Source organism: Crotalus tigris, unplaced genomic scaffold (assembly GCF_016545835.1).
Source record: "Crotalus tigris isolate CLP2741 ecotype Arizona unplaced genomic scaffold, ASM1654583v1 scf7180000017733.2605024, whole genome shotgun sequence".
Lineage (NCBI taxonomy): Eukaryota > Metazoa > Chordata > Lepidosauria > Squamata > Viperidae > Crotalus > Crotalus tigris.
The window spans coordinates 1840809-2072639 of NW_024096600.1; the positions used below are offsets into that span (position 1 = coordinate 1840809).

The window sequence follows — 231831 nt, forward strand, 5'->3', positions numbered from 1 at the left end:
CCTCTTACTATTACATTGTATTACAAAAACATTTACAAAATAAAATAATTTTTAAATGCTATTATGCCACACATCGATGTCTAGCCATAAAATGTATTAAAAACATATAGTACTCTATATCTATTCATTTGCCCCCATAAAGTCACTATTTAGAAAAATAAATGCCTCAAAAATACTGTAGATTTTGGCCACTAGATTCATGCTATTAAATTCCTAAAATATAAGATCTATTTCTTAGTTCAATTATCTCAAGTATTTGTAATCTAATTTTTATTTTCCTTACCAAATCCATTTCTGAACCTTTATTTCTAAAAGTGGCTTTGTGTCCAGCAGCTGAGCCCAAAACAAAATTTTGAATGACATAAAAAAAACTTCTCTTCCCCCCCCCCCATCCAGCTACATTGCAGGCATGAATAAATCCCGTTCCATATATTTCACACTGCTGCAAAGCTGTTTTGCTAAATCTTCTAGTTGAAGCCAGTTGCTTATTTCCTCTGAGACAGAATGGAGAAGGAAAAGCAATCCCTCTAGAAAAACAACCCAGCAGACTTCCTGTAATTCAGAGAACAGGACTCATCTGTGTTTGTCAGACAGTTGTATTTTATGAAAGAGTTGCCATGTTTATTCTATTAAGAAACGTGCCTGTCACATTTCTCTTTATTTTGGCTCTGGATTCCAGCTGCAGAGCTGATGGTGGAGGTTTTCATTAGAAGAGAAATTATTATAATACTGTTTAAGATGCCATGAGAAGAAGCTCTTTCACACCTTCCTGACTTTGTTAATATCCAAAGAAGAACCAGTGACACAACCTGGAGTCCCACTTTTAAGTTCCCTCTAGCCAGAGACCCCGGTGACTTCCAAGACAGGAGTGGGGCTCAAAGAGACCAAAAATAGGTTGATTGTCTCCTCCTCTGGGCCACCTAGAGCCCAGCCTTGCTGGTGCTGATCACCTCATTCAGTAGCCCTTTGTCTAATTTAATTTATTTTTCCTTCTGTCTGTTTCTCGGGGACTGTTTGGACAAGTTCCTGCAATTTTCTTGGCAAGGTTTTCAGAAGTGGTTTGCCATTGCCTCCTTCTTAGGGGTGAGAGAAAGTGACTGGCCCAAGGTCACCCAGCAGGTTTTATGCTCAAAGTGGGACTAGAACTCACAGACTCCTGGTTTCTAGCTTAATGTCTTAACCATTACACCAAGCTGGGTCTGATTTTAGTTTAATAATTTAATTTAGTTAATTTAATTTAAGGGAACAACCAACTAAATATATACATGATTCCCAATGCTTACAGATTTTTGGTTTTAAAGCAGATTGTTCTTTTCTAGAACAAAAGGGTACATATTTCCAAATGTGTTTAGCACAGAGGCTTTCTTTTGTTTCTGCAGCTGTGATTTAAATGAGTTTAAAATGAAAAAAAAAACATAACCCTAACTATTACCTTATTTTTTAAAAAAATGTTATGATTTGGAACTGGTTAAGAGACCAGTTTGAAGTGGTTTTTGTTGTTGTTATGTATCAGGAGCATAGCTGCAATTTAAACATGGGATGGCAGTGTGGTGCAACTAATGTAAGTTGTATCCATTCCAGGTATCTGATTAAAGGGAGCACCCATTCACTCCATGGCATAAAATCACCCAGCCTGCACGACGGACATGAACCAGGCAAGAACCCCACAAATATTTGTTCTCATAATAGCTATAGAGCAAATAATAGCTATGGAGTATAAACCATACTGCTTCACCAGCCTCTCCTGCTATTCAATTCAATATAAAGACCATCTAAGTTTTTGTCTGTGTGTGTGCCTTTGAATCAGTGTTGACACCTGGTAACTGCCTGGACATGTTTATGCAGTTTTAGTGGCAATATTTTTTTGCAAATAGTTTGCCATTGCTGCCTTCTTCCTAGGGCTGAGAGAGAAGGACTGGTCCAAATTCACCCAGCTGGCTTTGTGCCCAAGGCAGGAGCAGAATTCATGGTCTTCTTTCTAGTCCAGTGACTTCAACCTTTACACGAAACTATTTCTCATAAAGACACTACTCAAGCTAAATTTCTACCTGTTATGTACCCCCTTTGAGATATGAGATGATAACCCTATTGAGCTCAGAGATAAGCCTCCCATCTTAGTAGATTGGAGACAGATCATTAAATACAATGTAAAGTTGGTATGCCTTTGGACAAAATTGTACCCCAAATCTGGTTCCTCGTCCATCTTGTAAAGAGAGGAATTTCTGCAGCATCTTCCTCACTGTGATGAGCAGTCCCCAACTCCCAGCAGCAGAATTTTGAAAGTGCAAAAAAGACCCTTTGAGGACCAAGATGGAAAGTAAGACAGGGCTTTCTCTACTGTTACACATCTAAAGGCCAATTGGAAGGGGGCAGGTGAATCCTACTTTAATGTTCCTGATAGGGCACTTGAGGGCTAGGAGGGGCAGTCCCACTGTTCAAGTCTTGCTTCCCTCCCTGCCTTCCAACATCTGCCCTCAACAGCATCTGCTTCATGGCACTGTGGCTACAGCAGTGGAAAACCTCCTGTCTTCTTCACAGAAAGCGCCATTGTCTACCTCTGCCCTTGCTGGTGAATGGACAACTGGAGTAAGCATGCAAGATTAACAATAGCACTATAGCAATAGCACTTAAGTTATACACTGCCCCACAGTGCTTCCCTGAGCAATTTACAATGTCAGCATAGTGGCCCCAATAATCTGGGTCCTCATTTTACTCAGAAGGATGGAAGGCTGAGTCCATCTTAAGCCGGTCAGGATTGAACTCTAAGCTGTGGGCAGTTTGCCTGCAATACTGCATTCTAACCACTGTGCGACCACAACTCCTAGTTGCACCAAGAGTTGGCCCTCCGAGGCCATCGTGTGTGGCAAACTGCAGAATCTGTCTCCTTGCAAGATGAGGAAGCCAAGGGATTTTAGCTCTTACCCGTGCTTCTCTGTCCTTCTCCAGACAGAGCGTGGTTTCTCCTTCCTGCTTACTTCAGGGGACCTGGCAGCAGGTTAATTATGTTGTCAAGTAAGGATCTTTTCTTCTTTTAGCAGACTAGCTCTGTCTTTACTTCAAGGTTGTGCTTTGTCTCCATATTGCCTTTTTAAATCACCCTTGGGGAGATCAAGGGGAGGAAATCTAATACATGAGCTTGCTTTAGTGGAGTTGTCACGGCAAAAGAATGAGATCACTGGCTTAACTTCAGTTCTCCATCCTCATTCAGTTGGATGGCAGTCCAGTTGTAACAATCATGCCAGCACTGTAACTCCTTTCTGGAGTCAGAGGATCTTCCCTCGCACATCCTTCCTTTGATACCTGGTACCTGATCTGATACCAACTTCAGATCTGCCACTAAGTAAATATTTGGTAGAAAACTGGTAGCCATTGGAACTTTCTTATTAATATTCCTTTATGATGTTGTTGCAGTCATGCATTGCATTTTAAATGTACATTAAAATGTAATATTAAATGTGCAATGTATTGAAAGTAAAGGAAAGAAAATGATACATAAGAAATTGTACTAAAAAGATTCTGTCTTGGGGGGCGGTGACAAAAAGTACCTTTTTAAATAAGAGCAATTATATCTATACTTGTTTTTATAATCTCTGTTGTGGGTCTTGAAGTTGCCTTAATTTTTTAAAATAAAAATCAGGGGGAAAAAATGTAACTTAATGTTTAGTTTGGCCACCAGTGGTTGGGATTTCTCCACGTTTTGAGAGGAAATATTTTATAGATGTTGCCATTCTCAGCTGGAGTTAACTGCATTTTAGTTTTAATTTTCTGAGTTTAGGGGGCTCATGCCTCTTTAAAATTTAAAGAGCTGCATTTAACTTTTACCATGCCTAGCCATGCAGTCCTTTAAAAGTTCTGAAGGACTTTTGGAGAAAGTGTGAGACAGGGAGGGAGGGAAGGAGAGAGCATGCTATTAATCAAAACTTAATCTGCTTTCCATGTGCAGCTAATGTGGCTGGGACTTAAATTATTCTCAAGAAATACCATGTTGCTTAGTAAAATAAATTGTCCAGTATTTACTCTTGAATTACATTGTCATTCCTGGTGCAAAGAGAAAATGCCACCAAAATCGTAGGGCTTAACTGTAATAGAAATGTATTATACAATTATTTCTCCCCAATTTAACTGTTACGGTTTCTCCAAAAGACATTTTAATTGAGGTTGGTTGAACAATCCCTTTAAAAATTCTTTGCTAACGTCAAAAAAAACCAACAACACTCCAGTTCTCATAGTTCTCAGAGAAAAAGAAATATATTTTTTTACGAATCAGGTTTATGATTTTATGATTAGTCAAGTCCCACAGCTACAAGCAGAAAGGGTTGGGCCAGCAAAAAAGCCACAAATGTCATGGAAAGTTAGCATGATTATTATCACAATGATATATTTTAAATTTGAGATAATCATCTTAAATTTAAACAATTAAGTGGAACATAGTTTAAATACTTGTTTTCATTCTCCCCAGAATGGCATAGACCAGGGGTAGGCAACCGTGGCTCTTTTATGACTCGTGGACTTCAACTCCCAGAATTCCTGAACCAGCACAGCTGGCTCAGGAATTCTGGGAGTTGAAGTCCACGAGTCATACAAGAGCCAAGGTTGCTTACCCCTGGCATAGACCCATAGAACTACAGCACAAGCATAATATGGGCTTGACTTTCTCACAGTGCAGCATTAATTACCACAAAGCAGAATTTGCAATAAAGGGCAAAGCCCAATACTTAAAGGCGAACAACAGTTGAAATCTTATAAGTTACATTCAGGTCTGTAAACATTCATAAACGAGCTTGATTTCACTTGTATACCAACAGGGTCATCTTGTTCTGAACCCGGGAGGCTCCCCTTGCCAAATAGCCTGCTATTTATTCATTTTAATATTTTGAAAGTGTGGCTATGTTGTGCTGCATTTTCCATTCAAAACTACTTGAGGGCCGGCCAGTCTGAATCCTGGCTGCAGCGTGATTCCATCCATCAACGTGCTAGATAGTAGAAGAAAAAGAAGAAAAATTCCTAGCTGTTATCAGTGGGATTTTAAAATATTATTTAAAATAATATATTTTTATTATTTTATTTTATTATTCCTCACTGCCAAATGAAAGAAGCTTCTGGGTGCCTCCTCCCTGCTCTGCAGTATTGTATAAGAAAAAAAAAATGGTTTGAAGTTGCATGTTCATTCCCCTAATCCAGGGCAGTCCGGATGCTTCATAGCGAAACCGCACCCATCCCATTGCCAGCAATGGAAAAAAAGTCACGATACATCGTGACACGTCATGTGTCATTGCGAGTTTGACACCCCTGCCCTAAGCCATCATGTTTTTACAGTTTGTTTGCCATGTTTGATTTAACTACCATCAGTTAATTAAACTATGGCTAAGTACTCCATGAGGTAGCACATCTAGAAACTCATCAACACTGGTCTATACTTTGGGCAGTGATCTGTCTGTTTGCCTTTTCCTATTTGTGTCATCTTACAACCAATATATCTAGAATGGTTCAGAGTTTTTACTACTCTTTTATGGCTTTCTTAAATTAGGCTGATATTTCCTCTTTCTGTCCAGATAAGTATGAGTTACACTCCCATAGGTACAACAGAATATCAGAGATACAAAAAGAGATGGGAGAACATATTAAGATTTATGTGCTTGAGTACTGCAAGAAAACCATCTAGCAGGAGTGTTCATGCTGTTGGACGAGGCTGTTCTTCTAACTCAAGAACAAGCCTTGTCCTCTTACACACCCATCAGCTAATAAACTCTTTTAAAATAAAGTTCTTTTTCTTACTAAGTTCACCCTCCCCTCTCTTTGGGTAGTTCAGGAAATACTCTGATGCGCTGATGTGCTAATATAGAATTTTAAACCAGGGTTGTTCAATAAGAGCCCCCCCCCCCAAAGTTAACAAAGAACAAAGTTAACAAAGTGACATATGGTTCCCATCTGGATAAAGATTCAGTAATTCTCCTTGTACGCGTATTCCCAAATGGGAAAAGAAACATCTCTATCATTCAGCACGCTTTTACCCACCTACACATATGTGCATCGCAAATTGAATGCTACCATTTCTGCAATAACTTTTAAAGTGTATTCAGCTAGATTATATTAAACTTTATCTTTTAAAAAAAAATATCTCCAGTTTGATGAGAAACGGGGAGGGGCACGGAGAAATAGCTTTTTGTGAGTAACCTTTGGACCAGGGAGAGCTAGTCTCAGGCACAGATATTGGAGGAAATGGCTTCCACATGTGTGCACATTCATTGTTCAGGTTTTGTGAAGTATGTAAAGAAAGCACCAAATTCAGTATGGCCAAACTAAAGTTAAAAACAAATTGAATCACACCTTCTAACTGTTGTATCTCCATCGAATAATGCAAAGAAATGAAAGTCAGACTCTGAACACAACAAGCCTAAAGCTCCCTGTTATGTCCCGAGCCTTTGCAAACGGCTCGGGCGTTTGCAGGCAGTCCCGGGCAGGTGCAAAGCTGCCCGGGACCAGACAGGCTGTCGCCAGCGCCGTGCGCATGCGCGGGTGCTGGCGCGGGAAAAGTAACCCATTTACCCGGGAGTTGCCTATATAAGAGGCTGCGAGGCGTTTGGGCGAGGCTGAAGCCATCTTCCTGTAAGCTGAACGCTGAATAAAAGAAACTGAGAACTCCAGCTGCTTCTCGTGTCTGTTTTCCCGCCACGGACTCAACACTGGCGACGAAGGTGGGATGCCTTGCACTACCTGGAAAGGAAGAAGTGTAAGCTTACCCAAGGAGTCCTGAGCGGCGGAAGAGGAACGGCGTCGACTCGGCAGCTGCCCGCCAATCCGGTGCGCATTCGGGGGTAGGCTGGCTGATAGACCCGTCTCCTGAAGATCCGAAGATGGCGAAAATCGGAAGGCTTTCGGAATTCGACGTCTCACATCCAGAGCGGTGGGAGTCCTACGTATCCAGAATGGAGAACTACTTCAAGGCAAACCAAGTGAGGGAAGATAGCTTGAAGGCCGCCACCCTGCTTTGCGTTTGCGGCCAAGACGCCTTCGAAATCGCAGAAAATCTTGTAGCACCTGTTCCAGTAGAGTCTGTAAGCTACGCAGACCTGAAGAAGCTGCTGAAAGAGCACTTCCACCCCAAGGTGTCCGTTATCTCATGGCGCCACACCTTCGAGCAGAGGGATCAACGGTCCGGTGAAACAGCCAAGGAATACATCGCCGCGCTACGGAAGGCCGCCAAGCCCTGCGAGTTCAAGGACCTCGAGGAACGACTGAGGGACCGATTCGTGTGCGGGCTAAGGCATCGAGAGCTACAACAGAGACTTTTTGCCAAGGAAGAATTATCCTTCCAAGACGCCTTAAGGGAAGTCACCGCAGAAGAAGCAGCAGGCAGCGCCATCAAAAACATGCGGCCGATCAGAAACAGTGCAGAGGGTGCGTCCGTGCACCAGGAAGACGTCCGACGAAACTCCGAGGAGGATCCGGACGAGGAAGTCGACCGTCTACACCCCGCGAAGGAAGAGAACCAGAAGGGAAGCTCTTCGGCTCCGCTCAAGTGCATCGGCTGTGGAGGTCGCCACAGGAGAACCGACTGCAAGTTCCGCTCCGCTACCTGCCGGGCATGCGGCAAACAAGGGCATATTGCAGCTGTGTGTCTGAGCCGACGAAAGGCACAACCCCAAGAAGAACGCCTGAAAGGTACCAGATTCCCCAGCCAGAATAGGGTAGGGTTTTGCGCTTCGCGAAGAAGCATCTGTAGAACAGGCACACACAAGCCCATGAAGAAAAAGCTGTCACTCAACGTGAAGCTACAAGGGGTTCCATTATCTATGGAACTAGACACAGGGTCTGCCCTGTCCATCATTTCATTGCATACATTTAGGAAGATTTGTTCCAGTAGTGGGTCTAAGGCCAAGTTAAGGCCTTCTGATATTGTATTAACAGATTTTCAGAACTCAAGAGTGTGTGTTAAGGGGGAGGCCACCCTTAACGTGCAATACAAGAGTTTTGAAGGTCCACTAGACTTATTAGTAGTAGGGGGTGAACGAACGAGTCTCATAGGACTCGATTGGTTTGAGGCCCTGGGGATACACGTCACAGGACTCAACAGCTTACAAACACTCGACCTACAGGAAGTCTGCAAAGAATTTGCAGATGTTTTCAGCCCCCAGCTGGGCACATTCAAAGGACCACCTGTGTCCTTAAAGCTAGACCCCACTGTCACTCCCATTAGGATTAAAGCAAGAAGGGTCCCTTTTGCTTTAAAAAGTAAGATTGACACTGAACTAGACAAACTAATCCAACAGGGAATCCTAGAACCTGTTGATTCCAGCCCGTGGGAGACCCCCATTGTCACGCCTCTAAAGGCAAATGGGGACATTCGCATTTGTGCTGATTACAAATGCACACTCAATAAGGCATTGCAGCAACATGCCTATCCTGTTCCTGTGGTCAGTCACATCCTGGCCTCTCTCAAGGGGGGGCGTGTTTTTGCAAAGCTTGACCTAGCTCAAGCATATCAACAGCTGCCTGTTGATGATGATGCTGCTATAGCTCAGACCATTGTGACCCACAGGGGAGCCTTTAAGGTAAAAAGGCTACAGTTTGGAGTGAATGTCGCTCCTGGGATTTTCCAAAGCGTAATGGAAAACACACTACGAGGTATACCAGGGGTCTGCCCCTACTTTGACGATGTCTTGATTGCAGGAGACTCCACACACATTCTAGCTGAAAGACTTAGGGCTGTCCTGTTAAGATTCAGGGAATCAGGCCTCAAGCTCAGAAAAGACAAATGCAAGATCGGGGTGCCTTCTACTGAATTTCTGGGATTCAAAATTGATGCTGCTGGGATTCATCCTGCTGAATCCAAACTAACTGCTATTTTACAAGCACCCAGGCCAAAGTCTAAGGCCGAACTTCAGGCCTTCCTAGGCCTCCTGAATTTCTACAATTCTTTTCTTCCACATAAAGCTAGTGTAGCTGAGCCTCTTCACAGGCTACTAGACAAACAAGCTGTGTGGCTGTGGTCACAAGCACATGAGGCTTGCTTTAAAGAAGTCAAGGCCTTGCTCACTTCTAACAGTGTTCTTGCACATTTCAACGAGTCTCTTCCTGTGTGCATCGCTTGTGATGCATCCCCCTACGGGGTTGGAGCTGTCCTGAGTCACCTCAGGTCTGATGGAACTCAGGTTCCTATTGCATACTACTCCAGAACACTGTCTTCTGCCGAGCGCAACTACGCTCAGATAGACAGGGAGGCTCTGGCTGTTGTTGCTGGAATTAAAAAATTCCACGATTTTCTATATGGCAGGCATTTCACGGTCTTCACTGACCATAAGCCTCTGCTGGGACTGTTTACCACACGTAAGCAGACTCCCCACATCATTTCCCCTAGAATGCTTAGGTGGTCTATTTTCTTGTCTGCATATGATTTTTCATTACTCCACAAGCCTGGGAAAGAAATGGGCCATGCTGATGGCCTCAGTAGGTTGCCTCTGCCAGTAGTAGAAGCTGACCCCGCGCCAGCTGTCAACATTCTATCAATCCAAGCCTTGCCCGAGCTCCCTCTTAGTGCCAGGGATGTTACCGCTGAAACGGGTACAGATCACACACTTTCACGTGTCCGCTCCTGGGTCCTGTCCGGGTGGCCTGAGCACTGCCCTAGTCCTGAGTTTCAGAGTTTCTGGTCCAAAAGAACGAACTGTCCCTTTCTCAGGGTTGTCTGCTTTGGGGAAACAGAGTTGTCATTCCCACCTCAATGAGGACTAGGGTCTTAGAATCCCTCCACGAGGGTCATCCTGGCATTGTCCGTATGAAGGCTCTTGCACGAAGCCACTTGTGGTGGCCTGGTTTAGATAAAGATATTGAGGCTAAGGTGCACGCATGCCACCTGTGCCAACGATCTCGCCCAGAGATGCCCCAAGCTCCTGTGCATAGATGGGAGGAAACACAGTCCCCATGGTCTAGGGTGCACATTGACTACGCTGGGCCCTTTCAGGGCCAGTTCTTCTTGGTCCTTGTTGACAGCCATTCAAAATGGCTTGAGGTTGTGCCTGTCTCATCCACCACCACTGCAAAGACTATTCAGGTACTGAGGGGGATTTTTGCTGCACACGGGCTGCCAGATGTCATTGTGTCCGACAACGGCCCTCAATTCACCTCCTCTGAATTCCAAGCTTTCTTACAGGCAAACCTGATTCGTCATGCCACGTCTGCGCCTTTTCACCCGTCCACCAACGGTATGGCGGAACGCATGGTGCGCATCGCAAAGGACGCCTTGAAGAGACTCACCTACGGGGACTGGCATCACAGGTTGGCTGACTTTCTCCTTTCTTATCGCACCACACCGTCCACTTCTACAGGGAGAAGTCCAGCTGAACTTCGTTGGGGGCGCCAACTTACTACTAGACTTGACCGGTTGCATCCGGACAGACTGCCTTCATCTACCTCACATCCTAGGGCACCTAGACGACTACTTGTGGGTGCCCCGGTTTGGGCTCGCAATTACGGGCCTGGTCATACATGGGTCCCCGCTTCTGTGTCCAGGATCACAGGTCCTCTCTCCTACGAGGTTGCCCTGGACAACGGTCGTGTCCTGCGTCGGCACATCGACCAACTTCGCTCTAGGCGAGACTTTTCTGCTGAGACTCCTGGGTCTTTTCCAGGGGGGGAGGGGGACCCTTTGGAGCAAAGGGAAGGGCACGAGCTGCTGCCCATCTCCACTGAGGGAGCCACAAACGGCCCATCCCAGGGTTCCGCGAGAGCTCCGAACAAGAATTCCATGAGCTTACCTAACTACCAGGCATCCACGCCTACTCCAGCCAGGGAGTCACCCCGGGGGCATACTCACGTTCCACACACGTCACACAGCACTCCAGTCACGGAGGATACCCGGGGGCATCCCAACAAATCATTCCCCGCAAGAGAGCTGGCACACAATCCCCAAAGTTGGCCTGACCTTACCCCAAATCCTACAGGGGGTCAAACATACACAGAGCTAGTCGAGGAACCAAGTCCCGACTACAACAACCCTAGCACAAATCAGGGAACACCTGAGTTTTGGGAAAGTACAGAAACCCACACGAGCCCGAGCACAGAATGGGGTTCAGGGAATGGACAGCCTCCTGACAGGTCTTGGACTGACCTAGGAGGTTCTACAGAGACGCCCAGCAGTGGCTATCACTTCAAGGGGCCTGAGGGTCTACAGCTAGGTAGGACAACCAGGTCACAAAGCAACAGAAGCCCTGGCCTGACGAGCCCGGTGGGCAAGCAAGCAGGCCAGGCATCGGGGCACAGTCCTTGGAAGACACCAGGGCACAATAGAGAGAACAGGCTCACGCCTCCCTCCAGTCAGGGGACTTATGCCAGTAACCCACAGCTAAGAAGGTCACAGAGAGCAAAGAAATCTCCTAAGTACCTAGAAGACTACATAACATTGCTGGCAAGGCAAAGGCCAGTAAACAGTGGGAGCACTGGGGAGCAAAATGTCATATAAAATAAATGTTGTATGTTGGTAGTAGTTTTAGCCCGGGGGAAAGGGGTGTTATGTCCCGAGCCTTTGCAAACGGCTCGGGCGTTTGCAGGCAGTCCCGGGCAGGTGCAAAGCTGCCCGGGACCAGACAGGCTGTCGCCAGCGCCGTGCGCATGCGCGGGTGCTGGCGCGGGAAAAAGTAACCCATTTACCCGGGAGTTGCCTATATAAGAGGCTGCGAGGCGTTTGGGCGAGGCTGAAGCCATCTTCCTGTAAGCTGAACGCTGAATAAAAGAAACTGAGAACTCCAGCTGCTTCTCGTGTCTGTTTTCCCGCCAAGGACGCAACACTCCCCATTTCATCTTCTCTTCTTCCCGCCTCCATTTCATCTCATCTCATTCAGGAGTGTCTACAAGGTGTAGTCAAAAAGTCAAAATGGTGGCCATGACAGTGAGACCAAGCCTCTATTTGTTTCTTTACATGCTTTGGTTATACGGTTAGGTCCACTATTTTGACTTTTTTCTACACACCCTGAAGATACCCTCAATCTCACTTTAAACCAGTATGGCAGAAAATGCCACACCAGCCTGACAGTGTGGAGTTCATCTCTGAAATCATCTTAGTTTTATTGATATAAATATAAAATATAATTGATAGCTCCTGAAAGAAAGCAAGAGGCACAGAGCTACTAGGTGAGCTTGGAAATGATGCAGATTCATCTGTGAAACTTCTGATTGCCAGGTGCAGGTAGGCAATATGGCAGTGGGACAATGATTTTTCCACCAGCTTGTGTTAAAGTTTTGTATGGATGTTGCTTTTGCTATGTAGAAACAAAAATGATCAACATTTGTATGCGATATTAAATAAGTGGAACTTCTACTTTCTTACCTTGTAACTAAGCAAAACAGATGAAACCACAAGTAGCACACACAACCTGGTAGCCCAGTGGGATTGCCAGTGGAAGGATGGAGAGATGCAATTTGGGAATGTGCAGGTACTTTTCCAGCTGCATCTGGCTGCTTTTCTCATCATGGAAGAGCTGAGCCAGTTTAGTTCCAGCTCAGTCGTGGTTCAGGAAAAAAGGCATTTTCATTTTAAAATCATTTTGATGCTCAGTTTGGCTCCCCCCCCCATTTCCTCACTAGCAGAAACTCCAAGGTCTTCCTGTCTTCCAAATTTTTTCTCTCCTTTCCCTGCAACTGAGGCATCCTCCTTATATGTGGCTTTCTATAGAAATGGAGAAGATCAACCCTTACTTCTTGCAATGATTTTCTTCTAGTGAAAACAAACATAACAAAATATTGGTTTATCAAGAATTCCTGCAAGTTGTAGTGAAGGTTTTAGGGTCCTCATGAAACTGATCTGCTGCAGCTAGGCACAGGGGTGGGGAGCCTTGGCTCTTTTATGACTTATGGACTTCAACTTCAGCCAGCATGGCTGGTTCAGGAATTCTGGGAGTTGGAAGTCCACAAGTCATAAAAGAGCCAAGGTTCCCAACCCCTGAGCTAGGGCAATCTCTTCTGTCAATAGGCTACTGCTTAAAAATAGTTCTGTCATTTAAATCTAGCATGCAATATATCTCCCTTCTGATTACTGCGGTTCTCATGTTCTGGAATACCACAAACCCTAAAAGAATAAATGAATTAGTGTAATCCTTCCACAAGAATAAAACGAATGCTTTTATTGGAGAAGAAAATAGGAGCAAGAAGCCGAAAACACCAGCCTGAAGATGACGAATGGGACTTCGTCAAAACGTCGCCAAGACACTTCCAATTTGACGCGGGAGAAAACCCGAATAACCAAAGACCTACATACAAACACCCACGAAAACCTCAGAACATATATATATATGTAGGTCTTTGGTTGTTCGGGTTTTCTCCTGCGTAAAATTGGAAGTGTCTTGGCGACGTTTCTACGAAGTCCCATTCGTCATCTTCAGGCTGGTGTTTTCAGCTTCGTGCTTTGAGCAGCAATGTGTGGTCTTAGCTGTTTCTTCCTTTTAACTGCCAGTGGGGGTATGAACTGATTGGGTGGGAGCTTGGCTGTGTTCTGATTGGGTGGAGGTGTGTTCTGAATGGTTAGGGGCTTGGCTGTGCTCTGATTGGCTGGGGGAGTGTTCTGTTTGGTTGTGCTCAGGTTAGTCTGAGTTGCAGAGGGGTTTGCGATTTTGGGCTGCCTTGTTATTTTTTGGCTTCGCGTTCGTGGTCGTGCTTCCTCTTCATGGAGGGTGTCAGTTTGCTTCATGTATGGATTGGAGGGGTTTAAAGTGGCTAATGATGCAGCTGTGGTCTGGCTTCTGGTTTGTGGTCGTGCCTCGTCATCGGTGTGGCTTTGGGTTTGTTTTTTGCGTGGATGTGTGGTGGTGACATCCTGTGTGGTTTTTGTGAGTGTGGGTCTGGTATCATTTTTTGTGTTAGGGAGTCGTTTGTCAATAAGGGCGGGTTTCCAAATGGCTGGTAGGCGGGTAGGCAGCTAAGACCACACATTGCTGCTCAAAGCAGGAAGCTGAAAACACCAGCCTGAAGATGACGAATGGGACTTCGTCGAAACGTCGCCAAGACACTTCCAATTTTACGCGGGAGAAAACCCGAACAACCAAAGACCTACATATATATATATATATATATATATATATATATATATATATATATATATATATATATATATATATATATACCAGTCATTAACACATCCAATAAAACAACAACGTAAGAAACTTACAGCTTGATAAACAAAAACCATTTCAGTGTAGACGAAAAAAGAAATCCAATTTAAATTTAATTAAAAGTTTAATGGGAAGAAGGAAAGATGAACTAGCTTGTTTTTGCGCAATTCCTGAAATCTGTGTGTCCTTTTCATTTCATAGTTATTTTTTAGCAATATTTGCTCTTTGTAGCAGCAACTGCAAGAGAGAGAGAGAGAGAGAGAAAGAGAGAGAGAGAGAGAGAGAGAGAGAGAGAGAATGATTTGCACAAATAGGATGCTGCAGACTTTATCAGTACTAACAGTAGATTTGTCATCTTCAGCTTTTCACTTGGCACCTAACAAAAAACACGCATGATGTCAATTTTGGATCAGTGCAGCCCTTGCACAGGGAAGAACCTTATGTTAGGTTCAAGAGTAAGCTGGTGTAGTCCCTCATTTTGATTTGCAAACCAATGAAATGCAAGATTTCCAGTTTTGCAGCTTGAACCTGGTCAACAAGAAATTGTGTGTATTGAAAAAAGGATAGCTAGTTGGTGTCCATAAGTTTTTATTTTTCCTCCAGATCCCAGGTGTGTTCAGGAAAAAAGTTACCATACAGTACAGGCAAACTGTCAGACAATCACAGTATATCTCTTATTATTGCCATCCCCTGCTTTGTAGAGAAATGCAGTCCTGGCTAAATCTGTTCTCCCTGTGCATAGTTTAAGCACTTGTGTATTTTTCCACTCTATCATTGCTCTCAGCAAGTTGTGTGTGTGTAGATTTGGGTTGGAATGAAAAGTAATGTATAAACATCTGAAATATCTCATTCCTTCCTTTACCCGGGGTGCCTTTTAAAAATGGACACAATTAGGTTTGGGGTTTTTATCTTTTGAAGTCAGCTTTTTGACTCCTGGACCAACTGCTTGGACTAATTCCTGCAATTTTCTTGGTAAGGTTTTTCTGAATTGGTCTGCCCTTGTTCCCTTCCTAGGGCCAAGAGAGAGAGAGAGAAAGAGTGACTAGCTCAGGGACGCCAGACTGGCTTCTTGCCTAAGGTGGGACTAGAACTCATGGACTCCAGCTTTCTATCCTGAGGTCTTCATCACTACACCAGACTGGCTCTTATATTTATTTATTTATTTATGAGACTTATATACCGCTTTAAGTGCAAGCACTCTCTAAGCGGTGTACACCAGTAAGCAATGTATGTATATATTTACATTGCCCCCAACAATCTGGGTCCTCAGTTTACCTACCTCGGAAGGATGGAAGGCTGAGTCAACCTTGAGCCGGTGAGATTTGAACCGCTGACCTGTTGAACACAGTCAGCTAAAGTGGCCTGCAGTACTGCACTCTAACTGCTGCGCCACCTCGGCTCATCTATGAACATAGATGAACATATGAACATAATACAATGTAGAAACTCCAGGTTCAGTTTGTATGGCTGCCTTTATGCATTTCCTCACAAACACTGTGGGGTTTTTTTCCTAATGAATACAGCACAATGTTTTCCATCTCATTTTGAATATAGTGTCGCTGCTTTGCATTCATCTGTAGGGATCTTATGTGAAGCAAGGGAGTCCAGTTGCTCCAGTTGCTACTGACAACAAACAGAAAAGATTATTTGTGAGTGTGCGTGCACGCACACGCGCGTGCGTGTGTGTGTGTGTGTGTGTGTGTGAGCATTTATGAAAAGTGAACGCTGGCCTAATTAATATCTATATATAATTTCAGAATTTGGGATTACATTCTGTTTCAGTTGATGCAAAAGAAGCAAGGTGAAATGCCCAAATTCTCAATAAACATTTTGAGCTGTAAAATTTCACAGCCATAATGTGTGCCAATTACAACAAGTAGTTACCGTTAAGAAGGAGTGTGAGGTGATGAGATGGGGCAGGGACAGGTAGACTCTGAAAGCATTCTATCCTGTTCTGATTTTGTTGACTAGTTGATCAGTTCCCATTAAAGTATTAGCTGTTACATGTAGCTTTCCACTAAAAAAATGGAATTAGAATGAGTAAAGTTTTATTTGTTGCACAACTGTTCACTATTCTGCTGAAAATAACCCTAGCTTTAAAGTTAGGAAACACCTTTTATAACTTTTCAATTTTTTTTCTTTTAGAAACAAAAGAAATGATGTTTTGGGAAGGGAATTGAGCTGCCAGTGTTACTAATGATTTAGTTTGTATATTTAAATTCCACAAGCTAATGTTTTAAGAAAAAGCATTTTTAAAAATGGAATGATGTGTTATGCTAAGCACATTGCCACCAAAGTCACCAGGCAGACCCGGGATCTGATGTGGTGGAACCATGTGTGTAAAAAACCTCCTTTTTCTGCATCAAAATGCCTTAAAAATAACTAACCTGTGTGAAAAAAGTGTGGCTTCCCAAAAAGGAAATTAAAGAAACATTTGGAATTTTGACTATGAGGATTTCATAAGAAATAGAACAAGTGTACACTCTATACTAGTGATGGCGAACCTTTTAGAGACTGAGTGCCCAAGATGCAACCTAAAACCCACTTATGTATCATTGGGTGCTGGATGGGCATGGCCCATCGGGTGGGTGTGGCCCATCGGGTGGGCGTGGCCCATTGGGTGAGCGTGGCTGCGGTGGTAACGGTGGAACTAAAAAGTTCAATCAATCAATTCCAACTTTGCGAGATCTTTTTTTTTTCCTGCGAGAAGTTGAAATTGATGATTGAACCTTTTTTTTTTTGCACACGGCGGTGGAGGCCTAAAGCAAAAAGATTTTATAAAACCCAGCTGAAGGCCTAGGACTGGGCGACGGCACGCGTGCCCACAGAGAGGGCTCTGAGTGCCGCCTCTGGCACCTGTGCCATAGGTTCGCCACCACGGCTCTATACTGTATGTATCTATAGGGCTACACGCTATACTGAACCCCCAAATCCCACTCGGAAATCATCTGGAAATTCAATGTAGCCTCTATGAGTTGTATTATTGTAGTACATCCAACCTCAATATGTCCTCCAGAGGCACAGACTTCACCTCCTAGAATTTTACCAGTAGACATGATATGTGTGTATGTTTGTGTGTGTGTGAGCGAGGGTGGGGTTGTGGGGTGTTGGGGTGGGGTAGAGTAAAGCTGATAAATATTTGTCTATGACATCATAGTACTGTAATGAAGAGACAAAATCTAACTTCCAGATATTTAAGATGCTTTAAATTTGGCTAGTGGATGGAAAACAAGGCAAGGATGGACAGCTAATTTTGGCAACAGTAGAGAGACTACAGGCTCAGGGACTATTTTATAGTTGTTGGGATTTTTTTGTAGCCTGCTTTATTATTATTATTAAATAAATAACTCAAGGTAGTGAACAGAGAGAAAGAGGGAGAGAGAGACTGGTTCAAAGTCACCCAGCTTTCATGCCTAGAGGAGGACAAGAACTCATAGTCTCTGGGTTTCTAACCTGGTGCCTTACTCATATGCCTGAGATTATAATTCTTGGATATCTGGTGCCTTAGGAATCTGTGGGGCAGTTCCTTGGGCACTGCATATGCAGAATATACCCCTCTTTAGTGGTTAAGATGCTGAGCTTTTCAACTGGAACAAGACCCAAGGACAACGTGATGGGGTGAGTGGCCATCCTTGCTCCAGCCTACCTAGCAATTTGAAAGCATGCAAATGCAAGTAGATAAATAGGTACTGCTTCGGAGGGAAGGTAAAATCATTCCATGCACCTCAGCATATAGTTATGCTGGCCACATGACCACAGAAGCATCTTTGAACAACGCAGGCTCCTTTGGCCAAGAAACAGAGATGAGCCCCGTCCCCTAGAATCAGATACAACTGGACAGGAGAAAGCTTCACTTTTTTATTTAACCAGCTACTTTGCATTATTTTCATCATTCCTAGTTGTTTTCCATTGTTACAGATCAGGGGTGTCAAACTCAATTTCATTGAGGGCCGCATCAGCATTGCGGTTGCCCTCAGGGGGCCGGGTGGGTGTGGCCAGGGTGGGTGCAGCCTACTGGGTGGGTATGGCCAGCTCTACATTGTTCGCGTCAAGGGTGCCTGGGCAGGAGTGGGATAGATCTGAGGGTCTCTGGCAGAAGGGGGTGGGACCCGGGCAAGTGCCAAGGCATGGTCCACTGGAGGAGCCTCAATGTTCCTCTCAGGCCATGCGAGGGGGGGTTGTGGTGCGGGCTGCCCGGAGCCCTGGGCAGCAGAGGTCAAATGCCCAGCCTGGCCCTTGAGCACCCGCAGCACCAAGCCCAGCCCCACTTCCTCAAGGCTGCTGCTCAAGGTTCTCCTGGTTCCTCACTGTTTCCAGGCAGCCTTGTGGAGCTAAGACTGAATACTTTTCAGCATAGATAGCCACCAGAAAATTGTACACTGGCTCCCGGCCGGCTTGGGCCAGGGCCAAGGCAGCGGGGGCCGTTCCCTCACTATTTCCAGGATGGCTTCACGGGCCACATGAAACCACTTCGCGGGCCGCATCTGGTTCCTGGGCCTTGTGTTTGACATGTCTGTTGTAGATGATACTAATTAGGAGAGCATTTCATCCACTTAGGGATCTGCTATATTATTGTCACTGCAAAATGGGTATTTTGGAGACTCTTCTTGAGTTTAGGGATTTCAGTTCTGTTTGGCAAGCTAATTAAACCTTTGCCTGATTCATCAATGGTATGTCTATATACTTTTCATTGCATCAGCTCTTTCCTGCTGAATTGGTGAGGTTTTGTGCAAACTGTAGGGACCTCAGTTCACTTCCCGCATGGATCTTAAGCTGTAGCTGTTCATGCCCGAGGCAGTGTATTCTTTTTCTGTCCTTCTGTTTTCCTGCCTATGGTTTTCAAATGAAAGTAAATGATAGCATGTATTGTCTTTAAGAGGCAGAAGGACCGGCACACTAATCAATAGTATCATTGCCATTCATAACTGAACTTCTTAATTACAGTTACGGTAGAGGTGGGGAGTAAAATGAGCTTATTAATATGGTGAAGAGAAAATGTGACCTCTGCTGTAAAAAAAAAAAAGCATTAAAATGCAAAGCCTTGAGCACCATGTTTTTAAATTAAACAATTCTGCTTCATAAGCCACATGTTTATTTTGTTTATTTAGTATTGTAATATTTATGCATTTATAATAAAAGCTATATCCTTTGTCTTAGGAATAAATTCTCCTGAATTCAATGGGGCTTATTCCTAGGTCAATGGAAGAGAAATGGTGTTGCTTTTTTTTTTTTTTACATTTAATTTGAGTTTACTAAATTCACTTGACACAAAATACCCACATGTCCCTATCAAGATTTTTGAAAATTTCCCTAGCTACAGTGTTATAAACTAAATAATAGAGAAGAAAAGGGTGAAAAAAATAAAAGAGAACATAGAGCAAATATGGCTGCAAAAAACTTTCTCAGAAGACCTATTAGGAAAAAGTTGGTTGTAAAATAGAGAAGATAGAGATATACCCTAGTAGTCTTCAAATGTCTGAAGACCCAGCTCATGGAACATGGAGAAGACTTGCTCTTTCTAGCATTAGAAGACAGAATCAGTAGATAGGTACTGTATCTCAGAGGCATATTTATCATTAAAAATATTTCTAGAAAGTAAATGCTCAGATGATAGTGGAAGAAATTAGATCGGGAGATGGTCAGAAATTTGTTTAAGCAGACCTAGAAGAATCATAACTGAATTGACACAGTACTCTCTCTGGTCGTTGTGCACCACCATTTAAGGCAATTATTGCCAGGCTCAATCACCATCTTGGCCCCCTATTGTCTAATCAGAGGGACTCCATTCTCCATCCCTTCGTTCTGTACCATGCATGCCACACTGGAAGGGGCCAGAGTGGTGTCTTCCTCACTCTTACCCCCATCTCCTGGGCATCGTGAATGCTGACACCTCTGATGGTCCATTTGGTGCACTAAAGCCTTTGATTATTTTGAACCATGCAATCATGCTGTCCACTGGTCAATCTTTCTCTCTACTGCCCTCCAATGGAGAGTTTAGTCACCCTATATTGCTTCTGGGGCTTCCTCAAAAGATCAACAACTCATTATGACAAATCTGGGAGATAGCATTTGGCAGGGCTGTTCTTTGGGAGGGTGTGTTCTCTTTGGCACTTTTTTTTCCTTGCTTATTGTTTGGGTTGATTAAAATCAATCACCAAAGATGTCAGATATCAGGTATCAGTTATCAGATATTACCAAAGAAAAGTGCATTCTACTGTCTTCCTAAAGTAGCAGGCTGAGTAATTTTGCAAATACCGGTATGTATTAACCATCTGAGTTTAAGCTGCACAAATAGAACTTCAACTTCAGTTTTGTAATAGATTCACGTCAACGCACTTAAACAGAATTTGCTTACAGGTTTAACTGGATGGTACAAGTGTTAGGGCAGCATATTAAGATCTAACATTGAACAGGCACATTAGAAATAACAGTAAGATGGGAAGAGAATCTTAGCTTGTACTATAGCTATGGGTAGCTGGTCAAAGGTTTTGCAACCTTTGCAGACTTGGGCCAATGACGGTGTCTTCTTGCGCAAATTCTATGAAACCTTGCAAAATGTTAACTCTCGTGTTATTTGAGGAATCCTATTCCAGGATCTCACACAGAATGCCAAACTTATCTATGGTTAGCGCCTGAGCTACACCCGTAGTCAAGGAATCTGCACGTTCCTAGAAGAGTTCTGTAATACAAAGTATCAAGCTGAAAAAAAATCTGCATGTTTGTTTTTTAAAACCCAATTACAACAGAAAAGTTTTTAGAAAAGGGCCGAAGGCATTGAACTAGTGTCTAAAGACAAGGTTTGAAATTTCAGTGGGAACTTTTTAAACTACCCAAATGGCAATTATGACAAGATTAATCTATGCAGCAGGAGACCAAGAATTATAACTGCCCTAACCCTTGCTGAAAACCCATCCAGATTAAAGGGATATCTTGTACTCCATTGGGAAAGCCATCTTTCATTGAAGAGCACATGTTCAACAGCCTACCTTGATTGACTGCCCACATTTTTTTTTAAATTTTCATATTCTCCTAAAAGTGATTTGCTTTTATTCATCAAGCTGTAAATGCGAACATTTCTAGCAGGATGAACTTTCTCAATCTGGTTATGAGCTGGAACCTTTCAACTGCAGAGAATGAGTTGAACTCTAAGGGACGTGGCACATATGCTCTAAAGAACTGTAACTAATAAAAAGAGTTTGTTTGTTTGTTTGTTTTTTATAAATACCAGTAACTCCTTGTGACATTTACAGTTGTGTCAGATTCTTTTCCACAGTCCATGGTTGAGAAATCTTTAACAAATTAGCAAAGAGACACCATACGGCATTAAGGAATATTGCAAAGGTTTAGGATATTTACCTTAGAAGCAGTAGATCATCAAAGCATAAACAGAAAACAGAAATTCGAGTCAAAAACTGAATGGGTGACTGGACCATGATGGCTTGAAGAAAAATAGGCATGTTACTGTTTTCTTTAAATGCAGTCTATGTCCAGTCAAGAAAACATTTGCTAGTTTGGAGAATGGTTTGCCCAACATATGCACTGAGGCATTTCCAGTTGCTAAGAAAAGTAACAGAAAGACCAGGAAAAGATATCCTTATTTATTAAGTGGGAAGGCTGATAAACTTGAACAGAAGGTATATAAAACCTGTCTCTGATCTGATTAAAATAAGCTGCACATTTTACAACCTCTGCAGAAAGCTAGGATTTATCTCACAAAAGGAGAAAAGAAGGCTAGAGAAGAAATAGAGGGAGGGATGAATTAAGTTAAGACAAGATCATCTGGGTCCGTTGTGAACAAATAAAATCTTCTCCTCCACCTGTCCCAATACTTCTTGGAGATATTGCTGCATAATCTAAAAAAAATGGGTTATAAAGATTTAAACAAAAATGCTCTTAGAGGCTTCCAGTGGGGTCAGGCTGTTTTTATGGTACTCTAGACCGGCTACCATTTGCCTCAGGTGAAAGCATCCCTGCCTCCTCCCATATATGCTTCACAAGGGTGTCATAACTAGGCTGGTGAGTAGCAGATAAGAACGGAGATGATCAACAATATCCACGCAAGGAATCCCAGTGTTCAGCATTTGTGGAGTCATGAAAAGCTGAAGCTGTGCAACAGAGGCCAGCCGGAGGTGACCCTGAAAGTCTGTTCCAATGCCATGATTAATTGCCCCAACATTCCTGACCCCCATATCATGCTGTCAAGATCACATAACCCCCATTGCTTTTGTGGTGTAAATCAGGTCAGGAACTGACCCTTGGTCTTGTGAGCCACCCTGAATTAAATAGAAAAAGAAACAAAGCACAGAGTCAACATGTTCATGCTGAGGTCACTAACCAAGCCACATCTGAAAGATGGAGCTCTTTAGTATCTGTAGTAACCAAAAAGTCCATACTCACAAATACAAGTTAATGTCAATTAATTACAAATTTGCAGTTAGTTTGCTATAACCTTGTCATTCCTTTAGTGGATATTTTGCTACTAGGTTCATTTGCTGTTTTGCAAGAGCAGTGAGTGAATAAATAAAAGGAAGCCAAGCATCTTTCTTCTCAATTTGATTACATTTCTATAACAATCAGCCATACTCACTTTATACTAGAAAAACTAGTTTCTTTATAACTACCCGTTTCTCCTAATGTTGACAGGCACAACATCAAGTGACCACATAATGTAAATTCAGTGACCACCAAAGCACAGACCTGTGGCCACCAAAATGTGTTTCACTGGCAAAGAGTGGTGGAGCCGTACACAGATAAATGTTCATGTTACGATTGCTATTTTTTTGCGGATATCGATCATTAGGTTTGCAGATATATTTTTTTTATTTTACACCTTGTTTTTGGTTGCTATTTATTTATATCCCCCCATTTTTTTTTTTTTTTTACAGATAACTCCAGGTGGCGAACATATCCCACACATCTTCCTCCTCCCAACAACTCTGCAGAGGGAGAGTGGGCTGAGGGAGAGGGACTGGCCTAAGGTCATCCAGAACTCCCAGTTTCTCCCTTTCCAGCCTAATGTGCCTTAAACACTACAAACTGGCTCTCAGTTAAACTGGCTATGATAATTGTAAACTGTCTAAAGCCAACTTATAAATCCTGAAAAACCAACAAATAAAAAAATCTTATATTGCACAACATCCCCCTTCCTCCATCAGTGTTCTCTTTCCAAGACAACCAAACTCTGGATAAATGTTGGCATAAGTCCTGCTGCCCTCCAGGTTCGCAGACATACTCCTAGCTGTGTATGCTCCCTTGCCAAGGCTCTTTCTCCCCTTTTACACACTCTGTCCTTTCACTATAGCTTCATCCTTACTAAGAAACAGCACTGACTTCCTCTCTTCCTACCCTCCCTTCCTAGCCAGTGTAATTTCAGGTTATTGAACTAGGACTGAGGAGACCAGGGGCCAATTCAATTCAATTAATTGATGACTTTGGGGCGGTCAGTTTCTCTCAACACCTCACATGATTACTACTGTGGTGAGGAATCAGAGGAAGGAGTTTTAAAAATCCCTGGAGTTGTAGAACAAAATACAGGATAATAGATTTCTTTTCCCCTCAGAGACCCTCTGTGGAAGGGCGGGGGGGGGGGAAACAGGATATGAACTCTCATGATTTCAAGAAATGAATGGTTTCAAATTTGTTTGCCCCCTCCCTCCCTAAGCTCCAGAAACCAAACTGATTCATCATGCTTTAGACTTAACAGCATGATTCCATAGAGTCGGGCCCTGTTCAGATATTGAAGCATACAAAAAGGCAAAGTTTCATTTTTTTTCTTTCTCCGTAACATAAACTCTGAACGATCAAGGTAGGTATTCTAATTCCCAATGAATATACTTACTGATATATTTGCAAGAGCTGAGCTAGCTCTGGAGGATAGCAATAAAAAAATCTCCCAGCAGTAGCTGAAGACCCCTTGAAACCAATGAAAGAAGCTTGTCATATCATATTATAAGAGTTGGAAGTAACTAGAACAGAGTTTCAACTTTGCAACCCATTTAAACTGGCGATTTACTTTCAACGTGTTTCTTGGATTTAATACGAAAGTCTGTGCTCACCAAAGTCAATTGTAACCCTGAACATAGATAAAAATTGTTCATTAATAACATTTGGGAGGCAGATTCTACATGGAGTGTAGATTATTTTAAAGTGACCCTGGATTTAAGATTTATAGGCTTTATATCTTAAATTACATATAGAACCAAATTGGTAGTGAATAGGGCCATCACAATTAGAGGTATAAGATGGTTATATCGGCTCTCACTTATTAAGCAGACAGGCAGTTGCCATTCTGAGTTATCTTTAGGGCATTGGTGGGATTCAGCCAGTTTGTCACCAGTTCAGCAGAACCAGTAGCTAATTTTTTGTTGCCCGGGCCCAGAATGGACGTCTGGAAGTGGCATCCACATAGAGAATCGGTTGTTCACATATTTGAATCCCACCACTGCTTTAGGGGCAGCCTAAAATCAAACCATGCAATAGTCTAACCCTGAGGTATTGAGGGTATTGAGATATCCCTTTCCAAGACTGGCTACAACCAATGCACCAGTGGGAGAGGGCCAAAATTTCTCCTGAGCATGATTTCCACCTACTCCACTGCATCATGTCCACAGGATGAGGAGATAATGCAGTGAATTTATAGAATTAATGTGCTAACAGATTCCCATTCGTCATATGGTTTCTATGGAAACTCAGAATGCGGTAGGATTCCTTGCAGAGAGCAGTCACCTCTCAGACATATATATTGCTTCAGCAATAGACTTGGAGTGGGGAAGAGTTATCTCTACCCATATCTGAGTATGTTAGCATCTCTTCGCACAAACACATACAAACACAGAAAGAGAGAGAGAGAGGGAGGGAGGGAGAGAGGGAGAAGAGAGAGAGAGAGAGATTGCAATGTTCCTCGTGAATTTTCTACAAAGCTTTAATCATATAATTCTCCAAATCACAAATTGTTGCAATGTCACACAATATGCAATGGCAAAATTAACTTGCTTGTTTAGAGAAAGATCAACTACTTTATTTATTTATTTACTCATTTATTCATTCAATTTGCATGCATGCCCATCTTAAACAAGTTATTCTGGGTAGTGTTTAGTTCAGTTCACATTTATTTGTGATTAGAAACCCCTTTTGGAGTTTTTGCTGAAAAAAAACAAGAAAAAAATGAACTGGTAATTTATCAATGATGATTATAAATGGTAGAATATGGAAAGAAGGAAAATTTGATGTAACCTCAGAGATAGAAGGTAAAATATAAGTGTACTTAAAACTGCTATTAAGAAGATCGGAAGTTGTTTTATAGATGGCACCTTGATCCACAAAAGATGTCTCGTATGTATCCAAATGTGCAGCCCAAATGTTGGAGATGTGGCTGTTTGGATGCAACGTATTATCATATTTGGTGGTCATGTAGAAATATAAAGGCCTTTTGGATCAAGATTTGGTGGAACATTCAGAAGATTTTTAATAGAAGGATAAAATTTACACCACAATTGTTTTTGTTAGGTATTATTGATGACTGTGATGGTAAAGAGATTATTTTAATGCTGAATTTAATTATAGCAGCAAGGTTGCTGATTGGGCACTACTGGAAGAAGGATTTTTTGCCTACTTTAGAAGAATGGCTTCTTAAAGTTTCTTATTTATCTGAAATGGCAAAAATTTCGGCTTATCTGAAAGACCAGTCACAAGAGAGATATATTTTGGTGTGAAAAAGATGGGTGAATTTTATACAGAATAAATATGATATTAGAAAGTATTATTTAGCTTTTGAATGATGTATATTTAAGGGTAAGCTTTTGAACAACTTATGTTTAAGGATGGTAATTTCTGTTTTTATGTACTGGAGTTAAAGTGTTTAAAATTTTGTTTTGGATGTATGTATAATTGTTTGATGTTCATTTAAATTCTATGTTTTTCGTTGTTTTTAACACTGTATTTAGCTCTGGGAAGTAGGGGGGAGGGGTTGGGGGTTGGGAGGGGGGAGTATTTTATTGTAAATTTTATAAACTTTCAATAAAAAAAGATCGGAAGTCATCTATTATTTTATTATTTGTTCCTTCTTTTCTATTTCTTTTTTAAAATTTCTTTTCCACTTTTCTTTAATTTTCTTCTCTTTAATTTAAAAAGTGTGTTTTTACTTTCTTGAAAAACTTCAATAAAAATTACATTAAAAATATCACACTTTAAGAATTAGAGGCCTGGGAGAGTCTTTGCAAGGAGATCTGAAGGAGATGGTTGCAAAGGACTTTGCATTGATTTTGAATAAAGAAAAAGAGGGAATACTTAGTGAAATTGAAAAATTATTTAGGGTTAACTCTGTGGTGGCAGCACAGAAGAATCTGCCAAGAGATGTGGTAATTTACTTTGGTAAAAGATCTTTACGCAATGAAATTGTGCAAGCCTATTATAAGAAGAGATTTCAAATTGCTTCACAAGATGTTATAATTTTTAAGGAGATCCCATCTAAAATTTTAAGAAGAAGAAAGGAGTTTGCTTTTCTAGCAAATGAACTTAAAAAGAGAAAAATTTTATTCAGATGGGATGTTCCGACTGGAATGGTGGTGAATTATCTGGGGACATGTTATAGACTTAATACTGTTTCTCAAGCAAAAGACTTTTATACTTCGGTCCTGGGGGTATGTGCATCGCCATCTACTAAGTTTAAAGCTTTGGAAGAAAAGAATGTAGAATCACAGTTTGAAGAGCCTATATTTATGAAAACTGGAGAATCTTTGTGTGAGAGGCCTCAACAAGTCCAGGTTGAGGAGCAGAAGACAACTTGTGCAGTATACAATTCCAAAGAAAAGCAGCAACAGAAGAAGGTTAAGGAAGTTTCATATCAGTGGTTTCTGAATCTCTGGGAGATGTTAGACCTACAAAGTCTTTGGAGCAATCTTTAAGGGTGGAATTGCTGCCTGAAATGGAAATTGGGAAATCTCAGTTTGAGGGGCATCAACAAGAGAGGAACGGGCAGAGGATAACTTGTACAACTTACAATTGTAAAGACCAATACAAGGAGGAATTCAAGGAACCCTTATTGGCTTCGGAGTCGATGGGAGATTCAGGAATTTTGGAGCAGTCTCCTAAGGCAGAACTTGCAGCATTTCTTACGAGTTTGATACAAGAATGGAGAAGGGAAATGGAAGAATGGAAGAATGGAGAATGGAAAAAACTGGAATGTGAATAATTAATAATACTAATATAATTGAGACTGATAAGGATGCAGTTTCTTACGGATGGAATTTGTTATTGGTGAAGATTGAAATGTTTAATGTGTTTATTAATTTTGTTGTTTTAAGTTTTGAACCTTTAATGATAATATTGTTTAAATTTGTGTTTTGAAGGGATTATAATTTGCTTATTTTAGTGAGGGGATTCTAATGTTTTAAATTTTAAGTAATGTTTAAATTTGTGTTTTGAAGGGAGTATAACTTGTTCAAGTTTTAAGTATGCTTAAATTTGGTTTTTAAATATTATTAATATTTTTAAGAGAAAATAATTTGTTTAATTAAATGTTTAGATTTGTTTAGGAAAGAAAGTAATGTTTAAATTTGTGGTTTTGGAGGGAGTTTATATAGAATGATGATTGTATTTAGATTTGTTTAGGATTTAAAAGTGTTTCTAGTTTTTAAATATTATTATTAATATTTTTAAGAGAAAATAATTTGTTTAATTAAATGTGCTTAGATTTGTTTAGGACTTATAGGTTTTTTAAGTTTTTTTCTTTTTGGATAGGAGAGAAGATTATGAAGATTGAAGGAAATATGTATTTACTTTAAGTTTTTTAAGAGTATTTAGCTTTAATGGTATAACAAAGATTTGTATGTTTATTTTTTCGTTTTAGGATAAAGAAAGAGGGAGAAATTAGATTTTATACTATAGATATAGATATTCAAAGAAAGTAATGTTTAAATTTGTGTTTTTGGAGGGAGTTTATATAGAATGATGATTGTATTTAAATTTGTTTAGGTTTTAAAAGTGTTTTAAGTTTTTTTTTTAATTAAGCCTGTACTCAGCTCTGGGAAGTCCAGGGGAGGGTTTGGGAGGTTGGGAAGAGGGGGGGTGAGGTAGGGGGGGGGTATGGGAAGGGGATTTGTTTTTGTAAAAATATCACACAACATACATCATTTGGCTACTGAATTAACCCACATTGTGGCTTTACACAATAACCTGAACCAACAGCTAAGAAAATGGGCTTGGTTCAGATATCTAGTTCATAAAACTAACCAAGGTTAACACCCCACTTAATACATTGTATGAATGCAGCTGCTAAATTTGTCCATGGTTGAGTTTCTTTGAATGCTGATCTTTTTGATGTTCTTATAACATGTTTTCTGAATAAATGTAATTTTTAAAACAAATATTGGCACCATAAGTTTCTGTTTAGGCCAAGGGAAAATATTTGATTAAATTATTACAGTTACGGGTTAAGGATTGGTTTAAAACCATGGCATCTGCAGGGGAGGTTGATGTCAAAATGGCACATGTGACTATGCAATTGAAATCCCAACCCCCCCCCCTTTTTTTTTTACATGTGAGCGATGTGTGCCATGCATTAAAAAGGGCAAGGCTTTGATTACCTGTTCATGTCTGCCATTTTGATATTGCTGATCCTCTCTGCAGATGCTCCTGCTTATAACATGCTGTTTTACATCAGTCGAAGTCTTTAATTTGCTGGTTTTCATGGTTTTAATTGCTAAATTGATTTTTCTTTAAATATTTGTAGTTTGGCTTAAAGCATCCTGGATTTGAAATAATCTGAATTGGTTATATTATTCTTGTTTTTGTTATTTTAATGTCCTGTTTACATTTCTCAATTATGCTTAAATACAGAAAAAAGACCCTACCCAGATCTTGATCCAAGTATTGAATGTACTATTCATTCAAGGATAGTAGAATACAATGGGGCATTAAAGATGAAGCAAAAATCTTTGGTGGCATGAAACCAGGTAATACACATTTTATTTTTATTTATTTATATCCTGCCTTTATTACTTTTACAAATAATTCGTTGGTGGTGAACATATCCAACATACCTTCCTCCTCCTATTTCCTCCGCAACAACAACCCTGTGAGGTGGGTTGAGAGAGAGTGACTGCCCAAACTCACTCAACTGGCTTTCATGGCTAAGGCAAGGCTTGAATTTTCAGTCTCCTGCTTTCTAGTCTGGTGCCTGAACCACTACTAGTAAGGTGACCAACTTTTTTACAACAAAAAGGAGGACACGAATAAATTGAAGAAAAAAATATCGTAAATAAAAGAAACATTGTATTTATTGCAACAATAATACAGAATACACTATAATATGATCAATGCATAATAAAAAACATTTGTAACAATAACATTTTATATTGTAATTATGCTTACATGCCTATTAATTATTTAAATGAGTACTTTTCCATTGAATGAATATTTTTTGTCAATGTATCATCTTCTAACAATATATTGGAAATATCTGAACAAGAAATATCCTTCATATTGAATTTTACGGCAAGTGCTGCAGCTAGAGTATCAACATTCAATCTCGATTTCTCACTTGTCCAAAAATCTACACGGCTGGACTGCGCGGGGGTGGGCGGCGGAGGCAGGTGTTGTGAGCCAGGCGCTCCAGGATGGCCACGTAGATGCGCAGGGTGAGGTGGTGGCAGCGCAGGTCAGCACTGCGTAGACCACCAGCTGGCGCAGCCCATGGAAGGTCAACTGCCCGCCGCGCCCCCGCCCACAGCTGCCCCACCAGCACCGCTGCCCTGCCGTGGAGAGCCAGCCCCGCAGCTCGCAAAGCACCAGCCGAGCCAGCTCCGGCCCTGAGCCGCCCCCCAGCACCACCGCCACTCTGCGCATCCCTGTAGAGCCGGCCCCACGGCTCACAAAGGCAAAGCACCAGCCGAGCCAGCTCCGGCCCTGAGCCGCCCCCCAGCACCACCGCCACTCTGCGCATCCCTGTAGAGCCAGCCCCACAGCTCGCAAAGGCAAAGCACCAGCCGCGCCAGCTCCGGCCCTGCAGCCGCCCCCCCAGCTGCCCCCCAGCACACCGCCCACCCTGTGCATCCCCGTAGAGCAGGCCCCACGGCTCGCAAAGGCAAAGCACCAGCTGTTCCGGCTCCGGCCCTGCAGCTGTCCCCCCAGCCGTCCCCCAGCACCACTGCCCACCCTGCGCATCCCCGTAGAGCTGGCCCCAAGGCTCACAAAGCACCAGCCGCGCTGGCTCTGGCCCTGCAGCCACCCCCCAGGAACCACAGCGTACCCTGTGCATCCCCGTGTAGAACCGAACAGGGAAGATCAAGAGAAACTTACCGCTCCAATCTCCTCCAGCTATCTGTGGAACTAAGTAAGAGATGGTGTAGTTGGGTAGCAGTGAGGGGTGCAAAGTTCCTGCAACTTGCACGTGCAAAGTTTCCCGCCTGGGTGTTTTGGCGTGCTCAGCAGCAATTCCTATTGGCTTTCGAAAGCCAATAGGGGGAGTAGCACAGTTCAGGCAAAAGTTGAAAAAAACCATCAAAAAAAGGTCCCGGAACGCCTTCTGGGCATTCTATGAGGAAAAAAAAGCCCTCAGATAAGTCTTTAAATATAGAAAAAGAGGACATTTAGGAGGACATTTTCGAGGGAGGACAGAACTCCCAAAAGGAGGACTGTCCTCCCAAAAGGAGGACGGTTGGTCACCTTACTACTAGACCAAGTCGGGTTTCATTTATAAATCCTTTCTATATTTTTTATACAATCCATCTATTGTGTAACATGTGGAAGAGAGCTAGTTTGGGATAGTGATTAAGACATTTGTCCAGAAACAGGGAGACTGTGAGTTCTAGTCTTACCTTAGACCAGTGGTTCTCAACCTGTGGGTCGGGACCCCATTTGGGGTCGAACGACCATTTCATGGGGGTCACCAAACAAGGCTGTCCACCATTTTTTCCCCCTTTTCTTTGGCCACGCCCCTGGCACCCGGTGATGTATAAGTGGTTGGGGGTCACCACAACATGGGGAACTGTATGATGGGGTCACAGCATTAGAAAGGTTGAGAACCACTGCCTTAGACACTAAGCCAGATGGGTTGAACTTGGGCCAGCCATTCTCTCTCGGTTCCAGGAAGCAGGCAAGGCCAGCCACTTTCAAAAAAGCTTGCCAAGAAAACTGCAGGGATTAGTCCAGACATTGCCAGGAGTCAAAATTGACTCGAAGGTATACACACACACACACACACACACACACACACACATTTTGTAACATACAGTCCTGGTCAAGACATGCCATGAATGAGAGGTCTTTGGAAATGCTCTCTCTTACTATAAGTGCCTTGCTACTCCATGTGGTGAGAAGGAAGTTTAACTTCTGCCCATCTCTATGCTACTTCAGTGATACCAAATATGATGCCTAGGAAATGTCAGATCAAAAGACAGTGGTATTCTTTTACTTAGTAAAGATAGAAGGAAAAACTGAGGATGGCACCTCTTGTTTGATCGTTTTACAGTGATGTTTGAATCAAATTCCAAATGTCCCTCTCCTACAGCAAAGAGGTGATGCTGTGCATGTGCATGAGTCTTCTGACCTCTGCTTTACTATTCATATAACTTCTCTGCTGTCAGCAAGGGATACTTGGAATCAGGTGACTTTTCAAATATTTTCTTTTAGAAGTTTTCCAAGCCATAACATGACCGATCCATCACCATAGCCCTCTTAGGATTTGCAGTTCCTGCTTCGTCTGACCTGAAAGAAAACTGGGTTATGTGCTATCCCAACTTGGATTGATGGAGGATAGAGTGATGGAGGCAGGCTTAAAGAGGGACAGGAATACATTTAAGAGAGGGGGAAGGAATGAAAAAGCAAACAGTACTCAAGCCATCCCTGCTGTGTATTCAGCATGTGGTTCTGAGCCATTGGCTTGTTGGTTTTCCTTCTATACAATGGATGACATAAGCAAATAGAGGGTTGAAGGAATGCTTTGATGTTCAAGATCCATAGATCCCTTGTTGTGTAGTATTCAGTTCTGACTTTTGAGTAAACCGCTTATGATTTCACATCTGCTTTTGGAAATAGATGCCATCAAGGAGTTTAGGAGAGATGTGAAGGTAATAAAATACTATTAGTTTGTCTTCCTCATCCAGTATTCAGAAGTACAGTATGCTGTTTTCACATTTAGATATCAAGAATCATACCTAGCTATAGAACATTCCCCATTCATCTTTTAATCCATACATGTCAAGAGAACGAGAGGAAGAAAGAAAGATTTACCTGCAATTTTCAGTCTAAGATTCTTCCAAATTTATGATGAGAATGAGAATCAAAATTACACTTTTCTCCCAACAACTGGCAGCTTTAAATATTGAAAATACAACTGCCAAAGTATCAGGCAATTGAAAGTTATTACCGGTATATAAGTTGTGTCCATGACTTGGGAATTTTATTGCATGTATTCAGCAGAAAAATAGAAGTAAAAATGTGGTGATAAAGCTGAAATTCAGGAAACCAAGAAAAGCATATATACAGAAAATGTTAAGAGATATATACTGTACATATATACATACATAATACATGCATATAAAATCATCTTAAAGCAATAATGTATGGATGAAATCCATACTCTGCCTCAGTTCAACTGGTTTACAATATATACAATGAAGTATAATAATGCAATAATATACATTTATGAAAATAAAATTTATCAATTTTCATATCTATCCTCCAAAACTCATTGGCATTTTAACCATCTATTTATGTCAATATTAATTTTATTACCATCTACGAATGTTCTGTAGCAATTTTAGGTTATTCAGTTAATTGGAGTTACTCTCATATACTTCCCATAGAGAATACTGTTAATATACCTAAGAAAATTAATTTAAAAATGGTATTTCATTTGCTGTTTGGATTATTTTAATTATCCAAGAAAAATGCATGTTTGATTTAAATATTTAAACTATTATCTCAGGACACCCCTAGACATGGCTACTAAAAGTAAACCCAATTAAGGAATGGGATTTACTTCCAGCCCAGTGTGTATATCAAGGTTAGGAACCTAGGACCTTTCTCATTAGCTTAATTATCTATTGTATTTGGATCTAATAGAAATTGAACTCCAATAACATTTGGTGGATACTAGATTACCATTTCTGGACTAGGATTGCACTCTGTGAAGTTTCTATATACACACCATGTGCCCTTTGAATAGGTGAACGTAAGATTGCAATATAAGTTTACACCATCTGTGTTTGCAATTGTGTTATATGCTACTCTTTAATCTATTTCTAACAATGCAGCATCCCCCAGAGAGGGCAAAGGTGGTTCAGAATGATGAAAGCAGCATCACAGTATTGCCCTGCAAGTCCTGACCCTTTTGTATTTATGTTGTGCCATCAAATGTGATACCCCTAGGGGTGGAGCTTGCTGTATAGGGGCATGACACCTTTGCAGATGCTGCAGAATCAGTATCAAGGTGAAGTTGAGCAACAATAGAGGTTAGAGGAATAAAGTGTTTCTTTCTGCAGTTTTAACATGCAATGCAGTTCAGAAGGGATGATGGAGACACAAAGTCTGAAAATATCCTTTTCTCAGCAGTTTCCTTTTAAGGCCTTCAATACTTTGGCTCCTTGCATTAAAAACTTGGATGAGGGCATTAGATACCAATAGATAATACTGGCCACGGAATTATTAAAGAGGATCTTAAAATGGAAATGTCCAGAACCAATGACCATCCTAGCAAAATCAGCCATGGCTAACATAAGATATCTTTATTGTGCATTAGATTGCTTTGAGAAATTTCAACATTTGAACCCCCGCAAATATGCCCAGGATTTTTTTTAAATGCCCACCAACTTTTACAGAAAGCACTCAGTGAATACTAAGCATCGCTCTTCTATCTCCTTGTATCATTGCCCACAGGTTGCACTCTGTCCCCTATAATGTGGAATGACTTTTAAAAACTTTCAATAAAGGTCACTGTGTTTACATTGAACAATATACAATTCTCCTGTAAATTTTAAACATGCTTTACTTCCTATTCCTCTCTTCTGTATAAAGTTAGATTCCACGAGACGTTTCCTGAAATTGTGCAAACATTTAATATAGGATGGATTCAAATGATGTTGGCACCAATTAAATACTCTATATCAGTGATGGCAAACCTTTTAGAGACCAAGTGCCCAAAAACTGGCCCCACCCCCACTACACTCCCCCCTGCCCTGCCCCCACTCTGCCCCATCCTCCGCCCTGCCTGCCCACAGGACCACTCACCGCCTCCAGGGCCCGCCACAGATCGCCCAGGCAGCCCAGCAGCGCTATGGCAGTCACGCCCTCTGCCCGCGCCCTGCAGCATCAACTGTGCACGATGGGGTGTGAGGGCAGAGTCTTGTCTGGCTGTTATGTCCTTGGCTGCACTGCTCCGCGTAGGCCACGCTCAAGGACGACTCTCCTTCAGGGGGGCTGCTGGAGAGGAGGCGGTCACGGGGGGAGGTGAGGCTGAGGCAACGGCATGTGTGCCCACAGAGAGGGTTCCGAGTGCTGCCTCTGGCACCTGTGCCATAGGTTCTCCACCACTACTATTTAAGATTACAGGTATGATTGGCTTCCAACATATAATGATCTCACAATGACTTACTCCATGTTACCTAAGTCTCATCATTACTGGACTGAGGTTATCCTACAAATACAGCTTGTAGGTTACAGAGTGGTTGAGGGATGTTATAAACATACACTCAACCGTGATGTGTTTTCACTTAGTTTGCCTTTATCAGTCCAGTGTGCCACTCAAACATCATATACATGCTAGTTTGCTCAAAGGTTACTGGAGTATCATTCAAAAGATAAAGAGATCAATAAGTTAGAGGTAACCAGTTTACTGTGCCATTTGAGCCACATTCACTGTTAAGAGCTTTTACTACAGATACTGTATACTAAGACATGTTTAGCATGTTGTATGATCAGGGTGATTTCCAAGCTGTTGTACAATGGTAATAATGTTCAGCTTCATCTTGAATTTGACTGATTAAAGAAAAATACAAAATCCACAGTACTAATAATTTTTATTTAGTCTGGCAAAATGGTGCATAGTTTTTTGAGTTGTTTAGAACTTTTCATCTGGGAAAGGAAGGAAAAGGAGAGATTTTTACTGACATTATAGCGTTGGACTTTAATCATACCTGTAATCTTAAAAGATAGAAGACACAGGCTAAACCCTATGAGAAATTATGTAGGCTTGACATGGTCTCTAGGGCTATGGTAAACTTCATAACTGGAATAAGTAGTAAATATTTCTATCTCTTAAAGAAAGGAAGAGCAACTAACTACTAGTACATTGCCTTCAAATGAGCCCTGCTAGCCTATCTGATATATCTAGCAGCAAATATGGTGTCAGTAAATTTGGAAGGAAAATTATTTGTAAATAAATGCAGTTACTTAGTACTTCCTGCATCAGTTTTTATTTGCCCTGCACACATGATCAGCTTTCATTGAACATTACAGAGAGCATTGTGGAAAAATATATGTTCCATGTTTGTATTGGTAAACTTTAAATGTTACTTTTTAAAAAAAAAACTTTTTATTGCTTTAAACTAGGACTTGAATGCCCACTTATTCAAAGCTCCCATTACCATGAAAGCATTAATATACATACATTAAAGATTAAAATGTTCAAAAGCTTGACATCATTCAAAGATAATTTTCTGCCCTTACTAAATTTAGCAGTTGACTTACGTTGAGTTTCAACTTCCAAAGAATACTTATTTGAAAGGTATTTTTGTTATTTTCAAAAGGCTGCTTATAAGCCTGGCTTATATGAAATATTGTAATCAACTAACTTCTGGGAAAATATAGCATATAAGTCGTCCTCCACCCCTCATAATACAATCATTCTATAGTGCTGCTTATTAATTGGACAGCACAACACTCCAAATTTATAAAGCAGTTCTTTTGTTAAATGTATTATACATTTGATGAGGAAGCTCTTTTAATAAAAATAAGTTTTGAAAGGGTGGGAAAGGCTGCCCTATAATTCCAAGTGAATTCAAATTCCTGTGAAACTTTTACAACACAACGCTACTACATCATCACTTTTCACTGATCTTTTGACTTGGGCCATTTTGAATATATATGCTATGGCAGTTACTTATTCCACCCAATCACTTCATACATCAGTGCTCTCAGCTGCCTGGCTTCATAGGTAACTGTGTTCTTCCCACTGTGCATCTTCTCTTCCTCAAGTGGTTGTTCTATTACTGCAGGGATATTTCGGCCATAAACTTCACAGTGCTCAAGAAACTGGATGCATTCTTGGATGACACTGTCACGCACCATGATCACATGCTTACACATATTTTCTAGCAATGACAAGAAACATCTTTTGGCATAATACCAAGTATCTGTGCCCAGCTTTTTGTTATATGGTTCTAAGCTCTTAATTACTCTAGAAATGCCAAAGTCAAAATTTCCTTTGGCACAGTACAGAGTCCCAATAACTAGATTGACAATACAGAGATGGTAAATCTTTTTTTCAGGTTCATGGTAAGAAAGCTGTTCCTCTTCTTTTTCGATCTTTCTCATCAGCTCCTCTGCTTCTTCATTTTGACTAGTCATAATATAAGAAACACATAGGTTAGCCAAGACAATGGCACTAACTTGAAGGATGTTGTCATAGTGTTTTTTTACAATGGGCTCATAAAAACCAATTGCCTCTTTGTATTTGTTCTCTTGCATGAATAGTACATGAGCCACATTAAGTTTCCACACTTCATGATCCTTACAGAAGTCTACTGACTTATGGAACATTTTTTCCAGCATGGAATAGTTCTCCATGTCCCAATAAATTTTGGCCTGGGCCATAAAAACAGGAACATATTTCTCCAGCGTTTCATCGTAATCATTCACAGCTTTCCTTAGAGCCTCATCATCTCGATTTTTCCTAGACTCCTGCACCTCCTTTGTCAGTTTTCTGAGCTGCTCTGTTAGGGCCCCTGCCAGTTCATCAAGCTTATGAAATGCCTCATCAGGGGCTGTTTGGCAGGTGATCATAGCATCCAAGTAGTTGTACAAGTAAGGAGTGAGAAGTTTGTAGGTCAAGTGAGCATTCTCAGCCAGCACATCTGCAGCCAAGTCATAGTATTGATACTTGCAGTACAGAAGCAGCAAATTCCCAAATGTCTCTGGTGGGCAAGGGTTCTGCTGCAGAAGGAACTGAAGTTTCTCAAAGCCTTCTGTGGCTCTCCTGTCCATGTTCATGAGAGCCTGGTTGTGCAAAGTGACCGGGTCCAGCTCCTCCTCAGACCGAGGGGGCATATCTGTAAGGGCCTCCTGAGCTGCCTGAAGGTTGCACAGCTGGTATTCAATGGCAGCTTTGAGATTGAAAGCCTCCACCAGGGCTGTCCGATGCAAGAGCAACGTATTGCCCACACTGCGGACATCGAGGCCTTCCGTATTGGTCCCCACACTCAGCTCCGGGTGCTGCTGCATGCCACGCTCAATGATGTCTGCAATATGCTTCAGAGCAGGAGCGTACTGCTTAGCAGCATAGCAGCACAGGGCCATGTTGTAGGACAGCTCTGGGCAGTAGCCCAGCACTTGCATGGCAGAGGCGAACTTGCTGCAGGCTTCCTCGTGCTGCCCTTCGCGGTACAGGAGGCAGCCCATGTTCACCTCCGCGTCAGGCAGCTCGGAGGGGTCCTCGGAGGGGGCGCCGGGGCTGCTTTCGGCGGCGGCCGCCAGCTGCAGCTCCACCCGGGCCTTGGCGCTGGAGAGGTCGCCCTGGGCGTAGTGGGCCGCCGCCTGCAGGCGAAGCGCTCGGCTCTGGAAGGCCGCGACGTCGAGCAGCGGGGCGGTGGCGCGCAGGGCCTCGCCGTAGAGCCCGGCCTTGTAGAGCGCCTGCGCGTGGTACAGCCGGTACTCGTGGAGCTCGGGGTGCAGGAGCCCCAGCTGCTCGTAGCACTCAGCCGCCGCCGCGAAATCCTGCAGCTGGTAGTAGCAGTAGCCGAGGAGCGAGAGGCCGGCCCGCGAGCGGCAGCTCTTTTGCAACTCGCTACTCAAGATACCCACTGCCTCTGCAAAACGGCCGGCCCGGATCAGCCCGTAAATAGCCGCCGTGAACTCCCCGTCGGCGATAGAGGCCATGTCGGTGGCCATTTCGAATAAGCCTCCGGCTGCCTACAAACAACGTTGCCTAGGCAACAACATGCCGCCACCGGAAGCGGAAGGCAACCGAGAGCCCGCCCCCCGCAACTGGCGGTTGTGAGCGCCCTGGGGAAATGACCCGTTCCGTATTTGGTTTCTCATTGGGTCGCTACGACCCTGGAAAGAGAGAGAGAGAGAGATGGCTACCCCAAAGGCCTGACCATGCGGACCACATAGCCCGCGGGCCGCGCGGCTCTCTTTTCTCTCTTGGCGCCAAGCGTTGTGGGGAATGTAGTTCTCTGGAAGTGGCTCGGGAGGCCGGCTGTTGCCACGCGTTCTACGTGAGGGGCGTGGCCGGGTGCCTAGAATAGCTAAGGCGGAGTGTTCGCCAGCTTAGCTGGGTTGAATTATTTCTTTACTTCTCCGGAGGCTGAAGCTAAATTCGCCATTTCCCGAAGGGGGACGGACTGCAAAGAGAGTCAAGCGCCTGTACTTTTAATTGCTGAGTGGAGGAAAAGATTTTGGCGCTAGCGAAGCTGATGCCGCAGTTTCTTTGTCCATCGGATGCCGTTTCTATACCGCTCAGTGACCGTCCGTCTCCTGTCCATTCTCTTCACCTCCCGCTAAAACAAAGACGCTCTTTTTTCCCTTTTAAAGCGAATAGGAACGGTTCATCTTTAAGGTTATCTGTAAGAACACTTCTCTTTCCTCTAAAGAATATGCAGTGGCATATCCAAATGTATAATTATTATTTTTTTTTCATATAACTCAGCTCCCTCTTTATTATAATTGACACGTTTTTTTATCTGATTTAAATTAAAAATATGCTAATTCGGTTTTCAGGTTAGGTAGGATATGGAAAGAGAACCCAATCTGCTATTCATTTATACCATTTCTTTTGTTGTATTTGCACAGACTAGTGTTAGGATAAATTATTAGACTACGGATGCTTTCTTTAAAATTTGAACCAGAAAACTCAATGAATGGTCTTGAATCAAATACTACCTCTGCTGTTTTGCAGAATTTTTGAAAAAGATAAATATATGATAGCTTTAATATATTCTGCCTTTATGAAAAATGGACAGGGTACAAATTGATTGATTAAAATAATGATGAATTGTTAAAGAAATCTTACAAGTTTCCACGGAAATTATTATATACAGATATTTTGAAGGTTTTTCATTTTTACACTGTACAAATCATTAAAACATCTAGTTATGTTGACTTTAAAATACCAGGTACATTTATTTTTTTATCAGACACTTGTTGGATAATTTTTTAGTTGAATCATAATCAAGGGTGTATTGCAACCTATCAGAATGTTCAGTGTACTCTATTTCTCATTTTCTTTTTCAGGTAATAGTGTATTGCTTCCAAGAATGAATGCTCAGTAGGTTTCGCTGGCAATTTCCTTTTTATGGGCAAATACGTATTTATGGGCTGCACTGGGGTAGTGTCAGAATATATGTCAAGAGTTGTTCAGACTTTTTCCTACAGGATTTTTTGACTAAAATTTCAAAAATTGTTTTAAATGTTAAGTTTTATCCATCTGTCTATTTAGAAGTCATTATGATACATCGTCAAAATAAAAGTTTTTTAAACATTAGTGCCCATGTCTAATGTAAAACACAGTACAATTCAACCTTCTCCATTTGGGGTTTTCCAGATGTGGCCTAGAATTCCCAGAGTCTTCATAGTAAAAATGCACGTGCATCCTTTTATGGCAACAATTTATGGATTCATTTGGAAAAAAACTCTTCAGTGTAAGTTGGGGTTCAGATTTCCAGAATGGTTTTAATTTTCTCATGCAATTGTTCTGCCTCCCACAGCAGTTTTACAGGGATCCAAAGAAAGGCCATTTCCATTAAAAAGCCTCCCTTTCATTAGAAAGGGAAGAAAATGCAAAATATTACAGAATGTCTTGAGGTAGGTAATGCTAAGAGCTATCTATCTGGAAGTATTCCCCAGAATTGAACTTAAGGAATAGGAGATTCTTTACTTCTATGAAATGAAAAGGCGCTTTGAGCTTTTAAAAGTAGATTCTGCAAGGACCACTGGACAATTTACCATTACTTCCATATCCATGAAGACCATATCATGGTATAGTTTAAATTTTTGAACAGAAGGAGATGCTTCTCTATGCCTAAACGCGTTAATGATCAGGAGAGATTGTGTTGGAATTGGGGAAAGGGAATGGAGATGCTGGGGAGCACTGGAACCACAATAGTCGTCAGCAGGTTTTTGAATTTTGACCCACAATAGAAAAGATAGCAGGAGACATGGGAAATAGATGGAGGCAATTATAAATAAGTCTGTGATGGATGGTTGACATTGTTAGGGCCTCAAGTGTATGTCAGCTTGCAATGGTTTTGCATTCCCCTCACTGCCACTGCTGTTGCTATGGGCAACGATGTGTTGAAGCCAATAAAAAGCAGAGGAAACAAGGGAACGCTCAACCTTGGAGGAAGCTGGAGGTTGCGTGCTATAAATTATGTCACACTTCACAGTGCATCGTATCAAAATTCAGGAAAGCTTTATGGAGCTGCCAGCAACCCCCAGTCAATCATGGTATCTGTCTTTTGCCATAAAGCACATATTACATAAATAAGTCTCAGACGAATTCCAAGTATGCCATCCCACCTTTTTATTTATTACTGGGGAAAAAGTGGTGGAGGAATAACAGAAACAAGTTAGAAGACTACAAGTATTTGTTTAGACAATAACATAGATCTTCCATTTCCTTATGTGTCCTATTCCCTCTGGAAAAAGAATTAAGAAGTTCCACCATCTTGTATTTTGTTCAAGTAACATTTTAATTTAAAATATTGAGAGTGGGGTAACATTTGCATTATAATTGACTGAAAATGTCACAGAGCGGAGAAACTTTCAACTTCTCCAGAAGACTTCACCAAAGTGAATAGTACTAAAACCAGGGTTGGGAGAAAGCATCAAAGGATGTCATAAATATGATAAAGTATAGTAGAGATCAGATTATAAAGATTCAGATGGTTTGTCATATGTTCCTAGAAGTACAAAATGCTACTACAATTTCAAAATGGGGTGATATAATAGACAATCTGTTTTTTTTAATCTTGTGCTTAGATATTTATGTAGAAGATGGCAGATATCTACAGTACCTGCTAAGAGAATCAGAATTCAATTCCCTATAAAGGAAAAAGTATAAAGTTTTCCCATTACAATTATATCCTATTTGCAGTGTTTTTCAAGACAATCTTGCATTTATTTGAGTCAGGTATTCTATGACTGAGAAATTCTAAATTTAATAAATATGTATAATATAGCTCAGCATGCATTTGCGGCAAAGTGCCAAGATTACTGACATTCCTAGTCTGAAAGAAGCCACTTTTTCATGATTATACCAGCTTTGCTTAACTGAAAAGTTAACAAATTTATATTAGATGTATAACATATTTTAGAGGCAAATAATTCCATCTGCTCTGTTTAGGCCAAAGGAAATTCCCTCAATTGTGTATATAGTTCAGTCCACATCTGGGCGAGGCCGGTATCACAAACATTTCTTAGAATGCTCCTTTAATTTAATGCATTGTTTTACAGTTTCTTTTAAAAAAATAGAATCCATATTTCGTTATGCAGTTTCATATATATGTATATATGTGTGTATAGAGTTTCCTGATAGGGTTTGGGAAAGGCATACATTTTCCCCAAAAAATTTTTGTATGCATCTTTGGAACCAAGAAATATTTGAAAAGATTTCTTCACACTAGAAGTCCTTTTACATTGTGACAGATTCTATTTTGGTGAATGCTTCCATTTTACTTAAAGTAATGACATGTTTCACCCTCTTAACATCCTTAGTGTTTTACCTATACATTATCATTCAATAGATCTGCACTGTAATTTATATGCGGTGAGGAAAATATTTCCCTTAGTCACTGTCTTGAGATATAACTCCTGTAGAGCAGCCATTGGATCTCTTCCTTGTACTTTTCCTTAGCAAATTAGTGATTTATTCACAGCATTCAAATGGTTTTCTGCCTAAATCTTGATGGGTGTAATTGCAAAAATTCCACTACAGCAATATATTTATCTTTAGGTTAAAAGACTTCATTTGTATTCACTTGGAGGGTCTCAATAAAGTTTGTCAATAATAAGAAAAAAATTGTTTTAAAGTTCCCTCAGCAGCTTGACAAGGATTTAATGAACTTCCAATAGCTATAAAATGAGATGTGAATAGAAAGAGAACATTGTGTAATTAAGCCATTAGTAGATTAGATTTGGTTTGAATTAAAAGGCATCGACAGATAGAGATTACGCTACCCTATCTATATTATAGGTTTCCTGATGGAGGAAATGAAAAAGAATCTTTCCAGAACCATTTCCTTCCTGTCTGTCTATGAAGTGTTCAAGGTTGGAAGTCCTAAACCAGTGATGGCAAACCTTTTAGAGACCGAGTGCCCAAACTGCAACCGAAAACCACTTATGTATCATCGGGTGCCGGCTGGGCATGGCCCATTGGGTGGGTGTGGACCACATGGTGGGCATGGCTGCAGTGGTAACAGCAGACTGGGTGGGACTAAAAAGTTCAATCAATTCTAACTTTGTGAGATCTTTTTTTTCTCGCCAGAAGTTAAAATTGATTGATTGAACCTTTTTATTTTTTTTGCACACGGTGGTAGAGGCCTAAAGCGAAAAGGTTTTTTAAAACCCAGCTGAAGGCCTAGGATGGGATGACAGCGCGCACAGAGAGGGCTCTGCGTGCCACCTGTGGCACGCATGCCATAGGTTCACTACCACAGTCCTAAACCATAGTAAAAGAGTATCAAGTTATTTTTTTTTTCCATCCAGCTCTTGGAAACATCTGCTTCTTTTTAATACCCTTGAGAAATGTGAAGTCACATTTAACATACTAAGCAATTTGGCATCCTTTAGGTATTTGGACCACAACTCAATCAGCAAGATCATGGTGGTTGTATCTTACAATTTGTGGAAGGGTGTTGGGTTTCTCACCTTGTAGCAGGGCTTTGCGGAGCCAGAGGTTTTGCTACAGTAACAGAAGTAGGTCATTTCTACTTTCATATTTCATATGAGCCGAGGTGGCGCAGCAGTTAGAGTGCAGTACTGCAGGCCACTTTAGCTGACTGTGTTCAGCAGGTCAGCGGTTCAAATCTCACCGGCTCAAGGTTGACTCAGCCTTCCATCCTTCCGGGGTAGGTAAAATGAGGACCCAGATTGTTGGGGGCAATGTAAATATATATATACATCGCTTACTGGTGTACACCGCTTAGAGCAGTGGTTCTCAACCTTTCTAATGCCGCAACCCCATAATACAGTTCCCCATGTTGTGGTTACCCCCAACCACTTATACATCACTGGGTGCCAGGGGCGTGGCCAAAGAAAAGGGGGAAAAATGGCGGACAGCCTTGTTTGGCGACCCCCGTGAAATGATTGTTCGACCCCAAATGGGGTCCCGACCCACAGGTTGAGAACCACTGGCTTAGAGAGTGCTTGCACTTAAAGTGGTATATAAGTCTCATAAATAAATAAATAAATTTCTATTGCTGAAATTGGGTAAATGATCACACCTGTAATGTGCTTGAACATGTCCCCTAAAATAATTGTTATGTTGGACTACTCATTTCTGTTAAATAATAAAATGCTATTGTTGCAGTTGAGGTAAACCCTCCGCTCCCTTTCACACTCGACGCAGAACCTCTTAGATGCCAAATAACATTCAGAATCTGCTGGATATTGAATGGGAAGCATTTCAGATAAAAGGAAATGATAAAAGGATCCCTCAGAGCAGCCCAGCTTTCACCATCAAGCTCCTACCAACCTCAAACCAAGTATTTCAGATGTACAGCAAATGCAGAGCTGGGAGTTGCGAGTTTTCTGACCTAAAAATTATTCCTGTTAAGTTTAGGAGAGTACTTTTTCATTCCAACTATTTTTTTTTTTTGCTGTTAAAGGACTAGATAAAATTCTGATTCTCTATTATGCTTTTATTCATTATTGTTTCAACTGCTCTCATAAATTGACTTTGCCTGATTTCTGATAGCATTAGATCTTTTTTCACTTTTTCCCTCTACTCCAGCCTTTTCTGCTACCTAAATTCTGTTAAGTTCTGAAAGGGGAGGGGCTCAGTAGTGTTTTCAATTTACAAGCATCTTCTTCTGTAAGAATTCCGAGTATCTAGAGATCATTTTACTTCTAAATGATCTTTGGTAGGGGTTTAAAAGGGTAGCAGAAATTATAGCCAACCATCTTCCTCAGACCCTTTGTTCCCGCACTTTGGGAAGTGCCGGTAACCCAGAGTGATCCTAACTACATGCCAATCCATATGACAGGTTGTCGTGTTAGGCACCCAAATTGTTTGGACTCAGGTGTTCTCAGCTCACAAAACTTTTCAGTAAGTGTTGACTGGGTTGTGGTTGGACATGTGTACAACATCCTTCCTGGAGCAAGCATAATTTATCCATAGACCACGCAATGAGAATGGAACATAGATGTAATTCCACACCTCATTAGGGAATAGAAATCTAGTAACTTGCCATGGCAGTGCTGAAATAAATTTGATGTTTCATTAACAGAAGTGAGTTCACTTCAACTGCAGACATCTCTGGATATTTTATAAGTCAAGGATTGCCAACATGCAAAAAAATAATTACCAGAGCACATGCAATGGTGACTTAGTTTCTGTTAGCTAAGACAGATTAACATGTGTAAGAAAATAGCTAGAAAAAGCAGAGGTAGTCATTGCTCTTTTCATATTATCATCTAATGTCATATCAGACTTAAAAATAATAATTTTCTGAAAATGTACCAGAAAGCTACATTCATATCCTATAGTGCAAGTTCTCTACCCAAGGCAAGGTTTTGTTTTTGTTATGCAGTTTTCTGGATATACCACTGATTCTCTTCTTAAGATGTGCAAAGCAGCTGTAAAAATGAAATTACAGAATTCTAAAAGTATCATGCAGAATTTTACCTTTATATAAGCTTCTGCCTGCAGAGCAATTCAAATTGGGTTGCTAATATGAAATCAAGGAAGTCCAAGCAGGTTCGTCTTTTTAACTGTAATAAAGTTCATTTTCCCTCCCTCAAATACAGCGAAGAGGGACAATTCTAAAAGCCTTGTTTAATCCTATGAGGCTTGTTGTAAAAAACATATTTCTTCAGAATATAAAGCAGGCTTCTCTGAATAAACCAAATAGAACAGAAAAGGGGTAAAAAGACAGATTTCACAAGCGCAGAAATAACCATTCATACTAATAAAAGCTGGAAAGGTGCAATCTCAAAATATTTTTACAAAAATTATCCCTTTTTTCAGAGTCTCTTGAAGAAGCTTCAGCATTTTTTAAAAATCAGTCACAGCTTCCTTTTATTAATTTTCATGAACTATGAGTTCCACTTATATGAATCCTTTGTGACCATATTTGCCAATTTTCTTAAGACTTGCTGAAAGAAGCTGACAGGATCCAGACTCAGTGAAGCTTTCCAGATTACAGCAGGAACCCAATTGTCTCCCTGTAGATTCTCCCCTCAGACCATGTGTTGGCCTGTAAGAAACGCTAAGACTTGGCCTTAGTGTTTTCACTGAGATTGCATACGTTCTTGCCTGCCTTATATATTATTAATTAAATACTATGAGACAAAACTTTCTTTTGATTCTCTTATCCTAGGAACAGGAAACAGACGTAGACTTATTTTATGCTCTCTGGAGACATGGCTAAGTTGGATGTTGTCTGAGAAAGCAAACTTTTCTGATGCAATTCCTCCCATTTTTTTCTGTTGGCCACCACAGAGTCCAGCATAGGCTTCAGTTTTCCATTCACTTTCACTAAGGCCTGAGAGAAAGCACAAAAGAAGCAATTGTGAATTATTAGTTAAGATGTCGGTTCCAGTACAGATAAAATGGAATATTTGCTCACAGACTTCATGGGAGAGACTTTCTTCTAGAGCTTTTAATGAAGAGTATTGTTTCACAACATAGTCTAAAACATTAAAAGAAATTCTGAAGGAGACGGGGAGATAGCTAATGTGTCCTGGTGGAAAATGAGATAAATCAACCATTAAAAATGTCTTATCTAAACAAGCAGTTAGTCTCTTATCAAATCTTGACACTGAGGCTCTCAATAGAATAGTTTTTCCACTTTATTCTAATAAAAAAATGATAAGTTTTATGTGAGCAATTGGCCAAAGATGGTCCAACTCTTAAGCCAATTAGATATTTGTCCAGGGACTCCCCGGCCTTAGTCTTATTCTAATCATTGTAATGGATGAGGATGGGCAATATGTTCTGTATTTGGCCTGGGGTAACTCTTTAGCTAGCTACTAGCTACAGAAGCCTAGTAACTTTAAGAGGCAGGGCTGAAGTATGTTTAGCAATTTGGGTGCTTTGTAAGGATGAGTTTGGGAGTGTGTAAACCTGACACCTGGCCTATATACTGATGTCCATCCTTAGGATGTTTTTTAAATTCAACAACTGCATTGCCAACGTTTAAGCAATTTCCTGTCAAATTTCAGCAGCCCAATCTCAGAGTCATATGGGGCTGCAAAGAACTTGGATCAACAGGCTGCCCTATTGTTACATGATGTGATACATGTAGGTCTAATTGCCTCAGCATGTTTTTTTTTTTCAAAGACTTTCCCCACTTGGTCTCTAATTATGTGTAACACATAACATTCAAAGTATGTGAATATGCATGCAGAGATTAAGAAGGGAAATTTTGTGAACTAGGTGGGCCAAGTCTTCTGGACACCTTTGAGGTTTTAGGGACTTTTGAAACTGCCTCTTTGAAATATTTTACATAGCCCTATGAAATTAAGAGGCGCTGGTGGATTTTGCTTCTTCTGAACAATTTCCCAAGTGCAGTTATTTTTACCTTTACATTCAAAAGGGCCTAGGTGTATCTACAATGCTGGAAGGCTTGTATTAGCAGCTAAGCATGTAACTCCTATCAAGTAAATGAGGATTAGGAAACAGTTTAAGACAGTGGTTCTCAACTTTTCTAATGCCGCGACCCCATAATACAGTTCCCCATGTTGTGGTGACCCCCAACCACTTATACATCACCGGGTACCAGGGGCGTGGCCAAAGAAAAGGGGGAAAAAATGGCGGACAGCCTTGCTTGGCGACCCCCGTGAAATGGTCATTCGACCCCAAATGGGGTCCCGACCCACAGGTTGAGAACCACTGGTTTAAGAAGTTAGAAAATTAGTTGGAAAATTCTGGGAGTTGAAACCCAACAATCTTAAAGTTGGTGAGTTTGAGAAACAGTGGATGATACCCTACTGATGAAATAGCTTTCTGCACACCAATAAAACCTGCTATGAGGTGCTGAAATATTCTGGAACAAATTGTGAGCAAGATTACAATTTAAAGAGGAAGCCAGTGGGAAATCCATATTGTTTATGAAAAACTATGATTGTACTATATGAACTTGGCTTTTATCTAGTGTGATATTCATTCTAAATATAACATACTAAACTACTAAAGTAACTAGTTACTTTAGTATAAGTTACTAAAGTTCTTTATGTAAATGGTGATTTAATGGTACTTCATATGCTTTTATATGATTAATTAGCATATTAGTCTATTTCTAGTGAAGTATATTTGTATATCAATTATAATTGTAAGAGATAATGGTCAGTTAACCGAACATCATTATTACGCTTGGCTATTAAAAGTGAATTCAAAAAAATGAAGGAGATAGTTGATTTTCAGTTATAAGTACACTACAATAAATTAATTGTATAGAACAGTGGAAAGATAATGATGTAACATTATTAAAATACCATTTGATATACAGTTGAATCAGGTGGCATTTGAGTTAGAAATACCTCAAAAGGGTAGATTTTATGTGCAAGGCATAAAATGTCCTTATTCAGAAGCTCTTTTGATATTTAAACTCTATTTGTGTATTTTAATTAAGTATTCTACTATACATCTTGTAGAAATTAGCCTTTAAAAATAAATTGGCTACTAAAGTATTAATCTCAGGGTTTTCTAGATACAAAATACATAATTTGGACTTTATAACAGCCTGAGATATAATTTTAAAAATCTTTTGATTACTATATATTTTTGGGTTTTTTTTATTTACTAAATCACTGCAATCAACTCCCTTTTATGAAGCTTCTGGGAAATTATCTCAAAAGCACATTTCTCTCCTCCCTGCAGATTGACATTTACTAATTTACTCCTTTAGCACCTTTTCACGTTTAAATCAATTTACCAGTTTATTTATTGGACCACTTAAATATTTTGACTTTGGTACAGCTGTGACCCTGTACCTTTTAACACTTCATCCCACACATATCATGCCCTGTTCTGCCAGTTACAGAGAAATCCTTTGCTCAGACTTCTTCTATCCTATTTATTCCTTTTAAACAGTTATTTAATAAAACCATACAAAGTTTTGGTCTGGCTTAGTCTCCAAAATCTAGTATGTAATGGACGTTACTTATAATGTCACAGCAATGGTTTTTAAAGCATAGAATATGCTATTGTAATTTTTCAAATTTATCACTGCTGGCTATCACTTGGAAAGCATAGAGGAAATTATTATTAACAAGGCATTATTTCTAGCATGCTTACACATATTAAGTGCTGCTTTGACTCTTGGACTTTCTCTGCAACATTTGTACACTGTTTAGTTGTATATATAAGTTTGTACGCAAAGTGTTTTATACACCTTTAACGTTTTTATTAATTTTTCCTGTACTATATAATAATCTACATCATGGGTGTCAAACTCGATCGGGTCATGCGACGTATTGTGACATATCTCGATGTTTTTGCCTGTGCGGAGACGGGGTGCCCATGACGCATCCAACCCATGGGCCGCCAGTTTGACACCCCTGATCTACATACAAGAACGTGGACAGCAAGAGCCTACAGAGATCAATCCTGCAGAGAAAAGCATCCAATTGTTCCCCATTTTCAGGAATTTAAGGGGCAATGCTCAGAAGCATTGTTTCATTGTGGTGAGATCAACCCTTTACAAGGGCCTCCCAACTGTTAGATTAGTTAGGTTAGCTGGAGTTTGAAAGCCTCCCCAAATTTTCTCTACTGGGCAACCATATTCAATAGATCTGCCTATATCATAACCACTTTCTGGAAGATGTTGAAGACTGAGCTCTTGCCAAAGACAAGAGTTGGTTGTGGCACTTAACAGAATAATGAAGTTGGAAGGGACCTTGCAGGTCTTCTAGTTCAACCCCCTGCTCAAGCAGGAGACTCTATACCAGGGGTGTCAAACTGCCAGCCCGCGGGCCAGATGCGTCATGCTGAAACTGTGCCCACCCCAGTTCCAGCAATGGGAAAAAAGTTGCGATATGTTGCGACACATCATGTGATGTGGTGAGTTTCACACTCCTGATCTATACCATTTCAGACAAATGACTGTCCAATCTCTTTTTAAAAGCCTCCAGTGGTGGAATACCCATAACCTCTGAAGGCAAGCCTTTCCACTGGGTAACCACTTCTTGGTTTTGTTATTCTAGGTTTTATTTTATGTTTTATAGAGAAATATATTGTATATTAAGTGACTATCCATATTATTATAATGGGTAATAGATGTACTCTATGAATTTTGCTTATTTTTTTAAAAAAAACAACCATTTAATTTACTGCTGTTCAACAATATCATCAAAAAGGAACTTGGTAACAAGAAAAATTTTAAAGGGGCAAAAGGTATTAGCATGTGAAAGTTCCATAGAAATCAAAAGGGTAATAATAGTATTGTAGTTTGTGTTTGTTGATTAAACCATTTCTTTGAAAGCAAGTAAAATAAAGAAGCTGAACTTTTCAGGACAACACACAGAAGATATTGTGCTATCTTGAATTCCATTCTTTAACACCCAATGTCCTGATAACATCCGATATTCCCAGTTTGTTCTTTACATCACTGGATCTACTTCATTAGGATTTCACATTGTAAAGAGCTGGCTATGTGTTTGTAACGATCCTTAGGATTAGCACTTGGAAAATGGAGAGAATCGAGAATGGGGCTGAGGCTGTGATCCCTATCCTCAATTAGCATTCACGATTTCACATATTCCAAATTGCTTAGGAAGTGTAGGAGAAGGAGTGGCAGAACCTGGGATGGAGTCAAAAGAGGACTCAGCCTAGAGTCTCCATATAGCCACAAGCAGACTAAGTCCAACCTCTCTTGAATTCCATTCACCCTTATCTAGCACCAAGATAGTGCTACTGTTAGTTGAGTAGATTCCTGTGCATGAGCATGATTACTAAACATCACTTTAATTAGAAATTCATGTATGGAACTGATCTTTCACACATGACAGGAGGGCTTAACTGAAGTATTTCCAAAACTTTATTTGAAGGTCACTAAGAGTGCTTGAAGAGAAAACTCTGGTGGGAGAAGGGAACCATGGAATATGCAAATTATTTATTTACTCATTAAATATACATCTTGCTTTTCCACTACAACCCGTGCTTGAAGAAACTAACAACCAGCACAAAATAATTATTTAAAGGCAAATGTTGAAAGATACATAATTAAAATAAAAAAAAAATAAGCAGCCCTCATTTCTTGAAACCTATTTCAATATACTGAAAAAACCCTCAAGTAATGAAAACCTATTTCAGTGATGGCGAACCTTTTAGAGACTGAGTGCCCAAACTGCAACCCAAAACCCACTTATGCATCATCGAGTACCGGGTGGATGTGGTCCATTGGCTGGGTATGGCTGCAGTGGTAATGGCAGACTGGGTGGGACTAAAAAGTTCAATCAATTCCAACTTTGCAAGATCTTTTTTTCCCCCCGAGAGAAGTTGAAATTGACTGGTTGAACCTTTTTTTTTTTTTTTTTGCACACGGCAGCAGAGGCCTAAAGCAAAAAGATTTTATAAAACCCAGCTGAAGGCCTAGGACTGGGGTGATGGCGCACGTGCCCACAGAGAGGGCTCTGAGTGCCGCCTGTGGCACCCATGCCATAGGTTCGCCATCACTAGCCTATTTAAATAGGCTTTTCAAAAAGAGATCAAAGAAAGACAGAACTTGACCTACTCTAACAAAGAGTTCTGTATCATCAAATGTTTTTTTACTGATGGTGGGCAGGAAAGAACTCTCAAGGATCTTGAAATTCTAGGCAGACTAATAGAGAAGAATATGCTGTTGACCGATTCCCAAATCATGCAGCACTTTGCAAATCACAGCTAGTATTTTGTATGGTGCCCAGAAATATATACATTTCCCAAACAGCTGTTATAATGGGGAATTTACATTCTCCAATAATCATTTCAGTCGGCAATGTGCTGCAGCATTCTGGATATATTTAAAGTTTTACATTTATGTAAATGTACATCAAAAGAACATAATATTTCTTAGATGCATATTTACATAAATTTAACCCTTTTCCCACTAACATAGTTAGGCAGCCGCATTCCTGGCCAGGCACCTTTTTCTAATGGTTTTTGTGAGTCACTCTTTTGTGTAAAAAAATAGGGCAAAATGATTTAAATATAATTCATAAATAATCTTGTATACAGAAATCTACAATTATTTTAATATGGTTTGCATTTTTGTGTTTACCACAGAATAATCTTAGCAGAAATAGTTTAAGCAAGTCACGGCTGCAGGATTTCAATTTTCATCTCCTCTGCAGGTTTCCCTGATTATCATAGTCAAGAGTTGAACAGCCTCTGATATGACTCCACCCATTTACTTATGACATTTGTTCCACAATCAATACTTATGCCTGGCTCTTAAATAGATCTTTAGAAATCTCTTCAGTCCATATCAGTCTCTTATCCTGAGTTCTTTAGATTTATCCTCAGCTGGGAATTTGCTAGCCAGACGCAAGGTGATTCTGGCTTGCTCAACACTTACAGGGAGATGCTATCCATCATCATTTCTAGCCCTTTTCTGATGCAATGCTCTTTGCTCTTTGTCTTTCTTGAAATCCGAGTGGCCGTTAAATTATCCATTAATCTTCTCTTTCAGATTTGCAGTGAATTTTTCCCTTCTTTGTTTTACCTACAGGTTTTATAGCCATTTTTCCAAACACATTTTCCAGATTTTCAGTTCATTTCCTTAAATTCTACTTTGACTCTCTCTTTTTACCTTTCAGCCTCTCTGAGATTGCACTATATACAACCAATTCTGTTTTGAAAGGACATCACTGATCCAGGAGCTTCCAGTTATTCCTTTAAATCTGTGAAAAACCACCCCCTTTTCTCACCCCGTTCATTTCTTTTCTGAAATGTTATGCACGTTCTCAACTCCTGTGTGATAATTTCTTCATCATTTATCAATTTGAAGGCTGAATCAAATTTTATCAGGAAAGAAATCTGTGATGAGATTGAAGGGTTTGGGGATAGGAGCTTGTTTTTTTTTTTTTTTTTTGCTTCCTTCTCCCCATTCCTTAAATACGTATTTAATTCACTGCAGGCTGCTCAAATCTGCAAATGGAAAAAATTGCCTTCTGCTGCTAACTTCTTCCTGTGTTGTACGCAGTGCCATTTAACATAGCAGCAGAAAATGGAGAGTCCATTTTAGAATATTTCTCTCTCTCGTATCACTGAATTCCAGCTAGAATTGTGTTAAGGAATTTTCCCTATCTTCAGCACTGGGACAATAAGAAAGTGTTCATAGATTCCATACATGGTCAGCTCTTTGTTTTTTTTTTACCTTGCCATGCTTTACTGCCTGAAGAGGAACCCTAAAAGATAAGGAAGTATTTCAAATATTTCAACCATCTTCATAGATACGGTCTGAAGAACAGAAAGGAGGAAGGGACATGATTTTATATCTGGTAGGCCTAACTAGTGTGCTTGATTACCCCTAGTAAGACAGTAAGGGGAACTTGGGGCAGTGTAATAGTTAAAATTTTGGAGTAGGAGCAGAGGGACTACCCTCAACCATGGAAGCTCAGTGGGGGACTTTGGGCCAGTTGCTCTCTTTCAGGCCAACCTATGTCAAAGAGTTGCTGTTATGGGGAGAAACAGGAACTGTTACCTAAGCAAAAGGGGCTGAAACATTTTTTAAGTCCAGAAAAAAAAGATAATACATATTATATACATCTCTGATTCACTGGAGTATAAGGAGGAGGAAGAGGTAAGCACAATCAGACTTGCAAAGTTCTATTATAGCTAATCTCAATAAAATTTAGTTTCAGGCTTCCTGTGGAGGTGATTTGCTGGTCTGGTTTACCTGATGGAAATGATGCTGGATTAAAACAAACCATCTGAATCAGATTCACTATATAAGTGAACTCTCTTCATTTGATCTATTGAAGCCCCTTCTTTCTCCAAAGGGCTATCACATAACGGGTCCATTAGACAACTACCATTTCAAAGTTTTTTGCCCTGAGGCTGATTCTCTTCCCCTTCCTTTCCTACTGGAATGTATCAGACAAGCAAAGCTGACTACAGTGGTTCTCAACCTGTGGGTCGACCCATTTGGGGTCGAACAACCATTTCACAGGGGTCCCCAAACAACACAGTCCACCATTTCCCCCCCTTTTTCTTAGCTGTGCTACTCCCTTTTATTCTATTGGCTTTTGAAAGCCAATAGAATACACTCTCTTGAATAGAGTCTAATTCTATTGGCTTTCAAAAGCGAATAGGAATTGTCCAGACTGTCTCTGCCCTGCTGAGCCCGCCAAAAGTCCCATTCTGCAAACGGTGCTGCACCAGTTGAGTAGTCCTCGACTTATGACTGGTTGAGTAGTCCTCGACTTACGATCGGTTGGGGGTCACGGCATTAAAATGGTTGAGAACCACTGACATAGGGAATACCTCAATGAATCTGGAATGCAAATAAACCAATAGAAATCCTTATCTTTGCACAGAACAATAGAATTGTTGAGTCTACAAAAATAATCCCAGATATAAAAAAATATGATTGCATCCCATTCTAGGATAAATAACTCTCCAAATTGTATAATTACCAGTTGTCACTGGTAATGATACTACTTATAACTTTTATTGTGTACATACACTCTGCAAAATAACAGGTGTGTGATTGTCATATCTATTTGCATATTTAAAATATCTGAGGAATAAGCACAGGTGCTATAGAATTGACTTATCTACCAACACTAAAGAGATTGGTTGAGTCATGGTACCTAATCGTAATTTGTGTAGGAGGGATGGGCACTAACTGGATCCCTCAAATATCACACTGAGTGTTTCTGACACGAGAGTACAATAGTGCAGTCAAAATTCACACCTGTATGTGGCTTTTTCAATGCCGAATCAACATCACCTTAGTGCAGTACATTCCAAGCTCTCCAGAAATAGCAGAGGTGGAGTTGGAGGCAGCTAGTAGGATGGACAGCTGGGAGTCCAGAACACAATATAGTCCATGGGACAAATCAATCCATCCTTTGCCTACTGAGATGAAATCAGGTCTACTGCAATCGGGAGACTGGATGGTAAAGGGTCATTTCTTCCAGCCAATCTCGTAATCTCCTGGAAATATCCCCTTTTTACTCATGTATACATACAATCTCTAAGTGAGGGTCAAGTAATATTTTTTTTTCTAAATGTGAGATGTATTTTTTAAAAAAAGATCATGAAAGGCCAGAGAAGACATAGAGGAGAAACTATGATATCAAGATATTTCAGTGCAGAATTTTTGAGCCAGTTTTTAATATTTGGGAGTGAGCTGGGAAGGGTTTAATGTATCTGTTTTTCTTCTTGTTTCACAAAACAAAAAGTGGAAACTAGGATGTTTATGTATTTGGGTGTGAGCCAGTGGTGGGATTCAGCCAGTGTGCACCACTTCGGCAGAATTGGTAGCTAATTTTTTATTGCCCAGGGCCAGAATGGACTGCCGGAAGCGGCATCCACACAGAGAACCGGTTGTTCATATATCTGAATTCCACCACTGGTGTGAGCCCTTTGCAGATTAAAATTACATACAGGTAATCCTCATTTAGTATCAGTGACCATCTGCAGTTACAACAGTGATGAAAAAATAATTTAGTAACCAATGTGCATATTTACTACCTTTCTCAGTCATCTATTTGTCATCACGGTCAGCTAGTATGGTATCACATTGTTCTGTACCTCACCCCATTTCCCCCCCCCCTCACTTTGTAGAGCAGAGAGATTGCTTAAACAAGCTACTCTTCCCCAGCTGCTTTTCTCTGCAGTGCAGTGCTTCTCTAAAAATTGCAAACCGTAAGTTACAAGCTCAGATCTGTGACCTTAATTAGTTGATTAGAACCCTCCAATCCCCTGGCACTGTTGCTTGACCCCGACAAGACCCTAAACAGTTTCACACTAAAGTCCTTCCTTTCCCTCCTCAGCAGTTTGTGGCTTGCAGCCATCAGTGTCTTAAGGAAAAGAGCTGGTGTCAGTGCATTCCTTTTCCTCCATATTCCCCATTATGTGCTGTTTACACTCTTGTAATGGTTTCCTCTCAAATGAATGTAAATACAAATATTTATTTCCTTCTTGTTAATAATCCCAGCACCGGGATGAACATTCCAAAAGGCAGAAGAGTGGATAAAAGGGGCTATAAGATCTGCCCTTTTACCTTGCTTGTGAGCCAAGCTTCAGAAACACCTTTCTTGCCATTTGGACTCACCTGGCTGTTTTGGACTGTATCCTTCTGACACTGTAAAGGAAAGGAAAGCTGAAGCTAGTGACCAAGTTGCCAGAACTAATTGCAGTCACTAAACGAGAACTACCCATACAACCAAGGATACGTGCATGCAGGTCTCAGGTTCTAGTCTGTGATGAGCAAAACAAAATTCATTTTTGGAATAGCATCTTTTTTTTCCCCTGAAGAGCACAGCCTGCATGGAAAGTAAGAGAAAATGGGCATATTTTTGCACATTCTTTTGCTTATATCGTTGAGCGAGAACATTTCCATTTCTTCAATTTTTTAATTTGCATAGTAAGAAAATCAGCATCATCAGATCACCCTGTTATTTGATCACCCTCATTTATCCAGATAGAAATACTATACATTTCGTTTCTATTTTGTTTCTGTTGTGTTACTAATTATGGCTGGGATTTTTTTTAAAAAAAATATCCTTTAGAAATAATTTCACGTCAGCTCTATAGTATCTTTCAGTGGGAGAAAATGGAGTGTTTTCTTATACTCTTTTGGTATTCTTAATGGGATAATAGAAAGCATTTTTCATGTTCTGCCTATGGTGACCTTTGTCGATCCACCCATGGTGATCCCTTGACTCCCTCTATTGTGACCTTGGCTGTTTCCCACCAGCAGGAGACACCACTAATATCACCACTTCCTGCAGGACATCTGTTTCAAAAGGCAGCTGATATATTGCAACTTAGGATCTGGCAACACAAGGGCCCATAGACACTCTACCCATTACATTTATTAAAAAAAAAACAACCAAAATGTTATATACCTTGAGAAAACGTGTGATCTCACATGTCACTTACTCCTTTTAAAAAAGATGTTCTTGCAATGTCACTCAAAATTGCATTAAGGGAGTAACTGCTTCTCCCTCCTATCTTACTTTCCAGAACTTCTTGGCTCACAACTGTATACAGTAGTTCCCTTCCCAAACCTTTGCTTTTCACAAAGAATAGCTGGAGCAAGTTAGATAACTTATTTAACCAATGGGGGTCATACATGATCTGTTATTTGGTGTTGGATGACATCAAAAGGTGCTAACTAGTGGCCAAGAAAATGAACTATAGTGATCAATGCTGTTTGATGACGTCAATTACTGGGAACCTTTATTTAAGAGCTGCATGAGACAATTTTAAAATGAGACAAGACATCCTGTTCCTGGGTGATTAGGAAGAAAGTGAGCCAGTTTCTTTAATCTTTGTAATCAGCATTCACAGAAATTTCAGAATGTCTTTTGAGGTGTTGTGAAAGGAGCAGCCCACCTGGGATTCCAAAAATGTGCCCCACTTTCAGGATCAAACTACTGGAGACTTGTCCACCAAGGCAAAAAACCGATTCCTTAAATTTCAAGCTGCTGCTGTCAGCTGTCACTGGCCCAACCGCTTATCTTCTCACCCAGACAGGAGCACAATGCTTGGCCTCTGACCTGGGTATTCTTCCCTGTCAGGAGATTGCTACCAGCATGTAACAATGCAGAGAGAAAAAGATGAGATTTTTTTTTCATACTTTCTTTTCTTTAAACGAAACCCTTCGGTTTCTACCTCAGTGTTTCAATTCTTACCTTCAATTCTGTTGTGGACTTAGATGAAAATAAATAAATAGAAAAGTGACAAATGGGTCTTGGATTAGATTAGACAATTTACAAATCAACTCAAACCACATTGGCCTGTGTTCTTTCAGATGAACTGGCAGAAAGTGGTGGCAGTGACTGGCAGGTTTTATTTAACTTCCTTTCTCAATCCCATCCATACTCATTAGATTTCCCACCCTTGCAAAGCCCTCCCCAGTTTCTGCTGTATCCTGCTCTTTAGCACATTTATCCCATCTGTGGGGTTATGTGGTTAAGGAGGAAGTACAACAATTCCAATCCCTAAAAAACGGGTTTGTAAATTGTGGCCAAAATGGGCTACTTTGTACTTGTTTCACAAGGATCCACATTCTCAAATTTGGGTTTATACACATTAAAAGATGCATAAATTCAAACGTGTGTGCGAATTTGAAGGCCTGGCAATTGTAATTCATACTGTGTATCTTTCTAAAAGCCAGAAAACAGCAGAATTTAATGACACAAGGCTGGACATTTTTTATAATTTGGTGGGGGTGGGTTGGTTGGTTAGGAATGGAGATGGCACCAGTTCTGATTACTTCCCTTCTTTTGTAAAATATAATAAAATGAAACAAAAGAGCCCTGACAAAACTTTTCTAATTTAAACTGATAAATGTATAAAAATATTATCTGTCCCATCTACCCTGGGAAATAGGATCAAATATCTCTGGCAACTTGAAGACAGATATATCCAGAGCTGCTGGTTTTGCTGCCATCCTGTATTAATAGCTTACAAGGTGGTCCAGCCTAACAGTGTAGGTGACTGCTAACAGATAAACATTCTAGCCCATAAAAAAGGAAAAAAGTGGCAGGAAGCAGAGCATCACAGGGAAGGGCAATATGTCCGAGCTAAATGATCTCTAATAGTCATATCTGTTTTATGTAGCTCCTTTTTTGCAACTGCATGGAAAGGGGGAGAGGAAAAAAGAAAGAAAAAAAAGCTGAATTCTGCATAAGCACTAAATGCCCTGCTGCTATTATCATTAATGTTCTATGTTGTGTGTTCTAGACCATTTATTACCACGGAAAAATAAATTGGTATGGAGAGAGAAAGAGACCCAGAGCCTGAGGTATCTGTGGAGCATGAAGCTTCAACTTGGGTTTCTTAACCATGTGTAAATGGGATTTACAGTGTCTCCATGCATCATTGGTACAGTGGCTGTACTGGAAATTAAAACTCAGTTTTATATTCTAGGGAGCATCTCTCCCAGTATGTGACTATGACATCAAGTTTTCTGTTTACCCCTTAGGGTAGTGTGGCATTAGACGATGCCGTAATAATAAAAAGGGGAGTAATAGCTATACAGCATGAACAGAGGGGGAAAAGACATTTAGATGCATCTCTGTTTGCTAGTAAAATTCTGCTTGTATAAAGTTGAAGCCTTAACTATTATGTCCAATCTTCTCATCCAGAAAGAATGTGTTGAACATTCTTTATCTCCATGGATAATTCTATTCTCTCTCCAGAGGTAAAAACGCTACTTCAAGTAGCATAAAACTTGTGGCTGAAGAAGCATTCTTTGTCTTATTTCATCACATTCTAACTTCTTCCCCCACTTAACTTCTTTTTAACGTATCAGCACTGTAATACTTATATAAAATAATTACAAATGTTTATTATGAGACATTTAGTAGATTGCAATTACTTGACTTGAAACAATACATTGTAAAATTTGCTATACGGTTACTATAGGGCTAAGGGATAAAATCAGCCCCTCAATCTGCTGAAAATCAAAATATTATAAATAATTATTATCTTATGTCCTCACAATTCTTTTCCAACATCAAATATCTGAGATGAAATAGATGGCTCCTGAATGGGCCAGAGTTTAGTAACGTCCTCACTTATAAAACCTTCCCTGCACAAGATTAATTTGGCATCCATCTTGATCCTGTCAATAGAACTTTATCAGAAACATCAAAATGATTTTTAATTATTTTTCCATACTTTTTGTCTTTAATACGTTTTGTTTTGTCTTAGGTTTTGATTATCCTCTATAAATACCTTATATGACCTAGGACAGGGGTAGGCAACCTTGGCTCTTTTACGACTCGTGGACTTCAACTCCCATAATTCCTGAGCCAGCCATGCTGGCTCAGGAATTATGGGAGTTGAAATCCACTAGTCGTACAAGAGCCAAGGTTGCCTACCCCTGATCCTAGGATCTAATTATCTGGGGGATCATCTGATCTCATGGTGTCTGTCCCTCCTGAACAATCAGATAGAATCTTCTTGCTTTAAGTCCCATCAACTAAACAATGCAATCTAGCAAGAACCAAGAAGCAGACCTTCTCTGTTATAGCTATTGCTTTCTGAAACAGCATCTTCCCCAGAAACTTGCTACCTGTCTTCAAAGAGCTGTAAAAACACAACTTTTCTGTCAAGCCTTTGGTTAGGACGATTGGTGAGTATGGTAGATGATTTTCTTCATTATTCCTTTTTATATCATGTTTTTAATTTTGTGAACCTGATCAGAGTCGTATTTGGAGTTGGGTAAGCTTAGAAATGGGGATGGACGAATAAACATGCAAATAAATCAATCCAACTTCTTTCCTCTAATTTTGAGTAATATGAGGTCTATTTGGCATTATTCTAAGTGCAGCTGTAGAAGTATATTAACCCTGAATTCCATTAAAACGTATTGTAACATTCTTTTGAAAAAAAATCAGTACCAATGAAATAAAAATGTATAAACTCAATTTTAAAACAATTTTAAAAATTACTAGCATCCATATTAACCTGCATTGGTATGTTTTAATAAAATGTACAATTAAAATGCAAGTCAGTTCAAAACCTGTCTTAAAAAGCACAACAGGAAAGACTGCTGCATAAAGGACTTGCGCAGAGGAATATGAAATAAGAACTAAGAAAGAAGTCAAAATCATAATCTTGGCCAAAAATATGGAAGTGTCTCCTGAAGGTCAATAGTTTTCTGTAGTGTCCTAAGTGCTTCTTATCTGACTAGCACATGCTCACCAAATTTTAGGAGTACTGGCCTTACGCCATTAACATACTGTCGAGTTTTGTCAATATGAACAAACTTGACCAAACAAGAAGGTTGAGAAAAGTTGGTTCGCTTTCCATGTGCAACGCATGTATGTAGTTCACTGGAACCCCAACCTCCCTCTCTTGCCCTCCTCCTGCCATGATAGTAGTGTTCCAATATCTCAGGGGCTGCCACAAAGAAGAGGGAGTCAAGCTATTTTCCAAGGTGCCTGAAGGCAGGACAAGAAGCAATGGACGGAAAGGAGAGAAGCAGCCTAGAACTAAGGAGAAACTTCCTGCCAGTTAGAATACTTAATCAGTGGAACAACCTGCCTCCAGAAGCAGTGAATGCTGCAACACTGGAAGTTTTCAAGAAGAGACTGGACAGCCATTTGTCTGAAATGGTATAGGATTTCCTGCCTAAGCAGGGGGTTGGACTAGATGACCTCCAAGATCCCTTCCAACTTTACTACTACTACTACTACTATTATTATTCAAAGCCCACTGGACTGCTTCTTCGGGAAAGTGGAGAAATGTGCCATTTCTACTCCTGAGGATGAGCCTATGCCATCATTGCCAGGTTTTACCTTGATACTGCCACCCATGTAAGGCAAGAACCGCACTGCACATGTTTTTTTTTTTTTATATTTGTTGGACTTGCAAACCAAACAGACTTAGGAAGAGCCTCTCAGAATGTAACTCATCTGTAAGCAGAACTGTCTGTAACTCTGAAATGGAGCACTTGCTTAAAAATGAAAATACTTTGCATTGTTTGTGTTGTAGTAGAAGTTTTATCTTTTAGAAAATTAAAAAAAAATTAATATTAACGATAACAACAACGACAACAATTATTTTCATAACAAATAAACAAGAGATGAAAATACAAAATGCTGCGATGGTTCTTGCAACTTATGAACCGAAACCAACAGATTAAGAGCATGAAAGTACAGACAAAGGAAGGTCAGTGAAGAGTAGAGGAAGACAATTATTTCATATCTGATTTGTTTTCTTTATTGACAGACTGCGCTGATTTTGCCCTGGTATATATTTACTCATTTCATTGCATAGATTCCTCCATTACAAGTACCTTTGCTGCTTTATCAAGTGTAGTTTATGCCTCCAGAGAGGAAAATGAAACGCATAGGGTCTGTGAGATGGAAAAAGCTGCAAAAATTGTTACATCATCTCCCTCTCCTCCTTCCTCCATTTGCTGAGAAGCAAACCCCCCAGGGCCTTCTTTTAACTCTGCACCAGCAATATGCACAATTACCTGATAGAGAGGCACGCAGATACTATCAATCCATTCCAGCTGGAATCGAGGCAGTTCATCTTTCCTGTTCCGATCAAATATCGCCTGAGCAGAGAAGAGGAATGTGTCATGCTTTATTACTCTAGAGTATTTTACAGAAGCTGCTTCATCCAATACTTTGGATCTAGGATCAAACTGTTATAAACGGGACACTTTGAAAACCATAATCAATCTTTACACACATTTTCCTGTCTTTGGTCTAGAATGAAAAATAAACTATTTATTATTCTCTGGCCCTGTTTAGGGAATATAGAAGTTTCATTTATTTGACTGCTTTACGATGTAATTCCTTAGTATCAAACAAATACGATCCATTGTCGGCATTTACATTGCATAAGAAAATAGGAAAAAATAAATATATAAAACACTGTTTTTACTATTCATTTTGGAGAAGTGCAGTGCAATTCTTCCTGCTTCCAGTTTAAAGTAATTTCCATTGTGTTCGGTTTCACACACTTCTGAGAAGTATGGTTATCAGATCTGAGCTGCAAAAATTCATAGGGCCATCAGATGGCAGCAGAACAATACAAAGAACAGTAAATTATTGCTGCAATCTAGTGATTGTCTAGAGTTTTGCAACCCAGATCCTATCTAGCATGATTCAAAGTATCTTTCGGGAATGGAATCCAAAGCTTTGCACAGCTCAATTATCATGCAGAGTGATAGTGAGAAAGAATACAGTTAGAATATCAATTATATCACATCATCATATCATACGACACTACTTTATAGTACATTACACTATGTTTGCTTACTCTATAGCAAGGGTGTGAAACTGGTGGCCTGCAGGCCGGATGCGTCACGCACAGGCCATGCTCACCCTGGCTCCGCAAAGGCAAAAAGTCACGATATGTCACGTGACATGATTGAGTTTGACACCCATGCTCTACAGCAAGTGATAATTACAAATGTGGTTAACTTACAGAAGGTGTGAGTTTCAACTCAGATCTCTCCCTGTCCCCTTGTTCAAAGAACTCACTTGTTACCAGTTCAGCTACCTAAAATGCATACAAAAAGATCAAATTATGGTTTATATTGTTAAATGCATTCCAGACTGAAACCTTTATTAAGATTAAATACAAATATGTATTTGACTATCAGGTGAATATTTAGGCATAATATATTTCTGTCATGCTATTTTTTGCAATGTTATGCAAAGAGCAGAAAAGGAATAATAAATAATAAACCAAGGAAATTAAAACATAAGCTAGGACAAAAGACAACATAGCTTAATTTACTATCCAGTAATACCTTCACTATATCTCTCCATACTTTTTTAACCCTTGCAAACCCTCCATGCTTCAAACATGTTTACACACTGCTTCATATACTCTTTTCTCTTGTTTAAACTTGAACTGTCTTTTTTTTTTTGATGTTGTCATCAGGGCCATCCAACCATGACTTCTTTGATACATTGATACATACCTTTCTCTTGATACATTCACTCATCCTTGTACTTGTTTTCTAATTTGATCTTCATTCACTCTCTCAATATGTCCAAATCACTTCAATATATTCATTTCATACATGCCATTCACTTTTATAGATGCATAAAATTTCAAATCCACGTTCCTTGTTGTGTCATACAACTATATAACATTCGCTGCAAATCATTTGGATTCTCAGTCAACACTGCAAAAACACATTCAGATTTCCAACCAACACATCTCACACATCAGCACAAGCATTCGTAACATATTTATCCACAACTGCACAAATAACCAAGGATTGGTCAGACAGCCTTTCTTCCTCCTCATGTAATGTTGAGTAATTTATTAAGCATCCATTTATTCTCTTGCATGTTTTATTTCCATTGTTTTACTGTCATTCAGCAACTTCAACTCTGTATTTGCATAAAACATTCTGTAATTCCTATCTATTCAATTTAGAGTATAATTTCACTAAATAAACAAATGTATAGTCCTGTTCTCACATTGGGATGGGGGGGGGCAGGGGGAGCTGCAATATTGCTGATGAAGGTCATAAGAGCAGGCGGTTTGCCAAGCACTCAAATTTTGTTCATGTGACTGCTGGGGCATTGCAATGGCTGTCTCTTTGAAATTAGGTTCTAAGTAGTTTTTCAGGGATCTGTTGTAACTTTGACAGATCACTAGGCACTAGTCATAAGTCAAGGACTATCTGTAGCATACAAATAAATGAAATCTTTTTATATTATTCCCTGTGGAGGAGAAAATGCTATTGCCAGTTTTATTAAGCTTATACTGGCCATGCTAGGAATTCTGGATGAATGCATCAAGTTGGGCAAAAATAACCTAAGCAATCCCTCAAATAATTTTAAGTAAAGTTTTGAACTAAAAAAAAAAAGATTTTTCATAAAGATTTATGATAAGTCTTTGCCTTCAATATTTTATGCCAGGATGGACATTAAAGCACTGTCAATTAGGTATGCCAAATTTCTTTTTAATTCACATTTTTAATACAATGGAAATGTTCACCATAATTGATTATGTGATTATGGAAGTAAAGTCTCTTGAAATACTCTTAATACTATTCAATGTTATCAATTAAGCAAGAAAAAGAAAAAGACTGGGCAATAAACTACACGTAGCAGAAGATCTGTGATATTTTTAATGCAGATTTGGCCCTTTCCGTGTCAGGTTCCTGGGAAAATTGTTGGGATAGAACCTCCTCTTTCTTGTGCTGCTATTAATCATGACTTGCCTGTCTTGAAATCTCCCATGGTTTTGTTGCAGCGCCAAGGTCACAGGCTGTCATTAGCATTGATCTGAAAAACAGAAATGAACAATAAAAATGGAACAAAGCTTTGTTGGTTTTCTAAACAAATTCATCCTGAATACATGAGGCATTTTTTAAGAGTCAGACTTTACACCTCCTTCGCCAATTTAATGCATGGCACAGTTTGGAATTTGAATAGTCACTGTTTTTATGTCATTAGATAGATGAAAACTAATGCATTATAGATATAATCAGATAATGACTTTTCAATGCTAACTATTGAGTGTTACAAAAGATACATGTTTCACTGCAAACCAACCTACTTATTTTGCTGTTGTAGTTTGATGAATAAATATACAGTAGGGCACTAGTTAGTTGGAATGCCATGATGTGATAAAAGGAAATTATGTAATAAATACAGTTTGGGATAGTCTTTGCCTGGATATAACTGGCTACTGTACTGAGAAAATGATTGTGAGAGGCATTCCAGACACTATTTGAACAGTTTCTATCGTTCGTCCAAAATAAATATTCAAGATTATTGTAAGGATTACTCCATCTCAATGTAGTTTAATACCTGGCTACAATATGTTTTATAAGTGTTGGGAGATAGCAATTACTCAAATGGAGAAAGCATTTATGTACAATGCACAATGCAAATTAAACTATAAGGAAGTCCAGAAGAACAGCAAGAAAACTGGGGATTTTTATAAAAGTAAATGTATTATCCATATTCTAAAATCAGGAATGGATGAAATATGGAAGAATAGAAAATTATCTACACCTCATCTAAAAACACAAAGACTTAAAGAATAGCTCCTTTCATGAGTATGTTTCATCCCACACAGATGAAAATACTTAGATACTGATGTTTATACTGCATATTCCCAGTCTGAACACATTCACTGAGCTTCTTATGGTGTAAAGAAGATTGCCAGAGTTACAACGGACCATCTAAGTTAGCCTTCTCAAACTTTGTGCCATGAGGTTGTGTCAAAATATACTATAGGTACTCCTCAACGTACGACCACAATTAAGCCCATAATTTCTGTTGTTAAGTGAGACATTTTGTTAAGTGAGTTTCCCATTTTACAACCTCTCTTGCCTCAGTTGTTAAGTGAATCACTGCAGCTGATAAATCAGCAACGCGGTTGTTAAGTGAATCTGACTTCCCCATTGACTTTGCTTCTCAGGTCACAAAAGGGGATCACATGACCTTGGGACACAGTAACGGTCATAAATATGAACCAGTTGCCAAGCATCTGAATTCTGATCACGTGAACATGGGGATGCTGCAAAGGTCATAACTGTGAAAAACAGTGCCACTATATTCAGTGCCACTATAACTTTGAACGGTCACTAGATGAACTGTTGTAAGTTGAGGCCTACATGTACACATCATTTGCAGCCTGCATAGCTTTATGCATTTTTTTTTTCTTCCTAGTGTTTTCCCACAAGTTCAGGGTCTGCTATTTCTTCTGGATCAACCAAGTATTAATCCCACTGTTTGCCACAGGAATTGACCAACCCACTTATTGCCCAGGCCTGACATCATAGCCTGAGAGAGAGAGAGAGAGCGACTGGCCCAAAGTTATCCAGCTGTCTTTTATGCCAAAGGCAGGACTTTATGTTTTATAGGAGTTAAAATCCAGCTGTCTCTGGAGGTCATCACATAAAGGAACATTGATTTAGAGGAGCCCTTATGACCCATGTAACATATCAAGAAAGCAGCTTTTTCTTCCCAAAGGGACAATTTAAGAAGGGACAATTTTCTGCAACGGGTACCTTCTCTATACCTGCGCATGGAAGACAGAATCAGAGGCATTTGGAAGGAGTAGTAAAAAAAAGTTAAAATAATGGTTACAACTACACGATCAAGGCTGTCATCTTCACTTTTTTAAGAATTAATTTAAAAAGACAATATAAATAAATGGGAAAAATGACAGTAAATGCTTAATTGTCATCTTCACCTTTTTTTTGACCCACTCCACAGATACTCCCGGATGTAACTAAAATGCAGATTTGGAGACAATGAGCAAAAGTAACTCTACATGCACATGGGAAATAGACAGAAGGCGAACTGACAATTAAAATAATCTGTGGAAACCTAGATGCCTTAATTGAGAATGTGATCTAAATCAGCTAATGGATTTGCTTTTTTTGTAGGGGTTGCTATGCAGTTTTTTTTCATATATCCCGTAATATTACACTTGTAATACATTAAAATATTCAACCAGCCCTTAAATATTTAGTGATTTCTCCTTCCAAATGAAAACAAACCTGGGAGAATAGGTGTTGTGACTGTTTAAGGAAAGGGCAGCATGATGGAAATATGCAATATAAATTTAACAAATAAATATAAGATTGTTTCATTTTTTTTCCCTCTTACCAAACTGTTTTTTTTAAAAAGGGTGCCAAACTTCTAACAATAGTTATAGCTTGTAGAAGCCACCTGGAGCCTCCTTCACACTACTAATTGCTTTAGGCCAGTGGTTCTCAACCTTTTTAATGCCGCGACCCGCAACCGGTCGTAAGTCGAGGACTACTCAACCGGTCGTAAGTCGAGGACTACTCAACTGGTGCAGCACCGTTTGCAGAATGGGACTTTTGGCGGGCTCAGCAGGGCAGAGACAGCCTGGACAATTCCTATTGGCTTTTGAAAGCCAATAGAATTAGACTCTATTCAAGAGAGTCTATTCTATTGGCTTTCAAAAGCCAATAGAATAAAAGGGAGTAGCACAGCTAAGGAAAAGAGGAAAAAAAATGGCGGACTGCGTTGTTTGGCGACCCCCGTGAAATGGTCGTTTGACCCCAAATGGGGTCCCGACCCACAGGTTGAGAACCACTGCTTTAGGCTTTCCTATACAAGTTTGTTGTGGCTTTATTTTTTGATATCTGATATACTGTTGATTTTTTTTAAAAAATAATCTTGGACTATAAATAAATACAATCACACATTACTGATCTCAGGAATTATGGCAAATATTCAGAGGATTTCCACGCTTTGCTAAAATCAGGACATTTGGAAACCCCAGAATGTAAGACCTGATCATAATCTTTACTGGAAATACTTAAACGTGTTTTTAATGAAAGCACTTAAGCTTAGGGAGGGGTTTTTTGGTGTCAAGTGTGGATAGACTCAAGAAGCAGTGCTCTTTGACATTCATAATAAAGATATACCAGAGGTGTCCAAAACATTTAGAGTTTGAAGCAGTTTCCATTTCCAAATGGATTGTTCTGACCTTTTTGGAAATGTTTTGAGCTCCAAAGAATTCCAGAATGTTAAAACAACCTATTTTGAATTCAGAATAATCACTTTTGGACTCAGGATAAGATGTTTTTGAATATGAAATATTTCAAATTCAAAATGTTTTGCATGACTATGATGCCTGCAAATTAACTCTGCACTTCTAAAACCACTGGGAGAAATTTGGCCACCTGTCCCTACAAAATGCCTCAGTTTCTATGCCAGGGGAACTTTACCCAAGAGAAAGATCTCACCGGAATACCTCTCGCTGATATTTAACATTCCAGTTGTAATCTCCTTTGTTGACAAGTTCAAAAAATTCAGTCCTCTTCCTGTAACCAAATATTACAACATTACAAACCAAACAGAGAACGACATAGCTGCCCATCTTAGGCAGCAATATCCTGGGTATTCAAAAGCAGTAATTAAAAAGTAAGAACAAAACAAAAAATTTCCCAGGGCCTGTAACACAACACATCAGCACATATCCAGATTGAACTTTAAAATTTTATTAGGCTCCGGCCTCCATACTACCACATGGCTTATGGGAAAAGTCAGATCAGGACTAGGTGTATGAAAATTCATTCCCATAAATTTATTTAAAATATGCGGAAATTAGCAAGAAAAATGTGCTAAATAATCCTTTTTTGTAACAAGTAAAACTTAGCACATCCTAGAGCAGGGGGTCTTCAAACTTGGCCCTTTTATGACTTGTGGACTTCAACTCCCAGAATTCCTCAGCCAACGTGCCTGGCTGAGGAATTCTGGGACTTGAAGTCCACAAAATCATAAAAGGCCAAGTTTGAAGACCCCTGACCTAGAGTATATAGTTTAGATTGTTCCAGGCAGCTAAGGTATAATGGGAGGAGATGTCTCATAACAGCCCATTCACCATATACTGCCAGTTACAGATTTGTAATAATTAAGGGCAGAAGGGATGGCAATTTATTATTTAATTTTTACTGTTCTCCCCCAAATTAGAAATGCACAATGTCTGAAATTAACTCTCCAAACTTATGCATCTTCCATGGCCCTTGATCATATTTTATTCAACCTCATGCCTTCCAGATGAGTTAGATTTCATTCACAGAATTCCCCCTCAATTAGGTTTGTTAGGAATTCTTGGAGTAGAAATCCAGCATATATAATCAGGGAAAACACTGCAGATTGATGATAAAAAATAACTTTCAATGTGTTAATTCTTAATTTTCCCATTATTATACAATAAAATAAAGGTTCTAAAGAGCTACTTAATACTTCTTTAGTCAAGTATGCACATACAAAAGACCTTGAAGGGCCTTGAAATAGCTGCACTGAGATTTCAAGAGGGAAGCACTTCACTCATCAAATGATTTGCACAGGCTAATGTGCCTTACTTGACAATTCCACATAGGGAGGAATGAATCGGCAGTGATTTCTAGAAGAGCTGCATTGTTTTTCAAGCACAACTTTATTCTGCAGTGCCAGAAAGCAGTTCTTGAAGACTTTGGTATGCAAACTGCTTCTACTGAATATTGTTCATTAAATTTATTTATATAGCTGCCCATCTTAGTGAAGACAACTCTGGGTGGCAAACAACAGTCAGGATAAAAACAATAAATAAAAACAAGCACGTGCAATATTTTTTTAAAAAAACTTAGTAATAAATATTGTAAAAGCAAATGATACAAACCACAGGGCAGGGAGGATAAAAATGGTCACCTCAACAATGGAGCTATCTGCACAATTCTCTGGTTCCTTGGGAGCCACAGGCCTGACAATATAGCCAAAACTTGAGGTCTTTAAAGAATATCAAAAAGGAATGGAGCTAACCTAATTTCAGGGGGAAGAATATTTCATAAGACGGGTGCCATGGCAGAGAAGGCATATCTCCTGGAGCTCACAAAATGAAGGACCCTACCATTGGTATTCACAACATGCCTACTCTACCAGATCTAGCGGGAGAGAGTGATGTAACCAGGGAGAGGTGGGCTCTCAGATAACTCATCCTATGCTATGATGGTGTTTAAAGGTTAAAACCAGCACCCTGAATTAAACTCAGAAGCAAATGCAGCTTGTATAACATTTGCTGCTCTAGGAATGCACGTAAACATCCGTTCCACTGCATTCTGTACCAGCTGAATTTTTTTTTGAGGGCAGCTCCATGACAGTGCATTGCAATTGACCAGGACATGAGTGACTCTAATTCCTGATTCAGGGATGGGTGCAACAGGTGGAACAGATGAAATTGTGCAAGCTAGCTAGCCTAGCTACCATCTATTTCTTGAGCAGAAGTTGTGAGTCTAGGAGGACCCCCCCCCATAGATCTTAAAAAGGAGAGGAGAAAGCATCAAACCCTGTGCACCCCACATAGTAGAGCAAGAGTGGGACTTCTCATCCCTGATCAACACTAACTGAAATTGGCTCTGAATGAAGGTGGCAAATCAGCATAACATTGTAATGCCCATCCCCAATTCTCTGGGCTGATCTAGAAAGACAACATGGTTGATGGTACTGAAAACCCCCGAGAGGTCTAATAGGGCAAGGATGGTTGCACTACAAACATCCCACCCATGCCACAGGCCATCCAAAAACATAACCAATGCTGCTTCCATTCCATACCTAGGTTTAATTCCTTACTGAAAGGGATCCAGATAATCCTCTTTCTCTAAAGCCTCTGAAACTGTTGCACAACCACTTCTACCACCTTCCTCCCCCCCAAAGGAAGGTGCGATATTGGATGAAAATTGTCCATATTGTGGGGTCCTGCAATGGCCTCTTGAGAAGAGAGTGAACCACATATTCTTTAAGAAGTAAAGGAACCCCCTCATTCAAAGAATTCACTAACACCAGAACCCATTCACAAGACACCTCCCAGTCCACTTTGACAAACCAGGAAGGGCATGGAGTTAAAGACCAGATAGCTGAGCTCACAGTCCTGAGGAACTTCCCATTTCCTCAGGTCCAACAGGTTCTAATTGTTCCCAGACAACTGGGCAAGACTCTTCTCTTGGCATTTTTTCTGGACCTGCAGGAAGGCCAACATCTAACTGGGAACAAATCCAAGTGACTTTATCTTGCCAGAGTTGTTAAGTGAAGCACTGAAGTTGTTAAATTAGTAACACCGTTGTTAAATGAATCTGGCTTCCCTTTTGACTTTGCTTGTCAGAAGGTTACAAACGGTGATCACAGAACCCCAGGACATTGCAACCGTCATAAGCACATGCCAGTTGCCAAGTGTCCAAATCCTGATCACATGATGATGGGGATGCTGCAATGGCCGTAAGTATGAAAAATGGTCATGTCACCTTTTTCAGTGCCGTTGACACTTTGACTGGTCACTAAACAAATGGTTGTAAGTCAAGGACTATCTGTACTTACATCTTGCTTGTAAATAATTGTAACGGTATTACTAATATCTTACAAAATCAGATTAGAAGATAAAGCAACTTCATTATTTAACTACCTGTTTTAATATAAAAGGTTACCCTGTGAGGTGGAGTTGGGCTGAGGGAGAGAATGACTGTTTTTCTCAGGCAATTCCTGTAGCTGAAGGTGAACCAAAACCTGGGTCTATCTAGTCTTAGTCCAACACCTTAATCACTAAGCTACCCTGGCTTTCATATGTAGAATATGACTGGCATGGCTGGCTCCAGGAATTCTGGGAGTTTGAAGTCCACAAGTCATAAAAGGGCCATTGTTCCCCACCCCTGCTGTAAATAATTAAAATGATGAGTAAATACTAACTTATAGTATTCTCTACCCAGTGCTCTAGCTGATATTTAAACACTGTTGTTGGGGATTGCAGCTCTTTCAGAATTTCATTTATCAAAATTAGAAAATGCCAATACTTACTCAAAATAGAGAGTGAGGTCTGTTGCCAGTATTGACTTCTTCAGAAGCTGCATAAGATCACTGTAATCCTTGGAGGACAAATTAGCAAAGATGTTGTGACCCTATAATGAAAGAGAGAGCAAAGCTAAATAGCTCAGAATCAATAGAAGAATTTTTCCAATAAGTCACTATTGCAAGAAATCTTTTTTTTTAAATAAATTGTAATGAAATCATAGTAAACATATTTCATTCAGCTGCTATACTTAAGATGTAATGCTAGATATTTCTGCTGGACTAAAAGTATGGCCTGGTAAATAAAAATATTGTCCATATACTTTTGTTTTGTTTGCACATAAACTGATGAACAACCTATGGAAATTTCAACCTAAAGAACTTAGCTTTTTCTTTAAAACTGAAGTTTTATGTTAGTTGTTTTCGGTTTTTATTTGTAAAGTGTTTTTAATCTGTTGTTATCTGCCCAGAATAGCTATGGTAGCAGGTGGGTGATTACATAAATGTAAACAAACAATTCATGTATCTTACAGGGAGATAAAATACTGATTACTATTAGGCTATCCAACCAATCCTAAATCTATATCTATGCTCATAAATCTCAATTTCAGTAAAGGTTGTTTTGATGTAAATATGCAAAAGATGCTATAAACTCTTTAAAGCTGAGTCCACTTTAGATGTTCTCTTGAAATGTTCTTTTTTTTTTTTTTTGACCCATATACAATATAATTCTTTATTGGCCAAGTGTGACTGGACACACAAGGAATTTGTCTTCAATGCATAAGCTATCAGTGTACACACAAGCAACAAGTGATAAATCATGATCATAATCATAAAATACAATCATCATAAATCCTAAGATACAACACTCAATGATAGTCACAGGATACTAAATAATCAACATAAATCATAATAGAGTGTTTCTTTCTAAGTTCTAAGATAAATTGTAGACAATAGCAAATTATCTACGCTCCATCCAATAATATGCTAATAGAGTCCTACTACTACTACTACTACTACTACTACTACTACTACTACTAATAATAATAATAATAATAATAATAATAATAATAAAATTGGAAGGGACATTGGAGGTCATCTAGTCCAACTCTCTGCTCAGGCAGGAAACCCTATACTATTTCAGACAAATGGCTGTCCAGTCTCTTCTTAAAAACTTCCAGTTTGGAGCATTCATAGCTTCTGGAGGCAGGTTGTTCCACTGATTAATTGTTCTAACTGTCAGAACATTTCTCCTTAGTTCTAGGTTGCTTCTCTCTTTGGTTAGCTTCCATCCGTTGCTTCTTGTCCTGCCTTCAGGCGCTTTGGAGAACAGCTTGATTCCCTCTTCTTTGTGGCATTGTGAAATATTGGAACACTGCTATCATGTCACCCCTCATCCTTCTCTTCATTAAACTAGACATACCCAATTCCAGCAATCGTTCCTTATATGTTTTAGCCTCCAGTCCCCTAATCATTTTTGTTGCTCTTCTCTGTACTCTTTCTAGAGCAGTGGTTCTCAACCTTTCTAATGCCGCGACCCCATAATACAGTTCCCCATGTTGTGGTGACCCCCAATCACTTATACATCACCGGTTGCCAGGGCCGTGTCCAAAGAAAAGGGGGAAAAATGGTGGACAGCCTTGTTTGGCGACCCCCGTGAAATGGTCGTTCGACCCCAAATGGGGTCCCGATCCACAGGTTGAGAACCACTGTTCTAGAGTCTCAACATCTTTTTTACATTGTGGTGACCAAAACTGGATGCAGTGTGGCCTTACCAAGGCATTGTAAAATAGTATTAACACTTCATGTGATCTTGATGCTATCCCTCTGTTAATGCAGCCTAGCACTGTGTTGGCTTTTTTGGCAGCTGCAGCACACTGCTGGCTCATATTTAAATGATTGTCCACTAGGACTCCAAGATCCCTCTCACAGTTACTATTATTGAGCAAGGTACCACAAATACTATACCTGTGTATTTGGTTTTTCTTGCCTAAATGTAGAACTTTACTTTTTTCACCATTGAATTTCATTTTGTTAGATAGCGCCCAATGTTTAAGTCTGTCAAGATCCTTCTGTATCTTCAGCCTATCTTCTGGAGTGTTGGCTATTCCTACCAGCTTAGTGTCATCTGCAAATTTGATGAGTTCCCCATCTATCTTCTCATCCAAATAATTGATGAAGATGTTGAAGAGCACTGGGCCCAGAACAGAGTCCTGGGGCACCCCACTACACACTTCCCTCCATGTAGATGCAGTTCCACTGAGGACCACACAGAGTACAGCTGGTCAGCCAGCTAATCCATCTGGTGGTGATGCTGTTTAATCCACATTTTTCTATCTTATCAAATAGTAGGTTGTGATCTACTTTATCAAATGCCTACTGAAGTCCAAGTAAATTATGTCCACAGCATTTCTCTGATCCACTAATTTTGTCACTTGGTCAAAGAATACAATAAGATTTGTTTGGCATGATCTGTTTTTGACAAACCCATGTTGGTTTTTGGTAATGACTTTGTTTGCCTCTAGGTGTTTGCTGATTCATTGTTTGATTATTTTTTCCAAGATCTTCCCAGGTATTGAGGTCAGGTTCATAGGCCTGTAGTTTCCTGGATCCATTTTTTTTCCTTTTTTGAAGATGGGAACTACATCAGTTCTTTTCTAGTCCTCTAGTAATTCCCCAGTGCTCCAGCATCTTTGAAAGATATAGTTCAATGGTTCTGAGCTCACATCTGCCAGTTCCTTCAGAACCTTGGGGTGTAATCCATCTGGTCCTGGTGATTTGAACTCATCTAGGGTGGACAGGTGCTCACTTACCATTTTCTTGCCTGGTCCTGCTCTGATTTCTCTGGAACTTTCACTACTATAATAAATTTTTTCTCTGTCATCTCTGTTTACAAAAACAAATCCAACTCATTCTGGAAAAGGAATCTATATTAATGTAAATATTTTTATAGTAGTTATGTAAGTGTGAATTACATCAAAATCTGAATTCAAGAAACAGAAATTATTCATCTAGAATTCATTAAACATACTAATATAAAATTCTATGTACACATTCAAATAACAGAGCAGGTTCATTGGAGAAAAACTTTCAACCTCATAAATGCAAAACTTTAAACAATGTTTTTTTTCCCTCCCAACTCCAGCAACTCAACCCATAAACTTCTGTTCAATCGAAAAGCTGTTGAATAATTTAATACCAGAATTAATAGTTACTCTAATTAGGAAGAGGTAATGCCGGTCTATATTTAGGAAAAAAAATATTTACTTATATCTTCCTATAAGAGAAAATATATTACTAAGAACATTACAGCTCTAATAGTAAAGAAAAAATCAAAACCTTTTTAAGCATATTTATTTATTAAATTTATATGCCACTCTTCTGATTCTGCAAAGCGACTCTGGGCAGCTTACAATTAAAATAATCAAAACTGTTTTTGCTTTTTGGAAATATTTTGCTTTGGGAGTAAATATTACATAAGTCATATCATAAAACTCAGTGCCATATATGGAATTCAGAATCTGTTTTCTATGTGCTGGCAGACAAAATAACTTTTTAGATATGCTATAATAAAGCAGCTATTGACAGTTATTTTTAGAAAAGAAGAAGAGATGGGATAATCCATGGTTTTTGTACCTCACTCTGAAGAATCATTACAGCATGGTTGAAATGGTGATGCTCCAGAGTGGCAGATGTCCCATAGAGCTGAGCTAAAGCAGACCCAATCCTGAAAAAAATGCAACATATGACATTCTTTCAGCACATGCTTCTGAGATTATCAAATGATGAGAGAAATGCTATCCCAATCTTTCTGTTTTGTAGCACAGACCATTAACCTTTCCAAACTCGCTGTTTTCCATCTATGCCACCATTCCAGAATGAGAAAGGGAGGGCTAAAGGAAGGGTTATAACAGGGATATGTATTCAGATCATAGATCTATTCAGCATATAAACACAATATGAGCGGTGATGCTGATTTATCTTATCTACACAATCTGATCTTTTTCAGTCACTGGGACAATGGTTTCTTCATTGGTAATGTTTTTTTTCTGAGCTGGGCTCTGAAATGAACTGGTGAAGTGCTATATTTCTTTTATCTCTTTAAAATTGTTTAAATTCTGCTTGGAGAAGAAAGGCTCCAAAATAGAGCTGTCAAAGGTTTCTGCCACAGTTTAAATTTAGATATGTATAATTCATGATCGGAATCTGCACATTCACCAGATGAGGGAAGAAAAACAGAAAGATCTCTTTTGATATATTTTGGTAGAGTAGACTAACAGACTTGGAAGGGACCTTGTAGGTCATCTAGTCCAACCCCCAAGCAAGAGTCCCTACACCATTTCTGACAGATGCCAGTCCAGTCTCTTCTTGAAAGCTTCCAGTAATGAAGGACCAACAACATCTGAAGACAGTCTGTTCCATTGGTTGATTGTTCTCACCCATCCATCCATCCATCCACCCACCCACCTACCTACCTACTTGCCTACCTACCTACCTACCTAAAAATGGGATATAACCCTGACTAAATACGCATACAGGTGCTGTTAATGTTTCAGTTTAAGTTTTATATGTTTAATATCTGCATAGCTATGTAACTAACCATGTCTACACAAACATAGATTGTAGTACATTTAAAATGCTAAATTTAATTCTTCAAAGAAAGTATGAATTATAATGACAAAACTGGTAATTGTTAAAAGATGGAACACACAAGGATTACAAGAGATTATATCACAAGAGATGAACACATATCACTATTTCCCTACCAGAAAGCACTCTAAAGTGACAGATGAGGCTTGGTGTTATTGGTGTGTGTATGCTTATGTATATATGCATAGTTGAAGAAATTATTTTGATTTTTGTTTGGAATGAATATAGGAGATTATATTGCAAAGTTATACTACCCAGATATTTAATCATCACGGGGCAGCTGCAATGAGAGAAAGAGGAGAAAATTACTAAGAACATTGTCCCCCAGAGGAAACAGCAGTGAAATGGATTAACAGGCTGTGATACTGTTTTCAATCACACTCCTCTCAATCTTTCATTGTACTGAACCCTCCCCACCCAAGTTAGGAAAGAAATGGGAAAGGTGAGGCTTAAATTTACAGTCTTTCCAACCACAAATCACAACATGTCAGGATAATAACAACTGTTATCATTATACTTAATACACTATGTCACCATGTGCTATAACCTTTCAGTTATTTCTTTAACATTACAAAAAGACCGTGTTCTCCCTGCATAAGCTCACGGAACTCAATACAAGTGGCAGGTATAGACTGATGGTTTACCAGTAAATTATGCTCTTTATAAAAAAATAATAATTAGACAAGTTAAAAAATAATCTTTAGATTAAATGGTTTGTAATTTGATTAATATCCATTTCATAAAATAATGCAGTTTTAACAATGTTTGAATCTTGCAAAGTCTCAAATCTCATATAATTTTGGTGTGCACCTGGTTTCAGATTTGAACTTAAAATCTTGTTGTACATGGACATTTTTTAGTTTCTTGTCAATGTTTCATGTGCCAGATTTTGCTATTCCTGCAAGAATTCATCCATTTTTTAAATTTGATTTATCTGGCACAAGCACTGTTGTTCAAGATTGTACAAGAGCATCCACTGCCAGAAAAATCTCAAATGGTACGAATTCAGACAGGAACAAAGAGCCTTCTCAGTAGACATCCACTGTTAAGCCTCATAAAAACTTGCATTTTACTACTGAGTTAATGCAGCAGCCTGCCAGGGTGGACTCAGCTGTAGTTTTTCCATCTTCTACTCACTGCCAGAACTGATCTTAAGTTAACCTAGCCCACCTCATACTTTTGGCATTATAGAGAAGTATTCAAACGAAATATTAATCTTTCAAAACAGGGATGGAACAGGAAATCTGTTTGAATGTAATCTGCTTTACATTCAACAGTCAAAAGCTTATTTCTTCTAATTTCCTTAAAATCTTCATTTTGTATTATCATTCTTGTGTCTATGGAGATTCTCAGTCATCCAGAACATGGTTGTCCCAGAGGTGCTTTTTCAAAAGGCAACTGGATTTTATTTTTCTTGTTAGTATACAGCGATAAACCTTTTTTTTTATAATACATTCATTTTGCATGCTATTTTTAGCCTAGAACTTACTTGATAATTTCAGAGCTCCATGCAACTAAAATGATGATTGTTTGATCTAGTAGTTATGCCAGTTCAGTTTTAACTGCAGGCCAAACACACATTCTTTAAAACAAGTTTGCATACTAGCATTATACTTCCTCTCTGTTTAATTAGCCACTGAAACCATTAGCAGTCTTCCAAAGCCCTAGGCTTTATACTGCCTTGGTAACTGTTTCACCATTTAATCAGATTTAGTTTCTGTACAAAAACACAGTACTGTAACAGTCCCACTGAAAAGAAGCGGATAAAAAGAAGTTTTAGGCTTCGGAGTTATCTATCTTTTCTGTTTCCTCTTGCATCGGGAGTATTTTTTTTATATCAGTGGCTCTTCAAATTCTTTACTATGATAGATGATTTCTTTCAAAAGGGGTTACAAAGAATTCTTCACTGGCTTCTCCCATATACAGCTCCAGTAAATTGTGCAGGAAAAAAAAATCCTCTAACATTAAGCACCCACCCAACACAAAATGGCATGTCCTTGCAGAATTTTTAAAAATTAGCATAAACTCACTTGTTCTAGCACCCAAGTCAATTCATTACCTGATGCTTAGTTTATCCAATGGAAGGCAATCCTTGTTGCTATTCCAGCATCACAGACAGCAATCACCTTTGCTCTACTAAAGCTGATATACAGAACTGTGAAACATGAATATAATTCCTCATGTGCACCAAAGGTTTCTGAATCAAGCCGCACTACAACACATACCATCATGCTATATTGGATATTAAAATGCTTCCCAAAATGAAGATATAGTCAGGTTCCCCATTTCATACCAGGTCCTGAATAGTAGGGATTTTTTAATATGTATATTTATTTTGCATTCAGTGTTGGTGGTGCAATTATAATACAGAATTCTATTAAAGATTCATATTTACTTAATGCCTTGTACTGCGCTAAGCGTGCAGACCTAATTAGTTTTTCTGAAATCTATTGCCTAGCAACTAGGTGGGCCAAGGAAGTGTGCGTGTGTTTATCAGTGTTCTGTATCAAATATATATGCCATAATACAACTCCTGATACTGAGTTCTTAATATAGATAATTATATTTGCAGAAATACTCCCTAATTGTAAACAGAATTTCTCGTTTGGGGTACTGCACAGGTAGTCCTCGACTTACAACAATTCACTTAGTGGCTGTTGGCTGCAAAATTATAGAGAAAATAAATCTAGATAAGGTACGTCTCCAATTTTGTCTTTCTGATATCTTAATTGCCTGAATGAGATCAGTTACCATGCAATGAATATGTGCTCCAGTTTGACCCAAAACAATAAACAGTATCTATATCAGGAAATCTAACACATTGTGTTGGCCCAACACTACGCTAGGAATAAAATAAGTTAAGCATCAACAGAATACTTGTTTATAACAGATGTGTAAACAAAAGAGATAAAATTAGAATGTCCTGTGAAGGAAAGTCTGCCTCCCAGAAGCAATGCATATGTCTTGCTGTAAAGTTCATTTTACAATGTACATTCATCTATTGATGTGTTTTATGTTTATACTACATCAAACTACTTCATTTTTTTCCCCAACTGGCAAAGAATGTTATTGCCTGTCCGAAGCTTTATCCCAGAAGCAGAAGTATCCTTTATCTCAGATGAGGTCTCTGAAAATCGTAAAATTGAAATATAATCTGAAACTGCTAAAGATGATGATGATGACACTACGGAATGTGACCTCAAAAATCTATCCTGCACTCTCTCTGTAAAGACTTTGGTCCTTTGGCACAAAATCCCATACCATTAAGTTCGTCAATTAAGGTGATATGCTAATCCAGAAGAGTGGAGAATAAATGGTCATTTGACAGAGACTATTGTGAAGGAACTGTTCTGCGTAGAATCTGAGTAGAATCAAGGTACAAAATTACTTTATGTATAAGCTCTTTCATTTGTGCAATAACAAATTAGGCAGAACTTTGCATAGCCCCTTACAAAGTCCATCTTGTTGTAATACAAGACAATTGTCCTATAAGAAGTTCTCCTATAAAGTAAACCATGACCACTAGACACTAAGGATCAAGTGGGTAGTTGGGAGAGATTGTCTATTATGAAGCTGAGCAGTGTATGAGTAATTATAATCCAACTCATCAACCAGTTAGAGCAGAGGTCTGCAACCTTGACAACTTTAAGACTTCTGGACGTCAGCTCCCAGAATTCCTCAGACAGCTATGCTATGCTGGCTGAGGAATTCTGGGAGCTGAAGTCCACAAGTCTTGAAGTTGTCAAGGTTGCAGACCCGAGTTACAGTTTATAATGTTATAAAAACCCAGGAACTTGCAAAAAATTGTCAGTATCATGCAAAAACATGAAATAGCCTGCATTCTGTGGGACTCTGCCTGTCTTAATAAAACAAGACACTGTTTATGTAAAGAATTTGTTCTGTTTTGAATGCAAATGCTGGCTATTTCCTTAATATTTGCTAAAATGTTATAGAATAACATTTTTTGTGCTTTCTGTTTTGCCATAAGCAGTTATGTCAATAAAGATGCAACTTCAACAAAAGTTCTGCCTAATTTAATGTTTTGTTAGATGGCTATTCATGTGTAGCAGCTTAGTGTCAACGCTGCTAATATTGTATATTCTTGCTTTAACAAAATATGCAGAACTGTCTGGTATTTTTAGAATTAATGCAGAGAAGAAGGAGGGAGGAGGAAAAAGCCTGCAAAAGTGAAAAGAAGGGAACCTTTGCCCTTCACACTAATTGGAGAATGTAAATCATGACAGCAAAATAGGGAGTGGAAATACTAGCAAAAATAACTGCTTGGTGGGTGGGGATCTCAGATCTTAGCATTGCCTTTCTTCATGCCTGTGCCGACATTTTGTCACATAAATAAAGAGACTTTTTAGGATAAAATGCCTGGAAGTTCTTTGAGGTGTTTCATTAGTCGGAACCATGACAACATGCTAAGATCTGAGATGTGGAAAACTATGTAAAAAGTTGTACTGTATGTGCCACAATGAAAAGAATCCCAGGGAAAACCCCTGGGTTACTGCAACCTGTGGCAGACCCTTCTCAACCATGGGAAGTAATAGCTATGGACTTTATAGTAGACCTACCTGAAAGTAGTGGAAATACTGTCATCTGGAATGTAATAGACCTGTTCTCGAAGCAGGCTTATTTCATCGCCTGCAAAGGACTCCCATCTGCCCAATGACTGACCAAATTGTTCCTGAAACATAACTACCGGCTGCATAGCGCCCCTAAGTGAATAATTTCAGACAGGGGGGTGCAGTTCACAGCGAAGTTTTGGAGAAGTTTCCTTACATTAATTGAATCATCTCAAGGTTTATCATCTGCTTTTCATCCGGCCACCAATGGGGCCGCAGAAGCCGCTAACAAAATGGTGGAGCAATATCTTAGGTGCTACGTTTCTTACCAACAGACAAACTGGACTGATCTCCTCCTTTTTGTGGAGTTGGCATACAATAATTCTGTGCACAGCAGCACCAGCTACATGCCTTTCAGAGTGGCCACAGGAAAAAGAGTTCAGCCCAATACCTGAATATCCTCAGGTGCCCTCCGCTTCCCAGACACTTGACCAGTGGGTGAGGGGGTGGGATGAAGTTTGGAGAAACACAAAAACTGCTTTAAAAAAGACTTTTGAAACCTATAAAAAGCAGGCTGATAAAAAGAGGGCTCCCCAAAGAACATTCTAAGTTGGGGAAAAGGTTTATTTGTCAACTAAATATCTACGCCTCAAATTGCCCAGCAAGAAATTGGGACCAAAATTCTTGGGGCCTTTCCCCATAGTAAGGATCATCAATCCGGTCACCGTAGAACTAAAACTCCCTAGACGTTTAGGGAGAATTCACCCAGTCTTCCATTGCAGCTAGTTGAAACCTTATCGGGGCTCCATTTTAAGACCTCTTCCGAAGAAGGCACCTGGGCCCCTCGTAGTTGTGGGACAGACCCACTATGAAGTGAAACGTATTCTTGACTCTAGAATCTTTAAAGGGAAATTGCAGTACCTAGTACAATGGAAGGGATACCCGTTGTCTGAAGCCACCTGGGTGAAATCCAGTGAAGTGAAAGCTGACAGATTGGTCAAAAGGTTTCATGTGAAACACACCAACAAACTGAAAACTAGTCATTAACATATGCTTTTGTTTACATTACAGGATCTGTCCTTCCTGTAAGGGGGACCAGATGTCAACGCTGCTAATATTGTATATTCTTGCTCTGACAAAATATACAGAACTGTCTGGTATTTTTAGAGTTAATGCAGAGAAGAAGGAGGGAGGAGGGAAAAGCCCGCGAAAGGGAAAGGAAGGGAACCTTTACCCTTCACACTAATTGGAGAACGTAAATCATGACAGCAAAATTTATTTATTTATTTATTTATGAGACTTATATACCGCTTTAAGTGCAAGCACTCTCTAAGCGGTGTACACCAGTAAGCAATGTATATATATTTTACATTGCCCCCAACAATCTGGGTCCTCATTTTACCTATCTCGGAAGGATGGAAGGCTGAGTCAACCTTGAGCCGGTGAGATTTGAACCGCTGACCTGCTGAACACAGTCAGCTAAAGTGGCCTGCAGTACTGCACTCTAACTGCTGCACCACCTCGGCTCTTATAGAATCTACGTTTCTTACGTAGGCCCCCAAAATAAGGAGTGGAAATGCTAGCAAAAATAACTGCTTGGTGGGTGGAGATCTCCGATCTTAGCATTGCCGTTCTTCATGCCTGTGCCGACATTTTGTCACATAAATGTCACATAAAGTAGAAGTGTTTCATTAGTCGGAACCATGATCATAATAAAGAAAATAATTTAGAAGGTATTAAGTGCTCTTTTAAAGAAATATAGAGAAAGAAATTCAATTTGATTACACATATTTTGAAACCAACATTTATTTCTAACTTCTAAAATATTCATTTTTTAAAACAAGACAAATAAATAATAGTGGAAACATACTTAGCTTGAAAGGCATTGTTTGTTCCTCTGTGATCAAGGTCATGGCATAAACATCCAACTATCAAAGCTAAAATTTCTATTTCTGTCAGAATCTCCTGAAATCCTGCTGTCTGAAAATAGAAAAAAAAATCTATTGGTAACGTCAACAAATGCAGTCATTTTAAAGCTTTCATTAGAAATCAGATAAATGAATGTTGGAGGAAGGATCAAGATGTACCAGCAGTTACATTTGATAAGTAGAAGTCAAGATGAGCTAGTGGTTAAACTGAGATCACCTTAAACCCTGGGATGATTTGGGTCATTCTCTCTCAATCAACCTACCTCACAGAGTTGCTGCCGAAAGGAAAATGGGTGGTGGGAATGCTGGTTACATCCTTTAAGCTCCTGAAGGAAAAGCAGTATATATTGGTAGTCCTTGAGTTACAACCAGTGGTGGGATTCAGTCAGTTTGCACCGGTTTGCACCAGTTCAGCAGGACGGGTAGCTAAATCTGGAAGTCTGTCCTAGGCCTCAGAGGCCCAGGCCTGCATCCAATAAGAGAACCAGTTGTTCAGGTATTTCAATCCCACCACTGGTTACAACCATTCATTTAGTGACTGTTCGAAATTTACAGCGGCACTGAAAAAAGTGACTTGTGACCATTTTTCACACTTTACAACTGTTGCAGCAATCCCATGGTCACATGATGAAAATTTGGGCACTTGGCAACCAGCATTTATTTAAGACAGTTGCAATGTTCTGGGGTCATGAGATCACCATTTGTAACCTTCCCAGCTGGTTTCCAATAAGCAAAGTCAATGGGGGGGGAGCTAAATTTGCATAATAAATGCACGATTCACTTAGCACCTGCAATGATTCACTTAACAACTGTGGCAAAAAAGCTCATAAAATGGGGCAAAATTCACTTAGTTGCTTGACTTGCTTAACAATGGAAATTTGGGGGTCAACTGGGGTGGTAAGCCAAGGACTATCTGTACATTTAACAAACAGCTAAAGAGTTGTTCATAATTCTAATGCCCTCCATATGGAGTAAAGGAATAACCTCTAGCTTTCAGCTATATCAGCTAGAATTAGTTCATATGTGCAAAAAGTTCAGAAGTGCGCTATTGCAGTATTGCTAAATAGTAATGTTATAAATTTCTTTGTTCTACTGATATCCTGCTATTTTGATGATTTAACAAGGAAGCTTATTGTCCAAGCTGGACTATAACTACTTGGTTTCACATCAGTGAATCATTGAACAGGATGCTTTTCAGCTGGTAAGATGTCCAATAAGAACAACGACAAAAGGGAATCTTATCATAGAGGATCATCTAAATTATTTTCCTCTGCACAGGTGCACTTCAGGTACGTATGAACAAATCTCATCCCTAGCTGGAGTTCAGCGGGGATGTGAACATGACTAGATATGAGCTTTTTTATGTACAATAGAAGCCTTAGTTTGCCTTGTAAGATAATTGTTCTCAGTTTTTCATACTTTTTTTTCGTTTAACATATTACAGGTAATCCTCAACTTACAACCATTTATTTAATGACTGATCGAAATTACAACTATGATCTTTTTCACACTTACGACTGTTGCAGATGCCCCCTGATCATGTGATCAAAATTTATATATTTGGCAACTCATTCATGCTTATGACGGCTGCACTGTCCCAGGCTCACATGATCATCTTTTGCGACTTTCTGACAAGCAAAGTCAACGGGGATGCCTGATTCACTTAAGAACTGTGTTGCTAACTCAAAATCTGCAGTGATTCACTTAACAAATGTGGCAAGAAAGGTCGTAAAATGGAGCAAAACTCACTTAACTGTCTCAGCAACAGAAATGCTGATCGTAAGTCAAGGGCTACCTGTACTTCTTTTCAATAGTACTGAATAATTGCCTATATCACATACTAATGTCACATACTAATATTATGCCATTTTGGGGTCTGGGGTTCCAGAAAAATACAGAGTAGAATATTAGAGGCTTGGGTATTGGAGGTGAAAAGGAGATACGTTCCACTTCAAAGGCCCCTCAACAGGAAATATATTGTATTACTGAACCTATCAAACAGAGTTAGTTTAAAGCTAACAAAAGGAACATATCTGCCATCCTTTTCTCTTTGATGAAAAATGTGTCTAAAATGTAATAAGAACATCAAAAGAGCCGTGCTTGATCAGATCAAAAATCTATGCAGCCTGTTCTGTTCCCACATTGGCCCATCTGGAGTTGGCAAGCAGGATATGAGCAAAATACCTTTTTTTTTTTTTTTGCCACTCATGTTCCCCATAGAGCAATTTGTGAAACATGAATATGGAGAGGCACAGACTGGGTTCACATTTTGTATTATTCTATCTGCTTGTATTTGGCTTAAAGCAGTGCATGAATTCAATTACTATGGCTCTTAAATCATAGTTTAAACCATAGCTTATTGAGCAAACAAGCCATTTTGCTTCAGATACAGGAAGTAAAATCTAGCTATCGAGGCTAGTAATCCCTGATAGTTGCTTTCTATGAATCAATCTAATCTTCTTTTTGAGAGACCCAAATTAATGGGTATCATTCCATTTTTATGACAGTGAATTCCTCAGGTTAGTTAAATCCAGTGTAAAATACTTTATCTTATGTATCCTGGTTTTCCCTTCATTTAATTCCACTGAGTGCTGGGTTTTAGGATTATAAGAGGGACAAAAACTCTAGTATCTGTTTTCTTCATATCGTTCATATATATAGTGATCATCACACACAAAAAACCCTGAAATAAATTTCTTGTAAGAAAATTCCTGCAGGCCTGCAGAGTAAATGATTTAAAAAAATCACACCAACATGATCCATGTTTTTCCCTTTTTCTACTTATGTTGTGCCATCCTATACATGTGCAAACAGAGAGTATGCATTGTAATGAAGCAATCAATAATTCTATCTGATGGAAACAGCTGATCCTGTAAATGCCTCTGCTCCAGGTATTTGAACATCTAGTGTCCTTTTCTGCATCTTTTCAACTTATCTTGATGACCACAATTATGCGCGCTGTTTTAAAGGAACTGCTTCTCAGCACTGTACAAAGGCATTATGCTATTGACAATCCGATTCCTCTCCTAGTGATTCACCAAAATATGGATTTTTTTTCTTCTTTTCATTGTAGCTATACGCTGGGTCAATGTTAAATGAATAAGTGTTGTCGACTTATCTTGCTGAGGTGGCAGGAAAGATTGCCACGCCAGCATAATGCACAACATCATTACTATATAAAGAAACATGTTCAAATCTGATACCATCCTTCTCCTCACTGTCATATGATTTGTGTGCAATAAATCTTGTAATGAAGTAAGCCAGTGTTTCCCAAACTTGACAATTTTAAGGCATGTGGACTTCAACTCCCAGAATTCCACAGCCAGCATTGCTGGCTGTGGAATTCTGGGAGTTGAAGTCCACATGCCTTAAAATTGTCAAGTTTGGGAAACACTGAAGTAAGCTAATATCGGTTATGAGTGATAATTCCAAAGGCATCATTTCCAATGCAAATGCAATATGAGCACAGAAAGTTTTGCTTCCTATGTCTAGCTTAATAAAGAGGACTAGGGGGTCATATGACTGCAGTCTTCCAATAACTAAGGGGTTGCCACAAAGAAGAGGGAGTCAAGCTATTCTCCAAAGCATCTGAAGGCAAGACCTGAAGCAACAGATGGAAACTTATCCAAGAGAGAAGCAACCTAGAACTAAGGAGAAATTTCCTGACAGTGAAAACAATTAGTCAGTGGAACAACTTGCCTCCAGAAGTTGAGGGTGCTCCATCACTGGAGGTTTTTGAGAAGAGACTGGACAAGCATTTGTCAGAAATGATATAGGGATTGCTGCTTAAGCAGGGGACTAGAAGACCTCCAAGGTCCCTTCCAATTCTGTTATGTTCCCCTTACTTTCAAAATCTAAGCCTTGAAAGGATTATGCATAGCAATATGTACCGTGATAGTGGAAGAGAACTTCTTTTTGCTGGAGAATAAATTATCTCAACTCAACTAGAGCCAGAGTCTAAATATAATTATAAAGGTCATTCTTTATGCAAGGAAATGAATTACATTTTAACTGTTCTAGTTTTATGCGTTTTGTTGTTAGAGTTATACATTTAATTATTTCCTCTCTCTATATATATATCAGTTGTGAAAATGAAGAAAAAAAGTTGAAAAGATTATCTGAAGAAACAGGGTTGATAAAAAGAATGGATCTTGAGGTCGAACCTACAATCAAATTCCGTACTCACTATAGTCTCATTATAATCAATGAAAGCAGTCATGTGAGTTAAAATGATGGATGTGTAAGTTGCACTACTAGGTCTATAGCTCTCCAAGGCCAAGCCATACAGGGTAACAGTATAAATCATTAAACATATAAAAAACTGTAATGCCAGGGAGTTAGTTTAAAATTTTAAAGCTTCCAAGCACAATCTACAGATAGAGTTAAAATATTAAAAAGAGAAATAAAGCTTAGTTAAGTATGCTTTTGAAAATCACGTGCCATTCTTCTCAGATTACAAAATAACATCATGGTCTTTTCTAAGTGCCAGAAAAGTGTGATTAGTGATAATAATTCCACTGAAAATAGGTCATAAAGATATTCTAGACTGGACCTGCAGATCTATTTAACTCCGACTGATATAAGCCACCACAGCAGTATATTACTGTCAGAACCAAAATTAATATGCCCAGGCATACCCCTTTCCCCATTATAATATGATGTGGTTACATAAACATAAACAGTTATTGATGAAAGATATATATAGTAGCCTCAAAAACACGACCATAATCAAGAGGAGGCCATTTAATTGCAAACAATTAGAACTTTATTTAACAATAACCTTATTCCCAGTAGATGGTATGGAATGTAAGTTTTTATTCTTTAAGAGATACATCAACAAAGTTCTCTATGTTTTTACAAAATGATGGTCTCTGGGCTACCAGCCTGTCTTTTTTCTTATGTTTTATAACTGATTATATCTTTTAGTTTATTTGCCCACCTTTAATTCCATTCAATTACATTGCCTCCGTCCCCTCTTACTCCTTTTTCTCTTAAATTATTTTGTCTCTTTTTTCCTCAAGAAAGGATTGTGAATTGAAAAAGTCTGAAAACTCTTGCTTTAGGAAAGTGGCCAGGTAACCTGTCACCTCCTTTAGTAGATCGTGAGTAATCAACCTTTTCATCACTATGCCCACAAGGCTGTCTGTCTCCTTTACATTACAATTTTAATGAAAAAGAACATAGGTAACTAACATACTACAAATCCAAATGCATTACATCCCTAACCTCCTCAATTACAAGAATGTTTATGGGGCCTGAATCACCATACAAAAAAATTAAAATGAGATGGAGATATATATGCAACTACTGGAAGGAAAAAAATACCGTAAATGCCGGCGTATAAGACGACTTCCGCGAGTGCTGAAATCGGCGCCAAAGACGGGGGTCGTCTTATACGCTGAATCGTCTTATACGCCGGAAATACTGGTAGTTTCCGGCGTATAAGACGACGTTCTAGGAATGCGGCCCGGCTATAAAGATGGGGGTCGTCTTATACGCCGGGTCGCCTTCTCCGCCGGCATTTACGGTAGATAAAATTGTTGGGAGATGATAGAGTAGATGTGAGCATATTCCTACAGGACCATATTTATGAAAGGCTTCTTCCTGATTTATTTGCCAGCTCACAAGATGGGAGGGATATGAATGCAAAATCCTCACCATATTCTAGTTCATGGTCACCAGTCCTCGCATTTACTACCATTGCAGCATCTCTAAACATCTTGTGTAATCACAATTTGGGTGCTTAGCTGCCTTGTGCTGGGATCACACAATTGCCATTTGCAACCTTCCCAGACGACTTCCAACAAGCAGAATCAATGGGGAAGCCGGGTTGATGTTACGACTGTGGCAAAAAGTGTAGAAAAATTGGGCATGACTCCCTTAATGACCTCATCACTTAGCAATAGAAGTTCTGGTTATAGTTGCACTCCCTGCAATTATTTTTTCTAAACAAATCAGAAAGGAGGTGAGAATACATAATGGGCTAGAAATAATAAAAAAAAGTGAATCAGCCACTGGCCAGGTTAATCATTCTTCCTTTTTTAAAAAAAATCTGGATCTGCCTTAGAGATATTTGCCTTAGTTGGTTACTGACTGCTTAGCTTTTTGGGCTTTGGTTTTCAGTCAATTATCTTCATGCTGCTCGAAGCACAAAGCTGAAAACACCAGCCTGAAGATGACGAATGGGACTTCGTCGAAACGTCGCCAAAACACTTCCAATTTTATGCGGGAGAAAACCCGAACAACCAAAGACCGACCGACCTACCTACCTACCTACCTACCTACCTACATATATACATACATACATACATACATATATATACATACATACATACATACATATATACACACACACACATATATATATATATGTAGGTCTTTGGTTGTTCGGGTTTTCTCCCATGTAATACCCGCGAAAACCTATATATATATATATATATATATATATATATATATATATATATATATATATATATATTAATTTTTATCCGTGAGCTGCCCAGAGTTACTAGGGGCTGCCTCAAAACTGAAATAATCAATCTATCAATCAGTGCTGACAGGTGATGACATATGTCACATTGGATGTCATATGAGGTAATGTATTTGTATTACTATGAGTGAAGTTATCTATACAGTTCCTGAGTAAATATAGCTACTGAATGCATCAATGCTTGAGTTGTAGATATTTCTTTGCTACCATCTAGCGGTCCTCTGCATTTTTATAGCCCACATTCGTAACCAAGGTTTAGTTCCTGAGTCCATATACTTGGTTTATTGTTGATTGAGTCACTGTTGATAGTAAGCTAGGAGTTGCTTAGCTCGGAAGACCTACATAACTTCAAGATAAATGTTCCTGCATAATTCACAACTTTAGCTAGGAAGATAACAATAGATCAACCTTTTTTCAATAAGACTTGCCTTTCTGCTGAGCAAGGTTCAAATGACTAGTTATTGTACTTATCCTTTTTCTTTAAAAAATAAGACTAAGGTCAATTATTTTTGAAAGAAGAATCATCTGACAAACTCATAGTAGCTGATTCTTTCATTTGAAGTTTCTGTTCATTGCATATGTGACTTTTGTGGCCAAATGACAGCATGCAGAGGATACTTTGAAGTAGACGAATAAAGAATAATGATCTGGATTGTAAAGAAGTTCAGATCAAGTTCCATATAACTATTTTAGTTTAACCCAGCGACATTAAACACAAGGATTTAAATGACTCTAAATTAAGGAAGGCATGATTTAGTCCTGATAGGGCAGTGGTGGCGAACCTATGGCACGTGTGCCAGAGGCGGCACTCGGAGCCTTCTCTGTGAGCATACGTGCTGTTGCCCCTGCCTCACCTCCCTGCACAACCCCTTCCTCACCAGCTGCCCCCCTGGAGGAAAGTCGCCCCCAAGCATGGCCCACATGGAGCAGCGCAGCCAAGGACATGGCAGCCAGGCAGCATAGACAAGACTCTGCCCTCATGCCCCATCCCGCACAGTTCATGCTGCGGTGCGCGGGCAGACGGCGTGGCTGCCATGGTGCTGCTAGGCTACCTGGGCGATCTGTGGAGGGCCCTGGAGGTGATGAGTGGCCCTGCGGACAGGCGGGGTGGGGGACAGGTGGGGGTGGGGCAGGGGGTGGAGCGGGAGCAGGGCCAGTTTTTGGGCACTCAGTCTCTAAAAGGTTCGCCATCACTGTGATAGGGAATCTTGAACAAATGAAATTATATGTGATTTATTTGCAGCAGAAGAATATATGCAATTAGTTTGTAAATTGCCATTATAAACTGAATTTTGAATTGATGCAGAACATTTTTACCTAGTCACCATGTTCGGTTCCTAAAACCCCAGAAATACTTTCGAGTGACCCTGGGAGCATTCTTGTTTATCATATTCATTCTGGAGTCGATCAGTAGTTCTTTCAGCTCACCAACAGGGGGACACAGAAATCAGTATCCAGTTGATGTAGCCCATCTCATTCTCATCCTTAGTTCCTGTCTCATTGCTTTTCTTGGCACTTAAGAGTCAACAGTGGCTGATTGGTATGAGCAGAGCCTAAAATACTGAGGTATCTGAACCTCACCATGGAGGAAGAAGCAGACTGGAGTGGGGAAGCTGCCTACCCTTAAGCCTCAGGACTGTCAATTTTAAAATGCCTTTTTTTTTTGCCATTACTGTATACTTGATCCAAGTCTAGCAAGATTTAACAACTGAGCTGTTCAAAAAGTAGCATGAAAAGATGGGCATGGTATTGATCAGGGAATAAAGCCAAAGCCCCCTCTGTAAATGCTTCTAGTCATCCCAGAAGTGCATGGTATTGTTTGCTCTTTAATTAAGGATCAAGTTAATGCAGAGATTGACATTTTTGATCTTTTCATGGAACTGCTCTCCTTTCTATCCGAATGACAACAATATCATAGATACAGTACATCTGGAGAAGAAGCGTGTGTAAAGAAGACAAGAGGGATAGGAGCGAGTGAAAGTTTCCAAATCAATCACAAATATACTATGTTGTTGATTGCAGATGTAAAATTGTTTTGAAATCTGACACAATTAAGCATAAGGACATTACAGTGAAGCTTAAAGCAAGATGGAAAACCAGAAAAAAGGTGCATTCCTGTATATATCAATGAAAGGGTTTTTTTTCTCCCAATCAGGGCGTGCAATTCTTTCTTGTATGTATCAGTGGGGACCAGAGGATAGCAGTTGCACTATACATAATATAATCTTGAAAAGGAGTTTTTTAGTTACTTGGTCCAATTATTATGACACAACTGTTGCTTGGTTATATTATGGTATAACTGCTGCAACCATATGTCAAAGGATGCTGACAGCACTATATGTCCCAGTTGAAATTCTGAGCAAATAAAAGAGCGAATAAAAGAAAAAAGAAATAAAAGAAAATGTGAGTTCTCTAAAGGACTATATTCTTACTGCAATATTGTAACATGTGAAATGTTCTGCTATCAAGTGGACCCCTATATTACACTTTATGGCTTGATGTTTTATCCAATTAAATTAAAAACACCAAAGCATCTAGAGGCTGCTTTCAGTAACAAGCAGAAGGCAAAAATCTATAAACTGATTACCGGGACAGAGGTCATGAGGAAACAGAGTTGTGCGAAGACATTCTCAATAATGGAATAGGCAACATTTTTGCCCCTAACTCAACTATTGTAAAGAAGGCCTGAGCTGACACAGTTGTTCTGCAGAATAAGACATGGGAAAATTAGTGTGGGAAGGGATCAATTTCTATATTATTTGAAAGGCTCTTACACAAACATCCTCAGATCCACTACCAAAAGATCAAAGCTCAACTCTACTAAAACAAACAACAAAAGACTTATCTGATCCTGCTACTGATAGTTATGTTATCCAATTTAAAGAAGGCTATTTCTCTGAAAACAAAATGCATTTCCATTCCTTACAACCAGAAAGCAGCCTGAAGCAAATCTGGCCTTTGAGCTCCATCTAGAGGAAGATGTAAATTAAAATTTATATTGGCATGACACCTTTTTCAAAGTGATACTTAAAAGTTCTATAAAACATCGCGCAACGTTACGTGATGTTGCGAGTTTGACACATCTGATATAGATGATGTATAGCAATACGTGAACCTATTTTTTTTAAGTTAATTCATACAAAAATATTGTCCTTCCTTCCTTTCCTATGTAAACTAAGTTCTTATGTACTCTAACTCAGTGGTTCTCAACCTGTGGGTCGGGATCCCATTTGGGGTAGAACGACCATTTCACGGGGGTCGCCAAACAACGCAGTCCGTCATTTTCCCCCCCTTTTCCTTAGCCGTGCTACTCCCTTTTATTCTATTGGCTTTTGAAAGCCAATAGAATAGACTCTCTTGAATAGAGTCTAATTCTATTGGCTTTCAAAAGCCAATAGGAATTGTCCAGGCTGTCTCTGCCCTGCTGAGCCTGTCAAAAGTCCCATTCTGCAAACGGTGCTGCACCAGTTCAGTAGTCCTCAACTTATGACTGGTTGAGTAGTCCTCGACTTACGACCAGTTGGGGGGGGTCGCAGCATTAAAAAAATTGAGAACCACTGCTCTAACTGGTCCTGCATTCCACTTGGTTATGTTACCTTACAGATTTCTAAACCCTGAAGAGGATTTAGTGGTGGCAGAAGAATAAAACGTTATTAAAAACATTCCACCCCAAGAAGGAGGACATGCAATATGCTCTAGCCAGGAGTCCCCAGCCCCCAGGTCGTGGACTAGCACCAGTCTGCGGTGCACCAGAAACCAGGCCACGCAAACAAATGAAGCCCCATCTGCGCACGAGTGAGATGCAGGCAGCAAGTGATACTACACACCCTCCAGTCCGCTGATAAACTTCTTTCCACAGAACTGGTCCCTGGAGCCCAAAATGTTGGGGGCCACTGCTGCAGCCAAAACACATTATTTACTTCAGCACATGTCCACACACAATAATTAAATAAATTTTAATTAAATAAATTTTAATTATTAGCCATTAATATTGATTAATGTTTAGATCCTAAGCAAGAGGGATGGGAACATGATCTCTTTGGCCACTCACATACTTACAGTTAACATGGCAAACATGAGCTGGCACACATTGAAAGCATGCCGCCAGTTGTGATACAGAACCATTCGGTAATTTTTCCTCACTGTCAAAAGCCACCTACACAGTGTCTGAAATGGGAAAGAAAAATAGCATCAGGAACAAGAACAAATAGGTTCTCCTTTGCCAACACAAAAGCAGCTGATTATCTCGTCAGAGCAGATGGTTACCTCATAGTCAATTCTAAATTTCTGAACTATTCCAAGCTCCATGAACATCCGGAGGGCTGCTGTTATCATGGTATCCATATCAAGGGAAAAATCATCAAAGTGGACGTTATCTATACCAAGTTCTGACACCAGAGGGATGTTTGCTGTCTAAAATCACACAGAGAGAAAGAAAAACTTGTCAGGCACAATTCAGCAATTTTTCTACTCTCTTTTATGTACTGAAACATTCTCTAGATCATTTAGAGGATACATATAACTGGTATAGCAGCTATAACTATCTGATGCAAATCTGAAAAAAAAAATAAAATAGATTTTCTGTTTATGCTGAACTGAAGCCTCAGCCAACAAGTATTTCAACTGCATCAAGTTGCATTCATTTAAATTGCTTAATAACTTTTTGTTGTTCTTGCAATACTATTTCAGTGTTAATACAAATCCTACGGGAGGAGAAATGCAAATTCATGGCCTGGGAAAGAAAACTGGTGTGTGTGATGCAAATAAACTCATTAAATAAAAACTCGTGTGACATTCCTGATTTTGCTGGTTTCAGATCACTGCCCATACATCAAGGAAAGAAGATGCTTTTGATTGGCAGTGGGAGGGGGAGGAGGCTTACACAAACCTTGGCATGGGAAACAGCTTTATATTTATCAATAAATGCACTTGTGTGAGCAGAGGTACAATGGAAGCACAGGAAGCAGACATCATAGAAATACCATCACACAATTGGGCTGCCTTAATAGCAGCTTTGGGGAATAGGGATTGAATAATAGATTTCTTGTTTTATATTATATATATTTGTTCTTGGCAAATACTCCCTCTTTAGAATTTACTTGAGCTATAGTAAATAGAGATATCCAGAAATGAATGTAAGTTTCAAAGACCCATATAGGATACCCGTTGCACACCAAAACAACTAGACAAGGACAGTTTTCCCCCCATGCCAACACTCTGCTAAACAACTAATTCCCACAACAGTGTCTTATGACCTGGGATGTTAAACCATGCGGTAGGGCTGTATTACTATTATTCTTCTCATTTTTCTATTACTTATTCCTTCAGCATCTTATCACTATAACTTTGTTGTATCTTATGATTTATGTTGATGCTTTTATATAGTATCCTATGATACTACTATCACTAAGCATTGTATTTTATGTTTTATTATGATTGTATTTTATTATCATGATCATGATTTATCATTTATTACTTGTATGTACACTGAGAGTTTATGCACAGGAAACAAATTCCTTGTGTGTCCAATCATACTTGGCCAATAAAGAATTCTATTCTATTCTGTTCTATTTTATTCTGTTCTGTTCTACTCTACTCTCTATTTTATTCCCATTTCTATTATCTACTAAAAGCATAGCTTTAACTTAATAATAATAATAATAATAAAGTTGGACTAGAAGTCATCTAGTCCAACCCCCTGTTCAGGCAGGAAACCCTATACCATTTCTGACAAATGGCTGTCCAGTCTCTGCTTAAAAACTTCCAGTGTTGGCGCATTCACCGCTTCTGGAGGCAGGTTGTTCCACTGGTTAATTGTTCTAACTGTCAGGAAGTTTCTCCTTAGTTCTAGGTTGCTTCTCTCCTTGATTAGTTTCCACCCGTTGCTTCTTGTCCTGCTTTCAGGCGCTTTGGAAAATATTTTGACTCCCTCTTCTTTGTGGCAGCCCCTGAGATATTGGAACACTACTATCATGTCTCCCCTCATCCTTCTCTTCGTTAAACTAGACATACCCAATTCCAGCAACTGTTCCTTATATGTTTTAGCCTCCACTCTCTTAATCATCTTTGTTGCTCTTCTCTGTACTCTTTCTAGAGTCTCAACATCTTTTTTACATCGTGGTGACCAAAACTGGACGCAGTATTCCAAGTGTGGCCTTACCAAGGCATTGTAAAGTGGTATTAATACTTCACATTATCTTGATTCTATCCCTCTGTTAATGCAGCCTAGCACTGAGTTGGCTTTTTTGGCAGCTGCAGCACACTGCTGGCTCATATTTAATTGATTGTCCACTAGGACTCTGAGATCCCTCTCACAGTTACTATTATTGAGCAAGGTACCACAAATACTATACCTGTACATTTGCTTTTTCTTGCCTAAATGTAGAACCTTACTTTTTTCACCATTGAATTTCATTTTGTTAGATAGCGCCCAGTGTTCAAGTCTGTCCAGATCCTCCTGTATCCTAAGCCTGTCTTTTGGAGTGTTGGCTATTCCTGCCAGCTTGGTGTCGTCTGCAAATTTGATGAGTTCTCCATCTAACCCTTCATCCAAATAATTGATGAAGATGTTGAAGAGTACTGGGCCCAGAACAGAGCCCTGGGGCACCCCACTACACACTTCCCTCCATGTAGATGCAGTTCCACTGAGGACCACATGCTGAGTACGGCCGGTCAGCCAGCTACAGATCCATCTGGTGGTGATGCTGTCTAACCCGCATTTTTCTATCTTATCAAGTAGTAGGTTGTGGTCTACTTTGTCAAATGCCTTATTGAAATCCAAGTAAATTATATCCACAGCATTCCTCTGGTCCACTAATTTTGCCACTTGGTCAAAGAATGCAATAAGATTTGTCTGGAATGATCTGTTTTTGACAAACCCGTGTTGGCTTTTAGTAATGATTTTGTTTGCCTGTAGGTTTTCGCTGATTCGTTGTTTGATAATCTTTTCCAGAATTTTCCAAGGTATTGAGGTCAGGTTGATAGGTCTGTAATTTCCTGGGTCCTTTCTTTCCCCCTTTTTTGAAGATGGGAACTACATCAGCTCTTTTCCAGTCCTCTGGTAGTTCCCCATTACTCCAGGATCTTTGAAAAATATAGTTCAGTGGTTCTGAAATCACATCTGCCAGTTCCTTAAGAACCTTGGGGTGTAATCCATCTGGTCCTGGTGATTTGAACTCATCTAGGCTGGACAGGTGTTCGCTTACCATTTTCTTAAATCATAGTTAAGAATACATTGAATTGGGTACATTGCACAAGGTTGGGCTTTTTGTATTCTATAATCAAAATTCCCTGTAGTGATGTTCATTAAAACCACTTGCTAAGAAAATGAGAGGTGTCTCCTAAATGCAAATATTTGTACAATAATTACTGTAAACATTTCCATTTTTGAGTAAGATAGGAATGAACATTATAGAAGTATATTGCAAGCTAATATTTTATTTTGCTTATCATACTTCATCTATCATATTTAAACACACCCACACCCACAAATCATGGATTAAAGCTGGAAGCAGCAGTATAGCAGATAGATAGATAGATAGATAGATAGATAGATAGATAGATAGATAGATAGATAGACAGACAGACAGACAGACAATAGGTTCTTCACAAAATTCATCCTATGGAAAAGGATTTGCAGAGGAATAGCAGAGAGACTACTTCTTTTTAGTTTGGGGAGTGGGGAGCTGCAACATTGTACAGTAATAAACCTTGCGATCAAATCAGAAAAGGAGGGGATTTTTATATAATCTTTGTTTGGAACTCTTGGAAAATTGACTTAGAAATTAACATTCAGAAATAGGCAAATTTATTTGTTAGCGTGTCACAGGTTATCCCCTTGGAAATCTGGTCACTTGTACACAGTGGTGGGATTCAAATATGTGAACAACCGCTTCTCTGTGTGGATGCCGCTTCTGGAAGTCCATTCTGGGCCTGGAGAACAAAAAATTAGCTACCGGTTCTGCTGAAGTGGTGCGAACTGGCTGAATGCTTGTACACTTCAGAACTGCAGTTTATGCATCTCAGTTTTCTTACAATGTTTTAAAAAAAGCCAACTGTAAACCTGCCCTTCAATTTCTTTCTTTTCTTTGGTTTTTACATTACTAGACAAATCAGTGATTTCAAGCTTCAGGAGAAAATGTCAGGGTAAGTATCCAGGCCTTTACAATGTCCACATTTGCTTCTTTGACGGATCATCCATCAACCTATTTGGATATTTCCCTGTATAAAATTGCATGAAATTGTCTGCATGGTAAATCCAGAAATTATAATCCAAGCACTACTAGCTATCTTTGGCAATGACTAGTGATGCTTGTTGAACATTTCTGAGGTGGAAAAAAAAAACTGTGAATATAAGTAAATCAGACAATTTCCTGTATATGCATATGACCCTTCTACTATTCATACAGTATAGTAAAGAGTTTTCCCAGTCCCTTGTTTTATGCAAGCTGCTAAACAGTGAAAAGATAATAATAAACTAAAATCAGAAGCATGAATTTTCCTGACGCTGCAGATGAGAAAAGCTATAAGGCTATCTCAGCTGGAAAAATAATAATATATAGCAAATTGATCATAAAGATCAATGAGCAACACAAGTCAAAATTGGTATTTATGTTTTTTTCACTCTATATTTAAACAGAAGTCCAGTAATAATAAAAAAAGAAAGCACTAAATTAAAAGCCTAGAGATAACATTTTTATAAAGTAACTATTTGCTTATGACAGTAAGTCATAAAAATGCCAGAATTATGTAGGGCAATTGAAAGTTATTTGAATAATAGAGAAATATTATCTGTGTGCCTCAGCTGTTGTCATTCTCCCAGCTTTGAGCAGCAGAATAAGATGAAAACCACAGCTTTTTAATAATACAATTATAATATATATTCTATAATATTATAATAACTGAGTTATCATAAAAGATAGCTGAATATATTATTAAAATGCTTGCTTATAGCCACTGCTAATCTGAAATTCCAGCTCTTAAATATTATAGATTAGCAAAATGATTGCTGGGAGAACAAGGCAGGCACTGTATATCCTAAAGGTCCCTGAGTGAGCCATAGAATTTCTTCCTCTTCAGAGAACTTCCTGTTCAGAGATACCATCCAATAATAATAATTCACAGCCTAGGCCAGGGGTAGGCAACCTTGGCTCTTTTATGACTCATGGACTTCAATTCCCAGCTATGCTGGCTCAGGAATTCTGGAAGTTGAAGTCCATGAGTCATAAAAGAGCCAAGGTTGCCTACCCCTGGTGTAGACCTAAGGAACCAAGTTTAAAGCCCTTAACAGCATATGATTCACTCAACAACTACAGCAATTCATTTAACAACTATGGCAAAAACAGTCATAAAATCAGTTAATTGCCTTGCTTACCAACAGAATAGAAATTCTGGTGTGAGTTATGGTTGAAAGTTGAGGATTATCTGTACAAAGTTCTATTTGTGTTTTGTTTTCACTTTTCGGTGTATAATCTTATTTTTATATTAAAAACATTTATATAAAGATCCCATTGTTTTCACATTAGAATATTGTGTTGGTAATGCTAGATTTTAGATATATTTTGAATCTAGTAGGTTTTGCTCTTATTAATAAAACGGTCTTAAAAAGTCTTGTTGGTGTATAATGGTTTATAACCAAAATGAAGATTTGAGTACTGAAATACCATTCCCCATTAATCTTTCAGCTATTAATAAACAAAAAACTTAAAAAGTGGGAGCCTTCCAGAGAAACCTCTTCCCCAGAGAAGGCATTCCAAGCACATTAGCATAAGCAAAGCTGACTGCAAATGTGGCTTTGTATGTATACATTTATGGCTGTTGTATGTCCAGGCCATGGTTTCCCCAGTTGCAATGTATGGCTGTGAAAGCTGGACCAAAAGAAAGGCTGAGTGCCAAAGAATTGAGGCCTTTGAACTATGGTGCTGGAGAAGACTCCTGCGAGTCCCTTGGACTGCAAGGCGTTCAAACCGGTCAGTCCTAGAAGAGATCAACCCTGACTGCTCTTTAGAAGGCCAGATCCTGAAGTTGAAACTCAAATACTTTGGCCACCTAATGAGAAGGAAGGACTCACTGGAGAAGGGCCTAATGCTGGGAAAGATTGAGGGCAATAGAAGAAGGGGACGACAGAGAATGAGATGGCTGGATGGAGTCACTGAAGCAGTAGGCGTGAGCTTAAATGGACTCCAGAAGATGGCAGAGGACGGGAAGACCTGGAGGAACGTTGTCCACGGGGTCGCGATGGGTCGGACACGACTTCGCAATTAACAACAACAACAAATGTGTATTATTTACGCTGAATATCAAGATGCAAAACACAACTGTGTTCACTACATCAGTTTTGTAATGCTGACATGGGTAGAATAAGGAAATAACCTGGAGGGCAGATCTGATTCAAACATACTAATCTGGCTTAATATTGTCTGTGAACTTGCCTCAGTAACTTCTGCAACTGCCTGCTTTTTTTCTTTTAAATCATACATGAAATGGATTCTTCCCCACACCACAGAACTATTTCCATTAGTGGCAACCCTTCAATTATTTATGCTGCTTTTTAGTTGCTCAGGTAATGTTATGATTCTGAAAGGAGAAATACAATTTTGAATAAATAAGCGGGAACCGGTTTGGTGTACTGGTTAAGTCACAAGGTTAGAAACCGTGAGACCATGAGGTTTAGTCCCACTTTAGGCACAAAGCCAGTAGATGACCTTGGGCCAGACACTTGCGCTCAGCCCAAGGAAGCAGGCAAGAAAAATCCATTTCTGAAATCTGCCCAAGAAAAGTGCAAAAACTTGTCTAGGCAGTCATCAGGAGTCAACAATGACTCAAAGGCACAAAAATCAATCAATCAATCAATCAATCAATCAATCAGCCATCATGAGAAAACAAGACAAGTGGTAAAGATAAAATCCTCTTTAATAAGGTTTCCTTCATATTCATTTTATACACACAGCTGTAGAGAGAGGACGCAAGGAGGAAGAGTAAATTACGCACAAAGCAAGATATGACAAGGACTGAAGTATAATTACACAGACAAAATGTGTAAGAGTACATTTTTTAAAAAGGCAAGCCAGACTGTATGATAAATATATGTCTTTTCATATTACAACTCATGTTAGATTTTCTATTGTTATAATGGATATTCAGCATTTTATACAAAATTATTTTATTATTTAATTTTTATTAATAGAGCTAAAAAAAGAAAAAGGAAGGAAGGAAGGAAGGAAGGAAGGAAGGAAGGAAGGAAGGAAGGAAGGAAGGAAGGAAGGAAGGAAGGAAGGATCTCCCATTCTATGTATACAAATGACTTCATTGCATTTGTTGTAACAACTGGCATCATCTGGAAACAGGAATAGTTTACTACAACACTGCAAGAAATAAACAGCCAATAGGCTTCTCTTTCTGCAGTAAGCAATAATGGCTGCAATTATGCAGAACAAGCAGGGACATCTCCAGGTTTAACATACTCTTTTTTTTTTTCCTCCATAGGAAAAGTGCTTGTCCTCGTAATGAAAAATGTCTTCCTTCTCCCTCCTTTCCTTTCTTAACCCACTGTGTTGGCAGTCATCAAAGACCTCAGCACTACGACTCTAGTATCCAGTGCCTTTTTTGAAAAAAAAAAAAAAAGGTGCCAGAACTCACACACGTCATACAACCCGCCTTGCCTACCCTACAAGGTTCCATCCAAAAAAGGTGCCGGAACTCCGTTCTGGGCGTTCTATGACAAAAAAAGCCCTGCTGATATCTATCTCAGGAATAAGTGAGCCGGACCAAAAAAACTACATGTATTTGCCATACCTCAATTAATACAGCTCTCATACCGCCACAGATGTGCAGATGATATTACTGATCTTTGCACTTAGTCAGCTGCTATTTTTTTTCCTTTTTGCATGTTTAAAAAATAACAGTGCACATGAACCAGACGATATACACACCCTCACACCAAGAAAGCCCAAGTACACCTTTTAAAATCTTACCACAAACGTCTGAGATTTGAAAAACCAGCTTCTCCTTGCTGCTGAGAGAGATAGGAGGCAGAAAGGGGAACAGGAACAAATATTCTTAAAGTCACTATATTGCCTATAAGGCATTAGATGAATTCTAGCACACCATAACCCTTTCCCCAAGTTGCATTAATCCTGGTGTTATATGACACACTGCTCAACTATAATTCAGACTACATAGAGGATGCTAGATTGCAGAAGGCAAAACTGGCTCAACAATACTATATTACAGTAATAAAATCACTGGTTTTTACATATGGAGGTCATTATCTTGTTCAACTTCGTTCTGTGCAGGCCGTTGCAAACATAAATATAAAAATATAATTAAACACCATTAAAAAGCAAAGCAAAAACTATGAAAATGGCAGCAAATAATTAATACCACCCCCAAAAAATGTAAAAAAAAATATATCTGCCTATAAAAAAAACAAGGGACCTGCCAGTAGCATAATCCCAGGTAACATCATTTATTCAACCACATGATTTTTATTCTAGATAACTGTAGTTTTTAACTGTACTGATAGAGTTTTTGTAGCTCGGCGTTAAATTGCAGGGTCCTTGCTCTCTGAGCTTAGTTGTTTTCTTGCAGACACCTCATTATCAAACAAGGTAATATCATCAGTACACTGATGGTGTTACTTGGTTTGGTAATGAAACATCTACAAAACAGCCATGGCTATACTTACCTAGTCACATGACTATGTATTATCTTACCAAATATGCATCAACAACTTTCAATATTTTGTAGATCAAACACAAATAAAATCTAAATGCTATTACTAATTAACCCACCCAAGTAATGCTATGGAATGGATTAAAAAAAACATTTTTTTTCAGAAAAGTTCCTGACCTCCTTTTTGCTCAAAGGAACTCATAAGCTGTAAACTTCTTAGTACTAAGTTCCAGTTTATTCTGCCACTAAGAACTGATAAACAAAGCAGATCTCCATTGCTTGCCTATAATAATGGTCAACATATAACTAATTATGCTGTATTCCCCCTGATTTATTTACTATTCCTAACAATATTGTATGAGTAGTTAGCTGAATTCTATATTTTATTATTTCTCTATTTTGTTTTATAACAATATTCACACCAATTTTGTATGAATTTACAAATATCCTTCTCTATATACCAGATATATTAAGATATATTGTTATCATTTTCATATGACTAATGTATCATAGATGATAGCATATGCCATACTTACACAGTATTTTATTTTTTTCCTGAAGCACTATGAACTAAAATATTTGTGTATATTTATAAGTATGTAAATATATTTACAAATTTTAATATTTATGCCTGTCCAAATTAAATTTCTTCCCTAATTTTTAACAATATCATTCTGTGCATTATGTATGATGAGAGAATTCTTCTCCCTTACTCCCAATAAGGCTAATTCTCTATTAATATTTGTACTTCCAATGCTTTCAGAGAGGTTTGGCAGGCCAAAAAAGCAAAGATGGTGGCTGTAGCCATAAAATCAAAGGTTCACTCACCCTTTGGCATTTGTTAACTGCATCATGTATATGCATCGTGCATATAAAAAGGGGGCAGAACTTTGAGCAGGGTCAACATCTTGACTTTTTGAGACCCTTCCGTGGGCCCTGGATACCTTGTATCTTTTAAGTTTCAAAGACTGATACTAGAATAGATGCTTCCAGTGTGGCCAAAACCACCCTCTGGACTTTATTACAAATCTTCCCCACTGTTCTCATAATGACAAATAATTTCACCAAAATCTGGTCACTTAATTCCCTGTACAGGTATCCTCACCACCACAGCCAACCTTTCCCTCTGCATGGCTTCTAGTTATATAGACTGCCTACTTATATTGCCTCAGATTGAGGAGCTGAGTTTACCTCCAGGTTCTGGAAGACTCTGTTCAGACTCTTGGAAATCCAAATCCATTTGCCCATCAAATATCACCCAGAAGCAGATAAGTAGGCAGAATGCACCAATGAAATAATGGAACAGTATTTCTGTTGTTACCCCAGCTTCGAACAGGACAACTGAGCCCAACTCCTACTTCTTGTTGAGCTAGCCTACAACTTCTTCCACCCCATTACCCCAAATTTTCACCAACCATAGCTACCTCCCTGTTTCTTCCCTATACCCAGCTTCTTCTCTTTCCTCCTCACTATCAATTTTATATTATCAGTGCTGCAGGCTACCCATGCTTGATTCTTGACTTCTCAACAAGCCTGCATGCAGATATATGCACCATGCCTGCATCCTGTCTTCCTTGTATTCCAGTATTTATCCTTTACTGCTGAAGCCAGAACATAAATTATTAACCAATGGTAAATTATCTTGTTTCTTTTGCTTACAGAACTTAGTCATGTCTAAACAAGGACTTTGTTGCTCAATAAAACATATGATGAATTGCAAATAACTTCTTAACAAGGCAAAAGAAAGTAATTGGATTCATAAATGCATTAGAATGTATATATTTTTTTTATTCTAATATCTTTGAAAGGCTAAGCTCTGTGTATTCCTAGGCATCTGTGTTTTTCCAGACTTTCTGGAGAGACTACAAGCTTCAGGTCCACCAGGAAGTTAATAGGGAAAAACTACATCTATGCATGTCTACTCATACCTTGACTAGCTAAATATGTGCATAAGGCCAATTTGAAAAAGTATTTAAACATTTAGATGGAGAGAGAAGAAATACAACTATTTTTTTTCTATTTTCTATTAGATCTTAAATCTGAGATTATAAAAGCAATTTATCTGCAGACATTAGAGAATGGTAAGACTAATCTGGAGCTGAAAAAGCCTCTCATTTTAATTTTCAAAATTAAAACAGTTGTTAAGATTGCCAGTCCTTATCAGCCACCACCCCTTTGACTTCAATTGCAGATGTATGAGACACCATTAAAAGGAGAAAATAGCTTAAGTCCCCATATCACATTATATCCCTGAATTGCTGTTAATTGGATTACCACAAAATATGACTGTTATGGCTTAAAACCAGGATGTTATAGCTTTTCAATAAACCGTATCTAAAGTACTATGATTGAAATAGTCTGTAATTTTGCTAGTCTGTTGTCAAAGGAAGATTATTTGCATTTGGTCCTATATTTGCAAATGTTAAAATGTAATTTGCCCCCAACATATATTAGAAACATTATCTCCTTCAGCAGGTACTATAGCTCCTACAACTTTGTTTCTGTAGACAAGAGGCATTTTCTCATCAAATAGCTGGAAATACACTGTATATGAAATAAAACAATTAATGATGGTATCCTGCCCATCACTGCAGCTTTCTGCAAGCCGGGCTAACAAATCTGAGATAGTCAGAAGAGTAAATACATCCTTCAATACCCCTAGGGAGCCATGCCCCATATGGAGAAAATCATAATTTCAATCATATTTAAATTAATCATATTTCAGGACCTTGACTTGATTGACAATGGGAGCTAAACCTTGTTAGATGGAAAATAAATCACCAAGCATATTATCTATGGATATTACCATATCAGTCATCCAGGTCATGGTTGTCTCAAAGGTGCTTTTTTCAAAAGGCAATTGGACTATATTTTTTTCCCTGAAGAAGATGTTTCGCTTCTCATCCAAGAAGCTTCTCCAGTTCTGACTGAAGAACCGAGGAAAGAAACTTCTTGGATGAGAAGCAAAATGTCTTCCTCCTGGAAAAAAAAAACATAGTCCAGTTTCCTTTTGGAAAAAAAAGTACCTTTGAGACACCAAGTATATTCAAACACAGAACGTGCATTTGCTTGTTAAGCATTATAAAACACAAATGCTGCCCTGTGAAATAGGTTTGATCTTTTATGCTTTTGAGCCTCCATCAAATACTAGGAACACATGGGCTTGAGATGCAAAATGTAGTGTTAAATCACATTGTAATAATTGTAAGAATTGAGGCCTTTGAACTACGGTGCTGGAGAAGACTCCTGCGAGTCCCTTGGACTGCAAGGTGTTCAAATCGGTCAGTCCTAGAAGAGATCAACCCCGACTGCTCTTTAGAAGGCCAGATCCTGAAGTTGAAACTCAAGTACTTTGGCCACCTAATGAGAAGGACTCACTGGAGAAGAGCCTAATGCTGGGAAAGATTGAGGGCAATAGAAGAACGGGACGACAGAGAATGAGGTGGCTGGATGGAGTCACTGAAGCAGTAGGCGTGAGTTTAAATGGACTCCAGAAGATGGTAGAGCACAGGAAGGCCTGGAGGAACGTTGTCCATGGGGTCGTGATGGGTCAAACACGACTTCGCAACTAACAACAAAAAAATAACATGATTGTGAATTTACCCTTAATGTAAGCTACTTTCTAGGGTGGAGATGGGAACTCTGAAAGTGCAAAATAATTGTGCCTTGCTTTCCAAATACAGAGAACTTGACATTATTGTTCCCCAGTTTCTTTGGGGGTGCACTTGAAAGAATCGGCTCTTGTTTTGCAGCTGAAGATAAAACATGTTTAACTCAGTGAGACTTGTTTCAGGCACCTATGCATAAGATTACCCTATGTTTCTTGCTAAAATTCCCATACCTCTCAATCTGACAATTATATATGATGGCACTTCACATTAATCCAATATTGCATTTGATATATGATATGAAACGGCCATCCTAAAAAGAAATGGAAATATCATGAATTCTTTTTTTTTTTTTGAAACACATTTTATTGGTTTTTTTTAAATCTTAAAAAGAGGTGCTCAGGACACACCGTGGTGTTTGGGTAATCAAACATTCAACAATAGAACCATATATAAATAACTCAACTCAATACATTCAATGTCCCCTCTCTATTTCCCTCAACTAGCATAATACGTTTAAAATATTCCATTTCTAATTTAAATTTCTATAACTGCTAAACCTGTTTTAAAACTTTGAAGATTTACAATTACCATAATCAAATTTAACTTTAAGTCAACAAGTTATCAATTCAGGTATCCCTTCCAGCTATATTCTAATTCTTAATCTCTTATATCCCTCATTTTATCACAAGTCTCATTTATTTCTTCTTCCACTACACAATACATATCCTAATTAAAATAAAATATTAATCTACCCTATATATATATAATCCATCAATCGATCAATCTCTCTAAAATAACAAAATTGTGAAAGTCTTAACTCATTTCAATTCATTAAACAAAATTCAAATTTCATCCAATTGATTATCATGCCTTATCACATCTATATTATCATACAGAAACATCATCTTTCTAATTGAAAACAATTAATTATTAAAACAATCCAACTCTAAAAAGCCAGCATTTTTTCCATTCCAATACACAATAATTTTCATGAAAATAAACCTATTATTCCAAAAAGTGCATTCTTAATCTAATTAAATCATCTATTCTAATAATCAACCTTTTTTCTTACTTCTAACTCTGAATCTTAATCCTTATAACTGTTCATGAAACAACATTGCCTTTAAATCCATTACATAATTTTAAATTCCTCTTTTCAGTCTTATTCTGGCTTTTTTTTCTGTGCCAGGCAGGTTTCCATAACCAAGCTTCCCTCTCTCATTATTGCTTGTAGTACCCTTTGAAACAATAGGCATCCCATCATCTGCCTTAGGCATCTATTTCTCTCATCCTTAAACCTTCGTTGCTTTAAAGTTTCCAGTCTCAATCTTTGATTCTTCTGGTCCTCAAAGCTGTAGATGGAATATTTATAAGATAAAGTAACTTCCTCATTTATCTCAGTTGTTTCCTCTTCTAGTATGTTTTGATTTATAGAATAGTCAGATGTAGTCTGGAGATCAGTTTGAAGATTTGAAGTACAACTTCTGGATCTTAATTCTGTAGTAAACTCTTTCATTGTAGCACATATTTCTGCAGTGGCCTCATAAATCTTTTCCAATATAAGTTTGCCATTTAATTGTAAATGAGCTTTCTCCATTTTGATAGTAATTAAAAAGAGTCTCTTTTTTTCTTCTTGTGGAGGCTGTGTTTAATAAAAGTTAAACAGTTTCCACCCTCACAACTCTCACTGCTGCATCAGCTTATCTTTTCTCTTCAAAAGTAATTTGAAGGTCCATCTATATTCCATCTCCAAAAAATAGCCAAATGTTTCAATAATAGATTTTCACCACTAGATGTCCTCAGTAAGTTGAAAAAACACTTTTCCAGACACCATTTTTTCCCTTTTTCTTTCTTTTGAAATATAATGTGAAAAAGAAATAATCTTCCAGTATAAAATGATAGTACAGCTCTTAGAAAAAAAAATTCTGTACCCCAAAACATATGAAAATAAAGTATAGTCTTTAAAATTTTATTGTATTCTTCTGTAACACCTTTCTTCCCAAGCATGTAGAAGCTGCTTTTTCAGTGCCGTTATAACTTTAAACAGTCACTAAGCAAACTGTTGTAAGTCAAGGACTAATTTTATCGGTTGGGGGTCACCACAACATGAGGAACTGTATTAAAGGGTCGCAGCATTATGAAGGTTGAGAACCACTTGTCTAAATGTTCACAATCCTGACCAGTAGCAGAACAACAAGAAACACATAAAACAGATATCTCATCCTCAAGTAAAGAGAAAAGTATCTGAAAAAATCCCTGGATAAATCTGCTCTACTGAAACACTTGTATTGGTGTGTTGAAGAATGGCAATAAAATCCTGAAGAGGTATGCAGTGATGCCAGAGACTAATAAACTATATCTTGTAATATTTATAGTCTTATTAATACTGAAGTGACCCCAGTTATGGAGCATCCATCACTGTAATTCACCAGTTCAAGAACAGTTAATCTCACATCACAAAGCAGAAACCTTAGATTATCTATAGGCATTGTGTGGTCCTTTGAGGCCTATGAGGATGTCACTAATTTAATCTTCCAAGATATAATCAATAAACTCAACAACAACTAAGTGGGAGACTTAGATTGCTCTAGAGCAGGGGTCCCCAACCCCTGCTCCGGGGACTGGCACCAGGCCATGGCATGCTAGAAAGCGGGCCGTGCAAACAAGCAAAGCAGGATGCAGGTAGTACATGAAACCACATCCCCTCCGGTCCGCAGAAAAAGCTCTCCACAAAACTGGTCCCTGGTGCTCAATAGGTTGGGGACCTCTGCTCTAGAGTTGATGATTTCTGTGGATGTATGAACAAAAGTAACATTGGCAATAGTAGGAGTGCCATGGCCTGATCTGATAGATTCTCCTCAGATTGAATGACCAACTTCTGCTAGAAGCAAAACCAACACTACAACAATTTAGGTCCATCCCCCAGCTCCTCTAGACCCATCCATGACACCGCTGCCTCTGATCTGGATCACAGAGGTTCCTCACCCAACCTACAAGCATAATTGTTTAGATAGGTATCAGCAGAAGGCAGGATTGTGGAGAAGTCTCTGGCTACACTGAGAGTTAGGCAGACCCAGTGTAGTTAAATTGTAAAGAGGGCCAGAGCAAAGTAGAGCTGCCGTGTTAAACCGGACTGAAAGAACTGATGTTTAAAAAACAGCTTTGATTGAAACAGTCTCTCTTGTGGAAGCCTCATGGAATCTTTGCCATGAACAGTTCTTGAAGCAGTCTGAAACTAGAACCAAACTGCTTCAGAAATACACCTTCTTTCTCAGACACTGGTGAAAGTTTTCCTTGCTGCCTTCTTCTGATTACATGCTCATTGTTGCTTGCTTGTAGAAGCCTTTAAGGCAGGGGTGTCAAACTTGCAGCATCATGTGACATGTCGCGATGTATTGTGACTTTTTTGCCATTGCCGGCAATGGGGTGGGCGCGGTTTCGCTATGATGCATCCGGCCTGCAGGCCGGCAGTTTGACATCCCTACTTTAAGGTGTATGATCTCAGATTTTATTTACAACCTAAGCCTGATGCTTTAACTACCATTGATTACAGTTAAGTGTTTCTGGATGCAAAGCCTGGACAAGTCAGAGAATTAGTAGTTACTGCCTGCTCTGTCAGCACCTGTATATTGACCTATCCTGGAAGGTAGTTCATTGCCATATTTCTTCTTCTAGTGTTTGCATTTGTCAGATTGGACTAAAACTTGCACTTTTGAATTAGATAAACAGTTGAGCTTAATCACCATTAGGAGATTTCGCATTATCACCTCTACCAGTGGAACTTTGTCTGCTCAACTTGGCAATCCTCCTCCTTCTGCTTTGCAACCTTAATGTGAAATAAGCCAGTTATTAAGTTGCAAACTCTGGTCAATTGTGACAGACATGGACTATCCTGGACCACGGAGTTGACTGCAAAAAAAAGGAAAATGACCTGAGCCAGGAAGAATGACTCTTCCTGCCCAGTTTAGTCAAATACGTTCCTTACCAAGCTGGCTGTATTATAAGACTGGCCTCTATAAGAATGTAGCTACCTGCCACGCCCTTGAAGAAATGGTACTTTAATGCACGTGAAACTCACTCAGATACTAGTTGATGAAACAAAATAAAGACTATATAGGAGAAATAATAAGTATACCAAGAAAAACATAACAGAACTTGAAAGACACCTTCAGCTTGTCCTTAGGTACTAAAGCTATAGGACTTGAAAAGGAATTGAGGCAAAATTTAACATAAAGGAGAAAGGCTTTTACAAAAGGTCTATTCAACCCTGTAAAAGTCTACTCTGTAAAACAGAAGGCAACCAATGTGATTTTCAGAGGCCTCTCCTCCTCCTCCCTGTCTCTGTCTGTATGTGTGCCCCTCCCTCCTTGAAAGAGAGGGAAAAGAGAGGCAGATTCTAAGGTCAAATTCTGCTAATATGGGAGCCTAGGAGAACGTGTGGCCTTGCAATTATTCCTGTTTTCAACAGTACATAGAGTGTGTTGATTTAAGAAAGCATCGTTGATATGACTACTCTGTATTTACCATTGAATCAACAAAAAGATTTCTTTAGAGTTCTCATTTTTAATGGGTTGAAGTAAAAAAAAAAAAAAGACTGCTGGTCCTGCCAACATTAATTTGCTGCAAATGTGAAACAATATTCCAATCTCAATTTACATGAAAACTAAATTGTTTTGAATATTGTGCTTCTGACAATCCTGGAAGTAGTCTGTACTACTCTGTCCCTTAACATGGAGCAAGGGTGACTCCTAGTGGCCAAACAGATGTTTGAATTTTAAAATGTTCGGACGTAATTTAAAGCTGTATTAATTAGAAAAACCGTAATGAAACTTTATTCATGCTTTAAACTAGTATACTTAAAACAGTCGATGCATTACTAAAGAAGACATTTTGAATATTTATTTTAAAGATCAAAGTAGCAGTGGGAAATAAAGCATTTATATTAATATTCAGCCATTTAGTTTATCAAGATGACAATATATATTTGAACCAATATATAAAATATTCTATTTACATGTTTCATTATTAATCTAGAAAGTAGTATACAAACGTGATATGAAAGCAAATGTCTGAGTGTGTACAGTGTACATGATTTTCTTTTTGGACTCAGCAGAGGTACCAAAAAATATTTCTGAACCATTGCACTTCACATGTTGCCCTGATTTCCATAATTGCTTCTCTGAAAGGTGATGGGAAATTATGAAATTCCCAAATATCTGGACAGTGGAAAGTTGAAAAAGGCTGACACACACTTTTTTAAATAATGCAAAATCCTCCTAATTCTTAAATGGGAGTTTATAATGGATTCATTTCTCTTCTCTGCTGAGCAATTTCTTTATTTTAAAGATTTTGCAGCTGCTTAGTCCCTGCATTTCTTATTTTATCTGTATTAATTTACAGTCAATGCCCAGCTTTGCATCTGCTTACTCCAGGCAAACATAGCCATCAATTAGTGCTTGCCTACCTGTAGTCTGTGTGAAACAACAAGCAATAGCAGATCTATCTGAACTGCATTTTGTGAATATAAAAATTAGAAAATTTCCACTCACTCAATGTCTGATTAAAAAAACAAAGATCCAAAGTTCACATTACCTTTGATGTCTCTGTTGCTTCACTAAAATGTTTCTGGGCAGTACAAATTTAGATGACCATTGGATGGCAACAAAGAGAAACAGAAGCATCTCATCATGAGGGCTCCTTGGTGCTCTCTGAGCTTTTTTTCTTGTTTTATTACCCAAACTAGATAACATCATCACTACATCTCAGAGCTAAAAACATTCTCCTTTATTAACATCTCATTGTTAACAACCTAGAGCAGTGTTTCTCAACCTTGACAATTTTAAGGCATGTGGACTTCAACTCCCAGAATTCCATAACATAAGCAGGATTCTACATCCTTATCATAATATTATGGCAAGTTAGCCTGTCCCTAGTTGCGCTAGGAAAAACAGTATTGCTAGGGGGCAGCCATTAAATGATGATCTTAAAGAGGTAAGCAGGGTCAAGCCTGGTTAGCACTTCTATAGGAAATACCAAAGCTGGGAAGTGGAAAGCAAAAAAAAAAAAAAAAAGAGTGCAAATCAATTTTTTTAAGGATGCCAAGAAAATTATTCAAATTAGTGTCAGTAACAGCTGAGCTTCACTCAAAGGGAAAAAAAACTACTTGTATATTTTATCCACAGAGTATTATGTGTGACAAAGGTTTTTTTTTTTAATTTGATGCTACTTTTAAAACAGACTCTGGGCATCTAATATATCCTAGTCTAATACATACATGAAAGGTGCTAAGATTTCTCAGTATCAAGGGAACATTTCAGTTGATAAGTCTAAGTGGAGTAACTGATTTCTTTGTTGGCCGTACTTTACAGAGCAGACTACATGAATACTGTACAAAAAGATTTATTAGGGATGAAGATCTACTGCTTAGTCAATCGTTTTATTTGTTTTCTTTCCATTTGGGACAGAAGAAGTGAGGATGAGTTGTTTTCTCCCAGCAACCATAGCTTAAACCAGTGGTTCTCAACTTTTTAATGCCATGACCCCCAACCGGTCGTAAGTCGAGGACTACTCAGCTGGTCGTAAGTCGAGGACTACTCAACTGGTGCAGCACCGTTTGCAGAATGGGACTTTTGGCAGGCTCAGCAGGGCAGAGACAGCCTGGACAATTCCTATTGGCTTTTGAAAGCCAATAGAATTAGACTCTATTCAAGAGAGTCTATTCTATTGGCTTTCAAAAGCCAATAGAATAAAAGGGAGTAGCACAGCTAAGGAAAAGGGGAAAAAAATGGCGGACTGCATTGTTTGGCGACCCCCGTGAAATGGTCGTTTGACTCCAAATGGGGTCCCGACCCACAGGTTGAGGACCACTGGCTTAAACAAAACCTCAATCTAAACTTGACCTATGCTGGAGGACCCAGCATAAATGCGATTGTTTGAATTGCTGGATTTGCAACAAAGGAAACTGTTTTAGCTCTTGACTTTTTTTTCAGGCAGAATAATGGCATGACATCTTGTGAGTATCAAACAATTTTGCTCTTTTCCATGGGCATTAAAAGATTCATATCTCCTGTGTATAAAAAGCACATCTGCCTTAGTGGAAAGATAGTAGAGGGCAGAAGAAGTGTGAGAAAGACATTGAGCATGCCTATGGCAAAGTTAGATGTATGTAGGCATTAAGTGTTATATATACTGTATGTACCCTCTTGGAACAAGATGTATGGACCAGATGTGTTGCCCTATATATATGGCATTTTAGTTAAGGATTGTCTGTATGCAAGCACTGTATGAATTCATTCTTCCCAATTCATCCCTTTGCTGCCTTTTCATCTAATAGAAGACTAGGGTAGAGAATACGACTCCATTTGTTCATATTGATTCTTAGACAGATTGTTTCCTTCCAGGGCAAAAATAATTCCTCTTTGACAGAAAAATACACAATCTCTTTCTTCATTCTTATCTTTTCATCACTCTCTTTTCTAATACAAATAGTAACATACTCTGCTGACACAACACAGTTCATCATTTGATGAAGTGATACTTCATTATGAAGCAGCTCTACCTGGATTCAAGACGTGAGGAAAATAGTGTTATCCAAATCATCCCTCACTTCCACCTATGGGTAAATTTGGAAGTAGAATTTGTATCTTTCTATTTTCAGTCAGATAACCAAGAGATGTGATAGAAAAGAAACCCATATCTTATCTCCATCTACTGTTACAAGAACTCAGGTGTGTGAAGTGATGAAATCACACTATTTTTCTGTCCCTATCAATAATAGGCAATAGTTCAAAGAAAAAAATGGGAAGCACTTGCAGCCTCACTGAAGCAGATCTAGTATTTTAGTAGCTGCCACCCACAAGGGGAATGTGACAGAAATAAAATTGGGCATCCTGTGCTTCTTGTGATGCTTAATATTGGCTTAATAATTTTTGCTAAAGTAATGTTATTAATATTTTAATAAGGAAATAACCACAATCATATTAGAATTCATAATATACCCATAATAATCATATATATTTGACAGTCTAAATCAAAGGTGACAGAAAGCCAGAATATTTTGCCTTCTGCTGTGAATGATGCAATGATTTCATCTAATTTAGGCTGTTTCCAATCAGTTTTCTCTCAATTTTTAGGTGACAGCACTATGGTTTTCTTAAGAGATGGAATCACAATAAAGGAAAATCCATTACAAATGGCCGTGTAACATATTATAGCAAGCTAAACCTGAAGAACAAAGCTAATCTGTTTCCACAATATGACACTGAACATGCAACTACGATATCTAAGGAGAACATAAAGGGTCATTTTGAAGTGCTAAACCTCAAAGTGGTTGTTAAGGATGAATGTGAAAAAAAAACTGCCAAAAACCAAGAAGCAGAAAGAAAGAAAGAAAAATAAGATGTCAGAATAGTGGACATTGCCTTGAAGAGAAAGAACCTAACACCAAGACATATAAATATCTCAGAAAGGAACTTTAGAAAGAATTCGTTTGAAGAGACTACAGGCAGGCATCTCTGAAGACATCAACTATGGAAACAGACATGGAAAAACAAGAGAACTCTTCCAAAAGATTTCCAAACTCAGAAAGAGATTCCAATCTTAAATGCATATGCTAAAGGCTTCCAGTCGACAATAACCAAAGAAGATCAAATAAAGTGGAAGGAATATATTGAAATACTACAGGGGTGTCAATATTTAAGATGCCTTTGAAGATATTACCTACTTTACAAGGTACTCTAGTATTAGAAAAAGTAAGATCGGCACTCCAGTCATTACCAAGTATGAAACTACAGAAACGGCTGGAATACCCACAGTAATATGATGAGTAACATACGAATAATCTATAAGGGTTCTAATCAAACCATGTGAGAAAATGCAGAGAACAATAACAAATTGGAAAAGGTCAGTCTACATGATGATAACCAAGAAAGGAGACTGTTTGACAGTATTCTAAAAGTTAGAATAAATAATACCTAGGCTCGTCCAACATAGACAACAAGGAAAAGGAGCTTTTTCCAGATGGTTTCAGAAAAGGGCAGGGAAAAAGAAACATTGTTGTGATTCATGCTGGATAATTGACAGAAATAAAGCATATCAAAAATAAGTCAGAATTATTAAGAGCCGAGGTGGCGCAGCAGTTAGAGTGCAATACTGTGTTCAGCAGGTCAGCGGTTCAAATCTCACCGGCTCAAGGTTGACTCAGCCTTCCATCCTTCCGAGGTAAGTAAAATGAGGACCCAGATTGTTGGGGGCAATGTAAATATATATATATATATATATATATATATATATATATATATATATAATATATAGTAGGTCTTTGGTTGTTCGGGTTTTCTCCCGCGTAAAATTGGAAGTGTCTTGGCGACGTTTCGACGAAGTCCCATTCGTCATCTTCAGGCTTGTGTTTTCAGCTTCGTGCTTCGAGCAGCTGCTCGAAGCACGAAGCTGAAAACACAAGCCTGAAGATGACGAATGGGACTTCGTCGAAACGTCGCCAAGACACTTCCAATTTTACGCGGGAGAAAACCCGAACAACCAAAGACCTACATACAAACACCCGCGAAAACCTCAGAAATATATATATATATATATATATATATATATATATATATATATATATATATATATATATATACACACACACACACACATACACATTGCCTACTGGTGTACACCGCTTAGAGCAGTGATGGCGAACCTATGACACGCGTGTCAGTGCTGACACGCGTAGCCATTTGGGGTGACACGCGCAGGATTTCATGCGATTTTATGCAATTCATCCTCGGCTCCTGCACGCCGAGGATGAAAGAAAATTTTTTTTTGTTTTCGCCACGGAAGAGAAATCCCCACGGATACCTGGCGGGTCACCAGGTTATGTGGGACTTGAACCCACTAAAACTCTCCCATTATGACTACCGCCCCCCTAGAGCAACCGTACCACTACGGTCTTGGATCCAGGAAGGATGAAAGAAATACGCTCTGTGCTGGAGGAACGGGGGGCGGGACGTGTGATCTTCCCCACCCACACTCACTCATTCACTGTGTCCCCGCCGTAAACTTCAGCCTGCGCCACCGCCAACTGACAGGCAAGCACAGGCACAGCCCCTTTATCAGCGCAGGGGCTGCTGGTAAGGCGTGCGTGCCGTGCGCACACACTTCATCAGCACGGCTGAGAGTACGTTAGGGAGGACCCCCAGGAGAGGAGCACAGGAACAGTGCGCACCTTTCTCCAGTCAGGTCGCAATTAGTGAGTGCCACACAGTAAGGGGGACCTGTGAGCGCCATTAGCAGCAACTATTGGGGTGCCATGGACTTGTAATTGCCCACAATAACTGAGATAAGTGAGGGGGAGGCTGTGTTAGGCTAGTTAACCCCTAATTGGCTAACAAGCTATCTATAATTCTATCTGCTGTCACTGGCCCACTGATGGAGCACCCAAAAAATAAAAAACAAAGGTTAAGTAAAGGGAGTGGTAGTAGCAGTGGCCGACCCTTTCAAGAGACATGGAGCGAGATGTATGGTATTATAGAAAAAAATGGCAGATCATTTTGCGTTCTATGTACTGAAACGGTAGTAAGCAGAACGTGGAATATAAATAGACATTTTGAAACTAATCATTCCCAGCTCTTGGAAAAAAGTGAGGATGAAAGGAAGGAATACATTTCCAGGAAGCTACACCTTTATAAGAGCCAATCTAACTCCATCCTTAAATTTATAAAAGGCTGTACAAATTTAACATCTGCAAGTTTGAGCATTGCTCACTCCATAGCTCAGCATGCAAAAGCACTTAATGAGGGAGAATTTATTAAAGAAACTCTCCTAAGATGTGCGCCACTTCTATTTCACGATATGCAGAATAAAGATGCAATTATTAAGAGAATATCTGAGTTACCACTCAGTAGAAATATCATAAAAGACCGAATAATGAGACTGAACACAAACGTACAACATCAATTAAAGAGAGACATAAGGAATTGTAAATATTTTTCCATCTGTCTTGATGAAACTACTGATGTCATGTCACATGCTCAGTTGGCCATTATTGGTCGATATTCTGATAGTCACACAATGAGAGAAGAGTTGATAAAGTTAGTATCAGTTCCAACAAGTACATCAGGAAGCGAAATATGTAAGGTTGTTATGCAAACATTCTGCGACCTAAGCATTGATATCTCTAAAGTTGTGTCAGTGACGACAGATGGTGCCCCAAACATGGTGGGGAAAAAAGTTGGATTTGTGAAATTGTTTACAGAAGCTATTGGACATCCGATTGTGCCTTTTCATTGTATTATCCATCAGGAGGCTTTATGTGCCAAGGCAGGATTCACTGACTTAAATGACTTAATGTCAGTTGTTACAAAAATAGTTAATTTAATAGCTGCTCGCCCCCTTCACAAGCGAGAATTTTCAGCACTTTTACTGGAGGTTGATTCCACCTACAGTGGACTGCTGATGTACAATAATGTAAGATGGCTGAGCCGAGGCAAGGTTCTTGAGCGCTTTGTGGAGTGCTTTGAAGAAATTAAGGTATTTCTTGAAGATAAGGATCTGGGAAACTTTCCTCAGCTCAATGATGATAAGTGGGTCAACACCCTGATGTTTTTTACAGATCTCTCTGTACATGTTAATGAACTGAACTTAAAGTTACAAGGTTTTGGCAAAAGTATTGATGTTATGTTTGGATACATAAAAGCTTTTGAAAGTAAAGTAAAAATTTTCAAGCGAGATGTAGAAACTAAAACGTATAAGTATTTTCCTCGAGTACAAAAGCATTTTGAGAAGGCCAGTGCAGCTGTACGAAATGAAGTGGAACTCTTGCATATGAAGTGCCAGCATGTTTTAGACTCGTTACTTGACCAGTTTACTGATAGATTTAGTCAATTTAGAAGCCTAGAACAGACCATGAGAATAATTAAATATCCTGATGTAGTAGTCTACAATAGTTTGGAATTAAATGGTTTCCAATGGACGCAAATATATGATTTGGAGATGCAGCTTGCAGAATTTCAAGACAACATCTGGGCTCAGGTGTTTGTCGACTTGAGGTCAAAGCTTGAGAATCTGGAAAGGGGCCGCTTGGAGAATCAAGATGAGTGCCACTACGAACAGGAAATTTGGAGTGCCTGGAACAGACTACCAGACACTTTTAGCACCCTGAAAAATATAGCAACAGCTTTACTCACAATTTTTCCTTCTACGTACTTTTGTGAGACCTTATTCTCAGCATTAAATAATATCAAAACCAACAAAAGAAACAGATTGACAGATGAGGTTAGTAGCGCTTGCTTGGGCCTGAAGTGTACAAAATACCAACCTTCAATTGAAGATTTAGCCAATGAAATTCAGCAACAAAAAAGTCACTAATATGCAGGTTAGTTAAAGAATTTGCCCTCCCCCTCACTTATCTCAGTTCACGGCACCCCAAACAAGTTCAATAATATCAAGGGCAACATACGAAATCGACAGATTGATGAACAAAGAAGTTACTAAGCAGGTATGTTAAATAATTTGTTTTTGGTTTATTAAATACAATTATATATTGCAATTATACATTTTTGTAGTTTAAACTATAAATTGCGCAAAATTGTGTTTTTTTGTCGAAGTGACACACCACGCGAGTTATGCTCGATTTTTTGCCGAATTTTGACACACCACGCCGAAAAGGTTGCCCATCACTGGCTTAGAGAGTGCTTGCACTTAAAGCGATATATAAGTCTCATAAAATAATAATAATAATAATAATAATAATAATAATAATAATAATAATAATAAATAATGTTTCATTGGCTATATAAAGGCTTTTGATTGTTGTTGATCGTGTGAAGCTATGGAATGGGTTTAAAAACATGGGAAATCCAGAATAACCCCACTGTCCTCATGAGAAACCCTTACACGAGCCAGGAAATGACAAGATGAAACAGACTGGCTCCATGTCAGCAAAGAAGTAAGACAAGCCTGTATCTTCTCTCCTTATTTATTCCACTTATAAGTTATAAATTGGATATATATTAAAAAAAGCTGGACTGAAAGAAAATGTATCTTTAAAACTGGAGGAAGAAGTTAAATTATAAAATACCTATTTGGGGGATTCCTGGACAAGCAATTCAGGGGGTTTCTAAGGGGGTGAATTTTGATAATATTTCTTATAAAGAATTACTTATTTGGTCGGGTACTGATTGGCAACTAAAGTCTGATTGGCAACTTCTCGCACAAAAAAAAAGATCTCGCAAAGTTGGAATTGATTGATTTAACTTTTTAGTCCCACCCAGTCTGCCGTTACCACTGAAGCCACGCCCACCCAATTGGCCACACCCACCCAATGGGTCATGCCCACCCAGCACCTGACAATACATAAGTGAGTTTTGGGTTGCAGTTTGGGCACCAAGTCTCTAAAAGATTTGCCATCATTGCTCTATATGGAAGATATTTTCCTGTGCTATTTTTTAAAATTTAGCTAAAGTCCTTACATAAAAAAGAAAGAAAAAAATGCATAATCTCTTACAAAAAAATTGTACATCTCAATGTATTCGATCTAACAAAGTTTTGCAAAAAAATATGTTAAAATCTTTTGCTTGATTTCTACAAAACACAGAATACCATATCATTTTTTATTTTTTTTACTGATGCAAATCTCTGGAGCTATACAACACATTGCTGAAATGTATATACATGCACAACAACCAATACATAAATGCTTCACCATATTAGTGTTGAATGCTATTTCAACAAATAGAAATGACTTTTGAAGCAGTAATTAATTACAAGTCCTATTGATTATATCTTTGTTTTGTGTTTGGGCTTAGCAAAGGTCAGAAGTGCCTAACCAAAAATATTACATATTGAACCAAAGATGTATAAAACAAGTGGTTCAATATTTTGTATCATAAGATTCTCCAGAGTATTATTTGCCCTACAAAAATGAATACAAACTATAAATAATATAACTCATCCATGAATTATTAATTTGTTACATACACATCATTCCCAGCTGCACAATTTAGATAAGCATTTTTTTTCCACTTAACTGTAAATACTTTAAGAAACAGAACTGTTCACATATTTTCTTTGGAAATGGACTTGGTTGAAATTTAAGACAAAACTAATTTTTCTTAGTCTCAGGACTTAAAGAGCACTTACTTTTTCTGAAGTAATTTTACAAAGCTAGTCTGTACATATCAGTTACAGTTTTTCTAGATGCTGGTCTAGTATCAGATATCACTTAAAACTGTGCTTTATGCTAGAGCCAGAATTTATGATCCAAAACATGGCTTGAATTACCAACACTCTAGCAAATAATGGCTGAAAGAATTCTATCTAGTTTGTTGGTTATCTGAATGTACAATATCCATATTCAACCCCCCTATAACCATAAACCACATGTATCTATGGGGCAGAGAGTGGTATAGCCTACAAGGATTGGCAGCAATCCTGAACTTGTTATTTCTTGTATTGCATATTAGCTTGTTCCTTGTGCATGGAATTTTCTTTCTGGATTTCTAGTTATTTCACTTTAACAAAATGTTGCTATGGTTTTTTTTAATGTCCTATTTTCTGGCTTCCTTATTCATCTTTCATCTCCTTTGCCTTCTATCTTCTGACCAGTTAAGTTTCTCTTTCCCTTCCTACTCCTTTCTCTCATATATAACGTATCACTGAGATAATGACCTTTGCAAACAAGGTATTTTTTATTATAGTACTCTGCACACATTAGGCACTTCCATCAATATACAAATATGACGATTAGTCACTACAATGGAACGGTCAACTAGTAGAAAGCAGATAAAATTCCTATACCAGTGATGGTGAACCTTTTAGAGATCGAGTGCCCCAAACTGGCCCTGCCCGTATTCTACCCCCTGCCCCGCCCCTGCCCCGCCCCCACTCCACCTGCCTGCAGGGCCACTCACCGCCTCCAGGGCCTGCCGCAATCGCCCAGCAGCGCCATGGCAGCCACGCCTTCTGCCTGTGCCCCGCAGCATCAACTGTGCGCGATGGGGCGTGAGGGCAGACTCTTGTCTACACTGCCTGGCTGCCATGTCCTTGGCTGCGCTGCTCTGCATGGGCCATGCTCGGGGGTGACTCTCCTCCAGGGGGACTGCTGGTGAGGGAGTCGCGGGGGGGGCAAGGTTTGGGCAACGGCATGTGTGCCTACAGAGAGGGCTCCGAGTGCCGCTCTGGCGCCTGTGCCATAGGTTCGCCACCACTGTCCTATACCATATCAAACTAGGATGACTAACCTATATTCCACAGGCCATATACGGCTTCCAGTTCCCAATTTGCACCCTCCCATCGTGCTGCCCCAGATTATAGCAATATGTACAATTGTTCTCACCACAAACTATTATAGCACTTATCACTAAATAAAATGTTAAAATGGAGGAACTACATCAACAAATTTGGCTTTGCACGTCGCATGTAACCATAGCTTTGCCTACAGCTTTTGGACATCACACTAATGTAAAAATACTGCAACTCTCAAATCAAAAGTTTACAGTACTTGTCCTCAATGCTATAATTTGCTTTATTTGATTTAATTTGCTTGTGGCAGGGTGTTTATTTTTTTTATTATTGAACGTATGTATACCTCACTTTTCTGCTTATATAAGCAGTCTAGATGCCTTACAATCTCAATTCAGACCCGATGGTTTCTAAGCCACAATGTTCATTATACTGAATGAACTTTACCAACTGTGGCTTATTCAACAAACCTCAGTTATTGAGCACACCATGACCAACCATGGCTAAACACAATATGTGAGCCAAGTAAAAGTGAAAGACAGAAAATAGAAAGTTACAAGTGCATTTATTGAGGGAGGAATAATGCAGAGCCAAAATCATAAAATCCAGAAAACCCTAGCAAGAGTCATCATTTGATCACAAACATTTCACAAACACTGAAGAAACTGCATAGCAACCGAAGAAATTGAATCAGCAGTCTATTTCTATTACAGATTCAAATATATTTTTATTAAAAATTTTGCAGAATAAGTGAAATATCATTATGTTACCTTAAATTTGTCAAGTTCTGCCTTTGAACATGTTGCATGATAAGACAGCACCTGATCCAGAACAAATGGGGGGGGGGAGAGAGAAATGGTTACAGGTGAGAAGCTAAATTAGTCTTCTTAAGTCATCAAGGAAGTGAATATTACAATGGTTTATTAGTATCTCTGCAATATATATTATCCATGAAACTACTTACCCTGGTGGGCCCAATTTTAAAGAAAACTAGAATGCCCATGATTCTACTTCTAGATTAATACAGCTACTCATCTATGCCTACTTCGAGTTTTTAAGTGTTTTCAGCATAATTTGCAAGGCAAATTAATAAATAAGTCATTTAAATTATTTTTGATCCTGGCAATAGTACCAACCACCATTGTACAGAGATATAATTGCCCGGGAAAAAGTATCTTGAAAAACTGAGGGGTTGCCGAGAGGCACCAAACATTTTGTTTTTTTTGTTTTTTGTTTTTTTTTACAAATCTTAAAAATGTTTCCTAATAGTTTGTTTTTAAAAGTTGAATTAAATGATTGAGTTACGTACAGAAACTACTCATACCAAATTAAGAAATTAGATAACAGTCTAAAAGAGTTTTTTTAAAAAACTCTAAAATCTGTCTCACTTTGCAGGAATAAAACTGTAATAATGAGCCGATCATTTAGACATTTTTTACAATGTTTCTTCTGTTTCTTCAGTCTTTTTTTTTTTAACAAAAAGATTGTTTTTTTCACTTGTTTAATAGAGAGGAAGTCAAAGTTCAGTATATATAACTTTTTTTGTTTTCTTTTGTTTCTATTTTCAATATTAATTTCTTTCCAGTCTGCAATTCCTGTTCATTTTCTATATGCTATCACACTGCAACAATTCAATACTTGTATATGTATTGGCATTGTTGCCTTCTTACCAACCCCTTTCCAATTATATATATAGCATCCTTCGAATCAGTCTCATAAAAAGTTAAAAAAAAAAAAGCAGCCTGATTTTCAATAATACTTACATCAAGAGCCACAGATTGCTTTGCCCAGGACTTCTTCACTTGATCATACATTATAGTATTATTGATGCCCAAGCCACAAAATATAACAAAAGCCTAAAAAAAAAAAGAAATCTAACTTTAATATAGGTGATTTCAAAATCTAATAATACTGAATGGAATAAAGAAAGCAATGTTCTGGTTCCTAAGGCGTGCATGAAATAGAAAACCCATATTGTGTGTGACTGAGAACAAAACAGTCCGATTTAAAATGCTACTGTGTTACAACTCAAGGAAACATGGAAACAATTAAGTTCTTCCTTCTCAGGACTGTATGAATACACAGAGTGGCAGTCTATGCAGATTTTGGCGTGTCAGTTTGCAGAAAGATTAGTTTTAATTTTTTTAAAACCCCCAAAATGAGAAAGAAATTTGAAATTTCCTATACAAGTTTCAGAGATTCTTGTCCAGGGGGCAAGGGGGAGTGCTGACTTTTTCCCTATTTATTGTGAGTTTTCTTGTAGATAGTCAGCAACACGTACACCCGACATCACAATTCTTATTTTTCATTTTCAAGATGAGGTTTTATCTTTTTGGGCAGCCTTGCAATAGCTGGCTTATGAACATATGAATGAAGAAATAAATATGCTTCTCTATACTGGAATGAGAGAGAGAGAGAGAGAGAGAGAGAGAGAGAGAGGGAGGGAGGGAGGGAGGGAGGGAGGGAGGGAGGGAAGGAAGGAAGGAAGGAAGGAAGGAAGGAAGGAAGGAAGGAAGGAAGGAAGGAAGGAAGGAAGGAAGGAAGGAAGGAAGGAAGGATGGATTGCAGGGAAGAAATTTTACAAGGAAAATACAAAATTGCTTCCCTAGACACTGGTGCTTAAGTGTATCTTCTAAAACCTCAGCTTCTCAGAAAAAGAACAAGAATGAGTCATGCATGTATGCTTGATTGGGGGAAAAAAACCTCCTCTTTTTACTCCAAATGCCAAAGAAACAAATACTGGACATCGCAACACCTTTTTATAGCAAAATACATCATAGCCTGCATCACTATTGCACAGAAACATGAACAGAGTTCAAGCCCTCAGCAAAACTCAACAATTAGCTGAAACCAACCAGTACAGACTTTTTATATGAGTTTGTGCCCTACAAGCTCAATAAATTATGATTGGTTGCATAGCCAGACATATGTTTAGACTGGATTTGGCCTCTTTATCCACCTATTGAGTCCTTCCCAAGAACCTAAGATAGGCAGATATTGTTTAATAATATTAAAGCTATAATTATTACATTATACGTGTTTCATATGCAAACATAATTATTTATTTTTAAGCCAAAATGGAAGAGCAAAGTTTGGTGTGTTTTCAGAATAGCAGATTCAACCTTCCACTTCAGTTTTACTATTTTATTGTCTCATTATCACTCAAACAAATGCCGAAGCACTACAGCAACACAGGTTCTAAAGATAACTGCCACCACTAATATACAGTTAGTCCTCAAATTGCAACAACAGTTCATTTAGTGACTGTTCAAAGTTACAACTGACCATTCTTCATACTTACGACTGTGGTAGCATCCCCATGGTCACATGATTTACAATCGGATGCTTGGCAGCTGACTCACATTTATGACGGTTGCAGTGTCCCAGAGTCATGTGATCGCCTTTTGCGACCTTCTGACAAGCAAAGTCAATGGGGGAAGCCAGATTCACTTAACAACCATGTTACTAGTTTAACAAATGCAGTGATTCACTCAACAAATGTGGCAAGGAAAGTTGTAAAATGGGGCAAAGCTCACTTAACAAAACATAAATTTGGGGCTCAGTTGTGGTCATAAGTTGAAATTGTACTGAAATCAAATAATCCAAGAAGATTCTATTAGATTTTTTTATTTGCCACACGTGTTACAGGAAGTCATGTATAGAAATATATATGCTGCAGTGAATATTATGTAATTAAACTGCATCAATTTGACATGTCTTACCTCAAAGAGTCGCTGATCAGCATCATCAAAAGGTTTTCCATCAAGTCTATTCAGCACCTGAGCAACCCCTTTACAAGGAATTAGCAAGCATAGTTAATTTTATATTTTAAAGGAAACTGTGTATTCACAATGATAAAACGTATACGTAAATAAATTAATGAAGGAGATATGCCACAAAACAAGAACTCAAAATTCAAAAACCATAAAGCATAATACTTGCATTATAAATTATAAATGCTATTATATCAACAGCCTCTGATACTGGATTACTAATATATTCATCAAGGCTTGAATTCAGCTGAATGAAACAACTCAAAATAGTAGCTTCCCCCCCCCCTTCCATACTGGCTGAATTAGATTTAGCTCTGAGTGTCAAACTTCATGTCAACTTATTGTACAAATATTCTTTGTGTATCGCATTTTTTAACATAACAAATTCCATGAGACAATAAATTATAATTAAATTTGGAAGCGGAGCGATCTGTTGCTTGCCAAACTTCTTCCTAATCCTCTTTTAGATATTGCTGGATCAGTAGTTAAAACGTCAGAAATAGGGTTTTGTTTATTTTTTCAAGCAGAATTTTATTTATTTTTAGTATATTACTACCATTAATAATTAATAAATTAATTACTAAAACAGCCAATAGTAAAGTTTCGTTACAGTTCTAGATAGTTTTCTAGATTGTTTTACCATTTTATATGGACATATACAATATCAATATAAATTTAATTTGCAAATGTACAAAATAACAGTTTCTTATTATTACAGTACTACTGCAGTAATTGATAGTGAACTATATCATATCAACACATTAACACATGTTTTATATTTAAAAAGTATTTTTAGTATCTTACCAATTATTTGGTGACTGTTATTCCATATAGGTACGCAGAGTACAGATCTTATATGAAAACCAGACATCTGATCAATCTAGATAAAAAAAATCATCAACTATCATAACATATGATTTAGTCTTAATCCAAAAGGTATTTAGGACCACAATTGGGAACACAACTTCTATCACTAAGTGAGAAGAGTTACAGCTGATTTACAAACTTTTTGCCGCAGTCATTAAGCGAATCATGCAGTCATTAAGCAAATCCAACTTTCCCCATTGACTTTGCTTGTTGGAAGCTGCCTGGGAAGGTCACAAATGAAGATCATGTGACCCTAGGTCATTATACCATCATAAATACACACTGGTTGCCAAATGCCGAATTTTGATCACGTTACAACTAGGTGCTGTGACAGTTGTAAATGTGAGGATCACTTTTAAGTCATTCTTTCAGCACTGTCGTAACTTTGAACAGTTGCTAAATAAATGGTCATAAGTTGAGGACTACCTGTACCATCATTCCATTGCATATTTGAAAAAAAAAGTGCTAATTTGAAATAATAACACAATTACTTGGCAAAATGATATGTATCTATGCATCTTAATTGAACACATCTCAGTTGTACTAAAAAACTTTCTTCCTGAACTTTGGTGATCCTTTTTTAAAATCTGTTTTGTATTTTAATAGTCTTTGCTGCTTTTCATCATTTTAAGCAAAAATTTATGGTATATGGCAATGGTGGCGAACCTATGGCACGCGTGCCAGAGGCAGCACTCGGAGCCCTCTCTGTGGGCATGCGCACCATTGCCCCAGCCCCGCTTCCCCCCACAGCCCCCTCACCAGCAGCTCCCCCCAGAGGAGAATCTCCCCCAGGCACGGCCCGTGTGGAGCAGCACAGCCAAGGACATGGCAGCCGGGCAGCAGGGACAAGACTCCGCCCTTGTGCCCCATCGCGTGCAGATGATGCTGTGGGGTGCGGGTGGAAGGCATGGCGGCCATGGCATTGCAAGGTCTCCTGGGCGATCTGCTGCAGAGGGCCAAGGAGGCAGTGAGTGGCCCTGCAGGTTGGCGGGGCAGAGGCAGAGCGTGAGCGGGCTGGGGCGGTTTTTGGGCACTCGGTCTCTAAAAGGTTCGCCATCACTGGTATATGGAGTTCAACCTGTGATTTTTGCTGTGCTGTAAATTAAGTAGTTGCTGGACCCATTACTAAACTATAAATAAGTTTCCAAAAAGTTAAAGGAACTTCAGAACTAAACTATATAATAAATTTGCTTACAATTCAAGAAGTGCAGGAAAGGAACAGAAACAAAATCTGATGGCAAATTTCAGTTCTTAGCTTTCTTTTATACTAATCAGATGTTATTTTAATAATAAAGAATTTTTGTCTTCAATAATCATTGTTCCTGAAAAATTGACTTTGGAGATTAACTATTAAAGAGCAACACAATAGCATGAAGAATTAATTATGGCTTTTTCTGCCTCATAAAAAACAATATTCTTTCTCCAAATAAGTTGACAGCATTTTTATTAATGCACTCTTTAAGGGTATGTAAAACAAAAATTAATCAGCTGCATTACATATTAATCAAAAGAAAATATGTGAAACTGTAATTCTACATTCAGTAAGAATATTATATGCTTTATTCCAGCCCGCCTTTTGGCAGGAAATATTGCCTAGGCATTAATGTCACCTTCTCAACAACTGAATTTATTACCTCCAGCAGTTCTTCTCTATAAAATGGTTCTGAGCACTTATTTCAAATATAATAAAAAAATCTATTATGAAGACTTTTAGAGACGTTCCTTGATAGACTTCCTATAAACAGAAGACTTTGTAAAAATGTCACTTTGCTCTTTTAGCTTTGTAGGGATTGAACTGCTGTAAATTCTCACCTAATTCTGCACCAGGCTCTCACCCACAAAGACATTCAAACTAAACTATTTTAGGGCTCTTTGAATAAAGTAAAGGAATTAAAAATGCTATAATTGTAGGAAATTTTGACACTTGCAGCATCTACTGTCAATTGTGAGTTGGTATTTCCAAAAAATACTGAAGGCTAAGAAACTGTGCAATGGAGCAAAATCTTAACAGACTGATTTGAATTGACCAGGCAATTATTTCAATGCAAAGATCCAACCCTTATTTTAAGAATGGCTAAATCAAATGGAGAAAAGATGCATTCAGAACACAAATCTTCAAAAGAATTGGGGATGGGTGGGAGGTCAAGAGGCAATCATGACCATGCAATTGAAGCCCCATCCCATGTACTGTATATCTGTGGACGTTCAATACATGTGCAGAAGGACTGTGGATTCAAATATGTGGTCACCAGCACCATCTTGACTTTTTTTTTTAAACACACCATGAGGATGTATCTTTAAATCTTGTAATTTCTTCCAGGTCTGTGATCAAATCACAAAAGGTATTCAGCTGCCATTACATTAAAAAGCTATTGGGGTACTTATATAGGTCAAAAATGTCTTACTTCTGCATCAAAGCGAGGATCCTGATAGGCATCACTGTTGTTCACTGGAAGGCCGGTGGAAGCTACAAGTTCAGCAATGCTGTTATTCACTAGCCAGTCTGAATAAGATGCTGATGGTTTCTCCAAATTGTCTTTGAAACTATTAAAAAGAACAAGGGAAGAAAGAATGTAATCACTATTGGTTGAAGACCGACTTTAATATATATATATATAGAAACCATGATCTTGTTTCAGAGTAACATTTAAAATTTCAGAGCAGCTTAATTGAATTTTGATAATAAAAAATGGGCAGATAATTTGTACTTATTTGCTCTCAATATTTATATCTATACACAACTGGGGAAAATTGTTAGAGTGACACAGAACAATGATTTACATTTTCCTTTAGTTATGCCTTTTACTCTATTTTGTAACACATTGTCTTATTATTATTCTATATGGCCTATTGGCTAATCAATAAATAATAACAGCCACCACCATCACCTAGTTCAGGGGTAGGCAACCTTGGCTCTTTTATGACTCGTGGACTTCAACTCCCAGAATTCCTGAGCCAGCATGGCTCAGCTTGGAAACATCTTCCTTTCCCCTCAGCATGGCTGGCTCAGGAATTCTGGGAGTTGAAGTCCACGAGTTATAAAAGAGCCAAGGTTGCCTACCCCTGACCTAGTTTCTTCTAAAGAACTCAGTGCATATAAGGGCCAACACCAGTTAAAGAACCAGCAACTACGACTTGACATTGTTGTGAACAAATAAATAATAAGTGTGGGATTTCCAAATATAGGAATGAAGGCGAATACATATGTCCCAGGATAATGTTGCAGGATCCAATATGAGTTGGTCACCAGGATCAGAAGTTTAGTCTTCTGAGCTTTCAGATTCATGCTAGAGCCCATCCTCAGGGAATTTCTCTCTAGGAGAGTGTGTGCTTGGGCTATTCTGGGTGTATTTATATGGTGCCTGTTGTGTATGAGTCTTTAAATGTTGATTGATGTATTGATGGCTATAAAGTTATTGGTTGTTATTTCCTTGTGCTGCCAAGCCCTCCTAAATACTTGATAAGCTGGTGGTAAATTAGCACTCCTGTTGACTTGACGAGGGGCCCATTTCCCAGGCTTCAATCACTTCCCTTGGCTGTTTTTGTGGCTGCTCATCCAACAATCTTTGAAGCTGCAAAACTGAAGGCATGCCCTTGTTCACTGCAATGTGAGAGATCAGATACAATATTCTGGCTCTATTACTCATTCCCTCAGATCAGTCACATATCTCAAGCTTGAGGTAAAATTCTTAAATCCTGGGCTATGTTTGAAGATTTCTTTCATCTCTCGCACACATTTCTATTTCTCTTAAATGCATAGTTTTCTAGAGTCCTCAGGCATCTGTTTTCTGCCTGCCACTTATTCCAACTTGCAGCTCATATTTCTCCCAGACGAGGCCAGAAGTAAACCTTTGAATGACTTAGGAGAAACATTTGTATTTGGTAAACACATCTCCCCAGCAATGTAGATTAGTCACCATCAAAGGAAGAAACTGTCCATTCCAAAAGCAATCTGTTTTTTGTTGGGTGGGGGAAGGCTCTTACAATTTGTTTTTGCTTCTCTTTAATCCTTTATTTCTCTTTTTTGCTATTATTTACCTTGGCTAAATATAATGGCATCAGGGGTGTCCTTAGTACTGACTCAAATATGTTATATCCTGATAATTTGATTTCTTGGAACTAGCTAATAAAGGTTTACTGTATTTTATTTCCCCCTTATTCTTGATTTCTTTAAATTGTTTTCTGTCTTGGTATCACCTTTTTATTTATCTCATTGAAAAACACTACTGATCTCATAGTTCCACAGAGGCAAAGATTGTTGTTAGAACACACATATATTTATTCTAATGTTAGTTTACTTTTCTGTCATATTCTCATCTTGTTTATTCATTGTTTTATTACAAAATATTAACGCAGAACTGATTGATGAAGGGTCTTTTTTCTCTTCCCTACCCTCCTTGGAATTATAGTAAAACTAATATTCTTTTTATAATCCTTCATTTTTTTATTTAAACTGATTGTAGCTCTAGAACTTACTAACAAAAGGAATTTATCTCCATATTTATCATGTTGCACTAGTGAGATTTTTACAAAGTGCAGCATATGTTGAATTGAAAGGTAGGATTACAGGCAAGAGCGAGCTAGGACCTGTTTTTCAGGCCTTGTTTGATAATGAAATTTATGGAAGTCAACCATACAGCTGTATTTCACAGCAGTAAGATTTGACTGACAGACCAGAAGGACCAAATCCAAATCGAGGTCAATTCCCAGCCAGACTTACTGGATCTGAGATGCTTTCTTTATGGAATTTGGCTTTTCATTTAAATATACAATGCCCCATCAATAAACTCCAGATCATAGTCTAAATTGTATCCTTTGCTTTTCAAATAAAGAACTCAGAAATCTGTACCTGAATAAAATATTACTGAAAACAAAACCTAGTTTCAAAAATAACATAAAAGATGCATCTACAGTTTTCTCTAGCCACTTCTTTCTATCCTGAAACCTTCCTTCCTTCCCTCACAATGTGTAAATAAAAGAAAGAATAACTAGGGGCAAAATATATTACGTTCTGTTCTTCCATTTTCAGGACCCTGAAAAAAAGGACTCTAAATCTGTTTTTTTCAACAACTTTCTTTTCATGATTGATTGCTCTACATAACACACTCAAGGATTACTGCATATTACTAAAGATATATAGAAATAACACGAATGTCAAATGTTTCCAATGCAAATTATTCAAGAAAGATTACAATAACCAAATCTAGAAGACATCAGAATCCCTAATAAGTTTAGCTATAACAGAATTGGAATCTCCATTGGGGAAAAAAATTAAGGCAAACAGAAAGAGACGCATGGGGGAAAAAAGGTGATTAGGGCAAAAATTACACGGTCAAGGCAAATTTTTCAGATTCAACACTACTTTGCAGTGTTCTATGTTACAGTGAATAGCAGCCCAACGTTCTTAGCTTGTGTTCCAAGAACAGTATCTATATCAAATTTATTTCTGGACTGTTATTTCTACGTAAAAGTTAGAACCAAATGTACATGCTAAATATTCTTAGGAATTATATACCGTAAGTCAAGCTACATACTACAACAATTTCCCAAATTTCAATGAACCCCTAGATCTGTACCTTTTGTTTTATGATAAACATATCTTCATTTCTCCTCACTGCTCTCTTTGTAATATGTTGTATATGAGATACAGAGACCTTACATAAACCTGGCCAAATAAGTATTAAAAATATTTCAAGTATTAAAAATCTGGCTTTATTTTTTTAAAGAGGTGATTTAATTAGTACTCATCTTGTCATTAAGGTACTCCACTATTTAAGCTGGCGGGTGGCAGGAGAGAAGAAACAGCCCAAAATTTTAAACTACCATGATAATGTTTGCACAGCTAAATAATATTTTCATTGCTAAAAATGAAGTAGAAATAACCCAAAGCGCATGGAAGTTGGCTGGAAGGAAGAAGATTGTATAGCTCTTCAATAATCACATCAATCAACCTATTGATACGATGAAAGCATCTTCAATTTGTTGAAGCTAAGTAACATGGATGTGATTAATAAACTAGATGAAGTCCATATGGAATGCCCTTGACAGAAGGAGACTTAATCAAATCTTTTAGATAGCTAATTATGCTAAAATAACATTTTATGTAATCATGTCACAGTTGTGCAACTGTTTCCCACATAACAGAAATTCAACCAATTATACCATCTGAAGAATAATAATATTTTCTCTTCTACAACATATTGAGCTCAAGTGCATTAAAAATATATGATGCTCTTACAACAGTAGAACAAAAGGAAAGAAATTATGATAGCTGGGTGTTAACAAATGAAAAATTGTGCAAATAATTAAACAAATAAAAAGGATCTCTTATCTAGATTTCTAGAATGAAGTTGAATTTGAAAGAGCTTTTCACAGACAGAATTTTGTCCTATAATCTAGGTTTATTCCGAAAAAGAAGATTAATTATAAAAGAATAAAAACTAACCTATTTTCTGTATCAGCTATGCACTTTGGAGACATCAATTCAAAGGACTTGGTAAATTTTACCTCCTGTTAAGATAAAAAAAATGTGCAAATGTCATACATTGACAATTTATTATATAACATTAGAAAAATACACAATCACATTATAACAAATAAACATGTGCCCTATTTATACTTAAATCATAAAGCATATTCTTTTAATCCTATTTACATAACATAATCCTTATCTACTGTGAAATTATTACTAATCTGGCCTAGAAACCAGGAGGTAATCTAATCCTGCCTCTTGCAAAAAAGTCAGGTAGGTGACTTTGAATCAGTCACTCTCTCGCAGCCCAACCCACTTCAGGAATAGTATGTACTGTATATCTGCCACCTTGAGTTACTTATAAAGTAATAAAGGTGGGATAAAAATGTAATGAACAGAACAGAATAGAATAATTATTCCAAAGTATGATTTCAAGATAATCAAGTCTGTCTTGAGTATTGTTTTTGTTACTTGAGTACCTTCATATAATGTGAAGTGAAATATTTTATAGTACTTTCCTATTAAAAAGCATTTTAAAATATTCTTTCTGTATCTTTTTACACTTATCTTTTTCTTCAGTTTAGCACTTAAAAGAGCATATATAAAATTCCCAGACAGCATCTTATTCTGTCAATCACACCAAGATCTAAAGTTAGCTTAACTTCAACTTACTCTACATTGTGCTTTCTAACCATTCTCAATAACAACTTATGACCTTAATAGGGAAATTCCTTACAATCACTGACACAATATATGTTCAATACCCTAGCTCTTATTGTAAGTATCCACAGTGGAAAGTAAGTGATAAAAGATTTTGACATCCTAATACAGTCCCCATGATTTACATGACGTTATCAGATATCAGGAAACAGGGTTAAAAAGCAGGATTTTTGTTATGTATTGCACACATATAATCATTCCTTTATCACCATGGTTGCTGCAGATATCCAGTGCTTTTTTTGTAAAAAAAAAAAAAAAGGTGCCAGAACTCACACGTCATACAACCCGCCTTGCCTACCCTACAAGGTTCCATCCAAAAAAAGGTGCCGAAACTCCATTCTGGGCGTTCTATGACAAAAAAAGCCCTGCAGATACCTATGGCTTTTATAGCAGTACTTTATAAGGGACTGTGATATGTTAATTGAAGTTTGGAGTACTGAGTGGACATTTAAGGCTACTTGGGACTGCCTTGAAGAACAGTCAGAAGCTTTAAGCAGCCAAGGAAGCACAATTATGGGCATGTCTCAATATGTCTATGTGACACCCCTGCTTCGCAAGCTGCATTGGTTGCTAGTTTGCTTCTGGGTGCAATCAAAATGCCAGTTATGACCTTAAATAATAATAAACTTTATTGTCATTGTATGTGTATACACAGTATACACATACAATGAAATTTACGTGACACCCAAAGACCAGGTCCCACACACATAATCCCCAAACACACTCCCACCCACCACAATTCCCCAACCCTAAAACCACCCAAACATCCATCCAACAGATCAAGTAATACTGTCCAACAGTTCACTGATGGTGGCCCTTTAGTTCATCATTAAGTGCAATTATAGTTCTGGGATAAAAACTATTCAGAAAACGTGTGGTCCGAGTTTTAAGTGTTCTATATCTTCTGCAAGAAGGCAACAGTCCAAAGAGATTGTAAGCAGGATGGGAAGAGTCTCTGAGAATGTTATGCAACTTCCTCAAACAGCGACCTTACACTGCATAGGGCCTATGCAGGGGTCCCCAACCTTTCTGGATTGGCAGCCCGGTGGGAAAGGGAGGGATAGGCACCTTTATGCACACATGTGCACACACACAAATGTGACTGCATGCGAGTGCACGTGAATGGAGCTGCAAGCATGCGCGCTCCGCAAATGGGACTGCTAGCCCCGGCTAGCCCCAGCACAAGGTTCGCAGCTCGACTAGCACTGGCGCAAGGAGGGGTGAGCACGCACGCACTGGCCAGGCACTCATGCGGCGTGGTGGCCAAGAGGCAACAGCCTGGTAGTGAGCTACGGTCCATAGTTTGGGGATCTCTGGTCTAACGGGTTGAATAATTAGCTATAATGCCTTCAAAAATATTTTTTAAAAGATAGGCTTCAATAAATACCACCAAGTATATGATAAGAAGCTAATCTTTTTCTCTACTTTAACATTATAGAAGGGCTGGAAATGTACATTCAGTCCTCTCTTGGACTTATCATTTTCCCAGATTTAAAGGTAAGTGGAGGAAAGAATAAAGATTGGTTGGTGGGCTAAGTAAAAACACTCCCAAAACCTAAACTGTATAATAGAAAATGAGCAACGCTTCATTCCACTTCTACTTCTGCTGAATATTTAGTTTGTTTGTTTATCATATTTCTTAACAACCCATCTCCCTTTTTCCTATGAAGTAGGAATGTTACTGTATAAAGAACAATTGTGTTCAAGAGTCTACACTCCCATTCCACTCAGGCTTTTCTCTCAGCAATACCAGGTACCTTGAGCATCCAATTGTTCATGATTGTTCCACCGTACTAGCTTTGCAGCTATCGGTTTCAGCTTAATCAATCAAAAACTTAGTACTGTACAAATTTTAAACTTTCTACTAAGTATATGCTGAATAAATACATGCAAACATCATGACACTTATATAAAATACACTTTCCAAAGTGTGAAATATCTACTTACTGGTGATTCAATGTCGTCAAGAAGCAATACCAAGCAACGCTCACATTTGAGTAGAGTCTGGGCTCGATGCATAATTTTTTTCACAATTTTCTCCAGATCTGTCTGTTCTTCAAAGAGATCATTAACCACCTCCAGCAAGGCCTTCATACATGGGATGGAAATCAATCACAATTGGTTTCCAAAAGTAATGAATAAATGATTGTGTAATATTTTTTTAAAAAAAAGAGCTATGAAAAGAACCAGTTACTAACACTCTGGAATACTGGCTACTTGTAAATTAAACTTAGATGCACAGCCATTCCATATGTACCAGGACATGTACATATGGAATGTTCTCAGTTTAGTTTCCCTGTAAGAGGCTTGAATACATTTCAACTATTGATTAAACTATTTCTGACTAGGGAATGTTCTAGAGCAGGGGTGTCAAACTGCTGGCCCACCCTAGCTCCAGCAATGCGAAAAAAGTCACGATACATCGCAACATGTCATGTGACGGGATGAGTTTGACACCTGTGTTCTAGGGAATATTAGCTTTCTGTAAGAACTAGCAAAATAATAATAAAAACAATAATCTGGTTCCAAGTAAATACGCTAAGTATAATCAAGTAAGTTTGATCTAAACCTATGCAACCTTATGCTGAATATGAAATCATTTTTTTTTCTTTCATGGCAATTTGAAAGTAAAGGTGCAAAGCATTAATTAATCTCAGAGCTACTTAGCTTCAGATTGTAATGTCTAATTTAGGGGTTTCATAAGGCAAATTATAACGTAACAGATTAATTCTCAGTGGCAGTCTACTAAATTTTTGAGATAAATTAGATATTAAGTGATCTTGAAAAGTATTAGTAAAGAACAAGAAAAAAGCCCAGAATAGCTTTTTCTGCATGTTTCAAAGTAATTATGTGAAAAAAAGAAAAAAGAAACTTTTTTTCAAACAGAATTATAGCCTTGATAATTATGGTAGTGAAGCTGAATAGATTTCAGGCAAACCAATACCATGCATTTGACATAGGATTTATTTCAGTTAAGAGTGCTGTAGAAAACAAGGAGTAAGCAAACATGACACAATCCAGTGTGAACACAAAACAGCATACTGATACTGATTTCTACTCTTATTCATACTGCACTAATTATGGCAGAAGTGGGCAATCACCAGTTGAAGAACTGCGAAGATTTTTTTACAGAAAGATGCTAAAATTGCTAGGAGTGGCAGAGGAAAATTCTCTAATCCTGGTTTTTTTTTTCGCTTTGGGGGTACTTTCAAGGATAGGATTGGGCCCAGAACTGCCGACTACTATATGAAAGGGAAAAATTGGTGAACTAATATAAATGCAAGAGACTGGGCAGATGGATAAACTTTTAGGATTCATGTTCTGCACAAAAATACATTTGGAGGGATTAAGGGCTGCAAAAAGGATGAGATATTTATTTATTTATTTATGAGACTTATATACCTCTTTAAGTGCAAGCACTCTCTAAGCGGTGTACACCAGTAAGCAATGTATATATATATATATTTACATTGCCCCCAACAATCTGGGTCCTCATTTTACCTACCCCGGAAGGATGGAAGGCTGAGTCAACCTTGAGCCGGTGAGATTTGAACCGCTGACCTGCTGAACACAGTCAGCTAAAGTGGCCTGCAGTACTGCACTCTAACTGCTGCGCCACCTCGGCTCATTGTCATATGTCATACAAGTGGACAAAGAAAATTTCTGGATGTTCCTTTTTAAAAATTTGTGATTTCATTATTACATAGGAGATATACAATTTTCAAAATGGTATGTCCAAGGAAAATAAAAGCCTATCCTTCCTCATGTTTTCCTAATGCATAGAAAAAAAAGTCAACACAGGGATAACTTTCTACCATGTTCATTTAGTTATGATTTTATGATCACACAGGACAACTTGTAGGTTGAAGAAGAAATAAATTAAATTCTAGGTATTAGGAGCATGAACTTTTTGCAAACTAGGTATTTAAAAAATGCATTTTAATACCTAGTAGATTTAGTATCATATAGACTCTTGTGTTTTAAAGTCCACTACTTAAAAGACAAAATGTTATTCTCAGTAGTCAGTTTTGGTTCAGTGGACTCTGTTTCACAAAAATATATGTCAGTGATATATCAACATAACTACTTTTTAAAAGCTGTTTCCACAGAGTAAGATATTGTTCTTTTATTTCTCTAGGGAAGTGTTTTTTAAAGTGTGGTACTAGGAGGTCCCTCAACACTCTCTAAGCAAAATAAAATCAAAATCAATTATTTGCTACCCTATGTTAAAAAAATAATACCATATTAAAATCCCACCAAAAGATCATGAGATATTTAATATGGTAAATATGGCAAAAATATAACCCATACAAACAAGAGATTTTTGGGGGGGGGGTCCCCCAAAATTTGTAAAAGTTGGAAAGGGCCCTAAGAGAGAACAAAACATTGCTCCAAGGCAAGTGTAATTCAAGATTTATATATTTATTTATTATTTCATTTATACACTACCAGACTGCTAGATTTGAGCATGGACAAAGTGATAAGAAAAAAACATGTAAAAAATTCCTGACTGCACTAGGAAAATGTAACCCGAGGCATAATATGTATTTCTGAACTACATCTCCAAGTGTTCATTACTACTTCCTAGAGTTGAGCAATATCTAGAATGCCAAAAGTTACATTATGGGTTCTTTCAGAGTATATAGAGACTTGTTATAGGCATTCATTTCCAAAGAGCCTTCTTTAGAATCATCTTTACAGCCTTCTAAAAAATGGTACTTGGTTTAATATTAAAATTTCTAGGATAGATTTACACTAAAAAATATGCAAGGCCAAGTTTTGGTACATTTGTGTCCTAGAACAGAGGTCCCCAACCCCTGGGCCAGAGCCCACCACAAGGCTTTGGCCTATTCGGAATTGGGCAATGCAATGGTGGGAGCACGCATACATGTAACTCAACTTGTCTAAGATTACTATTGTGTAATTTTTTCCTTTTTTTATTTTTATTTTTTGGAAACAAACACAAAGCAAGCAGCAGTGGGGGAAAAAATGAAGGATTAAACAAGATAAACATGACTATGTCTGAATCCACATAAATTTCCCAAATGAGGCATAGCAAAACAAATGCATGAGGAAAGCTTACTTTAGAAGGCTCCCCCCCCCCAATCTTATTCTCCCTGCTTCCCACTGTGCTCACAAATATCACCCATCTGGTAAAGAGACAGGAAAATCAAGGAAGCTGAAATGTCAAGAAAATAAGACCAAAAATTTTCTTTCTGCTTTAGCCAATTTCTTAACAGCAACACACTCTGGACAGAGTGTATATTGTATTCTCTTAGGTTATGCACTATAAAATCTTGATAAAATGTTATCAGTTGTTATTTAGTTTAAAAGTGTTGGCACAATAGAAATAGAAATTGCTGTAAATATTAGCAAATAAAAATATAAGGAAGCTACACACATCATTTGGGTGTAAGGAGAAGAACGAGAAAATAGGAAGCAGATATTCTACAGACCTATTCATATTTATAAACAAGCAAATTCCACTATTCAGCACAGTTTATTCCCAAGAAAATGTGTACGAAGATGCTAACTCATTACTGATGCAGTCACGTATATTTTCAGGATCATGCGGCTGTAGCAGAAATCTCTCTGCAGCAACTACACAATCTTAAAAAATAATGTGGCTGTTTTAATAAGCTGAACAGAGTGCTACAGTTTTGTTCCTGTATGTTTCAAAGCACATTTTTCCCAACTGAATTTAAAGAACTGCACACACCACTTCATTGGATAAAAATAAATATAGCAGTATTAAAATATAAATATAAATACAAATTAGGAATAATATCAATTATGTTCATTTTTGTTGAAACTATAAAGTGCAAATAGTTATGCAAATCATGTCTTGATCTTTTATCATATGGTAAAACAGATGGCATATGAAATAATATTAATGATGATTATTCTTGTTGTTATTCTGACTTACTCTGCTTCTATCGTACTCCTTCCGGGAAGCAGCAAACAATTGAGCATTGGATATGGCAATACCACAGAAGGGAAGGTACATTTCCATTACCTAGCACACAGAAAAAGACAAGGCCGTCAAACGTTTTTTTCTGAAATTACATGTGTATCCACAATCTCATTTTCACAAAAGATATATCAGAATAACAACCAGGGTCTGGCATCAAACTTATTTACAGCTTTCTGCAGAGTGAAAATTAGAATTCCGGATAAAAGAATCCCCCCCCCCCACTCACTGCTATAAACCATGGAAGGAGAATCAGGCCCAGCTCTTTCTATACACAGTTTTGTAGACTGCAATTCAACTCTGCAGATGTTTTCTATAGGATGTTTCTTAATTATGCCAATGATTCACCAGGACAAGATTGTAATGGTAAGAATTTTCCTCCTAAAATGCATAATTGTAGGCTAGGCCTCCCAGATCTCAGGAAAAAGGAGGAAAAAAACCTCTGGCAAGAGAGCCAGTTTGTGTAATGTTTAAGGTCCTGGCCTAGAAACAGGAGACAGTGAACTCTATCCCATCAGATTATTGTTGTAGGGGAAATAAGAGGAGGAAGAAATACAAGGTATGATTTCTTCCTTGGTTTATATATTGTAATAAAAAGGCAGGTTAAAACATTATGATAATAACAATAACCCCCAGTGAAGCACTACCTTGACGTGGTTGTGGGCCTTGCATGTTCTGAAGAAGATGAGAACCATCATGGTTCAACCATCATGGACAGGTCACACCAGAGGAGCCAGACAAAGAGTGTCTCTCCCATAAACAATATGGTGAGACATAACCTACAGAAATTTCTACCAGACAAGTCATGGGTCCACAAGAGCCATGCTAGGTGTAGGAGTTCCTAGACATCTGGTGACAAGTGGGCTACAAGACTCGTGAGTATTAGCTGAGCAACCAGGGCTAGCAACTGTAGGACTACTGGAAAAAAGTTGCTTATTCACCACAATTATACAATGACTGAAAACAAAAAAAAAATATGATTTGCTATTATAAATCAAGTCCAATGAGAAGTTGATATCTGGAAAGTTCTTGAAAGAATAACATTCAGATTCTGAAGTAACACAACAGATCTACATCAGCTTATTCCATGAAATAGAATTCACAGAAGTAGAACTGGAAGTACATCTACCCAGGACAAAGAAATTGAAACTTTGCAAGAAGTAGCTTAGATAGTAGAGACAACTAAGGGGGAATAAGTAGTAGAGGAAGCCAGCATCACTAGTGAACTGTTCTCATTCCCAAACCTGGCACCTTCTCCTTTACCTTCTCAAAAAGAACAAAGTACTTGAAAAAAACAGAGGATCTTAAATGGAGAATACCTGAGTTTTTAGAGCAGCACAAAATCAACAGAATATGGTTACCTGAATTGAATCTGGTTACAAAGAAACCAAACCCCAAATACAGTAGTATTAAAAGATGCCAATATTGTAATATCAATACAAGCATCAATTTACTGGAATAAACAAACCAAGGGATATAGAGCACTGCTGCAGTTATAACTGAAGATCTTGGATGCAAAATCAACAAATAAGGAAAAAAGGCAAACAGTGAATCACCAAAATAGAAGATCAGGTTAGAAAATAAGATCAGTATGCTAAGATTGGATGCAAGCAAGCTAGAACACATGGGGGGGGGGGGGAAGAGAAGCTGAAGAATAAGGAGATCAAAGAACACCTGATCAATAAATATCAATACATAAATTTAATATAAAATAAAATAAATCCTTCAGACTGACAACATCAAGGACATTGAAGTCAAGAAAAAAGTACTGAATATATCATTAGAGTGAAGAAGATCTTAAAGTCCAATCTCAGTGCAGGAAATTCCATCAAGACAATTAAGATATATACAGCTAGCATAGTGGACTGGACTCAAACTGATCTAGCAGCTCTGGAGAGAAAGACCAGACAAATAATCACAATGAACCATGCCCCTCATCCATGCAGTGACGCTGGCAAAGTCTATTTACTGAGAATAAGTGGGAATGCAATTTTGCAAGTACACCAGACAAATGAAGAAGAAAGGGGGCATTGAAATAAAATCTGAAGGACAATGATGCACTGAAGCTAGTACACAGGAAGGCTTAGTGTATACCAAAGAGATCAAACTGGCCTATAAGAAAGACCAAATGAAGAATAGAAAAAAGACATGGCAAGGCAAAGTATTATAAGGCTAGTATATTGAAAAAAAAACCCAATAGGCAAAGAAAACCACAAGACTTGGCAATGGTTAAGAGCAGGAAACTTGAAGAAAGAGACAGAAGGGCTAATTCTGGCTGCAAAGTTTAAGGCTTAAAGCAAATGCATATAAAGCCAGAATAGAGAGGGCAGCAACAGAGAGCAAATGCTGTCTCTTCAGAGAAGCTGAAGAAACAGTAGAACGCCCAGTTAGCTGTTGCAAGAATATTGTACAGACTGATTACAAACAACAGCATGTCAAAGTACCAACAATGGAGCATTGGAATATTTGCAAGAAATGTTACTTGCCTGCAAGCAAGAAATACCATTTGCCTACAAGCAAGAACTGGTGGAACCACGAAATAGACAAGCTAATAAAGAATAAAAAAAACCCAATGGGCTCGGGGACTTTAGAATTCAGACAGAGAGCACCTGCCACATAACACTCCAGACTTAACAATTGTTGATAAGAAAGATAAAAATCTTTGGATAGTGAATATTGCTATACTTGGATATAGCAGAATAAAAGAGGAAGAACTAGAGAAAATCACACGATACGAAGATCTGCAAACAGAATTATTGTGGCAAAAGAAGGCAAAAATAGTACCAATTGTGATAGGTGCATTGGGTGCAATCCTAAAACACCATGAGCACAACTTACATTATTTCCATTGACAAAATCACCATCAGTCAGTTGCAAAAGGCAACTTTACTTGAAACAGCTTATATCCTGCAACGATATCTTTATTATTAAATAACATCTGTCTATCCCACCAGGTCCTTGAGAAGGACTCAGTAGGTAGACAAAAAATGCCAGATCCAGTCTAAACATTTGGTTGACTATGCAACCAATTATATATTTTTAAATAAGATGTTAGGCCACTGTGCTCCAAAACAACACCTCAAAAAGTAACTAATCCAAGAGAAGGCCCCTTGGCCAGCTTTCTCCTATATCAGTGGTTCTCAACCTTTTTAATGCTGCGACCCCCAACCGGTCGTAAGTCGAAGACTACTCAACCGGTCGTAAGTCGAGGACTACTCAACTGGTGCAGCACTGTTTGCAGAATGGGACTTTTGGTGGGCTCAGCAGGGCAGAGACAGCCTGGACAATTCCTATTGGCTTTTGAAAGCCAATATAATTAGACTCTATTCAAGAGAGTCTATTCTATTGGCTTTCAAAAGCCAATAGAATAAAAGGGAGTAGCACAGCTAAGGAAAAGGGGGAAAAAATGGCAGACTGTGTTGTTTGGCGACCCCCATGAAATGGTCGTTCGACCCCAAATGGGGTCCTGACCCACAGGTTGAGAACCACTGTCCTATATTGATTTTTTAAAAAGTTTAAAAAAAAACCTCATTCTGAGTGCAAAGCAAGTCAGAATGGATTTTTTTTTATTAATAAACACCAGTAAAGCAGAGCAAAACAGAACTTGTTCAGCAGAAAACTGAGATGTATACTAAACACATACTATTCTAAAGAAAAGAAATAATATTTAAACGGGAATTTTTTTTAATGCTACCTGAGATGTTTTTGATTAAGGTGCTACTGTGTGTATCAAATAAATACAATTTTCTATGTAAATACTATAGGATGCAAATCACATATGTGCTTATGTGGGAACAAGTCACATCAGAATCCGAATCAAAGGAGCTTATTTCTGATGTATAGGATTACATTGCTTATTTTCAGTCTTTAGGTGAAGTTTCCCAGAAGGTTAATACAAACTGCCATATAGAAACTGCATAACATATAAGATATGCATAGTTGTAAATTTTATTAGCAATGCCATTAGGTCACAATTTTAATAGTTTTGTATCAAAAATGTTTACCTTATGGATACTAGCATGAAAAAAGTCCCAGCTTGTTCGAATGATAGTCAACAGGATTGCACTGATTGCTTTTGATGATTGAAGCTTTGCAAAATAACTGAACATTGCAGTTTTAGCTTAAGTTTCTTCATGCACTGCCATTGCCAATGTAGTGGAGCTTATTAGAAAAAAATGTGCAGCAAAATAATTTCATTTTTTATATCTACATCAAAGTTAGCATAGTCCCCTCCCTGAAAAAAAATCTGCAAATAAATCAGTAGCTGCTCAATGGACACATAATATATTAAACACTATACTTTGATACAGTTTGCCAAAGAAAACTCACAACAGGTAATAGAACTTGACCAACTTTATCTGGGCTCAGAAACTAAGCAATACTGGGTCCAGTTAATGCTTGGACAGGAGACCTGCAACGAATACTAATGCTGTGTGCTAGATTAGGAAACAACAACAACAAAAACAATAATAATAATCAAGAAAAAAGAGATAGCAAATCACTTCTATATTTCTTAAAAGAAAACTACTTGTACAGCATATCTGTGAAGTCACCAAGAGTAGAGCTTGACTTGAAAGAGATTCAACTCTTCTTTCCCTCGTAAGTGTTGAAAAACATTTTCAATAGATGTAAATTAATGTACAGAAATTGTTAATGTTTGTTAGGTAACTTCTAATTGTTTTCTTTATATGATTTCCTATAAATAATTCAGTACAGAATTAATGTATGCAAGTACAGTTCAGCAGCAAATATAGGAAGCTCAGAAGCACACTTTAATATAAGAGAAATTCTAGGGATACAAAAAGGCTATATTGAAAAATAGATATTTATTGAGAATTTGATTTATCTACAAAGATTAGTAGCGTGTGACTTTCTAAAACTACTACAAAGCCAGTAGAGTTTACCATTTCAGAGGACTACACAATCATATTGGCAGTGAAGAGAATTTTGAATAATAGAAAAAGGCATTCTTAGTTTTATAAAAGATTCACATACCATAAAATATATATTACATGCTGAAATATATTTCTAAGGCTTTGTACTTTTGTACCAGTGACAGCTAAGGCCTTATATATTGCTAGGGGCTATAATTATTGTGTCTTCTTTTTAATCTTTGGGGGATTTAGGAATACTTTTAAATTTTAAAAAAGGATTATTAAGTCTATCCTTAAACTTATCAGTAAACAAAACTACAGTCAAAGAAAGTAATGCTTCCTTCTTATATGTTCCCTCTCTTTCAAATATTTGAAAGAGCAACTGCCTTTCTTTTTTTTATACATTCAGTAATCTTCTTTTGTGCTATATTTCCAACAAAGCAAGAAAAGGGTTGGGAAGAATGCTAGCAAAAAGCTAATTTTCCTTCATAAATATATTATCTCTATAACTAATTCATACTTGTCCAAACTTGCCCACTCCGTTATGTAATATCTTCCTAAAAAAGATACAGTAATACACATCCACTGATCACCTAAATCCAGAATCCAGAGGCTGGAAATCAATTGCAATGTGGTTAAATATGAACATTCAGCCAAACTGCATTACTCTATGGCATCTACACGTGTGTTACTGGCAATGTTCATAATCAAGACCTCTGATGAAATCAACACACAACAAATATATATGTCTCTAGGGAGAACCCTATTTTGATTCTCAAGACACCAAGGCAACTGTTTAACCTGCACCTGTGTGTTTTAAACTCAAGTCCACTAATCCTGTAGATAAAGAGCGACATATTAATCTTTTTATATCTATTTCATCAGAAATCTTGATTCATATCATCTTAGCTAATGTATTATGCCAGCTTGTGTTCTTCATTCAAATCTTTAACTTAACTCAATCTCTCCTGCCTGAAGTTTTAAGATCCAGGTGTCATGGTTCCGACAGATGAAACTCTTCAAAGGACTTTGAGGCATTGTTAACCTTAAAGAATCTTTTATTCAAGTAGCATAATATTGGCACTACGTAATCGAAGCCAAAAACTGAATTCCCCTCCCCTGGGCACATAATATCAAAGCACAATTCCCTCTTCCAATTAACAGTCATAAATCACATTCCCCAGTTAGCTTGAAGCGTGGGCTTCCTCTCCAGCTCACCAATTTTTTATTAGCTCTGGACTCAATAACCTTGTTTAGTGTTGTTATGTCTAACTCAGTGGTTCTCAACCTGTGGGTCGGGATCCCATTTGGGGTCGAACGACCATTTCATGGGGGTCGCCAAACAACGCAATCCGCCATTTTTTCCCCCTTTTCCTTAGCTGTACTACTCCCTTTTATTCTATTGGCTTTTGAAAGCCAATAGAGTAGACTCTCTTGAATAGAATCTAATTCTATTGGCTTTCAAAAGCCAATAGGAATTGTCCAGGCTGTCTCTGCCCTGCTGAGCCCGCCAAAAGTCCGATTCTGCAAACGGTGCTGCAAGTTGTCTGCAGCGAAGGCGAGCTGTCTGGAAGTTTCCACCCCTCCCTGCTGAGCAACTACTAAAAATGTAAGTAAAAGAGGGCCGGGGGTGGGAGGTGGGAGGCCAGCGGACGCAGGGAGGGTTGCTGGCACGCGTGGGGCCCGGCGGGTGCCTTACCTCCCTTGGACTGGGCCAGCTGGTGGCCCAGCCGGTGGTCGGCCTGCGCCATCTCTGTTGCTTGCCAGCTACGCCTCGGCTGGCGCAGGGGGCGGCACCATGCATGCGCGGCGCTCTCGGGCAGGGAAAGTCTTCGACTTACGACCGGTTGGGTAGTCCTCGACTTACGACTGGTTGGGTAGTCCTCGACTTACAACCGGTTGGGCTCGCGGCATTAAAAAGGTTGAGAACCACTGTTCTAACTGGACTCTCATTCACATCCCTCCCTCCCAGCATCATCTAACTCTAAAAGCGAAAAGGAAAAGATGGCTACATTTCCATCTATTGTCAATGCAAAAACATCCAATGTTAGCAGCACCGACACCAGGAAGATATTCAGGAAAACCTCTTAGGAGACTGTTGAAAGAATACAGATATCATAATCCCTACAACAGAACCACCTGAAGGTTATTTTGCAAGAATATCAGGTTTGAATCAGTTTGCTTAAGAAGCTTTCAGTAATTCTCTGGGATGCCTTAGGTGTAATACTCTACAGTTTACAATATCAGTTTGCACATAGGTTTGCCTCAAGGCATTTGGAAATGTTGATAACAAATACAAGATGCCTTTTTTAAATCTATGAATGGACTGACTGGAAGAACTATGTTTGTGTTACTGAGGATGGTGTGTTGAATCAGAGAACCAAGATCAGAGAGATCCTTATAATGGCATGCTAACCTCATTACACTAGTAATGGAAAACTGAAGTGGAAATTTGGTTCCTGCACGTGAAATGTGTTGCCTCAAGGTCCGTTGTCTTACTATCTAAACTGATGCACGGCTTTGTTATTTAAACATTATATGGCACAACTTTTATTCCCCGTGATTTTAGTGATCATAACCACTAAATTATTTTTAAAGTCTTTTTGAAACAAGTCTTGTAATGAATATTTCTTCAAGGTCTATTTTTAAACCTGCTACTAATGCCACTGGAGTTTGAGAACATAAATCTTTCTGAGCTTCCTTTTATGTGCTTCTAAGTTATTGCTTCTCCAGGATTTGTATGTGGGTGTAGTTAATGTATGATAGGAAAGACTGAAACTTTCAATCACATAAGCACCGAACAAGGAAAAAGGGAGTGCATACAGGATTTGGGGGGAGGGGGCATTCTTTTGCTAGTAATTGATCTGTGGAATATGAAGGCATAAGAACTGCTCCCCCAGGAATGCACCATGTTTTTTGACTTCTAAAGCCCTGAATTATATACTTGCTGCAAGTGCAGGCTGATTGTTTTCCTGATAAGACAAACTGTCCATTCCTAGCTTATCAAAGGAGCTGATAAAATAACTAGTAGGATGGGAATGTTTCCTACCAAACCATGGTGCTGCAGTGGTTAGAATGCAGTATTGCAGGCTAATTCTGACTGTCAACTGCCAGCAGTTCGACAGTTCGATTCTGACCGGCTCAAGGTTGACTCAGCCTTCCATCTTTCCAAGGTCAGTAAAATGAGGACCCAAATTGTTGGGGGCAGTATGCTGACTCTATAAACCGCTTAGAGAGGGCTGTAAAGCACCATGAAGCAGTATATAAGTCTAAGTGCTATTGCTATTACTACCAAACAGAAACTTGATTGAATACAAGTAGTCCTTGACTTATGACCACAACTGAGCCCAAAATTTTTGTTGCTAACTGAGTCCATTTGTTAAGTGAATTTTTACTACAGGTTACCAAAGTTTGTTAAGTGAATCACTGCAGTTGTTAAGTTAGTAACATAGTTGTTAAATGAATCTGGTTTTCCCACTGACTTTGCATGTCAGAAAGTAGCAAAAGGGGATTATCCAAGCCTGGGACACTGCAACTGTCATAAATTTGAGTCAATTCCCAAGCATTTAAATTTTGATCACATGACCATGGAGATGTTGCAAGGGTCGTAAGGGTGAAAAACAATCATAACTCACTTTTTTCAGGACTGTTGTAAGTAAATGAACTGTTGCAAGTCGAGGACTACTAGTAAAACATTAGTTTTGTTTATTAGAAATTTCCTCTCACATTTTCCTATATTCCACTAAAATAGGTAGTCCTTGATTTACAACAGTCCATTTAGTGACAGTTCAAAGTTACAACAACACTGAAAGAAGTGACTTATGACTGTTTTTCACACTAAGATCCTTGCAGCATCCCCGTGATCACGTGATCAAAATTCAGATGCTTGGCAACTGGTTCATATTGATGATGGTTGCAGCAAACCAGGGTCATGTGATGACCTTCTGACAAGCAAAGTCAATGGGGAAGCCAGATTGGCTTACCAATTGGGTTACTAACTTAACAACTGCAGTGATTCATACTTAACAACTGTGGCAAGAAATATTCTAAAATGGGACAAAATTCGCTTAACAAGTGTTCTCACTTAGCAACAGAATTTTTGGGCTCAATTGTGTTCATAAGTTGAGGCCTACGTGTACTCCTTCTCCCATATCCTGTTTCTTCTGATTTTAACCTAAGGCAGAGAGGCCTGCCCACCTTATGTTGCATATTTTTAGGTCTTTAAAAATGAAACAGCAGTTGAAACAAATAGAAGATTAGGTGACTGGAGGCTAAAGCATATAAGGAACGGCTGCTGGAATTGGGTATGTTTAGTTTAATGAAGAGAAGGACGAGGGGGGACATGATAGCAGTGTTCCAATATCTCAGGGGCTGCCAGAAAGAAGAGGGAATCAAGCTATTCTCCAAAGCACCTGAAGGAAGGACAAGAAGCAACGGGTGGAAACTAATCAAGGAGAGAAGCAACCTAGAACTAAGGAGAAATTTCCTTACAGAACAATTAACCAGTGGAACAACCTGCCTCCAGAAGCGGTGAATGCTCCAACACTGGAAGTTTTTAAGAAGAGACTGGACAACCATTTGTCTGAAATGGTATAGGGTTTCCTGCCTGAGCAGGGGGTTGGACTTAATGATCTCCAAGGTCCTTTCCAACTTTATTATTATTATTGCTATGTTGATGATAATGACGGTGGATTATTTGAGGGACTGCTTCATCTCCATTCCATTTGCCAGTCCATCAGGAAGAAGAAGGATGTTGCAACAGCCATCTGATAAGGAGCAGCATCTGGCGGGTCCCTGGAGAGGGGCTTTTTTGTGTTGCCTTTGCCTTATGGAACATCCTCATCCCTGAGGTAAGGTTGGCTCCATTCTTATTAATTTTTGCAAGTGCCTCAAAACCTGGCTTGGTGATCAGGTCTGAGGGCCCCAAGGGATTGATGAGTTGTTGAAGCAGCTCCAGTGTTGTTTGTTGCTCTCTCCTTGACTTTTTAATTATATTATTAATATTTTAAATTGTTGATTGTTTTAGTATCATTTTTTTTACTGAATGCAAGTCATGTTCTGTAAGATAGGCAGAGATAGATAGAGAGATAGATAGATAGATAGATAGATAGATAGATAGATAGATAGATAGATAGATAGATAGATAATTATATCACGAAGTGGTATAAAATTATTATGCCATGAAGTGATATAAAATATGAGATGTATAAATATGTATAAATATAGTATAAAATTTGGATGCACGTGTGGCATGATCATGCCAGTGATGAATGGTGCATATCTTATATGTTATGGTGTTGGTGTTTTAGTAACAGGCAATCATAGACAGCAGAAAATTGGTAATTTAGAGGGCAATAACAATGACAATCCCTGAAGATATCAATAGCAATAATACTTAGATTATATACTGCTTCACAGTGCTTTATACCCCTCTCTAGGCGGTTTACAGAGTCAGCATATTGTCCCCAATAATCTGGGTCCTCATTTTACTGACCTCGGAAGGATGGAAGGCTGAGTCAACCTTTAGCCAGTCAGGATCAAACTCCTGGAGTGAGCAGTGAGTTAGCCTCCAGTACTCCATTCTAACTATTGCGCCACCATGGCTCTTTGAGATGAGAGGATGAGAAACTGCCAATCCTCATTTAGTGGGCAGAAGACTTCCAGTCCTTTGATAGCAATAATGAATTCAGTGGGCAGGAAACTGGTGATTCCAAGTTAGCAAGCACAAAATCATAAGCTCTTCAATGAGGTTCTCTACAGCAGAGGTCGCCAACCTTTTGGGCACCAGGGACCAGTTCCGTGGAGAAACTTTATTCTGAATTCAAGAAGGAGAAATCTTCATAATCCCCTTTTAATTTAGATTAATACCGCTTGACTTTGTATTATTAGTTTTATTTATTTGAATCTATGCTATGTGCACTTCAGTAGAAAAATGAAACTGTATGAATGGTTTGAGCTCCAAGTATCCCACACAGCATACTGTGCTTCCTGGATCAATGAATAAAGTTTACAAATCTAGATGATAAAACTCTATGAGGGAGGGAAAGAAACAGAGGTTTTCAAAGGGACACAACTTTGAATTTAAAATACATAAACTCTAAAAGCTAATTTGCCCATTTCCAACTCAAAAGGGGGTAGCAACAGATTTAAAATATGGATTTATTGTATTTGTCAGTTTAATTCCAAGCGACAAATATTTTACCTACAGTTCATCTCTATGGTCTAAAACTATGCAAAGAACATATTATACATGCCCCCTGTCTTTAAAAGATGACTGTATTTAAAATAACATAAATGTTTTGTGTTTTTAAGCATAAAATATTGGTTCATAAAAGAAAAAGAGTTTAAAGCAGCTTATAATATGTAGCATTGATCAAAGGTTGTGTTTTTTTAGGGCATTCAGCAAACCTGGTCTGGCCCCTTCTTTGCTTTTTGACAACATAAAGTTAAATCTTCTTTGTTCTGAATTTCTCTGCCAGCACAGTGGCAACCCCTGAAGAGGAATAATAACAGGGAATGGGATGATAGTCTAGTGATGGTCAACCTTTTAGAGATTGAGTGCCCCAAAACTGCCCCCACCTGCCCTGCTCTGCGCCCCGTCAGCTCCACCCCTGCCCCCACCGCCTCGACGGCCCGCCATATATCGCCCAGGGGGCCCAGCAGCACCATGGTGGCCATGCCCTCCGCCTGTGCGCCACAGCATCATCTGCATGCAACGGGGTGCTAGGGCGGAGTCTTGTCCCCACTGCCCAGTTGCCATGTCCTTGGCTGCGCTGCTCCGCACGGACACCCTCAGGGGCAACTCTCTCCGGGGGGCTGCTGGTAAGAAGGGGCTGTAGGGGGAGGCGGGGCTAGGCGACAGTGCACGTGCCCACAAAGAGGGCTCTGAGTGCCACCTCTGGCAGGGTGACGCTAGCACTGGCGGAATCCTCAGGGGTGGGGCAGGGTGGCACTAGCACCGGGACATGGGGGTGGAGCAGTGCTAGTGCCAGTGGGATGTTCGCTGCTAACGCAAGTGTGGGATTGTGACTGCATGCGCGTGTATGCATACACTGGCTATCCCTTCACGCTGCCCGGTGGCCAAGCGACTGGGCCAGTAGTGGGCCGTGGCCCACAGGTTGGGGACCCCTGATGTACTGTATACACCTTCTACCTTGGAGTTCTTCAACTACAGAGATAAAGCTGTTATACGTGTCTTACAGTATAACAGAGTTGGAAAGGATCTTGAGATCTTCTAGTCCAACCCTCTGCTCAAGCAGGAGACCTCATGCCATTCCAGACAAATGGCTGTCCAATTTATTCTTAAAAACCTTCAGTGATGTAGCACTCACAACTTCTGATTACTAGTTCTAACTAACTAACAGAGATATCAGAAAAGGGTGCAACAGCAGGGTATATGGCTTGCAGCATGTAGTTTATATAAAGCTTGAGACAAAGAAAGTTGGCCCCTGAATTTTGGAGCAGTAAGGCAACGGCAACATTTCTATCCCTTTCCTCTGTTCCTTACTAACTAAGCAGACTGGAAGTTTATTTACAATGATTTCTAATGAGCTTATTTGCCTTTCTTCTGGGTAATTTTATGAAATGCACAGAGTAAAACAACAAAACAGAACAAATGACTGGATGAACATTCTGTGAGTACAGCACTGTGAGCAATGTTATGAGCTTACATCCTGCAAAACGTTACACACTGTTATACAAGCATAACAGGGTGCCAGTACTAAAGCTACCAAATACAATGTTTATAACCTGTATTTTTAAGGCTGTCTTTCCAACTGCAAATTAAATTAGAAATACCTACACAAATCTGTATATGCATCTATTTGGAACTCATATATTCAACACATTATAGTCATCCAGAGACTTTTGGAATGGACAGCCATGATAAATTTAAATAATAACAAAAAATAAAAATGCTTGTTTGATGCATGCTGTGCTGCAATAAATAAAGATTGCCCTTTCATATAATACTCATTTATTTAAATAAATAAATGATTACTTTATAAAAAAGCAGTGTTAATAATCATTATGCATCATAATCTGGAAGAATTTAAACTGCAATAGTCCTCCTCTGGAGCAGTAGAGTCTTGGAACCTCTAGTATGAGGGCAAGAATTGTTGTCAAATGTACAGATATAGAATAGGTGGAACCTAGTTCAACAGTAATAACTGTGAGACGGATCTACCGTAGGAGTCCTAGTGGACAATCATTTAAGTATGAGCCAGCAGTGTGCTGCAGCTGCCAAAAAAGCCAATGCAATCTGTATCAACAGAGAGATAGTATTAAGCTAAAGGTAAGTATTAGTATTGCTCTATACTGTACTGGGAAGACCACTGGGAAGAGCAACAGATATGATTAGGGGACTGGAGGCTGAAGCGTATGATGAACAGTTGTGAGAATTTCCAAGCTCCTGCCCACCAGTTCGAAAGCATGAAAATGCAAGTATATTAATAGGTATCACTTCAGTGGGAAGGTAACATATATCCCTTTGGCATATAGACATGAAACAACTGACAGGGAATCCTTTACCTTTGGTCTAATGAAGAGAAGGATTAGGGGTGACATGATAGCAGCCTTTTTATCTCTGAGGGATTATCACAGAGAGGTGGGGATCAACCTATTCTCCAAAGAAGGCAGGGCAAGGAAGGACAAGGAAGCAATGGATGGAAAATTATCAAAGAGAGAAGCAACCTACAACTAAGGAGAAATTTCCTAATAATTAGAACTAGTAATCAGAAGTTGTGAGTGCTACATCACTGAAAGTTTTTAAGAATAAATTGGACAGCCATTTGTCTGGAATGGCATAAAGTCTCCTGCTTGAGCAGGGGGTTGGACTAGAAGACCTCAAGATCCCTTCCAACTCTGTTATACTGTAAGACACATATAACAGCTTTATTTCTGTAGTTGAAGAACTCCAAGGTAGAAGGTGTATACAGTACACCAGGGGTCCCCAACCTGTGGGCCACGGCCCACTACTGGCCCACAGTCGCTTGGCCACCGGGCAGCGTGAAGGGATGGCCAGTGTACACATACACGCGCATGCAGTCACAATCCCACACTTGCATCAGCAGCGAACATCCCGCCGGTGCTAGCGCTGCCCCGCCCAGAGTGTCCCACTGGCACTAGCGCCACTCCACCCGTGTCCCGGTGCTAGTCCCACTCTGTCCCACCCCTGAGCATCCTGCTGGCGCTAGTGCTGCCCCCGAGTGTCCCCCTGGTGCTAGTGCTACCCTGCCCCCGAGCGTCCCGCCGGCGCTAGCGTCACCCGAGCATCCCGCCAGTGCTAGCACCGCACCGCTCCTGAATAGGGCAGTACATGAAACCACGCCCCCTCCGGTCCGCAGAAAAAACGGTCTCTGGTGCTCAAACGGTTGGAGACCTCTGCAGTATACCATATAGATGTCATGCTTTGAAAATAAGTATTATGAAACCAAAAAGCAATTAATACTGGTATAAATCCACTAAGAAAAGTCTTCATTATCTATAATATATTACTAACTGAAAATACACTAAACTTCTTTCATAGCTTTAAAAACACATATTGGTTTTACCCATATAATACTAAACAGTGTATGTGTATCATTTGGTTTATTCTTTTTTCTGTAACTACACATATATATTGATCACTAGCTGTACCCAGCCACGCATTGCTGTGGCTCAGTCTGGTTAAATGAAAAAGAAAGAAAAGAGAAAGCACACGTTTGTAATATGTTTAATTTCACAATACTTGTGGGCATACAATATTTTTTGTTGTTCCATTGTCTGTGCAGATATAGAGATTGTCTGGTTTGCCGTTGCTGTTTTTCAAAAAAAGCATGTTTTTACCTGTCACAGGTGTGACATCTATATAATAGTAGGTATATACAAACACGCGCGTATTCGAATGCAATGTTGTGTCAAAATTTCAAAGCAATCGGTGAAGAAGTTTCGGAGATTTAAAATTTTGAACAAATGAACATTTACATTTTTATTTATATAGATTACTTCTTGGCATCTGTATTCACTGATTACAACTAAACTGAATGTAAGCATTTTGGAGTCAGAAGGAGTGACAAAATTTGCAATAATCATGACCGAGGTCAAAAAGTTGCAAACAAGGGGATTCTATAGGAAAATAGGATTAATGGGACCATTCAGAGAAACTGAGCTGCCAAGAAGATAACAGCAACAATGAGATCTCTAAAATATTATCTGTAAGCTATTTTTTTTAAAAGTTACAGAATAGCTGGGATATAAAAATCATCTGGATAAGTTCCACTTATGCTAAAAAATATTTTATCTTCAGAGATTACCTCCATACTCTTCTCCACTGTATCAGACAGCATAGGCAATTATCAACAGGATCCTTAATAAAATGAGTTGCTTTGAATTTTTAGGTTGTTCTCATGTTTGAATTGTTCAATATCCCATTTTTAACAACCCCAAATTGTCCCTTATCTCTATACATTGCATATTAACAAAAGAGAAGGGGTAGGTTTTGCTTGCTTTTTGAGAAATAGTGTCTGGGACTTTTATTTCTTTAGAATTTTTGATAGACCTACACAGCTGTTTCCATTATTACTGAAAATGTATGAACACTTAGCCTGGGATTGTACAGTCCCATCCAATGTAAACTCTTTGATTTCTCTTTTAAAACCTAGGAAAACACCCAGGTCTGACCGTTTTATGCCCAAGATCCTGAAAGTCAATGTGTCCTTGTGGACAACTCTTTTGGCAGCATTATTTATACAATAAAGAAAATAAGTTCTTGGACTTCATCCTGAACACAGCAACTCCTAATTATAAAATGGCTGAAAAAATATTGTCTCAATTATAAGTCTTTTATTTGCTGTCAATAACTGGGAAGCTATCAGATATGTGGGTTTGATGTCTCTGGGTCCTAAACAGGCCAGTTTTCGAAAAGGGGAGTCAATTCTGCACTTCGGTCTTAAATCTTTAACAAAGAAGTAAATGCTAGTTTCATATAAAAATTTGTATTTCATGTCCACTCAGTTGAAATTTATTTTTGATTCTATTTCTAGAGAGAAATTGTGATAGAACATTTAATTACCTTCCTTTTGATAAAAGATTGCTGCACTTAATTACTTGTCTGTATCAGAGTGCCAAGATTCAAGTCAGATGTGGTTCTGGTGTGCCCTAAATGCCAGAAGAGAAGTTCAATAGAGTTGTATCCTTGTTCCTAATGTTTTTATCTTATATATTCATAGCCCTTTTACCTCTTCTATTTAACCCATTTTCTTTCTGAATGTAGAATCCTACTGTTACTGTATTTTGACAACACTGTACTTTTGTTGATGATTAGGTTAAAATGCCTCAAAAAGGCTATTTTTCATTCTTCTCTATTTCTGGAAAAGTGGTTCAAAGGCAATCAGGCACCAATTAAAAGTGGTGCAAAGGCAATCAGTCATTTCTTCTTTAATAAATAAAAGGGTTAAGTTATACCTGCATCCTTGCCAAGTTTCTAAAGCTTTGCCACAGCGTCTGTGCAATGTCCTTGTGGCTGAATTGATTGCTAACTTTTTGGTAGTAGATATAAAGATATGTAAGAGTGTAATTGATCACAAGGTTGGGCTGTAGAGTTGTTTTATGGGAGTCAATAAATTAGTAGCATCTTACACAATAACATTTGTAACAGCTTATAAACTACAGATAGTCTTTGAACTGCAAAGATTTGTTGCAACAGCACTAAACAAACGATCTTTATGACTGGTTCTTGAAGTTCCATCTGTCCTAGCACCCCTACAGTCCTGTGATTGCAATTTGAGTGCTTAGCAACCAAATTGCACTTACATCCAGTTGCAGCATCCCATCATCATGTGATCGCCACTTGCAACCCTCTCTGTTGGCTTCCCTAGAAAGTCAATGGGAAAGCTAGCAGGGAAGGTCACAAATCACTGGGGCAAGTCTCCCTCACTTAGGTACCCTCCACCACCCCCTCTGCGCTTGTGCTGCACTGGCCACTTGTACACCCCTGGGCAATCTTCCCAGCTCATGCCTCTTTCACCTACCATGAAATTCCACAACGTGTGCCATGCCTCTCACACATTCCCTTGCATTCTCCCCAGACCACACAGCACCTTTCAATACACTGCCTCACACCCTTCTCGGACCTCTCCATGCCGTTCATACACCTTCTTACGCCCTCTCTGACCCACAGTTTGTCTAGGCACTCTTCTGTTCCCTCCCATTCCTAGAAGTAGCCACTTATCTGCCTATCAGCCTGGGACTTGCAACTTCTTGCCAGCTTCCCCACCGATTTTGATTTTGGGAAGCTGGCAGGAAGTTGCCTTGCTCAAAAACCATGGGATTCAGTTATTCACAGCATCTGGGATTGCCGGGATTGCCATTGCTAAGTTATCTGGTCATGCTTTAGAATTGCATTGTTTAGTGATAAAGATTCCAATTCCAATTCCAACTGGAAGATGAGGACTACCTGTATGACTGGAGTTTAAAGGAAAAACCATTAAACAAATTAACACATCAATGTGTTTGTGGTTTTATTTCTATTTTATTATATGTTATAAAACTTATAGAACTAAAACTTCCTTTGTATTTTAATCAGTTCATTATGGATTATTTCTGTATAATTTTTTTGATTTTGGGAAGCTGCATTTATGACTGTAGGGATGATGTTGATGTGATGTGTTAAAATTAAATTAATAACAGTTAAATCCATTTGTTTTCACATTAAAAAATGGGCCATTATTTATCCAAAGTATATAATCGTCCAAACTACTAAACAATCACCAAAGAAGACTGTTCCAATTCAGAAAGAGAAGTGACTTCTTTAGAACATTATATAATTGATGGAAAATGCAAATGCTTCCAAACTTTATTACTACAATTATTTTGCAATCAGAAAAGTGCATTGTGTCCATTTTCATTGTACTTATATATATTTGTTTCCGAACATTTTTTTTAAAAAACAAGCATTTACAAAAATAATTAGAGGGCCGTGTGGGACTTATTTCACACATTAATTTTCAAGGCTGTGCAACGCACATGAAAGAAGTATGTATTTTGCCAAATGCACCAGGAAGAATGAAGTACCTCCCTTGGATATGTTGAAATGCAATATCTTCTACAAAATTGATTATTTTATTTGTTGTTTATTTTGAAAATGTATGTAGCTGCCCAACTCATTCATGGCAACTCCAGGCAACTTACAGAAGTAAAACCCGATATACAAAACCCAATAACCCCCCATTTCCCCTGGCAATAACAATTAAACATACCACTTGATGGGCTCCCCAGGCCTGTTGGCAAAACCATGACTTCAGGGCCTTTCCAAAGAGTATCAAGTTGGAGCCCAATGTTATCTCCATGTATATGATGTTCCACAGGGACATTAAATTGCAAGCCACCCACAGCTCTGCATATATGTGTAAGTTCAGCCCCTTTACTTTACGGGCAGTCTTGTAGAAACATAGCCAGTCTATGCATGTGCACACGAGGGATATCTTGCAGATCAGGGAAGAGGGCTTTGCAATAGACACCGCTGTTTTAAAGAGATGTTTCATAAAATATGTAAACAAAGGGTGAATCAAGTGTTTTCTATAGAAACACTTGATTCACCCTTTGTTTACATATTTTATGAAACATCTCTTTGGAATAACTTCTGTCAAGAGGAAGCTGTTATCATACACGACTCTGTTGTATCTTCTTATATGAGATAATGGAAAATATCTGGTTTTAGGTTAAAGAAAAAAAAATGAGCTGTAATTTGTCAACTGGTACAGAATTAAAGGAGATAGTGAGGAAAGTGTTGTGTGAAGTGATCCTTTCAAAATAAAATGTGGCAATATATTCCATCCCTAAAATTTACATGGAATTTTAAGTTCACCATGTTGAGTGCAATTTTTTTCACATCAACTACTGTATTATGTCTAATAAATGCTGATGAAATTGAAACAACTCACTGCTACTAAAGCTGTTGAGTTAGATTGAATAATTAATGGAAAAAATCAACTTAATGTTACATGGATCTATTCTGGTTATGTATAACATTGTATTGTATTGTACTGAGAACAAAGGAAGAGTGGACTTTTCAATTTCATGTTGCTGAAATAAATGTGACAGTACTGTAATTTGTAAAACTCTTGAGTAGTGAAAATGTTTGAGTTATGATAGCTTTCATCCACTTGATGGCAGTGTGAACAGGCTAGGCCTGTTTCCTCTATTCAAGCTGGGAATGTCAGGGAGAACTGTAGGGTACAAAGTGCTAATAAAAATCTAGACTAAAATTCTTAGATTATTGGAAATAACCAAGCTAACTTGTGCAAATCTCATACACTACGTCATTATAATTACAGAATTCATATCACTTCAAAGTATTTGAAACATAATTTTAAAAAGTTAAGTTGAAAATAATAAAACCAGGTTTATTTAATCTGATTTATTTAACCTCAGAGAGAATGAATGGTTCATTTAAAAATGAAACTTCTAAAAATTATTAACAAAGATAATGTTTCATAGAGACTCTATATTTCTAGTTTTTCAATTTGTATTTTAAAATTATACACAAGTGGTTTAACTGAGAGATCTGTTGATTGGTTAATAAACTGAGCCCTTTCATCAATTCTACTTTACTATCCAACTAGTTAAAATTTATTAAGTATACATCTCCCAAATTTTGAAATCTCAGCTTAGAGAGAGCTATATTCATCCCTTATTTTAAAAAGTTTATATTTAATCATCTCAGTCTTATTCTTAAAAGAATCTTGTCTTCATAGGCATTATTTTGGGTAAAAAAAAAATCCTATTGGCTTCATACCTATTGGGAATGGATACAGATTTCATACAGCATAATTAGAATATGCAGTCACAGTCCAATAACTGCATTTATTAATTTTATATTTTAAAAAGCACTAAGTCAGCAAATGCTAATGTATCACACCAAGTCAGCATGAATAGAAGTCAGCATGAATAGAAGAGATGTTAGATTAACCTTATCCCAGTTTTCCATTAGATAACTACCTTGTCATATTGTTTAAGAGCTGTAAACATATCATGGTAGCAAACCATTTAATAAATAGCCCGTGATTTTTTGATTAGTATACTGGCTAAGTATAGCCTAGATAGCATAATTAAGTAGATACATAACTGATTCAAAAATCATATTCCAAAAAGTGCTTGCCTCATTATCATTTTTATTAACAAGATTCGATCCTGGGCCTTGTGCTGTCCAATATATTTTAATAATTTTAATGAAGAAGTAGAGGGAATTCTTGACAAATTTCCAGATGGCATGAAACTGTGTGGGAGTTAATATCCTAGAAGATGGTAACAAGATTCAAAATGATCTTAATAGATTGGAAAAAGAACTGAGACTAAGATAACAACATTTAACAAAGATAAATACAAAGTTCTTCACATAGTATAGAGGATTCAAATTGATAGACACAGCTTGGGGATATGTGGCTTGGCACATTTATTTATGTAAACAGTATTTATGAAAAGGAATAGTAATTGGTAACAAACCTAGTATGAGTTAACAGCAGCAATAATGGCAAATGAATTTTTAGGCTGCATCAACATAAGTTAATTTCCAAAATCAAAGGAAATGATACCTCCCCTTTATTTGGGGTCAGACCTTCCTTGAGCATCAGTTTTTAAAAAAATATTCAGGAAAATTGGTTGTACAAAACATTCAAAGTAAAATACTAGTCCTTAGCTTACGTCCATACATTCAGTAACTGTTCAAAGTTACAGTGGCACTGAAAAATGAACATATGACCAGTACCCAAAGTTCCAGCTGTCACAGCACCCCTACGGTCATGTGACTGCAATCTGGACACTCAGGTGCGACAGTTTCTGACAACATCATTGCAACATCACCAGTCACATGATCAGCATTTGCAATCTTCCCTGCCAGCTTCCCACAAGCAAAGTCAATGGGGAAGCCAACAGGGAAGATGACAAGTCACTCCTGCCCTCTTACAGTCTTTGCCAACTTTCCCAGATCCTCCCAGCCTCCCCCAACTCACAGGCTGCCTTTGTGGGTCCTCTCAAGCTTTCCCTGGCCTCCCACGACTCACTGCGCCAGCCTGTGTATCTTGACATTACTGGGGAAACTAGGATTGTCAGGATTGCGGTTGCTAAGTGATACATCCTCCTTCACTGATTATGGATGATCATTAAGTAGAGGTTGGTCCACTATCTATCAAGATACATTTGCATTTTATCCTCATAAGAACAACTCTATTAGGTAAGTTGGGTTGAGAGAGAACGATTGGCCCAACGATTTACCCAGTAAACTTCTTTGGTTGAGTGGAGACTTGAACTTGGGTCTCCCCAGGATTAGTCTAACACCAACATGTCAAACCTGCTGAAGCTTTGCTGAATCTGACATCTGATTGCATTTCACTGTGCATGGCCCTGCACCTTGACATATCTTCACCTCTATTCTCTTTGTTATTTATTGGCAAAGTTTGATATATTAAGATTATGCCCAAAGTTATCTCACAACATATTAAAAGACTAATCTAGTAAGTTTATAGCTCAGCATCACGGAGAATAAAGCCTATCAGAAATTTTAAAAACAGAACAAACAAGGACAGACTTCTGTTCCACAGGAGAAGCCCTCCAATATTAGCCTACAATCATTTCATTCTATCTCAATTACCTAAAATATACACTAACATTATTTCCTTCCACCATTTCTACCTGGCTCCTTCAGCCTCCTCCCAGTCCCTATATCAGTCATGGAGCACAGATTTGAGTTGTAAAAACATTCAAATTTCAAGTTCAGGATCTCTAATAAAGGTCACTATTCTGCATACCTAATCAAATTATTAAAACCTACCTACCTGGTTGCCACTATTCAATTAAGATTGCTTCCTTCAAATAATCCAGCGGGGCGTCTCTTCAAAGTTGACAAGCCAACAAGGATGGTCAAGAAATGATGTCTACGGGGGAACCTGTTTCATTCAACTTCCAACCTTCAAGCAGAATATCTCATCAAGCAGCAAAAAGGCACCTTCATACTGTTATGTCATGCAGGTCTGAATCTGGAAAGCACAGTGACTGTTTATCTGTGGAACCCTATGAGCTTGGTTGTTTTCAGGCAGACATTTCATTATCCAACTAGGAACATTTCAGTGCATCCAGTTCATTCTTTTCCACTGGCACATTTAGGTAGTTAATAGCAGTTCAGTTTTTGCACATAAAACCTGGCAAAACCTGCAGAGCAAATTACTCTATTAGGCTTACTTATTCAATTTTGCAATTAATGTTGCTTGGCAGTAACAGTAACTGGGAAAGAAAAATGAGCCAGCAGTAGCACAAGATTATGATGAAAGTTGCAGTAAGATTAGAAAGGGCAGTCTCTTTTGTAGCTATAATGATGAAGCTGTACACTGCGAGCCACAGAATGTAGAATCTTTTTATTACAGTCAGGTGTAGCAATTGCTACTTCCGTTCTCAGTGGTAACAAGTAACAGAAATGCTGCACAGATCTCTGTGCTTAAATAATCTACAGCACACAAGTTGGTAGGAAAGCAAATGCTACAATAATTGACTCACTGATAACTTTAAAAGTATCCAAAATGACACATAAAATATTATTTCTAACATTTATTGGACATTCAATTAATGCTTGGTTTAATAGAACATTACCCTCCCATATATTAAAAAGGCACCCAAATTGGAAAAATACAAGTTTTGCAACAATTTGCTATGAAAGTTAATAAAGAAAAGCAGAATTTGCAGCAAAAACACATAAAACAAGTTGGCAGTAGCAAGCATAAAACAAGTAGCAGGAATATGCCAATCCAAAGGAAAATCAACAAAAACCTTACCCTGAATGTGAACTATCACTTGCACTATTCTGTTTTTGTAGGTATATTCTAATTTTGCAGTATATTTCTTGACTCCTCATTTCAGTGTCCTCAATGAGATGGGTAGCTATATAAATTGAATGAACGACAGAATGACTGACTGACTGAATAAACAAACAAACGAACGAACAAGTAAATGTCAGTTCTAAGCCTGATTAAACTAAATCTAATTCATTCACTTTAGATGCTGCCCAGAAAGTGGTTGCTATACCTGTTGTCATTGGGTTTTTTTTAATGCTGAGGACACTGACTTTCATTAATAGAGCCTGCAGCTCATTTCCATGTTCAACTATCAGAATAGTGTTGTCAGCATAGTACTATCATTTATGTTTCTTCCTCCAGTTTTAAAGCTTATCTTCTTTCAATCAATTTCCCTTAATAGGTATTCAGCATATGGTAAGAATACACAATAGGAATACATGGCCTTGTCTTACTCTTTTGGCAACTTGGGGCTGGTTTGTTTATCCGTGTTCTATCTGCACTGTGGCCTCCTGATTTGTATATAGGTTTAACATGAAGACAGTGAGATGTTTTTCTAAGCACATTCCACAGTTTGACAAGACTGACACAAATGCCTTTCTATAATCAATGAAATACCTACTGACTTCTTTTTGGTATTCTCAATTATCCAGCATACATCAACAATAATGTCTTATGGTTGGATGTAAGCTGTAAGGATGGGTCATGTGCACGCTCCTCTGTAAAGTGCATGATAAATAAATGTCTTACATAACAATGAACAATTCAGCATTCTTCCTAGCAAGTATGTTATATTTCACTAATGTAAAAGAAAAATTGCATTGGAGTAAGAAGTAAGAAATTAACTGCTTGATTTTTCCCAAACTTCAAAAACACTGAATACATAAGCGGCAAATAACAGAAATACAGAGTTGGAAGGACCTTGAGGTCTTCTAGTCCAACATCCTGCTCAAGCCGGAGATCCTATATCATTCCAGATAAGTGGCTGTCCAATCTCTTCTTAAAAGCATCCAGTGATGGAGCACCCATAATTTCTGAAAGTAAGCCATTCCACTGATTAATTGTTCTCACTCTTAGGAAATTTCTTCTTAGCACAGGGCTGCTTCTCTCCTTGATTAGTTTCCATCCATTGTTCTTGTCTTCTGGTGCTTTGGAAAATAGGTTGACCCCCTTTTCTTTGTGGCAGCCCTTCAAATATTAGAACACTGCTATCATGTCACTCCTACTCCTTCTTTTCACTAGACTAGACATACCAATTCCTGCAACCGTTCTTCATATGTTTTAGCCTCTAGCTCCCTAATCATCTTTGTTGTTCTTTTCTGCACTCTTTCTAGAGTCTCCACATCTTTTTTATAATATGATGATTTATAATATGGGTTCAAAACAATTGTCACACTTTGATGTACACTAATATACATTTCTATTTGCTTTGATGATAAAACCAATTCAAACAGAAATAAGGTTTGAAATAGAACTGGTAATATGGGAAGGCATTTCTATTATATTTCTATTATGAAACCTTATTCCAGTAATATTTAACAATATTCTGAATGTATCAGTAGAACTGAGAGACACAGGTTGTTTCAAAGTATGACATTAATTATAAATTGTGCAATATATTGCTATTTTTAATTAGCATATGTGACTGTAAACAATAGCACACACTTATCTTTGATATTCCCCAAATACGTTAAAGCGTTAAAATTATTATGACTGCAGTAATAAACATAATGCCAAGAAATGGCTGCATGGGAAGAAAATATCACAGGGAGCTTAATTGGCTTTAATTTTTATGCCAAGCAGCGGAGTGAACTTCATCAATTAGCAAACTAGCTAGACAATAGTTTTATTTTAGTTGACTAAATTGCAGTGCAAAGCTGATGTATCAGGTCTTACATTTTTTTTCTATTTGTCCGCTGCAAGCATGACAGATAGGGAGAATTGGAATAGTTTATAAAGGCCACTTTTAAAAAAAGTTGTTAAAATTAAACTATCAGCAAAACAGGCCTATTACATTAATTTGTCAACAAGAAATATATTTTATGCAATGGAAATGTAGTTTTCAAAGTTATTTGCCAATAAAGCACGTTTAAGTACAATATTCTAGAATTCATTCCATTTTTTGGTCCAACCCCCTGCTCAGGCAGGAAACCCTATACCATTTCAGACAAATGGCTGTCCAGTCTCTTCTTAAAAACTACCAGTGTTGGAGCATTCACCGCTTCTGGAGGCAGGTTGTTCCACTGGTTAATTATTCTAACTGTCAGGAAGTTTCTCCTTAGTTCTAAGTTGCTTCTCTCTTTGATTAGTTTCTATCCGTTGATTCTTGTTCTGCCTTCAGGCGCTTTGGAGAATAGCTTGACTCCCTCTTCTTTGTGGCAACCGCTGAGATATTGGAGCACTGCTATCATGTCACCCCTAGTCCTTCTTTTCATTAAACTAGACATACCCAATTCCAGCAAGTGTTCCTTATATATTTTAGCCTCCGGTCCCCTGATCATCTTTGTTGCTCTTCTCTGTACTCTTTCTAGAGTCTCAACATCTTTTTTACATCGAAGTGACCAAAACTGGATGCAGTATTCCAAGTGTGGCCTTACCAAGGCATTATAAAGTGGTATTAACACTTCACGTGATCTTGATTCTATCCCTCTGTTAATGTAGCCTAGTACTGTGTTGGCTTTTTTGGCAGCTGCAGCACACTGCTGGCTCATATTTAAGTGACTGTCCACTAGGACTCTGAGACCCCTCTCACAGTTACTACTATGGAGCAAGGTACCACCTATACTATACCTGTACATTTGGTTTTTCTTGCCTAATGTAGAATCTTACTTTTTTCACCATTGAATTTCATTTTGTTAGATAGCGCTCAGTGTTCAAGTCTGTCCAGATCCTCCTGTATCTTAAGCCTGTCTTCTGGAGTGTTGGCTATTCCTGCCAGCTTGGTGTCATCTGCAAATTTGATGAGTTCCCCATCTATCCCCTCGTCCAAATAATTGATGAAGATGTTGAAGAGCACTGGGCCCAGAACAGAGCCCTAGGGCACTCCACCACACACTTCCCTCCATATAGATGCAGTTCCATTGAGGACAACACACTGAGTACGGCCGGTCAGCCAGCTACGAATCCATCTGGTGGTGATGCTATCTAACCCACATTTTTCTATCTTATCAAGTAGTAGGTTCTGATCTACTTTATCAAATGCCATATTGATGTCCAAATAAATTATATCCACAGCATTCCTCTGGTCCACTAATTTTGTCACTTGGTCAAAGAATACAATAAGATTTGTCTGGCATGATCTGTTTTTGACAAACCCATGTTGGCTTTTAGTAATGACTTTGTTTGCCTGTAGGTGTTCGCTGACTCGTTGTTTGATTATCTTTTCCAGAATCTTCCCAGGTATTGAGGTCAGGCTGATAGGTCTGTAGTTTCCTGGATCTATCTGTTCCCCTTTTTTGAAGATGGGAACTACATCAGCTCTTTTCCAGTCCTCTGGTAGTTCTCCAGTGCTCCAGGATCTTTGAAAAATATAGTTCAGTGGTTCTGAGATCACATCTGCCAGTTCCTTGAGAACCTTGGGGTGTAATCCATCTGGTCCTGGTGATTTGAACTCGTCTAGACTGGACAGGTGCTCACTTACCATTTTCTTGCCTATCTTAATTTGTGTTTCTAATCTGTTTTTTATGGTATTATTTTTGATAGGTTGGACTATTTTTTCCCTTTGTGTAAAGACAGATGCAAAAGACAACTTAAATAGTTCTGCTTTCTTCCTGTTGCTTGTCACCTTCTTGTTACTTTCCCCCACTAATGGACCTTTCCTTAACTTTTTTCTTATTTTTTACATATTGAAATAAGCTTTTTTTGTTATTTTTGACTTTGGTCACAATCCTTAGTTCGTTTTGAGCCTTAGCTTTCCTCACTTCATCTTTGCAGGCTCGGACTATTTGTTGATATTCTGCCTTAGTTATGTGCCCCTCTTTCCACTTTTTATACTTGTCCTTTTTATCTTTCAATTTATCAGAGAGTTCTTTATACAACCATGCTGGTTTCTTTTGAGAGCTGTTATTTTTCTTCTTTGTTGGGATTGTGCTAGTCTGGGCTTTTATTATCTCACTTTTCAAAATTTCCCAAGCTTCTTGAGTTAACCTTAATCCTGCTCAGGTTCACTAAGGGATAAAGAATCACAACATAATTTTCCTAGTAGCCATGTACTTTCTGTTAAATTATACTCATTTTTTCAAAACCTTTTTGAAAAACATGTTTCTCATTTTCCTCCTTCTTTAACCAAGGTCTCGGAACAATTTAGTCTTTTTGCATATTGATCCCAGTTTTAAGTTTCTGTCATTTGCTTTCTAAAAGCTTTATATTTTTCATGTTCCTCACTGGTTGCCAATGATAAATTATTCTTACATAATTAGAAGCCAGTGGAATTTGTAAATATTACATTAATGTCTTATTTTGAATGGATCCATCTTCAAAATATTTGTGATGAACTGTATCCATGAGTTGTGGTGATAGAGCTCTAGATTTTACGTAATATTATGCCAAATATATATTATTATACATAACTATGCATAGGAGTATTGTAGGCTGACTCTGCCCATTGCCAGGAGTTCAATCCTGACCGATTCAAGGTTGACTCAGCCTTCCATCCTTCTGAGATCAGTAAAAAGAGGACCCAGACTGTTGGGGACAGATAATATGCTGACATTTTAAACAGCTCAAAGAATGCTGAAAGCACTGTGGAGCAATATATAAGTCTAAGTGCTACTACTACTGTTATGTAGATGGCTGATCTATACACAGTTGTTTTTTAGACTGTTTAGTTTTTGTTAAATTGAATAAATTCAAAACATTTCAGTTATTCATGAATTATCTCAAGAAGATACTTATCTATAGGAATAATTATCTGCAATTGTCTGTAAGAATATAAAACAATCACTTATAAAAGAAGGGGGACAGGGGTGTGTAGCTAGCCACCAGAGAAGATGGTGTATTGAACAAATTGATCTCTTCCAGACCCAGCTCTTTTGATAAGTTATGTTACTGTATTTGACTATTAGGGAGCCAGTCTTATATAATGGCTAAGGCATCAGGCTACAAACTGGGAGATAATGAGTTCTAGTCCTCCCTTAGGCACAAAGCCAGCTGGTCGGCCTTGGCCAGTCATTCTTTCTCATACCTCGGAAGGGGGTCATAACAAGCCACCTCTGAAAACCTTGCCAAGAAAACAGCAGGGACTAATCCAGGTAATTGCCAGGAATCACTGACTTAGAGCCACATGCACAAAAAATGACATCCAGTTGGCAAGGTAACTAATAAAAGATGTTTAAGAAAGATGATTCCCCAAAAAGCAGAAAGTACACCCCATTCTAGCAATAAACAAGAAATCGAAGAGGAGGATATAGTTCCACACAGGAGGAGAAAATTGAACACTGTCCAATCAATGCTTTGAGCAACTAAAACAAGAACTGAAGGTAGAATGGAATGAAGTAGCTAATACAATCCAAGAGAATATGGGAGGTACATTGGAACAAGTCAACAAATAGCTAAAAGAATCATCTACTCAATTAAAATATACAATGGAATTTCCTTGAAACAAGAAAAGTGCAAAAAGATATTACAGATATTAGACTGGACTTGACTAATGTTCAAGTGAAGAAGAGAAGAAATAATTTGAGAATTAAATAAAATACTGCTTTACCTGGATACACGGCACAACAAAGACTGCTTCCGGAACCCTATCTTAAAAGATTTTTTTTTGTCTACTAATTTAATCTATCACAAGTTAATCACAGGTTAGACAGAAAATTTCTATAAAATAGTATATTATTAGGGTAGGCAAAGCAATAAATTATATTTTGGTTCCAAAAGTATATTTGAATCAGTCCAGTTAGAGATTGTATCAGTACACATTTAATTTTGAGATTTCATTTGGACAAACAGATCTCATTTACTCATTATTGGCATTTTAATTGTATAATTTTATACAATACTATATAATTTACAATTTATTAATTTATCTCTCAATATCTTTACTGGTATATTAAGAATTCCGGTGGCGTTTGCCGTGCCGATGGCGGCTTTTTCCTTAGCTGCCCGTCTCGGGATCGTGTAAGAGCCGGCAAACAGTGATGATCAGCTGTTTTGCAGCTCGGAACTTTCTTCCCGGGCAAAGGGAAGAAAGTGAGCTTCTCTCCAGATAGAAGTTGAGCTCCTCTTGTCTCCCAGAGATTATTTTCTGGGAGACAAAGGGTGAGAGCTCCTTCGGAGTCTGGATCAACTCCGCATCCCAAGACGCCTTTGTTCTCCGAAGGAGAACGAAGCTAGACACTGCTTCCACATCTGCTACATAAGAAGAACTGTAAGTAAATTTTAAAGCAGACGGAACTGTTCAGGAAGAACAGAACAGGGTTGAATTTCAACTTTAACTCATGAAGAAATATTGTCTTCCTCAGCTACTATTTTTGTGATTGGAGTGAAAGAAAATGGCAGAGGAATTTTGTTTCTTTGTTTGAAGACTTTCACTTTTACTGGGTAACAAAGTTTCAACAATTTAATAGACTTTGCTTTTTTAAAGAGTTTCTTTTTTTTACTTTTTTGGGGGAATTGTCTTTATTACCCCTTTATTTTATTCTACTATACGAAGTGGCTTTTTTCCTTTTCTTCATCTCTTTTTTTTAAAAAAAAATGGCTTCAAAACGCCCTGGAATTTCTTCTTTGCCTAAAGCTGCAATTTCCTCTCCAGTAACACAGACTATACAACAAACTAAGCCTAAGACTCCACCACCTCCCCCCCCACCTCCAGCACTCACACTTAAAGATATACAGACTGTGATTCAGGATTCTTTGGAGAAAGCTATACAAAAGATCAGGTTTGAGACAGCAGAGCTTCTGGAACAGAAAAATCAACAGATGAGGGAAGATATTCTGCTGGCTCTTCAGGGGCTTGCAGCCCCTGTAGAAAGGCTGGATGACAGGGTGGATGAGGTGGTTGGAAATGTTGAAAGTTTAGAAGGAAGAGTGGAAAGAATTGAAAATAATGTGGATGTAGCACAGAATGAAATTATAATGTCACAATACAGAGATATGGAGTTTGCTTTGAGAATAAGAGGGCTGAAGGAGAATGAGAAAGAAGACTTGAAAGAAGAGATTGCAGCAGAATTAGCAGCCATTTTGGGATGTGGAATTGAAGAAATGCTGAGAGATATTGAAATTTTTTTTAGAGTTAATTCATGGATTGCAAAGCAGAGAAATCTACCAAGAGATGTGGTTATCTATTTTTCTAGAAGATCACTTCGTAATGAAATTATACAGGTTTTTTACAAACAAAGATTTCAAATTGCAGCTCAAGACGTAATAATTTTAAAGGAAATACCCTCAAAAATTCTGAGAAGAAGAAAGGACTTTGCCTTTTTGGCTGAGGAGCTTAAGAAGCGTCAGATTCAATTTAGATGGGATGTACCTGTAGGCATAGTGGTGAATTATCTTGGAACACGTTATAGACTAAATACAATTTTAAAAGCAAGAGATTTTTACATTTCTGTTTTGAAAGCAGGTGCGCCACCATCTCCAAGATCTAGAAGAAATGAAGAACAGCCGGCTGCAGGAGCAAAGTCACCAACAGGAAAAGAGTTGTTGGTTGAATCAATGCAACAGTGTTTGGAGATGAGAGAAGATCCAAGGGAACAGAGAATGACTCGTGCAGCTCATAAACGTAGAGAAAAACAACAACAAAAGTTTGATGCTGGAGTTACAACACAGGCAGTTACTTCTGAGCCAGTGGGAGGAGCAAGACCGAAGAGGTCATCAACTGCGGATTTTGATACAGTGTTCCAAAGGCTTCAAGCCATGAAGTATGACAAAGTTCCTGACATGGAATGTTAATGGATTGAATTCACCACAGAAAAGAAAGAAAGTATTTTACTATTTGAAACAATATAAGAATGATGTCATATGTTTGCAAGAGACTCATATTGCTTTAAAGGATGAAAAATATTTGGTTAACTCCCGGCTGGGAGTACATTTTACAGCCTCTGCTCTGCAGAAAAAAGCAGGAGTAGTTATTTATGTGAGGAAAGATTTACTACCAAAGTTAATTGATTCTGATCCACAAGGAAGATATGTTATTATTGATTTATTATTAAATGGCAAGAGAAGTCTTGTCATTGGACTATATGCTCCTAATCAGCAACAAAAATATTTTTATAACATGATACATCAGAAAATAATTCAATTGGATTATAAATCAGTAATTATGATGGGAGATTGGAATGGTGTTTTAGATTCAATTAAAGATAAGAAGGGTTCTTCTAAATATCCTTATCATTCAAAACTACCTAAAGCCTTTTTTGATTTGAAAGATGATTTGGAATTCAGAGACATTTGGTGTGAACGGAATATTGAAGAAAGGGGGCGTTGCCTTACCTGAACGCCTTTTCTCAGCAGGATGATGTAGAGTCCAATGGTCGGGTTCTATGACAACCTTCCTGCCCGGCAGACTGGGTAAAAACTTTGGCCACACCCTTCCCTTGGGCGTGACCCCAGTTTTGACTTAGGCGAGAACTGTTTGTTGGATTCGATACGGTAGCTCCTTGTCCAGTGCCTGCCTAGACCTAATACCTGGGGGGGCTTGGACTCTACATCATCCTGCTGAGAAAAGGCGTTCAGGTAAGACAACGCCCCTTCTCCAGCAGGATGTCTGTAGAGTCCAATGGTTGGGACATACCAAAGCCCTCATGTCCCCCTGGGAGGGAGTGTCTAGGCCACTGAATCCTGAGCAGATACAACTTGCTGTAGCACTCTTCTACCAAAGGCAGCATCCGCTGCGGCAAAGGAGTCTAAACAGTAATGCTTAATGAATACGGAGGGAGAAGACCAAGTTGCGGCCTTGCAAATCTCTTCCACCGATGCTTGTGTGGACCACGCAGCCAATGTGGCTGCGCTGCGTGTTGAATGGGCAGTCACGTGTGGGGGCACTGGTAGTGCCTGCGAGACGTAGGCTTGGGCTATACAGGCTCTGATCCACCTACCTATGGTAAAAGATGACACCTTCTTTCCCATAGTTGATGGTTGGAAGGAAACAAATAATGCTTCCGTCTTACGGAAGGACGAAGTGCGCTTTACGTAGAAACACAACGCTCTACGTACATCCAGCTTGTGCCATCTCTGTTCTAGTCTATGTCTGGGTTTTGGGCAGAAATCAGGAAGAATCAGTTCCTGAGATCTGTGGAAGATGCTGTTTACCTTCGGAATAAATGCAGGGTCTGGTCTAAGAACGACCTTGTCCTTGAAGAAGGTGCAAAGATCCTTCCTCGCTGACAGTGCTGCTAGTTCCAAGATTCTTCTCGCTGAAGTAATAGCCACTAGAAAGGCTACCTTTAACGATAGGTGATAAAGAGAACATGAGTCAAGAGGCTCAAATGGAGCTGATGTCAAGGCTTGAAAAACTTTGGGCAAGTTCCATGACGGGTACCTGTGTATAACAGGAGGTTTATTATTGGCGCACCCTTCAAAAAGGCGCTAATCGCTGGATGTTGCGCCAGAGAGGTTGTCACAGGAAAGTACAGTTGAGAGGGCCGATACCTGTCTACGAATAGTGTTGACTGATAGGCCCTTATTAAGTCCTTCCAATAGGTAATCTAGAATATTGGGAATAGATACTGAGGTTGGATCTAGGTGAAGTAGGACGCACCACCTGCAAAAACCTTTCCATGTTGCATCGTAGATCCTGTTTGTCGAAGGTCGTCTTGATGCTTGTATGATCGATATCACCCCTGAGGAATAGGATTGTTTGGCTAAACTTTGCCACTCAAATGCCAAGCGGCTAGTTGTAGCCACTGAGGATCTGGATGTAAAAGTTTGCCCTGACTGAGCATTACTCGGTCCGGGGGAACCCTCCATGGGGGTGATATTGAAAGATCCACGAGGTCGGCAAACCACGGGCGCCGTGGCCAATGTGGAGCAATCAAGATTACTTCTGCACCTTCCAGGATCAACTTGCGTATGGTTGCCGGTATTAATGGCAGCGGTGGAAAGGCGTACAGAAGTTGCGCCGGCCACCGACACCTGAGAGCGCCCGTTTGGGGTCGGGAATCTGGAGAAGAACCCGGGGAGTTGAGTGTTCTTGGGAGTGGCAAATAGGTCCAGATGCGATTGTCCAAACCTCCGGGAGATCTCCTCGAACAGAGCTTCTCGTTACTATGGGGGAGAATTGACGTAGAGCCAGGTGAATGGCCCGAAGCTCCAGCCAATTGATATTGTGAGTGAGGTCCTCCTGATTCCACTGGCCCTGCGCTATCTGAGTTCCCAGATGTGCTCCCCATCCGAATAGGCTCGCGTCTGTCGTGAGCGTGATCCGGTTCGGTTCCCTGAATATACTCCCCTTGAGCATCATGGGGGATATCCACCAATTCAGTGATTTCAGTACATATTCTGGTACCAAGACCCTCCTGCTGGAGGTACTGAGGCTCCTCCTCTGATAGGGGAGGAGGAACCACTGCAACTCACTTGAGTGGAGTCTTGCCCATGGGACAATGCCCATGCAAGATATCATCTTTCCCAGGAGTCTCGAGAGCTGTATCAAAGGTACTCTCCTGTCTTTCTGAATTTGATGAGCCAGCTTGGAGATGCTGCTTCGACGCTCCTGGGAAAGATATACCCTGCACTGGGAGGAGTCTATCACCGTTCCTAGGTGCTGTAGCTTCCTTGAGGGAGTGAGATGGCTCTTTTCTACATTGACTGAGAATCCATGTTCTTGTAGAGCGCGGATTGTGGTCTGGAGGTCTAATTTTGCTTGCTCCTGTGAGCTGGATTGAATCAATATGTCGTCCAGATAAAAGTGTACACACACCGGCATCAGCCTGAGGTGGGCCGCTATTACTGCTAGGATTTTGGTAAATACCCTTGGGGCTGAGGATAGACCGAAGGGTAGTGCCCTGTATTGATAATGCCGGTGTGCGTAGGTAAATCTGAGAAATCTTCGGTATTTGGGGTGGATGGGAATATGCAGGTATGCCTCCGTGAGATCTATTGAGGACAGGAGGTCGCCCTTCCTGACACTGGTTAGGATGGATTTCAGGGACTGCATTTTGAACCTCCTGTAATTTACGTAATAATTCAGGCCCTTTAGGTCCAATATTCCTCTCCACCCTCCTGATGGCTTTGGTATCACAAAGAGGATGGAATAAAATCCTCTTCCTTCCTCTTCCTTTGGTACCCTTTCTATGGCCTGAATTGACAAGAGGTGTGCTATGGCCAAGGTTATCAGCCTTGCCTTGTGTGCCTTTTTGGAGATGGGACATCTAATGAATCGGTTTGGTGGGGGAGAACAAAAGTCCAAGGTCAGGCCATGCCTGATTGTCTCCAAGACCCAGGCGTCGGTAGTGGTCTGCTCCCAGACCTCGATGAAATTCCCTAACCAACCTCCTATGGGAGTGTCCTGTCTGGCGTCACTTGGCGCGTTTAAAGGGTCGGCCTCCCGATCCTCTAAAGGGACGCCTGGACTGAAACTGGCCTCTGGCTCCCCTGTTTGGGCGATCCTGGGAATGATCCTGTCTTGAATAGAAGGATCATGAGCCTCTAGACCAGTCCCAGGATTGCCCTGATCGAAAGGGCTGTGCCCAGTCCCAGGAATTGCCTGGGCAGAAACTTTGCCTCCGGAATGCCTGATTGCCTCTCCTGTCTAATTTCTTTGATGGATGGACTAGAATTTTCCTTTTGTCCCTACTCTCGCTTACATGTGGATCCAGAATGGATCCAAACAAAAATGACCCACTGTACTTGGACGTCGAAAGACACCACTTGGCCTTCAGATCTGTCTTCCAATTTTTGAGCCACAGTAATCTGCGAGAGGCTACTGTGGCTGCAATCGATCTTGCCGCATACTTGGTTGTGTGAAGTGAGGCGTCCGCCATAAATTGTGATGCCGCCAGTATCTTGGCCAAAGTTTGGTGAGCTCTGACCTGATCTGGAGGTACAGTGGTTTGTAGCTCGCGCAGCCACATGATACACGCCCTGGCGAAGAATGATGATGTTGCCGCCTTGGCCGCCCAGGCTGCGGCCATGTGGGAACGACGGAGGGAGTGCTCAAATTTCTTTTCCTCTGGTTTCAAGGCCTCCGCCATCTCCCCTGGAATCGCAGAAGTAGAGAATAATGAGATCAAGGGACTATCTATTGCAGGGACATCTAACATGCCCGAAAAGGAAGGAGAAACATTGAATAGTTTCCTTTCCACACTGTTAGGTGCTGGTGGTGTTGCTAGGGAAACCCATTGCTCCTCTACCGTGGTGCGGAAAACCTCAGGACAAGGGATGTACTTGTCCTGTGGAACTTTCTTGGCAAAGAGAGGGTTTGCCTCCTTTCTAGTAGAAGGATTTTCCTCCTGAACTGAGGTCAAATTGACCGTAGAGACTGCCTTTATCAAAAGTGATTTCAGAAGAGCTGGATCAAAGAGGCCAGAGCTTGTTGCCCGCTCAGGAGTGGTTCCCTCATCCTCCAAGAGGGGCATATCAGACATGTCTAGGTCTAGTAATTCTCCCTCTCCTATTTGAGAGGAAGTTTCAGAAATGTTTGTAGCCGGAGCCTTGTTTCGTCCCCTATGGGATGGTTGAAAGGCTACTTGGCCCTTACAAGCCATAAATTGGGAAAAGGCATCCTGCATGAATGCCTGAAATTGGGCAGACCATATGTCCTCCTGGGCTTTATCCGTGGGCGCCGCCGCAATGGGAGTATGGTCTGGTGAGGAGGCAGGTGAAGAGGAGTGGGAGGAATCCAACTGTTCGGTTTCCCCCAGAGGAGGCCAAGTTCTGAGAACCTCCTGGGGGGGAGGTTCTGTAATAGGGGCCACCAATGGGGCAGGGGAAACCATGCTTGTCCCATTGGAACTGGTTTTCTGGGCCCTGGCAAACTGTCTTTCTAGAGCCAAATGTCTCCTCGAGGCCTCTCGCTCAGCTGTTTTGGATGGGCCCCTTTGAGTAAGGTGCTTTGTCTTGGCTTTCTTCTCCCCCCCCACCTCAGATTCAGAGGATCTGCGTTTTTGTTGTTGTGGGGGGGGGGCAATTGGGGGCCCTGCATAGCTGAATGCAAGACATTGTCTGCCATTGTGACCAGGTATCCCGAGTAGGCAATACCTTGGGTGGGGAATAATTGTACGCAGATCGGTTGCAGATGAATGAAGCCTGCAAGGCTTATTCTGCACAGAAAGAACAATGGCCGGACAGACAGGTTCCTTTGGGAGGAAGGATCCTGTGGGGCAGTGACTAAAGGTCACCCTAATGGAACAGTGCAGAGTTCAAATCTTTCCTCCCTCTCCTTCACCAAGGCCCATGGAGATGGCCCAGGATTATTAGAATATTTATTCCCCTATATGTGGCTGTTAAAACAGACCACAGGGTGCAAGCATAATCTAACCTTCACTCTTTTTTGCTACCTCTCTCTCTCTCCTTTCTATTATTGTTTTATTTTTATTTTATTTATTTATTTATTGAAACTGTATAAGCTGTTGGTAATACCTCCGAGTGAGTGACCCACCTAAGATGGAGGCTACAAGTATTACCCCCAAAATGGAGTCTAGGCTGAAGGCCACGCCTTCCAACTAAACTGTTAAGGATGAACCACGAGGTTCAAAATGGCGATTTTCGCCCCAACAGTCTTTCTGCGGCTGAGGTAAATTGCGAATTGCCTTAAAAGGGCACGGGTCTTTGTTTTGTGCCCTCCAGGAGCGCCACGGCTTCCCCAAACAACTCTAGCGAGCCTGGGGCTAAACGGGGATACCGTATAGAGGGGAATCCTCTCCTGTTTACTGGTGATTTTCCGCCTCTCTATCTAGCCGTCGGGAGCTCTGCAGCTCTAACGGACTCTGGGGACTCAGAGTTTCGCGCGCCCCAGCTGATCGAGACCACGAAGGTTCAGCGAGTGCTCCCAAAGGCTTCCGCAGCTTCTCGTACTACCTTTTCCTCTTTTTTTTTGATACTCTCACCACTCCTCGGAGCGACGCCCTCAAGGAACGGCGATCTGTCGGCCGCTCGGAGCCCCGAGCCACAGCTGAGAGGAAATACAACTCACTGTGAGTTTCCTGATTAGGATGACAATTTGGCAGAGAGAGAAGGGGTTATTAGGCCTAAATATAGAAATCCTTTGTCAGGAGCTGAATTTCTAGCTGCTAACGGGCTTCGAGACTGAGTCAAAACTGGGGTCACGCCCAAGGGAAGGGTGTGGCCAAAGTTTTTACCCAGTCTGCCGGGCAGGAAGGCTGTCATAGAACCCGACCATTGGATTCTACAGCCATCCTGCTGGAGAAAGACTTTGCCTTCTTTTCGGACAGGCATCAGTCGTACTCCAGAATTGACTTTTTCTTAATTATTAATAATCTCTTTTCTAGGGTGAAGAATGCCAAGATATTCCCAAGAATATTATCAGACCATAGTCCTGTATGGATGGAGTTATCTATTGAAGATGGGAATAGAAGGACTTGGAGATTGAATGAAAATTTATTTAGACATGAAGGGAATTTACAGAAAAGTAGAGATTATTTAAAGGAATTTTTTCCTTTGAATATGCATAAGGGTACTTTGATGCCAATGGTATGGGACGCCAGTAAAGCATATATGAGAGGGGTTTTGATTTATATGAATAATATGCATAGACGTAAACAGATGCAGAAACGTAAAGAGTTGGAAATAGAGATTAAGGCTAAGGAAAAGGTTCTGACATTAAATCCATTGGATAAAAACTTAAAGGCTTCTATTAGTTTGCTTAAGGAGCAATTTAATATGTTGATAGTTGATCAGATTGCAATTAATTTGAGGTATATGCAACATAATACATTTTGCAATGCAAACAAATCTGGTAGGTGGTTGGCTTACCAGCTACGAAAGAAACAGAAATCAAGGATTATAGAAAAAATAAATTATAAAGGTAAAGAAGTTTACCAACAAAATTTGATTAAAAAGAGTTTTTTAGATTTTTACCCAAAGTTATATGCTAGAGAAAATATACAAGTCTCAGACATAGAAAAGTATTTACAGGAATCACATTTTCCTAAACTTACTACTGATCAAAAAGATGAGATTAATGGTTTAATTACTTCGGATGAGATTATTTGAGCTATTAAACAATTGAAAGTTGGTAAGGCTCCAGGTACAGATGGATTAACAGCAATTTATTATAAAATGTTATCTGAAGAAATGATAGAACCATTGAAGGAACTTTTTAATAATATTTTATTGGGAGCAGAGGTACCTCCATCATGGAGAAGGGCTTTTATATCATTGATTCCGAAGGAGGATCAAGATTTGACTCAGCCCAAAAATTATAGGCCTATATCTCTTTTGAATACAGATTATAAAATTTTTTCAAAAATATTGGCAAATAGATTGATGCAAGTTTTGAAACAATTGGTTCATAGTGACCAATCTGGATTTATATCTGGAAGATATATGAAATATAATGTTAGACAAATTGTTAACTTAATTGAGTATTTGGATAAGAACAATCAAATCCCTGCGGCGTTGATTTTTTTAGATGCTGAAAAAGCTTTTGATCAATTAGATTGGCAATTTTTATTTAAAGTAGTAGAGGAAATGAATTTTGGGGATAAATTTTTAGTTGCCCTTAAAGCAATTTATCAACAACAATCTGCACAAATCATAGTTAATGGGGGTTTAACAGAAGCATTTAAAATTGAAAAGGGTACAAGACAGAGATGTTCTTTATCCCCATTGTTATTTGTTTTAACAATGGAGATTTTACTTATTAAAATTTGGGAGTCACCTAGAATAAAGGGAATAAAAATAAACAAGAATGATTATAGGTTGAGAGTTTTTGCTGATGATTTAATTGTGACATTATCTCAACTGACAGACTCGGTTAGGGATTTGGTAAAAATTTTAATTCAGTATGTGAAGGTTTCTGGTTTTAAGGTAAATAATAATAAGACTAAAATATTATCGAAAAATATGTCTATGAAGGAAAAGGATGTTTTGATTAAACTAACAGGTTTTGAAATAGTGAGAAAGGTTAAATATTTAGGAGTATATATCACAGCTTCTAATGTTAAATTGTATAAAAATAATTATGAGATACTATGGGCAAAAGTGCAAAAGGACTTAAATGATTGGAAAAAACTACAATTATCTTTGTTGGGGAGAATTTCAGCAGTTAAAATGAATATACTTCCAAAGTTTTTTTTCTTGTTTCAAATGATACCAATTTTGAAGAAAGATGTTAATTTGGAGGAATGGCAGAAAGGGATTAATAAGTTCATTTGGGCAGGGAAAAAGCCAAGAGTTAAATTCAAGATTATACAAGATATATGGGAAAGAGGAGGACTTAAAGCGCCTAATTTAAAATTGTATTATGATGCGGCGGCTTTAACTTTGGTTAGCGATTAGCTCAACTTAACAAATAAAAATATTCTTTCTCTTGAGGGATGGGATCTATTATATGGATGGCACGCTTATTTAATTTATGATAAAAAAGTTGATCAGGTTTTTAAAACCCATATTTTGAGAAGTGCCTTGTTCCATGTCTGGAAGAAATATTATTATAGGTTAAATTATAAAATTCCAATTTGGGGGATTCCTGGACACCTGATAGAGGGAGTATCCAGGGGAGTGAATTTGGATAAGATTTCTTATAAGGAATTACTTAGTTTGGTTGGGCAAGATTGGCAATTAAAGTAATTGATTGAGTTGAAGCAAGAAAATATTGTACACTCTTGGTTTCATTATAATCAATTGTTAGTGAGGTGGAGTTTAGATCAAAAGGTTGGTATCACCTTAGAGGATGTGAATTTGGTAAAACAGATTAAAGATCAAGGTCGAACTCATATAAAAAGAATGTATAATGTTTTAATAGAATTGGATTCTGAAACAGAATTAGTTAAAGACTGTATGATTAAATGGACGCAAAATATTCAAGAGCCGATTTTATTGGATACATGGGACACAATTTGAGTTAGAAATGTAAAATTTACTCAGGCGCAGAATTTAAGAGAAAATTTTTATAAAATGTTTTATAGATGGCATTTAGATCCCCAAAAGTTGTCTTGCATGTACCCGAATTTACAGCCAAATGTTGGAGATGTGGAAATTTAGATGCAACTTATTTTCATATTTGGTGGACTTGTAGAGATATTAAAGCTTTTTGGGTTAAGATTTGGTGGAATATTCAAAAGATTTTTAAGAGAAAGATAAAGTTTACTCCGCAATTGTTTTTGTTGGGTATTATTGTAGATTTTGATGTTAAAGAAATTAATTTGATGTTGAACCTTATAACAGCTGCAAGATTATTGGTGGGGCAATATTGGAAGAAAAACTTATTGCCTACTTTGGAAGAATGGATACTTAAAGTGTCTAATTTAGCAGACATGGCAAAAATCTCCGCCTATTTGAAGGATCACTCACAAGAAAAATATATTATGGTTTGGAGAAGATGGATTGATTATATTCAGAAGAAATATGAGATTGAAAAGTATTATCTTGCTTTTGAATAGATTCTAGATAATTATTATTAGTTTTAATTATTTTATTATTTTTGACTTAATTTGTTAATATTTGTTGGGAGAAGGAGTTAAAGTGTGTTATGGTTTTGATTGATAGTATAGTTGATTAATGTTAGTTAGATTATGTTTGTTTATTTTATTTTTTATCCTGTAATCAGCTCTGGGAAGTGGGGGAGGGGGGAAGGGGTGAGGGGGTTTATATTGTAATAAATTTATAAAACTTTTAAATAAAAAAAATAATTCTATAATCAAGATCAGTCAACATAACCAAAGCCTTGCAGTCAATTGGCAGAGACAGTAGCTTCTATAATAAGAAGGCACTATACAGTAGAGATTGAATTACAAATAGGTTGCCATCTGTCTTTGCTTAAATGACTCTATCTTAAATTTTTCTTAATAGGAAGGATATAAAGCAGGCATGTCAAACTCGCGACGTCACATGATGTTGCGTGACGTATCAGAGCTTTTTCACCATTGCCGGCAATGGGGTGGGCGCGGCTCCAGTATGATGAAACTGGCCCAGGGGCCGGCAGTTTGACACCCCTGATATAAAGGAATCAGCATCTTGGTATTAGGCTACTTTTGACAAATGACTAACCAATTATTGTTCCCAATCTAAAAGAACAATCTCAATTACTGGAATTAGAATTAGGTGAACCCTGCAGGAGTTTTAAACAAATATTGTCATATTAATTTAGGAAAACAAATTCAAAAAATGAAATTATTCTTGGATGTTATCTTTTATTCTTCTTCCTTGCCTATTAAGAAACATGTTAAAAGTGAATAAAAAACATTATAGATCTTTAAAAAAAACCCAGTGATCAGAACAAATCATAATTTTTTTTTGAAAGCCTTAATTTTTCCCTCAAGAAAGGGAAAACCAGAAGCATCTTTGCCTAAACATTTGTTGTAAAAAGTAGGGACCCTGTCCTGAACCCAATTCCTGATAATTTCATAGACAAGACTTTCTTACCATAGCAACAGTAATGCCTTTCCACTCTCTTTTTAAATGATTTTTTTTCAGCTTCCCAACCCAGCCTACAGTTTTGGGATTCTCTGGCAGACTCCCTCTAAATCAGGGGTCTTCAAACCTGGCCCTTTTATGACTTGTGGACTTCAACTCCCAGAATTCCTCAGCCAGCATGGGAATTGAAGTCCACAAGTCATAAAAGGGCCAAGTTTGAAGATCCCTGCTCTAAATTCTATCCCAATTCAGTCCTGCTTAGCTGCTGATCCCAGAGACCAGCCAGGTAGAGCCATTTAGCTAAGCAACACACATGGTAAGGCAACATTCTTGATATACCCATTTTGTAAATGTTGAAAACTGAAGCAAACAGAGACATTTATTCTAGCATTTTGTAAAAATTCTTTTCAGGTATCAGCTAAACCATAAACTATTCCTGGTGGGACAAGTAGGCATAGTTTCAGACAGTTTTTCTTTGGAGTAACATGGTAAACTTTGTGCTGTTACACCACAACTCATAAGCCATTCCCACAGAGAAAATATAGCGATCTACAGTATGTGTGTTCTAGAGCTCATCACTAAATTTCCTATTTCCTTTTGAAAGAGATGTTAGTTCCTAAACAGGAATTTAATCTTCAAAATACCATATAATTGCTGACATAATCAGCATCAGCAACATCTAAGACTGAAGTTTATTCTCTCCACTTATATTAGTTAAGGATCAAAGTTCTTTACAACGCTTTTTTCATTTGTATCAATCATTTTCTAGAAGTAAAGATCAACACTGGTAATATATAATAGGATTGTTTTTTACAATTTGTTATGTTTCCAGTACTATCAATATTCACTGAACTTTTATTTATTTGTATCCTGCCATTATTTTTATAAATAACTCAAGGCAGCCAACATATCCAACCCACTTTCCGCCTCTTATATTCCTACAACAACAACAATCCTGTCAGGTGGGCTGGGCTAGAAAGAGAGTGACTGGCCCAAAGTCATCCAGCTGACTTCCATGGCTAAGACAGGACTAGAACTCATGGTCTCCCACTTTCTAGTCTAGTGCCTAACCCACTGGACCAAACTGACTCTCACTTTTTGGAGACAACTTTATTGTGCCACCAGAACAAATTTGTACATAATAGATTTTATATCAATTTTATTGCTTGCTCATTCTGTCCACATAGCAGAAAATCTGGTTTAACTCAAGACACAGTATCTTCCTCCTCCTCCATTTTACAATGCTATCTTGCCATACGTTAAATCTTTCTTTGATGTCATGTCCAAAGAATTTACTCCTTGAGATGTTATTCTGATTATTCCATTTTCCCCCTCCTAAATTGCCTGTCAAATGTTAGCCAGCATCTGAAGGGTTTTATTGGGATTCATTAGAAAAATACAGAAATTGGACAGAATGAGGATGGAAACTGCTTTCCTGGATTACTACAGAAGGACGTTTATGAGCTCGAAGGTCTGAAAATCTTAGGTATAACTGATGAGGCATTTGCAGATGTGTGACAAAGCTAACAATGGTTTAACTTGGATGACAGAAAGAAGAATCACTAAATTTGATAAGCCTAGCATTTCTACCCCTAAAATGAATGGGACCTAGTGATAACATCTGGACAGGAATAAAGATAGCATTCATGTGATAGTATTCATATTTATGTCAGGAGGACATCATGAGCTAGTCACAAAGGATATATTTTATTTATTTATTTAGTATAATTTATATGCTGTCCATCTAACTTTGAGAAGAGACCTGAAAAAGAGGGGGTCACCAGTAGAAGTCCTAAAACTTTTTGATACGATTTGTAAGCCAATTCTAGCTTACAAGGGCTCTAAAGCTGGGGCAAACTATGCGGAGATCAGATTAGCATAGCTACATATCGACATATAATTATTCTAATTGCAATCTGTATTGGCATTAGAATATAACCACAGGGAGTTGATATTTCTGGCATGAAGCAACTGCACTGATTCATCCAATACACAGAAACATGTTCTCTCTATTCAACATGTTCATTCTCCTTTTCCTGATTTATATGAAAAAGAGCACAAATGTTTATAAGACTTTGATTCTCACTACAGAAAATTTGATAAGCCAGCATCCTAAGTTTCCTACCCACTATGCGCCTCTTGAACAGGTGTACATAGCGTCAGTCTTCTAAAAGATAGGAAATCTAAAACAAAATAAAAATAAGCAAAAGGGAAAAATAAAGACCAAACTCGTATATAAAAAACTCCATTTTAAAGAATGCATTAAAGCTTAGCCACATGAAATAATATTAATCAATCTTTTCATTATGTTGATAAAGAGCCAGTTCATACACAGAGAACAAACAATTCTCCAATTTTTATAACCCAGGGTAGCGCTGACTTTCTGTTGTAAAAATGTGTGAAGTTTATGCTTAGTAACTCCATAGCTTTTCACCAATTGATTAATTCCACTTTTAAAGCACATAATTGCAAAACACATTACTTTAAAAGTATCCCTCAGACTACCACTGCAGCTTTTCTTTTATGCATCAGCATGATCTCCACTGCTGGACCTCCACAATGATAGGAAGCCATAAAAATAACCATGCTCAAATCTTTATTTATTCCTGGAAGCTCTTGAAAATATCACGATAGAATTTGAAAAGAAAAATCTTAATAATTTCATCCAACAGCATCACTGAAAATTTGAGCGAAGAGATTATGGGTAATGATAAAATGAGGACACCTGACTGCACTACAATCTGAGATTGTTATAATTACACTACAAATTATTGTGGCATGCTAAAAATGGAAAATCAATATCCCCTCCCTACTTTTCAGCAGCTAGCTCAGAACATAATAACATTAAGTAACTCTTCACCCAATACTGCTGAATATTTGTTATTAAGAAGTTTTTTATAGGGCCTAAATGTGTACATTTTGTTGCTATATTATATATTTTTAATTTTAAAAAATGTTTATGATTGTAATGTTCTTACTACAACCATGTCTTAATTGCTCTAAACAAAGGAAGAATGAAACATGTGCAAAAAAATTAGTATATCCAAATTTCACTGGTTTGTTTCCAAATTAAGCTTTCATTTCAAGGGGGCAAAGAAACAGAACAGAACAACGATATCAGGAAAAGTTTTCATTCATCATAAATATATGCATACTTTCAGTGGGATCTGGTTATTGATATTAATTAAGATATTCATTAAGAAATTAAATTCCTATCCTATCCAAAATATACCATTAAAAATTGAAATATCTCCAGATTTCCATTTCTGATTCATTTCTCTATGTGCATCTGTTTTCATTTCTATAATAATAATAGTAGTAAAGTTGGAAGGGACCTTGGAGGTCATCTAGTCCAATCCCCTGCTCAGGCAGGAAACCCTACACCATTTCTCTTTTCTAATAACATTTCCTGGATCAAGTGTTGGATATATCCAGGACAGATAGCTTGGAACCTTTGAAGTCCACTGATCTAGATGCACCTGGGTATACGCTCCGAAATTCCACTGAAAATTGCTCCAGAATTGTGAATTTAAATTTTAAAAATGTAATATAAAAAGTAACTACTTAACCTGTGGCTGCTGTTGCCCACCGCTATCTTCACCCAGATAATGGTTTTCTCTTGCTCTGGTTTACCATTTGGGAGGTAATGGGTCAAGAGATATGTTGGTTGTTGGCTAATTTAGATATCTCTAGAAGAACAGCTTATTGGGTGACTGTTTGTAAATGCTGTCTTTATTTAAATAAACAGGTCAGAAAAAGAAAAAAGTAAATAATGGAGGGCCTCTTAAAGAGGTATCTAAAATTTTACACAATGTGTTCAATAAAGAGTGACCATATTTTATTATAATCATTCATACCTGATCTATGTATATAAAGAATTTGTAATAGTTAATAAATAGAACAATTTCAACAAATAAGTGACTTAACGGCTGACTATTAAATAATTTAATTATAATTTAATATTCCAATTCTAAGGCTGTCTGTCTACACAATAACTTTGGGTAGTTTACAAGGAAATAAAATGAAATAAAGTAAGAATCAAGGAAGAAAGATAAGACTAACCAGAAAATCAATCCATAACAGTAAAAAAATACCTAAACCAAAAAACTGAAGTGATTAAACCAGCCATCTTATCCCAGGATCTGGGAGAATGATCAGGTTTCCAACAAAATTCAAATTAAATAATGCAATGCCTATTAATATCCTATAGAAAAATAATACTTTTCTATACATAAAGAGATACATCTCTGCATACATATTTGAGAGAAGAGATCTACGTACGAGATCTTTTCCATATTATCAAACAAAAAGGGCAGAAAATCTTACTTTTTCATCATCATCAGTAAAAGGAATACCTCCAGGAGTTTTATTTATCACTTGTGCAACTCCAGTGATTTCGCCCTCGCTGTTTCTTATAGGCATGCAGAGCAATGACTTGGTCTTGTATCCTGTCAGTTTGTCAATCTTGTCATTAAAGCGGTGGTCCTAACAAAATGGAGAAGGAAAATATTAAGATTAATACTTATATGCTTTTAATATGTTCTACTCTATATTCAATCTCTCTCAACTCAATCTATACAATATACAATACAAGGGTATTGTTAATACAATGCAAGGATATTGTTATGGGGAATGACTGAAGAAGTGGTTTGCTACCCTGAGTTCCCAGAGGAATGGTGGGGTGTTAAACAAATGAATAAATAAATACACTAATAAATAACAAAGTTGCGCTACAGATAACTATATACACATACAAAATGATTTTAAGTAAATGCTATTTTCTTGTGAGAAACTATGGGAAGGAGGAATTCAGATTATGTGAGAAGAGACAACAGAGCCCAGATATAAGAAATACAGGAAAACATCCTACAAAGAGATTCCATCTTAAATGACTCACTATAAATAAAGGAAATTTACTGTTTTCAAGATTATGTTTCTTGCCCTGACTAGCAATAAGCATAACTATTGGAAATCCCTGTGGTTTTCACTCTATATTGGCTAATTATGTAAGGCACCACTAAAGAAGGCTGATTTTTTTTTTCCAGGTTTCTGTGCAAATCTAAAAAAGAAGACATGAATGCTTGGACACATAGCTTTTGAGTCAAGATCTTAAAGCAGCCACATCTTTTTTTTTTAGGCACACATAAATTGGACTGATTTAACAAGTAGCAGAGAGGTATTGTGCTTATGCAAGATCAGACTCAAGTTTTTTTTTTTTTCAAATAATGATTGAGGAGTGGTCAGCTATTAAAAAAACAATTCTTGCATAGGCACAAGCAAACAGCTTCTGTTACTGAAACAGAGCCTAGTAAAAACTGCATTCATCACTTGCCCCCAAATGAATGGATTCTAGTCTGTTATACTGCACGGATAGGAAAAAGAGGTGAACCTTGATTTTATAAGTAGAACTTGCATTTGATAGACAATAGTCAACAGAATTCTTTCATAAAGACATTACAATAAATCTTTTGCGTCCTTGGAAATCTCAGAAGTTTTTCAACTAGTTGATCAATGGTCCTAATAACTGCATTTACCTTTATTATCTATACATTCCTTTATTCATACCAGTATTAGAACATACTATTTTCTACTGAAATGTTCTGAATATAGGTAGTCCTTGCTTAGCAACTGCCTTATATAGTGACCATTCACAGTTACAACGATGATGAAAAAGTCACTTTTGTTAATCACTCCTTGCACCTGTAACCTTTGCAGGTCTGTAAAGCAAAGGAAAGTTGAAGGAAGATCATAAACACAGTTTCACTTAGTGACTATTGCACTTAACAAACAAGTTGCCCGTCTCAGTTATGATCAGTAAACAAGGACTACCTATTATGCTTAAAACCAGTGAAAGATCTTTTAGCAGCAAGCTTTCAGCACATCTACCAATCACTCTTTTGTAATTGAAGAAATCTTCTTAATAGTTCCTGTAAGAAAGAGTGCTTCTAGACAAGGCTTTTATGTGCAGACCCACTGACTCATTAATGGAATTTAATGCAATGCTCCAAATGATGTTTTCCATTTTTAATCCTCCTGTGTTTTTCCACTACTTATTTCATCCTTTTTCCTTGTGATTGAAATCCATTAAGGAGAGCACATTGCAATAACTGCATAATATCTTTTGTTTAGTAGTGTTAGCAACTCTCCATTTAGGAACAATTTTTCTCCATTTGGAAAGAACTTATTTTGTTTATTCTGCTGAGAGGAGGCAAAATAATCAAGCGGCAGCTGACAAGGAATTTCCCAGCATACAGGAGCATGATTTAGCAAGCCATAAAAATTAAATAAAATATCCAAACCTATGTGGTATACTATGTGCAGATATTCCTTATCTAGTATAGTATTGTTCTTTTAAACTAAAAGGACCATTTCCTTCAAATGACATAGCTCTAGAAGATGCTTGGACTAAATTTCCTTTTCTGAGGACAACCTTTGTAAACATAGACCATGGGTGTCAAACTCGCCACGTCACGTGACCTGTCGTAATGTATCACGACTCTTTTTGCATTGCCGGCAATGGGGTGGGTACGGCTTCAGTATGATGAAACCGGCCGATGGGCCAGCAGCTTGACATCCCTGAAATAGACCAAGAAAAACATGTCTGTTCCTATCAAGGGGAGGTAGTGAACTGTTTATTCATATATTGACACAGATACTTTGATGCTATCAAGGCCTCATTTAAGCTTTAGTGCAATTTGTGGAACCAGTGTTTCCATTTGTCTAACCTGAGAGTATCAGATATATCAGAATGGACTTAGGATAGCCAACCGTCTTTTTTTTTTTTTTTTGCTTCATTTCAGTAGGGCATAAGGATTCCATAATCACATAAAAAGAATGTGAATCATCCACATTAATATCCAAATTTGACAACGCCTGCAATAATTTCTGTCTGGAATGCAGTTGTATTCAGTGTAGCCTTATCAGAGTAGTCGCCTTACTGATTAGGAGCAAATTTAACTCTAAAAACAGCATACTTGTTAGCCATTTAAAGGGAGTCCAATGTACTACATTTTCATGTACTTGTCAATTTTGGGTTGTCTTGGAAACATTTACAGTTTCAAAGACATATTATCACTTGGGCTATTCCTTAATCTCTTTTTCTTTTTCATATTTGCAAAAAAATTTAACTACTATATTATCAAAATTCTACTAAGTCATGAATCAGCATGGAGCTCAGCAGGGGAAATACCGCCAACATTTCATTTAAGTTGAATGAAAACACCTACAGAACATTTGGCATGCTTTCAATCCATGTTTCTCACATGGCATTGACCAACCAAGACAAGGCATCCTTAACCCATACCCGCATATTGTTCTTAGGAGCTTAACTCCGCATTGATAATAAATCCAGTGCCAAAAATTTGCTCAAGCAGACGCTGAGGATCTTTTAAAGGATGAGTAATTTTAGGTGTACAAACCACAGCATTGGTTTCTATGCCTAAACTTTTTTTGAAAGTAAAGACTCTATATTAGAGAAATAATTGAGGAAAATCTGTTTAGCCGTAGCTTGGCAGTGAAGCTAAGACTGCACTGCATGTTCTTTGCCCAAATGTGTTTTTATCTATTTGAGGAAGATTACTGCTTACTTACTTCACTGGGTGAAGCCTTGAAGACTCGCCATGAGAAAGCATGAAAATAAAGCAACTTTAAAATAATATATACTATGTTTTCAGTATCAGCTATGAAGTCTTAAATCTGTAGTATTTCTGCAAGACAGAAATGATGCATTAGTTTTAGTTTTAAGAAAATAAATATTTATGTTTAATAAATTAGGAACTGAAATGTGTTTTATGGAACTGATCTTTTATAGCTAGCTAGCTAGGTGCATTATGTTCAATTAATTACTTATCTTTTGATATTGTTGATAACTCATTCCATACAAATTTTACAGGCTCATTAATAATGACAATAATCGTGCTGATCATACATGTTGATAAACTTTTTAGAAAATAATTATCAACAAAATGCATACTTTTGTAGAGAGAATAATAGTTTCCATTAAATCATAAATACGATATTTAAAAATATGATAAAACTAGTCTAACGACAATTATAGAGACTTCATTTACTTTCCATGTTTCCAAAGAGATTTTATTACTTAGGCCGGTAACATTGTGTATCCTAATTTGCAAAGGATGGCAGCACTTTAATTAATTTATCTTAATTGTATTAAATACGCCATCTAATATAGAAGAGAAACAATGTACAGTAACTTATATTCATATTTTCATTAATAATATAGTTATGAAATAAGGATTGGCTTAGCATATTAAAAACAACATAGAAGAAAATAATTTATCATAAAACAAATTAAGCTAAGCATGAGGCATGTGAAGGATTTAAATAAAAGCTCCCTGAAAAATAAAGAAAATCCTTTCAATCGAATGTGGGTTTGTTGGTTTTTATTTAATTTGTATACTTATTTCTTTCTAAATAATGTATATTGCACTTATCTTTATCCTCAACAATCCTGGGAGATATTTAATCTGATAAATGGTAAATGGGTTTGTTTAATCTGGAGTCACTGAAGAAACCACAACTGAATGGGGTTTTGGAGGACAAGAGGCAATGTTAGAAAGCAACCATTCTGGTTAATAAATGTTTTCTAACCGGCCATATCCACATTACCTTTTGTAAAAGTGGCCATATGTATTTTCAGAATCTCAAATTTAACATTATACTAAAAGATTAGGAGTACATATATGCACACTATTCTTATGACCGGTATTCTATTTTGGGGTAAGAAATACTATAAAAAGCACAAAAGAGAAATACTGTAATAACAAAGAAATTAGAATGATATGAAAAAGAATAAGAAATATAGCTAAATCACCACTTACTATACCTCTTTATTCCTTTCTGAAGCAAACCATTCTTGCTACCATGTCTCTACCAATTCACATATTCCCTTCTGTTAATTAACTTTCCACTTCCCTTATCAACTCTTTTCAACTATAATTTTCTCAGCCTTCTCCTTTCTCTCAACCATTATTACCTCTTTGTTTATGTATAAGTAGCTCTTATGGCTTATGTCCATTCATTCAGTGACTGATCAAAGTTTGTTGTTGTTAATTGCGAAGTCGTGTCTGACCCATTGCGACCCCATGGACAATGTTCCTCCAGGTCTTCCTGTCCTCTACCATCTTCTGGAGTCCATTTAAGTTCAAACCATTTGCTTCAGTGACTCCATCCAGCCACCTCATTCTCCGTCGTCCCCTTCTTCTATTGCCCTCAATCTTTCCCAGCATTAGGCCCTTCTCCAGTGAGTCCTTCCTTCTCATTATGGTCCAACTTTCACATCCATACATTGCAACTGGGAAAACCATGGCCTTGATTATACGCACATTTGTTGGCACGGTGATGTCTCTGCTTTTTAGAATGCTGTCTAGATTTGCCATAGCTTTCCTCCCCAGGAGCAAGCGTCTTTTAATTTCTTGGCTGCAGTCCCCATCTGAGGTGATCTTGGAGCCCAGGAAAATAAAATCTGTCATTACCTTCATTTCTTCCCCATCTATTTGCCAGGAATTGAGAAGGCCGGATGCCATGATTTTGGTTTTCTTAATGTTGAGTTTCAAGCCAACTTTTGCACTCTCCTTCTTCACCTGCATCAAGAGGCTCTTTAGTTCCTCTTCACTTCCTGCCATTAGAGTGGTATCATCTGCATATCTTAGATTGTTGATATTTCTCCCGGCAATCTTAATTCCAACTTTTGATTCATCTAGCCCTGCCTTTCTCATGATGTGCTCTGCATATAAGTTAAATAAGCAGGGCTTAAATGTGGATTATAAGATATTTGTAAAAATTTTAGTAAATAGGCTTATGAGGGTTGTGCATCACCTTGTGCATAAAGATCAATCTGGGTTCATAACTGGAAGGTATATGAAAAATAATGTCAGACAAATTATTAATTTATTAGAATATTTAGATAAAAATAACCAAGTTCCTGCAGAGCTGATATTTTTAGATGCCGAAAAAGCCTTTGATCAATTGAATTGGCATTTTATGTTAAGAGTAATGGAAGAGATGAATTTTGGTGAAAAGATATTGCAAGCTCTTATGGTAATATATCAAAAACAAACGGCACAACTTATCGTTAATGGAGGTTTGTCAGAGGTTTTTACAATAGAGAAAGGCACTAGACAGGGTTGCCCACTATCACCGTTGCTGTTTGTCTTAACACTGGAAATATTGTTGATCAAAATTCGTGAGTCGCAGGAAATTAAAGGAATAGAAGTTAATAAAAAAGAGTATAAGTTAAGAGCTTTTGCGGATGACTTGGTCATCACTTTGTCGCAACCTACTTATTCTGTAGTAAAATTATTACAGTTGATTCATAATTATGGTTTGGTTTCGGGTTTTAAGATTAATGTTAATAAGACTAAAATTCTACCTAAAAATATGACTAGTCGGGAGAAGCAGACTTTGGTTAATTTGACGGGTTTTGAAATTGTTAATAAGGTAAAATATTTGGGGGTGATGTTATCTGTTTCTAATGCAAAATTATTTAAAAATAATTATGAAAGGTTGTGGGTTAGGGTACAGAGAGATTTGAAGAATTGGGAAAAGTTGCAATTATCCCTTATGGGAAGAATTGCAGTGATAAAAATGAATATTCTACCCAAGTTTCTCTTTTTGTTCCAAATGATACCGATTTTGAAGAATGAGATCAATTTAACTGAGTGGCAGAAAGGCCTTAATAAATTTATTTGGGCAGGGAAAAAGCCAAGGGTTAAGTTTAAAATTATGCAAGATTTCCGTGAGAGGGGAGGACTCAAGGTGCCGAATTTGAAATTATATTATGATGCGGTGGTTTTAACATTAGTTAGTGACTGGGTAAATTTGACAAACTCTGATATACTTCACCTAGAGGGATGGAATCTACTTTTTGGGTGGCATGCCTATTTAATATTTAATAAAAAAATGGATTGGGCTTTTAAATCTCATATCTTAAGAACTTCTTTACTTAGGGTTTGGAGAAAATATTATAAAAGTGATTTTAAAGTACCATTATGGGCTATACCTTGGCATGCAATAGAAGGAATAAAAAGAGGGGTTAAAATGGATACGGTGTCTTACAGACAGTTACTTAAATGGGATGGTCAAAACTGGCAGTTAAAATCACGGGAAGAGTTAGCACAAGAAAATATTATTTATTCTTGGTTCCAATATAGGCAATTATTAGATAGATGGAAGATGGATTGTAAGGTGGGTTTTCTCAGAGAAGATGAAAATCTTATCAAGCAAGTGAAGGATCCAAGACAAACCCACATTAAGAGAATTTATGGGGTTTTAGTTGAATTGGATTCAGAAACGGAACTAATTAAAGATTGTATGATTAGATGGGCGCAGAATTTTGGCGAGCCAGTTCCATTGGATACCTGGGAAACTATTTGGGTGAGAAATGTCAAATTTACACAAGCACAGAATTTAAGGGAGAATTTTTATAAAATGTTTTATAGATGGCACCTTGATCCACAAAAAATGTCTTTTATGTACCCCGACTTACAACCTAAATGTTGGAGATGTGGTTGTATGGATGCTACTTATTATCATATTTGGTGGTCGTGTAGAGAGATAAAAGCATTTTGGATTAAGATATGGTGGAATATCCAGAGAATTTTTAAAAGGAGGGTAAAATTTACTCCACAATTATTTTTGTTAGGTATAGTTATTGATTGTGATACAAAGGAGGTTATATTGATGTTAAATTTGATTACAGCTGCGAGGCTGTTAGTAGGACAATATTGGAAGAAGGAATCTTTGCCTACATTGCAGGAATGGTTTCTTAAAGTGTCTCATTTGGCGGAAATGGCAAAGATTTCGGCTTTCTTAAAGGGACAAACGCAAGAGAAATTTCTTGCTGTTTGGGATAAATGGATAAAATTCATACAATTTAAACTTGATATAAAAAAATATTATATAGTTTTCTCATAATTTTTAATTATATATACATATATTTTTCATTTTATATTCTTTTTTTAAAAATATATATTTTTTTAATTTTTTTTAATTAAGCCTATATTCTGCTCTGGGAGGCCCTGGGGGGGGAAGGGGGGGGTTGGGTAGGGGTGGGGGAAGGGGGGTTTTTGTTGGGTAATGTTTGTTTTTTATTTGTATATATTGTTTTTTTGTTTCTGTATTGTCTTTTATTTTCTGTAAAATTTATAAAACTTTTTAATAAAAAAAAAAAATGAAAAGAAAATAAGCAGGGCAACAGTATACAGCCTTGCCAGACTCCTTTCCCAATTTTGAACCAATCAGTGGTTCCGTGTCCAGTTCTCACTGTTGCTTCTTGACCCGCATACAGGTTTCTCAAGAGACAAATAAGATGGTCTGGTACTCCCATCTCTTTAAGAACTTGCCACAATTTGCTGTGATCCACACAATCAAAGGCTTTAGCATAGTCAATGAAGCAGAAGTAGATGTTTTTCTGGAACTCCCTAGCTTTCTCCATGATCCAGCGTATGTTGGCAATTTGATCTCTAGTTCCTCTGCCTCTCTGAAATCCTGCCTGTACTTCTGGTAGTTCTAGATCCACATACTGCTGGAGTCTAGCTTATAGGATTTTAAGCATAACTTTACTAGAATGTGAAATGAGTGCAAAGGTGCGATAGTTTGAACATTCTTTGGCATTGCCTTTCTTTGGAATTGGAATGTAAACTGACCTTTTCCAATCCTGTGGCCACTGTTGAGTTTTCCAAATTTGCTGGCAAATTGAGCGTAGCACTTTTACTGCATCGTCTTTTAAGATCAAAGTTACAATGGTGCTAAAAATGGACATATGATTGGTCCTTGAATTTTCAGCAACCACACAATCGCGATATGTGTGCTGAGGTGCCCAATACATAATTACAACTTTGTAGAAAATTACAGTCAAATAATCACCATTTGCAATCTTTCCTGCTGGCTTCCCAAAAACAAACTCAATAGGGAAGGCTCCAGCAAATCATTCCTGCTTTTTCTCCAGGCCACAATACACCCCTGTTCACATGCCTATTCCACCAGCCTCCTGTGACTCACGGGCAGCTTATGTCAGCCATTCCCTGGTCTCCCACAAGACCTGTGCTGGCCATCCCAGGTCCACCACTCTTCCTGACCTCCAGAACCCCCTATAGCACGCTCCTTACCTGGGACTCCCATCTCTTCCAGCTTAACGACTCATACATCTTGGGGCTATGATGTCAGCTAAAAATTGCCCAAGATTATTGTCACTAAGAGATGCTATAATGTGACATTGTGCTTTGCAACTATATTACTTAGTGATAGCAAGCCTGATCCCTGTGCATTCTTCCCTATGGCCAAACTATCTCAATGTATTTCCTTCATGTCAGTAACTTATTTTTGAATTCAGTGTACATTCATTTCCCATTCATTCTTGAACTTATTGTTATACTGTGCAAATTCTTAAGTATCCCATTCTGACTGCATTCAATTTTTTTTTAATCATGACATACTCAACTTTATATAATAAAATGGGCAGGAACACATTCTTATATACAACGTATTATTTTCTTTCAAGAAATAGTTATTCTTCATAAAAGACCACATGTTATTTATTATCTTTCTATCAACATTTACACAGTTTAAAATTCTTATTGGTCTACCAAGAGACACAGATTCATCTATTTGCTCTAGTTTTTTGCTGTTTATATATAATTTGCAATCGTTCACTCCATTTTCCTTGTCAAGCATAATTATCTCAGTCTTCAATACATTAATTTCCAGATCCATATTCTTGTTGCATTATACAGTTTAATATCTACTAAAAATCATTTTGTTTTCAGTCAATAACAGCATTATCTGCACACAAATTCATGTCTCTATCCAATACATCTCTAACACCACAAGGATGAATGGATGTATGGATGATGGACAGACAGACAATTATGGTCAGTGCCCAGACATTAAACACATCGCATATATAAAAATAATATTAATTAATTAAATTAAGGATGTCAATCTCAATGTTGCATATGTTACATACTACACGACAGAATTTGATTACATTTAAAAAAACAAACCACCTCAGTCTTAAAGAGTTGTAAATAAAACTGATCCAAATGACTAAGAAATTTGTTTAAATCAGTACTTAACAATGGCTATCATCATAAAGCAAGCAATACACCTGTCTAGTGCTTTTAATGGTTCTTGTTCTATCTAGACATAGTCTAGATTCAAATGGAATGCCCTAATATCTCTCTAAAATTACAGATTGGCACACATAAGCATGATTTTTGTATTCATCCATAAATGCATAAATACATTAAACAACCAAGGAAACATTACATATCCTAATCTTATTCCCAGCTCAATGTTGGACATTCGTTAAACAATGCATTTATTTTGACACATATTTTATTTCCACTATATAGTACTCTCATCACATTCAGTAATTAAACTTCAATTCTGTATTTGGGCAAAATATCCTGCAACTGGAGCCCGGCATATACTTTCTATAAATTAACAAAAGTGCAGTAAACTTTCTCACATTCATATATTTCCCCATAATCTGCTGAGAAGTGAACCTTTGTCCAATACCTACCGTACCTAACATAAAGTCATATTGCACTTCCCAAATTTGCTTTCTACTATGTTTTATACGCTTTCAATCAGAATTCTGAGAACATGTTCCCAGGCACACGTAATAAACTAATCTTCTAAGTTTTTGCTTTCACTCTTGTAGCTTTTCCTTTGTACAAGGGAACAATAAAAATATTCTTCTAAACGCCAGGCAGAAATGCAATCTCCACATACCAGTAGTCCTCATTTAATGAGCATAATTGAGACAGGCAAATCTCATTAAGTGAAGCGGTCAACAGAGTTCCTTGACTACAACTGTGTTTACATGTTTATAGCCATTTGTCTGAAATGGTATAGGGTTTCCTGTCTGAACAGGGGATTGGACTAGATGACCTCCAAGGTCCCTTCCAACTTTATTGTTGTTGTTGTTGTTACTACTATTACTACTACTACTACAGGTTTCCATTCCTTTACAGTATCTGGGGGAATATGATCCCAAACAGTGGAGAATGTTTCCACAACTCAGCTCCCGAGCAAGCAGAGAAAAGGGTAAATCTCTACTTATAGCCCTTTTTCCTCCACTCCCTCAATCTTTGGAATACTCATCCCAGTGCTGGGATAATTAGTAAGCAGAGAATGATGTCTGTATTTATATTCATTGGAGAACAAAGTGTTAAAAAAGAGCATGTAGGCACACAATGGGGAATTCACATCCAAAGGAATGCACTGGTGTGCTAGGAGCTGTGCTTAAGAGAAAAAAATGAAAGACTTTAATTTAAAACTGTTTTCACTATGATGTGTGTGTACTATGGCTTCCTGACCTGTCTCTAACATCATCACTGCCATAAAAATTACTAAACTATTTCTTCCAGTGTTACCTGACTTCAGTTTCATCCCAAACAATTTAATTGTTTTATTTTTAATCCCAGTCTAAGGAAGACTCCTTGTTTAACCCTTTTCATCTTCTAGAATATTTTTTAAAATTCCATTAAAATCTTTTTGCATTTTCCCTGCTTCTTTTAATCTTAATCATTGCATTTCAGCTATTTTTTCTGCATATATAAATGTTACACAATAGCTTTCTCTTATTCTCGTTTATATCCAGAAATATAGCTTTTATAAATGTATTTTTAAGTATTTACCTTACTTGAAACCCAATTCATAGCAGAATACATTGCAAGTACTACAGTTACTTTTGCCTGGAATTTCCAGCATTATGTTGGATGATACTTTCAGATTTGGCAGCCAGCCTGGCCAAAGGAATTCAAGAATTTTTAGTTCAACACATTTGGAGAATATCTTATTATAGAAAGCTGCATTTATGCTTTCTATCCATTTCTATTTGAATAACATATGCTGAGAAACAACTCACAATACAAATTAAAGATATGTGAATGTTGGATTTCTACAAATATGTGCAGATTACCACACTTAAACAGGAGCTTAAATTATCCACTGGAGCTTTCAAAACTCCACAGGGCTATACAGCAGGTAGAAAAAGTTCCTTACTCTTTATAACTTCTCTTACTCTACTATTCTGTAGTACTTCCAGGAACAAAATATTTCTACCTGTACTAATGAAGTCATCAAAATTGAACAAAATGACCAGCCACATACAAATCCAAGATGAATTTTATTTATGTGTTAAATTTATTTGCTGCCTATGGGGCTATTCTACTGTTGTGGTAAAGTACTTGAGAAATGAAAAGAAGTGTAATCCTAACAGTAGTAAAGTAATGAAACAATAGAATAAACAATGAAAAAGAAAACAATGATACAGTGTTAGAAAAATAAAATATGAGTGGGTGAGGAAGCAAGGAGCTAGGTGGGAATTAGCTGAAAAGAGCAGCTCACACCCTGCTGTGCAAGATACATTTCTAATCTAAACTATCTATTATCAAAATCTATACCCAAGAAAGGGCAGATGAAACAATTGAGTGACATGTGAGAAAAAAAAGCTACAAAATTAGAGAGGAGAGAGAAGTTCTATCAAGACTTTCAAAAGAATATGCTCCTGAAGAATTAATTATATTAATTAAACCTAATTAATATCAACTGCATTTAATATTATATTATTGTAAATTATTGGGTTTTATAATAGTCTAAGTTGTGTGTCCAATGAGGTCTGTGAATGTATGAAAAATATCCTCCTCCAGATGGTTGGACTATGCTTCCTGTAATTGTTATCCCCTGGCTATGACGGCTAGAGGTTGATAGCAGCTGGACTCCAAACCAAACGGAAGGCTTCAAGCTATCTAGTTACTCATGTGTACGTATGAAAAAAGTGCAACATCTCAGCTACTGTAGAATGTTAGCTGCTATTCTAGCTGTAACTCACAGCAAAACAGCAATGATGATAAAGGATTAAAAGCTGCACATCTGAAAGCATTTCAACATGTCACAGAAATAGAAAGCAGAACCTCAATAATATGTGAATCAGCAGTGAATGAGATTTTATCATTCATACTGAGGCATTTCAATTATCTATAATGCAGAAAAGAATGCATCAAATTTCTACTTGGAAGTATACAGTAATGCCTATTGTATATACTCTGGAAAGAAAATAAAATATTGAAGAATGATAAATAGTATTTACAGTTAAAGTTGTCTTACAGGGGCAATGGAAGCATAATAGGGATCAGCAATGATGGCCACAAAGCTCATGTCTGGTACAATTTTCTGCTGATGCAAGAAGAAAACCATAGAAGCGCAAACAATGACAGCTGCTAACAGTTTTTAGCAACATATATAAATTTAATCTGATTCTAACTTGTTTCCTCTTACGTCAAGAGGAATAACTGGCAGATAGATATAATTATTACTCGACTCATTTTGGTTATCATTTCATTTCCTTACCTACCACACATGCATACCTTTGCACTCTACTTGAGTTATGTAAGTATTTTCAACTAATATCAATGGACTGAGTAGTGTATTTGAAAGGAAAGGGTTTTCTGAAAGTAATAAAAGGTGATGTACAAACTGAGGGGTCCTTGGTGCTCTCTGAGCTTGTTGTTTCCTTGCAGACATTTCATTACATAAACTAGGTAACATCGTCAGTGCTAGTGATGTTACTAGCACTAGCACTAATGATAAGATAACCTTTGTTGTCATTTTTACACTGTGGGCACAACGGCACACATCAAAAATGAAATTTAGTTGCCTGCTCTCAAAGTAAAACACATACATGACACACACCTAAACATACTATGAACAACATATGTATAGACCCACATCCCTACATATACGTAGCAATAAATATTAAATATTGTCCATCCTGAATATATAACGGAAAGAGGAAGCTTGAGAGTTCGCAAGGTTAATGCTGTATGGAATAAAACTCTGGCTGAATCTGGATGTTCTGCTTCAGATACCATGAAGCCTCCTCCCAGAAGGTAAAAAGGAAAACAGGTTGTGAAGAGAATGTGTAGTGTCCCAGATAATTTTACGGACCCTGCTCAAGTGCTTCTGTGCTATGTCCTGGAGGGAGGGAACTGCAAGTGATCTTTTCAGCCATTCTCACCACTCTCTGCACTGCCTTCCTGTCTGAAGCAGTGATGCCTCCAAACCAGACTGTGATGCTGTATGAGAAGGATGCTCTCGATTGTCCCCCTGTAGAAAGTGGTCAGGACAGGGGAAGAAAGATGTGCTTTTCTCATGCGGCGCAGAAAATGCAGGCGCTGATGTGCCCGCTTCACCAGTTTCTCATTGTTGAGCGACCAAGTCAGCCTACTCGTTAGTTGCACACCCAGGAATTTGATGCTGGTAACCATCTCCACAGGTGAATCATTTATACACAGAGAAGTGTGACTGTGCCTGCCTTTTCTGAAATCAACAATGATCTCTTTGGTTTTTCCGGTATTTAAAACTAGGCTGTTTTCCTTACACCAGTTCACCAACCCTTCAACCTCCTTGCGGTAAATTTCCACCCTGTCATCCTGAATAAGGCCCACTACTGTTGTATCATCTGCAAACTTCACAATATGGTTGGAGGCAAACCTAGCACAACAGTCATGGGTCAACAGGGTGAACAGCAATGGACTTAAGACACAACTCTGAGGAGAACCTGTGCTCAAGAAAATGGTATTAGAGGTATTTGTTCCAACTCGCACATATTGGGGCCTGTTGGTAAGAAAATCAAGAATCCAGTTGCACAAAGGAGTGTTTAAGACTAAAAGGCCCAGTTTGTCTACTAGATGCTGGGGAATGATTGTGTTAAATGTTAATGAAACATCTTCAAGAAAGCAAACAAGCTCTGGAAACGCTAAGAACTTTCATTTCAATTCTAAGCTACAAATATTCTCCTTTATTGATAATGTATAAATTATATATCTTCAACAATTTGTATTAAAAAGTATTAATTTATTAGAAGGTATATAACTTATATTAAAAATCTGTGGCCTTATGTGGATGAAAAAAAATGGAGTATTCATATATGTGAGAAACTTACCATGGACTCTGGAAAAAAACAAATGCAAGACGAAGAATTTCATTCTAAGGACAAATATGAGAAAATAACAATTGTTTCAATTTATGTTCTAAATTATCATAAACAAAATCTTATGGTTTTTTTTATTTCTTCTTGAGTTTGCAGCGGAAGAGATTTGATTCTTACAAATAGCAACAGAATCCCTTCTTTATATTTCAACAAATGTAGATAATCTAAAAGGACTTTGGCCGAATTCCCCCTAAATCTCAGATGATATTTTGCTATTCTGTCCCTCAAATGCACATAGATACAAATATCCCTTAAAAAAGAAATTCACTTATGATTTTTTTTGTTCATAAAACTTATCCAAGAATAGACTTGCTTTGGATTTCTTGCTCATTGCTTACTAACCTTATAAATGTAGAAAATGCACCTTTCACTTAGCAGATCATAATCCAGTAATTGTCAGTTTACACAGAGGAACTCTTTGCCTGGAAAATGTGCAGACTTAATGGTTTATCATTACAGCAAGAAGATATTAAACTAAAATATCAAAATATACCAAAGAGCTTCTTCCAAGCTAGTTTAACTCTGATGAATTCTAGCAAATCATTTATGAGAAGATCTTTATTTCCTTAGTATCAAATAAAAAGCTGCTATTAAATCAGAAAACTATATTAGTAAATGAATCCAAACAACTACTATAGAAATAAGATATAAGCAGAATCCACTTTTGGATGCAGCACAAAGGATCAAAGTGATTTTTTACCAACTGGCTTTAATGGATATAAATGGTAGCTATAAGATGAATTTTGCTAGACAGAAATACCATGAAAAATGTAACAAACTTGGTTTATCAAGTGGAAAAAAGAAGACAAATGTAATAACATTATTAGAGATGATAACAGATGTTTCAACAATGGAGAAGATAATCAATTTATTAAATATTAAATAAAATATTATTCTATTATTATACAACAGATACCAAATCCAGAACAAACTGAAAAATATTTAAACACAAGACAGTTCACCAGACTTATAGATCAACACAGGAAGTTCTTAATAAACCAATTACCAAAGATAAGCAGAACAGATTGAAATTGAATAAATCTCTGGGACTTTATTGTTTTTATGCAGTTAATACAAGACTTTCCAAGGATAACATATCTGATATTATCCTTATATATCAAAGAAATACATGAGGATATCAGATATATTTTGAATGTAATAATAATATAAATCAAACAAATCAAAAAACAGTTATGGTATGTCTTTTCTTGATGTGGAGAAAGATTCTGATTTTATATTTCTTATTTAAAGTCTCTTATTTTTGAAAATCATGAATTGTAATTAAATTTTTATATGGATTCAAAGTATTTATAAAGGACAAATAAAAAATAATTGTAAATGGACTTCTGGCATAAAAATGTAGAATAATGGGAAGGATGTAAAATAATTGTTTCTTCTTTCATTCATTTTATTGTCATTAGAACCATTGGCAAAGAAGATAAACAGGAAAATAACATTTCAGGAATTAAACTATCAAATCAAATACATAAATTATTTTCAGATGATGTACTTGCAATTATCCATACAAAACACTCTCTAAATCGGACATTGGAATACCTACAGCAATGTAGTTCATCATCAGGATTCAGGTTAGCAAGACTATCTACCATCAAATTGGTATTGACTCTTAACTATTGGATGCATGGATGAATAGATAAATTAATAGAAGTACGACATGAAATTGTGATATGAAATTTATCTGAATATAAAAAACACTATTTATAGAAAGCAAATGGTTTGATGTTATTACAAAAAAGATGAGCTATCTTGGAATTTAGAAAAAATAAATATTTTTCAAAAGATATGAGATTTGAAAAAATATGGCAGATAAGGTAGACACCCCTAGAATAAAGAATACTAGGGTATAACATCTTACTAGTATATTTCCCCCCTGCTCCTTTTAAGGTACCTTTGCAAAATGTTATGGCATTTGAAGGTCCTGGCAATATATTTAGTTAATACTATGGAGATGTTTAAATGAATTCTTTGAAGAGAATGCATTAAGGCTTCTAAGGTTTTCTTTTCTTTTAAGTCAATAAAATACTATATGTCTCCTGCACTTTGATTACATCACTGAACAGTGTGTAAGAAATATTTTCTTTTTGAAGATGGTAAAGGATCTCTTTTTCCCGAAAAAGAAAACTCAGTTGCTAGTATGAAACATAGCATTCACATAAAAAGGGAGCTGCAAACACTGCCTTTTATTTTGTTTTTCAGGAAAATTTATTTCTTCAAATTATATTAATATGCCTCTAAAAATGCAGAAGTGCTACGTTTCCCAGTACTCGGCCTTTAAATGACTTACAACTACCGGTAGTATGCCATACTCATACTGCATAAAGGTAGAGGCTTTGCCATTTCACTAGTCAAAAATGACAAAATAAATATACAAATGAAGAGGATTGCCTTTTATGTCAGCAAGCATTCAGGTTTTCGTCATGCTTGCAGAAAAATGGGGGAGGGGGAGAAATCAATCCATTGCAAAAGAGTTGTTATATACAGCATTAATGTGGAAATTAATACTCATATAGCATTTTCTTTTCCTAGTGCAAAAGTTACTGTGATTCCAACCAATAATCACTTAAATATGTTTTGCTCTCCTGATACTGGCAACAGGCTACCTTATGGTATCTCTAAGATATGCAAGTCTGACTAGAGTACATATACAGGTGTGTTTCCCACTGGTAATATGAAATGTACTGCTGTAACACTAAAAAAGAGAGTGAGAGAGAGAAAGACTCTTACTTTGCTTTAAACAAACAATGGACTTTTTTTAATATGCCAAAGGGAAAGGGAAGTAACCCTAAATGATGAAACCAACATAACTAACATAACTGCCCTCCTATGGAAGAGACCAAGCTTTGGTTTCTATATTAAGTACAAGGAATTTATTTTTGTTTTCTCCTTTCCCTCTTTCTTGAATTACAATTGTCTGGATCTTTTACTGTTATAAAATAGATTTTCAGATTTGACTGCATGAAACAAAGTCAGTGTGAAATCTAATATAAGCCCAAATATGACTTTTTTTCTGATTTAAAAGAGTAAATAAAAGGGATTGGAAATTGCCTATACATTGTACAGTTACAGCAAAACAAAACCAAATAAACTGTAATGGTCATATTAATAGAAAATACATTATTATTCTAACCACTGGTGGCAGAGTGGTTAGAATGTAGTATTGCAGCTAAACTCTGCCTACAGTCTGAAGTTTGATCCTGATTGGCTCAAGGTTGACTCAGCCTTCCATCCTTCCAAGATCAGTAAAATGAGGACCCAGATTGCTGGGGACAATATGCTGATATTTGTAAACCACTCAGAGAGTGCTCTAAAGCACTATGGAGAAGTATATAAGTCTAAGTGATATTGCTATTTACGCACCATATCCTTAAATCTGCCTTCTATCCAGAAGATCCCATTGCACTTTACAAGTCACCAAATAAAATATACAGTGAATTCTAGTCTCGCCTTAGGCATGATGGGCCAGTCCTTCTCTCTGTCTAATTTACCTCACAGAATTGTTGTTGTGGGGAAAATAGGAAGAGGAAGGAGTATTGTGTATATTCGCCATCTTGAGTTATCTATAAAAATGGTAAAGGTAGGATATAAATTAATTAAATTAAATTAAATTAACAAAAATCCCTAATAGAAAGGCACTTAAGTGATCAAAAGCATGATCTGGCTCTGAATGCTACATTTTGAACATAAGAAAAAAAGCAAGTGTTCAGCTAGAGCCAAAAGGCTGGGGATGAGTCAGGTATTACCCTGTCCTTCAGGGAAATTATATTCCAAAATCATGGTGCCACTAAATGGATTTCCCATATCTCCACTTAACATACCGTATTTTCCGGCGTATAAGACGACTTTCTAAAGCATGGAAATCGGCGCCGAAGTCAGGGGTTGTCTTATATGCCGAGTCGTCTTATACGCCAGAAATTACGGTAGTTTCCGGCGTATAAGACGACTTTCCAGGCATGGAAATTGGCACCGAAGTGGGGGTCGTCTTATACGCCGAGTCATCTTATACGTCAGAAATTACAGTAATTATCCCAGTCAAGGGACGCTAAGAACTCCCCCTCCTGTGTATATCTTAAAATACCAGCAGATGCATCCTAGAACTGCTTCTATATGCTGACATCTGAAACTGTTAACGGTCCTCAGCATCATCAATGAAAAGTTGAAATTCAAGCCAATTTTGGAAGAATGTTATGGATGGGAGCCTTATTGTTGCATTCTGTTCAGTTACAATCTCCAAGCTACTTTCAACTATACCTATGTTTTTAGCACTTGCAGCAGAATGAAAACATGATTGTGAACCATAAGTGCAGATGCTGTTTTTAATGCTTCCTTAATTTAAAGCAATGCTGAGGTTCTTATATCCTGTTTGAAGAAATTTTGCAGAGGGAAACAAAGATGGTTGAGAAGAAAATATTAGTAAAACAAAAGCTTAGTTCAGGAAAACAGAAAAGTGCAATATAGAATCTCAATACTGTCCCATCTTGACTTTCTTTGGAATAAGAGGAAAGGAAGAGAAAATGTTGTCAAGCTTTTTCAAGGTTTATGTTGTTGTAGTCTGTTTCAATAAATTGGAGAGTTAATATGTCTTGTACTACATATTTGTTTCCTGACCTGGCTTATCTTGACACATAGAATATTTATTTCATAGCCCTTTAGGATACCCATGTTGCCTGGGGAGAAAAAGAATGTTTTATCCACAGTGGACAAATATTTATAGAATGTTTTTTTTTTCTTTCCCTACTTTTTAAAAGCCATTTCCTATGAATTGCTGTTTTTTTTTCAATTTCTTGCTCTCTCCTTTGTATAAAATTAAAATCATTCCGCTTTAGGTTCTACCTGACACAAATATAATTTAAAAAGCAGTAAATGTTGAAATCTAAGGTAATACTCTGTTGAACAAAGAATATCTTTTAAATAACCTTCCCAATCTGGAACACTTTAGAAATGTTGGATCAGTCCCCATAATTTCAATGACCAAATTGATTGGAGAAGACAAATCTAAAAAGTGTAAATCTGCTTCAAAATCACTGAATTTCCAAAGCGTTGTCCTTTGTTAAGATTTTACAGGTACCCACTGCCTGTGTCAAGATATAATTAGAAGAATGCAACTAGGAATAATGTGAGCTATTATGAAACATCCATGTTAGTAACAACCTTTGCAATAATGTTTTAAATAGAGAGGAGGATCTACAACAACTCCATTAGGAGATGCCCTATTCCAACAATAGTAGTTCAGTTCAAACCTTGTAAGTTTTTTTTTTTAAATGGAACAGCAGTTGTAATTCATCACCCCAAGAAAGTAAACTGGGTAAGCCATTTTGTTTTAACCCCAACACTACAGGTTTAATTGCCAATCTTACTATAAAGCACAGCGGCTAAGATAAAAATAGTGACACAATATTAATTTCATGGCTTCATATGACAAAACTAACAATAGAAAATATAATCCAGTTTTACTATTGGCTAAACAATATTGTCTATCATAAGTACCAGCAACAAACAGCATCAAGGCCAAATTTAAATTAGTTACGCTCAGGGCTTTTTTTCTCATAGAATGCCCAGAACGGAGTTCTGGCACCTTTTTTGGATGGAACCTTATAGGGTGGGCAAGGCGGGTTGTATGACATGTGTGAGTTCCAGCACTTTTTTTTTTTTTTTTTAGAAAAAAAAGCACTGCTTATGCTTACTGGCAATCAAAAGCAATAGAGGTGTGTACATTCACAGACATGTGTGTGAATGATTGTGACCCAGATTTAATAAGTCATTCAAACTGCACTCTGAAATTTCTTGAGTGGATAGTAGGAATTATATTTGGAAGAAATGGACCAATGACACAAAAAGCATTTCATTTTCTTTGCCCCGTTGTAAAGCAAGTTTTCTAGCAAAAAGCAGGTGTGTAGAAGGAAGGTTTATTATTACTTACATATTATACATATTGCATATTATTACCTACACTATGTATAAAATGTATTGGTAAATCAACAATTTAGGTTAGTGGTCCTTAAACTGGGGTGTAATTCCCCCTAGGGGTGTAATTTGGGCATAATGTGCTTTTCAGTGAGTCAAGAATCCATTTTCAGATTGCTATCATGAAGATGTGGCGTGAAATAACAGAGTTTGGGTATTTTTGTGGGCATAATAACATTATTTGAGACCAGAAAAATATTAATTGGGTCAAACAGTTTAAGAACCACTGATTTAGGCTGGGTATATGTAGTAAATCAAGCTCCTAAAAGAAAGAAACACCATACATAAGATTCCAGGAGTTTTATGCGCCTTATTATGAGATCAGTATCAAATAGTTTCCAAAGAGTTTTCTCTTTATTAGTAATCACTTTAATGATCCTGGATCAATTGATATTTATATTGATACACAAATGAACTGCTTTCTAGCAGTTAAAGGCATAAAATATGTACGGTACATAAAGAGATTCTTTTGCCATGAATATTTTTGTACACCTTATTTCACCTGTCTCTGAAACAATTTCATATGCCAGCAGAAATATAATCCAAATCTAACTGAATCAAGTGTAAAACCTGTGATGGTTTCAGTGTTAAACTCATCAGGATTTGAGGAAGAAAAACAGATGGTTTAAAAATGGGAAAATGTGTCCAAGTCTGTCAATTTTTCTGTGGAATACTTAATATTCAACATTAATATTTATTATCTTATCAATAGAAGATAACATACTCTATTATTCTAAACTTAGCATCCTAAAACATATTTACGTCATGATGCATATTTAAAGTTTAAATTTAAATAACTATCCTGGGCAGAAGATAGAATTTGGGATTTTTTATTTTTGCCAATATGTCTTTAGGTATCAGCAATGCTGAAATGTTTGTTCTTCCAAAACATTTAAGCTTTATTTTCAATATCATTATTCTTCTAAACCTCATGGAAAATAAACGAAAATATTAAACCTTCTCCCCATATCTACCTGTTATTCTGATTATATATTCATTTCGTGGATAAGCAATTAGCTGTGTTCAGTACTAAAGGATATTTTTAAAAAATAACAATTGCTATTAATTTTTAATATGAGATTAACAATGATCTGAATGGCAACATCTCTTGTTCATTTGTGTTTGTTCAATACTAAAGAGTACTTCTAAACTAAACCTCTTCATTTTTTGTACACAGTATTTCCTCTTATTTAGATAACTGTCAGTTCTACTATATCTGTTAAGGGGCTAGAACAGGGATCTCCAATCCCCGATCCATAGACCAGAACCGGGCCATGGCATGCCAGCAACCAGGCCACACAAACAAGCAAAGCCCCTTCGGCGAGATGCAGGCAGCATATAAAACCCCTCCGGTCCGTGGAAAAACCTCTCTTCATGGAACCGGTCCCTGGTGCCCAAAAGGTTGGGGACCTCTGGGCTAGAATATAAAATTGTGGCATACTAAAAATTGCCAGTTGACAAAAAATAAAGACTTTTCTTTGATTATCTAAAAACAACATTCATATGTGAAATGCAGGGCGCATAGAAATATATTGGCTTTTCCAGGAGTACATTAGATCAAATGAAACTTACTACAATGAGCAAGGGCATTAAGCATAAAAATTCTTAATAATTTATCAGAGTAGAACTGCGTTAGACCAAGGCGAAGGCAGGCTTTCACTGGTTCACTAGGAGTTCTGTGAGAGTTTGTAAAAAAAACACTGCTTTTTAAACAGTGCATTTTAAACTTAATACACTGTGCAATGCTAGCTGTAGAGGTATTTTTTAATGCAGGGATTTCTTGAAAACAGAACATTATATTTCAAGGTTTCCTCCAGGATAAACAGTTGCGAAAGACTGAACCAAGGTGTATTCTGATGTAATAGTTTCTGCTCTCTCGATTTTGAATCTTTATGTATTCATTCTTTTGTCCTTTCTGGCACTTCATAAAATATTAGGCTGATATGCCACGTGCTTCACAGAGCCTTGAGCTTCATATTATCTATCACTCTGATGGCAAATCCTGTCAAGAATATATAAAAAACTAAGTAAGAAAAAATGTAATGCAGTGGAAAAAATCAAAATGACCTTCAGATGAAACATTGTGTATAACATTCTACATGGGATAGAGAAGATAAATTTCGGTCCCAGGGAGGGTTAAATACAATGCTGGCTTCTATTTTAAAAAAAGAAGTTCAAAGAAGACAAAGAAAAAACAAGGTAGCCTCCGTGGAGAAGGCAAAATATTTGCCAATGCAATTCATGCAGTAGTGGTGCTACACAGATATACTGAGGCACACTCAAAATTACTCATGCTGCTGTATCCTGGACTAGCCATAGCTTCTGAGTTGTCCTCAAATGCAGCTTCATGTAGAGCATGTTACACTAATTCAAGCAAGAGTTCACCGAAGTATGGCTGACCATGAGCAAGGCCTCCAGGGACAGGTATAATTAGCACACAAGAAGGATATGTGCAAAGGCCCTCCTAACCACGACTGTCATCCACCCCTCAAACTGGAACTATGATTCCATGAGGAGCCTCAGATTGCACAGCATTTCTGATTAGGGAGAATGGCCTCATCTAGAAGATGAAAAATCTGTGGAACTGCTACTCAGTTTCATCAGGATTATGACTAAGCCTATTCCTCTCTATACAGATCATCGTACTGAGACGAAACACTGACAGTATCACTTGGATGATCAAGGGCTGAGATGTATCCAGTGGTGGGATTCAGCCAGTTCACACCAGTTCAGTTCAGCAGAACCGGTAGCTAATTTTTTGTTGCCCAGGCCCAGAATGGACTTCCGGAAGTGGCATCCACACAGAGAACCGGTTGTTCACATATTTGAATCCCACCACTGGATGTATCATATTGATGATACCTAAACCCAAGTCCCTGGATGAACTTTCCTAGCAGTAGATGTTAAATAGGAGAGGAAAGAGTGTCAAATTCTATAAAATTCCTTCAAAGTAACAACATAGGGTTAGATTCATAACAATATTCAAACAAACACCCAATAAAAACAAAACAAAAAGTACCTGGTTTCCTTCATTGACCACTCTGAAATTCTGAGACTTCTTCAAATCTGTGATTCTTTTAATATTTCATTTATCTCTTAGTGTATTGAGAGTAAGTGTGAGCTGGTTAGAAATTACCTATAAGGTAAAGGGTTAATTCTTATTCTTGTAGGTGCTAAAGATGCCTCACTACACAACTATTCTGTCATTTAACTTAATTTCTTTTCTGGGGAAAAAACCCTATCATTTTCGACTGCAAATCTGTGGGTGGCAACGGCAGCAAAGAGGTACAAAAAACGAACTCTTTGCTGGTAGCTCTACAGAACTAATAGTAGGAAAAATGGGAGTTAAAATTAAATTTGTGGAATGTAACAGTTTGAAAGGGTCCATTAAAACCAACTGTCTATCAAAGTGCAGAAATTTAAAAGAAGGCATCCATGTGACAAAATTGACTAGTTCCATCTGACTACATTCAGTAAAATGGAACCTACTATCTCTCCAAGATAATTGTTTTATTTCCTGCTCTTTCCTTATTAACTGCTCCAAATATTTGGATATTATCTCCCCCAACATTAAAAAAATCTACTTCCCTGTAACTTAAATCTATTATTTTATTTCCTATATTCTGAAGCAATAGATAATAATCTTTATTTTCTATGATGTCATGTCCATAAGTGACTACAGAAGATAAGGGGCAAGTGACAAAATACGTATCACAATGGAAACTCTGCATGTTGAGGATTGATAGCTACCCTATATGCATAAGGGTGAAACTTGTGGGACGATTTCATAAGACGTTTTACCCGTTTGACTTAACAGTGTTTAGGAACAGATGCCTATGGTAATTTCTTTTTCTACTTTTTTCTTTTCAAAACAAAATATTCCTAAATTGCTGAATTTCTCTTGTAAAAACTGAAACTTGGTTTCTATTTCCTGATCATACCTGTTCCTTTTCACTATTATCACTGGACTAGGTATACCAATCCTATACATTAGCATTAGACTTCTGTCATCTCAATAAAGTATTTTGGTATTTGCCTATTAAGTTTAATTATTTTCTGTCTTTTAGCTATTGTACTCAATTGTGTCAGTATCTATAAGTGCCCCATGGTAGAAATTTACTTACTAATAACCAGGGCTTTTTTTTCTCATAGAACGCCCAGAACAGAGTTCCGGCACCTTTTTTGGATGGAACCTTGTAGGGTAGGCAAGGTAGGTTGTATGACGTGTGTGAGTTCCGGCACCCTTTTTTTTTTTTTTTAAAGCACTGCTAATAACTCAGTCCTCCATATGCGCTGGGCAACAACAATGCACTGAAAGGACACTAAGCTGGGTTAGATTTTTGCAATCCAGGTACTATCTGGTTACCTGCAAGGAAGTAATACACTAATCACAACAGAGATGGAGTGTGACATATAAGAAGTGAGTACGCTGATGTTTAGATGGAAACAATGTCCACAATGAAGATCCAAATTTGGTCTTTCTTTTGCCATTGTAATCAACATGTTATTATTGGAACCCAGCTATTTTTAGTGGAACAGAAAATTTTTGAGCAAAATTCCTTTCCCTGATGTAGAGTAATTCCATACTCTTTATGATAAGAAAGCTCATATTTGCTTGACCTAGCAGCATTTGTCCTCTTTAATCAAACCAAACACTTTTTAATAAACATAATGCTACTTGTTGAAAACAATAGGGACAGAAGTAAATCCACAGGTTTACTTTTAGCAAGGAGAAAAAAGCTGTAAAATTGATCAAGCACTCAGCTTTCAGGAGAAGAAAGCAGTTTTGATAAATTATCATATACAAAAGTTTCCTTCCACAGTGAATCTCTGACTAAGATCTAAGACCACAGCTCTTTGTGTAGAAGCAGGTGAATAATTAGAGACAAATGAGTCTTGATATAGTTCCAAAACAAGAATAACACACAGAGTGTGCTATAGAGTTGGGTTAAATCAATGACCTTATTCTATTAGATGAAAAGCCAAGTCCTAACAATTGACCTTATAAAAAATGAACATACGGCAGAACAGATAATAAATATTGTAACTTGCCCCAGATCTTAATGCAAGTATTTTGTAATCCATCTGTTCCTTTCTGTCTCTTAAAGCAGGAGCGCCTACATTCACAGTGAGACTATCAGTCAGTAAATAAATGTATTCAAGTTTCATATTGCTTCGCACAATTTTATCTATTAAAATTGTAAGCAGAATAGGAATAGCTAGCTCTATACAAGTAATTTCACAGACTAGTCAGCCTTCTAACTAATAACTCTAAATTTACAAGTACAACCAAGAAAATAAATACACCATTGAACAAATGAACCCAGAGTTCTTACTCGAGGACTAAATGACTAGGCTCAAATCATTCTGCTTTGGACACAGTGTGCCAAGATCTAGCTCTCTGGTGAAGAATACTGGGGGAAATAGAAGGAAAGAGAAGAAGGTTACCAGCAGCAAGGTGGATGGATTCAGTTACAATGGTGATAAGTGCACCATTGGAAGACCTGAAAGAACAGGCAAAGAATAGATCATATGGAGAAAATGTAGCTGCGTGATTGCTAAGAGTTGGAAATGACTTAATAGTACATACTATCTGCATTTAGGAAAACAAACTATATTTGGGAGTGAAAATGACTTTATATAGATTACTAAACAATAAGAATCCAAAAGTAAAACAATATGTTCTGGATGGTGATTTACAGAAAAATCAAGATACAGCCCCTCCAGTCCCTTTACTATAAGGGTAATCTACATGAAAGCCACTTATTCTAGCCAACTATCTTGTCTGTTCTACATAAAAAAGTGTTTTCATTGATCAGATTTAATTTATTGCCAATTATAATTCTAGAGGTATGGTATAATAATATCCCTTTACAAGACTGTCTTTCTTCCTGCTAAGGAGGATCAACTGAGCCAGCTTTTCATATTTTACTAGCACTGTCCTATATACTAATCTAGGCACTTCCACCTAATAATGTCTTTATTAATCGGTCCCTGTGTCAACCACATAAAATAAACCTCTTTTTTTCTACAAGTGGATTTGTCTGTACAAATAACCAGGAGGTTGATAAGAATTCACAGGGTCAATGAAAACATCTACATAATATACAAAGCATTTTAAAAAAGCAAATACCATGTTAAGGAACATTAAACCAAGGATTAAAAAGTAGTTCTGTGCAATGTTTTGGATTCAGTTTCAAAAGGGATATGTGAATTTATCTGCACCTCTTTAAAGCAGTCAAATCTTTTCTTGGGATATGTTAGCTGCAGAGAGCAGCATGTGATCCTGGGAATAGAGATGGCTGTTTTAAAAAGTTAATCTCAAAGACACAGATATCTGCTCCTGATGCTGCTGATCATGTTGATGTGGGAACACTACCTTTGCTTTGTGACATCAAGGCATGAACTCCAACCTTTCCTATTTGCATCCTGATGCTGCATGTAACAGTAGAGCTTAAGTTGCAATTGATGTTTTGTCCCTTGCTTCTTCTAGATGCCTATAGACAAGAGTTCTATGTTTACATTCCCCTATTTTCCAATGCATCTTTTCCAAATTATTTCTGGAATGATACCTAGCGATATTAAAAAATAAAAACCAAAATGCTTTTATATAAATCCATGATGTGCTCTTTACATGCCATGTACTGGCCAAACTATCCCATCCCTACAGCTAGAATTAAATACAAATAAATGCAATCAGAAGGGCAAACTGAGCCTTTTATTTTTGCATAATGGTTATTACATGCATATTGTCATTTTGGCATCGTTGTGGTTTGCTTTGGATACACTGATAGGCACCTTCATTGGTCCAAGATTACTATACCTAGAGATCCAACTTTTACTTCTTTGAGGGATTATAAGACTAATGATTACTAATCAAGAAATCTATTAAGTTTAGCAAACAAAACAAGAATAAACTTCTCAATACTAATTGTTTTAAGAATAAAATGGATTACTTGTGTTTTGCTTCCACCTCTAATCGGCCATTGAGGAAAAAATAAGCATGACTTATCTGAGACTTTAGTTTAATCTACAGGATTCTTTGACCATAAATCATTACACAACTGCTGCCAGCTATATCTCATTCATCTGAATCCTTTAATCACACACATACAAAGGGAACCACTCCCTCTCTTTTGGATACTCTGATGGCAAACACAACAGAACCCCTGGATAGTCTCTCTCTCTCTCACACACACACACACACACAGAGGAGCAAGGACCTTCTTTTGGCTAGTCTGATGACAAACACAACACACCCCTTGTAATTTCATACAGACATACAAATACACACACAAAGGGGCCAGGGACCCTCTTTTTGGTACTCTTGATTGCAAACACCCTTCTCTGACAGCAAGTTGTATTTATACATGAACGCATATTTAAACATAAATATGAAATTTCTCCCCCTCCCCAACTCGCCATAAAATATGGAGAACCGTTCCCAGATAACCGGCACCAGGGGGAGACTTCCTCAATTTCTGCAAGACATTATGCTTTCACCTAAACAGATTTCTTCCCACGATGCCGTTCTGGATAGGTACAGAATGAATTTCAGCAGGATTTTGTTTCGGTTTTGTTGGTTTGTTTGCTTTTTTTGTAACCGTCTAACTGGAGGCCTTAAGTTTTATAAAGTTATTCTGCTATCGTTAAGACCGCGTGCGGCGAATCGCCGAAAGGTCTGCTGAACGGCAGCCGTACCTGGTAAGCATCGGGCATGTTGACGGTCTCGCCGCGCTCGGCCACATAACCGACGACGCCTTTGCCCCAGAGCTGCTGCATCTCGTTGGAGTTCTCCGTGCTGTAGCAAGGCAGTACCGGGGCGCCCCCGTGCACGTCGAAGACCCTGGAGACCAAGCTCTTCTTCCCCCCGCCGCCTTCCACCAGGAAAAGGGAGCCCCTCTCGGCGTCCACCATAAGGCAGACGAAGATGAGTATCTTGTAACTGAGCGCGCTGAGGTCCAAGTCGTTGGAAATGTCCTTGACGAGCTCCAGAAAGAACTGCCGCTCGTTGTGCTGCTTCAGGTAGCGCTTGTAGTCCAGGGCGGTGGGCGGATACTGGGGCAGGTTGACCCGGGACTCGAGTAGAGCGCTGAGCAGGTGAGCCGTGGTGGGCGGCAGGGAGCTGGCTTTTCTCAGCAGCGCCCTTCTCCTGGCGCTGCTCAGCGGCTCCTGAGTCCTGGCGTGGAGGTGCTCGTCGTAAGTCAGGTTCACGTGGATCGCCTTGGAGCGCGCGAAACTTTTCCTCAGCTCTTTCTGGGACGCTCGGTGCTGCAGCCCGCCGGCCGTCGGCTCCAGGCTAGGGGGGGCTGTGGACGAGGGGCCGCTCCGAGGCGAGAGGCCGTTGTGATGTCCACTTAGCTGCCTTTCCGCCCCACCGTCGCTAAAGTCAGGCGCTCCTTTGCTAAGGAGGGCGGTTCTCCTCGTAAGCCACTTCTCCACCAGCTCCGGGTGTCTGTCTAGGAAGCCTTCCACTGCAGCAAAGTCTAAGCCGGCGGGGTTTGCCATGCTCCAGTAATCTCACCTTCCTCACCCTCGAAGGAACTTTTTGGCGCTACTTATTATGCCTCATACCGCAATCTCCCTTTATCAATAAAGGCGGCGAGAACTCTTAAGCCACTAATTCCCACATCCCGAGAAGGTACCAAAGCTGGCTACGAGGCATTAACCCCTTCACGCGGTACATCCAAAGCCGTGCAGGGCGCTCCGCCGAATAGAGAAACTCAGCATTGAGCTCTGCATCTTGCTGGCCAAGGCTCGGCTTTTTCGCTCCATTTCCTGTTATTTTGCTAGCGATCTACCTCTTCCCTGCCCTCTGCAAGCTCGTCTCCTTCTTTCTCGATTTTACTTCGGCGTGTCAACATTGGTCGCAAGCGCGCGCGCGCGCGCAAACACACACACGCGCGCGCACCCTTTGCTTCCCGCGTCCAGGTGTTTCTTGCGGACTTCTGCCCGTCCCTCCGCTCCCGAAATACCCAACCTGAGTTGCCGCGAATTTTCCGGGGACGGGCGTTAAGCCCTGCTTACTAACTAACTGCTCCTGCCGGCGACGGCGGCTGCGTAACCCGCCCTCATTTGTTCAGCTGAGCACTGAACAAATGAGGGCGGCGAGGGGAGGGAAGGGCGCACGAGCCGAGGGAGGGGAAGAGCTACAAAGCAGCGACGGCGAAACAGGCAGCGTCTTCTCTTCTGCCTTGAGGCGGTGTGTGCTGGAATTCGTGCGGCAGAATGAATGAAGGCGTCAAAAGGGGAGGGGCGGGCATCGATCGTTGTTCTCCCCCTCACCCTTCTTCTCATAAAGCCGAAGCAGGGATTGCACCGCCGTGAAAGAGTATTTGGCTAATGGCTCACAAATAGCTCTCGGCGTTGCTCCATTAAGACGATCAGGCTCGGCGATTAGATGCTGCTGAGCAGAAAATGGAATTGTACCGGGGGGAGGGGGCAAGAGAGGAAATATTTTGAATGCGGGTAAAAAGGATATCGGTAGAGATGCTAGGGATAGGTGCGCGCGTGCGCGCGTATGCGATTTGTAACTACCGCACGCGCGTTTATGTTTGAGGCTATGAGTTGTTCTGTCTGTGCATAAGTTTGTTAGAGGGGGGGAAAGCCGAGGGATTTCAGAAACTGTCAGGCCTTTTCACCCTCCCGACACATCAGTTTTAAATACAACTGTGAAGACTTCGACCTTGCTGTTTTTTAATGGAATGGTTCCAAATTGGAAAACTTTCCCCCCTCCCGCCCCCTTACGTTTCCATTAATATTTAAAATGTTCTGTTTGTAGGATGTTTCAAGGAAAGAAGCTTTGACAATCTGTGGGTTAACGGCTGTAGTTTGTTGCTTTCTTCTCACTTTCCTGTAACAGTGTATAATTCCATCCTCTAGTGCAGACATCATTCATACGAAATGAATCCTACAGCAGGAAACCCCCCCCCCATAAGTCAGCTCAAAAATAACTCCACTAAATGGAATTGAATTCCTTTCAAGAAGGCAGGCGTGGGCTTCCATTCTGATTTATATGAATAATAATTATGGATCATCACACAGTCAGCCAGATGTTCAGACTGGATTTGGCATTTTGTCTATCTATCGAGTCCTTACCCAGGACCTGGGATAGGCAGATGTGGATGTTTGATGGTATTACAGGTATCGTTGCAGGATGGAAGCAGTTCCTAGTAAGGCCGCCTTTTGCAATTGACTAATAGCGAATTTGTCAATGCCAGTGGTGTTCAAGTGGTGCTCCAGTTGTTTTTGGATTGCACCCAAGGCGCCTATGACTATTGGTACTACCCTTGCTTACTTTTGCCACAGTCTTTCTATTTCTATTTGTAGGTCTTTTTGTATTTTGTTATTCTGCTGTCTCCAGGCACTGCCACGTCCACTATCCAGACTTTTTTGTCTTTCTTATCGACAATTGTTAAGTCTGGGGTGTTATGTTGCAGTGCTTGTCTGTTTGAATTCTGAAGTCCCAGAGCAGTTTAATTTTATCATTTTCTATGACTTTCTCTATTTTATGATCCCACCAGTTTTTGCTTACAGGCAAATGATATTTTTTGCAGATCTTCCAATGCACCATTGTTGCTACTTTATCATGCCGCTGCTTGTAATCAGTCTGTGCAATTTTCTTGCAACAGCTTACCAAGTGGTCCACTGTTTCTTCAGCTTCTTTGCATAGGCGGCACTTACTGTCTGTTGCTGTCTTCTCAATTTTGACTTTGTATGCATTTGTCCTTAAGGCTTGGTCTTGTGCAGCCAGAATTAGTCCCTCGGTCTCTTTCTTCAATTTTCCTGCTCTTAGCCATTGCCATGTCTTGTTATTATCTGCTTTCCCAGCTATTTTTTTAATGTATTGGCCATGTAGTGCTTTGTCTTCCCATGCCTCTATTCTGTTCTTCATTGGGTCTTTCTTGTAGGCCAGTTTGGTCTCTCCAGTAGTTAGTAAGCCTTCCTGATATACTAATTTCAGTGCATCTTCATCATTGTTCTTCAGATATTCTTCCAAAGCCATTTTTTCTTCTTCAACCATCTGATGTAGAATTCCACGCCCATCTATTTGTCTTGGTAGATAAAGTCTGTCAATGTCACTGCGTGGATGAAGGGCGTGATTCATTGTCATTATTTTTCTGGTCTGTCTATCCATTGCTTTTAGTTCTGCTTGAGTCCAGTCCACTATTCCAGCTGTGCATCTAATGACTGGAATTGCCCAGGTGTTGATTGCCTTTATGGTATTTCCTCCATTGAGTTTGGACTTTAAGATCTTCACTCTCTTGATGTATTCACCTCTAATCTTTTTCTTGACTTCAGTGTGCTTGATGTTGTCAGCTTGAAGGATTATTATTATTATTATTATTATTATTATTATTATTATTATTATTGAAATTAATGTCTCCTGCACAAAATGATTGCTGATAAATATCACTGCCTCCTTTTCCCCTAAAAGAGAAGGCAGAGGCAAGATCTTGAAAGCAGCAGCTTTCTGTTCAGTTCTCACAAATACTTAAAGATAATGACAAAAACCCAGTCAGGGACAGCTGACTCGCTTGTACAACTGGGTGCTCCCCCAGCTGGCTAAGCATGTGGTTGTCTTTCCACAGAAATGTGTGACTGCTAAGGTCTGTTGAACTGCAACCATGCAGTTTCCATGCCTCCTCCCGCAGTGAGACAAAAATCTGGGCAGCTTCACTGAGATGGACTGACGTGGAGCTATTCTTATCCACATGTGGAGGAGCACGTTTCATAGCTAAATTGAAGTTATGGATCTCAGCATGTGAGGCTGCAAGGACATGAATGAAAGCCGTTTCCAATATTCATGAATGAGATGTCAGGCCTTCTCCACAGGCACCCAGTACACAGCAAGCCTTTAGTTGAAATAACTGAGAACTTAACAGCTTGGAAGGGAAAGAAAATAAGACTGAAGCTCACCGGGAAGTGTTTTTGTGCTAAAGCTCAATCCCAGAACAGGTTGTTATTATTAAGCAAATAGTACATGTGCAGAGTTCCTTTCTCAGATTTTTCACCAGTGATTGTAGAATTGTAGAAGAATCCACACTTGTCTGACCAAAGAAATGTGTTCACAAAGCAGATTGAGCTCCAGATTTTAAAATAATAAACTCCGAGATGATGAAGAGATCAAAGATGGACATATGGAACTTGATGAAGCTGAGTTGATATTTAGTGGAAGAGCACAGGGCAGTCTACAAATTTGGTCAGTAACAATAATTGAAATGAACAAAAGAATGGTCACTTCAAAAACTCTGACCTAAATATCCGTCCCAGATTATATAGCTGAATCAAGCAAAACAGATATAAGAAAGGAGAACAAAATAAATACCAGCTTCTCAGTGCCATAACATTTGTGATTTCACTGAAATCAGATTTAACTTGGATCTATATATCTGCCCTATTTATATTGCTAAGAATCATTTCCATTTTGCTTGCTTGGCTAGCTCACTTGCTCACTGCAAGATGATGGGCTTGCAAAGTAACCCCCTCTCCAGCTATTAGCTTTTCCTGGAGAATAGCCGAGCAGGAGCTGCAAAGCCTCTAGAAAGTTGCTGGTACTATCAAGGGGTTCCTTTTTGAAGCTTGCACCATGTGGAAAGAAGTTCCAAACAGGCCCTGCTGGTAAATTTTGTATGCCACAATGTTTGTGACCTTCTGCAAGAGCAGGCCCATTTCATCCTATTCTTTTCTTGCCAGAATCATTTTCCCCATCCATAGATGTTCAAGTGCCTCTCCACTCATCTTTGGAATAGACAGAAAATTGCTTTGGTATGGAATTGACTATCTCCCACTGTTGATTCTGATCAGGTCTCTATTCTCTCTGTTCCCAATCACTTACACACAATTCCCCTCCAAGGTAATGGATGACAAAGCTTAATGGATTTTATATGTCCTAGATCAGGGGTGTCAAACTGCCACCCCACGGGCTGGATGCACCATAGCAAAACCATGCCCATCCCATTGCCTGTAAAAAAAGTCACGATATGTCACAACACGTCACGTAACATTGCGAGTTTGACACCCCTGCCCTAGATGATTTTAGAATAAGGCAGAAAGGAGTTATGCACAGCTAAAGGTGCCTCAGATATGGGTTGGGGATCACATGTAGTCCTCAGGATATAGCAGAAAAAAACAGTTGCCAAGACAAATTTGGGGTGCAAGTGATGAAAGGCAATTTATTGATAATATGCTCGGGAAAACCAAAGATACTGTTGCTTCTGCTCTGTGTCTTTTTAAGAATCTAAGGCGCCCAGGAGCAGATGTATTTTGGAACTAGGATGTGATTGTCTCTTATCACCAAAGCAGGTTGATTGCATAAGCCATTAAGTGAACCGCTTATCTAAAGTTTGGGTTACAGTAAGTCTTTTTCAGCTTTCTCTCACCTAGTGCTTTGTTGGCATCTTGGACCTTAAGTTTAGTCATTATCTCTGATTATGCTAGGAGAGTCATAGATGCTTGTTGTCAGGGCTTTTTTTCTCATAGAACGCCCAGAACGGAGTTCCGGCACCTTTTTTGGATGGAACCTTGTAGGGTAGGCAAGGCGGGTTGTATGACGTGTGTGAGTTCTGGCACCTTTTTTTTTTTTAAAGAAAAAAAGCACTGTTTGGATTTCAAGAATGCCTAGTTAACTGAATGTGGTTTTACTAAGGAAAAAAATCCCACTGATTCCAATACAACATTTTCCCTTTATAAGTATACAGTGTATTTGAAAATTAAAGAAATGGCCTGTGATGCATGGTCTTTGAAAGTCTTTTATGATCTCTTGTCCCAAATTTCATTTATCATGTTTTTGGCTCTCTTTGTTGCAAAACATATTTGTATGGCTACAGCAGGAATCTATGCTTTGTCATAGAAAGTCTATTGTGCAGACTGGAAATAGGCATACTTAAATTAGTTGGTTTAAATGGACTTGAATAGAGCTGGAAGGGACTTTGGAGGTCTTCTAGTCCAGCCCCCTACTCAAGCAGGAGAACTTATACCATCTCAGACAAGTAACCGTCTAGCCTTAAAAATTTCCAGTGATGGAGCGCCCACGATTTCTGGAGGCAAACTGTTCCACTGGTTAATTGTCCTCACTATCAGGAAGTTTCTCCTTAATTCTAGGTTGCTTCTCTCTTTGATCAGTTTCCAACCACTGTTTCTTGCCCTGCCCTCTGGTGCTTTGGAGAATAGCTTGACTCCCTCTTCTTTGTGATAGCCCCTCAAATACTGGAATACTGCTATCATGTCTCCCCTATTTCGTCTTTTTTTCTTTAGACTAGCCAAACCCAAGTCCTGCAGCTGTTCTTTGTTTGTTTTAGTCTCCAGGTCTTTGATCATCTTAGTTGCTCTTCTCTGAATTTTTTCCAAACTCTCAACATCTTTTTTGTGATATGGTGACCAAAATTGGCTGCAGTATTCCAGGTGTGGTCTTACTAGGGTTTTATAAAGCGATACTAATATCTCGTGTGATCTTGATTCTATGCCGGTTTATACAACCCAGGATTATATTGGCTCTTTTGGCTGTTGCTGCACACTGCTGATTCATGGTTAAGTGATCGTCTACTAGGACTCTGAGATCCTTCTCACAGTTACTGTTTTTAAGCCAGGTCTTGCCCAATCTGTACTTTTACTTTTGATTTTTCCTGCCTAAATGTAAAACTTTGCTTTTCTCCACATTGAAACTCATTTTGTTGGATAGGGCCCATTGTTCAAGTTTCCCAAGATCTTTTTGGATCCTGAGTTTGTCTCCTGGGGTGTTGGCTACTCTTGCCAGTTTGGTGTCATCTGCAAATTTGATGTTCCCCTTCAATTCTCTCATCTAAGTCATTGATGAAGATATTGAAGAGTACTGGCCTAAGATGGAACCTTGTGGTACCTGTTGAGTCCTTGGCGAAAAGCAGACACGAGAAGCAGTTGTAGTTCTCAGGCTTTCTTTTATTCTGTGTTCAGCTTACAGGTGAAGGCTTCAGCAACGCCCAAAAGCTCCCAGCCTCTTATATAGGCAATTCCCGGGTCAATGTGTTACTTTTCCTGCTCCAGCACTCGCGCATTCGCACAGGCGCTGGCAACAGCCTGTCTGGTCCCGGGCAGCTTGCACCTGCCCAGGACTGCCTGCAAACGCCCCGAGCCCGTTTGCAAGGCTCGGGACATAACACCCCTTTCCCCCGGGCTAAGACTACTACCAACATACAATTATTTCTTGATGCAGTGTTCTACTCTCCAGTGCTCCTACTGTTTACTGGCTTTTGTTTGGCCAGCAATGTTATGTAATCCTCTTAAGTATTTAGGAGATTTCCTTGCTCTCTGTGACCTTCTCAGCTCTGGGTTTCTGACAGGTGTTCCCTGACTGAGGGGAGACATGAGCCTGTTCTCCTTATCATGCCTTGGTGCCTTCCAAGGACTGTGCCCCAATGCCTGGCCTGCTCGCTCGCCCACCGGGCTCGTCAGGCCAGGGCTTCTGTCACGTTGTGACCTGGTTGACCTGCCTAGCTGTAGGCCCTCGGGCCCCTTGAAGTGATAGCCACTGCTGGGCGTCTCTGTAGAACCTCCTAGGTCCGTCCAAGACCTGTCAGGAGGCTGTCCATTCTCTAAACCCCGTTCTGTGTCCGGGCTCGTGTGGGTTTCTGTACCTTCCCAAAACTCAGTTACTCCCTGATTTGGGCTAGAGGTGTTGCGGTCGGGACTTGGTTCCTCGACCACCTCCCTGTATGTTTGACCCCCTGTAAGACTTGGGGTAAGGTCAGGCCAACTCTGGGGATTATGTGCCAGCTCTCTTGCGGGGTATGATTTATTGGGATGCTCCCGGGTATCCTCCCTGACTGGAGTACTGTGCTGTGCAGGTGAATAGTGATTGGACCCCCGGGGTGACTCCCTGGCTGGAGTAGGCGTGAATGCCTGGTAGTTGGATAGGCTCTTAGAATTCCTGTTTGGGGCACTCGCGGAATCTTGGAATGGGCCGTTTGTGGCTCCATCGTTGGAGGTGGGCAGCAGCTCGTGCCCCTCCCTTTGCTCTAAAGGGTCCCCCTCCCCCCCGGGAAAAGACCCAGGAGTGTCATCTGAAAGATCCCGCCTAGGGCGGAGTTGGTCGATGTGCCGACGCAGGACACGACCGTTGTCCAGGGCTACCTCGTAGGATAGAGGACCTGTGACCCTGGAAATAGAAGCGGGGACCCATGTATTACCAGGCCCGTAATTGCGAGTCCAAACCGGGGCACCCACAAGTAGTTGTCTAGGTGCCCGAGGATGTGAGGTAGATGAAGGCAGTCTGTCCGGATGCAACCGGTCAAGCTTCGTAGTAAGTTTGCGCCCCCAGCGAAGTTCAGCTGGGCTTCTCCCTGTAGAAGTGTACGGTGTGGTGCGGTAAGAAAGGAGAAAGTCAGCCAACCTGTGATGCCAGTCCCCATAGGTGAGTCTTTTCAAGGCGTCCTTTGTGATGCGGACCATGCGTTCAGCCATACCGTTGGTGGACGGGTGGAAGGGTGCAGACATGGCATGATGAATCATGTTAGCCTGTAAGAAAGCTTGGAATTCGGAGGAAGTAAATTGAGGGCCGTTGTCAGACACGATGACATCTGGGAGTCCGTGTGCAGCAAAAATCCCCCTCAGTACCTGAATAGTCTTTGCAGTGGTGGTGGATGAGACAGGTACAACCTCACGCCATTTTGAATGACTGTCAACGAGGACCAAGAAGAACTGGCCCTGAAAGGGCCCAGCGTAGTCAATGTGCACCCTAGACCATGGGGACTGTGTATCCTCCCATCTATGCACAGGAGCTTGGGGCATCTCTGGGCGAGAGCGCTGGCACAGGTGGCATGCATGCACCTTAGCCTCAATGTCCTTATCTAAACCAGGCCACCACAAGTGGCTGCGCGCAAGGGCCTTCATACGAACAATGCCAGGATGACCCTCGTGGAGGGACTCTAAGATCCTAGTCCTCATTGATGTGGGAATGACAACTCTGTTTCCCCAAAGCAGACAACCCTGAGAAGTGGACAACTCGTTCCTTTTGGACCAGAAACTCTGAAACTCAGGACTAGGGCAGTGCTCAGGCCATCCAGACAAAACCCAAGAAAGGACACGTGAAAGTGTGTGATCTGTGCCTGTTTCAGCGGCAACATCCCTGGCATTCAGAGGGGACTCGGGCAAGGCTTGGATGAATAGAATGTTGACAGCTGGCGCAGGGTCAGCTTCTATTACTGGCAGGGGCAATCTACTGAGGCCATCAGCATGGCCCATTTCTTTCCCAGGCTTGTGGAGTAAGGAAAAATCATATGCAGACAGAAAAATAGACCACCTAAGCATTCTAGGGGACATGATTTGGGGAGTTTGTTTACGTGTGGTAAACAGTCCCAACAGAGGCTTATGGTCAGTGAAGACCGTGAAATGCCTGCCATACAAGAAATCATGGAATTTTTTAATTCCAGCAACAACAGCCACAGCCTCCCTGTCTATCTGAGCGTAGTTGCGCTCAGCAGAAGACAGTGTTCTGGAGTAATATGCAACAGGAACCTGAGTTCCATCAGACCTGAGGTGGCTCAGGACGGCTCCTACCCCGTAAGGGGAAGCATCACAAGCGATGCATACAGGGACTCATTGAAGTTTGCAAGTACACTGTTAGAAGTGAGTAAGGCCTTGACCTCATTGAAACTAGCCTCATGTGTTTGTGACCACTGCCACACTGCTTGTTTGTCTAATAGCCTGTGAAGAGGCTCAGCTACACTAGCTTTATGTGGAAGAAAGGAATTGTAGAAATTCAGGAGGCCCAGAAAGGCCTGAAGTTCGGCCTTAGACTTTGGCCTAAGTGCTTCTAAAATGGCAGTTAGTTTGGATTCAGCAGGGTGAATCCCAGCAGCATCAATTTTGAACCTCAGAAATTCAGTAGAAGGCACCCCAATTTTGCATTTGTCTTTTTTAAGCTTGAAGCCTGTTTTCTTGAACTTTAACAGAACAGCCCTTAGCCTTTCAGCTAGAACGTGTGTGGAGTCTCCTGCAATTAAGACATCATCAAAGTAGGGGCAAACCCCCGGTATGCCCCGTAGTGTGTTTTCCATTACGCTTTGGAAAATCCCAGGAGCGACATTCACTCCAAACTGTAGCCTTTTTACCTTAAAGGCTCCCCTGTGGGTCACAATAGTCTGAGCTATAGCAGCAGCATCATCAACAGGCAGCTGTTGATACGCTTGAGCTAGGTCAAGCTTTGCAAAAACGCGCCCCCCTTGAGGGAGGCCAGAATATGACTGACCACAGGAACAGGATAGGCATGTTGCTGCAATGCCTTATTAAGAGTGCATTTGTAGTCAGCACAAATGCGAATGTCCCCATTTGCCTTTAGAGGCGTGACAATGGGGGTCTCCCAAGGGCTGGAATCAACAGGTTCTAGGATTCCCTGTTGGATCAGTTTGTCTAACTCAGTGTCAATTTTACTCTTTAAAGCAAAAGGGACCCTTCTTGCTTTAATTCTAATGGGAGTGACAGTGGGGTCTAGTTTTAAGGACACAGGGGGTCCCTTGAATGTGCCCAGCTGGGGGCTGAAGACATCTGCAAATTCTTTGCAGACTTCCTGTAGGTCGAGTGTTTGTAAGCTGTTGAGCCCCGTGACGTGTATCCCCAAGGCTTCAAACCAATCGAGTCCTATGAGACTCGTTCGTTCACCCCCTACTACTAATAGGTCTAGTGGACCTTCAAAATTCTTATACTGTACGTTAAGGGTGGCCTCCCCCTTAACACACACTCTCGAATTTTGAAAGTCTGTTAACACAATGTCAGAAGGCCTTAATTTAGCCTGAGTTCCACTGCCGGAACAAATCTTCCTAAATGTATGTAAGGATATGATTGAAAGGGCAGACCCCGTGTCTAGTTCCATAGTTAATGGAACCCCTTGTAGCTTCACCTTGAGTGACAGCTTTTTCTTGATGGGCTTGTGTGTGCCTGTCCTGAAGATGCTTCTTCGCAAAGCGCAAAAACCTACCCTATTCTGGCTGGGGACCCTGGTACCTTTCAGGCGCAGTTCTTCCTGAGGTTGTACCTTTCGTCGGCCCAGACACACAGCTGCAATATGTCCTTGTTTCCCGCACGCCCGGCAGATAGTGGAGCGGAACTTGCAGTCGGTTCTCCTGTGGCGACCTCCACAGCCGATGCACTTGAGGGGAGCTGTGGAGCTTCCTTTCTGATTCCCTTCCTTCGTGGGGTGGAGACGGTCGACTTCCTCGTCCAGATCCTCCTCGGAGTTCCCTTGGACGTCCTCTTGGTGCACGGATGCAACATCTGGACTGTTCCTGATCGGCCGCATGTTTTTGACGGTGCCACCTGCTGCTTCTTCTGCGGTGACCTCTCTTAAGGCATCTTGGAAGGACAAGTCTTCTTTGGCGAAAAGCCTCTGTTGTAGATCTCGATGCCTTAAGCCGCACACGAATCGGTCCCTCAGTCGTTCTTCGAGGTCCTTGAACTCGCAGTGCTTGGCGGCCTTCCTCAATGCGGCGATATATTCTTTGGCCGACTGTCCGGATCGTTGATCCCTCTGCTCGAAGGTGTGGCGCCATGCGATGACGGACATCTTGGGCTGGAAGTGCTCCTTCAATAGCTCCTTTAGATCTGCGTAGCTGACAGACTCTAATGGGACAGGTGCTGCAAGGTTCTCTACGATTTCGAAGGCGTCTTGGCCGCAGACACAAAGCAGGGTGGCAGCCTTCAAGCTATCTTCCCTCACTTGGTTCACTTTGAGATAGTTTTCCACCCTGGCTACGTAGGACTCCCACCGCTCTGGATGTGAGACGTCGAACTCCGAAAGCCTTCCAACCTTTGCCATTTTCAGGAGACGGGTCTATCAGCCAGCCTACCCCCGAATGCGCACTGGATTGGCGGGTAGCTGCCGAGTCAACGCCGTTCCGCCGCTCAGGACTCACTTGGGTAAGCTTACACCTCTTCCTTTCCAGGCGATGTAAGGCATCCCACCTTCGTCGCCAGTGTTGAGTCCTTGGCGAAAAGCAGACGCGAGAAGCAGTTGTAGTTCTCAGGTTTTCTTTTATTCTGTGTTCAGCTTACAGGTGAAGGCTTCAGCAACGCCCAAAAGCTCCCAGCCTCTTATATAGGCAATTCCCGGGTCAATGTGTTACTTTTCCCGCGCCAGCACCCGCGCATGCGCACAGGCGCTGGCGACAGCCTGTCTGGTCCCGGGCAGCTTGCACCTGCCCGGGACTGCCTGCAAACGCCCCGAGCCCATTTGCAAGGCTCGGGACATAACAGTACCCCACTGCTTACTTCTCTCCATGTGGATGTAGTGCCATTGAGGACTACTTTTGAGTATGGTTTTCCAGCCAGCTACAGATCCATCTGATAGTGATGTTGTCTATTCCAGCTTTTTCTAGCTTAACCAAGGAGTAGGTTGTGGCCTACTTTATCAAATACTTTATCTTAAGTATACTAGGTCCACAGTATTTCGCTGGTCTATTAGTTTAGTCACTTTATCGAAGAATGAAATAAGATTGGTTTGGCATTATCTGTTTTTAACAAACCCGTGCTGGCTACTAGTTATAACTTTGTTTGCTTCTAGTTGTTCACAGATCTGTTTTTTGATTATCTTTTCTAGGATCTTCCTAAGTATTGATGTTAAACTGATTGGTCTGTAGTTTCCTGGGTCCGTTTTTTTCCCCTTTCTTGAAGATGGGAACCACATCAGCCCTTTTCCAATCTTCAGGTACTTCCCTGGTGCTCCAGGATTTTTGAAAGATTTATCTTAGATGTAGTTAATTCAATATAGAACTGGCAGGCTCATAATCTGGCTTATAAATGCACGTTAGGAAAAAGGAATACTTATCTTCATCCATGCTCCAGATATTTAGCTCTAGAAAAGAACTGGACAAATAGGACTATTTTACCAGGATAGTCACTTGTTCCATTGATTTCACAAAAAAACCCTGCTCTGAATAAAAAATAACAGTTGAAATGTACAGATTCTCTGCATGTAAAGCAAACTTGCAAGTGCTACTGTGTTACCTGTAAGGTGCCTTGTATTCTGCTTCCTTCTGCAATCCTTGTCAGACTTCAGAAATAAGATGGTCTGTCATATGTATCTTGGTGAAACCCCATAGTACCCTTCCACTGAGATAGGACTTTTGGTTGGAGATAGTGATGTGAGCTCACATCTCTCCTCTTCCGATTATTTTCTCCTTAAACTGCATTAAATCCTGTACTGCCTGTACAATATTTCATCAATCTGGTAAATTAAGGATGTTTATATTGTAATATTTCACTATAGCTGATTGCTTTGCTCTTATTATGTCAACTAAAGCCAAGAAATCTTCTGTTGCAGCTCCAGCTGTGTCATCCCATCTGTTCTTTCAAAAGCAGGAGGTCTTCCAGACAATTTATAATTTTATGTGGCAGGAAATCCTGAATCTGTCTCTTTTCTTCAAACAACAACTACAGAGACTAATAACACCCTTAAGCAGATCCAATACAAAGTCTCTAACCAACAGGATCAAATAAAAACCCAGGAGAAAACAATATGGGATAATCAATGTTGTGAAAAATTGCATTAACTTCCTGGTGTCTCAGCTATACAGAACAGAACAAAGTTTTGTGATTGGCAGCAATAATGTTCCTAATCAAATTTGCTTGATGGAATTAATGGAGAATTTTTCTTCTTTTTCTGATAATTTCTTAATTGAAACTGAACATGTGAACAAATTCTTCAAGAGGTGATAATTAAGGACTAGGATTAGTTCAAACATTTTTGCTGCTCAATTTCTGCTTGCTCCTATAAAAGGAGATTTTGGATAGATTTAGATAAAAATAAGTGAAATCTCAGTTAGAGCAGGGTCTTAAGAAGAATAACCAATCTGGGTTATACTATAGATGTGTACTAAGAGAAGCTTTTCAAAAGCCCAGTGTCTTGCTATATTTCTGCACCTGCAACATTTTATGTGCTTTTCTACACTTCATATCAGAAAGCAAAAAATTCAAATATTGCACTAGCCTCAGCTTTTAAATGGACCTTAAAGTCAACGTGACTTAATTTTATTCTCAATTATTGAAGTTAGGAAGAGCAATACTGCCTTTATTATTATCAACTTCACTATGATTACTAATATTTCTCTTTAGAGGTCCAGGGTTATAACTGGCATAAGTCATAATTTATTGATACTAGTGTATTTATTTATTCCAATTTATATGTCCACTTATGCTAAACATGTGAATCTGGGTATCTAACAACAATTTTTAAAAAAAACCAGTAGAAAATACCCCAAAGTACAAAATAAATTGGAACTTGTCAGTGGAGATAAAAGCAACAAATAGAAAAGCTATCAATACAACCATTTCACAGGTCCCAACTAATTGAGCCCCATGCCCAGGATCACAGCCACATCTCCAGGGCCTTGAAAATAACCAACAGGTTGGGGTTAAACTGATCTCCCAGGTGGGTACCAGGGCAAAACAGGCTCCCTTCCTGGGTCTTCCTAGAATGATTGTACTCTTTAATGAATGGAAACCATAATATGCCTCTCCGGTTGGTTCTCACGCGATGGGTAAACCTCAGAGAGAGAGGTGGTCCTGCAAATAACTTTGCCCTATTCCTGGAATTATTTATTACATTTATTTGCTGCCCATCTCAACCACAAGGTGACTCTCGGTTTACAGTGTTTTACGGATGATAATCAGCACCTTGAATTAAACCAGAAACATTGGCAACCAGTACAGCTAATGGAGCAGAGCTGTAACGTGCACAAGTCGATAAAACGTCCTTAATACCCAGCGTATTTTATGCCAGCTACAGCTTTCAGATGCTCTTCAAGGACAGCCTAACTTACAACATATTGCAGTAGTCCATTCAGCAGGTGACAAAGGTATGAGCAGAGTCTCTCTGTCCAGGGAAGGATGCAATTGTGATGCACAACACAAAGCTATGCAAAAGCCCTCCTAGGCACAACTGCCGTTGTTCTTTGAACAGTCTGCGGGGGTTCTGTTGGGACAATGCAACCCTGCCCAGAAGAAATGAAAATGCTGGTAAAAGTTCTAAAGTTTCTAATTTAATTATGGTTATGATCAAAGTTAATGATCCTAAATTAGACTTTTCTGACATACAGTATGCCATATTTAGAATGATATACGCAGATCTCATTTTCTTAAGTTCTCAAACCAAACAGATATATGGATATTACACTATTTCATATATTCGAATTTGTATAGCCCCCCCCCCCATCTTACTTATGTAACTCTGGGCTGGTCACAACAATTAAAAAAAAACAACCAAATGTAAACAGGTTAAAACATAAATGGATTCCTCAGTTAATGACTCAGCGACTGTTCGAAGTTATGGCAGCGCTAAACAAATAGTACAGGTAGTCCTCAATTTACAACAGTTCATTTAGTGACCATTCAAAGTTACAATGGCACTGAAAAAAAGATGACTGTTTTTCATACTTATAACCACTGTAGCATCCCCAGGGTCACATGATTAAAATTCATATGCTTGGCGAGCAGTTCGTATTTATGACAGTTGCATTGTTCTGGGGTTAAGTGATCTCCTTTTGCGACCTTCTGACTAGCAAAGTCAATGGGGAATCCAGATTCCCTTAATAGTCATATTACTAACTTATCTAATGCAATGATTCACTTAACAACTGTGGCAAGAAAATGGGGCAAACTCACTTAACAAATGTTTCACTTAGCAACATAAATCTGGGGCTCAATTGTGGTCATAACTCAAAGACTATCTGTACGTATGTCTGGACCCTTCAGTTATGGCCATTGCAATGACAGTGCAGTCACATGATCAAAATTCAGGCACTTGGCAGGCTGCCTGCACTTACAACCTTTTGGGGAAGGAAGGAAGGAAGGAAGGAAGGAAGGAAGGAAGGGAGGGAAAATGTCTTTATTTTTACAGTAGTGTTATCCTGTGTGGTGTTTTTACTTATATCAGCCAGTTTTTGTGTGACCTGAAAACTTAAAAAAAAAAAAAAAAAGGAAGCTGAACTGCATGTGTCATTTTAAAGGTCGACACTATACATCCCTCCTTGCAACATCACTGAGCACTCCTATTGTCTTCCTCCTCAGTTTGGAGAGGAGCAGGTATGACACTGTAAGCTTTTCAAAGACTTCAGAAGTCCTCTGAAGCATTGTGAGAAGGCAGTGTGTGTGATTTGGAGAGAAGTGCTGATGGCCTCAAGAAGAAGGCCTGGTGCAGCCAGCAGCCACCTAGCATAGGGCCAGGTCGGATGTGCCTTGTCAGCAGCAAGAGGAAGACGACACATAGATGGGGATAGATGGGGAACTCATCAAATTTGCGGATGACACCAAGCTGGCAGGAATAGCCAACACTCCAGAAGAAAGGCTTAAAGATACAGAAGGACCTGGACAGACTTGAACACTGGATGCTATCTAACAAAATGAAATTCAATGGTGAAAAAAGTAAGGTTCTACATTTAGGCAAGAAAAACCAAATGTACAGGTATAGTATAGGGGGTACCTTGTGCCATAGTAGTAACTGTGAGAGGGATCTCAGACAATCACTTAAATATGAGCCAGCAGTGTGCTGCAGCTGCCAAAAAAGCCAATACAGTGCTGGGCTGCATTAACAGAGGGATAGAATCAAGATCACGTGAAATATTAATACCACTTTACAATGCCTTGGTAAGGCCACACTTGGAATACTGCATCCAGTTTTAGTCACCATGATGTAAAAAAAGATGCTGAGACTAGAAAGAGTACAGAGAAGAGCAACAAAGATGATTAGGGGACTGGAGGCTAAAGCATATGAGCAACGGTTGCTGGAATTGGGTATGCCTAGTTTAACGAAGAGAAGGACGGGGGACATGATAGCAGTGTTCCAATATCTCAGGGGCTGCCACAAAGAAGAGGAAGTCAAGCTATTTTCCAAAGTGCCTGAGGGCAGGACAAGAAGCAATGGATGGAAACTAATCAAGGAGAGAAGCAACCTAGAACTCAGGAGAAACTTCCTGACAGAACAATTAACCAGTGGAACAATCTGCCTCCAGAAGCGGTGAATGCTCCAACATTGGAAGTTTTTAAGAAGAGATGATGTGGGGTTTCCTGCCTGAGCAGGGGGTTGGACTCGATGACCTCCAAGGTCCCTTCCAACTGTATTATTATTATTATTATTATTATTATTATTATTATTATTATTATTATTATTATTAAAGATCAGCTGAGGATGCTAGGGCCTGTGGAGCGCAGGGTGGCAGGGGTAGGTGGGGCTTTGCACCATAGCACTGAAGTAGCTGGTTATGGTGCAGCATATGAGGTGGCAATCCTTGGCAGCAATGGCAGTACTGGGGGTACTGCAGCTGGCTGAGACTGCTGAAGCCCTGGGCCTCTACTTCAGCTCCAGTGCTGCTGGTGCCACCATTGCCAACAAATACCAGTTGGGAAAAGAGCCACAGGAGCTAACTTCTTATAGACTTATTTCACTTCTCAATGTGGATTATAAATCATATGCAAAAAATGCTGGCAAACTTATGTACAAATCTATCGTAAATATGATTATTTACAGTTTGGATTATTCTTTTAGATCTTTTATTCCAAAAAGAAATATATGTATACCTATTAAGAAAAGGTTAAATATCATACATTTTTGGAAAGCAAATAGGATTCCTTTAGTTAAATATTCACTGGATATATTGAAGGTATTGGATTCTCAGGAGGGGACTATTTTTTAAAGCAGGTATTAAAGAAATTTAAATTTGGACCTTATTTTCTTAACACGGTTAATCAATTCTACATTAACACAGACACACAGATGAGGCTCAACAATTATGATTGTGATTTTGAGAGGAATTAAATGAGGAGGCAGCCATAAACTCTTTATTTAATTGGCTTTAGAAGTCTTAACAATTGCATGGCAGGCTAACAATCAAGAGATTAAATTTGGGAATTGATATTTACTAATCTTATTTGCAGGTGACATGGTATTTACATTGTTGATTCCTAGCTATTCAGCCAAACATATTAAGAAGAAACCTTGGACTGCACAGGTATTAGGCTGCTTATTGAATTTTCAAAAAATATTTGATCTATTTCCACTCAGAGAGAGATACAGTATCTAATGCTTTAAGAATCCCAACTGCATTCAAATCCTTAAAAATACCCATGGATCAACATTACTAAGAATATTTAAAAAGTATTTGGTAATAATTTTACATTTACATTTAACTTAAGTATCCCAGGGTCACCTTGTGGCAAGATGGGCAGCAAATTAATTAATTAAACAATTAAACAAACAAACAAACAAATAATTTTAATGCAGCCTGGGGGAAAAAAAAAAGAAAAGTCAGACCAAACAAAATTTGAATACTTTACTGGATAGCAACTGTTAAAATGAACGTTTTTTCAAGTCTTAATTTCTTGTTTCAATCCCATCCATTAGAATTTCCAGACGAAACATTACAATACTATAAAAAAAGATTGGAAGCTAGTTTTACTTCTAAGAAACTAAGAATCAATAGAAGATTTTACTGTATGTTGACCACAAAAACAAGGAGGCAGGGAGGTTCCAAATTTTAAAAGCTATTACCAAGCAGCACAAATCATCTGATTCCATTTGTATTAGAAGACTGCCTAAGCATTGAATCACTGCCTGACATCTTTAAAATGATATACAGTATTTTTTCAGCCTAAGCTAAACAAAATTTAATAATGCCTTTACCAAGGCTATTTTTCAAATGGGGAGTGTTTTACATTGATAGGTAGCATCTCCCCTCTAGCATCGCAACCTTTATTTTTTTTGAAGGAAACATCAATATGGATTAACCCAATTAAAATTATCTAAGAATTATATTTTTATAGGATAAATGGCTTTATACTGATACCAGCCAGTGTAATAAAGGCAAAATTGAACGCAATACAGGTTGCCTTGGTTTTTTGGCATCACTTTTAACACTTCCCTGGATAAAAATGTTAGGCATTCTGCTACTTGACTATTCATGGAGAACTTAATATAAAATTATTTGGCACTATCAAAAGAAATATTGCAATGTCCAAGATCTATATGCTATTATTGCAAATCAAGATGGGGATGCTCATTTGGCTGAAACAGTGCTTAGGATATTGATTTAAGCAATTCAGTAGATGAACCAAAATGACAATTGTTATGGAAATTAGATTTTCTTTTGGCTACTATCCAAGATTTGCAGCTGAAGAAGTTACACACATAGCTTTTAATCCCTGCTTAATTAGCATGTACACTATACAATCAGTCTTCGAACTATTGGAGGGACTATACACAAAAGGGACCTCTTTTGTGGACATGCAATAAGTTAGTAATCTTCTGCTACAGAATTTTTAATG

The 231831-nt window shown here is 38.7% G+C and overlaps 2 protein-coding genes across 6 annotated transcripts; both read right to left on the reverse strand.

Moving 5' to 3' along the window:
* Positions 1-35096: 35096 nt before the first annotated feature.
* TTC30B (tetratricopeptide repeat domain 30B) lies at positions 35097-39758 on the reverse strand. Its single transcript, XM_039339351.1, has one exon. It carries the CDS (start codon positions 38199-38201, stop codon positions 36192-36194), a length of 2010 nt encoding a protein of 669 aa, XP_039195285.1. The 5' UTR covers positions 38202-39758; the 3' UTR covers positions 35097-36191.
* Positions 39759-43650: 3892 nt separating this feature from the next.
* PDE11A (phosphodiesterase 11A) lies at positions 43651-213555 on the reverse strand. Of its 5 annotated transcripts, XM_039339352.1 has the most exons (22): positions 212251-213555; positions 183876-184034; positions 138347-138436; positions 134368-134508; positions 131674-131738; positions 127634-127772; positions 125166-125241; positions 124311-124378; positions 122352-122444; positions 121359-121409; positions 93332-93478; positions 93125-93232; positions 82518-82627; positions 75066-75156; positions 71439-71539; positions 67859-67936; positions 66328-66366; positions 64343-64406; positions 62584-62658; positions 61622-61705; positions 55857-55946; positions 52521-52729 (listed from the first exon to the last, which is right to left on the reverse strand). In XM_039339352.1, the coding sequence occupies exons 1-22, from the start codon at positions 213055-213057 to the stop codon at positions 52661-52663; spliced, it is 2745 nt and encodes a 914-aa protein (XP_039195286.1). In that variant the 5' UTR covers positions 213058-213555; the 3' UTR covers positions 52521-52660. The 5 variants fall into 5 exon arrangements, 4 of the variants coding, with proteins under 4 accessions (XP_039195287.1, XP_039195289.1, XP_039195286.1 ...); XM_039339353.1 differs by lacking the exons at positions 52521-52729; positions 55857-55946 and adding an exon at positions 43651-46015; XM_039339354.1 differs by lacking the exon at positions 66328-66366.
* Between the last annotated feature and the right edge of the window lie 18276 nt (positions 213556-231831).

Coding starts and splice junctions, on each gene's coding strand:
- PDE11A (XM_039339352.1), bottom strand. CDS start 213,057: ATGGCAAACCCCGCCGGCTTAGACTTTGCTGCAGTGGAAGGCTTCCTA. Junction 121,410..122,351: donor AGCAATCTGTGGCTCTTGAT/GTAAGTATTATT, acceptor GTTCTGGATCAG/GTGCTGTCTTATCATGCAAC. Junction 66,367..67,858: donor TATCAGCGAGAGGTATTCCG/GTGAGATCTTTC, acceptor TCTGCATTTTAG/TTACATCCGGGAGTATCTGT.
- TTC30B (XM_039339351.1), bottom strand. CDS start 38,201: ATGGCCACCGACATGGCCTCTATCGCCGACGGGGAGTTCACGGCGGCT.